Here is a 229,771-nt window from a genome sequence, read left to right on the forward strand (position 1 = left end):
CGTAAGCTACAAGGTAATGAAGCCTTTTATACATTTTTCGTGTTTCTTTAGAAATAAATAATGGACGAATGGAGTCTTTAAATGCCTCAGATGTGAAGTTATTCGCTGTCAAAGTGACGCCAAAATGAATGGGAGTCAATGGGATGCTAACAGCAGGTGGGGGTCCGCTAGCCAATGGCGGCGCCCGGGGGTACCTTCAAAATAATAGAAATCCATGCCCCCCTGATTACAATGCAGCGGGACTCGGAGATTGACGCTGAAGTTACATCAGTATAAACTGTTAATATACCGCATTTCGGACGAAGTGTTGTGCGTGAATGCAAAAGTACGTTTGTAATCCTTGATTATACACTGGATGAGTACTGCATTCGCTCTTGGAAACAAGTTATTGTGCCCGAGATGTAACGTTATATCATAGATGTGTGTGTGTGTTCCCCCTCGTGTATTCATGCCATTCTAGCTCGTATGTTTGTATACATAACTTTATTATTATCCGGACTAGAGTTATACTTCTTTTATTATTACATGTTATGTTATTGTTTGAAGCAGAGTTTGCTGTATATTTTCTATACTTAATGGGAGAACTGTTGTGGAAAATTCGCTACGCGCATGCGCACTAATAATCCAGTCAGAGCAGCGCTATACCATCTTCACAGCATAACAAGGTGTCAGATTACATCTGTGTTGAATATAATATAGGAGTTACAGCCTATCTTACATTTGCTTTCAGTTTGTTTTTATAATAATGTGCATGTTTAATTATTGATGTTAAAATATCATACAACATTATTGCTCATGTTTAATTGTTGTAATTTATCATTGTTATTATTATGTATATTCATGTTTATTTTACTGTTTATTTTATAGAAAACCACACAAACACAACCATACAACCCAGTCTGTTGAGTGGTGACAATAAATGGGTTATTCCCAGAAAAGTGCATCTTCGTTTGGTCTCTAATCGGACAGTCTTTGGTGGGTCAGCACCCTGAGCTGTCAACTTGTCGTATAAGTGCTACCAATCAGAAGCATTTTTTCACTAACTGTATTTTTCAATGTACATTTCTGAAATGCACTTTCTGTAAAGCTGCTTTGAGACAATATGTATTGTGAAAAGCGCTATACAAATAAATTTGAATTGAATTGAATTGAATTTTTCATCTGAATCATCATTATGGTTGATATTGAAATTTCAATGCAAAATAAATGTTGAATCACCATTACCATATCAATGAAAACCTGATGTTATTAAAATACAGGGTGCATAAGTCTGGACACCCTTATGTTAAATTCCCATAGAGGCAGGTAGATTTTTATTTTTAAAGGCCAGTTACATCCTGATAAAGTTCCCTTGGCCTTTGGAATTAAAATAGCCCCACATCATCACATAGTCTTCACCATACCTAGAGATTGGCATGGAGTACTTTCCATAAGATCATCTCTCAATGCAAATCAAACTAGCTATTAGGCTAACTGAAATAAAACCATGCCAATCTCTAGGTATGGTGAAGGCTATGTGATGATGTGGGGCTATTTTAATTCCAAAGGCCAAGGGAACTTTAGGGTGCTTTCACACCTGCCTCATTTAGTTCGGTTGAATCGCACTAGAGTTCGTTTTCCCCGTTGGTGCGGTTCGTTTGGGCAGGTGTGAATGCGGCAATCGCACTCGGGTGCGCACCAAAAGCGGACCAAACAAGCGTACCGAGACCTCCTGGAAGGATACAATCAACACCACGCAGTTGTCTCTCCATAGTAAACAGCGGCGTGTAGTCCGCCGGATTTTCTGTTTACTTACGGGAGTTCTGTTGGAATTTTCCCGCACGTTAATTCTGACCAAACGAAGTGCAGTTATGGAAATGCGTTCCGAGTGATGTGGATGTTGTCACGTGACTGCATTTTGGTTCGTTTTATCAACTCATAAACTGATTCGGATCAGTGTGGTGTGAAAAGGAACCAAAACTCCTTAAAAATGCTACAAAGTATCATTTGTCGCCCTTGGTCCAGACCAAATGAACCGAACTACAGATGTGAAAGCACCCTCATTCACCTGCCTTGTTTGGTTCGATTGAATCGAACTCAAGTTCGTTTCCCCCCTTGGTGCGGATCTTTTGGGAAGGTGTGAATACAGCAATCACACTCGGGTGCGGACCAAACAACCGAACTGAGACCCAGCTGAAGAGGTGGTCTCGGTACGGTTCCAAACGAACTCTGGTACGGTTCGTTTATGGTGTGAACATGAACCGACCCAACTGCAGAAAACTGCGTCTTTTTATTTGACTGCTCTTATGAGGATACTTAACAAAACGGACATTTTGGCATAATGGCGTGTGTTATTGTTCGTTCAAGCGCTAAAGAGAATTCGATTCCGGCGAGAGGTCTGTGCACGCGATACTGTTGCGCGTCTTTCTGCGCGTCGTGTGTGCATCAGGACATTAACAGACAGAGCGTTCTCTTTTGTCTTACCGCGCTTAAATGGTTTAAAAGCATGTTCTCTCCGCCGGAACTGTCTTGCAGCACATCGTCGTCTTCTCAAAATCCTAATTACAACATCGTATAGATGACATTGTGTCATATGATGCTCATTAGTTTCTTCATATTGCGTTTGTAGAGAATAACACCAAATCAGTAAAAGAACAAATATTGCATTACGAAATATCTTCATGTTGAGCCTGTTTTTGCACTTCCTGCTTTTCCCTACTTGAGAATTCCTGTCCAATGAATGGATGACCTTAGCACACGTGTGGTTTTGTTTACAAATTTTGGTTCACTTGCAAAAAGAGCAGTGTGAAAGCGAACCGTACCAAACAAAAAAATCAACATTGTATTTGGTCCGGACCAAAGCAAGTGAACCATCGACTTTCCTGGTGTGAATACACCCTTAGTTTGGTGACAGAGCTCCCGGTTTGTCATGTTCTTGTGTTCTAGTCCTGTTTGTTGTGAGCACATGGCTTGTCATGTGTTTCCTTGTACCATGTGCTCTCCTGTCTATTGTCTAGCTCCTCCCATCTTGTTATCTGATTATTGATTTATTTGTCCCACCTGCCTTCGGCCTACTCGTTAACCTCCTTTGTTTGCTCCCCTATTTAGTCTCCCTGTGTTTGTAGTCCAGTGCTGGTCAGCCAAGTCTGTGTTAGCAGACTTGGATGTTATACAAGCCCGGGCCTTAAGAGTGTGTATAGGAGCGGTTAAAACCTCCCCAGTATGTGCTCTTCAAGTTGAAGCAGGTGAAATGCCATTGTGGTTGAGGAGGAAGCAGCTGGGAGCTAATTATTGGATCAATTTAAGAGGACATGGAGATAACCATCCGACAAAAAGGGTGCTTCAGACATGCTGGGAGAAGGAGACATCACAAAAAACAGGTTTTGGGTGGACAGGGGACCAAATGGCAAAAGATACAGGAGTATATGAAAAAGAGTTTGGCATAAATGTGGTGTGGCCTATTAGACCTGTCTGGGAATTAGAAATACCATGTGTAGATTTGGAAATACTTGAGATTAAACGTAATAATAAGAATGCTGATTTAAATAGTGTATATTATAGTTATGGAGAATGTAAGTATAAGGAAGGTATTCAGATTTTCACAGATGGGTCAAAGGACATGCAAACAGAGGCAACAGGATCTGCAGTTGTTGTTCCTAGGTATCAGGTGGAAATTAGTAAAAGAACATCTGATTGTCTGAGTGTGTTTGCAGTTGAACTGTTTGCCATATTGATGGCTTTGGAATGGACAGAACATATTAATGAGAAGGAGATATTAATATGTAGTGACTCTGTAGCAGCTCTTATAAGTATAAAGACGGGAACAACTAGAAGTCATCAAGATCTACTGTATGAAGTGTTATTTGCAAACTCAAGAATGGTTAGGCAGGGGAAAAATGTAGTATATCTGTGGGTACCTGCACATATGGGAATTCAGGGAAATGAGAAGGCGGATAAGGTGGCAAAAGAAGCAGTTAAAAAAGGAGATGTTGAAGTCAACATTAAATTATCAAAATCAGAGGGGAAAGGCATAGTGTGGAGAAGTATAAATCAACAATGGCAACAGAGCTGGGATAATGAAACAAAAGGGAGACATTTACACGAAATTCAAAGCAAAGTAGGTATATCAAGAAGTAGGGGAACAAAGAGGAAAGAGCAGGTGATAATGAGCAGGCTGAGAATTGGGCATAGTAATCTTAATGGTACACTTTTTATTACAGGAAATCATCCCACAGGAATGTGTGAACAATGTCAGGAGGCTGAGACAGTAAAACATATTCTTATAACATGCAGGAAATTTAATCAGGAAAGACAAGAAATGGTAACGCAACTAAAAAAAATAAGAAGGGTAGATAATACAGTAAAAAGTTTATTGGAGTATGGAGAGAGTGTGGAGGGTAGGAAAGTGATATTTGGTTTTCTGAGGATAACTGGATTAGATAGGAGGATTTAGTATGAATGAGAACAAAGGGTAATTAAAACCGAAAGGTGGCAGTAATGCAACTCAAAGGATGCCAGCTGCCTTAAAAACCCAAAAAGAAGAAGAAGAAGAAGTCCAGTGCTGGTTTGTTATATCTATGTTTCCTCGTGTTCCTGCTAAAGACCTGTTTATCTTGTTTGCCTGCTTTGTTTTCATTTGTACCTGGATTTATGGTGCGTTCAAGTCCTCCTGGGAAGTTCGTACGTACGAGGTGGGAAGTCGTGCTTATAACGGCATGTGCGTTCAAGTCACTTTCGTCGGAGCAAAATGGAGTACTTTCTCTTAATTAATTACACAAAAATACAGTAAGGTTCTTAAACTCTTGTTCTAGAAAATGAAGAACAAAGAAATGTGCATCAGGTGTGCTTTGTATTTTTATGTTTTTAATTAATTTATGAAGCCACTGCCAACACATCGTTACATGTTGCATAAATATTATAATACTATCATATTCTGTGTTGGCGATTAGCTAACTGAGCTGTTAATAGAAAAGCCTGACAATATCACAGCTAAATACCTTTACGTATTGTGTATTCCGCCATGTTAATCACTGGCACGCCCCCAACTCGTAAAGATCGGAGCTTAGAGAAAATCCCGAGCTCCCCACTGGTATTTACGACATTGTGGTGGCGTTCAACTCGTAAATACGATCTATACGAGATGACTTGAACGCACCATTATTTTCTATCTTTATTAAACATTCAACCTCTGCAATTGAGTCCTCGCTCTCCTTTTCCACAACCATATTGTCACACTCTGGCATGTATATATTCCTTCTAAAATGTTTTTTTTTTTTTTAATCAAGCTCGTATATTATGTTCAGTAATTTCACTTTAATGACAATTAATAGGTAATTTGCATTGCCATTAAAGTGAAATAACTGAACAAACATACAAGCTTGATAAAAATGGTCATTCTAGAATTTCAGATGGCACTTAGAGGCTTTTGCATCTTAAGTCATATATATATATATATATATATATATATATATATATATATATATATATATATATATAATAAATGTCTACATGAAGCAACAACAATTATTCTATCAAACTGTTAAACCCCACTCACTGCCATTCTTTTTCTGAGGTTAAAAAAATGCAGAGATGTCTAAAGCAAATGTGAACTCTGCTCAAGAGTAAACCACCTGTCAAGAACAACATGACACCATATGAGTCATTTACTGTCAAGTGACCAACTCAGAGGAACTGATGGTTTAAGTACTGAGCTTAGCTTTACACTTTATTTGAGCTAAACCACACTGCTTACACTTCTGCTAAGAAGAGCAAAAGATTTAATGCACAGATTTAATGTCTATTATCTTTTAGGAGATGCAATAAACTTCAACTTGAACAACTATACTTCAGCTACAAGCAAAACAACTCTGAAATGCCCAGTTATGCACAACATACACTGTGAATATATAAAAAAATTACAAAAATTGTAAAATGCTTGGTGACAAAAAAAAAAAAAAACACCCAAAGAAAAGAAGCTTCAAAACCCTCCTGTTGCTGTCCTTCACACAACAAACCCACACTACTTACAGGAAGTCAGACTGAACTCTGACTTTGAACTGAATTTTGGCCATTTTGAATGATAAGACTCAAGTAAAAAATGCTACCACCGTATATATTTCATATAACATATATTTCAAAGTTTAAAGGGTTAGTTCACCCAAAATACAAATTCTATCATCATTTACTCACACTAATGGTTATTCCAAACCAGTAAGACTTTTGTTCATCTTCAAAACCAAAATGGAGATCAGGACCAGCCGACAGCTGTGAGTGTGTGTTATTATTCAGGAATGGTGAGAGAATATTGGGTTTGGTACGTTTTTCATCTTCAAATGAAACTTGAGTCTCCAGCCGACAAAGTTTAAATCCGGTCTGGCTAGAGAGCTTCCCATAATGTTTACACTTTAGGTCAGTATGCGGACAGTAGACGGTCTTTTGTGTCTGTTCGAACGCATTCGACCACATGAGTGTTTACACTATGAAAGCAATCCGCTTGGATGTGTTTTCGACTACCTCTGGAAGTGGTTGAAAGTGGACAAGCTCAAAACGTTTTAGACCCTGTTTACACCTGTATTCAGTGTCGTCCACTTAAGATCTGATCAACTAAAACGCATCTTAATACCAGGTGTAAACAGGGCCTAAAAACATTCACAGAAATGCCATTCTTGATCCTTTAATTGTTTTTTTCTAATTTATTAACTAATTCATCCTCATCCTCACAGAGTCAATAAAATCTGGACATCTTTCCGGGTCTTCGCCTCCACTTTCACCTTCATCAGTAGCTTACATTTACATTTACATTAGCTCTATAAATCCTGTACTTTACACTTTTGCTGGAAAGTCCTACATTAAACGTGAGGACCTGGCTTTCATGGCACGGCTGTTTGAGAGCTCAGGGATCGAGTCCACACGAAAGATCCGGCAGAGTCAGAGCAATCGAGAACGAGAGAAGAAAGAAGAGGTCGACTATCCCAACAATAAAATCTGATTCCACCACTAGCACTAATGCTAGCTTGTACATTAAAGTAGAGAAATGGAAAGTGACCACAACATAAACTTAGCAGGAAAGTTCTGTCTAATTTGGGCTGTTTTTGAATCTTTGTATTTGCAGTGTGCTTTATGCATTTGTATAAGTTAGACTGAATGATGCACTTGACAAGTGAACTTAAGTAAATCTACAGTAATACAGTGTACTTGTGCTATATGTTGTTAAAATAAATGTCATCTGGTTTCATATTTTGTTGTATAATGACATTTTAAAGTGTGGATTAAGTCTCCAAATACAGCATCACTGTATACAGTATTTCAAAGATTTAGTTCAGGTGTTTGTCCAGTAGAGGGCGCCACACAACAGTGAGAAAAACACTAAACAACTCCTTCCTCTTCACTGTATTTCTATATTATTTTCTAGTTCTGAGCATAACCTGCACTGTGTTCTGTTATATGTATGCTTAAAACAAAGAAGAATGACTTCATTAAAGTAGTATATTCTCAGAAAAGTCATAACAGCTTAAACAGTTTGGATTTTTAGTTGAAGTCACCTTGAATCTCCTTGAAAACATGACAAAATACGGTATGTTTGATATTGAAGGTGTCTAGGAGCACATTTGCATCTTTCTCAGAAGAATATGTACATAGAGGTGAACGTGATTTCAACAAGGAGGAAGTTTCCTGAATCAACATCCTTGTTGGTCCTTATCAACCAATCACATTTTAGGGTTAGGTTTAGGGCTACTGTTAGTTTAGGCTTGGGTTAATGTTAGGGGCTTGAACAACATCTTTATCAACCAATAATTGTCCACTGATTTGAGGGCTAGTTTATGGTTTGTGTGAGGTGTGGGGTTCTGGTTTGACTGGAATGTTGTTTCAGGACCAACAAAGATCTGAGCCGTGTGGAATCCACGTGTACCAGATGTGGGCCGGATCTGGGCCGACACTGTGTTGCTGTCGGGGAGGAACTAAACAAACAAAAAATAAAACAATGTACAGGCATTCCAGATGGGGCGGAACACATCGTACATTTGTTCCTACTGGAACTTCCTGTGGGATTTAAAAAAAAAAGTTCTGACCATTGTGCAGTTGAAGACACCATTTACTCATTTTGTGGAGTGTGTATCAACTTGTATAGCAGATCTCAACTTTGAGCACCATGATTCATCTCTATATACAGAGTAAAAAAAAATGACTGATGTGTAATGAGTCAGACTTGGTAAATGAAATGCAGTTCTAATTTGAACATAATTATGAAATAACATAAATAAAGCAAAATAAATGTAATACTAGTAAACACAACATGAGGAAAGAACACTTGTGGTACAGAATTGTCAAAACAGCAACATACTCATTAGCAAACCTTTAGCAAACAATGTTCCTTTTTTAGTGTCTCATTCTGTTATACATTTGAAAAGCGTGTTCTGTTTTATTATCATGGTGTTTTGGTTTCCTTGTTTGCCTGACTGTGTTCCCTAGTTAGTTTCCCTGGTTATTAAGTAGTTCCAACACTTGTTCCGATTGACTTTGATTACGCTCCTCATGTATTTAAGGCCTGTGTTTCTCTAGTTCTTTGGTCTGGTATCGTCAGTGTTAAACGTGGTTGTGTTTATGGTTTCTTCCTGCGATCTCATGAGTTTTCTGTGTGGATTTAATAAAGGCTGTTTTTGTTCTCTACCCCTTTCACTGTGCGCTTAATGCAACAACAAACCATGACAATAATAAAATGCAGTTCAAATAGCAAGAATATAACAGAACTGAATCAGATGTTTGATGCATGTTTACTAGATTATCAGATTATCTCAAGGATAAACGATATCAAGAGCATTCTAGATCTCCACCGCTGCCCTATATAAGGAGAGAGGAGTATTACAGTCAGAGATACCTTATGGAGGCAGAGGAGAGGTTATATCTGAGATCTAAACAGCAAGAATTCAGTTATGGCGAAAGTTGCTTTCACACCAATTGAGACAGAAAAATGAAACTAGTTATAAAGAAGAAATGTAGACGTAACATGGAATAACCACAGACCAGTTAAGCATTAACAAACAGTTTAGTTTTTGTTTTATGAGGAGCTATACACAAATCCGGCGAAACACGGAAGTAAAGGAATGGTCCCGTAGGCGGCTGTAGCAGATGTAGCTGTACGAAATGTTATTTTTATCTATTCATATTTAATTTTGTACAGTAGCCATGCTGTATGGCTACAACACTTCCCTCGGCCGGCCATGCAGTCACACACTACTTCGAGAACTTTGCAGTTTTCTCTCTGTATTGTTACTGACACATTATGGTACGAGTTCACTGCCTGTGAAAACCTCACGACACCTTTTAATGTGATGAGCTCATCTGCGAAGGTATCTGGCCAATCCATCCGGAGCTCATGTAATTCTGACCTTCAATCAATGCCCTGTAGTTTAGGTTCTGAAGCTCGCATGCCAGATGATTAATAAAATAACATTTACCTCAGGAAAGCCATTTAATGACCATAATATAGGCTATAGCACATTAGTTGGCTAGAAAAAAAGAACTATAGAGAGTATTTTGCTAAATATGTGTAGCCTACTATATTACATATTTATTATATTTTTACTCATATCATTAAAAAGTTGTTATTATAATAAAATAAAAAAACACATTAATTTGAGTTATTTTTAACCTTAAATATTACTGATCAGGCTCTCTGTATGTTTACAGCATTAGGTGAGGTTTTTTTTTTGTTGAGAAAAATTAACGTCTATCTTGTGTACCTAATATTTATCCAAATGAGTCAATATTAAATCAAATCACAAGAATTGAACTGAAATGAAATTCTGAAATTTGTTTCAAGCAATAATAAAAAATCGTAGCTTACCAGAAATTGTACCATATAATATAAACATTGCAACATGTTGTCACTAAACCTAATAAAATTCAGTTTAGTTACTAAAATGTTTTGACAATCATATATTTAAGCCCCAGGATCCGCTTTCATTGAAATGTCATTAGAGGGCACTGGCAAGTGTCACACCGCCGTCACTTCGCAGGCACAGTAATGGCGGCAGGCAAGATGGCGGCGCCCATAGAGATCGCGGCGGATTTGTGTATACACACCAGAGTCATGTGACAGTGAGAACACAGCACACTTTTTTTGCCACTTTATCAGTGAACAGGATAAAGTCAGTCTTCAACAATCCATATCAACAGTGGAGATCGAACAAGCTGTTTGTTACATATTCCCTGTGTGTGTTCCTGGACTTTTATATTGAAGTGTATTCTCAGAGTCGGTCTGGAAGTCAGTAATTAGGAAAATTCATTCAACATCTGTTTGTGTCAGGCATGGATTAGGCTACTGCAATTTAAGATAATCCATACACTTTTAGCAGTAAAATGGCAAGAATATTTCCAGAAATATGACATGTCACAGAGAAGAGGCCACTTTGGGTCATATTCTGGACATGTCCACAGCCGGCGATGATGGAGGGAGGAACCATGGAGGAATGGAGGAATGGTGAAGAGGGCCGCCATGGGGATGACAGGATCAGCCTTGTTTATAGTCATATAATGCATATTTTTAATGCATTGTTATAACATTAATATTTCTCCTGATTTTGACATACTGTACATTCTTTTGTACTGTATAATTGCATTTTGTATTGTGTTACTATATTATGGACAAAATGCTTTTGATTCCTATTGTCATCATACTGTTTCTGGTTTGACCTGATGCCATTATTTGATGTGTTTCATTGACTAGTAAGGAGTGGTGTTGATGTGGAAACTCTCAGCACAATGTTTGTCATATAGGCCTACACACAAAGAGATCCATGTGTTTATGATGTTCTGATGCTGAGATCCGGCTCGGGCTCTTAGAGGCCATTAAAGCCTCATGGACCCTCAAAGAGCCCCAGTGCACTGCCTCAAAACACAACTCCAGGTTTGGCTTTAATGTCTTTACAAAGTTTTACTGACATTTTTAATTCTTGCATGCTTGGTTTGTCTTGCGCATTAAAACTTGTTAAATTTCCATATATAATAAAGAAATACTACAAAATAAAGGTTAAGGTCGATGTCTTCATGGCCAAACCAAAGCAAGACATCATATTCTGTAGAGAATACACTGCAGTTTCCTCTTCTGCCTCCAGTAGGCTGATAGTGATAGTTCTCCGCCAACTAAACCAGGTGAACAACTTCATAATAAACCTTTAAATATACTGTATATTCAGTGTCTACAAAGTGTAGGTTGGTTATGACGAGAAGACATTTATTTGGAATTCAAACATTATTTTCAGAGAATCCTTGTGGTGTGTGTTTTTCTTTCTTTTTTCTTCTTCTCTTTTTCAAGTAGAAACAATGTAAGGGAAGTGTATACCTAATGGGCTTTTTTTATTATTATTTTGGTTATGAGAAAACATTTAGTTGTATTAAAATATCCAATATAAACACCCAAATAAATATCCAAAAACTTTAACAGATGAAAAAGAGATTGTCTGCGTACAACGAGACACAAAGCTCTGAATATAACTGAGAATATTGAAGATTTAAACAATGTCTGTAACTACAACACAACTTTTTTTGGATATAAAACTTAATACACAAATTACCCAATTTCACACATCATTGATGATCAGCTGTACAGTCTGAAGTTCAGATGAGTTTGTGTGTATTTTCCTACATCAGCGTATTGAAGATTGCTGAGTTTGATGAAGTTTCCACTCAGAAAATCACCAGGGAAAGTTTCAGTTCTGTTCTCATAGTCTGAATCCTCTTTCTGACTTTCTGCTGGGAATTATATCACACACAATATTCACTGACTCTGTGTCTCCAGCTCACATCAATGTCTAGTTAAAATCTCCTCATGAAGTAATCTGAATTTGTGTATTTTTTGTAATTACTGAAAAAGCCTTGCTATAAAAGCTTTTTATTTAAAAGAGTAAACACACAGATGTGATAATAAAACATGCTCTTAAATGGATGTCTTACAGTAAACAAATAGAAACATTTTTACTTTACACTTTATCCAGACATTTCAAATGTCCCACATTTAAGATATTATTCAAAATTTTAATAATTTAATCTAAATAAATCTATCTTGCTTCCGTCATGCTCACTTCATGTAAATATACAGTACTGTGAAAAAGTTTTAGGCATGTTAGTACCAAATAATATAGTTTTAAGACAGTTGTTTATATATTTTACTTCAGTTCGCCACAGAAGGAAATATAGTTTAGATTTCCAAACATTAATTTTGACATTGATTGTAATAATCTAGTAACATGCTGGTAACGTTTGTCTTTTTGTGTGTGTGTGTGTGTGTGTGTGTGTGTGTGTGTGTGTGTGTGTGTGTGTGTGTGTGTGTGTGTGTGTGTGTGTGTGCGTTTGCGTGTGTGCAAAAGCAGAGTATTTGTATGTATTACCGCATTGTTGTATTGTGTTTTTGTGTTATATGAACACAATGCTAACTGAAGCCTGTTCTGGTCAGTCTGGTTCTTTCATAGATATGCTCAGTTTGTCTTTGTCTCTTTTAGTTTGCAGAAGCGCATCACCTGATGCCATTGTTTGATGATTTATCAGAATAGTGTTGCTGTGGCTCCAGGATACTGTAGTTATAAACATCGCCACAAGTAAGAAGAGTCCAGTCCTATTTCTCCACAGATTTCTATACTGAAATACATCAAGAGTCTCATTGGGCCCTCAAAGAGCCCCAGTTACTGTAAAGAGCCCAACACCATGTCTCTGGACATTATGATCATTTGCTCGGTTCACTCTGTTCCTCTTCTGATTAAGCAGTTATCATTGTGCATGAAAAGTTACGTGTCAAAAGTTTGCAATATTCAGCACACAAGAAGGAAGTAGCCTGGAGTGAGTGACGTACAGTAAGACATGAACAAAGTTATAATGGGATTTGGAACAAAAATTTTTTTTTAATTTGATGTGCTGTCAGGAATCAATCATTTTTTGTCTAAACGATGTGCAGTTTTAATCTTAAGAAATATAAAATGATAAATAAAATGATCTTCCAGTATTAGTGTTAGAGCTGTGTATCAGTTTTTATCTGTTTTATCTTTTGCACACTGTCATACAAATACATTGCTTTAATTGACATAATATCAGGAATTAACGAACATGTTTGGTAAATGATGTGCAGTACTAACATGAAATTATACAAAATACATTTAATACTTTCAAACGCAGCGTGACAAAGAACATTGTGGTAAAGATGGAAACTCATTTCCTTCAGATACAGCAAAACGTACTCGGTTACCTAACGTAACCTCGGTTCTCTCTAGAAGAGGTTCTCTCGTATTGCGTATTGACTTTCATCTGTGTGTTTGCAGTGCTGATAAACAAAGGTGAACATCGTTATAACTCATTTAATAGTCAAATTCAGGCCACATGAAGTAATGTCAGTCTTGTGTTTGGACAGTTTGTGTTGTTTCAGTGTCTCTGCAGGAAACAGTAGAGGCTGTTATTGGTGGTTCTGTTCTCCTGCCGTGTTCTTCCACTGAACATGATCATAAACTTCAAGACACTGATATACACTGGAGAGACAATAATGACCAAACTGTGTATAGTATAACTGAGGATAAATATTCAGTGTCTGAACCCGGAGTACGAGAACAGAGCTGTAACTTTCCCTGATGAGTTTCTGAAAGAAATATCTTCTCACACACCCTCAACAACCTGATGCAGGAAAATACACTTGTTTCATCACAAACCCTTATTCTGAACAGGAGACTTTAAGTTGATCAATAGTGTGCAAAACTGGTTGATTAATATATGATTTTAATTTTAAAAAGTTTTATTAAATCTAAAAACAATAAGTGTTCGCTGGATCTTTGAGAGAAGCCGCCGCCGCCGTCGAAGCAAGCGACTAGCAAGCAGAGGACAGCGTCTGAGGAAGCCGGTCGTTTTTCGCCGCCTTCAGCCATCCGTGCCTGCTGCGCTATCCGGCGACAGTATCCTTTTGCTTCTGCTGTGCATGCTCGCCACTGCGACACACACCTTCTGTCTAAAAGAGCGCGAGGCGTTTGTTTCAAAATGCCTCGCAACTCCTGTGGCTCTTGCAGAGCCCCGCTCAGCGACGGAGACCGCCATGTGATCTGCGCTCTCTGCCTGGGTCGAGAACACGCAGCCCTCGCTCTGTCTTCGGGAGGCTGCGTCCATTGCAAAAAACGGACAATGTCGACCCTGCGGGCTCGACTTGACTTGTTCGACGGCGAAGCTGTTACTCCGCCTGTCTCTGCTTCTTCAAGAAGAAGTGCCACTCCCAGAGGCCATCGGAGCCCGATGTGGCCTTCAAGTGCTCGCCGGAACCTTCCCCTCGAGCCTTGTTATCTCCTTCTCAGCTCTCCCTCCCAGACGCGCAGTTGCCGGCCGCCGCCCTCACTGCCGCCGCCTCAGGGGATGAAGCGGACGGAGACGCCATCGGTGACAGCTGTTCCCTCTTGGCTTCGGATAGTGAAGAGTGGTCTGGATCTAACCGTTCAGGCCCCGCCTCTTCGCTCCAGGAGTCTGGCCGGACTCGGCCAGCGTGGACGCGGAACTTCTTCGCCTCCTCACTAAGGCCGCCGCCCAACTCGCCATCGAGTGGTCACCGCCTAAGGAGCCCGCGCCCAACAGGCTCGCCCGGGTGTTTTCTGCCTAGCCGCCGCCAAGCGCCCGCCTCTAGGTCAGCACCCTTCCTGCCAGAGCTCCACGATGAGCTCTCTAAATCGTGGAACGCTCCATTCTCCGCGAGACTTCACTCCTCTGTCTCATCGACGCTCTCCCAAGTGGACGGCGCCGCCGAAAGAGGATACAATTCTATCCCCCCAGTGGAAGAGGCGGTAGCAGCGCACCTTTGTCCGCCCTCTGTGGGATGGCGTTCAAAGGCTGCCCTCCCTTCTAAAGCCTGCCGGGCCACATCAGCTCTCGTCGGCCGCGCTTTCGCCGCCGCTGGACAGGCTGCTTCCGCCCTTTTCTGCCACTCGGTGCTCCTCATAGCCCCGCGATGGGAGAACCAAGTTTGGTTCCGAGAGCTGATGCGGCTGTCAGACTTAGCCCCATGGCCGATTCCAGTGAGAAGGGATCTCCTCTCTCAAGCCGGAGGCTTGATTTGGCATCCTCATCCAGAGCGCTGGTCTCTGCATGTATGGATAATCAACGGATACCCGTTGTCTTGCTAGAAGGGGTTGTGAACACGATCACGCAGTCTAGAGCTCCATCTACGAGAAGGCTCTACGCGTCTAAATGGTCTGTGTTTACTAAATGGTGCGCAGACAAAAATCTAGACCCACAAATTTGTGGGGTCTCGTGGGTGCTTTGCTTCCTTCAAGAGCTGCTGGATATGGGCAGGTCCCCCTCCACGCTCAAAGTGTATGTTGCGGCTATTGCAGCGTTCGCAGAGTCGACGCGCGGCCAGTCAATAGGAAGGAACGAGCTCATCATCCGCTTCTTTAGAAGAGCTCGGAGGATGAATCCCCCGCTGCCCCCGTCGGTTCCTATTTGGGATCTTTCTTTGGTCCTGGAGGCCCTGAAAGTGCATCCCTTTGAACCCTTACAGACCGTGGATCTGAAATACCTTTCGCTCAAAGCCGTTTTTCTGATAGCCCAGCCATCAGTCAAACGCGTGGGTGACTTACACGCGTTATCTGTTAACGCCACGTGTCTCGAGTTCGGACCTAATGACTCTAAGGTCATTCTCAAACCGAGACATGGTTATGTCCCCAAGGTGATTGGCACTCCCTTCAGAGCGCAGGTCATTTCTTTATCGGCTTTACCGGCATCCGGCAGCGAGGTCGATGGTAACCTCCTCTGCCCTGTCAGGGCGTTGAGGGTTTACGTCACGCGCTCCACCGCCTTCAGGCGCTCGGAGCAGCTCTTTGTTTCGTTTGGTGGGCGCACCAAGGGTCTCGCCGCCTCGAAACTCAGTCTGTCCAGATGGATAGTGGACGCTATCGCGGCAGCTTATGCGTCTAAAGACCTGCAGTGCCCTCTGGGCGTCAGGGCTCATTCCACCAGAGGCATGGCCTCATCGTGGGCTTGGTCCAGCGGGATTTCTATTCATGACATTTGTATGGCGGCAGGCTGGGCCTCCCCCTCTACATTTGTTAGGTTTTTTGTAACCTGGAAGTTCCCGCCTTGGGCTCAGTGGTAGGCAGGGCAGCCAATGAGCGCGCTAGATAGCTCACTCTAGGTCTGCTAGCTGCTGCAACGCGTTGACAATAAATACAAAATTAAGGATAATTTTTTGGCTTCATATCTCGAGAAAAGATGACTTTACCCGTAGTGTAAGCAACTTATGCAATATGAGAGAACCTTTTGTAAGAGAACCATGTTCCTTATTCGGTGTTTGAAGATCTTATTGTGTTAGGCTACTCAATAAAAACAATGCGATGCATTTGGCAAGAATATAATGGAACATAACAATGTATTTTGCACCAGAGAAGAACCAATGAAAGATCAATCACTGAAGATAAAATCAAAAAATAATCAGAAAAAGCTTATAGCTGTTTGTCATTTATGGCACTGAGACAGAACAGAATGAGTCAGCTTGAGTTATTTTATTATTCAAGAGAAATATTATGAAACAAACCATAAGCACTGCGGATAATACAGCCGATGCAACACAAATATTAAAGGTCATTATATTTACACTGTCTGCTTCTCCTGTATCTTCTGCTTAGTTTTTAGTGGATTTGTTTCCTGTTTCCTATCATTTTCCTATCATTTACATACAGCAACATTCAGGCTGGAGGATCACTAGTTTGTCAAACACTTATTGTTTTTAGATTTAATAAAACTTTTTAAAATTAAAATCATATATTAATCAACCAGTTTTGCACACTATTGATCAACTTAAAGTCTCCTGTTCAGAATAAGGGTTTGTGATGAAACAAGTGTATTTTCCTGCATCAGGTTGTTGAGGGTGTGTGAGAAGATATTTCATCAGAGAAAGTTTCAGTTCTGTTCTTGTACTCCGGGTCCAGACTCTAAATAATTATACTATACACAATCATGTCATTATTGTGTCTCCAATGTACATAATATAATATAATATAATATAATATAATATAATATAATATAATATAATATAATATAATATAATGTCTTGAAGTTTCAGATCATGTTCAGTGGAAGAACACGGCAGGAGAACAGAACCACCAATAACAGCCTCTACTGTTTCCTGCAGAGACACTGAAACAACACAAACTGTCCAAACACAAGACTGACATTACTTCATGTGGCCTGAATTTGACTATTAAATGAGTGATAAAGATGTTCACCTTTGTTTTTATCAGCACTGCAAACACACAGATGAAAGTCAAAGTTTGATTCCCACACAGACGGGATAAGATGTCCTTTAGGTTAAATGATCTCATGTTTTGTAAATGATAATAGTGATCATTAGATTTAAATAGAAACATGACCTGTCCTGTTTATAAGCTATTTTAACTAAAGTGAGATCTGGAGCACTAGCTGGTGTTTAACAGGTTTTACTAGTGAGGACATTTTTTGAATAGTGAAGGATATTCTGGACGTCATAAACAGTAGCAGTCTTTACTTCACCAGTTTCACTTCAACATTTCTCTGAGTGATGTCTTATATTCCTGCTGCCATTGAGTCTTAATAAAGAACAGCGCTGCTGGATCCTGATGAGAGTGCGCAAATACGACCATATCACCCTCATCCTCAAATCACTGCACTGGCTCCCTGTCTCACTCACACACAGTGTCTTTATGGTAAGGCCGTATGGGAGATTGGGCTTTCTGTTCTCCCAGACTGTGGAATGCTCTCCTGACCATCTCTGAGGACTGTGGATGCTTTTAAATGCGGTCTAAATGCCAGTGACATCCTATTATTATTATTAATACATTATTATGTCTTGACTTTAGTTTATCATCACTGTAACAGCAGGACAAGATTGCAGAACTTCCAGTGACATCCTGATCGTAACCCACAGAGAACGATAAACAAGAGAGAATTGAAAAGAACAGGGACCTGGAAAAGCCTGACCTTTTCATGAATTTGCCTTTCAAATGAGCTCAAAAGTAAGACTGTACAATAAGAGAATGTATTCTCTGATGGGAGGAGAGATTCAGAGATTCAGAGATTCAGGATTGTTGTCAGACTAGATGTGTGAGTGAGTGCGCAGGTACAGTGTGTCCCATATACACCATAATCCCATACAAAAATGTAATATATGGCCATATATGTACTTATATTTTAAATAGCATGACATATATCTATACATATATTTGACTTATATGAGAACACAATATATGACTGCAACATATATCTATACATATATTTGACTTATCTGAGAACACAATATATGCCTGCAACATATATCTATACATATAGCCTATTCGACTTATCTGAGAACACAATATATGCCTGCAACATATATCTATACATATATTCGACTTATCTGAGAACACAATATATGCCTGCAACATATATCTATACATATATTCGACTTATCTGAGAACACAATATATGCCTGCAACATATATCTATACATATATTCGACTTATCTGAGAACACAATATATGCCTGCAACATATATCTATACATATATTCGACTTATCTGAGAACACAATATATGCCTGCAACATATATCTATACATATATTCGACTTATCTGAGAACACAATATATGACTGCAACATATATCTATACATATATTCGACTTATCTGAGAACACAATATATGCCTGCAACATATATCTATACATATATTCGACTTATCTGAGAACACAATATATGACTGCAACATATATCTATACATATATTCGACTTATCTGAGAACACAATATATGACTGCAACATATATCTATACATATATTCGACTTATCTGAGAACACAATATATGACTGCAACATATATCTATACATATATTCGACTTATCTGAGAACACAATATATGACTGCAACATATATCTATACATATATTTGACTTATCTGAGAACACAATATATGACTGCAACATATATCTATACATATATTCGACTTATCTGAGAACACAATATATGACTGCAACATATATCTATACATATATTCGACTTATCTGAGAACACAATATATGACTGCAACATATATCTATACATATATTCGACTTATCTGAGAACACAATATATGACTGCAACATATATCTATACATATATTTGACTTATCTGAGAACACAATGCCTGCAACATATATGAACATTTATGTGTCCAAACATGTGAAGAAAATATTTGAGTTCATCCATATATGATACCATATCTGCATATATTACAGTATAGTATTGGTTTCTCGCATATATGGACAACATTAATTATAAATATGTGACATAGCCTACATATTTGTTTTCAACATATTTAATAAATGTATGTAAACATACACTGTAACCCTTTACTGTAAATTTACAACGAATTTCTTACAGAATTGTACTGTATTTCCATAATACAGTATTAAGCTGTATCTTTTACAGAACAGCTGTAAATATACAGCACATTTCTGTTTTCGTCCTGATAAATTCGTTACCATCATACTGACTGAAAAGGCATTGCATTGTGGGATTGATTTCTTTCGCGCTCAATTCAGTTCAAATGTGACGCGTCATGCGAGCAGACAGTAACGTTAGGCAGCTACAACAGGCAAACTCGTTTTGTTAGCGGGATTCAACTGAACAAATAATCATTCCTGTTATCAAGATAAACAATGTCTGCGAATCTGTGAGCAATTTTAAAGCTTTTTTGAGGTTCGGTTCGGTTCGTGTTTCAAACATTAGTTGCCTGTGACGCAGCAGAAAATGGACGACGTTAACGGTAGCAGCTACCTGAAGACGGATGGAAGAATTTGTCATTGAATAATCTAACCTGCGCGTGACGATAAGTGGGATTTAGAGTTTGAGAAGATGGAGAATTGTTCAACTGAGTGATACGGTAAGCCAATATATAAGTTTTGTGTGTGTGTGTGTTCGCATTTCTACATTGTTTTCACGTATTTGGTTTGATTTTGCGAACGCGGTTTAGCTGCTACTACCGTGGCCGCGCAAGCAATTCACTGACTCTGTTCCACCTGTTTACCAAGTAACGTTAACTTCGACATTTCATATAATAGGCAACCTTTACCATGCTATTTGCATGACGTGCATTTGATATATATTTTTTTCGTTTTAGGCTTTGTAATCTGATGGCCATTGTTAATGTAAGTGCTTTTAAGTAGTGTTACAGTTATAGTCTATGTGGTAAAAAAAAAAATGCTGTCAAATTCTGTCAGTTCTGTGATCGTGCTTTTGAATCGTTGTCAGAATTTTGCTAGCACATGAAAATCCATGTTCCTAATGCTGTTTTCAAATGTAGTAGGCCTATTCCTGATTGCCATCCCATGGTCCTACAACTACTCCCTAATTCAAAGAAGTTAGACGGTGTTATCCTTCAAGCAGATAAGTAGAGATTATTCAGCAAATCTCATTAATTTGTAATATGTTTTATGTTTTGGTTCTGTTGATCAAGGTTGTGCTGTCCTTTTTAAAAATTGTTTCAGGAATTTGCATCGCTGATGTCCAGCAATCTACATTTGCCAGAAAGTCCACGACTTTTTTCCTGGTATGTAAACATTAAAGGGGTAGATGAAACCTAAAATGAAAAGCCATCATTTACTCACCCCACTGCAAAATATGTTTTTCTTAATTAGTGTTTTTATTTTGTTTCCAGTCCAGATATCTACAATTCTTACATGAAGAAGCATTTAATAGACACGTAAAAATTGTCTTGTTTTCTGAAAGAATAAGTCAAAATTAAGTGAGTTTATGCTTAAAGATGAACTGAACTGGAATTTTGAGTAAAGGTGATATAAAAGATGCATTTTATTTATTCTCATTGGTACAATTTTTAAAGTGGCAGAATTTGTTAAAAGGGATAAAATGGTATGTTGAAAATGTTGTTGTTGTTACACGGGCGCCGCCATCTTGGATTTCAACATTCGGCAACGTCACTGGAATGGTAAGCTACTCCGTTGCTAACCAACACTAGCAGAGCAGCCATTGCATGCAGCCCCTGGATTTCGAGTCCATAGTGAGCATTTTTTAGCGACAGTCTATTTAGAGATTTGTACTTATACAACTGGTTCACTGGTGAGGGTTAGGCTAAACCTGAGGCTATTCCGTCAATGTTAAACTTTTCAGGCTGTAGTACAGGGCAGACCGATAGACCAATGGCAAGTACTAACACCACCGATGCTATCTATGTAACCGCAGAGACAGGGCGCTGAAACGCTCACGTCAAGGCAGAGGACAGAGAAGTATGTTAACTGTTATCATGATAGCAAGCTAAGCAAAGGGCTGGATGTAACGTTGTCACATACACAAACCATATTGTGTTCAATATAGCTTTATAGCGTTCAACAAAACTGAGACACTCATTCATTGAAATTGAGTAACAAAATCAAGCTATATACCAAACGATCCAACCTAGGGAAAGAGCTAGCAGCTAACGTAAACACGTTGGAAGTAGGGATGGGACGAAATATCGTTTGACGAAATATCGCGATACAAAACGTGACGAAACGCATCGAGGTCGAAAAAAATGGATCGCGAAATAAAGATAGATGGCACTGCTGCATGATTTGCGTAGTATATGTAATAAAATATGTATATTTTATTGACACTGGAACAGTATGCATTCAAAAAGAATGCTTATTTAATTCAATAATAAATATTACAAAAAGTTGGCTTTAGCTGGATTCGAACCCAAGTCTCGGTGAGCACCTGCAATAGAAAACAGTGTAATATAAATGCGTGATTTTCCCACACGAAGAAACCGGAAATTGTATCATAAGACCTATGCTGAGGAAGACATATCTCTGAACGTCACATTTCACCTTTTCTTTTCGATTTTCTGCGTTTTTCGCATCCACAGCCACAGCCTGTATTTTGAATGGTGTTTGACAATTCAGAGCCACAGTGCAAGCGAACGACAAAATCCAGCTGTTCGGTTCTGTCTGCCCAGCGCTTCCGCCGGCCGTGTGTGTGTGTGTGTGTGTGTGTGTGTCCATACCTTAGACATACTGCCAGTCTCTGTTCAGGATCGATTGGTTCACGGAAATTGGTCGTCTTCTTTTTAATATGTGGCTTCAGTATCGCTAGCAAAGCATCAAACTATTCCACTGACATTCTGAGGTAAATTTTTAATTGCTCGGGCCTCGGGATAATTTCGCAACTCCTTGATAAGGAGGTGAAACTCTCCTTCTTCTCGGCGCAATCTCAGGATTGGATGGTCCCAATATTTTCCTCTTTCTTTTTCTCTTTTTAAGAAGAAAGAGGGCAACGAAATCATCCTCACTGCTCGACGAATCCATTTAGTATTTTTTGCGGTTTTTTTTTTTTGCGCAAAGGTTTAATAAATACGCATCGGACTCAGTGTGCAAGGTTTCTGTGCGTGACGAATTTTAAGGCTGACGAACACGAAAAAACGCATACGAAAATTTCGGACTCAGTGTGCAATGGCCTTAAGACTGTCTGTAAGCTATGCCATGCTGTCATTCCGTACACCACATCCAACACATCAAACATGAACCACCACCTTCAACGTCACCATAATAAAGTTGTTGTTAAACAGTAATATTTTTTTTCTTTTTTGATATCGTATCGTGACGTATCGTATCGTGACCCTGGCATATCGAGGTGCATCGTATCGTGAATTTAAGTGTATCGTCCCATCCCTAGTTGGAAGCACTTTTGTCAAACTCCACAAGCTAGCCACCACTCCGACCATATAAACCGTATAAATCATGACTCGTCTCGATAATAATGCGTTTACTAGCTGCTAATAAAACCACAGCAGGTCTGTCTGTAAACAGATTCCAATGTCCTACCCACCCTGAAGCTAGCTGATGTCCATCGTCTCAGGGCACATTGTTGATACAGAGGGAGTTCAGGTTTTTTTTTATTGTTTTTTATTGTTTTTTTTTTTTACGTTTCTTCATTCGGATCCATTTGCGATCCATTTCATTCTGAATAAACAAACAACGCAGTTTACATGCTTCATCCTTGTTGCATTATTCACTAAGATAATAATTAATAAATGCACGCACAATTATCCGTTAACTTGATAAATGTTGCAGTCAGATATGTTTTATGCACAAACAAATGCCTTTCAACGTACACAATTCAGAAGTAAATGAATATGCAGCAATTTGTACAAATAGAGAGTCTGTAAGCCTACTATACGTGTTGTAGCCATTAAATAAGCTCATTTAGTTTCATTAAAATATTATTTATTTTTTTATTATTATAATTTTTTTCATCTATGTTGAATATAAAAAAGTTAACAGCATGAGTAAGATAGGATATGCGCAATATATCGAGAGATATGGAGCGGGTCAGACATGATTTTGACCACTTAATTAAGATTTGCATTGTAGAAAGCCTTTCTTTAAAGTGAATTTCGTTTTGTATAAATTGTATCTTAATTTTAATATTTTTTTCATCAACCTGTATTTAATAAGCAAATATAGCAGACATTATAATCATGGAGGCGTCCGCGCGTCCACTTGCATTGCACGTGAACTGGAGCGCATCTCATCCTAACTTAACCGAAACTCAGTGTATGCCTTACACACATGAGAAATATAGAAAGCTTGAAATGTCTTTAAACGAAACAATTCAAAACGAAAATAAATAGGCTAGCCTACTCTCTGATTATGTAATGATGTGCATTTCTCTCTATAGGCGCGTTCACTACGGAGATGGCGATCGTCAGCTTAATCTTTGCAGCCGACACTGTTTATTAATATAAATAAATGCATGTGCGTCACCGGATTTACAAATGCACATCTTGCTTGTTGCACGCACACATATTATGTAGGCTACATATTACGAAATAACGAGATATTATGTTGAAATAATTAGGCTAATTATTAATTATCATTATTAATAATAAATCTATAAGAATATTTGATTGAATGCTGAATGTTGCTTGTTCAATTGAATACAATTAATACTTTAATTGTGATAATTAAAATAATTGATTATTAAATATTAAGTGGCCTATGTTTGCTCATTTATTAATACTATTTGTATATATCTAGCACCCCCTCAGCACCTGCGTTAAAAAATTCTCTGGCGCCGCCCCTGGTTATAACGGCCCACGTATTAAAAAAATGGTAGGTTTAAATCGGGCTTGGGTTCATAATTACAGTTAATGTGTCAGGCCGGGCGTGTGGTGGTAGTCAGATGCCAGACCCATGCCATTAAAATCACTAATTTTCGTCTGTGTATAGGACCTGCAGCTGCAGCTGCCTATATACCTTCGCAGGTTCTACCATGCCGGTGACGTCATCGGAATTGCCAGCGTTCTTATACTAACAAACGCAATTTTTGTGTTGCTTAAAAAAAGAGCTATATTGATATTTTTAATTCAAATTTTTTGTGTAATTTACTTTTAATTGTCATAAACAACACATTATCAACTTTGATTATTTCAGTTCAGTTCATCTTTAAAACAAACAAAATTATATGCCAGTGCATTTTAGCATTCTAACCAATTTTAATTTTTAGTTGAAAAATTTAATTCATAGAACTATGAATAGACAACTACATCGAACCACAGTGGAACCCACAGTAGTTAATTTTAATTATTAATATTATTTATTTATTTATTCTTATTATTTTTTTTTTTATTCCATTACAGGTCATCTCTAAGCAACCAGTGCTGGATATTAAGTTTGGAAGGTCAAGGTGTGTGTGAAGGATCACAGCCTCTTGAAGACATCACTGGCCTGGCAGCGCTGTTTGCCTCCTCCTATAACTTCAGCTTGCAGTACCAGGAAGAGGCAGCACCTTGAGTTTGTTCAGAGGTTAGTCATTGGCATATTTGCCATTCATATATATATATATATATATATATATATGTGTATATATGTATGTATGTATATATATATTAGACTGAATTGTGTCACTAACCTTGACTTGACAGTGTTTATTATGTTGACTACTGGTATGAACAATATGGCCCTGGTTTCCATACGGGGCTTAGCTTAAGCCAGGTCTAGGCCTTAATAAAATTAGGGTATTTAAGCAGCTTTTATAATAATGTATCATTAAAAAAAAAAAACATTACTGGTGTGCATCTTGAGATAAAACAGTGGCAGTCATATATTTTAAGATATGTCAGTGCAAGTTGTTTTCAGTTGAAGGATTAGTGAAAATTCTGTCATTAATTACTCACCCTCATGTCGTTCCAAACCTGGAAGACCTTCGTTCATCTTCAGAACACAAATTAAGATATTTTTGATGAAATCTGAGAGGTTTCTGAACCACCCATAGACAGCAACGTCTTTGCAACTTTTAAGGCCCAGAAAGCTAGTAAAAACATTGTTTAAATAATCCATGTAACTAGTGCAACCTTAAAGGAGAACTCCGGTCAATTTTAACATTGAGCTAATTTTTTTGTAAATTTGGAGTGCTGTCAATACAGAACAACGACAAAAATCGGTGTTGCCTACACCGTGTTATCCTCTTTTTAAAATTTGCACCCTGTTGACTTCAAGTTTTAAACCTGCTTTTAGCCTCTTAACATCCTTTATGTGTCATACAAGTGCACAGCCAATGTGAGTGATTCCTTCAGAGTGAACACGGGTGAATCTGACTGCAGTAGATGTGAAAGATATCTTGTTGAAACATCTACAAATGTCCATATATAGGTGAAAATGCCCCTTGAAATCAATTTAAGGTGGCAAATATTACCCCTTAATAAAAAATGTTAATTTATGTCACTGCTGTAAACTGACCACTGCATAGAATATGAAAAATATGAATATCTTTGTCAGTCAGCTGTCAACAGGCCTAAACAAGCCATGGCACCAAGCACAGAAACACAATCAGTAAAATGTTATCTAATTATTATCAAGAAAACTTTGAAAATATCGATCGAGACATATTTTGTCAATATTGCACACCCCTAATGCATGGTATTAATTTTGATTTCTTCGGGTCTTAAAAAGGTCTTAAAAAGCCTTAAATTTGACTTTAAAAAATGTGCAGAAACCCTGCTTCATAATATTTAGGTTGAACCACTGTAGCTATATATTTACCAATGTTTTTACCACTTTTCTGGGCTTTGACAGTTGCAATGATATTGATATCAATGGAAGGACAAAACTATCAGATTTCATCAAAAATATCTTCATTTGTGTCCCGAAGATGAACAAAAGTCTTGAGGGTGAGTAATAATGACAGAATTTAAATTTTTGGGTGCAAACATGCATTTTAGTCTGGTAAATCATGTTGTCATATATGCAATAAACATTGCAAGGCTTGCAATTAAGTTAAATTATTTCTGTCACAAAGGTTTGGGCTGGATTCTGGCAGTGTGTGCTCTATATAAACGGAGAGTCTAAAGACTGCCTTTCCACTGATACTCTGATGGACCTGATGAGGGGATGATATTGTTAATGAGCTGGGTGATGAGTAGACAAAAGTTGTAGAATAAAACTTTAAATCTGGCAACCCCACTTCCAAAAATTTAGTTAGTTGACAGTGTGCATGTAAACAGACACATTGAGTTGATGTATTTTACCAGGGCAGAAAAAATATCAGTTATTGATCACAACATCCAACATTGCTTTTTTTTTTTTTTTTTTTTTTTTTTTTTCATGTTGTTCAGTTTTAGACAGCTTTTGTGCTGTCTCTCTTTGTCAAAATATATACACTCAGTTAATAATATTTAATTGTTGTTTTTTTCTGCCTTTTAGACACTTTCTTGACATCAATCCTGAATGTGGATCAAAAACAAAGAAAGGACAAGTAACTTCAAAGAAAACTGGCCAAGTTGTGCAAAACAAGAACACCACTGTAAGCCTACAGGTGTCCTCACTTCTGCGAAACCTTGCAGACTTTGAATGGGATTTCGTTTGCACTTTTATGGACTTCAAAAAAGAAACAGCATTTCACTGTCGTTATAAAGCTTGGAAGAGCCAGGACATTTTTTAATAGAACTCTGATTGTATTCGTCTGAAAGAATAATGTCATATACACCTAGGATGACTTGAGGGTGAGTAAATCATGAGCTAATTTAAAATTTTGGGTGAACTATTCCTTTAATTAAGTGCTAACTGTTACCTGTTTGTTGTTAAGTGTTAAAATTGCATTTTATGTTTAAAAAGTAATTCAGCCAACATGTTCACAGATGGCATTTTAACTAAATAAATGTTTTAAAACCCAGAAAATGTTTTTCTTTTTCCTAGTGTGACTACTCTTATGAAACCTTAAAGTATAATATTTTAATTATGTAATAATAAAAGCAGTATTCCCTGTAAAAATACAATTTATTGCTGTCGACAAGTTTAATAATGTAAAATGTGGTATATACTGTATTTGGTAATTACAGTGTAGTACTGTAAATGCTGTTTACTGTAGTAGTGTTGTAAAAATACAGTATGTGGATGGCAACCCAGCTGCCAGTATTTAACTAAATTTACAGTGAAAAGTTTTACAGTGTACATGCATGTGATACTGATGCATTTTTAAAGCTGTGGCATATGGTTATGGTACTTTGTGGATGTATTTGTCAAAAATGACAAAGAAAACACTGCATTATTGTATTAAAATACTATATTTGGAATTCACACAATAGACAAAATCTCCAACTATAGGCATTTAATTTCAAGGCATTCAGATATAAGATTTGTATCCCTAATATATGTGAAAGTATGTACTTTAGAAATAAGTACATATATGCATGTATACATATATGCGACATATATGCATGTATACATATATGCGTCATATATGCATGTATACATATATGCGTCATATATGCATGTATACATATATGCGTCATATATGCATGTATACATATATGCGTCTTACATATATTTCACATTTATGTGCATATACGGGAAAATATATGGCACTTACATGAAAACGGCCATTTTTGATATATTTTGAAATATATGTTTCATATATGTATATGTGTTTTACATATATGAATTTTGCATATATTCTCATATATGCAGCAGACATACATGGGCACTAACATTATATATGTAATTTACATATATTGACATATATTACATTTCTGTATGGGATGTCTTGGTTTTGTTTATTATTACCAGTTACATCCTCATTCTGATCTACAGAGAAACTGACAGAGACATATTTATGCAAATATAAACAAAATAAAAAAGTTTGATATAATATTGAGACATAACAGGCAAAAAAGATGCACAATGATTTGCTTTATTGTATAAATGTTATTCAGGGTTGATATTATTGTCATATTTCACTGGTTACTTTTATCATGACAGGAACTCACAAACCTGACAGACAGGTTTGTATTTCTCTTCTTTTTAACTTTTGTATTGTATGTATTATTGCATTTTGCGGTGTGTTTTGCAGTATATTAAAATACTTTGATGCCTAATCTTCATACTGTTTCTGAATCACACAGAGGCATTCAGTTTGATTGTTCATCAATAGTTTGCAGAGGTTTGACCTGATGCCAGTATCAGATGCGTTACATTTACTCATAAGGAGAGTGTTGATGTGGAAACTCTGAGCATCAGGATGTTTGTCATACACACACATGAGAAAAGCCCAATCCCATGTGTTTATTGTGATGTTCTGGTGCTGAGATACAGCTGGGCCCTTAGAGAACATTCACAGGTCCCTCAAAGAGTCCCAGTGAACTGCCCAAAACACACCAAGCGTCAGGTGACGTAGTTGTAATGAGGAGACACTGGCGTTCAGATACTGTGGGTGCTTCTCATTTCTTATTCATGAACCCTCGCATGAATACCTGTGTATCCTCACTGAAGCTTCCTTGCTCCTCATCCCTCGCGGTGCAATAAGAGAACGGTGATTTCCTTCAAGTTGGCCGAGTACGATCGGTTTTGGTTCGTAGGTTGGAGGACGTAGGAACGAGGAAACATCACTTTGAGGATTGAGAAGCACCCTGAATTGATTCTAAATTAAACTCAAATCACTGATGTGCCGTTTTGTTGTTGTTTTTTGAACCAGAAACCACATTTAAATAATAAATAATTAATACCACATTAGCCAAATAATTGCATGTAAATGCAAAACATTAGGTTTTAGTAAAAAGTATAAGATCATAAATATCCAAACAATTCTGACAGATTCATTATTTCATCAAAACAATTTATTGGGTCTTGATCATCATGAGATCATGCAAATACAATGAATCTATGCTCCTTGTTTCCTCTGTTTATACATGAGAATATGTTAAACACTTCACAGTTCCTGCAAATAAAGCAATATTTGCAAGATGAAAGTTTACATAATTGTTAAGGCAGCAACATATTGACACTCACTTGTCTTTTAACCAAAAATGTACTTTTTCAAGATCTCATTCTGTTAATAAGAATGCAATAATAAGGCAAGAATATAACAGTAGAAAACAGTCTTTTACATCAGAAACTGTAAAAACTAATATAACTTACAAAGTGAAAATACAAGGCAAAGTTATTTATAGCACACTTTATACACTAATAAAAGCACTTTACTTAAAACTGATAATCATAAAGGGTACAAAATATAAATATAGTAATTTAGGCAAGAATACGTAACTTTTGGTCCTTTAGCAGTTGAAGAATAAAATACTTGTGGAGGAACATTAAGTTCTGGTGAATACAAGAGTTGTGAGTCGCTTCGCTTTTCTGCACAGATTAATCTGATGGTTTGAGGTGCAGCACTTTTGACTTCTTTATCATGATTAGGATTTTGTCCATTTAGATTTTTTTTTTAAGTCATAATTTCAACTTTCTTCTCATAATTCTGATTTATTGCATAATAGACATTTTATGTCATAAATTCAACTTTTTAATCTCATATTTATGATCTACCAAAACATGATAGTTTTTTCTACATGCAGGAAATGTTCCTACATACTGATCCCATACTTACAGGTGATCGTCTTTAACTCAACAACATTAACAACATTAAACTCTCTCACTCCTAACAAATGAATTAATAAATAATGAAAGACAGATATTTAAGGAAATATGTCTTATGATCAGGACAGTAACTTATATTCTGCTGTTGTTTTGACTGGGCAGTGTTACCAACATAAACACTGTTCTGTGAATCTTGTCTGCGTTTCCCCAAAACATCTTAAGCTTAAGCAGATCGTAGAGCCTTTGCCACCATTGGTCTCGATGATAAACAACTTCCACTGTAGTGCTAGCCTGACCATCTGTCCTATATTTACAGGTATGACACAAACGCGCACGGATGAATGAAAGGAAGAATGCTGTTTCCCAAAATACATCCTAATATCTGTACAATAAAACTGTTATAGGCTTAATGTGATCAGCAGGAAATACAGCAACACACACTCACTCAATCTACATGATTATATTCCGCTCTCTGTTATTAAAGCAAATCCTTTATACACTTTTATGATTATTTCATACTTTTCTATCTTAAGTTGTGGCAGGAAGACTGAAAGCACCACCTCCTCCACTGACTCTGTGTTTAGCGCTGAAGCTCATGCAGTTTCTGCTGTTACAGTTATACAGCTGTGTCATGTACCAAATGCTTTATCATTATTATCAGTTATTACTGATTAATGTGTTCAACCTCCTCATGAATGTCTGAACTCATGTCGTGTCTGTCTGCCCTACGACAGCTTGAGTTCTTTCTTTTCCACCAAGCTACAATGACTATAACTATAACTATAACTGTAACTATAATTCCAGGTACAATGCCAACCCATGGCCAAGGCGACGATGTTTCCACACTGCCTGGTTCTGTTTCTCCTTGGTTTTCTTGTTCAGTCGATATGGTTACTTTTTCTGCTGTTGATTCTGCAACAAAAAATTATAATGGGAAACTTTACATCACTGTGATAAAGATAACAGATCCAACTATAATTTATATACAACAGCATTCAGACTGAAACATCACTAATGAACATCAAAAAAGGGATCAACTTCTTGCAGTATTTAGACAAACAACTTTAATTAAATTAAAAACTTCATGCCCTAATCTACTGGTTTCACACACCCATAATGATCAGCTGTACAGTAGGTTGTTCAGATGAGTGTGTGATGTAGCAGATGTATTTTCCTCCATCAGCATAAGTAAGATTGTGGAGTTTGATGGAGAAGTTTCCTCTCTTGTACTCCTCTGGAAAAGTTTCAGTTCTGTTTTTATACTTTGGATCCTGTTTCTCTAGTGAATTACTGCTGGGAATTATATCACACACAATCTTGCCATTGTGTCTCCAAAACACATTAATTTTTTCAAGTTTAAGATCATGTTTAGTGGAAGAACACGGCAGGAGAACAGAACCACCAATAACAGCCTCTACTGTTTCCTGCAGAGACACTGAAACAACACAAACTTTATTTGTAAATGTACTTTAACAGTCAGTAGCATTCATTTAACTTCCAACTATAGTTTGTTCAGGTGCTCACCTTTGTTTATCAGCACCGCAAACACACAGATGAAGCCACAACTGCAGAAACAGAAAAACACATTTATTTAACTTCCTTTGGTTCAACTTAGTACAAACACTAAAGTCATGAGTTTGATTCCCACATAACACACATAATAAAGGTAAGATGGTAAGATAGGATAGGGTGTCCCTCCCATACTGAGTTTTATTACTGATCACTGATGTCACTAAATTCATCTCTAAATATGTTACAAACTGGCAGTAAATGTTCTTTACCCACTTTATCCTATTGGTAAAACCTTGAATTCACTACAAATCAAACTACTATCAAATACAACTCCCAGCATATGTACCAAAAAAAAAAAAAAAAAAAAAAAGAGCTAATGCTAACTTATTTTAATCAAAATAATAGTTACAGCAGATAAACAATGCATATAAACTTTATAATCATTACTTAACCAATTCATGTTTAATATTTTAACAACACTAAAAATTCCCTTTTAATTTGAGTTTAAATAAAGCATTTGACAACCAAAACACAGCAGGCCGAACACGAACACGAGCAACAAGCTAATGTTACATCAGGCCTTCACTGCTGAGAAGTACGTGTGTGTGCAAATAGCGTTTCATTCTGCATTCAGCAAACATACCTGATCACCATGGTGGACCAATATTATCTATATATTTTATTTGACTATATTGCATAAAATGTTTTTTTTTTAAATTAGGGTGAAATACTATTTTTTGAACAAAATGTAGGCTATTATAGCTCGTCAGCTTCCGTGTTCAAAGCATACATATGATGACATCAGACGTAAGTGACGTCAACAGAAATCACGTGAATGACATGCGCAGATATTCTTTTATCTTAAATACACTTCGGCAGGCTATAATCAAGACTTATTATCATTTTTCACCATTATCATAATATTTCTGATCTTAGTAATTGAATCTCTAATCATCTGTCTGTCATATACACTTTAAATCATCAATAAAACAATGACAAAAGCTTTTATATTTTATCTTTATTGTTTATTATATTTAAGCATTTAAAAGCATTTAATTCATAATTTTCATTGGTTAGATTAGACTGTAAAAAATATCTTCCAGTTTAGTTCCAGTTTAACAGTATGCCAACTTTATATTTCATTAAGTGATATAATGTTAATATAGGCCTACCTCCTTTAACTTTCAAAATGTGCCTTTACTTTAAAATGTACCAATAACCACCATAATAATACAGGAGGCACAATAGAAATGGCCTATTAATAAAACATGATTAATACTCATAAGAATTATTTATAAAAAAATGTAATCATATTATAGGCCTATGTGTAACGACTTGAATGTCCTTTTACTGTTTGTACTGCCTAAAGGCGGGCATACACTGTGCGTTTTTAGAAAGGTAGCCTACCTACTCACACTGAACGACTGTCTGCGATGTAAAGCCAAAGCTCAGATTTATGTGCTCACATACGGTCCGAACGTCGAGCTGCGACTTCACGGCTCACACTATGTGTGAAATATGCGCAAATCAGCGTGATAAACCCTCGTGCCGGGTTGCGCCTAGACCTTATCATGTATCCAGAGATATTGTCAAAACAAGCATCAGCAATCAATATCAAGATGATTTAGTATTTCCAATGTAGGCCTATGTATTAAATGACTAGTATTATTGCATTATTATTATTATTATTATTATTATTATTATTATTAGGGAAGGCTACTTTTATTATTAAATTGATATGCTATTATAATTAAATTGCCACGCGCAATAATTTCATAGCGCATCACTGCATAACCAACACGCTGTGATGATAATAAAATATTACATAGAAGCTTACTCCTCCTCATTGAAAATTGTCTAAAACATTTAGGTTGATTACAATGAATCATATGCATATAATTAATTATTAACTATAATTAATTGTCTATAATATGTCCGAAATCAGGCGAAAATCCCGCCTTTAATTATCTGGTAATTCATATTTTTTACTTGCCAAAACCGTACATTTATTTCACAATTAAATTACATAATAATATGATGTTTAAAAACGTAAAAAAAAAAAAAATATATATATATATATATATATATATATATATATTTACCATGTATAGTAAACCAATAACATGTTTTAACTTTATTATACCAAATATTGTGTACAAAATATTGTGCCAGTTTTACTGAAAAATAATCAAGTTTGACATATAATAATAAAAATAAGCTGTTTTTTCAGCAGGATGCTATACTCGTCCTTCTGTCTGATGTGACGTTTGATCCAGTATTAGTGAAATGAACAGCAGTAAATGAGTAAATGTTCTCAGACTTACATGAGTATCTGAGTGAAGCTTCTTTCTTAAACTCCTCTGAGAAAACACTGTGTTCTGGATCCTGATCCTCAACTGAAACATTTCTCTGAATGATGTCTCATATATTCCTGCTGTCACTGAGTCTTTAATATACTGTCATGTCTTGACTTTAACACTGTAAGAGCAGGACAAGAACGCAGAGCTTCCAGTGACATCTTCTCTGACCTACAGAGAAAAAAAAAAAGAAAGAGAGAGAATTACATTTTACAAGGAAATACAGCCTGGCTTTAAAAAATGAATTAACAAATGAATATTACCTTTTTCTTTTTCATATCTGATCTCAGTCCAGAGAGATCTTCCTCACAGTTCCTCTCTCCTGTTTTCATCCTGACAGACTGAACAATCTCTGAGAGACTGAGGCTGATATTCTCTGATGATCTGATGGGAGGAGGAAGAGACTGATGGGAGGAGGAAGAGACTAATGGGAGGAGGAAGAGACTGATGGGAGGAGAAACTAGAGTACAAGTTTTGTTTATTCATAAAGAGAGAGAAAGCAAAAGCTCGCAGTCTTTTAATGAATTTGCCTTTCAAACGTTGTTTATAAACTTACAGTATCAGCATGTAGGTTTGGTTGCGTGTTGCTTGTTTTAATTTACCTTTTTTTTAATTCATTGGCACACGTACATTACTTTAGTTTTGCTGTATACATCTATTATTTACATTAATAAAATGTTAATAGATTCAAGATTCGAGTGGATTTATTGTAATGGTAAAAAGCTTTACATTGCCAAAGCATTGCTAACATTAAATTACATATTTGCACACAATTAAAAAAAGTTTGATAAAATAATAACAATGAGACAGAAAAGGCAAAAAGTACACAGATTTGTTTTGTTATGTAAATGTTATTTAGTATTGATGTTATTGTCCTCTTTTGTCATGGCCACCAGGTTTGCATTTCTCTTCTTATGAAATATTCTTCAGTATTGTATGTATTAGCATTTTGTTTTGTTTGTATCACAGCATATTGTTTTGTATATTGTCTTAGTATGTGGACAAAATGCTTTTGATGCCTATAATCATCACACTGTTTCTGAAATACACACAGACATTCAGTTTGATTGTTCTTCAATAGTTTCCACAGGTCTAACCTGATGCCTTTATCTGATATATTTACTAGCAAGTGGTGCTTGATGTGAAACTCAAACCTAACTCAGCTCTTCACATCATGGGACGCAACACAGGACTACAGTGTGTAATATGTTTCCTCTGCTGCCCCCGAGAGGCTGCAATTGTTTTTTTTATATAAACCCAATGAATCCCTCAGATACTATTCAAAATAACCTTTTAATGTAGGCCTATTCAGCAACTATAAGGAAGGCGTTGGATATGATGATGAGATAGTGGCGTTCAGAATGTGCACACCAATTAAATGTCAGTACACGGATGTGCTGTTTATGCATGTATGGACTGTATAATGTATGTATGTGTGTATATGTTTACCAAAAACGATGTAAGAGCAGTGTTGGGGGTAACTCATTACAAGTAACTTGAGTTACGTAATCAGATTACTTTTTCAAATAAGTAACCCAAGTTACTTTGTTTCCCCATTTATTGTCTGACACTCTCCGGTCCCCATGTTGAGACAAATCCAAGTACAGAGGCGTTGTGTGTAATGTGAGCGTGCATTTACTCATCTCACATGCACACAAAAAAAGATTCAATATTCCTTAAAATTAATAAAATCAGTGAAATGCAGAATCAGAATACTATGCAAACCTCCAATAACTAAATAAGTTAAATAAAACATAATTTTTTATGCATTTAATCTCACTTTATTGACCAATGTACTTGCTTCTGAACTTCGATGATTCAGTTTATAAGATTCATAAGCAAAAAAAATTTTTTATTGGTATTAATATATAACATAGAAGAAGTGATAGAAGAAACAAAGCTTTTCGTAACTTTGAATCAATTGAACCAATTTCTTCGAAAACAAGCGCTAGAATCGCTGCAAGCTGGTGACCCCTGCTGGTCAGAACAGTGTAAATGCATCAAAAACTTCACTGTTTACAAACCAATTGAAAGTTTTATTGAAAGTGTAATCAATTAAATGCAATTAATACATCATCTAATACCATTAAATATGAAGTGCCATTATAATATGTCTCATTTGATTAAATTGCAGGGCATGTTTAGGGCAAGTTTAATGGATTTAAATTGTAGTGCATGTTTAATGGAGTGCTTGGTTAATCAACCCAATAAAAGGCTATTCAAGTCAAGTCACCTTTATTCAGTGGTGGAAAGAGTACTAAAAAAACTGTACTTAAGCAAAAGTATTGCTACTTAAGTAATAATTGACTTGAGTACAAGTAGAAGTACTGAAAAATAATATGACTCAAGTAAGAGTAAATAAGTAGTTTGCTTAAAAACTACTCAAGTAACTACGTTACAAAGTACTTTAGTTTTATTTGTCTATTTTTACCCAAAATGGGGAGATGATGGCGATATGGAGCGCTAAACATCATGTCATCTGTTTCATTCATACTGGAAGCCCAGAACATACTGATTCATACCTCGCGCAGAAAGTCCACAAGTGAAGAGATTCACTTATGACGTTTCAGGAAATGCCAATATGGATATTAACATGCAAATAGAGACATTTGACTGATGAAACATGAAGACAAACACATGATAGCGATAATATATCTGTGTTCATCAAGCTATCTCAGGTATTTTCATAAGAATGATGTATGTCTTTAAAGGGATAGTTCACCCAAAAAGAAAATTACCCCATGATTTACTCACCCTCAAGTCACCCTAGGTGTATATGACATTCTTTTTTCAGACGAATACAATCAGAGTTATATTAAAAAATGTCCTGGCTCTTCTAAGCTTTATAATGGCAGTGAATGGCTGGAGAAAATTTGAAGCCCAAAAAAGTGCATCCATCCATGATAAAAGTGCTCCACTTTCCATGGGGTTAATAAAGACCTTCTGAAGTAAAGCCATGCGTTTCTGTAAGGAAAATACCCATATTTAAAACTTTATAAACTATAATCACTAGCTCCCGCCAGACGACCACACATCGATTTATGGTGGAAGACTAATCCCTGACCCGATGCACAATGTATATATATATTATAGAAGAGGAGCTTCAGTTTGTCGCACAGCCCTATTTGTTTGAACCGTGAGAGGTGTCTAAGCTTACTCCTACAGTACATCCTACGTCATACATGTGTCACAGGTTACTCTTGTGGCACAAGTCAATTTGCGTAGTATGCGTGCGGTCGTCTGACGGAAGCTAGTTATTTTAGATTATAAAGTATAAATATGGGTATTTTTCAAAAACCCATGGCTTAGCTTCCGAAGGCCTTTATTAGCCCACGGGAGCCGTGTTGAGTATTTTTTTTTATCATGAATGGATGCAGTCTTTTGGGTTTTACATTTTTTTCCAGCCATTCACTCCCATTATAAAGCTTGGAGGAGCCAGGACATTTATATTAATTAATATAACTATTCGTCTGAAAAAAGAATGTCATATACACCTATGACTTGAGGGTGAGTAAATCATGGGCTTTTTCAAATATTTTCATTTTTGGGTGAACTAACCCATTAATGCAGTGCTAATCAACATAGCCTGTATTATAGAATTTAATAAAATAATATATTCTCACACATGAAACCACAGAAGTAATTTCAAGTAATTTTGATTTCAAAGCAAAACATGATATTAAACTCATAAATTGTAGTTTTTGACGGTATGCTAAGCAAACATACTAGCTTTCCCTGTTGTCAAGAGCAAATGTTTTATTACTAATCTTTAAAAGTTAGTCCAGGTAAGATAATTTGAATGTTTTCATTTGAATCATTTCATAACGAACTACACTTTTACATGCATCTGATTGACAGATAAATCATGCAATCTTATTTCACTGTTGTTGAGGGTTTTTCAGCTTTGTACAAAGTTTGCTTCGTACAGTTTAACTGTATTGTTAAAGAGTTTTACCTTTCAATTGAACTGTGTTAATGTTTTCAAGACACTTACATTGTTCTTGCTCCGTCCATGCAATAACGGTGTCCATGTTATGAGCCGAGTTTTTTATTTACTTCAACTGCTCAATGCTCTGGTAATATCAATGGGATGACGCATTTCATGAGCAGAGTTGCCATAATTACATTTTAAAATCAAAATATAATAATAGCTCACTTCAGGGGCGGACTGGCCATCTGTGTGATCTGGAGAATCACAGAACGGCCGGTACTCCAGGACGGACGGCGGGCCGGCCCACCACCCGCCACGCACGCAGTCATCACCTGTTTTTTTCCCCCACTAATCTGTTTCACACTCCAGTACTGTAGGTGGCAGCAATGCACCAAAAGTTGGATGCCAGCTGCACTGGCCGTGGCCGCCAAGTAAGGAAAAGCAAAGACGTTAGATAGAAGCATAGAAACAAGCAAAACAATATGCAACGCGGCCGCGGGTAAAAAACGGAAAGAAAAGGGTGTGGCTGAGAAGGCGAGAGAAAAAAAAATTGCGGAATTTAGATACTGAAGCCGCTAAATATCGCAAACTAACTGAAATATTTAGCAGCACAGCCAGCAGCAGCACCTCGCAGTTAAATATTAGCAGCAGTGAAGAAGTGAGCCAGACAGCTATGCAGCAACATGCCACCAGTGATGAGGGACAGAAAGATGAGCTGGTTCCACAGGCAGATCCAGGGCAAGTAAGTATGGAACATGAGAGGAGAAAGAGAGTTACTTGCTAGGGATGATGTTAGGAAGTGATATTCAGGTTGCTACGTTTTTAATGATTACAGTAGTTAAAACAGCTAAACTTCAACATTTTAGCTGTAAAATGCCACATGCAGTAGCTAATATTAAGAAATATGTTGTGCTTTTACTTTTAAAAATGTTGGTAACGTTACAGTTAATGCTTACAAACTTTGGTTACATTTGTAATGGTGTATTTTCATTTAGATGTGGTATTATTATTTGTGCAGTAAGATTAATTACTGCATAAATTAATTAAGATTATTAAGTAATAAATTCATTTTAAGACAGCATGGAATAGATTGTATAATATGCTGTTATAACAGCATATTATATAATCTATTCCATCCATGCTATTTTTGAATAAAACCTGTTTTTTTTTTTTAAATCCATTCGATCTGTTTATTCAGGTTGAGCTTAGACCAAGTCCATTTATATGTGAGTATTCAAGTTAATCTAGAATAATATGCTTTTAACACAACATCTAGTCAACATCAGTGCTATTGCTATAATTTGGATGGTATAGTATCATGAGCCACAATTAAAGTCTTGTGGCACTCATGCCAGGCGTTATTGTTGTTGTTGTCGAGTTTCCGCGCGCCGATTGCTTTGGGCCGGGCCTAGTCAAAGTCCAGGGCCGTTTTTTAGTCCCAGTCCGTCCCTGGCTCACTTACATTCACTAAAATATTGAAACGTTAGCGATACGGATTCTAAACACGAGCGCCAGTGATAATTGAATGTCAAAGCGCGGTTTTAACGCCCCGCCCCCCAGCTGAACTGGAAGTTTTGATTGGTTTTGCACCCGAGTCAGACCTGTCTGTTATTGGCTGAAGCGCAGGGCTGAGGGCTCAACCTCCACCGCACGCAGTTTGAAAAGTGTTTGTGAGCTCGCCCTGTCTAGTCGGCACCTTTGTCAAAGTACTCTGTACTTTCGGTGAAAAATATTTGTAGCGTAAAAGTAAAAGTACCACAATTTAATTATACTCAAGAAAGTAGAAAATAATAATATTTGCTATCAACATAATATCTGTTTTAGTATATATATATATATTTTTTTTGACTTCATATTTTGACTTTTTTTTTACTTTTCAGCACTGTAGGGTTTTTAATTCCCATTGTACGCAAAAAAAACAAAAAAACAACTAAAAAACAATGGCCAGGGCTTGTATTATTTAGCCTATTATTGTCTTATTTGCCATGCATGGTTTAAAATAAAATAAAAAACACACTTTCGGAACTGTGTCTTACTGAAATACAGCTTATCATCATTTGTGTAAAATCCAGAGTTTGTTTTTATTTACCAATCATAATGGAAAAATGAAGAAGCATAAATGAATGATGTAAAATTACGGAGCCCTACAAATAGGTCTACTATCAGCCTAGGCTATCTCTCCTTGCAATGCTAATGTAATGCAGTCATGCTCTTTGCTCACTTAAAGTGGCACTGACTTATCTGCTGGGTAAATTAATAAATATAATATAGCCAAATCTCAAACATTGTATCATTTATATCAGCAACATATTTATTTATATCTCACAGCCCTGAACTGCTCAATATTAAAGCTTATAGGCCTAGATGACTTTTTGTAAGGCTGCTTTAAAACAATGTAAATTGAGCGCTATACGAATAATTATGACTTGACTTCACTTGATATAGACCTAGGTATATATAGGCTATATAGCGTGGCCAGGAATGAAGAATTTGTTCCCCAGATTTAGCAGCATGTAGGCTATATTACACAGCGGTCTGCCTGAAGGGATTGTTTGTTGTACAGTAACTTCATCTATCTTATTAAGTCATATTAACTGTTTAACTCGTATTAAGTTAATCAAAACATTATCAAGTTGATTATTGAAATCGCCATGGTTATCACTTAATATTTCTGTAGTATGGCCAAACAGCGTAGTAGATCATTCATAAACTCGTACATAAAGGAATGCGCATGCTCATGCCTCAAGCGTCCACGCCAGTAAGATTGCTGTATAAACCAATGAAATTGGGGGTGGGTGGAGCGACACGTGTCGCCCCGCCCCAATCGTCCAGACTGCACTCTGGGGTTACTCCGTTATTACATGCGTCATCAACCTACGCCTATGTTATTGTAAGAGGTTATCGACCCCTAGCGGCGAGAAAAAAAAAAACATATTATAGCTTTAAGTATATGTCTATGTAGGGACTAATTACATGCTTATTTAGTGATATTAAAGTGTACTTTATTTGTGTTACAAGTACATTACAAATTCATTACGAGTGTCTTCGAAACATACAAGCAATATAGTAAGTGTATTTATATTTTTTTATTTAAAAACAATATATCTTTGGCATTTTATTAGGATAGGACAGTAGCTAGACAGGAAGTGAGAGAGAGAGAGAGAGAGAGAGAGAGAGAGAGAGAGAGAGAGACGCCGGGATTCGAACTCGGGTCTCCCGAAGCGCATGATGGCGCACTTGCCCTCGAGGCTGTCGTGGTGTGATACATTTGATTAATATTCCAAATACTACAAATTGTATATTTTGACTTCAATAACAAATGTACATTATTAGACAAATAAAACTATACTTTGTACAAAATACTATTATATACTATAATGTATTTTGAAAGTACACTTTCAATGCATTGTTTGGGATGGCTGACGCGAAACTGACGTTCCAAAGCTTTTCGAGATCCCGAAGCGCAGATGTTTCGAAACACTGATCCGAAGCGTGATTCAAAACACCCATGTCACGTGCTACGGCTAAATGAAGCTTCGGGTGTTTCACAAGTGTTTCGACAGGTGGCATGGTCCGCCGAATCAGCGTTTGATTGACAGGGTCGGGAACAGACCACACAATCGCACATCTGTATAAAAGTGAAGTCAACGCATCTTGACCTCGTGGGTTTTTGTGAGAGGAGTTTGATTTTGAGATAGCGGATTTTTGGTGATATAGTGACATTTATAGTGCGAATTGTTTAGTTATATTTAGGCTTACATTTAAATTTACACATTGACTGATAGGCTAGAGACAGACAGAGTACATATAGTGACACATTAATAGATGCATAGATAGATAGATGAGACAATGTGAGACATTGTGAGAAAGTGAGACATTGTGGCTTGATTTCTTTTATTAATATTCTTTTTTTCATGACCAAAATAACATTATGCACTATGAGGAGCCTACAGGTTACAAGCTTCACATATTAGAAAAATACAATAAAAACAACACATTTTTTTAATGGCTCATTGTCAAGGTTGTTTCAGATCAACACCTGCAAGTGACCACTAGGTGTCACCGTTGAGACGGGTGTCGGATTGTTTCGAAGCCTCGACACAATATGTCACATTTGCTTCAACTGTTTCATTGTTTCACGAAGCCTCGATCTGCCCACCACTATGCATTGTTACAATGATCATTCCAGCACACAGTTAAAATATATGTAACGATGAGGCAGGAACAAAGCGGAGAGAGAATCCACATGCAAGCACTACTTTAATAAAACAAACAGGTAATCTAGGGCAAACAACGGAACTCAGGACAGGAACATGGAAAAGAAACAAGGAACAGCTACAACAACCGACCAACAACAACTGAAGCACAGAGGTTTAAATACACAGGCAAACAAGCTAAACAAGATAACAAGGGGGCGGGGCTAATTAGAAACACCTGGGGAGCCTAATAAACAAGAAAAACTACAAGGGACTACAAAACATGGTACAGGACAGGAAATGACAAAAGTCCACACAGGACAAGGGGAACATAAGACAGGAATCATAAAAAAAGGAACTTATACCTAAAATATATTTTTTAATAAAGTGCAAATAACCCTTCTGAGGCCTAAAATGACAAACGGGACACCCGGTCTCACGGACTTAGCGGACACACGCATGCGGCAGCCATTGTAAGTCGATGGTGAATCGACGCTTTTAGCCAATCAGCGATCAGCAGGCAGGCGTGATAAGTTGTAGCTGTATATTCAAGTGATCACTAATGCCAAAGTTGTATCTATACAGTAAAGAGTGAGATAGTGACCAACTCTAAAAACGTACACATGTGGTGGGAGATGACTCGATGGTGAATATAACTCAGTTATGGAAAGCACAGTTGAATGACTTGAATTGAAATCGAATATGGGACGACTCCTGTCCATGGTCATGTGCACACTAGCCTAACCAGACATCTGCAACTTTTACTCCGTCCAGACTGCACATACTTGTCCCTGACAGCTGCTGAAAAGGTTTGAATCAACGATGAATCAGTTTTGACTGCTAAATTCTGCGTTATGTTCTGCAATGTGTACTTCTGAGGGTTAAAGTCATCGGTTCATTTCTTGATTGCCGTTTTGACAGTGTCCACCTGGACATTTTAGTCATATTTGCTAATTCTCCTTAATTATTGCCCTGTTTTGATCTGTTTTCCTGGAATATTGATTTATTTTTTATTTTATTTTATCATCTTAATTTTGTTTTAAGGAGATAAAAATGGTGCTTATCAACCTTGAATGACATGGTAATAAAATTATATCACATTATTTTGGCAGTACAATTTTGGGGGTTTTTTTCTTGGAGTGGGTGGGTTTTGGTGAGCTTTTGGGCTGGTAATCACCGTCCCAATCTGGCAACACTGTGCACCATTACAATACTAGTCATCATATCTTCCACTCCATGAAACACGTTAATGCTCAGTAGTACACATATATGGTTCTTTAATGTATTTGCATTGTACTAAAATGTGTTCATTTTCAATGGGCATATATGCGGCTGAAACAGAAGCCTAGTGCATCCCACATTTTTCAACATTAACATTTTAATATAACATTATAGTCATAATGGCCTTTTTTTTTGAGGAGGTGGGGTAGTGACACCTACTTTTGACACCTCTGACACTAATACTTTTGACACCTCTGTGATTCAGTAGCATTCAAATATTCATCCAGTTCCTTTTGCTTGAAGATCAGATTCATTGTGCTGGTATGGAGCCAAAGTTGACCATAGGATTTGTGTGGAGGACTTGTCTGGTTCTTGTGGTCTCTGCTAAAGATCTGTGGTGATGGCTGTCTTGTCACAAGGCCTTCACAGGGGATTGACTAGTAAACACAGTCTCTGCTAGGGTGACCATACGTCCGGATTTTGGCAAAGTGTCCTCCTTTTTGGTGTTATGGAAATGGCCACCCTCTCTGCTGACATTCAGGGCTGAGTTTTGGTCATGTCTAGGTGCAGGTCCAACATCTCATCTGGATATGGACCGGATCCGGCTGACTACGGTAACCTATGGATAAGGCTGAGACAGACAGACTAATATTAGGGCAGATACTATACCATTCTTCTTATGATGTAACAAGTACATTGGGTGTTATAGGACTATTAACTACAGCTAGTGATGTGACGTTCGGCACTGAGGCTTCAAAATCTTGTATCTTGAGGCTTGTATCAAAAAAACGAAACATCGAAAGGAGCTTGATTCATTTTGCCATAACCACGTGATCTGTGACGTCCGAAGCTTCGTTTTTGCACACAACCAAGTGACTGCTTCGTATTCTGATTCAAATAATGGGAACCCCTTCCGCAGATTTCAAGTGTCATTCGCTTCTTTGATCAAAAGAAATCATTAATATCAATAAATATTTACATGTGTAGTTTTGTGCAGGTTCAGTTTGTATTAATTCCTGGTTCATAATACTTCAACGGACCATTCTATGATAATCTTCTTTTATTTTAATCATATAAACTTTACTGTAGCTCAAACAGAGTGTTGGCACTTGCAACGCCAACGTCATGGGATCAATTCCCAGGGAAAGCAAGAACTGATAAGAATGTAAGTGTACCTTGAAATGCAATGTAAGTCGCTTTGGATAAAAGCGTCTGCCAAATGTGAATGACTACATGAGCCTTGGCTATTCATCCACATTTTCCTATTTATTCACAGACTCATGTATTCATAAATGTAAGTACAATGATACGTGGAAGACTATTATAGACGTATATTTTTTTTGGTTTTCATAGCACAAACTTATTTATTACATGAAACAGTCCAAAAATGGCTGGGTCCTCTGGGACACAAATGCAGCTTTTTCTACCTTTTGACCACAAGATGTCATTAGTGTCACTGTGTTGAGAAGCTTCAAGTAATGAACCCTTTTTCGGCACAATTTGATGAAAGCCTCAAACGCGTCAGAAAACCTTGGTTTCCCATCACTAACAACACTTTTGTTTTTTATATATATACAAATATGCCATTAATATAATTTATTTGAATGTACCATTACATTTGTCCGAGATCAGGAAAAAAACAAGTCCTCAAGACTTCATGTCTACCTGGTTGTGTGTTCTTTGCCCCTGCTAATTTGGTTTGTAAGAATTTACCAGAAATCTTTCCAATCCTCATTGAAGTTTTAGGCAGTTTTAAAAAGTTTTTCTACAGAATATAAAAGTGAAATTGAGACTGAAATTGGATGGAGACAGACTGTTTGTTCCCTTGGTGAAGTTGTGGCCTACAACAAATCACCCAAATCACACAAGATGGCTGGTCGTACGGAAAAAGAAAAGGAAAATATATCTCACATGACATGAGCAGGAGAGTGAATTGATGGTGCAACAGAAATAACTTTTTACAGTAAAACAATAAGAAAGCAATTTTATATGCACACCTTCATGGAAACAACAAACACTAGAATGGATGTCATTTTGAAAGAACTTCAGGAACGCACACCCCAAAAAAAAAAAACTTTTTTTTTTTTTTTTGAATTAGCATATGGTCAAGGATGAAATGTATTGCATTGTGTTTTGTTTGTGTGTTTTTATTGCCTCTTGTATTGATGTAAAGCACACTGGTCAACTGGTGTTGTGTTCAGTAGTGCTAGAAATAAAATTGACATTGACTATCATAAGCCATTGGCTAATAACTTATTTTACTCAGTGTGTGTTAGAGGCTAAGTATAAGTTTAGCATAGATATATTTTTCACTCACTCTACACAATGACTGAGTTTCACTCTCCGATCTGTACTATTTCAGCTCAATGGATACTCAGTGTCTGTATTTGACGTACCGTAAACTCTAGTGTGAAGGCGAGAATTATTAGGGCCCAAGCCCTGAAAGGGCGAAGGCCCTATTGTTTTCGTAAGGATTTTTTTTTTTTTTTTTTTTCATTATTTTTTTTTTTGCCTTTTTGCCACTTTTGGGGCCCTTAACATGCTCAAAAACTCTTGAAACTTTGCACACAGGTCAGAACCTGCGGCCATCAGGGCCGGACTGAAGCTGGTACCCGGGCGTGGCAGGGGGGCTCGACAGCGCCCCCTGGAATGGGGTCCGAAATCTTGGTCCATATATCAAACACGCTTACATGTAATAATATGAAACTCAGTACACATATAGATCTCATCGGACCGAACAACTTTCATGCTCTAAGTTTTACAAAAGCCCAACAGGAAGTCGTTTATTATACATTGTTTGGAAAATGCATACAATGGAATGTGAAATACTCCTCCTAGGGAATTCATCCGATCACCACCAAACTCGGTGTGAATGAAGTCAAGACATTGAGGATGAATTCTTGCGAACAGATTTTTGATATCTCGAACGGTTTGGCCGTGGCGAGGAAACGAATTTATGGCGAATAATGGGACACAGGAAGTGTGTTATAACTTCTGCATACATTATCTGATCTTGCTGAAACTTCAGCAGTGTGTTCGTTGTAAGAGGCCGATCACATGGATGTGACATTTGTGAGTCAAAGTTATAGCGCCACCAACTGGCAACAGGAAGTGTGTCACTTTCAAAATGCTTTGAAATCACTCTCTTATTTTTACCCGATTTGCTTAAAACTTTATGTGTATAATGTAGACACACGGCAGATGTAGACCTGTGAAAGGATTATTGATATCTTAGATACTGTTGCCGTGGCAACGCATCAAACTTTAATATTCTTTTCGGATGCTTTTGAGACTCTTCACATGCTTGAAAATGCATGAAACTCAACAGACACATCACATTTATTATCCAGTAGACATGTGCAAAGTTTCAGAAACGGGCGTGGTGGAATGGCTCAGTAGCGCCACCTTTAGTCAAAAATGGGGGCTTAGTTTTTCCTAGAATCACAAAACTTGGTACGTATATTGTTCTCATCAAGCCGGACAACTTTCTAATTTACAGTCATTACCTCAGACCCACAGGAAGTCAGATATTTTGGTTTGAATGTGGATTTTCTGGAGAATTTTCTCTCTCTCTCTGTGTGTCTGTGTGTGTGTGGAGGGGGGGGTTGGTCTATTCCATTTAATCTTTGTTTTTCAAGGTTTCAGGGGCTTTTGGGGCCCTTAACGTGCTCAAAAACTCTTGAAACTTTTCACACAGGTCAGAACCCACAGTCATCAGGGCCGGGCTGAAGCTGGTACCCGGGCGTGGCAGGGGGGCTCAATAGCGCCCCCTTGGACACGGCCTCAAAACTTGGTCCATATATCAAACACGCTTGCATGAATTAATATGAAACTCGGTACACATATAGATCTCATCGGGCCGAACAACTTCCGCACTCTAAGTTATTAGCTCCGCCCAACAGGAAGTCGGCTATTATGGGTTGTTTGAAAAACGCATGCTGTGGAATTTGATGTACTCATCCTAGACAATTCATCCAATCGACTCCAACCTCGGTCAGCATGAAGTCAAGACATTGAGCATGATAAATTGCGGACGGATTTTTGATATCTCGAACGGTTTGGCCGTGGCGAGGAAACAAATTTATGGCAAGAAAAGAGAAACACGAAGTAATATAACTTCTGCATACATTAACTGATCTTGATGAAACTTCAGCAGTGTGTTCGTGGTAAGAGGCCGATCAGATGGATGTAACTATTGTGAGTCAAAGTTATAGCGCCACCAACTGGCATATATATATATTATATATATATATATATATATATATATATATATATATATATATATATATATAAATAAATATAAATATAGCTGCGAGCAGCGATGGAGGGCCCAAGCCGGTGACACCGCCACCCCGGTGGCTTTAGTGTAACTAAAGGCACCAGGGTGGCGGTGCCACCAGCTTGGGCCCGCAATCGCTGCTCGCAGCTATATTTATTATTATTTTTTTTGCCTTCTTTGTTTTAGTTGGGATTGTTTAATAAACTTTGTTTGGCTGCTTCAGGATCCACCTTTTCCTCTCTTTGCCTCCTTTGCTGGACCTGATGTGGCACTTATCTTTGACTATTCAAATAATTTTATTAAACAGATGTTTTTGTAAATGTTTTTGACATTTTTGTAAATTTTTTAAACATTTAGTGAGTTTTTAATCTCTGACCTCTGACACTTGTGAAAAGTAATTTTATTATATTATAAATTTATATAGATTATAAAAGTTTTAATACAATCTTAGTTGTACTTTATAATATCATACGGTTTTGGCATCTTGTACAAATTATCATGAGTTGTCATGAGAGTGTGTTGGCTTTATGTGAGTTTGCTGATGTTATTGCAATTATCTGGCAACTTACTGTCATGTTTAACTTGATAAAGTAATGATGATGGTGAGGCGTTAGGTGTTGAAAAAAAAAAAGTGTGTACAATGTGGTCAGAGCAAACTTGACTTCCTCTGCTGTCTGGTTCAGAGCTGTAGACTTCATCATACATGTGTGGAGGGAACCAGGTTTCAAGATTCAATGGTTTTATTCAATCAGTAACATGAGGATCATTCAGCTTCAGTTCTGTGAGTTTATAACATATGAAAATAGTTACATGAGCTTAACTATAAATTGTTTCATGTTAAAGGTTCACAGTGGTTTTATGTGGCAAATTAAAAATGAATTTTAATGCATGTTTATTTATTTGTATCTTATAGATGTGTTAATCTGTTGCCGAGCTGCAGTGTCAGATCAACTCACTGATTTGGGATCAAATGTGACCATAAACTGTGATCTTGATGAAAATGAGGTTTATTGGATTTTACTGAAAACACCAGATCCTCCAACAGTGATTCTACGGTCAACCTCAAATCCAACAGCGCCTTTTTACTCAAATAAAACATTCAGAAAGAAATATTCACTGCAATTTAATCATAATCTAGTTATAAATAATGTGACCGCTGATGAATTAGGAGTTTATTACTGTATGAACACAGATGAACCTCTAAAACTCAGCAACAGCACCAGACTGCACTTCACCGGTGAGTTCATTTACTCCTCTATTGATCAAAACATATTGATGATCAGTGTGAAATTGAGTGTTGATTATTTATTACTTATTTACTACTTCAGTTTTTTTATGAAAATCATAATTATCACTCTCATTGGTTGCTGAGAGATTAATATGTTACAGATATTAAAGGTTTATAAAATTACAGTCATTGTGTTCCAGCTGGAGACTGGCATTAATAAACTCTGAACACTTTCATTACAGAATCATCTCAACTAACTGAGTGTCACAATCAGACAGCGCTGGAGTTTATTAATCAGAATCAGACACAATGGCAGATTATTATCATATCTGCTCTGATGAACGGGCTTCTGCTCATTGTGCTGATCGGTGAGATATTACGCTTATTGTTTTAAAAATGATCAAATTAAACATACAATAATATGTACTGTTTTATTATAATATATAATATTATATATTAAATATATATACACAATAGTGCAAAAAAAGCAATATAATGATGTTATTAGGCTGCTGAAGTTTTTTATTACTTTGTTTAGCCTACTTACATTAAACTATTTTTGCTTATATAGCCTATATATATATATATATATATATATATATATATATATATATATATATATTTACAATTTACGAAAAAATAATATAAGCGTTATTGTATCTGAATTTACTGTTTCATTCTTAGTTTTTGCTGCTGGAAAAACAGAAAAGTTGGACAAACACATTCACACTGATCTGCAGACACAAGTTATATATCAGCTTCAAGACCCAAACCAGCTGTAACGTAAGTTAATTAATATATATTTATTGCTAAATTTCATTACCCTAAGTTTTAACTATTGATTTTCATTTTAATTAATTAATTATAATACATTTCTACTGACCTGTTATGCCAACAAAATATTGTAGCTTTTTGTTTTTATTCGTATCAACTGCAGGTGAATGCCAAAAGCAAAGTGGAACATATTCAGCAAGCAAACAGCATCTGTCTTTGACTATATAACATGTTCTTAAAATATCATGTGCTTAATTCAAGAATATAATATTTGATGGTGTAATATATGGGCACATACTGTCTTGGCTACAAAAAAACTATTGAAAATGTAATTTGTAAACAGTCCATCTTTTATCAAGCTTCAGTTAATAAGTTTTTCAGTCAGGATTTGCACGTGTTTGTACCAATAAATTGACTAAAAACAAGTCTACTGGGGTTTTTTTTAAATGGCATGAGTCACACCTCCATTATACATATTTATATCAATATGTAGGCTATATATATATATATATATATATGTAAAATAATTTATATTCAGCACAAGTCCACCCAGTGTAACTACACAGGCTACACAGTGCGGTTAAACTCAACTGAAGTGTTAAAGCAAAACCAGAAATATGTTCCACTGGTCACTTGAAAACCAATGACAAACAGAGTCTCTCACCTTTGTCTAGAGTGGAGGTTTAACCTTAAACCGAGTGCCAGTACCTTCATACATTTATGTGTCTCAGTTCTCACAGTCGTCTTAAACTCTAATGGAAACAGCAGAATTGCAGTATCTCTGCTTTGTCTGTATATCTACAAATTTACTGACAGAGAATATTGAAACACAACGATAAGGATTTTATACGTTTTGAAGCTATTTACATAGCTGGGTATACATAACAGGGTATATTGTTGACACTTCTTCTTCATAACCTTTGTAATTCACTCTGGTATGCTGGATATCAGCTTCTGGGACAAATCCTGACTGATGAAGATCCATTCTTACCTTATTAGTGCTTGTGTTGATCATAGTCTGTGGGCTTCTGCTTGTCCACTCGCAGATTTTTACATATATATATACATAATCTACATGAAGAAACAACAACAATCATTCTATCAAACTGTTAAATCCCCACTCACTGACTGCACCATTTTTTTGTTTGAGGATAAAAAATGCAGAGATGTCTAAAGCAAATGTGAACTCTGCTCAAGGGTAAACCACCTGTCAAGAACAGCATGACACCATATGAGTCATTTACTGTCAAGTGACCAACTCAGAGGAACTGATGGTTTAAGTACTGAGCTTAGCTTTACACTTTATTTGAGCTAAACCACACTGCTCACACTTCTGCTAAGAAGAGCAAAAGATTGAATGCACAGATTTAATGTCTATTATCTTTTAGGAGATGCAATACAACTGATGCAACTGTACCAACTTCAGCTACAAGCAAAACAACTCTGAAATGTTCAACGTAATTATGCACAACATACACTGTGAATAAGTTTACAAAAAAATGTGAAATGCTTAGTGAAAAAAAAAAAAAATGGAAAAGAAGCTGCTAAACCCTCGTGTTGCTGTCCTTCACACAACAAACCCACACTACTTACAGGAAGTCAGACTGAACTCAAGTAAAAAATGCTACCACCGTACAGGTTACATATTTAAACATTATATTTCATATATAACATATATTTCAAAGTTTAAAGGGTTAGTTCACCCAAAATACAAATTCTATCATCATTTACTCACACTAATGGTTATTCCAAAACAGTAAGTTCATCTTCGAAACAAAAATAAAGATCAAGACCAGCCGACAGCTGTGAGTGTGTGTTATAAATGAGTGTTTACACTATGAAAGTAATCCGGTTGGATGTGGTTTCGACTACCTCTGGAAGTGGTTGAAAGTGGACAAGCTCAAAACTTTTTAGACCCTGTTTACACCTGTATTTAGCGTCGTCCATTTGTGATCCGATCGACCAAAACACATCTTAATACCAGGTGTAAACAGGGCCTAAAAACATTCACAGAAATGCCATTGTGTGTTTTTCTAATTTAATAACTAATTAATCCTCACAGAGTCAATCAAACCTGGACATCTTTCCGGGGCTTCGCCTCCACTTTCACCTTCATCAGTATCTATAAATCCTGTACTTTACACTTTTGCTGGAAAGTCCTACATTAAACGTGAGGGCCTGGCCTTCATGGCACGGCTGTTTGAGAGCTCAGGGATCGAGTCCACACGAAAGATCCGGCAGAGTCAGAGCAATCGAGAACGAGAGAAGAAAGAAGAGGTCGACTATCCCAACAATAAAATCTGATTCCACCACTAGCACTAATGCTAGCTTGTACATTAAAGTAGAGAAATGGAAAGTGACCACAGCATAAACTTAGCAGGAAAGTTCTGTCTTGTTTGGGTTATTTTTGAATCTTTGTATTTGCTGTGCTTTATGCATTTGTATAAGTTAGACTGAATGATGCACTTGACAAGTGAACTTAAGTAAATCTACAGTAACACAGTGTACTTGTGCTATATGTTGTTAAATTAAATGTAATCTGGTTTAATACTTTGTTATATGATGACATTTTAAAGTGTGGATTAAGTATCCAAATACAGCATCACTGTATACAGTATTTCAAAGATTTAGTTCAGGTGTTTATCCAGTAGAGGGCGCCACACAACAGTGAGAAAAACACTAAACAACTCCTTCCTCTTCACTGTATTTCTATATTATTTTCTAGTTCTGAGCATAACCTTCATTGTATTCTGTTATATTTATGCTTAAAACAAAGAAGAATGACTTCATTGAAGTAATGTATTCTCAGAAAAGTCATAACAGCTTAAACAGTTTGTATTCTTTGAAGTCACCATGAATTTATCTTTATCTTTTATCTTCTTGAAAACATGACTAAAATATGGTATGTTTGATATTCAAGGTGGCAAGGAGCACATTTGCATCTTTCTCAGAAGAATATGTACATAGAGGTGAACGTGATTTCAACAAGGAGGAAGTTTTCTGAATCAACATCCTTGTTGGTCCTGGAAAAACATCCTTATTATCAACCAATCACATTTTAGGGTTAGGTTTAGGGCTACTGTTAGGTTTAGGCTTGAGTTAACGTTAGGGGCTTGAACACCATCTTTATCAACCAATAATTGTCCACTGATTTGAGGGCTAGTTTATGGTTTGTGTGAGGTGTGGGCTTCTGGTTTGACTGGAATGTTGTTTCAGGACCAACAAAGATCTAATGCAACAACAAACCATGACAATAATAAAATGCAGTGCAAATGGCAAGAATATAACAGAACTGAATCAGATCGATATTTCAATGAGCTTCTGCAAACTTGCGGTATGTTTGATGCATGGAAATATATGAAACCAAACTTCAAGGCATTTTTCTGCAGCTCATCAGATCTATTCAAGGATTGACTTCATCTTTACAGACAAGAGAATGTTACCATTACTCAGATTATGTGAATACACAGGTATAGTCATTTCTGACCATGTAGTGATCACTCTCTGCTTTCAAAACAACATACCATCACGGTGTGTGTGGAGATTCAACTCTAGATTACTGGCAAAATAGAAGTTTGTTGAATTCTATATAATCAGATATATTACTTTCTTGTAACAAACCACACCGGTATGACTGACTGTAACTTCTGGGAGACGTTGAAGGCAAAATCATTTCATACAGTGCGGGCATGACGCAAAAAGGAATTGAGTGAAGAATGAAGGAAAATCAGATTATCTCAAGGATAAACGATATAGATCAAGAGCATTCTAGATCTCCACCGCTGCCCTATATAAGGAGAGAGGATTACAGTCAGAGATACCTTAATCATGGAGGCAGAGGAGAGGTTATATCTGAGATCTAAACAGCAAGAATGCAAGTATGGCGAAAAAGGCTAGCAAGCTGCTTTCACACCAACTGAGACAGAAAAATTAATCTAGTTATATAACAGAAATGTAGACGTCACATGGAATAACCACAGACCAGTTAAGCATTAAAAAGCAGTTTAGTTTTTGTTTCATGAGGAGCTGTACACACCAGAGTCATGTGACAGTGAGAACACAGCACACTGTTTTGTCACTTTATCAGTGAACAGGATAAAGTCAGTCTTAAACAATCCATATCAACAGTGGAGATCGAACAAGCTGTTTGTTACATATTCCCTGTGTGTGTTCCTGGACTTTTATATTGAAGTGTATTCTCAGAGTCAGCATTTAGGCAAATTCATTCAACATCTGTTTGTGTCAGGCATGGATTACTGCAATTTAAGATAATCCATAGGCTACACTTTTCTAGGAGTAAACTGGCAAGAATATTTCCAGAAATATGACATGTTCTAGATGTATAGAAGAGGCCACCGTGGGTCATATGTTCTGGACACGTCATCATGCGATGATGGAGGGAGGAGCCATGGAGGAATGGAGGAATGGTGAAGAGGGCCGCCATGAGGATGACAGGAGCCCACCACAGTCCTGTTTATAGTCATATAAGCATGTAGGTTTGGTTGTGTGTGTGTGTGTGTGTGTGTGTGTGTGTGTGTGTGTGTGTGTGTGTGTGTTTGTGTGTGTGTATGTACTTGTACAACTATCTATGTGAGGACCAGTTTGAGTTTTGGACCATTGGAGTGAGGACAAAGAGAGTAAAGTGAGGACATTTTGGCCTCTGGACTTTCTGAGAGCCTTTAAAGGCCTGTTTGAGGGTCAAGACTTGGTTTTAGGGATAAGGTTATAATTAGGTTAAGGGTAGGTTTAGGGTAAGGGTTCAGGTTAGGCACTTAGTTGTGATGGGTAAGGTTAGGGTAAGCGGCTAGAGATTGCATTGTGTCAATGATCGTCCTCATAAAGATAGATGTACAAGAATGTGTGTGTGTGTGTGTTTGCTTGTTTTACTTCAGTTGAACTTTTTGAATTAATTGATATTTGTTTGGCTTATACATCTTTATATATTTTAATGTATTGTTATAACATGAATATTTCTCCTGATTTTGAGTTATATTCTTTTGTATTGCATGATTGTATTGTGTTACTATATGAACAAAATGCTTTTGATTCCTATTGTCATCATACTGTTTCTGGTTTGGCCTGATGCCATCTGATGTGTTTCATTGACTAGTAAGGAGTGGTGTTTATGTAGAAAATCTGAGCACCATGTTGTCATGATTCTGCCATGTAGTCCTTGTCGTTCTTTAATTCTTGAGGCAGGATCATGACAGACCCATGTTTTGTGTGCAAGCACATGGCCTTTTGTTTGGGCCATGTGCTTGTGTTGTCTTGTTACTTTACCCCGCCCCCTTATCCTGGTTTTGTCATTGATTTACCCTTGTCACCTGTTATGTTATTAGTCTCCCTATTTAATTGGGAATTAATTTAAATCCCTTGTTTGCTGTCCTGTACCGGTTCATTATCATACTTTGTGAAACCTTGTGAGTATCCTGTCAAGAGTATTATCTAGAAGTTTCTGATTCTGTATTTGCTGTTGGTTTATTGTCTAGTTATCTGTCAAGTCTTAGTCTAGTTTAGTCACTCCTTGTCCTGTCCATGTTTTGCCCCCTTGTGGGTTTTGTTTTCCCTGTTTTTTGTCCATAAATAAACTGTGTCAAGCATCCTGTCTGCGCTTGGGTTCATCCTCAAATTCATGACACATGTTTGTCATACACACATGAAAAGTTCAATGTGTTTATGATGTTCTGATGCTGAGATCCGGCTCGGGCTCTTAGAGGCCATTAAAGCCTCATGGACCCTCAAAGAGCCCCAGTGCACTGCCTCAAAACACACCATCAGTTAATGTCTTTACAAAGTTTTACAGACATTTTTAATTCTTGCATGCTTGGTTTGTCTTGACCATTGAAACTTTTCCATATATAATTAAACAAATACTACAAGGTTAAGGTTGATGTCTTCATGGCCAAAGCAAGACATCATATTCTGTAGAGAATACACTGCAGTTTCCTCTTCTGCCTCCAATAGGCTGATAGTGATAGTTCTCCACAACTAAACCAGTTGAACAACTCTGATACTTTTCATAGTAAACCTTTAAATAGACTGTATATTCAGTGTCTACAAAGTGTAGGTTGGTTATGAGGAAACATTTATTTGGAATTCTACATTTAATAGAGAATCCTTGTTTTTCCTAGTAGAAACCATGTAAAGGAAGTGTATACCTATTTTTTTCTTTCTTTTTGGTTGAGAAAATGTTTAGTTTGATTAAAATATCCAATATAAACAACCAAATAAATATCCAAAAACTTCAACAGATGAAAAAGAGCCTCTTCTAAATATACCCTGAAGATTTAGACATAATCTCTGTAACTTTACAACACAACTTCTTCTTTTTTTTTATTAAAAACTTGTGTATTTTCCTACATCAGCGTATTGAAGATTGGTGAGTTTGATGGAGTTTCCACTCAGAAAATCACCAGGGAAAGTTTCAGTTCTGTTCTCATAGTCTGAATCCTGTTTCTGACTTTCTGCTGGGAATTATATCATACACAATATTTGCTGACTCTGTGTCTCCAGGTCACATCAATGTCTAGTTAAAATCCCCTTATAAAGTCATTTGAATTTGTGTTTGCAAATGTGTGTGTGTGTGTGTACGGAGCCCCCAAAGGGAAAAAAATTTAGGTTGGGAGAATTTAAAAAAAATATATATTTTGCGTTCCCTCGCAAAGATATTTGCGTTCCCACGCAAAACCTGTTTTGAGCTCGGACATACACGAACTTCCCTATTCTTGAGCTAAACGTTGTTAAAACACAAACGACAAGTATTTACAATCACAGTAACCTAGACAATGAGCTACAACCCAATTCTCATCAAGACAAGCTTTATAATATTAATTTGTCTCTAACCAGACGAATGAGAGACAAGTCCAAATAAGGGGCCGTTTGTAAAGTGCAAATCCCAAAACCCTTCTGCACATTTTATATTATTAAACATATTCAATAGCTTCACTGTGACACACTGTACTGTCAGTACAGTGTGTCACAGTGAAGCTATTGAATATGTTTAATAATATAAAATGTGCAGAATTGTCACCAAATTCAGTTCACACATCACTGCTCTCCTGCTGGTTATACTACATTACTTAGTTTGATAAAAAATGCATAATTTTTATGATTATTTATTATGAAATAAAAGCAATAACTTCACCCTTTTTAGAAAAAAATATTAAATAACTTCACACTGTGTGTGAAGTGTAGGCTACATAGAGTGTACAGTGTAATGCCATCAAATTCAGTAAGCAAATATAATGCAAAATCTGCGTAGCCTACAGTACCAATATAATTTGTGTTAAGAATAGGCCTACTTATTTTTTATGTGCAATTACTTCCCAAACTAATTGTTGTAGGCCTATAACCAACATTAGAGCAGTGATGTGTCATGTGTGAACCAAATTTGGTGTGTTACAGTGAAGTTATTGAATATTTTTCATAATTTAAAATGTGCAAAAGCAGTGTAGTATGACCAGTGGGTCACCATTGATGTGTAAACTGAATTGGGTGGCACTACAGTTTGTAACATTGAAGTTAATGACTATTTTTGTATTTTTGACTATGAGTTGATGCTGTAGTCGTTTTTTGGGTTATATTGCACTTTGCAGACGGTCCCTTTGAACTAGTCTCTCAGCCGCCTGCTCATAGAGAAAGCACTGACCGCATTTCTTTATATTTGAGTCCAAGTTCAAACACTATGAAATGCTCCATTAACGTACAGAGCTCTGAAACACTGCCAGCGGGACATTAAACAGGAAGTGTCTGTCCGAGCTCAAAACAGGTTTTGCGTGGGAACGCAAATATCTTTGCGTGGGAACGCAACAGTTTTGCGTGGGAACGCAAATAACTTTGCGAGGGAACGCAAAAGCTTTGCGTGGGAACGCAAAGTTTCTCGGGGGAACGCAAAAGATTTGCGAGGGAACGCAAAAGATTTGGAAAAAAAAATCTCCCGTCCTAAAAAAAATTTCCACCACCACGTCCCTTTAGGGGCTCCGTATGTGTGTGTGTGTGTGTGTGTGCAAAAGCAGAGTATTTGTATTACAGCATTGTTGTATTGTGTTTTTGTGTTATATGAACACAATGCTAACTGAAGCCTGTTCTGATCAGTCTGGTTCTTACATAGATACGTTCAGTTTGTCTTTGTCTCTTTTAGTTTGCAGAAGCGCATCACCTGATGCCATTGTTTGATGATTTATCAGAATAGTGTTGCTGTGGCTCCAGGATTCTGGAGTTATAAACATCGCCACAAGTAAGAAGAGTCCAGTCCTATTTCTCCACAGATTTCTACTGAAATACATCAAGAGCCTCATTGGGCCTCAAATAGGACCTTAGACAAACCCTTCTGTTGCTAGGTAATGATTCCTTCATAATCACATGGTTTCAAACCTAGTCATATAGTTTAATTTCCCCATTTGTTATTATACACACACACTCAAAAGTCATGAGTTTTCCTGTGGTTTCGAACAGTACATTTTGTTCAAATGTTTGAATGTTAGATGTTAGAGTTACAAAAACTTTGATATACAGTTTACTATTTTATTGATAAAAAAATCCATCACAACTGGCAAACGCAGCGTGACAAAGAACACCTAATTGTCTTTAGATACAGCAAAATCATGTTCCTTATTCAGTGTTTGAAGATCTTATTGTGTTACACAATAAAAACAATGCGAAGCATTTGGCAAGAATATAATAGAACATAACAATGTCTTTTGCACCAGAGAAGAACCAATGAAAGATCAAAATAAAGATAAAATCAAAAAATAATCAGAAAAAGCTTATACATGTTTGTCATTTGAGAGAGGCTGAACAGAACGAGTCAGCTTGAGCTGTTCTGTTTTTCAATAGAAATATGATGAAACAAACTGCAGATAATACAGCCGATGCAACACAAATATTAAAGGTCATTATATTTACACTCTCTGCTTCTCCCGTATCTTCTGCTTAGTTTTTAGTGGATTTGTTTCCTGTTTCCTATAATGTTCCTATCATTTACATACAGCAACATTCAGGCTGGAGCAGCACTAGTTGGTCAAACACTTATTGTATTTAGATTTGATAAAACTTTTTAAAAATAAAATCATTAAAAACATCATCAACCTGTTTTACACACTATTGATCAGCTTAAAGTCTCCTGTTCAGAATAAGGGTCTGTGAGGAAGCAAGTGTGTTTTCCTGCATCAGTTTGTGGAAGATATTTCTCTCAGAAACTCATCAGGGAAAGTTTCAGTTCTGTTCTTGTACTCCGGGTCCAGACACTAAATAATTAGCCTTAATTATACTATACACAATCATGTCATTATTGTCTCTCCAGTGTACATCAGTGTCTTGAAGTTTCAGATCATGTTCAGTGGAAGAACACGGCAGGAGAACAGAACCACCAATAACAGCCTCTACTGTTTCCTGCAGAGACACTGAAACAACAGAAACTGTCCAAACACAAGACTGACATTACTTCATGTGGCCTGAATTTGACTATTAAATGAGTTATAAAGATGTTCACCTTTGTTTATCAGCACTGCAAACACACAGATGAAAGTCAAAGTTTGATTCCCACACAGACGGGATAAGATGTCCTTTAGGTTAAATGATCTCATGTTTTGTAAGTGATAATAGTGATCATTAGATTTAAATAGAAACATGATCTGTCCTGTTTATAAGCTATTTTAACTATAGTGAGATCTGGAGCACTAGCTGGTGTTTAACAGCTTTTACTAGTGAGGACATTTTTTGAATAGTGAAGGACATTCTGGACGTCATAAACAGTAGCAGTCTTTACTTCACAATGTTTGGATGATTTTTTATTTTGGTTGTTTCTAAATTTGGCACTTTGGGTTTTTGCTTAAATATAAAGTGAGTTACAAATAAAATGTATTATTATTATTATTATTATTAATACATTATTATGTCTTGACTTTAGTTTATCATCACTGTAACAGCAGGACAAGATTGCAGAACTTCCAGTGACATCCTGATCGTAACCCACAGAGAACTGAAGGATTCAAATTTAAGAATCTATTTCAAATATGCTTCCTTACATAACATCACGGTAAAGAATATTGTATTTAGTGTTTAAGGGTAAGATAATGATTCTGCTCAGCAAAGTTGCCTTTCCTGTTTTCTCCTCATTGTCTTTAATGGCTCTTTGAGTCCCAGTATCACTCAGAACTGATGGGATTAGCACACGAATGATTCACTGAGAATCTCACCTTTTGTTCTGCAAATGGCTTTCGGACCCAAATGGCCCTTGGAGCCTTATGCTGATTGAATTAGGATTGGCTAGACCCTCAGTCTAGAGTGTTACCTTAACCTGTATACTCATTTACATGCTTTGTTTGAATTTGTCTCCACCCCCAAAAGTCCCTCCTCCTAAAATGCCTATAAAATACCATGTAAAGTTATGTTAGATTAGATTATGTTGGACGAATCCGCAGCCGCGCTCAATAAAGAATACTTCTGTTTGAACGTGATCCCAACGTCTCCTGGTCTCTGCTTTGAAGAAAGAAAAACTTTACAACAGATGGTGCCTTGTGACCCGGATGGAGAAGAAGGAAACTCAAAGAACTGAATCTTAAAACTTCAAGCTTCCTCCAGATTGAAAACTTCAAGCTCAAAGATCTCAACAAAGCTGACTGAGTTCCAGACGAATGTTTTCTGTACAACCAAAGACTCGGTGAGTTTCACTCCATTTAAAGAACCAATGCAGACCAGTACAAATGTTTTCCTCTGCGCCGTTCAGAGAAGTAGTTAACAAACAGCTGTAGAGTTTGGTTAACTAAAGATAAGCCTCTAAAAAGTTTTCTTTTAGAGATGAAATTTATCCTCTGTTGATGGCAGGGAAGATTAACAGTTACATGTTAATATTGTGTGTATGCTCTTGCTAGAGAATTAGCTTTAGAATTAGATTTAGCCTCATGTGCTAATAAGATTGTACCCTCTGTTTGCAAGACAGTAGAGAGAAGTTTTTTTTAGTGTTTGTTTGTGGTAACAGAAATTCACAAAATGTTTAGGAAAAGTACTAGACAGATTACACCTTTTTGGACAGATAGTGAATTCAAGTCTTTGTTATCAGAGTACATGGACTCAATCGTGACTGAGGAAGTCAGATTGAATTTAACAAAGAAATTTGGCATTGATCCAGGCAAAGTTTGGTCAATTGAAGATTGTAAGAAGGTACTAGGAGAAAGTATTCGCAAGAACAGTGTGAAAAGTTTTATCTGTTGTCACAGAGAATTTGGTTTAACCCTAGCTACAGAACAGTATAAGCGCAACTCCGAGCTAGAGAAACAGATCAAAGAGCTCCGTGCTAGAATATCTTCGTTGACTAAGAAAGTTAACCGCAACAAAGATGCAGAAAAAACTGATGTGGAAGAAGTTAGTCAGCCTGATAACAATTATCCTGACTTAAAAGCTTTCTTTGAAACAAATGTAGCCATCCAATCAGTAACTGATCAGCCTGTAGATTCAGTGCAGGTTTGTGGGGCTAGGAGAAGATCTCAGGGAACTAAAAGTGTTACTCCGAACTCTTCTGTTGTCCAAATACAAACGGTTGCCAAAACATCTTAAGGTCCTAAGGATATAGATAGACTCTCCCAGAGTTAACCCTCAGCACGCACAAATTTTTCTGAATTTAGAAGAGCATTGTTCAGTAAAATGCATCTTTACGACATGTCGTTGCCGGAAGTCACACAGCTGATGTCACAAATTCTAACTGAATCTGAATTCAACAATTTTGAGTCTGCTGTTACTTCCGAACTGCAACATGTCAGTAAAGGCGATTTGAGAGAAGGTGTTTTGAAAATCCTAAAGAATATCTTAGGACCCAAAATCGATTGGTCGAAAATTACCAATTGTGTACAGAAGAAGGGGGAAACTGTTTGTGAGTACACAGAAAGATTTTGCCAGACCGCTGCCGCTTACAGCGGAATCGCTGACACTTCAGAGCAGGTGCTAGGTGATAATGGTCCCCTAGTTCGCGCATGGTTTCAGGGTCTTCTGTCAGAACATAAAAAGGCGTTGCCTTACTTAGAACTAACATGGTCCAGTAGAACCCTGCAAAGCAACTTGGACAAGTTAGCTACTTGGGAAAGAGACTCTGATGTAAAGGCAAGAGTAAAAATTGCAGCAGCTTCTTTTAAGGTCAATTCAGAGAAACAGAAACGCAAAAGTCCTAGAGAAGCCAGTTGTTCTTACTGTGGCAAGCACGGACATTTTGGAAAAGAATGTAGAAAAAACAAAAATAACTTAAGACAAGTTAACAACGTTATGCAGATTGTACTACATTTGTTTGCTACTTTGAAGCAACCCCTCTCCTCGTCATTGGACTCGTGGGTAAGCTTTTTGAGGTGTTAACCATTTGGGCTGTGATTGCTTAATCTCCCCAGTAACTCACAACAAAGATGAAAGACTTATTGACTGTCACAGCCTTTGTTTGGGGGACATTCAGTATACTCACGGCCTTAAAATGTTATACTGCAGAACATTACAATCAGACACCATCCTCTGTTAATGATGTTTATTAGGACTGATGTTTCACTGGAGAATGGAAATGTGCCAATTTTCTCACACACTGTACAGTGTGTACACAACACAGGGACAGAATAGGACACGGACAGTGAGGAGCCCAGGAAGAACTGGAAGCAACAGGCTTTCGGGGGCCAACCCTGTGGTGAAGATTCCCTTATAGGCCCTTCCCAACCATAGTCCATCCTCACCTCACTGGTCCATAGGTTTCAAATAAATTAAGAAATAGGGAAAGAATGAAACGACAACAGTAGACTCTGAAAACGATAGAACCATAGTGTTTAAACTGCTACAACCGTAGTGTTTTGAAGAAATACTGCTCTCTGTTTTTCTGTTTTCTGTCTTACAGTGTGCAGATAAAACTTGATGGCTTTTTCGAGATCCATATGCAACGACCGTCTCATCTGCGTATGAAGCCCCAACCTTAAGAAGACAACCAGACCCACTGCTGAACGAACTATCACAAGAGAAAATGAAAAATACACAACGCAGAGAAATTCACGGACCCTAAATTGCATGTTTGTTTCTGTGTCAGCATGCAATTACAGATGAACAACACAGAGCAAGTTATATGTGCCTGTAACTTACACCAGTTACAAGAATTAACTTTATGTGTCTAAATTTGTATTTTTGTGAGAGTTTTTAAGAACTCTCAAAGAGGGGACTGAAGGATTCAAATTTAAGAATCTATTTCAAATATGCTTCCTTACATAACATCACGGTAAAGAATATTGTATTTAGTGTTTAAGGGTAAGATAATGATTCTGCTCAGCAAAGTTGCCTTTCCTGTTTTCTCCTCATTGTCTTTAATGGCTCTTTGAGTCCCAGTATCACTCAGAACTGATGGGATTAGCACACGAATGATTCACTGAGAATTAGGGTTGGGAACCGAGAACCGGTTCTTATCCAGAACCGGTAGTGTTTTTGAAAAAATACCGGAACCGTGCGAAATTCCTAAGTTTCGGTTCCAAAAACGGTTCTGGTGGGCGAAGTGCTGGAAGCTTATCCTTTAATAGCGACGTCTCACCTCATATTAAAATAGTAATGAATGCACTGAAAAGCCCTCGCGCTACTCAAATACGTTTTGCGTCAGATATCAACGCAGAGAGAGAGAGAGAAAGAAAGAGAGAGAGAGAGAGAGAGAGAGAGAGAGAGAGAGAGAGAGAGAATTAAAAACAGTAGAGCTGCACGATTAATCTTTAAAAGATCTCGATTCAAACACCCACGCGATCTTATTCCTAAATTACAAAAATCTCACCCCTGAACATTCAAATCTGTTTGCGCTGTTGTTGACCCAGAGAGAGCAGTTGTCAATATGAAACAGCTTTGCAATCACACAGTATCGATATTTCTGTTACAAATATTCAAATGATCACAGAAGTACTGAGATAAAAGTTTATAATTCGAGTATAAACACTGATGTCTACGGTAGCAACCAAAATATTGTAAATCACCTTTTGAAAGTCGCTGCCTTCAGTTAAGTGTATCGATTACATCTGATGCTTCAAAACATTCATAAAGACGCAGTCCGTAACTTCTTTGTGTTCAGAATTTATAAAATGTATACAATGAGCGAGTGCATCATGAATGCCTTTTTTTCAAACCGTGTTTTTGTCTTATCCTGAATTACTACGTTAAGCCTGCAATAAGCGTTTATACTCGAACTATACTTTAGACTGGCGGATCGCAGCCGCTGCGGGGTAGCCTAGTACCTGCGTGACTCGTCATAGACATAAATAGAGAGAAGTAGCTCCGGCTACAATGTTCTTCCGCAAGACGCATGCCGCTCTGTTTATTAACTGCTAGAGCGCTGATTTATCCGGTAATGAAACAAGTAAAGTCTTTATGAATTTATCATTCAAAACGATTTTAAAAATAATCTGTTCTACACACATCTTACATGGGTGTTCAAGCATATTCTACCCTTCTGAGAGGGTATTCTCCACTGCTGGAGATACAATAAGCTAAGAGAGGTCCCAAATTATTCTAGAGAATGCAGACATTTTTATTTTCCTTCAGAAAAAATAATATTTTTTTGCAAAAATTGCCTAATAATATGTTGAATTTGTTGACATTACCAGTCTGTTAAACTCATTTGACAAGTATAAGAAATAAACACAAAAAGGATTGTGGATTTTTCCCTTACTACTATTTTTTATTAGTTGTTTTAATATTTTTTATTGAATGGGAACCGGAACCGGAACCGGAATCGTTTGGTGGAACCGGAATCGGAACCGGAACCGGAAAATTTCTTATGATTCCCAACCCTACTGAGAATCTCACCTTTTGTTCTGCAAATGGCTTTCGGACCCAAATGGCCCTTGGAGCCTTATGCTGATTGAATTAGGATTGGCTAGACCCTCAGTCTAGAGTGTTACCTTAACCTGTATACTCATTTACATGCTTTGTTTGAATTTGTCTCCACCCCCAAAAGTCCCTCCTCCTAAAATGCCTATAAGATACCATGTAAAGTTATGTTAGATTAGATTATGTTGGACGAATCCGCAGCCGCGCTCAATAAAGAATACTTCTGTTTGAACGTGATCCCAACGTCTCCTGGTCTCTGCTTTGAAGAAAGAAAAACTTTACAACAGAACGATAAACAAGAGAGAATTGAAAAGAACAGGGAAATACAGCCTGACCTTTACATGAATTTGCCTTTCAAAAGAGCTCAAAAGTAAGACTGTACAATAAGAGACTGTACAAATACTCAATACTCTCTATTATTAGTATTGAGAATTTGAGTATTGAGAAGCACCCTGAATTTTATTTAAATTAAACTCAAATCACTGATGTGCTGTTTTTGTTGTTGTTGTTTTAACCAGAAACCACATTTCTGCTTTTACACTTAGCATAAAAAAAAATGATTACATGTAAATGAAACACATTTGTTTTTTCGTAAAAAGTATAAGATTAGAAATATCCAAACAACTGACAGATGCATTATTTCATCAAAACAATTTATTGGGTCTTGAACATAATAAGATCATGCAAACACAATGAATCTATGCTCCATGTTTCCTCTGTTTATACCTGATAATATGTTAAACACTTCACAGTTGCTGCAAATAAAGCAATGTTTTCAAGATTAATGTTTACATAATTGTTAAGACAGCAACATATTGACAGACTCACTTGTCTTAACTTCAGCCAAAAATGTACATTTTTAAGATCTCATTCTGTTATACAGTAAGAATGCAGTGCATAAGGCAGGAATATAACAGTACAAAACAGTCTTTTACATCAGAAAACTGTAAAAACTAAATGTAACTTACAAAGTAGAAAGATAAGGCAAAGTTAATTATAGCACACTTTATACAATGGCAAGTAAAAGCACTTTATTTAAAACTGATAATCATAAAGGGTACAAAATATAAATATAGTCATTAAGGCGAGAATATGTAACGTTTGGTCCTTTAGCAGTTGCAGAATAAAATACTTGTGGAGGAACATTAAGTTCTGGTGAATACTAGAGTTGTGAGTCGCTTCACTTTTCTGCACAGATTAATCTGATGGTTTGAGGTGCAGCACTTTATCAAATGTGTAAATTTTTACTTTTAATACATGTGATCATCTAAATTTTTAAAGTCATAATTTCATAGTCATAATTAACATTTTATGTCAGAATTTCAACTTTTTTATCTTATATTTATGATCTACCAAAACATGATTGTTTTTTTCTTATGAGCAGGAAATGTTCCTATATTCTGATCCCACACTGTAAAAACTAAAGGAGCCTCAAATATCCTGTTGGATACTCAAGGAACTTCAAAATGTAATTTAAGTGCCTCAAAGCTCTTTCTCCTAGGGTTACTGGAGGAGCATTGACAATCTTTGAGGTTCTTGCTGGAACTTATGGGATCCTTTAAGCACTTTAGTTCAGAGGTTCTGGAGTCACCTTTTCATTACCATGAGACCTCGAAGTGCTTTGGGGGAAAATAGAGGAACCTGAATGCAATAAAAGGGTTATTGGAAGATCTTTTAACATTTAAGTGGTTCCTGGAAGATCTCTTATGTTAAAGCCAGCATCTGGAGGAACCCAATGGTTCAGTGAGGCCAGAATAAGATTATTATTATCCTATTATTATTATTATTATTATTATTCTTATAGGGTACTTAAGTTTGATTCAGTATACATACCCAGGTGAAAATGACGTACTATTAAATGTATTAAAAATGTACTTGAGTGTGTTTTTAGTAGACCTACTACAATACAAATATACTTTAATGCATTTTAATACATTTAACAGTAGCCTACGTCTTTTTCACTTGGGTTACATATATTTAGTATAGGCCTATGCTATTTTATTAAGTAATTTAAACCTTAAAAAACAACACTAAATAATAATAATATTATGAAGAAGAAGAACCAGGAGGAGAAAAGTTGTATTCTGTCACGAAACTGCTGCTATTCCTCTGCTGTCGTCACTTCAGTGATGCTCGCGCAGTCTATGTGCTCGCGCTGCTCGCGCGCAACAACAATAGTATCCACTGACGTCATCGGGTTTGAAAGTAACGGCTCCTCTCATCAAAGCTTCCGCCGTTTGTTCGGCTCTCCGTTACAAGCTGGCGCGGATTAATGCACAGGCTTGCCTAGGCTGCAGCCTAGGGGCCCCACGTGTGCAGGGGCCTCGGATTGGCCAGACAATTTTTTTTTTTTTTTTTTTTTTATTTACTTAAGCGCAAAGGCACGGCGCCAGGATTCCAGTTTTGGATGGGCCAGACCAATTGTGGGTGGGCCTTAAATTAAAAACCTTATCGAATCACTGTTTAACCTAATAAAAATTACTGACTAATAGGCCTATACTGTTATATTATATGTGCGTATAGATAATATAGATTTTAATAGCTTGATGCTCTTTAAATATTTTGTTGCATTGTAAAAAGTTTCGGTGCATAGGACGGACCTATCCGCGATCGCTCTCCATGGTTCTGACCAAAGAAGAGCGCTTTGGAATCTCCATTACGCATCATACGCATCATACCTGGGCTGCGTTTCCCGATAACGCTGTCTCTTAGCGCGCTACGAAGACTCATAGGTATAACTTAACTAAAGGTATACTGCCACTAAAGGTATACCATTGCTAGGCGTCTTCAGAGCTATCATCCACTCGCGAGGCAGAGACGCTGAGAGGCAGAGGCGCTGGCGCCCTCCTAGCAACGGTGCTGGTCACGCTAGCTGCGCTAGCCGCGCTAGTATCCTGGGGTGGCAGAGACGAAGATGTGCTAGGTGATGTGGATCTCAGCTCTCTTCATCTCCTGGTTGCAGCGATGACTCCGAGACTGTACGTGCGCGTTTAAGGTAGCCTACCTAAACAACGACTGTTGCAACAGGGCCGAGGGCTGGTTAGAACATATTTGACGTCATTATGTTTTTTAATTTAATCAATGTTGATTATGAAAGTGAGCATGCAGCATGAGAAAGATATTATACATCATGAGATGCGCAATGTCTGGAGACATGGAGTGGGTAAGACATGATTTTGACCACTTCATTGAGTCTTGTTTTGTAGAAAGTCTCTTTTTAAAAGATTTTCGTTTTGTATAAATTGTATCTTAATTTTGATCAATGTTTTATCAACCAATTGCCTGTATTTACTAAATAAGAAGAAAATATATAGCAGACAATGTAATAAGGCGCCAACACGATCACTTGCATTGCACGTGAACTGGAGGGCGCCGAAACTCAGCTTGTGCCTCACAGATTTGAGAAATATAGGCTATCTATTATAGAAAGCTTGAAATGTCTACTTGCAAACGAAAATATTCAAAACCAAAAGAAATAGGCTACTCTCTGAATATGTCATCTGAAATGTGCATTTCTCTCTGGCGTTCATGGCGAGTCAGCATCGTCATCTTTGCAGCGACACAGAAATCACCAGTATATCAATAAATAATTAAATGTCTCCTTGCTTTTTAGACACATTCATAATCATTACTTTTACCGGTTCTTTGTGGCAAGCTTTATGCGTGCGTGCGTTCGTGCGCTTGAATGCGGCTATATGTAAACGCTCTTAGGGTATCATACCGTATAGCCTAAGTAATTAAATTAATATAAAGGGGCGATTTGTCCACGAATGGCTTAAATGAACAACTACTAGTCGACTAGAAAAAAATTTAGTCGGAAGCAGCCCTTATTCCACATATTTTCGAGCCAGGCTGCAGGACATTCTTCTGTGTTGAGCGTGTGACCCTGCGGAATGAACGAACGGAGCGGAATATTGAGAAATGCGCTCTCCGCTCACGAGCTCTGATCGGAACAAACCCGAACCTCACTGTCTGCTGAACTTGCACAGAAACATCAAAATGGACATAACCAGCTTTTTAAAATTGTTCTTAAAACTAAACATTTAGACTATTTTAGCACAAATTATGAGCTTATTGACGATTTTTTACAATTCTTGACAAATTAAAATATATTAAAAGTTTTTTTTTTTTTTTGAAGAAAAACAAATCCATAACCGCGCCGCGAACAAAAAAAGACCCTAATTGGCCCATAAGAAAAGAAAAAAAAAAGAAAGGAAAAAAAAAACAAGTAGGTGATTGGGTAGATGTGAATTGGCCACCACTTGAAGGAATGTAAAGGAAACATTGTAGTGTAGGGGGGGCCTCACACAAAGAGCAGCCTAGGGGCCCCTGACCACCTTAATCCGCCCCTGGTTACAAGGTTTGTAAACTCGCAAATAAATATAAATACAGAGTCTACTCACTATTAGTGTTGCACGGTGTATCGATACTTCAAAAGTATCGCGATACTCGGAAATGAAAAACGTCACGATACCTAAATTTATCAGTATCGATACTTAAAAAAAAAAAAAAAACGCCTCCCTATGGACGTCTGTGTTTTTTTCCTGACGCACGCAGCAAAGAACCTGCCGCTGTCAGTGTCATGTGACAAAACACTACAGCGAGATGGCTGCATGTGCGAGCACAAGTGGTCCACGACTCGTAGAAAAAGATGACGCGAGGAGTGACATATGGAAGTACGTTGCCTACCTTGCTCTGTTGCACGGTGCACTGATACTTCAAAAGTAAATCGGAAATTAAAAACGTCACGATTCCTTAATTTATTAGTATCGATACTTCTAAGAATGACCGCGTTCAAGATTTGTAAGGCCGGTGACACACTGGCTGCGTGTCGTGTCCGTTTTTATTTCGGCTCCCATGTTAACTGCCTGCGTGACACACGCGTCTGGGCGCAGCTCGAGACGCGCGGAAAACGTGTGCATGCTAGAAATAGAACCGACGCCTATTTTTCACGCGACACGCAAGCGTGTTGGAAGCGTTTCTAGGCAAAATATGTAATTTGTCATGTCATGTAATTTTGACACGAATACATATTAATAAATGACATTTTGATGTTTGAAAGTTTTGACATAAATATAAATGTAATTTAAAAAAAATATGATCGATTTTCAAATATTGCACCTCTCAATACAGAACGAATTATTCTGTAGCCTATTTTGCCGTCAACACTGCCGACTAGGGTTGCACGATATTGGGAAAAAATGACATTGCGATATTTTATTTTTCTGCGATATATATTGCGATATGAAATGAAATCTAATCTAATTTTTTCTTACAAACAAATATGGGGTAAGCACACTTACATTCTCATTTTAAATTATTTAAACATCAGAGTATTATTTAAATTAGAGTAAATTATTTGTTTGTAACTTTAGGATATGGTTTGAATTGTTAACATTAGTTAATGAATCTAGTAACTAACATGAACTTACCATGAGCAATACTTCTGTATTTATTAATCTTTGTTTATCTTAGTTTATAAAAATACAGCTGTTCATTGTTTGGTAATGTTACTTCACAGTGCATTAACTATGTTAACACATACTGCACAACTTTTGATTTCAATAAGGCTATAGCCTAAATGTTGAAATTAACAATGTTGTAGAAGTGCAGTTTACTAATATTAAATGTTAACTAATGTAGTTAAATAGTTTAATAAATAGAACATTATTGTAAAGTGTTACAGGTTTTGTATACACCAATTCAGACGTCTCGTGAGTTCAGTGTTGGACAGGTCAGTTGTTTAAACCATAGGTTTAAACCATTCATTAAATTGAATCGGTTCAAATGAATCATTAGTTCGCGAATCGGACATGTAGTCTACGGCACGCGTTGTATAATTATCTCAGCAGTTTAGGACATCGCACAAGATTAGTCAACACAGAAAACATTTCATCACTGGATAGTTTTTTTTTTTTCGACACCATCGTGTCAATTGATTTTGATTAATATGCGCGAGGGAGAGAGAGAGAGCAAGACAGCGCTCGTGTTGTTTGAAGACGGTGAAGGTGAGCGCGCGCACGCGGCCGGGGCTCTCTCGCTCTCGCTCTGCTCGTTCTTATATGCGCCCTGTTAAACTGACAGGACTTAAAAACACATGCAAATGATAAACTTTCACTCTATGATGGTTAAGATGTGCAATTAATCCGCGAATCACATGCGTCAAGGGCCGGGGAGCAGCTGGCCCGTACAGTTAATGAATAACGGATCAGCCTACATCGCACATCCTGCGATGTGACTATCGTGGATTCGCACATCGCGATATCGATGCTTAAACGACACATCGTGCAGCCCTACTGCCGACGTTGTCTTTGCTGCTATTTATGTTTAACATGAAGTATAGGCCTTCCACAACTCTCTCTCCCACGTCAAATATATCACCAATGAGGCTTATCATATGTTACCAATATTAAACATTGTTTAATATAATCGCTGTTCATATTTTTATTCAAAGTTCAGAATCAAGATAAAGCTCTTATGTTTCTTATGATAAATGAGATAATGCTGCTAAATTTATCATTTTTTTACCTTGAATGTCATTGCTCTAATGTATTTTTTATATTTTGATATTTCATATTTTGGTCAAATGTTTAATATATCTGCTGTTCATATGTTCATTTATTAGTGTGTTATATGATTAGAATGTTGTCCCGGTTTTAAAATAAAGCACAGCAATGATATTTGAGAGTGTTTCTCCCTTTTCAGGAAAAGTATCGAAAAAGTATCGAAATCGCAATACTTGACTTGGTATCGGTATCGAAACAATAATTTTGGTATCGTGACAACACTACTCACTATATATTCAAACACACATATATATAAATTAAATTTATTATACATTACTACGTTTTTACAGTGTTTACCACTCGTTTATTGCACAGTATCTGGTATGAAGGTTTTAGCCGCGATGCTAACTAACGTTACGTTGATCTAATGTAATGAACAAATGGAAATTATTGACTTATTGTCTTAGATTGATTTAGTCATTCAATTCAACATATTCTGTACAACTGTGTCGTCAAATTGCTGATATAGCCTAACTAATTTAGCAGATTCCTGCTGTTGTCATTGGCGTTTGTTATGAATAACAAAAGCAGGTTAATATAAGTTAGTTTGGTCTGTTTTTGTTTAGCCTAACTTTACTTACTACATGTGCCCTCATTGGCTCATTCTCTCAAATACGTTACAATTTTAAAGCCATTTACTGGTCAATAAATATTATGTTGTGAATAATCAGCTTTTTTTCTTTTGTATCCCCAGAACAACCATTACATTTCTAAAATAATCTGAACATTTCAGTGGCAACATTGAATTACAGTAAGTTAACTTACCTGCACCACATGCAAGTACTTTATTACTATGAACTTTCTCTATGGGAAATTGTATTGTTTGACTGTGTACTAGTGTTTTTTAAATCAGTTATTCTCTGAAAATCCTCATGCTCTCAAATCTCATTCATGTTACTCAGAAAAATAATATTAGGTTTGGTTCACAAATAATGCTATGCATTTTTTTCTTATATCTTTATCATTTGCATTTGAATATAAGACATTTTAATTCTGAATTATAACTTCAAGTTTAGTCTTTTTCGATAAAAAAAAGGAAAAAGCTATTACAGTATATGGCTTCAGAAGACTTACAACACAACTGATAACACATGAGTTGTGAACTCATTGATTATTTTTAGGATCTTTTCTGGGACATTTTTGGAGCTTAACCATTTTTTACATAAATTGTTGCATTGAATTGAACTAGACAAGTGTACATAAGAATGGTTTCATGAATGATTTACACTTTTTTTTTCTGCTTGTGTTTCATGCAGTGAAATTGAATGGTGACTGGGGTTGCATTATGCCTGAGATCTGCTTTTGGGTTCCACAGACAGAAAGTCAAACAGGTTTGGAACGTCACAAGGCTGAGGAAATTATTTAAATTTCACAACTATCACTTTAATAACATTACTAACAGTAAATTTTGTACTTTGCAGGGACCTTGGTAAGCTGAAATACAAGTTTGAACAAGAATAAAAATCCTCCTGTAGACCTGAAAATCACTGAAGTGCCTGGACCATCCACCAGAAAAGAGGAGAAACAAACGGAAAACGAATCTGCTGTACCTTTTCACTTTTCTAACTCTTTAAGTACCTCACACCAACTTGGTCCCATAGTGACATTTTTGACCACAAACGAAATTGCTGACCATGTAAATTCTTATTGAAATGACTGGAATTCACCAGTGAACATTCACAGAACAACAGATAATTTTACTGCACCTTAATACTGTTTCCGGGTCGAAGCCTCTACTTCTACTTCCTCTATCTTGTTTCATGAGAATACTCAACAACCATTTATGAACACTGTTGATTCAAGTCACACATTTAAGCTTTTCAAAAGCCATAGTGTACATTACAGTCTCCAGTCTAACGGCATCCCAGACTTGAACATTATATGATTCAAAATAGCTGAATAACTAACCATCTAAGATTTCGGTATAGAGATAAAGGTTAGGATCATAATTTTCAGGAATATTACAGCACAATGAGTGTATATTAGCACTGTTTGTTTGTTTTTGGCATCTGATAGAGCTTTTGGACTTGGAAACAGTGATGTCAGACTTACCATCGGACTGAAACACAAATGTTTTAAAGTTAAGATGGACATTTTTAATTAATCAAAATGTAATTTTTTTACATTGATTTATTTCGTGGAACATATGCGTTTCCATGCATTTTGTTGAGATGTCTTTTCTTGTATAGCCTATTGTATATACATGGTTGATTATTCATGTTGCTTATGTATTATACTATTTTTTTTGTGTATTCATTGATATTAATCTATAGTTAGCTTTTTTTCCCATGTGCATAGAAGTGTATGTATAAAAATTAATATCAAATATGTAATAATTCTTATTTTGTATTTGGTCCAATTTGTTTATTATAATAGAAGTCAAAGGTAACCATAGTAACAACATGAAATTAAATATTTAAAAAAATGAAATTTGGTTCCTGGAGGCACCCAAAGTGGTTCCACACAGTGCCTATAAGAGTTCCTCAGGAAACTTGTGTGGCTCCTCAGAGAACCACCCCTTTTCAAAGGGTGCCTAAAGGATCTACAGACGGTTCCGCCGGTGTGGCAAAGTGAAGAACCCCAAAAGGTTCCTCCAGGCACCTTTTATTTTTACAGTGCATGGTTACAGGCGACATTAAACTCTCACACTCCTAAAAATAAATTAATAAGTAAATAATGAAAGACAGATATTTAAGAAAATATGTCTAATGAGCTTATATTCTGCTGTTGTTTTGACTTGTCATGTACCAAATGCTTTATCGTTATTATCAGCTATTACTGATTCATGTGTTAAACCTCATGAGTGCCTGATCTCATGTCGTGTCTGTCTGCCCTACGACTGCTTGAGTTCTTTCTTTTCCACCAAGCTACAATAACTATAACTATAACTGTAACTATAATTCCAGATGCAATGCCAACCCCGAGCGAAAGCGATGATGTTTCCACACTGTCTGGTTCTGTTTCTCCTTGGTTTTCTTGTTCAGTCGATATGGATACTTTTTCTGCTGTTGATTCTGCAACAAAACAAAGTATAACAGGAAACTTTACCTCACAGTGATAAAGATAATAGACCTGTCTATAATTTATATACAGAAACATTCAGACTGAAACATCACTAGTGAACATCAAATAAGGGATCAACTTCTTGCAGTATTTAGATTTTAAAGCAAACAACTTTTATTATATTAAAAATGTTATGCACAATTCCACTAGTTTCACACACCGTTGATGATCAGCTGTACAGTATGATGTTCATTTGAGGGTGTGATGAAGCAGGTGTATTTTCCAGCATCAGTGTGAGTGACATCTGTGAGTTTGATGGAGAAGTTTCCTCTCTCATACTCCTCTGGAAAAGTTTCAACTCTAGTCTTGTACCGATGGTCCTGTTCTGCCACAGAATCTTCACCGTTGACTATATCACACACAATCTTGCCATTGTGTCTCCAGTGTACATTAATGTCTTGAAGTTTCAGATCATGTTCAGTGGAAGAACACGGCAGGAGAACAGAACCACCAATAACAGCCTCTACTGTTTCCTGCAGAGACACTGAAACAACACAAACTGTTATTGACCATATTCACAGTTATTTCCTGGTTTTCAATAAGCCAGCTTTGGTATTTCCAGTGAACTGTTAGTTATCATTCTGTTCTTCAACACAAAACCATCAAATGGTTGACACTTTAATGTTGTATTTCTATTTTTAATGCAGGTGTCACACGTTTGCAAACACAAGTTTTGTTGATTGCAATAAAGACTTGAATCTAATGGGAACGTTGGAATAAGAAACACAGTGTGTGTAATTGGACACACACACACGCAACATTTTTCCAGTACTTCAGATGTTATTTTCAATGTGATAACCAAAAACATTATTTGTTCATCCTTCTGAGATTGTCCACATTTGTAAAACCGAATGTTTCAAGATGTAGGAAATCCAACATTTGATAGAAAACACTTTCATTTAATAATAAAAAGACATTAATAACCACTTTAACAGGAGATGGGGGAGAGGAGTGTTTATTGGGTCATATTAACCATTTCCTGTAATATTTTTTTTAATTAATATTAAACATGATAAAAATCACTAGGTTTAAAAATAAACTGGTGAATTATGACGTACTCACAAAGTCTCATAAAAACAAAAAGTTTTCTTGCGAATAAATGACACAGAGTGAGCACTGCGCTCTCCCTTTATAACAGAAGCTGTCAGTCAGTTTAACGCAAGCTCAATGATTTCAGTGCACTTGTGAAAACTCCCATTGTATTCAATGAATCTAAATAAAGTGCACAATAAATATGTGTGTGTTACAGTGTTACAATAAATCTGTTACAGTGTGTAGATGTTTATTTTCACATCAAAGTGTGAAAACTGATGGTTGAATTGAATTCTGCTGAGGAGGAACATGTCTTTTTATGTTGTCTTGCGTTTGAATAACTAAATTAATGCTAGGCCTGACTAATTAAGTGACTATAATCTGATTATGAACTAAGTATTACACTACTGATGTTGTTAAAGCTACATCAGGACATTGAAGATACCGACACACCAGCAAAAGACATTTCACAGGAAGTTTTCCAGCTGGATTATAATATTGCAGAAGTTCTTATAACATTCTGTGCAGATGGTCAATTTTAACTGTAACTTTAACAGTCAGTGGCAGTGATTCATCTTTCAAAAGTAGTTTAAGTGCTTACCTTTGTTTATCAGCACCGCAAACACACAGATGAAGCCACAACTGCAGAAACAGAAAACACAAGTTTATTTAACTTCCTTTGGTTCAACTTGAATAGTACGGTACAAACACTAAAGTCATGAGTTTGATTCCCACATAACACACATAATAAAGGTAAAATGGTAAGATAGGATAGGGTGTCCCTCCCATACTTAGTTATGATCACTGATGTCACTAAATTCATCTCTAAATATGTTACAAACTGGCAGTAAATGTTCTTAAATTGACAACTTTACTATTCTGACCCTATTGGTAAACCCTTGAATTTACTACAAATCAAACTACTATCAACTAAAACTCCCTGCACACCAGTTCAAACAGCTAATGCTAACTGCTAACCACTGTGGTAGATTTTTCTCTATTTCTCACAAGCATTTCTCAGAGAATCTCTCCCAAGAAGAAGCAAGGCCGAGGATCTCAGACAAATTCCATTGAGAATCCCACCCACATAGAATAATACATCAGGTTTTATAGGATAGGAGAATGGGCGAAAATGACATGAAACATAATTTGATTGGTTCTTCATAGACAAACCCTTCTGTACTAGGTAAAAGCAAATTCTATTGTTTCAAACTCATCTGTAAAGTTTCATTTTCCCTATTTGTTATTTATACACACACACACTCAAAGTGAACCAAGAGATTGGTTTGAGTACATTTTGTTCAAATGTTAGATGTTAGAGTTATGATTAGTTTGATATACAGTTTATTATTTTATTAATAAAAAAAATCCATCACACCACTTAATGCACACCATGCATATAATCTTTATATTCATTAATTAACCAATTCAATGTTTTAACAACACTTAAACGATTTCCTTTTTAATTTGAGTTCAAATAAAGCATTTGACAACCAAAACACAGCAGGATCAACAAGCTAACGTTACATCAGGCCTCACTGCTGAGAAGTACATGTGTGTGCAAATATCGTTTCATTCTGCATTCAGCAAACATACCTGATCATGGTGGACCAATATTATCAATATGTATTTAATTTGAGTAAAATGCATGAAAATACTATTGAAATTAGGGTGAAATACTACTGTTTACAACAGAAAGTATCGTAGGTCTTCAGCTTCCGTATACTCCATGCGTTCTACGTCATGACATCAGACGTAAGTGACGTCAACAGAAATCACGTGAACTGATCAGACACACGCAGATATTTGTTGAGTTTGAGTTTCATAAAAGTAGCAATACAACATTATTACAACTTGTTTGTCAAGGATAACACAATAAAGTTGCATTAACTTATTTCCATTGTGGTCCTTGATTTTTTATTATTATTTATTTATTTATTTTTTACGAGACATTTTCATGACAAAACTTGCACACACAAAAATAACTATCACAAAAAACAAAAACACAAAATACACATATATCCAAATCTATAAAGCCATCCAATCTAAAAACAATCTCTTTACTCTTATACTAAAACCAACATTATCCATTAAAACCTTAATGTCCACTTATTCCACTCCTGCGCACCTGTGTATTCAAACGTCCTATTACCATACAAAGTCTTACACTTACATAGATTCAGATCCATTATACTTTGTCTAGTATAGTGTCCATGTCTTACATTAACCCGAGAGAAATAGAAGTTAAAAATACACTGGGGCCCAATTATTAATAATTTATACCATTTGTAGTTTCAGGAATGCTAACCGTCTTTCAATGGGTAACCATCCAAACTGCTGAAAGTGTCCCAATATCCACATGAGTAAAATAATGATTTCCTAAAACTACTTTTGGGTACTTTAGACCCAATGTCATGATTCCTGTCTTGTGTTCACCCTTGTCTTGTGTGGACTTTTGTTATTTCCTGTCCTGTACCATGTTTTGTAGTCCCTTGTAGTTTTTCTTGTTTATTAGTCTCCCCAGGTTTTTCTGATTAACCACACCCCCTTGTTATCTTGTTTAGCTTGTTTGCCTGTGTATATAAACCTCTGTGCTTCAGTTGTTGTTTGTCGGTTGGTGTAGCTGTTTCCATGTTCCTGTCCTAAATTCTGTGTTCTGTTGTCTGCCTGGATTACCTGGATTACCTGGATTACCTGGATTACCTGGATTACCTGGATTACCTGGATTACCTGGATTACCTGGATTACCTGGAGGTTTTATTAAAAGTAATGCTTGCACATGGATTCTCTCTCCGCTTCATTCCTGCCTCATCGTAACACCCAAAGAGAATAGATTATGTTTTACCCAGATGTAATAAAAGCTTATTTTCAGACAGCCTTCATCTTAACAAGCTCTTCATCTATAAATTTTCATGTATTCTATTTGTCTCCTTATCTGCAACTAAAGCATCATCATCTGGGTATAAAGACATATTACACTCACACACCTCTTGGATAGGCTATCATTTACATAGCCTATAACAAAAATAAAAGAGGGCCAAGTACATCTCTAATCATCTGTCTCTGCACTTTAATTCATCAATAAATAACATGAAAAAAAGCTAGACAAAAGTTAGACACAATATTGTGCTAGTTTCAACTGAAAAATAATCAAGTTTGAGTATAATAATAAAAATAAGCTGGTCTTTTCAGCAGGATGCTCGTCCTTCTGTCTGATGTGACGTTTGATCCAGTATTAGTGAAATGAACAGCAGTAAATGAGTAAATGTTCTCAGACTTACATGAGTATCTGAGTGAAGCTTCTTTCTTAAACTCCTCTGAGAAAACACTGTGTTCTGGATCCTGATCCTCAACTGAAACATTTCTCTGAATGATGTCTCATATATTCCTGCTGTCACTGAGTCTTTAATATACTGTCATGTCTTGACTCTATCACTGTAAGAGCAGGACAAGAATGCAGAGCTTCCAGTGACATCCTCATTCTGACCTACAGAAGAAAAATTAAAGAGAGATAATTGAAAACAACAGTGCTAAATTTAGTGATACAATTATTAAAAAACAAAAATGAATCTTCTACAACAATAAATTACCTGTTTTCTTTTTCATATCTGGGCTAAATCCAGAAAGATCTTCTTCACAGTTCCTCTCTCCTGTTTTCATCCTGACAAACTGAACAATCTCTGAGAGACTGAGGCTGATATCCTCTGATGATCTGATGTTTATTGTACATCCTCATTCTAGAGAGAGAGAGAGAGAGAGAGAGAGAGAGAGAGAGAGAGAGAGAGAGAGAGAGAGAGAGAGAGAGAGATAGTGAAACTTCACAGTCTAATGAATTTGCTTTTCAAACCTTGTGTATTAACATACAGTATTTGCATGTAGGTTTGGATGTGTTGCTTGTTTAAATTCAGTTGAACTTTGTGAATTCATTGCTACACGTACATTTGTTTTACTGTAGGCCCTATACGTATTACGTATATTCTTTTACATTATTATAATGTTAATAGATTCAAGATTCAAGTGGCTTTATTTGCCTGGTAAAAAGATTTACATTGCCAAAGCATTGCAATACTAAGCAATACTAAGACTTACATATTCACACACACACACACACACACACACACAAAAAAAAAAAAAAAAAAATTGTGTGTTTTTTTACTTAAAGGGGCTATATGCAACTTTTTCCCCAAAATAAACGTAACAATAGCCTTTTTATTTTACCATTTATGACTCAAACATCTCCTGATTAGCATACTGACACCTTGTCCGCTCACAGTGGGTGCACCTATAAGCCTGTATCCTATTTTTCCTATTTTCTGTCGGGTCGGATTTTTCCCGCGCTGTCTGCGGATGTGACGTCAAGCGCGTTCATGTTAAACGTTTCAGATCACTCTGCCACCACCGCTAGTCAGCAAGTAGCCTACACTCGCAAGCAGTGCAATGGAGAAACTTACTCTTATCAGTGTAAGAGAACACTTATCTCAAACAATATATGTATACTGTTCTTACCTCTGTAAACATAATGTTGACCTCCTTGCAGCAGATGACTTGTGAAGTGTGCACGTACGAGAGCGAGCAGAAATGAAGAGCAGTTCTGTTTTTTGGCCACAGGTGTCAGTCGCGAGTTTAAATTTCAGAAAAACGCATATAGCCCCTTTAAGTGAGCATGGTGCTCACTTGCCAATGTGTTATGTGCCATGCCAAAATGTTTATCGTTTATTTTTTTTTATCTGCATGTATGTTGATTTTGAGCATTTGCCTGTGCTTTTTTTGTTGGGCTCTAAGGACTCTTGTTAGGATGAGCCGAGGGATAAAGGAAAAGGGGGGTGGCCATGTTTTTTTGGTTTTTTTTTTTTTTTGGCTTACATTTGTCGCTAATCTGATTTCAGATTCATTCTTTCCCTTTTGAACAACCCATTTTCAAGATTTGATCCAATCCGATAACCAAAATCCGATCAGCTTACCTTTAAACAACTGGCCTGAAAACTGTGTATCTGGATCAGGGTGATCCAGTCCAATGTTGCTTTGAAAAACCGGCATAAAAGTAAGATGGATTACCTGATCCTGAACAAGAAAAAATGGGATTTCCAAATCCGGATAATTTTGATCCAGATTAAATGTTTTGAACATCTGGCCCATAAAGCTGGTTTTGATGAGAATTGGGTTGTAGCTCGTTGTCTAGGTTACTGTGATTGTAAATAGGTGTCTGTGTTTTAACAACGTTTAGCTCAAGAATAGGGAAGTTCGAACAGCCTATGTGAATATTGCCAGCTTCACTGAACTCCTTGAGTTAAGCACTGACCGCATTTCTTTATATTTGAGTCCAAGTTCAAACACTATGAAACGCTCCATTAACGTACGGAGCTCTGAAACACTGCCAGCGGGACATTAAACAGGAAGTGTCTGTCCGAGCTCAAAACAGGTTTTGCGTGGGAATGCAAATATCTTTGCGAGGGAACGCAAAAGTTTTGCGAGGGAATGCAAAGTTTCTCGGGGGAACGCAAAAGATTTGGAAAAAAAAATTCTCCCAACCTAAAATTTTTTCCACCACCACGTCCCTTAGGGGCTCCGTATGAACCAGTGGATTTATACGTTTTGCTCTTTTGGGGAACATTGTTTTTTCATCAGGACTTGAATTGCCTACATACCTCAAAGCAGAAAAGGACAGAGACAAGACTGTTGAGTATTATCTTTGTTATTTATATTTTGCTTGCATGGACTCTTGAACTTTCTCTATATAGACTATTTTGTTTGAGTGTTATACAAAGAGTCAACAGATTTATGTTATGTTTGCATGTGCTTTACAATTGTCTAAGTTGCCTTTTTATTTTCAATACAATGTTGTTTGTGGTCTTTGATGTCTTTGCAATCATGCTGTTTTTGTGTAGAACGTTTGACAAAGAGTAAAAGGGAACAATAGGCAACTCCCCTTGTGATAATGATTCAACCTTTTATGAAGAGTTGAAGTTGTTATAATGTTCCAGGTAAGAGGTTGCAAACCGAACTTGGACCAATCAGCTGTGAGCAAAGTGACACGTGTCTGATGCGAAAAAGTCACTCCACCTGTTTCTACTCCAAATTAAAGGTCACTACATAGCAAATGATTTTTAAAGACAAAATCGTCTGGCTTTTAGTAATGCTTATTTAGAATAATACATTTGTATGATTTAGATATTATTTATGTAATTATTATACCCTTAATCGATCACACATGTACAATTTTAGTTCATCAATTATTATTACGCAGTTTAAATGAATAAATATATAAAGGTAATACAAATATGCAGTATGTAATATGTTTCCTCTGCTGCCCTCAAGAGGCTGCAATTGTTATTTTCCCACCATATAAACCCAGGGGGCCAATGTTTCGGAAAACATTGAAGCTTCCCCGTGCACTGCCATTGATTAGCAGACCATCACCTGCTGTTAGCATTCCATTGACTCCCATTCATTTTGGCGTCACTTTGACAGCGGATAACTTTACATCTGAGGCGTTTAAAGACTCCATTTGTCCATTATTTATTTCTAAAGAAACACGTAAATGTATAAAAGGCTCCATTACCTTATATCTTACGTTATGGCCCCGTAGATGCAGTTTTTGTAAAAATAGGCTAACGATTGCATTAGACGTGCCGGTATTCGGTAATGCGATAAATCCTCTAATCTCTAATCCTCACACGAAGAAGAAGCATGGTGGAAGGAGGAACGCTGCCGACAATTTAATGCAGAGGGATTGCTGATCGAAGACGGTTTCCCTTTGTGTCAGACATGTGGACGGAAAGTGGCTGCGAAACACGGGAACACGTCTAACATGTTCGCTCATATTCGCGACAACCATCCACTGCAATAGGGCTTGGGCGTCGTGACGTCATACTTGGCGTGGCGGCCATGTTGATGGCCTCGCGAATGTAAACAGCAAGTCGAACGAGGAGAAGAGTTGGGAGAAAAAAAAAGAAAAAAAAGATGTTAAAATCCCGAAAAGGATGTGGAATTTACCGGGATACGTTAAATAGGGAAGCCAGGGACCAGTATGTGGACAAATTTTCCTGTAAAATATCCCGTATTTTAATAACTTACTCTCATAACATTAATGTTAGCCCTTCCATCGGACCTGTCAGTCTCTGTACTGTTGTCCTGTTGCTACCCCCTTGCCCTTCCAGCGAAACAGATGTTTTCAAAGCATCGTTTTGCTTACTTGAAGGCAACCTTAGCGTGATATTGGCCTTTTTAAGATAACAGCGTGGTTGTTGTGAAAGGCAAGCACGCGCAACGCGCCTACATTTGAAATAACGAAATTTTGGTTGGCAGGAAAAATGGTCCAACGAACCGTTCGGTTTGAAAATGCGTACCGAACACCGAACCGAAAGCCTCGTACCGAACGGTTCAATAGTCTACGAATACGCGTATTACACCTCTAAGTAATATTTTTATTTTATTTACAAATATCAACATTGTTATTATCAACATGATTAATTCATATGAATACAGATTATTTATAATTATTTAAGCTGTAGCTCAAACAGTAGAGCGTTGACGCTTGTAACAATAAGATCACGAGTTCGATTCCCAGGGAGAACAAGAAGTGGTGTGTGTGTGTGTGTGTGTGTGTGTGTGTGTGTGTGTGTGTGTGTGTGTGTCCTCTCATGAGGAGAAGCCTAAAGAAGCCACTGTTTTGTTTGAGCGCAAATATTGTTTGGAAAAGACTTATCTAATAATACACACGATCCACAGCAAGCCGACCCCGTCTCCTTCAGGCCCGGTTCTACGGGGGTGCTTGAGGGTGCTAAGCAGCCTCAAATAAAAGTGAAAGCACCCTCAGATGAAAAATTATTAATAGCACACATAAACGAGATTTTGCCGAAAATAAAACACAGACGGATTTCACACTCTTGCCTATAATAGGATAGCCTACACAAAATAAATAAATTAATAAAATTAAACAAATATATATATATATATTAAATAAATTATTTCGTTATGCTTTCATGTTTAATGCATTGTAGTTGTCCTTTCGTGATCGCGATACGCAAAAGGTGAAGCTGTCTCTTTAATTGCCCACTTTGCTTGCGTGCGTGCTTCCCGCTCAGAAATTTTGTTAGCTGACTTTCTGAGACGGGGCTTTAGGTAACGTTATGTGTGTTGTGTAACGTTAAGCTAGCGCAGCTTCTTGGTCTTTTGCTGTCAATTGTTTTGAACTGCTTGTCGTTGTTATTGGAGTTGTCATAAAGAATATAGCAGCAATACCTTGGTGTAATAACGTTACTGCAGCAGTGCTTTATCAATATGTTTATGCATAACGCTAACAATGAATGACTGATTGGGTGTTGATGTGTTGTCATGGTTGTCATATTGTACAGACCCGGCATTCAGCGCTAGTGCATTATGGGTAATTGTTTGTTGGGAGTTGATTTATGCGTTATTACAGCAATATGGTTGGGGTTTGTGTTAGTAAAGTTACGTGTGTTTATGTTCAAGTTAGGCTGGATGTTCTTGGTACATTTTCTGCCTTGTTATGTAAAAATGTGTCTCTCACCGTCATGGAGAGAGACGTGTGTAAGGCAGTGACTTTTGGCCATTCTAGGAATGTTTAATTGAAGTTGAAGCCGGTAACAACAAGGGTATCACCACAGTGTAAGTAGGCTATGTGTGGCATGTTTTAATGTTTTGCAAAGTGAAGATTGCTGCTTGTTTACATGCTATTCTATAATTTACTGCCAGATCGTATATTGTTTAACATAACAGCAATTACAGTAGTATTGTTGTATACAACATCCCCAATTTTGAGATACTATGTTTCAGACTGATGACTGAGCTATTTCCTACGAATATGTAAGCAGCACCCTCACTATATTCAGAAGCACCCTCAGTGATTTGGTTCTAGAACCGGGCCTGCTTCCTTCTTCCCACAAAATAACTTTTGTGGACGGACGTCAACATTAGAGACGTGCGGAAGACGTCGGAAAAAAGACGTCATCTGGCGTCACAGTCTGCACCTTCAGGGGAGCAAAATGGGACGTGCAAAAACGACGTAGAAAAGACGTCGTTTCGATGTGTCTATGCGCAGTGTGTGTGTTAACTCCCTCAAATGCCGAGTTCATAATGTGGTGAATTCCCGCTCCCATTTACTTCATATAACCTAGAGAGACGCGCGTCGCGATCTGTGCACTGCCGCGTCTCGCGCTCGTCATGCAGTCAGATTCAGTATGCAGTGCACCTTATGAACCATGGCGTTAACTTGAACTGCATCTCTGTCAGTGCGTGACTACAGCTCGTTAATAAACAACGTTTTTTTTTATTTTATTTTTTATTGATCCATTTCATATAATCCGTCTTCATTTGGCAAGTGTGCTTGCGCAAAAACATTTTTCATGTTCAACTTTTGTTTTTGTGTGTGTGTGTGGATGCTGCTGATAAAACAGCTTCGCCGAGACTACAGAGACATGCATTTGTTTGTGTGTGTGTGTTTGTTTCTTTTGTAAAAGTTTCCCGGATATAACTTCCCTTTTTAATGCACAATTTTCCTTACAAATTATATTATCAGCATTACAATGTGAGTAAATGAGCCGTGTAAAATGTAAGGAATGATACCCCCCTTCTAGAACAATGTGCATTTACATTTAAATTGTACATATTTAAAGGCATGGAATTGCAGTGTAATAGTGTTAGCTCACTATTTTAGCTTTTTTCAGTACATTAGGTGAGGTAATCTGATAATATTAGGGATTCTCCCCAGCGAGCAAAAAGTCGTCTAGAAGACGTCTAAAAGACGTCATTCTTAGACATCCAGAAGACGTCCTCACAGGAGCCAGAATGAAAGTTTTTTTGACGTCTTTTCTGGACATTGTATAGACGTAAATTAAAGACGTGCTAAAGACGTCATTCTTAGACATCCAGAAGACGTCCTCACAGGAGCCAGAATGAAAGTTTTTTTTACGTCTTTTCTGGACATTGTATAGACGTAAATTAAAGACGTGCTAAAGACGTCATTCTTAGACATCCAGAAGACGTCCTCACAGGAGCCAGAATGAAAGTTTTTTTTACGTCTTTTCTGGACATTGTATAGACGTAAATTAAAGACGTGCTACAGACGTCATTCTTAGACATCCAGAAGACGTCCTCACAGGAGCCAGAATGAAAGTTTTTTTTACGTCTTTTCTGGACATTGTATAGACGTAAATTAAAGACGTGCTACAGACGTCATTCTTAGACATCCAGAAGACGTCCTCACAGGAGCCAGAATGAAAGTTTTTTTTACGTCTTTTCTGGACATTGTATAGACGTAAATTAAAGACATGCTAAAGACGTCATTCTTAGACATCCAGAAGACGTCCTAACAGGAGCCAGAATGAAAGTTTTTTTTACGTCTTTTCTGGACATTGTATAGACGTAAATTAAAGACGTGCTACAGACGTCATTCTTAGACATCCAGAAGACGTCCTCACAGGAGCCAGAATGAAAGTTTTTTTTACGTCTTTTCTGGACATTGTATAGATGTAAATTAAAGACGTGCTACAGACGTAATTGTTAGACATCTAAAGGCAGCCAGAATAAAAGTTGTATTAGACGTGTTTTCTGTAGTAGAAATGTCAAAGACTGTTAAAGACCCATACTGACATGGAAATCCCGTATGTGCATTTTGCAAGGATCCAACTTTAAAAAATATTTACTTACAAATATTTACAAAACAGTGGCAGTGAGTGAGCTAGTTCTCACTGAGAAAAACCCAGTTACTCATTGTTAATGGTTGTCGTGTCATGAAACTGCAGACACACAGACCATAGACCTAAATAAGATTTTAAAGAATATTGATAATATTGAATATTCAATTGAATAACTGTGTAGTGTATATACTTGCATTTGTATATCTTAACAATATAACTGTAATAAACTGCTTACCATTTTCCTGTAAACCAAACTAATCACTCCAAGAAATCAACTGCTTACCATTTTCCTGTAAACCAAACTAATCACTCCAAGAAATCAACTATTTAAATCTCAAAATATATTTTTATTACCATTTTTTTCTGCTGGACCAATACTTAACAGCCGGAAGAGTAAAGTATAAATTAACACAATAAAACTTAAAAGCCAGAACAGTAAAGTTGTAAATGAACACAATTTCCCTTTAAATAATCTATAAAATGTTGTTAAAACAATATAACATAACAATTAACAAAATATGGCTGCTATAAGGTTCACAAGCTTCATTTATAGCAGCAAGCAGTTTCAGATGATCGGCTACAGACTTTATTTGGGCCTCTGTTGCAGCTGGGTCCCATTTCATGACAGCAGCTAAAATCAAAGCAAAAAAATCCACATGTAAAATAAATAAATACAAATGCCACTGTTGTGGTTTAGCTTATAGCAGAGATACATAGTTGAAAATTTGAGTACTCGAATCAATTAAATGAAATAAATCACAAATCAAGTAAAATTACATCAAGCCTGATATAAGGCATTCCACACACACACACACACACACACACACACACACACACACACAGGGGCCATTTACAACTTCATGCGATTTTAGTGATCGGATAGCTATATGATCTTGAAAAGACCAGGTGTAAATGCCCTCCGAAACGCATTCGTGACGTATTTGAATCTGATTGCTCAAACCACTTCAGGAGGTGGTCTGGGTCGCATTCCAGAAGAAACTGGACAAGTGTAAATGCATCTGGTTGTTGAAACCACATATGTAAATTTTACTCCTCCCAAAAACGCTCTAAAATAAAGGTGTGAGAGCGTGTTATAGGCTATATGTCATGTTATAGCTAGTTATGACGACGCTACTGCCACATCGCCGCTGACCATCTAACGTTATTCATCAAGCCAATGTGCAAACTATCGCAAATCAAAGTGAAAGTAAGTCCCCGATGCTTAACACACAGTTATCATCATTAAAAGTAATGAAACGAAATGATCTTACCAGGGCTGTTGCGCTCTCTCCTATTGCGGTCTTTGATTTAGAAATTTTAACGGATGATCAATAAAATGCAGCTCATATCTGTTGCTTTCGGTGACGTGAACGCCATTAAATTTGCATAGCAAGGGAATCGAAGATCGGATTTATATCCGGTTTGCAAAAACATATTTATGTGACCAGGTGTAAATGGAAATGTTGTGATAAAACAGATAGCTATCCGATCTGAGAAAACGCATCAAGTGGCCAGGTTTAAACAGCCCCATATACACACACACACACACACACACATATTAGGGGTGTAAGTTAACGGTTCACAAAATTCATGGTTCGGTTCAATACGATACACTTGTGTCACGGTTCGGTTTCAAAAAATGAAATGTAATATTGTAGTTATAAACAAAGGTTTATTTTAGTTCAGATTAACATTTGAGGGCAGTAATTTTATTCATGTCAAAATAAAACCAACGTAATGTAACTTGAAAGCATTATAGCCTACTATTCCTGCCAAACTTCCATGGTTACAGTTAGTGTTACTACAGTAAATCCATGGTGAATGTTGCTGATCTGTGGACACTGGATTGTTCATTCATGGCACAATGTTTCCACGTCAGCGCTGTTTGATCCGTTATTAACAGAGAAATATGAATGCTTCTCAGATCTCGCAGCGATGTTATTACTTCAGTGGGGATCTCTTAGAGCCGTGTACTGATAAACTGATAAACGGCCCGTGAAGCACATAATAACAGGACCTGCTTTCTGGTCAGTTAGCCTACAGTACCTGCTTTTTTTGTGGAAACCAAATCTTTTGATTGTGAGAGAGCCATGTGTTAAAAGTCAGATGGCACTTAAGCTACTTTATGATTTGCCCTATGTCTGAACAAAAGAAATAAAAGTTAACTATCTATACCATATTGAATTGCATAGTATCATATTTTTGCAATGCGTTGAATCGAAATCGAATCGCACCGGATCGTAATAATAGTGAATCGTATTGCATTGCATTGGTAGCTGCCAGCTGGCAGCTGCTTATATGTATCATTAATGTATTGTATCGTTGGCTATGCATCGAGATGCATATCGTATCGGCCTCAGTTATGGAGATGCACATCCCTAATACCTACATAGGAAAAGTAACTACATTTACATACTGTGAATCGTTTTTTTTTATTTATCGAGAATCGTTTTTGCATCGAAAAATCGCAATTGTATCGAATTATGACATTTTCTTAATCTTACACCCCTAATATAAACACATACATATAGTACTTTGGAGACCAATTGTGTTTAAATAACATTGAGACAAAGGAGGTAGAGGACGAATACTCACTTCTCTTGGTAGCTGTTCTGATGAATGACGGATCCTGGCCACAGAAAGATAAAAGAGAGAGGTAAAAGGGGGGAATTAATTAGCATGGGTCACATTTCATTCGTTTTGTCTGGTATCTAAAACTTATGTCTGATAGAAAAATGTGCATCACCAAAAGAAGGAACATGTAGATTAACACAGTGGATCTGTCCAAACGGTAATCGTTTTAACAACGTTGTCATCTGTACAAAGAAAAAACTCTTCCGTTTTTAGTACATTGTTGATGTGTAAAAGTTCCTTAAGTTTGTGTGTTCTTGACGTCTTTTCTTTTAACCCTGCAGGTAGGGTTAACGCATCTATTAATAAAAGTTTTACCTATGGAACTTTGATATGATGAAAATGTGTGTAATAAAGCAAACCCAAACAAACAACTCAATTATTCTATGTTAAATGGAACTCTTCCACCATATCTAGTTTTAAAATGAATCACAGGAACTTGCCATCCTAGGTCACATTACCATAAATATAATATAAAATTACTATAAGATAAAATTACTTCAGTTAATTTACCATCGCATGCATGTCCCCCTTTGCTAACCCTTTTGTGGAAGGGCTCTTTGTGAAGGGATTTAGATGTTTGCTTGGAACACCCCTTTAATTGTACATTTATTAAATCACATGTAAGGTTTATAAATAATACTAGGTAAAGGAGAGCAAACTGATTCCCCCTTCATTTTATCTACCTTATGCCGACCGAAAGGTATATGATTTTCTTTCTTCGGATGAAAACACATAGGCTATTTTAGAAAAAATAAACTAGACTTTTAGAAATATTATCCATCTCTTGTGTTTGTGTGTCAAATAATGCAAGTGAATAGACACCAAAATGCTGAAGGTCGAAAAAGTCCAAGAGCATTGTAAAGCTCACATGATAAGTGCAGAAAACATCTTGTGTGAACAACACAGCAAGCTGTGAGTAGGCTGTATGAAGTTTCTGGCGTATGCACTTGCATTATATTGGCTTACAATAATGGATAATTTTTCAAAAAATCTTTGTGGAAAGGGAGTCAGATATACATCTGGATTGGCACGAGAGAAGAAAAAAAGAGATCATTTTTTAATTTCGGAGTGCATTGTGCCTTTAAAATTGACTGTGGATTTAGATACTGGGTAACACTTTATTTCGATAGTCCACTTTAGACATTCTACTAACTATAAGTAACTTTGCAACTACATGTCAACTATCTGTCATTAGAGTATTAGTAGACTGTCTGCTTAATATTTGCTAACACTCTGTTTTGTTGGTCCCCCAACAGACATTCTACTCACTATAAGTTACTTGGCAACTACAAGTCAACTTATTCTCCTAACCCGAATCCTAACATCTAAACTTAACCTACCAGTCTATTGACTGTCTACTACAGCCTACTAATACTCTAATGAGAGTTAGTTGACATGTTAGTGAAAGTGGACTATCGAAATAAAGTGTAACCAGATACTGCAGTGGATACTTACTAGTGATGGACTTGTTTCTCTGTTGGTGCCTATTCTGCTCCGTAAGTCCAATGCTTGATCTAATTTTTTTTTTTTTTTTAAAGTGTGTTAATAGGATTATTGACCGGGTAACATAGGACCATTTTTTAATGTTCTATAAGTATTATATAAATCTGGAGAACCCTTACTAAAAATTAACAATGTTTTGCGACACTAACCAAATGGTAATAAATTATTGTAATACGTAAAATAGGAAAGAGGCCCCACTATGCATAAACTTTTATTTGCAAAAACACGTTTCGGCGCGTGCCTTCATCAGTTTGCACGCGCCGAAACGCATTTTTGCAAATAAAAGTTTATGCATAGTGCGGCCTCTTTCCTATTTTACGTATTACAATTATCCAGGCCAGCACTCTAAAAGTTTATTAATATATGCAGTGAAGCCTGCTCCTATACTCACTTAATAAATTATTGTAATCAATCCACCATAAAAACATGGTTTCTACACTATAATAAAAAACATGGTTAATTTAGCAAATGTCCTTAAAGGATTAGTTCACCTCAAATTGTGTCATCATTTACTCACCCTCAAGTTGTTTTAAACCTGTATGAATTTCTTTCTTCTGCTGAACACAAAGAAATTTATTTTGAAGAATGTCGGTAAACAGACAGACTTGGGTCCCATTGACTTCCGTAGTAGGAAAAAAAAATACTATGGAAGTCAATGGGACCCAAGTTACAGACATTCTTCAAAATATCTTTCTTTGTGTTCAGCAGAAGAAAGAAATTCATACAGGTTTGAAACAACTTGAGGGTGAGTAAATGATGACACAATTTTCAACTTTGAGGTGAACTAATAGAACAGCTCATCCAAAAAATAAAATAAAAATAGTTATCTCATTATGTAGCTTACTCACCCATATGTTGAAATTGTATGAGTTTCTTATGTAGAACCATAATTAAGATATCTTGAAAAATGCCTTTTATTTTTGTCATACAATGAATACAGTTGTTTTATTCCCAAAATTCTTGTGTTTCACAAAAGTAAGTTATACAGGTTTGAAAATACTTTCATTTTGAAAGACATTTATTTTTGGGTCAGCTAGGCCTGTAAACTCAAGAAGATAAAGCTTGTGTGTTCAGTGCATTTGAGCAGATTTACATGTTCTGCCTCTATTTCACGTGTATTTTATGACAATACTCACCGCATCTGAACATCGTGTGGCTGGATAATATTTATTCCCAAAATGCCTGGATCATGAAGGAAACACACACATACACATCAATATTAGTTATTGGTTTTACTTACTAACGGAGACATTTGCAAAAGCTTGCAAAATTGACTCACCAGCTCCAAAACATATTATTAAGACTCGTTAATTTAACTGATCGGTTAGCCATCCCGCGATCAACGATTCAGCCTAGTTTGCAGATTCTGTGACAGTTCCTTTCTGTCTAAAGATAAGTTACAATATTCTCAGTTCACTCGTTGTAAAGCTCCCATGCTGAGTTTTATTTTTTATCATAAACTAATAAGTATAAGTTAGACAAGTTACACATGCTATCATCACATAACATAAATACCGTATGCACTAATAATATTGCGCTAATCGCGTTTAGATTCTCAATTTAATACACTATATCTTGATGTAGCAGAATTTGTATAAAATAAAGTTTTACCTTCCGTAGATTGCAATATGTCCGTTGTTAAAATTCTTTGTCCATATCCCTTGTTTGTTCTTCATTTACATCCAGCAACACCCAGCAACTCGCTCAAAATAAACATTTAGCAGTCCGATGTAAAATAATCCATGTTTTAAACGACGTAAAACCATAGACCCACAGAATAGGCTAATATTGAAGATCCCGCGCAGCAGCAAAGCAAACACCGACTCACTCAACTGACGTTTATTCAAACTTGACTCGTAAAGGCGCGCATAGTTGTCATTGGCTAGATTCCTGGATGACAGTCAGAATAAACAGAGAATAACCAATCATGCTCGAAACAGCTAGGAGAGACAGCCAATAGTGTGGCAACATTGCAATTACAGGAAAATATGAACATATATATATATATAAAATATATAATGTGCTATTTATTTGGTTGTATTTGTAGACTGGCTGTTATATTTAATCAATTGGTTAAATTGTTTTTTCATTGCAGTGCATGATTAAAAATTAAACATTAAATAAAAGATTAAAAATACTGTAAGAACTTACAGTAACTGACCATATATAATATTTATTTACCACTGTTCTGATAAAGCGCAATTTAATAGAGCAAACAGTATATTAAACAGAGCAAACACTGCATATATTCATATACAATTCTGTATGTAGATCTATATGAAAATCTAATGAATTGGTATCATGGTGGTGACAGTTACATTCATGTGACCCATAATGACCCTTTTACACTTTCACAAATTCTTGACCTTTCCTTTAGAAACACTCTTATGCCTAATAATGTCAACATCCTTTTTCACCCTGTGTGGCACTGGTACACAACCTGTTGGTTTAGGGTTAATCCTCTGTCCAACGCAACACTTTGGTAACATTGGCATAATTGTATACAAGTTACAACATAATACCCTGGGTTTCACACTTCACAGGCAAGACTTAAGCCTGTAGTCCCAGACTAAAATGCATGTTTGAGCTGTATTACCTGAAAGCAACTTGTACTGACATATCTTATGGCAGTGCCATTGTTTGGTCTCAAGATGCACGCCAGTAATGTTTTTTTTTTTCTAAGGCACATTTTTAAAAGCTATAATGAAATACCCAAATTGAACTAAGGACAAATCCTGGCTTTATCTAAACCCTGTCTGTGAAACCGGGTCTGGGTTAGAAATTAAGGGTTAAGGTTAACCCTAACCCTAACCTTAAGACTTGTCTACAGACGTTTATTTAACAGCATGGTATTAACTGCAGTGGTTAGGCCTTTAGCATTGATAAAGGACAAAAATCTTCTCACTGTGACAGTCTGTTTAGTAAAGATTGTTTGTATGGATTGTCCCTAAACTAGAGCTATTGATGCATTCAAGACATACCTGTATCATAAAGATCGTATTTACAAATTGAACACACATGAACGCCGCCACAATGATGAAAATATGAGTAGGAAGCTTGGGATTTTCTTTAAGCCCGATCTTGAAGAGTTATGAGTGTGTCAGTGAGAAACATGTAATACCACAATACTTTGGTATTTAGCAGTTACATTGTGAGGCTTTAGATTATGGCCAGATTTGACATCTTTATTCGCATCATTTATGGACTATTTCTGGATGTCAACGGACGTCCGGATTATAGTCAGTATGAACGTCTTTTCTGAACTAGTTCTGGCTGTCAGTGGACGTTTAGATTATGGCCAGATTTGACATCTTTATTCGCGTCATTTATGGACTATTTCTGGATGTCAACGGACGTCCAGATTATAGTCAGTATGAACGTCTTTTCTGAACTAGTTCTGGCTGTCAGTGGACGTTTAGATTATGGCCAGATTTGACATCTTTATTCGCGTCATTTATGGACTATTTCTGGATGTCAACGGACGTCCAGATTATAGTCAGTATGAACGTCTTTTCTGAACTAGTTCTGGCTGTCAGTGGACGTTTAGATTATGGCCAGATTTGACATCTTTATTCGCGTCATTTATGGACTGTTTCTGGATGTCAACGGACGTCCAGATTATAGTCAGTATGAACGTCTTTTCTGAACTAGTTCTGGCTGTCAGTGGACGTTTAGATTATGGCCAGATTTGACATCTTTATTCGCGTCATTTATGGACTATTTCTGGATGTCAACGGACGTCCAGATTATAGTCAGTATGAACGTCTTTTCTGAACTAGTTCTGGCTGTCAGTGGACGTTTAGATTATGGCCAGATTTGACATCTTTATTCGCGTCATTTATGGACTGTTTCTGGATGTCAACGGACGTCCAGATTATAGTCAGTATGAACGTCTTTTCTGAACTAGTTCTGGCTGTCAGTGGACGTTTAGATTATGGCCAGATTTGACATCTTTATTCGCGTCATTTATGGACTATTTCTGGATGTCAACGGACGTCCAGATTATAGTCAGTATGAACGTCTTTTCTGAACTAGTTCTGGCTGTCAGTGGACGTTTAGATTATGGCCAGATTTGACATCTTTATTCGCGTCATTTATGGACTATTTCTGGATGTCAACGGACGTCCAGATTATAGTCAGTATGAACGTCTTTTCTGAACTAGTTCTGGCTGTCAGTGGACATTTAGATTATGGCCAGATTTGACATGTTTATTCACGTCATTTATGGACTGTTTCTGGATGTCAACGGACGTCCAGATTATAGTCAGTATGAACGTCTTTTCTGAACTAGTTCTGGCTGTCAGTGGACGTTTAGATTATGGCCAGATTTGACATCTTTATTCGCGTCATTTATGGACTATTTCTGGATGTCAACGGACGTCCAGATTATAGTCAGTATGAACGTCTTTTCTGAACTAGTTCTGGCTGTCAGTGGACGTTTAGATTATGGCCAGATTTGACATCTTTATTCGCGTCATTTATGGACTATTTCTGGATGTCAACGGACGTCCAGATTATAGTCAGTATGAACGTCTTTTCTGAACTAGTTCTGGCTGTCAGTGGACGTTTAGATTATGGCCAGATTTGACATCTTTATTCGCGTCATTTATGGACTATTTCTGGATGTCAACGGACGTCCAGATTATAGTCAGTATGAACGTCTTTTCTGAACTAGTTCTGGCTGTCAGTGGACGTTTAGATTATGACCGGATTGGACATCTTTATTCACGTCATTTATGGACTGTTTCTGGATGTCAACGGACGTCCAGATTATAGCCAGTATGAACGTCTTTTCTGAACTAGTTCTGGCTGTCAGTGGACGTTTAGATTATGACCGGATTGGACATCTTTATTCACGTCATTTATGGACTGTTTCTGGATGTCAACGGACGTCCAGATTATAGCCAGTATGAACGTCTTTTCTGAACTAGTTCTGGCTGTCAGTAGACGTTTAGATTATGGCCAGATTGAACATAATTTCTCAGTGTCATTAATCGACTAATTCTGGCTGTCAATGGACGTTCAGATCATGGCCTGGACGGACGGACTTGATATCAACCTGTTTTGTACGTCCACAGACGTCCCTTGCTCAGTGGGTCATTTCTTTATCAAAACAGAAAAACTGGTAGGCCTACCGTTTTGTAAAGAAATTGGGTATTTTTTAATCTCTCTATTTAACTCATCTCATGGTGTGTGATGCTGATCTATCATATGAGTTTCTAAAGGGTTTTTTGAATTATTTGCACAGTTATGAACATTTATATTTTATGTGCAACAATAGCATGCTCAGGCAGGCTCAGTGGCCTTACGCCTTATTTTAAATGTTTTTTGTTTGTTTCAAACAATATGATTTAAATGGTGATGAGTGTACTGTTTTGATGCAGTTTAAAAAGATGGATGATATTATTCAATCTTTCTGACAAAGAACAAAATATAATGTGTATTACAGTCAGAGCCGGATTAGTACCCCCAGGGTCCCCCCTCCCCTACCCCCCCCTCCCCTCCCCTCCCCTACCCCCCCCTCCCCCCCCCTCCCCTCCCCTCCCCTACCCTCCCCTACCCTCCCCTACCCTCCCCTCCCCTACCCTACCCTACCCTCCCCTACCCTACCCTACCCTACCCTACCCTACCTGACAACCACACACACACACACACACAAACACAAACAATACTAAGGCCCAACAGGGGCTCGTTCGTACGTTGCTTATTACATCCGAGATCAAATGACACATCCAAGATGACATCATCGTGCTAATCATGATCCAGCTAATTGGGTTCTTCGAACACACCTGTTGTTTATGATTAGTATCGCTGGATTGAGTTATCTGAGATAATTGCGCGTTCATGCGCTGGTTTAAAAGGGGATATGTATCGATAGTAGAAACATTGATCAGCAACGCTGCTATTGGCTGCTCAGCGTGGCCAAAGAGCGCGCTCAGTTTTTCTCCGCAGTAGAGCAAGAACTAATATAGTCGAAGTTTATTCGGAATTTTAATGTTTAATCAAAACGCCAGGGAACACCTCAAAGTCTGCAAAAGCCAGGAGAGAGGGTTGGCAAAAAGTAGCAGACAATTTAAATCCGTTAGAAGTGGCCATGTTAGATGTTTTTATCACTTATTAGCCTATATTTTTGTATTTTAATAATTGCATAATTACTTTGTTCATTGTAATGTCAGAGTCACCACACGAGAACATGGGAACAAGTGAAGTACAAAAATATTCTACATAATGGTAATTTTTAGTTGTATTATAGTCTCTTTTATAAAAGGCACTGTTAAATAAATGGTGTTCTAAAAGCAACCAAGAAAAAGGCTGAAAAAAAAGAAAAGATCTTAGTAGCCTACACTGTAAAATAAATTTTTGCTGCATTAAATTAAGGCCGTATAGTCATTTCAACTGTTAAATCTTGAGTAATGATGAATTGCTTTGACTTGTGAAAGTGAAAACTGATAAACTTATGTTAATATAAAAATATTTTGCCATGAGTTATTGATCACATTTTTTCCGAGTGTAGTTCATTGTAATGACATTGTGTTTTCCTCTTTTGTGCACTTTTACATAATACACCAACACTTGTATCTGTTCCCAAGAAAGTGGTGGCTGAAATATGTGCAGTAAGTGGACTTTTTCTAACTTTCCAAAGGAAAGAAAGTATAAGACTTTGTAATGTCCATTTGTTTCCATTGCACTGGACAGTGAATAAACCCTCTCAGATAACTGTCATATGGAGGAACTAGCCAGGGCCGTGCACAGGGGGGTGGCCCGGTGGCTAGAGCCACTGCCCCTCTGCCCTCATCGACTGAGGTGCCCCTCTTCCCAGGGCCGTGCACAGACATTTTAAGGGGCAGTGGCCTAAACCAAAAAAGGGGCACTATTTTGTTTTTTTGGGGGGGTTGGCACACTACAAAGTGTGCCAACAACAGAAAATTTAGTTATTTGTATTAGATCTGATCAAGAGTACAATAATTTGATTAGACAAGCAGCTAATTCTAAGAACGTGGATATGTTGTACACAGGGCTGGACTGGGAAAAAAAAAAAATCTGCCCTGGCATTTTGGCCCAGACTGGCCCACTATATGATCATAAACACCACCCATCTTTGCACACCCTTAAATATATGCATACCAACTCCAATTCCTTAAAACCACTAATGCCATGTAATGAGTGAGCATATGAACGAGTGAGAGTTAACAGATGAAATAAGTAAAAATTTGACATTTATTAATACAGTGATGAAGCCTAAAACAAGCTATAATCGGTAACACTTTACGGTAAGGGTACATGAATTATCATGAGTTCATGTATAAATTCATGAATGAATTATGCATTCATTCATGCATTAATATCTCATGAATCATCAGGAACTAACACGAGTTCAATGTTTTTCATTCATGACTTCATGGATGAACAAAACCTAAATTAAAATATGAACTAAGAGGAGTACATCATCATGAATTATGATTTATTACGCATGATCATGATGTTTTCTTTGTTCACAGTTATGCCACCATTAATATCACATTGTTCATCAGTGTTTCAAAGGACCTAGTCAACACTTTAGTTGAGGGGCCACACACTGTGAATCACCGGACACTATTATCAAAATTATCTTTTTTTAATTTCTCAGATGAGGCCATGAAATGGATGGAGTCATATTTAACTAACAGGAAACAGAGCGTACATATTGGTAATTCTTATTCTTCATACCTCGACTGTAATATTGTTGTACCCCAGGGGACAGTATTGGGCCCTATCTTGTTTAGCCTGTAATGACTTGCCTTCAGTCTGTCAATCTGTTAATGTACATATGTATGCAGATGATACAGTTCTTTATTTCTAAGTGGGAGAACTTGCAAAATAGCAGGGTGTTCAAAATACTTATTTTCCTCACTGTATATATATATATATATATATATAATTTTTTTTTTTTTTTTTACTGATGTGTAATAAGTCAGACTTGGTAAATGAAACACAGTTCTAATTTGAACATAATTATGAAATAACACATAAAGAAAAGAAAATAGATTTAATACTAGTAAACACAACATGAAGAAAGAACACTTGTGGCACAGATTTGTCAAGACAGCAACACACTGACCGACTCATCTGTCCTTTAGCAAACAATGTTCCTTTTTTAGTGTCTCATTCTGTTATACATTTTGTGGTTGTGTTTATGGTTTCCTCCTGCGATCTCATGAGTTTTCTGTGTGGATTTAATAAAGGCTGTTTTTGTTCTCTACCCCTTTCACTGTGCGCGTAATGCAACAACAAACCATGACAATAATAAAATGCAGTTCAAATGGCAAGAATATAACAGCACTAAATCAGATCGATATTTCAATGAGCTTCTGCAAACTTGCGGTATGTTTGATGCATGGAAATATATGAAACCAAACTTCAAGGCATTTTTCTGCAACTCATCAGATCTATTCAAGGATTGACTTCATCTTTACAGACAAGAGAATGTTACCATTACTCAGATTATGTGAATACACAGGTATAGTCATTTCTGACCATGTAGTGATCACTCTCTGCTTTCAAAACAACATACCATCACGGTGTGTGTGGAGATTCAACTCTAGATTACTGGCAAATTAGAAGTTTGTTGAATTCTATATAATCAGATATATTACTTTCTTATAACAAACCGCACCGGTATGACTGACTGTAACTTCTGGGAGACGTTGAAGGCAAAATCATTTCATACAGTGCGGGCATGACGGAAAAAGGAATTGAGTGAAGAATGAAGGAAAATCAGATTATCTCAAGGATAAACGATATAGATCAAGAGCATTCTAGATCTCCACCGCTGCCCTATATAAGGATAGAGGATTACAGTCAGAGATACCTTAACCATGGAGGCAGAGGAGAGGTTATATCTGAGATCTAAACAGCAAGAATGCAAGTATGGCGAAAAAGGCTAGCAAGCTGCTTTCACACCAACTGAGACAGAAAAATGAAACTAGTTATAAAGAAGAAATCTAGAAGTCACATGGAATAACCACAGACCAGTTAAGCATTAACAAGCAGTTTAGTTTTTGTTTCATGAGGAGCTGTACACACCAGAGTCATGAGACAGTGAGAACACAGCACACTGTTTTGTCACTTTATCAGTGAACAGGATAAAGTCAGTCTTCAACAATCCATATCAACAGTGGAGATCGAACAAGCTGTTTGTTACATATTCCCTGTGTGTGTTCCTGGACTTTTATATTGAAGTGTATTCTCAGAGTCAGCATTTAGGCAAATTCACTCAACATCTGTTTGTGTCAGGCATGGATTACTGCACTTTAAGATAATCCATAGGCTACACTTTTCTAGGAGTAAACTGGCAAGAATATTTCCAGAAATATGACATGTTAGAAGAGGCCACTTTGGGTCATATGTTCTGGACACGTCATCATGCGATGATGGAGGGAGGAGCCATGGAGGAATGGAGAAGAGGGCCGCCATGAGGATGACAGGAGCCCACCACAGTCTTGTTTATAGTCATATAAGCGTGTGTGTGTGTGTGTGTGTGTGTGTGTGTGTGTGTGTGTGTGTGCGAAAGCAGAGTATTTGTATGTATTACAGCATTGTTGTATTGTGTTTTTGTGTTATATGAACAACTGAAGCCTGTTCTGGTCAGTCTGGTTCATAGATACGTTCAGTTTGTCTTTGTCTCTTTTAGTTTGCAGAAGTGGATATAAACATTGCCACAAGTAAGAAGAGTCCAGTCCTATTTCTCCACAGATTTCTACTGAAATACACCAAGAGCCTCATTGGGCCCTCAAAGAGGACCTTAGACAAACCCTTCTGTTGCTAGGTAATGATTTATTCATAATCACATGGTTTCAAACCTAGTCATATACTTTCATTTCCCCTTTTGTTATTTATACACACACACTCAAAGTCATGAGTTTTCCCTTGGTTTTGAACACTACATTTTGTTCAAATGTTTGAATGTTAGATGTTAGAGTTACAAAAACGTTGATATACAGTTTACTATTTTATTGATAAAAAAATCCATCACAACTGGCAAACGCAGCGTGACAAAGAACACCTAATTTTCTTTAGATACAGCAAAATCATGTTCCTTATTCAGTGTTTGAAGATCTTATTGTGTTACACAATAAAAACAATGCGAAGCATTTGGCAAGAATATAATGGAACATAACAATGTCTTTTGCACCAGAGAAGAACCAATGAAAGATCAAAATAAAGATAAAATCAAAAAATAATCAGAAAAAGCTTAAACATGTTTGTCATTTGAGAGAGGCTGAACAGAACGAGTGAACTTGAGCTGCTCTGTTTTTCAATAGAAATATGATGAAACAAACTGCAGATAATACAGCCGATGCAACACAAATATTAAAGGTCATTATATTTACACTCTCTGCTTCTCCTGTATCTTCTGCTTAGTTTTTAGTGGATTTGTTTCCTGTTTCCTATAATGTTCCTATCATTTACATACAGCAACATTCAGGCTGGAGCAGCACTAGTTGGTCAAACACTTATTGTATTTAGATTTGATAAAACTTTTTAAAAATAAAATCATTAAAAACATCATCAACCTGTTTTGCACACTATTGATCAGCTTAAAGTCTCCTGTTCAGAATAAGGGTCTGTGAGGAAGCAAGTGTGTTTTCCTGCATCAGTTTGTGGAAGATATTTCTCTCAGAAACTCATCAGGGAAAGTTTCAGTTCTGTTCTCGTACTCCGGGTCCAGACACTAAATAATTAGCCTTAATATACACAATCATGTCATTATTGTCTCTCCAGTGTACATCAGTGTCTTGAAGTTTCAGATCATGTTCAGTGGAAGAACACGGCAGGAGAACAGAACCACCAATAACAGCCTCTACTGTTTCCTGCAGAGACACTGAAACAACACAAACTGTCCAAACACAAGACTGACATTACTTCATGTGGCCTGAATTTGACTATTAAATGAGTTATAAAGATGTTCACCTTTGTTTATCAGCACTGCAAACACACAGATGAAAGTCAAAGTTTGATTCCCACACAGACGGGATAAGATGACCTTTAGGTTAAATGATCTCATGTTTTGTAAGTGATAATAGTGATCATTAGATTTAAATAGAAACATGATCTGTCCTGTTTATAAGCTATTTTAACTATAGTGAGATCTGGAGCACTAGCTGGTGTTTAACAGGTTTTACTAGTGAGGACATTTTTTTAATAGTGAAGGACATTCTGGACGTCATAAACAGTAGCAGTCTTTACTTCACTTTACTTCACAGTGTTTGGATGATTTTTTATTTTGGTTGTTTCTAAATTTGGCACTTTGGGTTTTTGCTTAAATATAAAGTGAGTTACAAATAAAATGTATTATTATTATTATTATTAATACATTATTATGTCTTGACTTTAGTTTATCATCACTGTAACAGCAGGACAAGATTGCAGAACTTCCAGTGACATCCTGATCGTAACCCACAGAGAACGATAAACGAGAGTGAATTGAAAAGAACAGGGAAATACAGCCTGACCTTTACATGAATTTGCCTTTCAAATGAGCTCAAAAGTAAGACTGTACAATAAGAGACAAGAATTCAGGATTGTTGTCAGACTAGATGTGTGTGTGAGTGCGCAGGTACAGTGTGTCTCATATACACGTCATGTCTTGGTTTTGTTTATTATTACCAGTTTCCTCATTCTGACAGAGAAACTGACAGAGACATATTTATGCAAATATAAGAAAAAAGTTTGATAAAATATTGAGACAGAACTGACAAAAAAGGTGCACAATGATTTGCTTTATTGTATAAATGTTATTCAGAGTTGATATTACTGTCATATTTCACTGTTTACTTTTATCATGACAGGAACCTGACAGACAGGTTTGTATTTCTCTTCTTTTTAACTTTTGTATTGTATGTATTATTGCATTTTGTATTGTGTTTTGCAGTATATGGTCAAAATACTTTGATGCCTAATCTTCATACTGTTTCTGAAACACATAGGCATTCAGTTTGATTGTTCATCAATAGTTTGCAGAGGTTTGACCTGCTGCCAGTATATGATGCGTTACATTAAGTAAGGAGTGATGTTGATGTGGAAACTCTGAGCATCGGCATGTTTGTCATACACACACATGAGAAAAGCCCAATCTCATGTGTGTATTGTGATGTTCTGGTGCTGAGATATAGCTGGGCCCTTAGAGAACATTCAGACCCTCACAGGTCCGTCAAAGAGCCCCAGTGCACTGCCCAAAACACACCAAGCGTCAGGAAGGGGTTAGTGTTGATGAGGAGACACTGGTGTTCAGATACTGAGTTTTATCCAAATGTGTGAACCAAACTAAACTAATATACCACTGATGTGCTGTTTGTTTTTTTGTTTTAAACAGAAACCACATTTCTGCTTTCACACTTTAGATAAAAGCGTCAGCCAAATTAATAAATGTAAATGCAAAACATTTGGTGTTAGTAGAAAGTATAAGATTATAAATTTCCAAATGATTCTGACAGATGCATTATTTCATCAATACAGTTTATTGGGTCTTGATCATAATAAGATCATGCAAACACAATGAATCTATGCTCATTGTTTCCTCTGTTTATACATGAGAATATGTTAAACACTTCACAGTTCCTGCAAATAAAGCAATATTTTCAATATGAATGTTTACATAATTTAAGGCAGCAACATATTGACAGACTCACTTGTCTTTTAACCAAAAATTCATTCTGTTATACAGTAAGAATGCAGTGCATAAGGCAATAATAAAACAGTACAAAACAGTGTCTTTTGCATCAGAAAACTGTAAAAACTAAATATAACTTACAAAGTGGAAAGATAAGGCAAAGTTAATTATAGCACACTTTATACAATGGCAAGTAAAAGCACTTTACTTAAAAGTGATAATCATAAAGCGTACAAAATATAAATATAGTCATTAAGGCGAGAATACGTAACTTTTGGTCCTTTAGCAGTTGCAGAATAAAATACTTGTGGAGGAACATTAAGTTCTGGTAAATATAAGAGTTGCGAGTCGCTCCACTTTACTTTTCTGCACAGATTAATCTGATGGTTTGAGGTGCAGCACTTTCAACCTCTTTATCATAATTAGGACTTTGTCCATTTTAATTTTTTTTATGTGATTATTTAAACATTTTGTCATCTACTTTCTTCTCATAATTCTGAATTATCGCATAATTGACATTTTATGTCAATTTCAACTTTTTAATCTCATATCTATGATCGACCAGATTTATGATCTACCAAAACATGCTTGATTTTTCTTACATGCAGGAAATGTTCCTACATTGTGATCCCAAAGTTACAGGTGATAATCTTTAACTCAACAACATTAACAACATTAAACTCTTTCACTCCTAACAAATAAATTAATAAATAATGAAAGACATATTTAAGAAAACATGTGTTATGATCAGGACAGTAACTTATATTCTGCTGTTGTTTTGACTGGGCAGTGTTACCAACATAAACACTGTTCTGTGAATCTTGTCTGCGTTTCCCAAAAGCATTGTAAGCTTAAGTAGATCGTAGAGGCTTTGCCACCATTTGTGGCTTTAAACAACTTCCACTGTATATAGTGTTAGCCTGACCTTCTGTCCTATATTTACAGATACGAGACAAACGCGCAATTTAGATTTTTTTATGTGTTTATTTCAACTTTTAGCATATTAGCATATTTTTAGCTCAGTGCCAGATACGAGACAAACGCGCACGGATGAATGAAAGGAAGAATGCTGTTTCCCACAAAATCCATCCTAACAGCTGTACAATAAAACTGTTATAGGCTTAATGTGATCAGCAGAAAATACAGCAACACACACTCACTCAATCTACATGATTATATTCTGTTCTCTGTTATTCAACAAAATCCTTTATACACTTTTATGATTATTTCATACTTTTTCTATCTAAAAGTTGTGGCAGCAAAAATGAAAGCACAACCTCCTCCACTGACTCTGTGTTTAGCGCTAAAGCTCATGCAGTTGCTGCTGTTACAGTTATACAGTTGTGTCATACAGTACCAAATGCTTTATCATTATTATCAGCTATTACTGATTAATGTGTTCAACCTCCTGAGTGTCTGAACTCATGTCGTGTCTGTCTGCCCTACGACAGCTTGAGTTCTTTCTTTTCCACCAAGCTACAATGACTATAACTATAACTATAACTGTAACTATAACTAACACAATGCCAACCCAGAGCCAAGGCGATGATGTTTCCACACTGTCTGGTTCTGTTCCTCCTTGGTTTTCTTCTTCAGTCGATATGGTTTCTTTTCCTGCTGTTGATTCTGCAACAAAAAAGTATAACAGGAAACTTTACCTCACAGTGATAAAGATAACAGATCTGTCTATAATTTATATACAACAGCATTCAGACTGAAACATCACTAATGGACATCAAATAAGGGATCAACTTCTTGCAGTATTTAGATTTTAAAGCAAACAACTTTAATTCAGTTAAAAACGTCATGCCCTAATCTACCATTTCTACACACCGTTGATGATCAGCTGTACAGTGTGATGTTCAGATGAGTGTGAGATGAGGCAAGTGTATTCTCCAGCATCAGCATAAGTAAGATTGTGGAGTTTGATGGAGAAGTTTCCTCTCTCATACTCCTCTGGAAAAGTTTCAGTTCTGTTCTTATACTCCGGATCCTGTTTCTCCTGTGAACGACTGCTGGGAATTATATCACACACAATCTCATGGCCATTGTGTCTCCAAAACACATGAATATCTTGAAGTTTCTGTTCATGTTCAGTGGAAGAACACAGCAGGAGAACAGAACCACCAATAACAGCCTCTACTGTTTCCTGCAGAGACACTGAAACAACACAAACTGTTATTGACCATATTCACGATTACTTCCTGGTTTTCAATAAGCCAGCTTGGGTATTATAGTTAAGTTGTTATCATTCTGTTCTTCAACACAAAACCATCAATGGTTGATTTTTTAATGTTGAATTTATATTTTTAATGCAGTTATCACACTTTTGCCAACACCAGTTTTGTTGGTTGCAATTAGGACTTGAAGCTAATGGGAACGTTGGAATAAGAAACACAGTGTGTGTAATTGGACACACACACACGCAATATTTTTCCAGTACTTCAAATGTTATTTTCAATGTGATAACCAAAAACATTATTTGTTCATCCTTCTGAGAATGTCTCCATTTGTAAAACCAAATGTTGTAAGATGTAGGAAATCCAAAATTTGATAGAAAACACTTTAATAATAATAATAATAATAAAAAAAACATTAATTACCATTATAACAGGAGATGAAGGTAGAGGAGCGTTTATTGGGTCAAATTAACTATTTCCTGTAACACTCCAATATTTTTTCAAGTTTCACTTTTGAATTAATATTAAACATGATAAAATCACTAGGTTTAATAATAAACTGTAATGGTGAAGTATGACGTACTCACAAAGTCTCATAAAAACAATACGTTTTCTTGTGAATAAATGACACAGAGTGAGCACTGCGCTCTCCCTTTATAACAGAAGCTGTCAGTCAGTTTAACGCAAGCTCAATGATTTCAGTGCACTTGTGAAAACTCCCATTTTGTTCAATGAATCTAACTAAAGTTCACAATAAATATTTAATTTACAGTGTGTAGATGATTATTTTCACATGAAAGTGTGAAAACTGATGGTCGAATTGAATTCTGCCGAAGAGGAATACTGATCGACACACCTTTTCTTTTTTACGTTGTCTTGCATTTGCATTTGAACTAAATTAATGCTAGGCCCGACTAATTAACCCTCTGAGGTCTGAGGTGTTTTCTGGGTTCTGGAGGTGTTCTGACATGCTATGACATTTGTGCTTATAGGCCTTTATCTCATTTCCTGGTTTCAGAACGTTCGAAATCGCCAAGCAGTGTATTCACACTTCCGGTGGTTACTTAGTTACCTTTAGATGAAAAGTAGGTCAGTAAACTTAAATAAAATCGCGATATAGACCAGTGTCTGTCAATATTAAACCGCATAAAGACTATTTAAATAGGAATCATGCATGTGTGTCTCTGTGAATGAATGGCACAGGCGCGCTGTTTCATTTAAAACACACACACACACACTGAGGCAGGCATACGCTCGCAATGTTTTCAGCCTAAATGAGGACATTAATGCACTTCATCAACACAGCCGCTCAGAGTCACTTCAGCAAGCTTCATTTGAGAAAAACTATCGTCATATCATAAAACAGAGAGACTCAAAGGTCTACACAGCAACCCGTCAAAATAAAAGTTTGGTTTAACCTTTGAAGAAAGTTTTGCTTAAATCATTACATTTTAAATAATTGGTTATAACAATTTAATTAAAGCATTAAAATGGAATCAAGAAAACTAAAAAAAAATAAACTTTTGGGAGATGCGAGAGCGAAGTAGCCCAGTGATAATTAACAGGCAGCCATGGTGAATGCAATAACCGGACGACGCAGTACACTAGTTCAGCAATTTTTCACGGCTACTTCCAGCATTCTATTTTGATGCGATTAAGGCCTATTTCTGTTACTTGAACAGAACAAAGTACTTACATTGTTATTCTGTGACATTTTCATGGCACACACTCTGCTACAATAATATGTCAGCAGCATGTATGTAAAAGTTTGTAGTTTTGAGATAATGACGCTTATGCGTGGTTTGTGAAAAAAACAAAGGTCATGAAATCCATACTGATTATGTCTTCACAAGACTTTGTGACATAAACGCGCACATCAACCCGATCACTTGTTTAGCGTTCATGTAAACACTACATTCAGATTCATCAATCAAAATTAATTCAGGGTGTCATCAACACTCAAAATGTCCCTCAGCAACATGTGTTTTTGTTTTGTTTTCTACAGCAACTCTTTCATATTCTTTATCCTGGCTGAAGCACTTTTTTAAATCTATGAGAATAATATAATCAGCCTATGTTAGCCTATAGATTAAAGTTAAAGATATTAATATTAATAAGTTGAGAGTCTTATGTTTATTTGATGGTGATTTCACATTTCTTGTTTGTATGAAGGCTAAATACAAATAAAATATTAACAATAATTTATTTGTACCATTTTTATTTCTAAAATATGATATAGTTTTATAGGAGGAGGTTTCAGAGACTTGGCAAATTAATTTTTCAGAAGTTTGTAGGTACAGACATTCATTGTGGGCGTTCTTGGCAGTTTTTTACTGAGGCTTTTATATTGTTCATATTGATATCGGAATTATATCGTATCGGCCGAAATTAAGAAATATATAATGATATAAATTTTGGCCATGTCGTCCAGCCCTAAGTTAGCAACTCTGTTTGTCCGAGATAGCAACAGTAACTAATGGGGGCGGGGCTTACCGATCAATTGTAACTGTAACTTTAAAGGTGATGATACACAGGGCAACTTTTTGAGCAATGTTGCTGGACATTGTTGCCATCAACGGGCAACCAGATGAGACACAGGGCCCACGACCGATCTAAATAATCCAGATAGAAATTTATTGCCCATTTTCAATGGGAAAGTGCCCAAGAAACAATCACTCGGCAAGATTGCCCTGTGTATCATCACCTTAACAGTCAGTGGCATTAATTTATATTTCAAATATAGATTGATCAGATATAGATTGATCACCTCTGTATATCAGCACTGCAAACACACAGATGAAGCCACAACTGCAGAAAAAGAAGAAAAAAAAAAACAAGTTTATTTAACTTCCTTTGGTTCAACTTGAATAGCACGGTACAAACACTAAAGTTATGAGTTTGATTCTCACATAATAAAAGGTAAGATAGGATAGGGTTCCCCTACCATACTTAGTTTTATTACTGATCACAGATGCCACTAAATTCATCTCTAAATATGTTACAAACTGGCAGTAAATGTTATTAAGGGGGTAACTTTACCCTTCTGACCCTATTGGTAAAACTTTGAATTTACTTCAAAACAAACTACTATCAACTAAAACTCCCTGCACACCAGTTCAAACAGCTACTGCTAACTGCTAACCACTTAATCAAGATAATAGTTACAGCAGATAAACCATGCATATAAGCTTTATATTCATTAATTAACCAATTCAATGTTTTAACAACACTTAAACGATTTCCTTTTTAATTTTAGTTTAAATAAAGCATTTGACAACCAAAACACAGCAGGCCAAACACGAACACGAGCAACAAGCTAAACCAGGCCTTCATTGCTGAGAAGACGCGTGTCCAAATATCGTTTCATTCTGCATTCAGCAAACATACCTGATTATCATGGTGGACCAATATTATCAATATATATTTTATTTGACTATATTGCTTAAAAATACTTTTGAAATTAGGGTGAAATACTACTTTTTCGCCATAAAGTATCGTAGCTCTTCAGCTTCCGCACTCCATACGTTCTACGTCATCATGATATCAGACGTAAGTGACGTCAACAGAAGTAAGTTTACAGTTTGCGATGGCCACAGGCCTATCCACTTAATAATGTATCAAGTTTCAGGATATTTTAGCTGATTATCAAATAATTCACTCCATCAATTCTAAATTTATGCAAATACTGCGTGACTTCTACGTGTTTTAATGGGCGCGCGCGCTGAACATTCAAGCCGCATTTGAACTGGAGCGGAGGGCGCATAGATATCATATATAAACGCTAGATGTCTTATGGCGCAGTCACTTCCGGCATCACCGTTCGGCCATCTTATGTCAGTGCTCTGTGCATTAAGGTGAGTGATCAGCATGCACACAAATCCTCATATCTCGCTGAAATATTGACGGATTTACAAACGGTTTGGTTTCTTACAAACGTTATTAACGTGGCTATAATTCCGAATGCTTGAACATGTATGTTATAATTTTTCATATGTATGCAGTGTATGTATGTAGTGTCATAACTACATCTCTGACGTTTATAACAAACCAAACCGTTTGAAAATCGGTAGAAAATTGGGCAAGTTATGGTTATTTAAAAGTATTTGCACCATTAAACGAGTGAGCGAGCGCACTGCCGCAAGATGGCCGCCACGTGCGGACGTCGACCTCCATTGGCCAGCAGCGCGCACGAGACATCTAGCCTTTATATATGATATCTATGGGAGGGCGTTACCATGGAAACGAGGCAGCAGCTCAACTGACAACCAGAGAAACTCCGTCTCTCACTGTTGTTTTAACTACTTTAAGGTAAGTTTAGTCCATAAAATTACACAAATAGTACATACAAATGTTTCTGAGACTTTCTTTCATGTAAATTACTCGCTTCCGTTGAATATTTACTTTATAGAAATGGTTTAGTGTCTTCGCAAAAGTCCGTTAGCCTCTCAACTGTTAGGCTATCTTAGCTGCTAACGTTAACTAAAGGTAACGTTCATTTAGGTCAATTATAGACTTGAGCTGTAATTTTGGGCTTTTAATCACATCTTATGTGTAGATGAGAGATTTTGTAGTTTTGTAAAGGTTTTGCTGACAATTGCTCAATGGATGAATGGAAATAAGCAAATTTATTTAACCTAAAAGTATGCACTGTATGGTTAATTCATAGTTATCACGTGACGTCACACCATTACGCCCACCTGGAGGGCAAAATAAGGCTTTCCTCCATCGCCCAGTCATTTTTATCAGGTTTGTAGTTAGTATTAATGTAGTAAAACAGTGTTATTAAAATATCAAATTCAATATATACCGCTTATTCATGATGCATACTTTGACAGGTAAGCAGATGAACACAGAACAAATTATTTATAACATAATAATATTGTTTGTCTTCTCCCCTTTACATTATTGTTTGCCATCTAGTCCTGATCACAGAGTTTAGCTCCAAACCCAATTAAGCAGACCTGAGCAGCTGATCCAGGATCACCAGAAACTCTGCAGGACTTTGGTCTGGACACCAGTGATGTAAGTTCAGAACATATTGCAGGAGATCTCAACATTGTCTGTCAAGGTCCACTTACATGCAGAGGTTTACTCCAACCTAGTCCAGCACACCTGAACAAGCTAATCAAGGTGCTAAACTCTGGGTGCATATCACTCAGGTCTCTAGCTCAGTAGTCAGTGGTTAAGGGCTGTCTTTATCACAAAATCCTTACAGTGCACTGAAACATTCACTCCCTAAAAACTCACTATGTTATCTGAAGTTCTGAAGCACAAAACTTTAATCATACGAGACAGTTCGCTACAAAATGACGTGATAGCTGATTTTAAAACACAAACCAATATTATATTTCAGCATAAACATACGTCGCTAGACAGGTAATGTCTAATGAAGTAAACATTTACAATTTATCTATGACTAAAATCTTGCACAAATATGTAGAGGGAAAACTCGTGTATACTTCACATTTTGGACAACCATTGTTTTTTTACATTTACATTTTGGTTATTGTTTTCTTTCTCACTTTAGATGCTGGAGAAAAAACCGCCAGGCTAAAGCATTCAAAGTGGAAACTTCTGTCGTGGCTCAATAATCTGGGATTGGGACAGTGGAAGGAGCAGAAGATCAGAGATAGGAAGAGATCTACTGGTGCCCCTGAGGAACTGATTTTACCTAATGCGTCAAACATTACCAAACATTTTCATCACTCACCTTAATGTTGTTGCAAACCTGTAAGACTTTCATTCATCTTTGAAACACAAATGTAGATATTTTTAATGAAATCTGAGAGCTTTCTGTCCCTCCATTTCACAGTTTATGCAACTACAACTTTCAAGGTAGTAAAGACATTATAACAATAATCAATATGACTCCAGTGGTTTAACCTCAACTTTATGAAGCGAAGTGAATGCTTTGTGTGTGCAAAAAAACCCCATTGCATCTTTATTCACAAAATATACATCTCTGACACGTGTTCACGGAGCACCAAGATTCATCAGGGTTGTGTTGGCGAGAGAGCCGGCCATCTCATGGCGCAACATGCGTCGGAGATACATCATTTGTGAATAAAGACGTAATTGTTTGCGCACACAAGGCAGCTGTTAAAAATATCTTCATTTGTGTTCTCCACAAAAGTCTTACGGGTTTGGAGCGACATGAGGGTAAGTAATTAATGACAGAATTTACAGTTTTGTGTGAACTATCCCTTTACTGTTTTCTAATGTGGTTATAATTGGTCATTGTTCTGTTTTATAAACATTTTCAATATTTTTAAGATTTATTGTTTTGAAAAAATGTTTATACAGAAAAGAAAAATTTGATAAGTCACAGTAAAACTTTAAAATTGTTTAAAAAAAATTGTTTCAAATAAATGCTGCTCTTTTGAAAGTTCTATTCAAAGAATACTGAAAACTGTATCGTAGTTTCCACAAAAATATGAAGCCGTACAACTGATAATAATAAAAAAAATTGAGAATCAAATCATATTATAATGATTTCTGAAGGATCATGTGACACTGAAGACTGAAGTAATGATGCTGAAAATTCAGCTTTGCATCACAGGAATAAATTACACTATATATTTACATGTATATTTATGAAAAGTTATTTTTATTGTAGTAATATTTCACAATATAACTGTTTTAGGGTATGCTTGATCAAATGCAGGCTTAAGATGTGATCAGGAAAGTGTTTTTTTATGTGAAAGATGTATCTGATGTGTCAATAAATGGTCTGCAAATCTTTTATGAATTGTTTTATTATGAATATTAAATATAATCATGAATTCACGGTTGAAATTAGGCCTGAAAAAGACGTATTTTCAACTTACTTTACAACCTAATTTAGATTTATAATTTATGTTATACTTATATTATAAATTATAATATAGAAATTATATAAATATTAAAGATTTTTAATTTATTTTTAATAACATTCCGAGAACCTTTCGGCAACGTTCCGGGAACCTTCCCCCTAACCTATAGGGAACGTTCTATTAACGTAAAGAAAACTTTCCTAGCTAACCAACAGGGAACATGTTTGTTCTGGGAACTGAAAATAACGTTCTGGGAACCAAAAATTGTTAACTGGGGATGTACTCCCAGTTACGAGTTGGAAAAACACGGGTTACAGGTTGCCTGGAACGCGGCATATACGCAGATATTCGTTGATTTTGAGTTTCAATGTACAATAACATTACGATGTCCAGCAATCGATTTAAATAGTAGGCTACATGGGGTTTAATTTGTCGTTTAATGAGATGTAGCCTAATATATGTTGTCAATGCCGAGAATTTTCGTGTGATTAAATACATAGATTCGCCTATTTGAACAACGTGTACCTTAACGCCGCCTTCACACTGGCATAAATAAACGCTAGATGTCTTATGGCGCAGTCACTTCCGGCATCACCGTTCGGCTATCTTACCGCAGTGAAGCTGTGCGAGTGATCAGCATGCACACAAATCCTCTTATCTCGCTGAAATATTGACGGATTTACAAACGGTTTGGTTTCTTACAAACGTTATTAACGTGGCTATAATTCCGAATGCTTGAACATATATGTTATAATTATTCATATGTATGCAGTGTATGTACGTAGTGTCACAACTACATCTCTGACGTTTATAACAAACCAAACCGTTTGAAAATCGGTAGAAAATTGAGCAAGTTATGGTTATTTAAAAGTATATGCACCATTAAACGAGTGAGCGAGCACACTGTGGCAAGATGGCCGCCACGTGCGGACGTCGACCTCCATTGGCCAGCAGCGCGCACGAGACATCTAGCCTTTATCAGGCATGTGATTGGCTAAGGACAAAAAAGCAGGAAAATATACTGAGACCCCCAACACCCCCCCCCCCCCCCCCCGCCCTGCCCTGCCCTGCCCTGCCCTGCCCCGCCGATCAAACCGATAAAAACATCCAACTTTTTATGACACATGACAACAACTTATTTGAATTTAAAAAATAAAATATATATTTTTACATTTTTTTACACCAAACTTAAACTGCTTAATGTGCAATATCCAACTTATGTCATGAGTATGACACATAACAACATAACAAAAAAAATGCAATATTGTGATATATTATTACAATTTAAAATAATTGGTTTTCCATTTATTAGCCTATACTTTAAATTATCATTTATTTCTGTGATGCAAAGCTGAATTTTCAGGATCATTACTGCAGTCCTTTAGAAATCATTCTAATATGATGATTCATTATCAAAGTTGGAAACAGTTCTGCTGCTTAATATTTTTTAATAACCTGTGATACTTTTAGGTTACTTTGATGAATAAAAAGTAATAAAATTAAAATTAAAATAAAAAAGAAGAATTAAAAAAAAAAAATAGAAATATTTTGTAACAATATACACTACTGGTCAGTAATTTGGGTTCAGTAATTTTTTTCTTTCTTTTTTTGAAATAAATCAATACTTTTATTCAGCAAGGATGTGTTAAATTGATAAAAAGTGATAGTAAAGAAGATTTATATTATTAGAAAATATTTTTTTTATTTTGAATAAATGCAGTTCTTTTTAACCTTTTATTCATCAAATATTTTAGGCAGCAGAACTGTTTCCAACACTCATAATAAATCAGAATATTAGAATGATTTCTAAAGGATCATGTGATAGACCGGATGTCACATGCTGAAGACTGGAGTAATGATCCTGAAAATTCAGCTTTGCTTCACAGAAATAAATTATAATTTAAAGTATAATAAATTGAAAACCAATTATTTTAAATTGTAATAATATATCACAATATAAAAAAAAAAAAAATCAGTATATCAAATGCATTTATTTTTTGATCAAATAAATGCAGGCTTGATGAGCAGAAGAAACTTCTTTCAAAAACATTAAAAATAGTAATGTTTCCAAACTTTTGGCCTGTACTGTATTCCCCCTAAAACTGCACAACTGTAGGGTAAAACATTAATAAAAAAGTGATAATAAAAAATGCGTCTTAAAACTGACATGATTGTAACAAAATCACACAGTCTGGAGAACTCAGAACAACTGCTAACATTAAGTTTAAGGTAAAAATAACTGCCATGAAATTATAGTATCTTACTCCTATGCAATTAGATAAACTGTTCATTCACTACATCACTTTACCTCTGTCTTTATCCCCTTTTATCCTCTTCTCTTCTTTTTGGCACTGTATCTATCGCAGACTATAATGCTCATTTATAATGTGTCATGTAAATTCGGCCATCCGTCACAATCAGGAAACTTTCACCGCGTCTAGAACTGGCGCGAGCTGCCAGGCCCGTTTACGAGCCTGTGTGTTAAGCGCCCTCAAAAAAAAGCAATGCTGTCTACATTGGATGCGGCGTCGCGCACGCTACACAACAAATTACCAACAACTGATCGCGCGCGCGCTCTGTTTCTGACGCACTTCAAGCACTCGCTGGGCGGGGAAAGATTGCATCTACCTGCCATCTGTAACCATGTTGACGTGCCGCCCGGTGTGGCCGCGATTCGCGGCGATTGTAGTTCAGTCCCGGGTTACCATGGTGACGGCTGTGAGATTACCCCCCCCTCTCATTTTTTTTTTTTTTTTACAGATCTGCATGATTCACGTAGGTCACATTTTCAGGTCGGAAAATCCGGAATTCCGGATTAATCCGGAAAAATCACATCCCTGCTTTATATATGATATCTATGGTTGAAATCAGCTCCGATACGGCTTCGAAACGACCGGAAGTCATTTATTTCCTATGGAGATTCGCAGACCGCATGCGAATGGGTCCGAACCATCTATGGTCTGAACGAGTGCGGTGCGAAAAAAAAATCGTGTCAGTTGGTCATCCGGATGCGTTAAAAAAAAAACTCTTGCGAAAGGCTACGGATGGTTCCTATCCGACAATTCCAGCGGAAGTTAGCGTTGCTATGGTAGGCTACTGATAAACAAACCTCAATACTCAACTTTTAATAAAATAAAATAATGATTTTATAACGATAAGTTGTCATGTCATTTTTTTTTTTTTTCATGATTTTATAACGTTATTAGGGCAGTTAATACAATTAAAATGTATAATTAAATATTGTGGCCCCCGCTCATTCACATACAGCCAGAAAATTCCATGATGGCAAATCGTCGGCTAGTCAATGAAATAATGTCTCTATAGCCCTCATCAGAAAGATCATACAAAATTGTACATTCTGACACTGACAAAATCAACCGTTCTAATCTCTCCGCCATTTTTGTTCTACTCGCTTCCGAAGCTTCCGATGCTTTTCAACGATGTAGTACGACGTCCGCTGGGGGCGTATTACGGAGCTGATTTCAACTGTTAGTGTGAAGGTGGCATAATGGTCCAGAGGTAGAACTTTCGCCAACCGTGTCAGAGGTTCTGGGTTCTAAACTGCACTCGTATAGTTTATTTTTTTTCTCGTATAGTTTTTTTTTCTCATCAAAACCGATTATGTTCATCAGTGGTTGTATATCAAGCAGGGACACGTTTGTGTGCATTATGTTTTGTGATTTCACCGGAACGAATGGAGAGTATCCGCAACGGATTGAAGCGCGCCAACGGCCACTTTGATCACTTGATTTAAAAAACACATTTCAGTGCTAGATCGTCTCTTATTTAAAAAACGAACGAAATGAATGCTCTGCCAGTTAACTGGAGATGTTTTATTTATTTGTAGATTTGGTACATTCGTGCCGCGTGATGTTTTAAAAAGTGGTGGGGACAATATCGACCCTGGCAAAAAGTGGTGGGGACATGTCCCACCCGCAAATTACGCTTATGTACACGCCTGATAAATATGTCAACTATAGCAGATCGGTACTTCGGTAGTGAATTTAAATAGGCTTATGCCTTGTACTCATGTCAGTCAGCCCTCCCAGCTGCTTTAAACCTGAAGGTCATCTGTCTGTCACGCGACTCACATGTAGACTATCACCAGAGCCCGTCTACGGAGAGCCTGGCCACTCCCTATTAAGTCTTATTGTACCAAATTTTGGTTGTAGTTCCACCAGAGTTCCACTGGGGGCGATCGCCCATGAGTGCAAAATGAATGGGAGTCTATGGGGCTAGACGGCTAAATTTGTCTCTTTCACCCGATTGCCGTTGAGAAATCTCAGATTTGATTGTAGGTTTTGCAAGTTCAACATGGGTTATAGGTCAAAAGTTGAATGAACGAGTACTTATGTCCTTTCGATTTCTTACAGGTTGAGTTGTTGTTGCCCATAACACGCTAGCATTCTGCTAATGAACGCTGATTGGTCAGTGAAGGACTGATTACGACCAGAGATACCACTTGATGGCATCGTGGCATCCGTAGCGGGACCAGAAACAAACAAAACAAAAACTCTTCTAGCACGTGTGTTTACCTGTGTCAGCTGTGCTGTTGATGCCTCGAGAGAAAAGAAAGTGCAGAGCGCGAAAGCACCAAAGTGACTGAAGGATTGCCGTAACGCAGTATCTCTGGTCGTACGATGTGTATGACGTCATTGACATTTTAAAAGACTTTTTAAAGCAAATAAGTGACTCTAAAAAATCTAACACCCAGCAATGTGTAATTTCTTTGCATCTCCTTTCGAATACAACATTCAAATTACTAGACAAAAAATTATATCCTGAGAAAAGTGGATTTTGAGAGGTATAGCGCCATAGACCTCCATTCATTCTGCACTCGTCCTGTGAGCGCCCTCATATGGAACCAGAGTGGAACTGAAACCAGTTCAGAAGCCGGAAGTGTACTGAGAGTGAAACTTCTCCCCTTATTAGACATTCTCTGCTATCACAACGTTAAGTCAGTGCGCGCACGGAAAGCGGTGTTGCGTGGTAGCATCACTGGACTGACACGTGATATGCCGACATAATATTTTTCTTTTGTAGCTATTTTTCATAGCTACTGTACATAAATGACCTCACGAAACTATTAAAATTAAATTATTTATTAATTCATTATTATTATTATTATTAAAAATTCAAAAATGTAATTGTTTTTATTAATCTGATTGGGTGGGCCACCGGTCAATCAGGCCCACCCATAAATCCGCGCCTTTGTGGTTTCCATTGTGGTCCTTGATTTTTTTTTTTTTTTTTTTTTTGTACGAGACATTTTCATGGCAAAAAAACGTGATAAAAAACTATCACAAAAAAACAAAAACACAAAATACACATATATCCAAATCTATAAAGCCATCCAGTCTAAAAACAATTTCTTCACTCTTATACTAAAACCAACATTATCTGTTAAAACCTTAACGTCCAATGTCCACTTATTCCACTCCTGCGCACCTGTGTATTCAAACGTCCTATTACCATACAAAGTCTTACACTTACATAGATTCAGATCCATTATATTTTGTCTAGTATAGTGTCCATATCTTACATTAACCCGAGAGAAATAGGAGTTAAAATACACTGGGGCCCAATTATTAATAATTTTGTTGTATAATTTTTAGTTTCAGGAATGCTAACCGTCTTTCAGGTCACCATCTAATCTGCTGAAAGTGTCCATTATCCACATGAGTAAAAGAATGATTTCCTAAAACTATTCTCAATAATTTATTTTGTGACTTTGTAACTTTGTCATCCACATACTGGATAAATCAGTCATTCATGAACAACACGCATACTCAAGCTGACTTTGTACTAGACCTGTAGCAAGAACCTTTAAACTTTATTTATTTAAAAAAAAAAAACTAGCATATCTATACATTTAATTCGAGCATTAACTTTTCCTAAAACTTTCCAGGCCATACTTACACCACTTAAATTATTATCCAGAACACAACCAAGATAATTGACCGATGTTCTGTTTACAAGTACACAACCATCAACTTTAATTACTAAATCATCTGCCTTCCTTAACTTATATTTAGACCCAAAGAGAATAGATTCTGTTTTACCCAGATGTAATAAAGCTTATTTTCAGACAGCCTTCATCTTAACAAGCTCCTCATCTAACTTCTGTATTCTATTTGTTTCCTTATCTGCAACTACTAAAGCATCATCATCTGCGTATAAAAACATATTACACTCACACATCTCTTGGATATCATTTACATATACCAAAAATAAAAGAGGGCCAAGTACATCTCTAATCATCTGTCTGTCTGCACTTTAATTCATCAATAAATAACATGACAAAACGTTAGACACAATATTGTGCTAGTTTCACTGAAAAATCATCAAGTTTGACGTATAATAATAAAAATAAGCTGGTCTTTCCATCTGATGTGACGTCTGATCCAGTATTAGTGAAATGAACAGCAGTAAATGAGTAAATGTTCTCAGACTTACATGAGTATCTGAGTGAAGCTTCTTTCTTAAACTCCTCTGAGAAAACACTGTGTTCTGGATCCTGATCCTCAACTGAAACATTTCTCTGAATGATGTCTCATATATTCCTGCTGTCACTGAGTCTTTAATACACACTCATGTCTTGACTTTAGTGTATCTCTGTAAGAGCAGGACAAGAACGCAGAATTTCCAGCAACATCCTCATTCTGACCTACAGAGAAAAATGAAAGAGAGAATTGAAAACAACAGAGTTAAATTTAGTGATACATTTTTTTTTTTTAATGAATTAACAAATGAATCTTTTACAACAATAAATTACATGTTTTCTTTTTCATATCTGGGCTAAATCCATAAAGATCTTCCTCACAGTTCCTCTCTCTTGTTTTCATCCTGACAGACTGAACAATCTCTGAGAGACTCAAGACTGATATTATCTGATGATCAGATGGGAGGAGAAACTAGTTGTCAGACTAGATAAGCATGTGATAGGACAAGTACAGTGTGTTTGTGGTTTTGTTTATTGTACATCCTCATTCTGGAGAGAGAGCAAAAAGAGAGAGAAAGCAAAACTTAACAGTCTAGTAATGAATTTGCCTTTCAAACTCTGTGTATTAACATACAGTATTTGCATGCAGGTTTGGTTGTGTTGCTTGTTTTAATTCAGTTGAACTTTGTGAATTCATTGCTACACGTACATTTGTTTTGCTGTACACGTCTATTCTTTTACATTATTATAATGTTAATAGATTCAAGATTCAGTGGCTTTATTGGCCTGGTAAAAAGCTTTACATTGCCAAAGCATTGCTAACATTAAATTACAGACAGACATACATATTTACACACTAATAATAAATAAATTATAAATAACAATGAGATAGGAAAGGCAAAAAAGTACATAAAGATTTCTGTTGTTATTCAGTGTTGATGTTATTGTCCTCTTTTATCATGGTCGCCAGGTTTGCATTTTTCTTCTTATTGAAATATTATTCTGTATTGTACAAATTAGCATTTTGTTTTGTGTGTCTCAAAGCATATTGTTTTGTATATTGTTTTAGTATGTGGACAAAATGCTTTTGATGCCTATTATCATCACACTGTAACATTCATAACTATTTGTTATCTTTTATGCAAAGATGTTCTGTTGTTGATGTGTGGCAAGAAACTCATCCCTTGCAAAAAGTATTCACATGGAACAATAACTCGCTTTCTAGTCACTCTCGACTTGACTTTTGGTTGTCTTCAGCAGAATGATCAAATATAAAGACTGACATACTTTCCTCACCGTTTTCTGATCATAAGGCCATTTTTATCTGTATTCCATTTATAGCCTCTGTCTCATTGAGTAAAAGATTCTCATATTGGAAACGTAACACCTCAATTCTTCAACACAACGAGGTTCTCACTGAAATTGATAACTTAATTTCCTTCTTTTGTGCTAAATTTTATAATGATTTATATTCTTCTAAATTCTGCCAGCAATCCACCACAGATTTTTTTGATTCCTTATCTCACATAAAACAAATGAATAAAGAAGATAGTAGCCTATGCGATGCACCGATGCACCTATTAGTCTTTTAGAAATTGTTGAATCAATAAATAATCTAAAAAATAACAAAGCCCCAGGTACTGATGGGCTATCTGCAGAGCTTTATAAAGCATTTAATCAAAGATTGGCACCTTTTTTACATAAAATGTTTTTTAGAGACTATTCCTCCCTCTTTATGTCAGGGGCTAATAACATTCATTCCCAAGCCCAATAAAGATCCCCTTTTAATAAAAAACTGGCGTCCAATTTCCTTATTGAATAGGAACCAGTCACATGGGTCCGTTTTTTTAAATTGAGATGTATACATCACCTGAAAGCTGAATACATAAGCTTTCCATTAATTTATGGTTTGTTAGGATAAGACAATATTTGGTCAAGATACGACTATTTGAAAATCTGGAATCTGAGGATGCAAAAAAATCTAATCATTGAGAAAATCACATTTAAAGTTGTCCATTTATGTTCGCGATTGTGCTGCATTCACTCACAAAAATAAATAGTTTTATTCAAAAAAGTTTTTACGCTCACATGGTCACTTGCATTGCACGTGAACAGGAGGGCATCTCATCATAAATTAACCGAAACTCAGACATGAGAAATATAGCCTATCTAAAGAAAGCTTTTTAAATGTCTTAAAACGAAACAATTCAAAATGAAAAGAAATAGGCTACTCCAGGGGCGTTGCTTGGCATAAAGCTCTACTGGGGCACAGGTCCCCCATTGTTTGTCTGAGATAGCAACAGTAACTAAGGAGGCTGTGGCTTACCGATAGCAATTAAATATAAATTTCATATCCGAAAGAATGATTCATTGTTATCACAAACAATCAAAGACAGTAGTAAAGAACACAACAATGTTTATTTTCTGTGCTATACAGTGCTGCAGGCAGGGGCGTTTGTTTCAAAAACACCAGACTGGGTAGTTGGGTAACTTAGGCGGGTTCGGGGGAGAAAATTTGAAGGCCAACAAATTGGATAACAATAGCTTTAAAAGCATGTTAGTGGGCAGCAGTAGCATAAATGATTTGTCAAGCAGATAACAGATTCTTAAACATGAGAATGAGGAGAAATGTTGCAATGAATGATCCACACTACAAAATGTTATGTGTATTGTCAACATTCAAAACTATTTTAACTCTTCCAAAAAATTTGTTTTTGCGTTGTAACTCTACACACAAACATAAAATGATTAGCCCACATACACACCAAACTACACACAGATATGAATTATGTAAATCTATCTTGTGTCTTTTGCTTGTTCAGTGTGCAGTGGAGTGTATAGGAGTTTGTCACACGTACATGTATGTGCACAATTACACTGTATATATTATACAGTATGTTTGATGAATGTTACAGTTATTGAACTGAACTGAATCAACACTGTGACTATTAACTGAATATTGACACTATTTGCTTGTTGGCCAAGCTGCTTCTCAGGCGATTTTTTTCATTTGTAAAGCTGCTGTGAAACAATATATTGTAGCTCATATATACATATATATATATATATATATATATATATATATATTCGGATTTACACAGACACACACACTGAATATGCAAAAATGCCAAGTCAGAAACTCAACTCTATTTCTAAAGCACTGCATGTATGTGTAGTATGTATATAGTATATGTATTTATATATATATATATATATATATATACAGATCTACACACACACACACACACACACTGAATTTGCACTATAAACAGAAATTCAAGGGGGTAAAAATAATTTCTTTCTTTCTCAAAACTGAGTTTTGATTTCTATGTGATCAATTTATGTATAAGTGTTTTAATAGTTTCCAAGGCCATCTCTTTGGAAATGTGTACGCTTTTCAGAAACAATAATAGTGGCTCAATGATTTCTGTTTGTCCCCTAGCCCAGAATCCACTGTGATTGGTTCTATTTGTTTCTATGTACAGTACAAAAGTCCAATTACAAAATCAGGTCTTTATTTTTGAACCTTGTTACCAGAGTGGGGAACACATAGAGGGGCGCTACAAAGTTTATATAGCAATGATAAGATCTGTGCTAGATTATGGATGTATAGCATATGGGATGGCTGCAAAATCTCATTTAGAGAAATTGGACAGAATTCAAGTGCAAGCATTGAGAATTTCCTGTGGGGCATATCCAACAACACCTATTGCAGCAATGCATGTAGTGCTAAATTAAATGCCGCTTGATATTAGAAGGCAACAGTTAATAGCAGTATATTGGAAAAATATTAAGAGTCAGGATTAAGTACATCCAACAAAGAATATACTAGGAATATGTTGGGAACAAGGAATGAATAAACAAAAGAGTTTTGGATGGGTTGTTGAAGGAGATATTAAGGAGATGGGGATAAGCAAATATAGATGTGTACCAAGAGTGATGTACCCACATTACCCTTTATGGTTTTTCCTCAGCCAATAATAGATTTAACTTTACTGAAGATAAGACAAAAATAAGGAAGTAGTGCGATGGAAGTAATGAGAACAAAGGAATATTTAGGGCTTAAAGGGGTGGTTGATTATGAATTCACTTTTCTAACCTTTGTTAGTGTGTAATGTTGCTGTTTGAGCATAAACAACATCTGCAAAGTTACAACGCTCAAAGTTCAAAGCAAAGGAAGATATTTACTTTTGCAGAAATTGCTTTTTTAAGGACTGGTAGGGGCTACACGACATTCCTCCTGGGTTAATGACATCACTAAACCAATAATTTACATAAACCCCGCCCCCGGGAACATGATTTATAGATTATCATGACAGAATATGCTAATCAATGACTAGGAGATAACTACACATAAGCTACATAAATTCATCAAGTAACCATTCAGAAATGTCCTTATGTTGCATTCTACATGTTGTCACTTCTTCTTGAGTCTCTCCATCATTGTCTGAATCCGTACAAAATGCGCTCATATATTCAGATTCGTATTCATCAATAGTCAGTATTGATAACCAAAAGTCAGAATCAAGGCCAGACTTAGTAATGGAAATCCTTCAAAATCTCTTTGAGTTAAAACAAGGTAGAATAGAAGTACAGTTTATGTGGGTTCCAGCCCATGTGGGAATTAAAGGGGATGAAGAAGCAGCTAAATTAGCTAAGCAAGCAGATGACGAAATGGTAGAAATTGAGCTACCACATAGTATAAGAGAAATAAAATCAGTAATAAAAGAGAAAGTGATTAAAAAGTGGCAACAGTATTGGGATAATGAGACTAAAGGGAGACATTTATATGCAATGAAAAAGAAAGTGGGAAAAGGTGGAAAGAGTGGGAGAAATAAGAGAGAGGAACATATAATTACAAGATTAAGGATGGGACATATAGGTTTGAATAAAACATTACATCTAATATCTAAACATCCAACGGGATTGTGTGAGAAATGTGGACATGGTGAAACATGTGATTATAAATTGTAAGGATTATGATGGATAAAGAGAAGTGCTAAGATAAGAAGTATGGAAGAATGAAGGAAAGGAGTTAACATTAAAGACTAAATTAGACTCAGATATAGGAAATAGTACGGTAAAGGTGTTGTTTCAGTTTCTGAATAACACAGGATTAATTAAGATAATGTAGGAGAAGTGTATATAAGAGATGTAGAGGGTGCGGGTAAGATGCTGATATAGTGTGGGTAAAGGAAAGAATATCTGAAGATAAATAAGGATATAGTTAGTGAGTTATTGGGAGTTAAAGGGAATCGGGGTGGAAACTGGAGCTGAACATGCTGTGTGTGTTAGTTGCGCGTATATGTGTCTGTGTGAGATTATGTGCGGTATAGGTCACTTCTTCACATAATGCAATAAACATTAACTAAATTACATCAAAAATATTATAGTTTCACTGAAAAATAATTGTTTGATATATATAATCATAATAGCTGGTCTTTTCAGCAGGATGCTATACTTGTCTTTCCATCTGATGTGACGTTTGATCCAGTATTAGTGAAATGAACAGCAGTAAATGAGTAAATGTTCTCAGACTTACATGAGTATCTGAGTGACTCTTCTTTCTTAAACTCCTCTGAGAAAACACTGTGTTCTGGATCCTGATCCTCAACTGAAACATTTCTCTGAATGATGTCTCATATATTCCTGCTGTCACTGAGTCTTTAATATACTGTCATGTCTTGACAGGTTTATCGTCGCTGAAAGAGCAGGACAAGAACACAGAGCTTTCAGCAACATCCTCATTCTGACCTACAGAGAAAAATGAAAAAGAGAATTGAAAACAACAGTGTTAAATTTAGTGATAAAAATATATGTTTAAACAAATTAACAAATGAATCTTCTTCAACAACAAATTACCTGTTTTCTTTTTCATATTTGAGCTCAATCCAGAAAGATCTTCCTCACAGTTCTTCTCTCTTGTTTTCATCCTGACAGACTGAACAATCTCTGAGAGACTGAGGCTGATATTCTCTGATGTCTGATGGGAGGAGGAAGAGACTGATGGGAGGAGGAAGAGACTGATGGGAGGAGGGAGAGACTGATGGGAGGAGAAACTCAGGATTGCTGTCAGACTAGATGAGCGGGTGATTGGACAAATACAGTGTGTTTTGTAGTTTTGTTTATTGTACATCCTCATTCTGGAGAGAGAGAAAGCAAAAAGAGAGAGAGAGAACGCAAAAGCTCAGTCTAGTAATGAATTTGCCTGTCAAACTTTGTTTATAAACATACAGTATTAGTTTGGTTGTGTGTTAATTAAGTTGAACTTTGTGAATTCATTGGCACACATACATTTGTTTTGCTGTATACGTCTATTCTTCTTTTACATTATTAGAATGTTAATAGATTCAAGATTCAGTGGCTTTATTGGCCTGGTAAAAAGCTTTACATTGCCAAAGCATTGCTAACATTAAATTACAGACATACATATTCACACACAATAATATTAAAAATATGTTAAAATTATAAGACATAAAAGGTTTGTTTTGTTTTGTAAATGTTATTTGGTGTTGATGGTATTGTCCTCTTTTGTCATGGTCACCTGGCGTATACCATGTAGCCGGTTTAGGTGGCTAGCCAGCTATGTTTCAGATTAGCTTGCGCCAACCCTGGGTTTTAGGCACCATGAAAGTGGTTTGGCTTTTAGCAGTGTTCATCGCCATAGTAACTATGGCTATGGCTATCGCCATGGCTAACTTGTTCCGGGGCAGGTTATGTTGTTACACTGCCACAGTAAAGCCCTGCACAATGCTGAAGTAAAACCAAACATATTGTATACTATATATATATATATATATATATATATATATATATATATATATATATATATATATATATATATATGTGCCACGCCAAAATGTTTATCGTTTATTTTTTTATCTGCATGTATGTTGATTTTGAGCATATGCTTTTTGTTTGAGGGGGAATTAGGGGGACTTTTGTTGGGCTCTAAGGACTCTTCTTATGAGCCGAGGGATAAAGGAAAAGGGGGGCAGCCATTTTGAAAGGTGTGTGTTTGGTGAGGTGGCATTTTTTTTGGCAAACCTAGCTCAGAGTAAATTGCCCAAAATGGGAAGACAGACATTGTGTATTAGACATTGGAGCCATTTCATATGTGCACGCTCTGGTCTGGGATATACGTGGTGGATTATACTCTGGGGACTTTTTCCCAGCTGGAGGATAACCTGTGTTTTGTGGGGCCTTGAACCAGTGGATTTATACTTTTTTCTCTTTTTGGGGAAATTGTTTTTTCATCAGGACTTGCCTACTTACCTCAAAGCAGAAAAGGACTGAGACAGGACTGTTCAGTATTATCTTTGTTATTTACATTTTGCTTGCATGGACTTTCTACTCTTGAACTTTCTATATGGACTATTTTGTCCAAAGAGTTTTGTATAAAGAGTCAACAGATTTATGTTATGTTTGCATGTGTTTTACAATTGTCTAAGTTGCCTTTTTATTTTCAATACAATGTTGTTTGGGGTCTTTGATGTCTTTGCAATCATGCTGTTTTTGTGTAGTACGTTTGACAAAGAGTAAAAGGGAACAATAGGCAACTCCCCTTGTGATAATGATTCAACCTTTTATGAAGAGTTGAAGTTGTTATAATGTTCCAGGTAAGAGGTTGCAAACCGAACTTGGACCAATCAGCTGTGAGCAAAGTGACACGTGTCTGATGCGAAAAAGTCACTTCACCTGTTTCTACTCCAAATTAATGGTCACTACATAGCAAATGATTTTTAAAGACAAAATCGTCTGGCTTTTAGTAATGCTTATTTACAATAATAAATTTGTATGATTTAGATATTATGTAATTATTATACTTAATCGATCACACATGTACAATTTTAGTTCATCAATTATTATTACGCAGAGTTTAAATGAATAAATATATAAAGGTAATATAAATACACTTTAGAATCAATAGATGAAGCTATAAAATGACTACATGTGAGCTTAAATCTTCAATTCTCTCTATACCTTTATCAACTGTTAAACTAACTTCACAACTTACTTGCACTGATATACAGTAGCGAGACTTTTTCTTTTAGTTGTCCTCTTTCATAGACAGCTATTTTCTTCTTGCTGTGTAAATTTGTTTAAAATCTTAATATTTTAATACTTTTATTTAATAATACAATTGCACTGCTTTCTCTCTGTTTCACTCTTTCTCAGCATGTGACTGGCTGTTCGCTACTGATGTCACACCTAAACTTCTAAACTTTGACAGGATCAAAGCCTGAGCTGACAGAGAAAGTTGATGATCAGCATCATAGTACCAACAAAGCCTGGTTGGATTGGTTTTGTGAACTCGAAACTAATACTGCAACCCTGAGTTTGTTCAACTACCATCATGGTACAGGCCCCAGGTTTGCATTTCTCTTCTTTTTGTATTTTTTGACACATTTTTCTGTATTGCATGTAATATAATTTTGTATTGTTTGTATTATAGAGTTTTGTTTGTTTTCAGTATGGACAAAATGCTTTTTATGCCTATATAGGCCGCTGTACGTGAGCTGTATCGTTCAGTTTCGTTCCGACAAACGGGGCACTAATTTTTCTTTTGCTCAATATGTTCAACGTTAATAAAAGGTATCCAAGCAAAAAGTTCTCCACGCATTATCCTGCAGTTAATGAGAAAAGTGTATTTATTGGCGCACTATATTGACTGCGTATTGAGACATATAAAACTGTTGAGCTAGATTTTCAACCAATCAGCATCGAAAATGTAAGTAGGTCACAGCCGAAATCAAGCCAATATCACTACGCACATGTAAACATGGAGGAGGACGTTAGCAGCGCATCTTCATCTGATAGCGGCGATCAAGCTCGATTAACACCCGTAAAGTGTATTCTTCATGTCGGAAAAGATGGTGGGAAAGGTCCGCAGCCCTTTACTGAAGTCCGATGGGAAAAAATCAAGCAATGTGCGTAGGAATGGCTCAAAACGTCGGACACTACGGAGCTAACGTTAGCTATTGCTAATAAACATGTTGCCCTCCTGGACAAACCGGTCTCTGATGTCCCAACAACTACGGGTTTCACCCGGCCTGCTATCGGCGTTTTATAGACAAAAAACGCTTGACTTGTGTGTATGTGTGTGATGGGTAGATTTAGGGGTCGGGTTAGTGTGTGTGTGTGTGTGTGTGTGTGTGAGAGTGAGAGAGAGAGAGAGAGAGAGAGAGAGACCGCTGTCGGTAGCCTAAAAGAGCCTAGAAATAGGGTTTCGTTCCACCAAATGGGGCACTACCTACTTTTTCAACATCAGAAATATATAGAGATTCCTTAGGAAAAAGTTCTCCACACACAACCTTGCAGTTTTTGAGAATAATGATGCTAAAGGTGCCCATTTTGAAAAAAAGGGTAAACATAGGGAATTTTGCACTTTCAAACCTGTTTATCATATAAACCCAAAAATGACGAATTACCACTTGAAGTACAAAATAAACCAGTTTGAAATGTGTGATATACCTGAAGTTGCTATTTAGGGACAGTAAACATGATAAGATTATCAAGAAAACTTCTACTGTAGCATTAACATCCCAATTACTTCTCAATATGTTGTTCCAATTCAAAAGTAATATTTGAGGTAAAATCTGAATAACAAATAGAATTAAGCCAAAATATAATAACAGAGCTGCCAACTCTCACGGCGCTGATCCACTTGTCCGTGCGACACTTCTGTCGCGCCGCGCTCCACTATATTCCTATGGGTGACGTCAAGCGACTTTGTCGCACCCGCAAAGCATTCCGGGAAGGCGGCGCTTCATTTGAAAAAATGCTGCGCGTCAAAAAGCTGGCCGATGCCCATCTTTATGCAAATGAAGTCCGTTAAACGCGACGCGTCTATCCAATAGAAGTAGAGCATATGGAGACGGAGGGAAGTCTCTCGCAGGTCCTCTGTTCTAATACGCTACATTTCCCGCTCGGTCAAAACCACGCCCATAGCGGTTAACGCCCATCAACGTACCAATGTGGGGAGGCGTCGCGACACCACGCGACAGTCGTGTCGGACAAGTGGATCAGCGCCGTCACGCATTCACCGTGAGACTCACGCAATTGACACTTTTCACACGAAGCAAAGAGGACATGGAGACCAACAGACTAGACAGAGCAGGTTGGTTATGATATGAAAAAAAATCTCAGGTCTCAGATTCTGTCAATTTTATTACGAAATTCAAACAATAAATACCGTTTTGGCGTTTGTAATTGTGACGCGACAGATCCCTAGCAGCACGTGACCCGATCATCTCTACTAGCTAATAGTAAATAAACACGAATGAACAATGTTGAAAGAAACAGTACAGCTTACCGAAATGTATATTCTTCATACATAATAACGATCAAAAAAAGGGGTCAATAAAACAGCTGGAGAACAATTATGTCACATAACATTTACCTCAGGAAAGCCATTTAATGACCATAATACAGGCACGTTAGTTGGCTAGAAAAAGAGCTATAGAGAGTATTTTGCTAAATATGTGCACTATATTACATATTTATTATATTTGTACTTATATCATTAAATAAAGTTGTTATTATAATAAAAAACGCATTATATTTAATTTGAGTTATTTTTTAAAAAAATTCTTAAATAATACTACCAGCTGATAGGGCTGTCTGTCTGTATGTAGCCTATGTATTTTTTTTTTCTTGAGAAAAATTAACGCCTATCTTGTGTACCTAATATTTATTCAAATGAGTCAATATTAAATCAAATTAAATCCCCCTTAGTTTAAGTTTAATCACTTTATGTGTAAACTCAAACTTAACACAGCTCTTCACATCATGCAGACGCAAGTCAAGCGACAAAGTGTAATATGTTTCCTCTGCTGCCCTCAAGAGGCTGCAATTGTTATTTTTCCACCATATAAATCCAATGAATCCCTCATACTATTCAAAATAACCTTTTAATGGCCTACATTCAGCAACTAAAGGGGTTGGATATGATGATGAGGAGACAAATGCGTTCAGAAACTGATTTTTATCCAAATGTGCACAATTAAAACTCATATGATGTGCTGTTTCTTTGCTTGTTTATGTAATTATTTTCATTTACCAAAAAATATGTAATAGACATATAAGAAGGATTTGTTTGGGTCGCGATATTTCTGAGAAAAGTTGCTTTAATAAAAGTATCTGTTAAATGAATAAATGAACATGTAAAACATTTGGTTTTAGTAAAAAGTAAAAGATTAGAAATATCCAAACAACTACAATTTATTGGGTCTTGAACATCATGAGATCATGCAAATATAATGCAACTATGCTCCTTGTTTCCTCTGTCTATACCTGAAAATATTGAAGTACATTTCAAAAACTTCACAGTTCCTGCAAATAAAACATTATTATCAATATGAATGTTTACTAGTACACATTTTTTTAAGGCAGCAACATATGACTTACTTGTCTTTTAGCTTTAGTCAAAAATCTGTTTCAGTGTTTCGAGATCTCATTCTGTTATACAATAAGAATTCAGTTCTGCCAAGTTCTGCCAACCCTCCCTAGACTACTGGACCCTTTGTTATCTGATAGCGCCACCATAAGTGTTCAGGAGAGAGAGAAAAGAAGTGCAGGCATAAGATATTTCAACAAACGTCATCAAGTGCATGACTTGAACAAGCTCTCATCTGGCGATCAGGTATGGGTCACGGAAAGGTGTCAGGAACTGTGGTGGAGGAACATCCAACGCCACGTTCTTACCAGGTGGATGTGCCTCATGGAACTGTTCGTAGGAACCGCAATTTCCTCATTCCTATGGATGTAAAGGAGAGTGGTTGTGACACCCAGGCTGGTTCCTAATCTGAGAACATTACAGAAACACAAAATACACTGGCATCTCAAACTGGCACCTTTGGACTGATACATATTCTGTCAGTCCAAAAGGAGCAGTAACTAGAACCAGATCTGGAAGGCCAGTTGTGAAACCTAAAAGACTGGATTTATAGTCACTCTACTGTAACCTTAGAGGACACTTTTCACAGTAGTCAGGCAGTTTACCCCTGGTAAAGAAAAAAAAAGGTAAATGTTGCTGTGATGTTGAAGAAAAAAAAAAAGTTAGTAATTGGTAACTTTTGATAATGTGTTTTTCAGAACTTTTTATAATCTGAACAGTTTCCAGGTAATGTTCTATACAAAATATATTGTTTATTGCTTGAGTTGTGTTCTAAGCGATTGTCTCCTAAGAATAAGATGTCAACTCAAAGCTATGTTTTTCATTGTTTTCTCTTTGTTAAAAGGGGAGATGTGGGATTATATATAGTGAAACTACATAACAATGATTTACATGGGTTGAACCCTGAATACTGTTTCTGCCCATAAGGGGGTGTTGTTGGGGTGTGGAATAAATGCAATGTTAGATTAAGAGTCCACAGGTCCACATTTACTCATGCAATCAACTACAGAATATGACAGAATCCATCTTCCAAAACATGTTTTTGTCTTATCATCAATCAATAGACCATGACTATAATAAAGGGAGTTAACTAGTTAACTGATGGTCCGGGAGCTGGGCCACGCCTCAACCAATGACGTGATTTCTCAAAACCTTCATATATCGGGCCGCCCCTTACAGTACTGTTTGTCTCCTTCTTTCTAAGTTCACTCAACATGGATTCAGAGATAATAGCCGCTTTCCGACCGGAGGAACCTTTTCACAGTTCCTAGAACTATTGGCTAAAGTACCCGGATGTCGGCGTGTTCGCACCGCAGGAACTAGGAACGATTTTAGTTCTAGGAACTCCATTTGTAGGAACTAATTTAGGTCCTACTTCAGAGTAGGGTCTAAACCAGCACTATAGGAACTATCCGTGACGTTAGTGTACGCTGATTGACCGAACGCACACGGAACACCAGCACCCGCCATTTTTAAAACAGCTAGAATGTAAACACACAGATTATAGCCTATATATTTACTCCATAAACTAACTATAAAACATGGAAAACAGTGATAGATGGGTCTCTAAACCTTTATGCTGAAGAGAAAATCCAACGCAACTTTGAGGGGACCAAGTCAAACATGATTATGTTTATCTGCCCAGCTAGCAACACTGGACATCAACCACACGGCATAGGCTAATAACCTTTTTTCATATACTGTCTACTTTCTATAACAGTTCTATCTAATAACATGTTAAACAGTACTGTTAGACAGATCGCTAACTAATAAACACAGAGAATGCGAGCATTATTTGCTCTGGCGTTCTCAGCGCCGCCAAAATAAAGGTCCGTCGCGCCGTCAAAATAAAAGTCACCGTGCTTGCGTCACTCCCTTACCCCTCCTACCAGTTCCTATGGCCACTTGGCCAGTGCGAACGCAAACAGCAAAACCGAGTTTGGGGGAGAGTAGTTCTTAGAACTGTTTAGAAGTGGACAGTTCCTAGAACTAAGTTCCTGTAACTACTTGGTCGGAAAGCGGCTATAGATTAAAGCACCCGATTCAGATGATGGTCTGTTCAATTTAAATTTCACCCCATCGATGGTCATCTCTCATCATGCCGATCACAAATATTGATTTCTGTTGTGCACATTCCTCAGCCCCTCGAGCATTCTTGTCCAAACCCATCTCAAGAAAACTCTATGGGCCCTATTTAAATGATCTAATGGCGCTTTTCCACTGCATGGTACGGTTCGACTCGGCGCGGAACGGTTCGGCTCGCTTCGCTTTTCCACTGCGTGGTACAACTCGACTCGGTACGGTTCGGTTCGCTTTAGCTCGGTTGCTTTTCCACTGCAGTTAGTACCGCTTCAAAGTGGGTGGGACTGATCGTTATAGTTGCCGTCTCTACTGCCATGATATCATCATATTAAATGCGAATTTTTCATCCGTGTTTCCCCATCCACTCCTCGGCAACCAACGAGAGGAACGTCTGCACCTCGTCCACTGACCACGATTCAGCCATTTCTTTTTTTGAAGTTTATACTCTTTTTTTTTTTTTTTTTTTTTTTTTTTAAGCAAATACTTTTAAAACAGGCGCTACAGCGCTGGCTGTTGTCTACTGGCTATTTAAATCTAGCGGGTTTAGTGTCTCGTGTCGTAAATACAATGACGCTGGTAGTGATGATTCTGTCTGACCAATCAGTGATCTGCAGTGTTTTCACGTCACATTTTAGTATCGGTACGGTACGCTTGGAACCTCAACAGAGGTGGTACCATTTAAAGCGAGCCGAAGCGAGCCGTACCGTACCGTACCGTACCATGCAGTGGAAATGCGCCAAAAGTGAGCCGTACCGAACCGAGCCGTACCGTACCATGCAGTGGAAAAGCGCCAAAGCGTGCCGTACCGAACCGAGCCGTACCGTACCATGCAGTGGAAAAGCGGCATAAGCGCATGGTCTATAGCGCAGGGCGCAAGTTCACTTAGGGCGTGTCCGAATCCGCTTTTGCTAGTTTAACGATGGGAAAAATGGTCGCCGAGCCCGGCGCATGATCTAAAAGGGTTGTCCCTATTCTCATAATGAGTAATGGGTGTGTTTTGGGACTTGCGTGCGTTAAAACAATCAGAGTCTCATCTCCCATTCCCTTTAAAGGCCAGTTGCGCTCACGCCATGGCAGATTCGCTATTTACATGACAGAATTTGATAGTGGAAAGACCGAAGCCACCTCCAGAACGCAAACAGAACTGCTCGTGCGTGGGGTTAAAGTGCGCAAGCAGACCATCTACGGGACAAGCCGGATTCCACCATATCTTTATGTACACAATAATAATCTTTTACACTGTAATTCTTTTATTTTAAATATTTGCCATGTTTGTGTGCTGCTGTGCGTCCCTGTGTGTTTAATAAGCAGAGTGTATGCGCATTGTGGACCCGCCACATAAAAAAACAAATATTGTGCCATTGACTTTAGACCAGGTTTCAGTTGGTCAATGGCGCAGTCTATTTCTGTTGCCTCAAAATAGCAACGCGCAAACAATGCGCCTGAACACACCTCGTTTTCAGTCCAGCACGCCCATGGGCACACAAATGGGCGCAAATGCATTTGCAATTTAAACAACGTAGCGCAGGAAGTGAAAATGATAGCTGCGTCGGACTGAAACTAGCAAAAAACACTTGTGTCGTTCTTGGCGCTGCATTGCGCCGAGTGTAAGATAGGGCCCTATAACTTGTTTCCAGGCTCCCTCTTCTCCACCCTCAAGAGCAATGCTAGGTACACACCAAAAGATTTTTTACATCTTATAAGATTTTCAAAATGTGATAGATCACAAACGAGGACAAAAAATCCTAGATTTAAGCGTTTTGCTCCTATAGTGTGTGGTGTGCCATGATGTGACAAAGACAGCACACCACACACGAACAGATTTTCAGTCTCGACTGTGAACACAGGAAATCTCCAAAATCTCGCAAGACCTCAGAATAAGCATGCCGGACGATATGCAGGAAGAAATTGCGATGATAGTGTTTGGAATGATTTTCACAGAAAATTCACGTGAAAAAAAAAACATTGTACCCACCATTATATATAACCTTTTATACAGAAATATATTCATTCTTTATTGTCTTTATTTATTCTTTATTGGATTTATTGTCTCTTTAGAAAAAGTGATTTAATCCCTCTATAGAACCTCACTGAACCCTTAACACTCAGCTTCCTGCAAGTGTGTGTGTGTGTGTGTGTGAGAATGACCGTGTCTTCCATCATCTCGCTTTCTGATTGGATATTTTTTTGTTTCACGTGATAATCTCCAGAGCTTGCGCGCATTTGTCCTCGGGGTTCCCCCCACACATCAGGATTTCTGGATTAAACATGTTGAATATTTACGATTCGCGATCGGGCCGGCTCCGACGTTCTTCCGAGCAAGTTCGGACACTCTTAACACACCTCACACCAAGGGAAAATCTGATAAGATAATCTGTTGAACCATCAAGATAATCGAGACATAGGATTGTCGGAAGGGGGGAAATCAGCCCGATTATCTGTTGGTGTGTACCTAGCATAAGTATGAACCAAGATCGCCATACTCATAGTAGATACGGAAACCTGCTTCCTCGTTCTCTTTGCCATTCGCCTCCCCAGCACTCAAGTCCCAATGGCACTCCTCGGCACTTCCACGGCCGCCACATGTATCCCAAATCCGAGGAACATCAGGAACAGGACTGTGGCTCACCTTCAACGCACTCTTAAAAGCAAAGGCATCCACTTCAATCATTCAGATAACAAAGCAAGATTATTCCAACTGTATGCAGCATCCACAAAAACTTCTGTCTTAAACTCTGAGTCTTGAGCGCTTCCAGCAACTGCAAGCATGCCACTCTCCATCACCTGTGAAGTCACAAGGCATTCCTCCTCCACAATAGCCTAAGACTGCAGCAACTTCTACCAGCACTCGCTCCATCCGATCTTTCTCAAATTATTTCAGATAATCTTTAGCTACAGCTGCGCCACCTACTAGGCCAGCTTCTGCAGTCTCCTGTCTCAGCAGTTCTACGCTCGCAAATTTTAGCCGGTAATTATATAGATCTAGCCCAGCTCATCCAGCCATCTGATCTTTCTCAAATAATATCATCATTCTGTAACCAGAGGAAAAATTGGGTAATATAATAAATCAGACCTGAGTCAGTGGGTTGTTAAATTCATTTATTTTTTTCCAGTTCTGTAAAAATAAGTGCACATTGTTATTATTACTTGACCTTGACCTGTTTATTTTATAAAGTGGAAATTACGTAGGCTCACTAGTTGTGTTGTGCAATGTACAGAGCGTACAAGGAATTGAGACTGATATGTGAATAACATATTTATCGGGTAACATCTTGTAGATTAGGGTAACCAGTCCTAACATCCTATCAGATAATATCTCAACGTTGAATTGTGCTTTGACGAAAAGCTCAATTCAGTCTGTTTACGGACAGTTTGGAAAAGCTCAATTCAGTCTGTTTACGGACAGTTTGGAGTTTGACACTAGCCGTTAACTGCTAGTGCATGCACAACACGGGATGAGGGACTGCCTGTTTGTCTGGGACATTCATCTGCATCAAGAGAGCAGCATCGGGACTGAGACAGCAGGCGCGATTGGTGGGGACGGTGCTGTTGCGTAACACACGTGTGTTGAACTCATTCATTTTTTTTTTTTTTGCTCCATGGAGTAAAGTAGCCACAAGCTTTACAACGAACCTGAGCGTTGATCCAGGCCTGCAACGAGGACTGTGGTATTTTTAGTATTTGATTAATTGATTTCTGTCGGCTATTAGTTTAATTAGGAATTACACTGTCAATCATTTTTTAATTGTTTGCCAATTCATATTCTTGTGTTATTATTTTATTTTATATTCAGTAAAAGGATTGGCCATTTGTTTAAATTGTTGTTGCTATTGTTATTTCATTCCCATTTACTGTGGGTTTATTTGAGAACACCAGCAACCTGATTAGTCTCTTGCCCTTAATAAAATAATAGACATTTGATTGAATATTAGAACTTAAAAGAACTCAGGTCAGCCTTCCCCCAAACGTGTACTACTGGGGGTGCTACAATTCTTTTCTTTTCTGTGTTCTTTTCACACTGGTCATCCCAGTTCCAGACTACTCCATGCAATATGCTACCATCAACCATGCCATCAAACTCATTCGCCTTCCAGGCCACAGAGCTTGGCTCGCCAAAGCAGAAACCAGCACCGTCATGTCTATCCACCCAGAATATCTGGCACTTCTTTGGAGTCCTCTAGAAAGGTGGCTACTACTTTGCCATACGTCTCACCTTCGGTTGCAGAAGCAGCCCTAAGATCTTCAACTCCCTTTTAGAAGCACTATGCTAGATTTTCATCAACAATCAGAGACTCTCTTATGCCCTCCACCTTCTCGACAACTTTCTAATTGTCACACCTCCATCTGCACCACCATGGTCAGGGCTTTCCACTCTCATTAATGTTTTCACTGAACTTGGCGTGCTGCTATCAGAGGATAAATCATCTGTGCCCTGCACCTCCATTGAGTTTTTTAGGCATCACCCTTGACTCAAAAACTCAATGCGCTTCACCCAGGTGACTAGCCTCCCCCTCAGCCACCCCAGATTACTCAACGGGAGTGACTGTTATGGCGCTTTTCCACTGCATGGTACGGTACGGCTCGGTTCGGTACGGCACGCTTTGGCGCTTTTCCACTGCATGGTACGGTACGGCTCGGTTCGGTACGGCTCACTTATGGCGCATTTCCACTGCATGGTACGGTACGGTACGGCTCGCTTCGGCTCGCTTTAAATGGTACCACCTCTGTTGAGGTTCCAAGCGTACCGTACCGATACTAAAATGTGACGTGAAAACACTGAAGATCACTGATTGGTCAGACAGAATCGTCACTACCAGTGTCATTGTATTTGCGACACGAGACCATGCACGAGACAAACCCGCTAGATTTAAATAGCCAGTAGACAACAGCCAACGCTGTAGTTTCTTGCAGTTAAAAAGTTTCTTGCAAACTGTTTCTTGCAGTCAGGGGCGGCGCCGGATAATTTTTAACGCATGTGCTGAGGGCACACACACACATATGTGTGTGTGTGTGTATATATATATATATATATATATATATATATATATATATATATATATATATATATATATATATATATATATATTATTAATAAATGAGCAAAACTTGGCCACAAAATATTTAATATTCAATTATTTTAATGATCACAATTAAAGTTTTAATTTTATTAAATTGAACAAGCGCAAAATTCAGCAATCAAATATTCAAAAAGACTTAATAATAATGTTATTTCTCTCTATAGGCGCGTTTACTACGAATATGGCGATCGTCAACTTCATCTTTGCCAGACACTGACAGAAAACACTATTTTATAAATAAAAATCAATGCACGCATCCCCGGATTTACAAATGCACATCTTGCTTGTTGCACGCACATTATGTCGAAATAACAAGATATTATGTTGAAATAACATTATTATTAAGTCTTTTTGAATATTTGATTGAATGCTGAATTTTGCGCTTGTTCAATTTAATAAAATTACGCCTATATATAGCCTATATATATACTATTAATAAATGAGCAAAACTTGGCCACAAAATATTTAATATTCAATTATTTTAATGATCACAATTAAAGTTTTAATTTTATTAAAACGCGTGCACTGATTTTTATTTATAAAATAGTGTTTTCTGTCAGTGTCTGTGCATGGCAAAGATGAAGTTGACGATCGCCATATTCGTAGTAAACGCGCCTATAGAGAGAAATGCACATAATGGATTACATAAGAGAGTAGCCTATTTCTTTTTGTTTTGAATTATTTCGTTTAAAGACATTTCAAGCTTTGTGTATTTGAGGATGAGATGCGCTCCAGTTAACGTACAATGCAAGTGACCGCTCGGGCGCCTCAATGATTAAATTGTCTATTTTGCTCTTATTTATTCAATCCAGGTAATTGTTTGATGAAAAAAATATTAAAATTAAGATACAATTTATACAAAACGAAATTCACTTTAAAGAAAGGCTTTCTACAAAACAAAACTTAATGAAGTGGTCAAAATTATGTCCGACTCGCTCCATGTCTCTACTCGTGCTGTTCACTTTTCATCAACATAGGCAGATGGAAAAAAATAACATAACATTAACTAAATGCGCTTTTTTAATGGCAGTAGGCTAGTTTAAAACAGTACATTAGGCCTAGACTCTCTATTTGTAAAGATTGCTGCACATTCATTTAATTCTGCATTTTGCACACACAAGTTGAAAGGCATTTGTTCAAATCAAGTTCACGGATAATTGTGCGTGCATTTATTAATCATTATGATACTAAAATCATAACAAAGTAGGCTATGCTATGTACAAAAAATCAGATGAGCCCAGAATATGAACGCAACGTTTAATTACACGTTAAGAATTTTCCTTCCATATAGTAAACCATTATAAGAACGTTTAATTTAATTTAAAAACATCCACATGCCGAGAATCAAGTGCACCATCCCCTGTGTTGTGCGTTTGAAATGTGGCGCGTTTACGATGATGTCATGGCAGTAGAGGCGGCAACTATAACGATCAGTCCCACCCAGTTTGAAGCGGTACTAACTGCAATGGAAAAGCAACCGAGCTAAAGCGAACCGAACCGTGCCGTACCGAGTCGAGTCGTACCACGCAGTGGAAAAGCGAAGCGAGCCGAACCGTTCCGCGCCGAGTCGAACCGTACCGAGCCGAACCGTGCCGTACCATGCAGTGGAAAAGCGCCATTAGATGGACGCACTACAAACTGGTAGATGGACGCACCACTCGGCCCTTACGGCCCAAGTTACACTGATCAAACCAAAACTTCAATACAGAAATAACCAAATGAAAACAATCATATTATAATTTCAAAACAAGAAATTAACCCAAGTTAAGAAAAACAGCAGCGCGACCTACAGTTAACCACCACGTGATACACGGGAGACTGCAAAACAAAACATAATGATCAAAAAAATGCTCCAATCAAGGGATATAAAGCAATCACTAACTCATACATACCCTACGAAAATCACGCATATCAGGGTGGTAGAATGCAATCACGAATGTTCCGCTAAAAGCTTTAAGTGAGCGCTCGACGCAACTCCCAGGATACGTCACCTGAATGGCTACAGCAACCACTTCAAAATAGAAAGAACACACGTCCTATAAACACTTTAAAACACACGAAACCGCGCATAACCTACCTCAACCATAGTGACACTGGAGACCGGAAGAGGGGCGGGCATGACAAAGCCTACGTTCTAGTGCCTCCTGTCTACGCATTTAAATACACAGGCCCTAATTATACCATCTACACATTCCCATATAAGGGTAACCAACACGAAGGGAAAGAAATCCCATACTTCTACAGACAGTTACTAGCACTTCTAGGCCACATCAGTTACGACAACCAGATAATGCCTCAAGAGAAATCCTTCTTGTCCAACCTTCTGTCGAAAAACAGCAGCCTCCCCCTCTCTCCACAACAGAGTCACTTTGACTAGATGACGCATGCAAAATGGAAATGAGCCTCTGGCAACAATATCTCTCATCCTGGAGTGGCATTTCATTATTCTACAATGACTCATCCTGATGACATTATATTATACACCAATGCAGCACCCTCCAGAGGAGGGTCTGAATGGTCTAGGACAGTGGTTCCCAAACCTGTCCTGGAGTACCCCCAACACTGCACGTTTTCTTTGTCTCCCTAATCAAACACACCTGATTCAACTCATCAGCTCATTATCACATGGGTTAATGAGCTGTAGGCCAACAGTTAACTGTGATGATGCCACGAGTCTCCGGGCCACTAAACACCCAGATCAACCTGACTACAATCCCTTTCCCCCTTCCCCTTCATCTTTACCCAATTTTTCCCTAACTTTCTTCAACAAATAATTCTCCAGCATTCATGGTTGTGGAGCGGTCCTTGCTCGTAAAAGGGAGTTAACTAGTTAACTGAGGTTCGGGAGAGGGGCCACGGCTCAACCAACCATCTGACTTCTCAAAACCTTCTTATATCGGTCCCTTAGAGTACTGTTTGTCTCATTTTCTCGAACCCTCCCTCCCCCTCCCTCCCTTTCTCATCCATTCAACCATCCTCACCACCCCCTCTTCTCATGCTATTCAGGTTGTATCTAGGGGCCCTAATCACTTGGCCTACATTTAACTGAGATGATACCCACACTCTCCGGGCCACCAACACCAAAAGCCCAGATAAACCTGACAACCATCCCTTTCCCCCTTCATCCTTTCCCTATTCATCCCAAACTTTCTTTAATAAATAATTCTCCAACATTCATGGTTGTGGCATGATCCTTGCTCGTGAAGTGTTTATATTCTGACTATTTTAGACAGAGCGGGACGCCAACCGCTGCAGAGTACCTGCATGACTCGTCATAGACATAAACAGAGAGAACTAGCTCTGTGCATACAGTTTTGTTTATTAACTACTAGAGCGGCAAAAATTACATAGTGTATCTTTAATTTAGTTCCAAATATATCTCATGGGATAATTGAAAGTATTTTAATTTATAAATATAAAGAAACATAAATAATATAAACATTAAAAACATATACTTATTTGAAATATTTCAACTTATCAAATATTTATTATAAGATTATTATGTATTATAAGATTTTGTAAAAGCTTGTAAAAACTGGGCATTCAGTAGTTTGGTGCAGGTATGATGTCAGAACCCAGAAGATCCGCTGGTTCCTTCTAGATTTTCCTATGGGGTTTTATATTATATTTATATTTATATATAATTCAATTTATGAGTAAAATAAGATCTTTGGTAAACATAACTTGACGATACTTTGACTTTTGGTTCTACAAAGTAAATTACACACACCTATACAGAAAACGCAAATTTTGAAGCACTTTATTTTTGAAAACGTATGTTTCTAATAAGTAACTAGGTAAGAACATTTGGGGAGTGAGTGTGTGCAGTTTACGTTGTAGAACAAAACGTCAAAGTATTGTCAAGTTATGTTTACCACAGACCTTCTTTTACTCATATTTTAAAAACCCCATTCATAAACCTCATAGGAAAATCTTGAAGGAACCAGTGGCGAATTAGTTTTCGAGGTTCTGATGCCCTAACTGCCATATTTAATTTTATGCAGATAAAAACAAGGCTGTGAGGGATAAATTTACAGTCTTTACAATGGCATGCATGGTTCAAAATTCCCAAATAACGTAATTTCTCACAACTCACAACTTTCAAAACTGCTTTTTGGAGTTTTTGTCTAATGAAAATTTTGATAACACTTTATAATAAATGCATGTTATGAATCATTCATGAAGCATTAGTAAATAGTTACTGTAATTCATAATTTATAAAGCATTAATAGACATTAATAAGAAGTTTATAAATACAGCTATAAATTCTTTATTCTTGATTAATAAGCATATCTATATTGTATTTAATAATTGTATTTTCATACTTTATTAATGATCAATTTATAATTTCTAAATTATGTATTACATTATTTACAAATCAGTTATTTAGGAGTTGTCAGTGGTTCATAAGATCATTTAGAACGTGTAAGTATATGATTAATAATACAGACCCGCAGCCTTAAGAGCACACACCACACATGCACGGTTTTCCAGATCATTAACCAACCACTTCTAAAGAAAAGTGTAGTGAATAATACAAATCACTCTACACTCCCAATTCTACGGTGACCGGGAGGGGACATGTTCGGTTCACTTATTTTTGTCGTGGCCACAACATATAAACTCGTGGGAACGTGATATTAAGTCATGGGAACGTCATAATATCTCGTGGGAACGTCATATTAAGTCGTGGCCACGAGATCATTTTGTTGAGGTAACGACATCATTATGTCGTGGCCACGCGATGCAAAGTCGTAGCCTCGAGATCATATGTTGAGGGAACGATATATTTTCTCGTGGCCACGACTTCATATTTTGAGAGAACGACATCTATTTGTCGTGGCCACGAGTTATGTTGAGGGAGCCACAGCGGCCAATACTGTAACGAAATAGCATTGACTGGGCTACAGCAGAGATGGATGGTACGGTGACCGGGAGGGGACATGTTCGGTTCACTTATTTTTGTCGTGGCCACAACATATAAACTCGTGGGAACGTGATATTAAGTCGTGGGAACGTCATAATATCTCGTGGGAACGTCATATTAAGTCGTGGCCACGAGATCATTTTGTTAAGGTAACGACATCATGTCGTGGCCACGCGATGCAAAGTCGTAGCCTCGAGATCATATGTTGAGGGAACGATATATTTTTCTCGTGGCCACGACATCATATTTTGAGAGAACGACATCTATTTGTCGTGGCCACGAGTTGAGGGAGCCACAGCGGCCAATACTGTAACCGTACCATAGCATAGACTGGGCTACAGCAGAGATGGAGATGACAGAAGAAATAACATTTTACTTTAAATTAGGAATGTCATATAAAGATATAGTGCTGTCTTTGGCATTAAGACATGGGTACGTTATAAGTGAAAGACACTGAAGCGCATTCTTAGACTTTTTTGTCGCACACATATTTAGGGACCGTCTCAAAATTACATGCGACATTGGCATAAACGTTTCTAACTTCAATAGCATTTGAAGACAATGACTTACAGTCATAAAACCAACTGTACATTGTTCACCCAGGTCTCAAGTATGATGCACACCTTTTAGATTTTTTATATTTATGACAGTAAACTGCTAAATAATATGCAAATATTGCTATGTAGGCCTATTTCACTACTGTATGGGATCATACACAAAATATGACAATATTTAAAGCTCAATATCATTTGAAGACAATGACTTACAGTCATAAAACCAACTGTATATTGTTCATATAGGTCTCATGTATGATGCACACCTTTAATATTTTTGATATTTATGACAGTAAACTGCTAAATCATATGCAAATAATGCTATGTATTTCACTACTGTGTGGGATCATATACAAAATATGACAATATTTAAAGCTCAATAGCATTTGAAGACAGTGACTTACAGTCATAAAACCAACTGTACATTGTTCATCTAGGTGTCAGGTATGATGCACACCTTTTAGATTTTTGATATTTATGACAATAAACTGTTAAATCATATGCAAATATTGCTATGTATTTCACTACTGTGTGGGATCATATACAAAATATGACAATATTTAAAGCTCAATAGCATTTGAAGACAATGACTTACAGTCATAAAACCAACTGTACATTGTTCATCTCCACACACACACACACACGCACACACTCACACACACACACACACACATACCTCTGCCGTAATCCAAGAGTGGAATAGGGACGTCCCGCGTGACGTCACGCCATTTGGAGCAGCCATCTTGACGGAATAGAAAATGCTAAACCGCTGGTGATAATACAGCTCGTCGCGAAATATTCATCTCTATCATGCCCGAGCGATGCTGTGATACCGATAGCCTGCTAAGCTTTTGTATGCTTTTAATGAAGCTCCGGTGTAACGTGATGAGAAGTGAATAAGGTAGCTGTAAATGTCACCGAACTCAGTGTCAGGAGTCCCGCGAGTAATCTAGAGCGAGTAACGCGATGCGAATATACACTTCGCGTTTGGTGTGAACACACCATCACACCTCGCTATGGCGCTTTGGGGTCACAACACTGGAAGGAGACGGGAAAAGTCAAAACGTCAGGAAGTTATGCCGTCTACTAACCTTTGAGATATTTATAGAGCAAAATAAATACATGCCCCACCCCATATACAATCCTTATTCACTCAGTCACATTAAGGCTCAATCCCAATTCACCCCTTGGCCCTACCCCTCCGTTTTGCGCGTTCCGTGAAGGGGTAGGGTTGTCTCGATTCTCTTTTGGTTAAAGGGGTAGGGGGAAGGGGAAGGGCCAGATAGCCCTTGAAACGAAGATTTTTCGGGACCACACTTCAAACGAAGGGGTATGAGAAATGTACCTGCATATACCGGCTACAGAGGCAACACTGCCAATAATCATTTTCTTTGTCACATTCAATCTTGTGTTCATATTTACAATCATGTTCTTCAAAGAAACGGTTGCAAAAAAACCGCTAAAGTTCGTTAACAATATGACGCGTGTGAAAAGCAAAAGTTTGAAGCGAAGTGGACGCGCGAATGAGGCGAATTCGCGTCCACCGAGCCGCGCTAAACGCCTCATTCGCGCCGCAAGTCCTCCAGACGCGCGTAAACGCGTCTTAACATTGAAATCACTCGCGCCAGACGCTCTATTCGCGTCTATTAGTGGTGTCCCATTTCTTAGGGGAATATTTTCACCCCTACGCCTTGAAACTCTGGCCCTGTCCCAAATGGCACACTCCGGACTTGTGGACTTCCTCAGAGTCCACACTTTGGTGACGTCATATAGTGCAGACCTATAGGGCCCTTGGCGCGAGTCCACGAGGGCGCATTGAAAGGTATTTTTGGGACAGACTCGATCGGCACGCCGGAAATAACGGCCTGGTTGTTGTTGGACAGGAGAAATCACATTTTTGCGCTCCGACGTCTTATCTGCATGTCAACTACACATCCTAATTTTACAGTTCTATATTTTGATATTGTGCATATCACCTGGGCATTAAACAATAGATATATCATGCTTATTTAAATGATGTATACAGTTGTACATAATAATAGGCTACATAATGTTCCATTTGAACTAAGATTACAATTTTAAAACATAATTTAAACATAATTTTTTCAATTTACAGGTTTCAATATTCATACTATGTTTACATATGACTCAGTAAAGCCCTGACATTCGGTTCTATTTATTTAATGAATCATAATGTGATCGTATTATTAAACGCGCTATTATTATGTTTGAGACATCAACCACTGGTCGATGACCATAATTTTTGTATAAACTGTAGGTAACAACTGGTAAAATGTACATTTAGGTCATAAAAACTGTAATATTTTCTTCTCAGCCATGTCAACAATTATCTGTGAGTGAAATCTCCTCCCATCTGTTGTCTGATTGGCCTTTCGCAAGGATTCCTGGGTAGTTAAAGTGCGTGGAGCCTGCTTCTATGCGGGCTTCGCGGAAGACCGCTTCAAGGGTACAAAGGGGGCGCTGCTGAGCACACTTCAGAGCGGTAAAATGCTAAATGGGACGGCCTACGGACTCGTAGACTCAGCGAGCACGCGCAATTCAAGTCCACGAGACCGAAAGTCCGCATGAAGTGCGCCATTTGGGACAGGGCCACAGTTTCAAGGGGCAAGGGTAAGGGGTAGGCGAAGGGTTAGGGGTAGGCGAAGGGGTATAAAATAGAATTGGGATTGGGCCTTAGTTCACTTTCTTTCTTTTAGTTTGGATTGTTTAATAAACTACGCTTGGCTGTTTCAAGATGCATCTCTCCTCTCCTTGTCTCCTTTGCTGGAACTGACTTAACAATACAGGACCAAGAAAAGTTTATGAATCTAGCTACATTTATCATATTTCTTTATGGAATTATACTGTTACACATGTGTATGTTTGCTAATCTACCTAATTTGGATCATGCCAGTCTTAAGTTGATTTACTGGATGTGTTTAAATCTTGATTGTTTAGTGGAGTTACAAGCGCTGGGGGAGCTGTTTAGTATTTGCCCCAGCAGTGGTAATCTTCGAGTCTGCGCCAGTCACAAAAATAGTCCATTCCACCACTGACCTAGTTACCACTGATCCCAGTTAATATTTTGGGCTTGCTGGTCCCCTCCAGTACCCAAGCCCTTCCTCATCCATTGGTTCGATTCAAACTCCTGGCTCCTTCATCTCCGCTGGTCCAACCTATTCCCTGCCTCTTTTGTCTCTGCAGGCACCACCCCCTCCTCTGGCTCCACCTGGCTTATTTTCCCCGCCCCCTCCACTTACTCAATCTGGTTCTCTGACTCTGCCCCCTCTTCCCTGACTCTGCCTCCTCTGTTGGCTCCACCCATTTTAGTCACTGGCTCTCCTCGGCCCTCCGGCTCCAATGGTCCACGGTCGTTAGGCCATGTCATCCACCCATAGTCAAGGGACTTAGGGCCTCATAACCATCTGGATCTTTAAGCCTCCAGCGTTGTCAAGAGAGGGGGATTCAGCCAGTTTCGCCGTTGCCTCCTTTGCCAGTCCCTCAATGGTTCCTTCCTTCATTGGCTCCTCCTTGGTTTCTCCCTTCACCATTTCCTCCTTATGAATAGTAATTTGACCAATCTCTAGGACCAACTCTATAGCACCACCACCAGTTAAAAAAATGGACTTTTCAAATGGTTGTAACTTTTAAACCATTTGATCTAGAAAAATGAAACTTATTACACCTGATTCCTTTTCATGCTGATCACATTCAACATCTTACATTAAGACTCCGCCGATTACAGTAGTGGCCATTTTGAAAAGTTCAGTATCCAGTGGTTTTTCTACTTCTCCTTCAAATTTTGCCAAATTCTTACGAAAATTGGCTTAGGTGATCTTTGGACCGAGTCCCACAAAGACGACTTTATTTTTATTCATCTTTGTTAAAAAAAATTATGATGTCGCAAACTTAGCAATGGCGACCTGAAATCGGTTCCGAGGCTGTGTCTCAGCTACACTTGGATCATTCTTAAATTATCTAGTTTGGGAGTGGGAGGTGGGTGGGTCGTCCAATCGGGATTTCACCTAGGGTGCCAAGCAAATTGAAAAAAACTGAAGCAAATGAAAAGGTTTTTCGCTATTCCTCATAAAAATTTTGTCCAATTTTGTCCAAAATCTGTTCAGATGATCTTTGTACCAAGCCGCACAAAAATGACTGAACAGTTTGTCCATTGAAATTTTGTCCATTCTTTCTAATCTGGCCATAAGCTAGGTTACTGGCTAAGTTAGCTTAGCATGCTAACCAGTTAACATGCTAACTGATGTATGTGTATGCTCATTCTTCGCTTGAAATCTCTATGGTAACGTGTCAATTGTGTGTCTGTGGCGCCAGTATAAGTATAAAGCAACCAGTATAAAACTGTTGAGTTTGAGGGCTCGAGTCCCATGTGGACCATACCCAGACCGCAAGAGGTACTGTGGCAAAAAAATGATGCAGGAGTTGCTTCTGTTCCAGGCATTGTGTCTTTCTAAGAATGTTCTCATCTGAAACTTTTAAATACGACACGCTGTGCATTTATGTACAAATTAATTATTTTGAGTTGATTCTCAGTTGAACTACTAAACTTCGGCATCTGTGTGAACACCTGTCTTCTCAGTGGCGTAACGAGATGAGCGACAAATACTTGACTTGGAGATTGTGTTTTCGATTCCCGTGTGGTGCAACTTTATACAATTAAATGTAATGTTGTATAATTGGATTCCTTAATTATCCTGGTAAGTGTTGAACTAATCTTTCTTCCCTTTAGATTAGAAACAAGTGTGTTTCTATACATTGACTATAGAATGAACTCAAAAGTGTTAAAAGTGTTTTGGCAAGTGTTAAACCAAAATTATATATATATATATATATATATATATATATATACAGACCCTTTCCAAAAAATTAGAATATCATGGAAAAGTTTATTTCCATAATTCCATTCAAAACGTTAAACTTCCATAGATTATAGATTCAGGGCCCACAACTTAAACGACTTCAAGTATTTAGTTGTTTATTTGTACATAATTTGGGCTTCCAGCTCATAAAACCCACGAAAACAGGATTTCAAAAAATTAGAATATTACATGAAATCACACAGTAATTACACAGTGATACCATGGTCATTGAACCAGGTTTTGGTTCTTTTGGCAGTGTGGGCAGGTGCAAATCCTGCTGGAAAATGAAGTCAGCATCTTCATAAAGCTTGTCTGCTGAAGGAAGCATGAAGTGCTCTGAAAATGTCCTGGTAGACGGCTGCGTTGAGTGGACAGCACAGTGGACCAACACCAGCCGATGACATGGCTCCCCAAACCAACACAGACTGTGGAAACTTCACACTGGACTTCAAGCATCTTGGATTGTGTGCCTCTCCATTCTTCCTCCAGACTCTGGGACCTTGGTTTCCAAATGAAATGCAAAATTTGCTCTCATCAGAAAAGAGGACTTTGGTCCACTGTGCTTTATTAAATCCAGAGTCAACGCAGCCGTCTACCAGGACATTTTCAGAGCACTTCATGCTGACTTCATTTTCCAGCAGGATTTGCACCTGCCCACACTGCCAAAAGAACCAAAACCTGGTTCAATGACCATGGTATCACTGTGTAATTACTGTGTGATTTCATGTAATATTCTAATTTTTTTAAATCCTGTTTTCGTGGGTTTTATGAGCTGGAAGCCCAAATTATGTACAAATAAACAACTAAATACTTGAAGTCGTTTAAGTTGTGGGCCCTGAATCTATAATCTATGGAAGTTTAACAGTTTGAATGGAATTATGGAAATAAACTTTTCCATGATATTCTAATTTTTTGGAAAGGGTCTGTATATATATATATATATATATATATATACAATCTTAAATTATCTTGTTTGAGTGTGGGGGGTGGTTGGGTCATCTAATACTTAGGGTTTCACCTAGAAACGACCCTGTTGTGTGTAATGTTGTCATTTAGTCTGCAGTCCTGCCTTCAACAACTCAAGTCTCTGTGAAATAAAAGTGTTTGAGTGTATGACTGTCAAGCAAAAGACTATAACTTTGAAGAATTTGTAATCAAATCCAATATGTAGCAAGTGTTAAACCATGTGAGTTATGCAATGTTCAAAAGGTTCCTAATAAAAAAATTATATTTCCAGACAAGCCAAAAACAGCCATAAGGGCTTGGCCCTGAATTGCTGCTTGCAGCTATATTTCTAGTTTGTTTCTATGGTTGCTCATTGATCATGTTCACCTGTGTCTTTTTTAGTCCCTTGTTTTCTTGTATATTTAAGCCTTCAGTTGGATTCTGTTCTTTGTTTTAGTTTGGATTGTTTAATAAACCACGTTGCGCTGCTTCTAGATTCACCTCTCCTCTCTTTGCCTTCTTCGCCGGAGCCGACGTGACACTAATCTTTGACTATTGTAAGAACATTGTTAAACACATGACATTATTTTTTATTTTTTTTCATTTTGTAAATATTTATGTTAGTCTTTTTCACAAAATACTGAATGACCTGAATGATGCATCAACCATTAAATTAAACCCTTTAAGTCTTCAGTTTATTATGAAAATTTTCATTCATCTGTTGCAATGTTTTAGTTCCAATTACTAATGTACTGTCATAAAAATGCTTTATTGGTGTTTCAGTTGTTATTCTTTCAAATAATGATAATCATTTAGACTATCGTTAAATCTCATATTCTTAATTTTTTTTAAGAGATGTATTGTGCTTGTTTATATTCATAATCATTGTGTTCCTTGTTCATTAGGTTATGTTTGTGAGTTTCACCTCTCCTCTTGCAGTTGCAAAATGGTGGCTCTACTGTGTCTACCAACAGAGTGAACCATGCTTAAACCACCAAACCTTTGTCACTTGGCAGAAATTATTAACTCTTTTCTTGTTTCACTGTGTTACTAGACACAGCAACCCAGTGTCATGAGAATTTGTAATAATTTGTACACAATCATGAGATCATACAAATTCAAACCTAAACAACCTGACCATGGTTGTAATGGGGGAAAAAAAACATAGAAGTTTTAGTACTATCTTAGTCATACCGTTTTATAATCTTGTACAAATTATTATAAGTTGTTAGAGTGTGTTGGCTTTATGTGAGTTTGCTGATGTTACTGCAATTATCTGGCAATTTACTGTCATGTTTAACTTGGTTAATAAAGTAATGATGATGGTGAGGTGTTAAGTGTTGAAAAAAAGTGTGTACAATGTGGTCAGAGCAAACTTGACTTCCTCTACTGTCTGGTTCAGAGCTGCAGTAGACTTCATCATACATGTGTGGAGGGAACCAGGTTTCATTAGATTCAATGGTTTTATTCAACCAGTAACATGAGGATCATTCAGCTTCAGCTCTGTGAGTTTATAACATGATATAAATATATGTTCATGCGCTTTACCATAAATTGTTTCTTGTTAAAGGTTCACAGTGGTTTTAAGCAGCTAATTAAAAATGAATTGTGATGCATGTTTATTTATTTTATCTTATAGATGTTTTAATCTGTTGTCGAGCTGCAGTGTCAGATCAGCTCACTGATTTGGGATCAAATGTGACCATAAACTGTGATCTTGATGAAAATGAGGTTTATTGGATTTTACTGAAAACACCAGATCCTCCAACAGTGATTCTACGATCAACCTCAACTCCAACAGCGCCTTTTTACTCAAATAAAACATTCAGAAAGAAATATTCTCTGCAATTTAATCATAATCTAGTTATAAATAATGTGACTGCTGATGAATTAGGAGTTTATTACTGTATGAACACACGCACACCTCCAAAACTCAGCAACAGCACCAGACTGCACTTCACCGGTGAGTTCATTTACTATTCCATATTGATAAACACTATGAATATTTTCTCTTACTTATTTATACATTTGTAATTCACTACTTCAGTTTTTGGAACACCTATATAAACGTAAGCAGTTAATGCTAACTCCACAAAAAGTTGAATATGTTATATATTTACCTACAGTACAAAATTTCAGTCATTGTGCTTCAGACAGTTGTTACTTTAACAGATTATGAACACTTTCATTACAGAATCAACTCAACTAACTGAGTGTCACAATCATACAGTGGTGAATAATACTGATCAGAATCAGACACAATGTCAGATTATTATCATCATATCTGCTCTGATGAACGGGCTTCTGGTCATTGTGGTGATCGGTGAGATATTAATGCTCTTCTCCATAGACAGTTAAAGTTAATAGTGTAAATTGTTTATTTAGGCATTTGACTTATTTTGGCATTTTAGTTGACTACAGTTGAATACAGATGAATTTAGTTGAATACAACCTTTAGTTAATATTGAATTCATTGTTCTGTTTAGGACTGGTAAAGGTTTTTATTGTTGGAAACAGAAGGCCAGCAGAAGAATCACAACTCAACACTGATCTACAGCAGACGCGAGTTGTAGAGGAGCATCAGGACCAGTTACAGGTAAGAATTCATTAATGAAGACCTTGATATTAATGTAGGATTCCTGCTGACCTTTTACTCCAACAGCATGCTATCATTTTTTTGATGAAACGATAACTTTGATCCATGGACAGCTATAGTTTATATTGTTTTCTTCATTGCTCTTTCAGTATGCGGAGGTGGATTTTTCCAAGCTGCGTAGAAACTTTCGGTCCAGTCAAGTCAACAGCACCTATGCTGCATTAAAGCCGGCGAAATCATGAACGTATGAGTATGATGAACTTCTTATTTTGTTCACTGTTTCTTGAACCTCTAACCACAAACTGTTTGGCAGATCTCATTATAGATATCACCCACATTTACCACCATAACATTGTTTAGATCAGGGGTTTTAAAATGCAAAGCCTGCCGAGGATCCACTGGAAATTTTAGAGAGGAAAATGTCAAAAGAAAATAAGTTAAAATTGACCAAATGTTATGTGCTATGATTTTTCACTGAATCATTTATTTTAAAAAAAATTAACAGGATCATTTAAATGTCCAAAGGTTTCACTCCTGGGGTTTATCAAAAAATGTGCTTGCAAATGAATAGTATAAATATTTTCTGTATGGAAAAGCATTGTCCTTGTATTTTAAATGTACTCCATTATTTTAAACTGATACTCCAAAAAGTATAAATAAAATAAAATGATAGCACATTAATAGTATAAAATGACAATATCTTAAATGTGAAAATTTGCCCAGACTTTTATGAAAACATCCTTATGCTGACAACACAATTCAGTTATAAACGGTCTTCTTATAAAGTTGTTGCTTTATATTAAATAAATACATTTTATGTATAAGCTTTTGTGCATTTTTTATGTCAGATATATGAATAATAAATAGCCTGAAAAATCTGCAATACTGAAAGCTGTTTAGCCCGGTCTCTCTGGTAATGATATAATCTGGTATAATTGCTCATGAAAACAGCATTTTATTCAATAATAAATCAATCAAATTTCAACATGACTTTAAATAATGTCACTATTGATAAATTAGGACGTTATGATCGTATGAACACAGACACACTTAAAACATAATTGTCAGATTCATAAGTAAAATTAATAATAAATAAAGTATTAAAAACAAAAAACAAAAAGTCGAAAGTTCTTCGGAAATGTCACACCTCAAATTTGGATCACATCTGTTGTAATGTTATTGATGTCATATTTGTATATTGGATATGTTTATTCTATGTATATACACACGGACAATGCGATTTGTTGATTTGCTAAACAACTGACTTGTTGATTTTCAACTGAACTCAATTGAAGTGCTAAACCAAAACCAGAAGTCTGTTCCACTGGTTTGGTCACCAGACAACCAATGACAAACAGGGCCTCTTACCTTTGTCTAGAGTGGGGTTTAACCTTAAACCCAGTGCAGTGTTTTTTCCAGTACCATTAATGTATCTCAGTTCTCACAGTTGTCTAAACCTCAAATGGAAAATAAACACCATTATGTGAGATTATATTTGTTTACACAGTGAACATTTAGTGCTTGTCAAGTGCATGTAAAGCACCTTCATGCCTAATACTGAAGTTTATATTGCTATGAACATCCAAAATTAATACTGCATCTGTGAAAGCAGCTTCACGTTAATCTACGGTCATTCTCAGAGTTTTCAACCAATGAAAAAAATAAACTTTTTTAACTTTAATTACGATACCCGAGTTCCCGAGTTGGGCGTGCAATAAACTTTAAACATGGCGGAAGGGAGAACGATTGTACAGAGAACTATAGTCCTGAAATTGGAAATATTACATTAACCTGTCTTAATGTTTACTTAAAATATCTTTAGAGAGAAGTATTTTTTTTTCTAGTTTTATCCCCAAATAGGTCAATGTTGCCATTATGGAACGGTAAACTCTCTCAAAAGAAGAAAGAAGTTTCATGCAGAAAGTTTACAATGAGAATCGTAGGAGTAATAAAACTCATGACATATGAGCAAAGACATCCAGCTCCCACTGTAGCTGAGTAATATGCAGATGGAGACATTTTGACTGATTAAACCTGAAGAAAATGAACACACTATTGCAACAGTGTATGGTTTATCTGTGATCTTCAAGCCATCTTGGGTATTTTCATAAGGATAAATTATGTTTTATCAACAAAGTTCGGGAGGAGAACGTTCAAATGATCTACCCAATCAGCACGAGGCCTATAAATACGTAGCCGACTGGTTGCCATTAAGAGTAGTTTTGTCTTTTGTATGAAATGGTGTAATTCTTCAAAATAAATAAATAAATAAATCAAGTTAAGATGAATTTGACTGATTGCATTTTTTTTTTCCCAACATTTCTATAGATATTGCGATATATCATTATCGTGAATTCTTTTGTCCATGATAATCATAATCTTGTCTTAGGTAGGGTTGGCAAGTTTTTTCATAAACACACATCTCCACATCCTGATAGCAATCAATAATAGAAGTGGTCTAAATATTAAAATATACGTACATGCAAGTAAAAACTAATTTTCATGTATAAATTGCACGATACATACAATGCGTGCTATAGAGACGCATTCGGGTTGTACAGACACACGCCATCAGTGCACTCTTTAAGGCTGCAGAGTTGGAGACAAACAGTCACCAAGTGCTGCAAACAAACAGCAGCCTCCTTTTACAGTTCCTCCTGAGCCAAAACAACCAGCTTATGCTGTGTTCAGGCCATGTCGTAACCATGATGTAGAGACGGCAACCCTTGACTTTCTGCTCAAAGTGGTTCACGTCCTCAGACTTGAATTAATGCATTTCTATGTCAAAACCATCAATGCTGAAATGAATCTCCAGCAGTCAGGTGGTACAAATAAGAGCTCTGTAAGTTGTTTATGTTCCTTATTATTGTAATGTTATGTGCTTTGACACATGAAGTATTTTTACGGTGTCTCTCGTGCTGCTTTGCTGAACCTGCTCTGTCTGTGTGCGTTCATGTGTTTTGGAGGAGTCGTGGCTTTAGAGACGCTCTGAAGGGGGATCTCATGCTTTCAAAGCTAGCTCGCTATTGCTGGTTCACTTTACAATGTCAGTTTATTAACTGTATCAAGTACAAATCAAATGACATTTAGAAACATACATACATAATGTCATATATATTCTGAAGTGTTTCTCTGAAGATTATCTTACTGTTCTTTGACCTCATCATGTTATTGGCTGTAGAAGAGAGAAACTGCACAGCCTGACAAGACCTTCTTCCATTAAGGCTATGAACAAATCAAAAGAGCATTGATGAGACAGGCATTAGTCAAATTAAATTATATGACTCACATTGAAGTGATTATTGTTTGAAGTTGCTGTTTTCATATTGAGCTCCTTTGTGTGCTGCTGTAAAAGATTTTAGTTTGTGTAGGCCTACCAGTCAATCTTCTTAATCTTCTAGCTTTACAGGTAGCTTCATCTTCTTAGCTTCTAGCTCTAACTTAGTTAAGAGTATGTTTGTTAGACTCTCAGTGGCTTAATATCACATGAAAAGTTAAATAAAAAAATATATGTATTAAGACATAGCCTATAATCAAAGAAACCAATCAAATATTTTCAAATATGTTGTGAGAGACTCACAGATCTGAGGCTGTAAGATTATTCTGTAACCCAGATTTATTTCCTCTATGCAGTTGCCCAGCAAACATCTCTTTCTGACTGGAAACAGCACAGAGCTGTGAACGACACCTTAACCACACAGAGAACAAGCTCAACTCACACTCACAGCAGTTTGATTCATTCATTCTTTTATAAGATTAGATGAACATTGTAGATGTTGATATAAAAGTAGAAGTAGAAGTAGAACAACTTCTAGAAGTAGAAGAATAACTAAGCTGCTCCTTTTCATTACACAGATCGTATGGCTTCTGTTTTGACAGTTAACGTTATATTTTGGACATTTAGTCCAGTCATTTTATGAAAAAAGGTTGAACAAATTGCAACAGAAACAAACTCAACTGATTTTGTATCCTCAATATGTCCTGAGTAAGGAAAAAAAGTCCCGAAAAATCCCATTAGGGGAAAGTTTAGAAAAAGACCCAAATATAGCCTAATCATACGCCTATTCATTCTTTTTCTCACGTGAATAGGGTACAATTTTAAACCTTTAGATATCACCATGAAAATTACTGAGTTGATTACTTACATCAAGACAAACAAAAAATGTATTACAAGTTTTTTTAAATTGTTTGTTAACATGGACAAATGGTGCATAATCTAATTATGTATGTGCTAATTTGCATAAATACCACAACAGATCTAAACATTGGGTCTAGCCAGGTGAAAATGTCTTGTTGAATCTTGTTGACACATAACAGTAAAATACTTAATGTTAAGGTCTGAATGGAACCCATTTAGGCTACCCATGAGCATTAATACATAGAGGCAGGAAGAAGTACTTTAGAAACCAGCCTTTATTAAAGGGGGGGGTGAAATGCTATTTCATGCATACTGAGTTTTTTACACTGTTAAAGAGTTGGATTCCCATGCTAAACATGGACAAAGTTTCAAAAATTAAATTGTACGTTTGAAGGAGTATTTCTGTGCCAAAAATGCTCCTTCCGGTTTGTCACAAGTTTCGGAAAGTTTTTTTCGAGTATGGGCCTGAGCTGGGGCGTCATTTCCTTATATGGGTCCTAAGGCCACTTCTCCCGGAAGGGCGCGGGCGCGCGCGCAACCGTAGACCAGAGCAAGAGAGCGAAAGCAGTTCGCCCATCTAAGCGCTGTGCTCGGCTTTAGGGAAGTCAATGTCACCAAAGAAGTGGGTTTTTGGTTGCCAGGGCAAGACAACCCTGCACAGATTCCCAAAGAACCCAGCGTTAAGGGACCAGTGGATGGAGTTTGTTTTTCCAGAGCATCAATGGAGTTGTGCAAGATTGTTTGTTCCCTGCATTTCGACGATGATTGTTTTATAAACAAAGCCCATTTCGACGCCGGATTTGCAGATCGTCTATGCTTAAGGATCAAGCAGTCGCAACGATAAAGGTTCACGGTCGGTCGTGCGTTGGAACCGCAGGCGGTGAGTAAAACTGCTTGTCTGCTTCAAATGTCTGTGTGTTGTTAGCTCGGCGCATAAGCACAGCTTTAGCTCCGCCCACACGGCACGCCTCCAGCCGCTCGTTTTTTTCCGGAAAGACTTGGTACAGCCTATCTTTCTTTTATAAATATAATAAAACTAAAGACTTTTTGGAGATTTGAAGGATGCAATACTACTCTATAGGTACTCAAGATTAACATGAGATTGACTGAAAATGAGTGTTTCACCCCCCCTTTAATTATTATTGCAGAGATGGGGTTTGGGTTTGGGTTTGGGTTTGGGTCTGGGTCCGTGGGACTGTTTCTGGGGATTCACTTTTTATTTTGCCTACCTTTTGTCTTCTGCATTCTCCTTACCATTGTCTCCTGTTCTTCCCTCAGACTCGTCCCCCAGAAACAGTCCCACCAAACCCAATCTCTTAAAAATGAATGAAGGCTGGTTTCTAAAGTACTTCTTCCTGCCTCTGTGTATTAATGCTCATGGGTAGCCTAAATGGGTTCCATTCAGACCTTAACATTAAGTATTTTACTGTTATTTGTCAACAAGATTCAACAAGACATTTTCACCTGGCTAGACCCAATTAGATCTGTTGTGGTATTTATGCAAATTAGCACATACATAATTAAATTATGCACCGTTTGTCCATGTTAACAAACTATTTCAGAAATCTTGTAATACATTTTTTGTTTGTCTTGATATAAGTAATCAACTCAGTAAATTTCATGGTGATATCTAAAGGTTAAAAATGTTACCCTATTCACATGAATAAAAAAATGCATAGGTGTATGAATAGGCTATATTTGGGTCTTTTTCTAAACTTTCCCCTAATGGGATTCTTCTGGACTTTTTTTTTTTCCTTACTCAGGACATATTGAGGATACAAAATCAGTTGAGTTTGCTTCTGTTGCAATTTGTTCAAGGTTGACCCCCATTTTGGCTTAAAATGACTGGACTAATTGTCTGGTAGTCTTGTCTATGTGTTTCAGAGCTCCTCTGCTGCCCTCTGCAGGTCAGTCATAATAGATCCAAGTATGTCATACAGGTGAGGATTGAAGTGAATGTTTGTGGATTTTTATTTTTATTTTTTTAAGGATTTGATGATTTTGGTAAACGTTTTCTCAAAAGGCATAAAAGAGAGACCAAATAAAGAGATTTTTTACAGGTATGATTTATCATATAGATCTATTAATATGGATTGTCTAGGGCAGTGGTTTTCAAACTGTGGGTCGCGACCCACTTGTGGGTCACACTGTGAGAAATGGTGGGTCGCACAAAGGCACTTAGCTGCAGCTAAATTTACGTTACGATGAGTGAAACAAAACCAGTCCGATTAATGACCAAACGACTCTTAAGTGAGTTTTAGCGCCCGCCAAAGTGAATTTTTGTCCTGCCAAAGTCTTATTTGATCGGTGAGTAATGTAGATGAACTGCTGCGCTTGTGACAGAGTCACAGTGCTTGTTTAACTGAAAGAACGAGCAAAGAGAGAGACTTGGTCGCGCGCGCACTCTCGGAGCCAGGCGAAAGTGTAAACAAGACATCACCGTCTCCAAACTAAGCGCTGTCTTGCTCTCTCTCTCCCTTGCACATATTAATCAAAATAAATCGACACGGTGGTAAAAGGTCGGAAGACCAATGTTTCATGTGGAGCATTCGGAGATTTTTTTTTTTTCCTTAATTACCGCTAGGTGTGAATTGTGCTAAATAAGTTGTTGCCTTATCTTCTCTAAAAAGCGTCCCAGACATTCAGCTGACATAAAACAACACTTTAATTAAACGAAAAAATGTTGAAATGTTGGTCAAATGTTGATGAAATGTTTTCTGTGTTGACACAAATCTTGGATGTCCATGTCCTAAATGCTGGGATAATCACACAACGCGCACACGTCCAATTCGCGAACAAATGACTCCTTTGAACGATTCATTTTAATGAACAACTGATCTTTCCAGCAGTGAACTCAGGATACGTCTGAATCAGTAACACTTTACAATAAGGTTCTATTTATTACATAAATTACATAAAAAGTACAGTTTGCTTACTCAAGCTTAAGCTTTAAAATAAATAAAACCCCTTGTTTTTTTTGAAAAGCATATGACTACATTTTTCCACACAGTGCTATCAAGAATCGATAAGAGAATCGTTAAAGAATCGGATCGATAATCAGAATCGTCAGTGGCATTATTATTATTGATAAAATCGTATAATTTCCCATCCCTATGTGAAGAAGGTAAAATTATAATCAAAAACATTAAAGAACATACATGTTTTTTTTTAAAAATTTTAAGAGTTAAAAGTTTAAAATATTTTGCTAACATGAGGTCTTGTCACTGTCAGCCTTTTTACATCAGTGCAAAACTAGGGTATGCAGATTAAGACCATCTGCATGCATTGATTAATCCCATGGCATGTATCAAAAAAATAAAAAATAAATGTGCGACCAAATCATGCTGGTGCGACCAACTGAGAAATTTGGTAGCACCAGTGCAAGTGGGTCTTGAGATTGATTATACTTGTCTAGGTGGGTCCTAGAATGAAAAAGTTTGGGAACCCCTGGTCTAGGGTTTCTTACAATTATTAAAAGTGATTAACAAGTAAATTATAGAGGATAGGGGGTCCAGTCAGTGGACTACCCCATTCCCTTTATCTTATTCCCTGTAACCAGTCCGTGTCGGTCAGCCGGTAAATCGATGGCCCATGTAGGAAAAAACTCAATAGTGCGAGTGTTAGTTAACATCCCTCATTCAATAATATTAACAAAACTAAGAAATCATCCTTATGTGGCAATAAAACATGTCTTCTCATGCACTCATATAAATGGATGCAAAATCAGAACATTGTATTGTCTATTACAGCATTGTTGTATTGTTTATTATATAATGGACACGCTACTGAAGCCTGTTCTCATTGTGGTCAGTCCGGTTCTTAAATACATAGATATCTTTAGTTTGTGTTTTGTCTCATTTAGTTTGCTGAGACTTGTCAAATGATGCCATTGTTCAGTGGGCTATTTTATATTTACTTCTCACATCCTCCACCAATTCTAGCACCGGCACTCCTCTCTCACAAGGTCTTCCTCCTTGAATGATTGACTCACACTGGACAACAATTCCCAGAATCCTTTGCTTCCCACCATCTTCTCCCACGCATGTTCCCATTTCACCTCATTATTATCACATTAGTGTACTTATACTGTATTCAGGCCTCATCTACATTAATTTGGAAACATTTAAAATGGTGTTTTTATTTCAAAATGTTCTCTGTCCACACTAGCATTTTCAAGGGTTTTCAAGTTATTCGTCCACACTAATATATTGGAAAATGCCACAATCATTTTACTGTGCAAGCATAAAATGCAATAAAAGCTCACTGAGATGGTGATGAGATAAGACCACAAATACTCAGTTTCTCACTGTATTTTTCCGGCACGATCATTTTATCAGCAAAATATTTCACCAATTCAGTCCCAACTTAAATGCTATTTTATGGTCTAAAACACAATTGCCCTCGTTTTGACGTAGGACGGAAAGAGCTCCCTCCTTCATGGAACGGGGGTTACAATAGTAATCGATATCTATCAGAACAATATGCATCACATGACTAAACATACATCATTGTTTTCAAATAGGCCTACCTCTGTTTTCACAGTCCACAAAGAGAATTTTTCCGCAAGTCAAAAACGCCATCTGAAAATGTGGACGAAAGTCCAAAATATAGAGAAATTAAAGATGCATTTTCAAATGCATATGGATTCATGTTGGCATATTCTCAGTCTCAATTTTCTTTCCAATTCACCTTGCACCTTGTTGTTTTTCTATTCTGGCCCTGTCCCAAATGGCACACTTCATACACACTTTCGTGCATTAGAGACCGTAGGGTGTCCCATTTGACATTTTGGGCCCTATCAGTTGGCGCAATGCAGCACCAGGCACGACACAAGGTTTTTTTGCTAGTTTCAGCCTGACGCAGTTATCTTTTTCATATCCTGCACAACGTTGTTTAAATTTGCGCCCATGGGCATGCTGGTCTGAAAACGAGGTGTGTTCAGACGCATTGTTGGCTAGTTGCTAGAGACGTTCAGTCTTTCCGTTTGCAAATTCCGTCATGTAAATAGCGAATCCGCCATGGTGCAAGCGCAACGGGCTTTTAAAGGGAATGGGATATGAGACCCTGATTGTTTTATTACATGTTACGTCCAAAACACACCCATTACTCATTACTCAGAATAGGGACAACCCTTTTAGACCATGTGCTGGGCGCGCCGACCATTTTTCCCGTCGTTAAACTAGCAAAAGTGGATTCAGACTCTGGAGGTAAACTCAGATAAACGCCCTAAGTGCACTTGCGCCTTGCCCTTTAGACCATGCGCTTAGATCGTTAAAATAGGGCCCTTTAGGTTTCAGAATGGTGCGCACAAGCGCCCCCTTTGTGGTCGATATGTGAATGTAACTCTCTTGCCACATTTAGTATACACAGATCCATGAATATGCTGATTAGCCCCGCCTCCACTCACTCACACCAGCTCACAAATTCACTCGACCAACTTACTGAGGTAAACTCTGCACAAAAGCATCGCTCTTTACAACGTCGGACACATAACGGTAATTTAATATGATTAGGCTTTTGCTTGACTATGTTACCAAACAGCTAATAATGTGTTGCTAATGTTACAGAAACTATGTTCCCATTCACCATCTCAGTCTGCCTTCTAACAATCATCAGAAACACTTTAAACAACTCAGAATGTCAGTGGAGAAAGGCATATAGTTCATCATAACATTGTAATATATACATCATGCACCCGCTATATTGCTAAATCTACCCGATTTTTCATATCAACAAAAAATTATAGCAGGATAACATGGCTTCTCTCGCAACTCTCCTGATTCACAGCAGTTAATGATATGCTAAACCCGCTGGTACATTGACGTGATTGGTCGTTTGTGACGTCAGAAACACCAGCGATTTCAAACCGTGTTTTTGAGACTGTCTTTGGTTCACTGCAGTTTTAAGGAGAAAATACCCAGCAATGGTGTTGGCTTATGCATATGCACGTTTTGTCTTAAAGCATATTAAAAACACCATAGACATATAAACAACATTAAAAACTTGATTTTCACCACAGGGGGACTTTAACAGAAACCATGCAAGAGTCATATTGAAAAGGAAATGTACCTAAAGGGATTTGTTTGACTGAGTCATTTATGAGAAAACATTTACTTTTAGTGAAAATCATACTACTTGTAACATGCAAATGATCCAAACGCTGTTTCATCCACACAGTTTATTGGGTCTTGAACATAAAGATCATCTACATACAATGAGACACAAGGTTCTTTGCTCCTCTGAATATCTGAGAATACTGAAGGCTCTAGGCAGCAACATTTTACATTCTCATGAAGCTCTAACATCCATTTTCAAGGACAGGCATATACTGTATTATAACTTGTAGATCCCAAGCTATCAGACTGGAGTAGAGCAGACAAAATAAGATTTAGTGATGAATCTTGTTGTGCTCTTCTGACATCAGTCTGCAGATCTGCACAGCGGATCTAGGCTATGTTCTATATAGGTAAACATCTACACAATTTCTGTCTCTGTTCTTTGTTCTTCCAGGCAGATAAAATTATGTTTCTTAAGAAAAATATGATAAAACAGGCTATAAGCAATATTAATACTACAGATAATACAATGGTAACCCGGAGCAATGTCACTCTTTGGTTTCCTTGATCAATTGATTTGTTTCCTTTTTCTGCTGTTGATTCTGCAACAAAAAAAGTGAAGAAAAACAACATTACTGAACTGTGTTAAAGACAACAGATCCGTCTATAATTCTTATTCAAACATTACTAGTGAATGACAAATTTTGAATAATATTTTTAACAACGTTTCACACACCGTTGATGATCAGCTGTACAGTAGGATGTTCAGATGTGTGTGTGATGTAGCAGGTGTATTTTCCTGCATCAGTGTAAGTGAGATTGATGAGTTTGATGGAGAAGTTTCCTCTCTCATACTCTAATGTGAAAGTTTCGGCTCTGTTCTTGTACTGATGTTCTTGTTCTGATACTGAATCTTCACCCTTGACTATATCACACACAATCTTGCTGCCGTTGTGTCTCCAGTGTACATTAATGTCTTGAAGTTTCAGATCATGTTCAGTGGAAGAACACGGCAGGAGAACAGAACCACCAATAACAGCCTCTACTGTTTCCTGCAGAGACACTGAAACAACACAAACTGTAAACACAATTTATTCATTTATACATGTGGCATGTTTAGCACTTTTTTGTTTTGTGCTCACCTTCACGTATCAGCACTGAAAATACACAGATGAAGCAGCATCTGCAAACAGAAATAGAGGTAGAGCAGCTTTTTAAACAATTGTACAAAGCTTGCATACACAAACAATAATAAAAATCATAAAAAAAATCTCAATCATCAGCCAAAAGTCTTATGAAGAGCATGTAGCTCAAAATGTCATCTGTTTAGTGAGCTCATTAAATGTTCTTGGCAGCAGCAATGTGCTGACATTCTTGCATTTTTTTTTTTTTTTTTTTTTAGCAATACAAAAGATGCTTATTAATCTAAACATTTGATTAGAACATCAGTATTTATCAGGTTATCCATTTGAACAGTTTTGAGGTTAAGTAATTATTTTTTGTTTGTATTTTAAATTAGATTTGGTTTTCTCCGAGCCAGAGTTTAGTGGAGCATGTGTCAGTGAGAAAACATAGCGCTACGCATGCAGTGAATGAAGAATCTGTAGTTGACCGTAACCCTTCTGCTAAAACATTGAATTCACTGTAAACACAATTTACCACTATTAACTAAAACTACTAAGAAGTCAATGCTAACATGCTAAAATGCTAACAACTAAATAAAATGAATAGTTACAGCAGATAAACCATGCAGAAAACCTTATAATAATAAATGAACCAATTCATGTTTAATGTATTAACAACACTTAAAAGATTTCCCTTTTAATTACATTTTATATAAAGCATCTGACAACCAAAACACTGCAGGCCAAACACGAACACGAGCAACAAGCTAAACCATCCGTTCATTGTTGAGAAGTACCACTTCGTGCAAACAGCATTTTATTCATAATTCACATACCTGTTCATCATGGTGGCCTAATATTATCACTATATGTTTTATTTGACTATACTGAATTGAAATATTTCTCAAATTTAAGTGAAAAGCTGCTTTTTGAACAGAATGAATTGTAGCTCGTCAGCTTCCGTAGGCCATGCGTTCTACATATGACATCAGACGTAAGTGACGTCAATCAGACATGCGCAGATATTCGTTAATCTTTCTCAAAATTTGAGAATCAATACCTCCCAAATTTTGTAATCATTTACTTACCCTCAAGTTGTTCTAAACCTGTCTCAGTTTCTTTCTTCTGTTGAACTCAAATTAAGATATGTTGAAGAATGTTGGTAATCAGACAGTTGATGGTAGCCATTGACTTCCTTTGTATTTTGTTCCGAGTATGGAAGTCAATGGCTACCGTCAACTGTCTGATTAACAACATTCTTCAACATATCTTCATTTGTGTTCAACAAAAGAAAGAAACTCATACAGGTTTAGAACAACTTGAGGGTAAGTGATGACAACATTTTCATTTCTGGGTCTACTATCCCTTTAATTTCATCAATAAAAGACATGACAAAAGCTAGACAGAGTACTGGACTAGTTTCACTGAAAAATAATCAAGTTATATACATAATAATAAAAATAAGCTGAGCTGGTCTTTTCAGTAGACTGCTATTGTCGTCCTTCCGTCTAATGTGACGTTAGATCATATTAGTGAAATGAACAGCAGTGAATGAGTAAATGTCCTCAGACTTACATGAGAATGAGATTGAAGCTTCTTTCTTAAACTCCTCTGAGAAAATGATGTTTTCTGGATCCTGATCCTTAAGTGAAACATTTATCCGACTGATGTCTCATATATTCCTGCCATTGTGTCTTTAAAACATTTTAGACTTAAGGTTTGTTTGTTTTTCACTGAAAAAAATAAAATAAAATTGCTTTTTTAAGCTTCCAATAACATCCTCATTCTGACCTACAGGGAAAAAAGAAAGAGAGGGAATTGAAAACAGCAGGGAAATACAGCCTGTATTTTTAAAATGGGTTTCAAAAATTAATAAACAAACAGTTTATTTACAACAATAAATTACCTGTTTTCTTTTTCATATCTGGTCTCAATCCAGAAAGATTTTCCTCACAGTTCCTCTCTCTTGTTTTGAGAGAGGAACTGTCTTTAAGTGCTGAGAGACTCTAGGCTGATATTGCCTGACGTCTGGGAGGAGAAAGTTGTCAGACTAGATGAGCTGGTGATCGGAACAAGTACAGTGTGGTTTGTGTTTTTTTTTTTCTTTCTTTTTTCTTGTTGTTGTTTTTACACTAATAACGTATTTATTTTGACCAACAGAGAAACTAAAAGAGAGAGAAAGCAGAAGTCCCAAACTCACAGCCTTATTCGATCTTTACTTAATCAGCATGTAGGTTTGGATGTGTGTTGCTTGTTTCAATTCAGTTGAACTTTTTTAATTCATTGGCACACCTACATCTACACCTACACTTACACACACAAACACACCTGTTATAGATTCAAGATTCTTTATTAGCCTGGTAAAAAGCTTTACATCGCCAAAGCATTGCTAACATTAAATTACAGGCATACATGTTTACACACAATTTAAAAGCAAAAAAGATTGATAAAGTAATATTCCAACCAGAGGTGTAAAGTCCAGGTTCAGAAAGTAAAATTCCTCCCAGTATTTTGTTCCAATCACCTGGATTTGCTAATTAGCACAGTTTTTCAGCCAGGAGATTGAACTAATGAGTGAAATCAGCTGGCCGAGTTCATGGGTGGAATAAACATATGGCAGGACTTTTACTTTTTGACCCCTGGACCCCTACACCTGTGATTCCAACCAGAAGAAGGAAAAAGGGGGAAAAGTACACAATGATTTGTCTTATTTAAATGTGACTCGGTGTTGATGTACCTGTTGATTGTGCAGTTTGTGGTCCCGTTGAACTGGTTAAACTCTTGTCATGACAGGACGTCACAAACCTGAATGTCAGGTTTGCATTTCTCTTCTTTTTAACTTATTCTTTTGCATTATATTACAGAATTTTGTATTTTGTTTTTATAGTATATGGGGAAAAAATGCTTTTGATGCCTATTGTCATCATACAGTTTCTGAAACACACAGAGGCATTCAGTTTAATTTTTATCGGTAGTTTGCAGAGAGTTGACAAGATGCCAGTATGACATGTTACATTGACTAAGGAGTGTTGTTTATGTGGAAACTCTGAGGACCAGGATGTTTGTCATACACACACAAGTGAGAAGAGTGTTTATGATATCCTGGTGTATCAACAGTCCGAACAGCAAGGAGTTGTCACATTTAGAACATGTCAATACTCATATTGGATTTTTGCAGCAGACCCACTTAAAAAACTCAGATCAAGTCAGAATTCGCAAGAAATGGATCAGACAAGTATTTCATTCAAATATTTTGAGCAAATCTAGAGGTGTGGAAATCATAATCAACTGGTGCGTTCAGTTTTCTCCTTCACAAACTTTAGCTGACTCTGGCCGTAGATTGTTTCTGGTCTACTATAGGGTCTTGGGCGGACGGATGAACGGTTACCTAGATTTTGTTTCCAATTTTCATACTTAAATAGCCTGGAAATCCAGACCTAAATCTGAAAGATTAAATTAAAGTCTGGCATCGACTAATGAAAATCGGCCAGCTCGAGGGGCGGCACCAAGCATGCATTTGAAAATCTCACTGCACGCAATTGGATAACACTACGACCAATCACAACACTAAAACCCCATACGCTTAGCTACCAGCGGAGCTAACTGGTAGATTAGACTCTTACCATATCCGGTCAGCAAAACAGCAAAAACATCCTTCTTGCAAAGGAACGATTTGAGTGGCGATTTGAGTCCATAGCCATCTTGCAATGTTTACTAATGACTTTGACGTCATATATCAGAACCCGATGTGATTGAGAGAGGGGCATATTTAATGAGCATCATTACTCGACACCAGAGTAACTCGCTGAGCAAATTCAAGTTGTGCTCTCGCGAGAACTCTGGATTACCAGGGTAATACTTAAATCCTTTTTAAGACTCTAAATCAACACATCTTTTATTTGGAACAAAGGGCCTATCAGAATTCACAGGGAAATCTTTCAGAAACCAAATCTTTTGGGTGGGCTTGCCCTTCCTAATTTTTTATTTTACTTCTGGGCAGCAAATATACACACTACATTATTCTGGTTTCAGAGTAATTTTGGACTGGGTATTGACTGGCTCTGCGATTGGGTACCGGCTTGGGTTAGTGTTGAAGAGGGTTCCTGTTCCCCAGTGGTAATCTCATCGTCTGGCAATCATTACGAATCTGGTCCCAATTTCGAACCCATTTCGGCCTTCAGCATTTGCCGGTGGTTTCACCAATTAATTGTAAGCCTCTATTTCCCCCTTCACCTGATGACAAAGCATTTAATACATGGCAGAGAGCAGGGATTTTGGTTTTCAATGATATCTGTATTGATCTCTTTTTTTCCCAGTTTCATACAGCTGATGCAAAAATTCTCCATTTCTAATGTACTTTTTTATATAGATATTTGCAACTCCAAAACTTTGTTAAAAAGTCATTCCCTGACCTTTCCGAATCATATTCTTGAAGTAGCCCTAGACAAAAGGGGTGCATCCCTACATCTTCTATCTGTGCACGACACAGCCTCATTCAATTAAAATGTATTCACTGTGTTTTCTTTCTTTGTTTTCTTGTACATGTATCATGTTGTAAAAGTTTCAGAAACAGATTAAGCAAAAAAAAAAAAAATAGCCACATCTGAAAGAGCTTGATTTATAATAGTGTCCTCACATTTTAGGGTGATCACATCCTGATCAAAGCAGATGTGGGACACTGAGAACATCTCAGATAATGGGCTGAAACAAACTACACAAAATGTTTGAGTTAAGAATGGTTTGGTTTCAGTTCAACATTGCGGCAGTGTCGGCAGGTTCAGTTGTGGCAAATGTGTTGTTTCTGTAACTGAAACAAAGTGCTTAAGTTGTAAGTTTATAACGTAACTGAAACTGGCTGTGGAGTTGTAAAAATTCTGTAAAGATTCTTAAGTAACCAAATTAACTTAAAGCAGTTTGGTGAGAATTCTATTGATTAAAGCAGTCTATCGATCCAGACTATCAATCGGCAGTCGATAAAAGCATTGCAAGGGAAGGAGAACTGGCATCTGTGAGTCACTCTTTTCTCCATTTTTTTTTTTTTTTTTTTGGAAGACCTACAGTCATAAGTCATACAAATATAAAACAAAACATTTCTGTTGTTTGGAAAATGTAGGACTTAAAATGTAAAGAAATGGAAATTGAGAGGAAGGTTTAAGCTGTATAGTGAGAAATTGAAATGACAAGACCAGGGCTGAGTTTCCCGATAACGATGTATCTTAGCTCTTAAGAGCGCTCTCTACGTGCAAGGTTATGAACGCTCGCCGCAATTCCACGCACGTTTCCCAAAAATGCACTTAACATGAACACGCGAGAACTCGTTCTATGTGCTACTTGAGAGTTGCTGTCCATTTGCGAAGTGCTTAAATATAACCTTATATGGAATCGTATTCTGAACGTTTTCTGAAGAAAAAGCCTTGTCAATACTTGGCACAAGAGCTTCAGATGGCATTAGTGGTGGTATTGACATCCATGGAGGAGTAGGGATAACTCAACCTGAGCCTGAGCCTGAGTCAGGTCCTTCATGCTCAGAGGAACCATCAGTTTCATCTGCCATCTCCCAGCACCTACCATCTCCTAGTCCTCCTAACAACCCTCCCAGGCCTCAGCCTCCATCTTCAGTGGTCCAGACTGCAGCTACAACACCTCAGCCTTTTGAGAATATCTGTAGCTGTAGTCAGGACCTAGTGCAGCTGGAGAGGGAGAAGCTAGATGTCTTGAAAGACATTAGGCAATGCCTTCAAGAAGCCAATGAGAGAGACAGCAACTTTCAACAGCAGCTCATTGAGCTCAAGAAGGCCAAGCTGGCCTTGCACTAGAGGAGATGAGTTTTGCAAGGCCCTCAATTTCTGTGCCAATTATCTTGCCAGAAGACACAGGTAATGTGATTTATTGTTCAATGAGGATTTATGAAGTTTCAGTCATTTCTTGTGCAATGTGAAATGTTTGTAGTTATGACTCAATCCACTGTACAATGTCTTTTGCAGGTCGTGGGGAACTGAATAACCCAAATTAATAAAACTATGCAATGTTTTTTATTAATAAAGCTAGATGCAATATTTTTGATGTCCATGTGTTTGTTGAACCATGCACACAAGGCCTAAGGCCATATGAAATACTATAATAATTGTTATGAGTTCTTCCAAGTGTTTCTGAAGTAAATGGCTAATGGTTGATGATTATTTTCAGACATAAGCATTTAAGTTTCAATATTATTAATATATAAAGTCTATATATTTAGCGTGACAGATAGCACAAATATACGTACAGTATGTACTTCATCTAGCCAATACATTTCTACAGGTATAGACAAAAAAGACATGTTTTACCAGTACTGTTCTATGTATACATATTTATAAGAAGCAAAACTTTTCATCATTATGAACAGAGGATAGATTAAAGGAAGATGTAATATATACAATTTCTAAGCATGCCACACCTTCACTTTCTTCAAGGTAGGGCCTAATGTCATTACTGAAACTAACCTTCACATGGTTCCTTCAATTAAGCTAGGATTAGTATAGAGTTTACACCTCACTAGACTTGCAGAGGAAATCATGGCTGCACTACAGCGTGTTCTTCAATTGAGGGTCAGAGAAAGACAAAGACAGAGACGACCATGAAGTAGATTGGTGACTTTAAATGCCTTCATCAGACAGCATCAAAACCCCTTGGATATCCTTGATGACATGGCTATAATTAGGCGATACCGTCTGCCAAGAGGACAAATAGCCCAACTGCTAAATAGCATTGGACCTCAGCTGATGCGTGCCACCAGGAGAAATTTTGCTTTGTCCCCTGAAGTCCAACTCCTATCAGCCTTGAGATTTTATGCAACAGGCAGTTTTCTCCAGGTACTTGGTGATGGGCTTGGACTAAGTAAGGCATCAGTTTCAAGAGCTGTTCAAGCGGTCACCAATGCATTACTTCCACTTGCTGCGCAACACATTAAATTTCCAGCATCAAGACAGGACCTCACAGAAATACAACAGTATTTTTAACACATCATCACATCCCACAGGTCATTGGAGTGATCGATGGTACATTGATCCCGATCCTTACACCATCTGTGGATGGCCATGTATATATATGCCGCAAAGGCTATGCAGCTATCAACTGTCAGGTGATCTGTGACCATAAGGGTTTGATCACAGACATTGTGGCAAGGTGGCCCGGAAGCAGACACGACTCCTTCATGTTCACCAATTCATCTGTGGGTCAAGAGGCACAAAACTCACAGTGGAGGCTGCTTGGGGACAGTGGTTACCCACTGAGGCTTCACCTTGGTCAGCCGTCACCCTGCCTGCACTGCGAACTTACAAGCCATCCACTGCGCTCAGTTTCTCCACCCTTTCTACTCCAACGGCTCCACCTTGGTCCTCGGTCGGTACATGTTCAGTCCGATGGGCACAGCGAACACCATAGGAACTAAGGAACCATCGATACATAATTTTACAGGAAGTAGAGAGGGAAATGTACCCAGCTGTCAGTGAGCATTGCCCTTCTGCACAGGACTGCAAGGGGATTGACTAAATGAAATGCTGTAAAAAGTTGAGGCCCCAGCATTATTATTGAGTTTAATTAGTCTCATGTGTGGTTTACGTGCGGAAGACGCAGCAGCTACATTGCGAATTATCATGATTATGGTTAAATAAGATAAAATACACATATAATATAACCTAATTACATTTATTTTCATATTAAACATTTATCACTCTGTTCAGCACTTTCAAACATGGAGTCGTATTCATTATATTAATAATACATTTATATATAAATACACATGGATGTACTTACACATGTATATTAAATGAAAATATGGTAAATTGTATTTATTTACAGAAGCTTTTATTATGTCATCATATCTACTATATGCATATCTGCATATAAGCCTATTCTACATTTTTAACAGGTTAAAAATGACGAGGTGCAAAATGTCAAATGTCAAAAAATAAAACACATGGATGAAAGAATTCTTTATAATAAGATGCATTTTTAAAACAGTTGAATTTCTAATGAATGCCAACTGTAAAGTAGACATTTCAGTTCTCTACTGCCCTCTAGAGGCTGAAAACTGAAACTCTTCATTCGATCCACACACTGGAGATCTCTGCTCTCACCACTGGATGGCAGCTGTTACTGACTGACTCTCTCTCTTGGTTTCATGTGTTTGGTTGTTCGCTGTAAACGTCACAATCTCCTGAGTTCATTACTCAAAACAAACCAGAGTTGACAGAGAACATTTATAGTTAGTGAGCATTATGAGACTGAAACTGGTCTAAGACATGTTTATAGCTTAACTTTAGCTATTTATTATTCACTTCTGGTGATTTTATTTACCAAGGTTTCAAAATTCATGAAAGGTGTGTTCATTTCTGAAGATTATCATGATAAACATAAACTTTAATTGGTCACAGAGCTTATTTTTCTGCAATAAGACAATGGGAAAATCATATTGGCTTTTTGTCGTGGGAACCAGTGTGATGTGAACTTCTGGGTTGACCTACAAAAATATGTCATCAATTCAGCACTTTATGAGCGTGAGGATCTCTCCGATGAATAATAAAACACAGCGGTTCACATCATTTCAACACACTTTTTTTTTTATAGAAAACTGTTTACAGTCTTCATCTTATGTCAGATGACTCTTCACAATTTATTTTGATTTAAATTAGATTCAAACTGAATTCACCTTTAAAGTCATTTTTCTCAGTTTCACACTCTAGCGAGTTAAGGTCTTTTGCCTTTGCAGGGCAGTATAGATCCCACCCTATTCGCTTTATTGGAGATATGATGTCTTGAAACAAAAGATTCAAAAGAATGAAACAAAAGATTCATTTGACTGTGTAATTTGGAATGAATAAATCAGTTTTTTGTAAATGATATTGTCATGAAACACCTGGGGAACTAATCAACATGAAGAACTACAAAGCAAAACACATGACAGGAAATAACATAAAAGTCCACAAACAGGGAATATATGACAGAAGTGCAGTTTTAATCTGTTAAATAAAAATAAAAAATTCAATTCAATTTAAGAAAACAACAACATTGCACTGTGACAAAGGCATCAGATCCATACAGCTGCATTCAGACTGAGACATTACTTGTGAACTTCAACTATCTGATCATTCACTTATTAATCACTTATTTTATCTTCAATAAAGTTGTTACAATCTTGATTTGCAGTCTGTTGATTTCATTCATATCACAATAGAGTTGAACAGATGAACTTTGTTTGCAGTTAGATTAGTCTTGAAACAATCATTCCTTTTGTAGAAAAGCTCAATTGACTGCAAACAAAGTTCATCTGTTCAACTCTATTGTGATATGAATGAAATCAACAGACTGCAAATCAAGATTGTAACAACTTTATTGAAGAGAAAGTAAAAGAGAAAGCCATTTTTTGAGATGATTCCTGTGTCCGTGGTTGACTAAGTCCTTTTTCAAGTTAGAGGCAGAACTGATGTGTGAAATCCAAAGAATAACTTGACAGTTGATAACCACAGCTTACAGCCACAGCTTGTAAACACAGTTTGACGATCAGCATAACAACAGTGCACTTCACATTTGGGGCAGTGCAGAACGGCCAAGCTCAGACGGTGCGTCATTGGAGCAAGAAGGTGAAAGACAGGAAGTGTTGTTGCTGTCGGAGTGTAAGTGGATAAGTTGAAAATGGCTGAAGAAGCAGTGGGGAAACCAATTGAGCAGCTTAAAAAAGAAAGGACTGCTGCAAAAATAAGTTTCACGAGACAAGTCAACTTCCTTAGCAGAGAAGCTCACAGGCTAATGGAAGAGGAGCTCAAGGAAGAGTTCAAGAAGCTCTCACTCGTCACACCGAGGGTTTTCGAGACGAACGATGATTACAGATCTGGACTTCTCGCTGATATGGAGGCTGATGAGAGCAAAGATGAAGAGCCAGTGCAGGAAGCTGATAGAAGACTGCAAGTGAGTGCGATTTGAAGTTTAATGAAGTTGAAAGAATTGTTCGAAATAATCTCTAGTCAAGATATGGACTGCACGAAGTGACTGGTGCAATATCTGCAGCGGAGAAAACCTGTGATCGAGAAGCAAGCATGGCTATTGACAGCAGTGAGTATGAAAACTATGAAGTGCAACTTGACTTTCTTGCAAAACTTGTTAAAGAGGCACTAAGAGCTTTGTCAAGCTGGGAGAAATGGACCCCTGATGACGAAAGGAAAGTATTGGAGGGACATGTGAGAAGGCTAAAGGAAGACAGCAATGACCTCGAAGCACGGAAGGGTTTGTTTGCCAGAGCGCGGAGGGTCGCTGAAGACGCATTAGTCACAAACCCCAGTAGAATAACTATGCCAAACGCAACGCCATTTATAGGTCAAGCCACACCAATTGTGAGATTCAGACCAGCAAGTTTGCCTGTGTTCGATGGAAACAAGAGAAACTTCTATCGTTGGAGGAAGGACTGGGAAAAACTTCAACAACAGGGAGAACCTTCTGGATCTGTGGAAGTCAAGAAAATTCAATTATTAGACAGCATAGATGTCAGGATTGTGAAAGATCTCCGTCTGTCCTCTTACAACACTGCTGTAGATATTTTCAGAGTGCTTAAAAATCGATATGGGAACAATTATGTGATTACAATGGAAATTGTGGAGCTTGTCCAAACAGTGGAAAAGGCTTTAGTGGATCTTACTGACCTTGGAGACACGGGGGTCATAAAAAACCCTCTTGTAGTCAAATCCATAGAAAGTAAAATTCCTGAATTCATGAAAAGGGACTGGCTTGCTTTGGTGACGGCTCCTGAAAGTGAGGTCACATCAGAAAACCACTTTGACAAGCTTCTCGAGTTCTTGAAGAAAGAGGAAGGAATCTTTGAGAGACTTGAGCAACTAAGAGTAACAGAAAAAGTGGAAAGGCAAGAAAGAAAGCCAGAAAGAAGTCATGCATTCACTAAATCAACAAAGACAGCCCCGTCTGAAAGTGTGTGTGGATGTGTGTGAAAGTGTGTGGATCGGAGAAGCACAAAGGTAAAATCTTCTTTTGCAATAAGTTTAAGGAACTGCAGTTCGCAGAAAAGAAGATAATCCTGAGAAAACTCGGATTGTGTAGGAGGTGCTTGGGGTATCATGAAGATGACAGCAAGTGTAGAGATGTATTTCTGTGCAGGAGAAAAGAATGCAAAGGAGGATCCTCTGCAGATCATCATTATCTTTTCTGTCCCAAAGAGGAGACCAGATCTGAGCATGAAGGCAGAATCACCACCAGAGAAGGGAAAAAGGGAAGCAGATTAACTGTGGAACAAGAAAAATTCCTCTCTGAACTTTCTCCTGAAATGGTGGAAAAGTGTATGAAAGCGTTTACCAACAGAGCTATGAGGGAAAGATCCAAAGAAGGAAAACTAGGACTGTTGGAGGAAAATGGACTTCAGGAACTTCCAGTCATTATGATGCTTAAAGAGGTGACGACCAATGCAGGACAAACAATTGGAACTCTAATTGACTTGGCATATGATACAAATTACATAACCCATAAAGCTGCCGACACACTGAGAAAAACAATAAGTAGAATTTACTCAATTTTTATTTGGCAAGATTTTGCACGAATATTTTTCAAGTAAATTTCACATTTATGGAAATTAAGTAAATCTACTTACCTAAGCCGAGTAAAATTCACAAAGTGAATGAGTGCATATAACTTGGCCTGTTAAATTATATTGAGTAATTTTTACTTACAAATCTGATATAAATAATATAATTAAGTAAAACCACTTGATATTTTAAATACATTTTACTTGTTTTATGCAGTGCTGGTAATTATTTTAAATTAAATTAAATGTTACTCTTATAATGTGACAAAATAATGTGCAGTTAAGAGTAATTTATTAAGAAATAAGCATCTACAGAAACCTATAATGACAATAATAACAATTCGGATGTGTTCGGTCTCTCTCTTTGTCCCTCTCAACCGGTTTACAGCAACGGAGGCACAAAGGACTGAATGCATTTGAGAAATATCCTGAAATTAAGAAAAGAGAGAGAAAAAAAACAATAATCAGTAAACAGCAAATACTTCTAAATTAAAAGTTAATTAATTTGCATTCACATTATTCATTTAATTTATACCAAATCATTAAAAACATTAAAAACATCCTGCATGACCTTACTCTCATAGTAATTTCCTCACATTAATGCTAACATGTGACAGCATGCAGATATCACGAATTAGGAATTTGGGAGTACAAATTTTTCATTCGTTTTGATTTAAGCAAGGCAACGAATTATTGTCATTTACAACGTGGTCACGATTTAGTAAAAGCAGGGACCATTTAATAGATAGTATGCACGATTTAGCAAATGAATGAGGGAATTAATTATATTGTGCCCGATGAGGGAACGAGAACCTTCTCACTTAGGCCTATTGTTCATTTGTGGCCAATATTTGTCATCTATAAAGAAAACTGCACACAAAATAACAAATATTAAACAAAAAGATCATGATTTAACCCTTTCATGCATGAATTATGATATCCTCAGTCAGGATTTTTTTCATATGTGTTTTTATTGCTCTTAGGGCATGAAAAACAAGAATTGATTTTTATTTTATTTTTTTACAAATTTTTTTGAAAAAACTTGAGTGGACAGCATGCGTTTATGGTTTAAACTGAAGATATACTGTATTAAATAAGACAATAATCAAACAGATAAAGTATGTGAATTTAACGAACTAATCAATACAATTATATCAAATCATGTGAAAACTATAAAATATATACAAAAAATATAAATGCAAAATATTGCAAAGGCTTCATACAACTTCATACAAGTTGCACTTCGCGTATATGATTTCAGAACATGAGGACGTGATTCCATCAGAATTTTCAACAGTCTGTCAAGGTACAACTGTGGAAACCACTCAGATGCTCCCTCCAGTGTACCAGAGTATGGAGATTTACCATTATTAGCTGATAATTATAGCCCTCCTCTGAGAAAACCTAGCGATACGTTTTTTTCAATCTCATCTGAAATGATCAGTGTTTGGGGTAATGCATTACAAGTAACATGCATAACGCATTCAGATTACTTTTTTTATGTTACAAGTAAAGTAATGTGTTACAAGTAACATGCATTACCTAATCAGATTACTTTTTGATCTAACAAGTAATTAACTACAAGTAATGTGCATTACCTAATCAGATTACTTTTTGATGTAACGAGTAAAGAAACGCATTACAAGTAACATGCATTACATAATCAGATTACTTTTTGATGTTATGAGTAAGGAAACGCATTACAAGTAACATGCATTATGTAATCAGATTACTTTTTGATGTTATGAGTAAAGAAACGCATTACAAGTAACATGCATTACGTAATCAGATTACTTTTTGATGTTATGAGTAAAAAAAACGCATTACAATAACGTGCATTACGAAATCAGATTACCTTTTGATCTAACAAATAAAGTAATGCATTACAAGTGTCATACATATGTAATCACATGACTTTTTTCGATGTCAATGAAAATTACTTTCTAATAATACAAATACATTTATTTACAGTAAAAAAAATCACTGCAGATTAAGTTTTTAAGTTTTAAATTTCAAAAACAATATTCACATTATAATTATGAATTGTAGCTGAAATATAGCAGTTGATGCATGACGTCCACTACAGTGGACATGTGATTAATCAGAGTTTTCTCTCAATCTAAAATCAAAACTTGGAAAATTTTACTGTGATATGACTCATTAGATATTGCTTGATGCTGCAATATTTTTTTTACCTACAAGAGTCTCCTAGGATAGAAGGAATGGGTGGATATTCCGGAGCAACTTGGCATGTCTGACTGACCCTTGGCCATCTTGGTTTGGAGGGGGAAAAAATCGAAATACAAAGGCTTGCCACTTGGTTGCAATTTATAGGATGATGCACAAGGGTCCAATGAAGAGGCTGATGTGCAACTTTGCCACAAAAACCCGTGCAAATTCAAGAAAATGCATTTTTAATAGCTGTCCACTGTAGTGACCACTATGCGTGAAAGGGTTAATGCCTCGACAGCGGAGCATTTTGTGGACCACAAAACTCACGAAAACAGCTCCGGTAGAAGACTGGTTGGATCTAATGGCGCTTTTCCACTACACAGTACCAGCTCGCCTCGGCTCTGTTTGGTTTTCCACTGTGTAAAAGTTGTACCTGTACCTGCTTCCAGGTACTTTTTTTCGTACCACCTCCGGCGAGGTTCTAAGCGGGCTGAGGCGATACTAAAATGTGACGTGAAAACACGACAGATTGCTGATTGGTCAGAGAGAATCGTCACTATTCACTGCGTCATCATTGCACGCGCCAGACGGAGTATCCTGAATAAAAAAACAGCAAAAACAAAAGCAAAAACATCCAAAAACAGCATACACTCGATTTCCTCCATTGTCCTGTGTGTGTGGGTAGCGGGTGTGTCTCGCGCGTCTCGCGTAGAAGATTAAGTCACGGCAGTTTCCTGCGGCGTCGCTATGACGACCAGGTACTATTGTGGAGGTACTATCTGCAATGGAAAACGGAGCGAAAAACGAGCCGAGCCGAGTCGAGTTGAGCTGGTGCTGGTAATGGAAAAGCGCCAAAAGTTACCGAACCGAAGAGTGGTTCATATGACGTTACAGTCTGGTTGTCCAGTCCGGTTCCAGCAGGGCTTTGTCGATTTTATGTTTTATTATTGTGCAGCTTTAGCCCATAGAAAGCCGTGCATCCGTCCCTTGACATAATGGTCTTGTCCGCATTAACAGAGGATGAGACAAAAAGCCCACTAACTAGGTTGTGCTTGGTGATTAGAGGCTCAGCTAGCATTTTTGACAGTCTCCTCCTTTTTCTGGAATTTAAATCAAACGCCCATTCACAAACATACCGCAACGCAACGGCTTTTTTTATTTATTGAGCAACGGGGATAATTAACTGGTAACTATGCCCTCACTAACAACAACGTTAAATGATTAACTTCAAGACTTACAGTGATACAAATTTTATAAGCTTACCGATCTCTTTTTATCCACTTGGACATTGATGTCCTCATTTTAAGGCATTGTTTTTCATGTTGTTTTTTACGTTTTCTGTTCTGCGCCCCAGAACGCTCCCCTCCTCTGTCCATTTTTGACATGTGACTGTCTGTCACAGAGCAACGGAGGATAGTCAGTTGATATCACTTTATATAATAAAATAAAATAAAAATTACTCATTACTAATTACTAATGCTAAACAAACATTATTTTAACAAACATTATTTTAAAATTATTTTAAACATTTTATTAAATATTTTCAAATAAATGTTTTGGCACAATGGCGCCCCCCTCCCGTCTGGCGCCCCTATGCGCTGCATACCCCATTTTTGCGCCACTGCTCACTAGGCATACTAGAAACTTTCAAACGTGTGTTGGAGCTAAACTCTGCAGGACAGCAGAAAACCATACATTATTACAAGGAAAAATATTAACACACGAGGGAAATCATTGTTGTGTCCATGAAGATGTGAAAAAATAGGCATAAATCTAGCTTACACGTTTACCCACATTTTTATACGCCTGTTTAACCAAAGCTAATTTGGGTGGGTTTCTCCCATCCCCAATGTCACTTCTCTGTGTTTTATGGCTCTGACGAGAACGTGTGAACCGCTCCTGGCGTGCGCCTGGCAAATCCGCCGTTATAATAGCAATCCGCCATGGAACAAGCTCGCCTGCTCTTAAAGGGAATGTGAGATGACACTCTGATTTATTTCACGTTACGCCCAAACCACACCTAAATAATGAAGCTACTTCAGACCAACCCATTTTAGATTTGCATCGGGCGCAAGAGTAATTGATTTATCCCGCCGGTATAATAGCAACAGCGCTCAAGACCTGCCCACAAAGTTACTTGCGTTTCGCGCTTGATACTTGCGTTTCAGATCGTTAAAATAGGGCCCCTGGTGTTCGGGGTCAATACAACCCCACACTGAAAATGAATGGGAAAAGCATGGGCAGTCTTTAAATCTCCCTTTTAAAAGCTTTACGAAATAGTTCTCACTTTAGATGAGCTCGCAAAAATAGTTAACTGACAACTATAATGTTTTATAACTACCTGAATTACAATAGGAATACATGTTAATAAAGCATTTACACACTGAGTAACTATTAATATATGTCTAAATAATAAGATGTATAAATGTACATTTAAATAGTTTATTAATCATTTACTTGGGCTTTCTAAATGATCTTATGAACCACTGACAACTAAATAACTGGTTTGTAAATAATGTAATACTTAATTTAGAAATGATAAATTAATCATTAATAAAGTATGAAAATACAATTATTAAACACATTATAGATATGCTTATAAAGAAAGAATAAAACATGTGTATATGTATTTATAAACTGCTTATTAATGTTTATTATAAACAGGTGTTTGTTATTGCTGTTTTTTAAAATTGGTTTAATTTACTTTTAAAATTGTATTTCTTATTCTAAAGTTAACTCTTTTTATTCACTTGGATTATTGAAATAAATAATATGTGATTACAATCAAGTCTTGTCTTTTACTGGCAACTTTTGTAGCATTATTGCAAATTTATGTGGCATTATTGCAATAACAAGACACTTCAAAAGAACAACAACAACAAAATTCTAAACTTATACAGATTTAATGTATTTTATAATGTTTAAATATAGCCCATATATTCACTAAATATTAATCACAAAAGCTGTTATAAGAGCATTTAGCCACATCCAGAAAAATGAATTGATGTCTATGGGGCCTCTGCTGGACAGATATGGTAGTTATCCCTATTTGAGTTTCTTTAAGTATCAGATTTGACACCTAGATCAATATCCAGAAACAATTCATATTTAATTTTGATTAAAGTGAGGGATTAAAGATTTTGATTAAAGTGAGGGATTAAAGATTTTGATTAAAGTGAGGGATTAAAGATTTTGATTAAAGTGATTATTTTTTTCATTAAAGTGTTTTTTTTTTCTTCCATAAAAATGTAATATTTCATATGCATGCTAATAGTGTTGAGGAATTTTGCAGTAAATAGGTAAAACATTTAGTGAGGTTTTTAATCCTGGCCTTTTCATTGTTAGTCTTTTTCACAAACCACTGAATGATCTGAATAAAGTCTCAACCATTAAATTATAGTCTATAAGTCTTTTTGTTTATATTTATATCCATTATGATTCATTTGTATATCATTGTTTGATGTACTAGGTTATTATGTTTGTGAGTTTCCCTTCGCCTCTTGCTGTTGCAAAATGGTATTGCTACGTCATCTACAGCAGAGGCCAAGAGAACCGTTTACACTCCAAACCTTTGTCACTTGGCAGAAATGTAACTTTTCTCTGTTCCACAGTGTGACTAGACAGTCTCATGAGAATTCATAATTATTTGCATGGGATCACAAGATGAAATCATAATTCAAACCTAAACCTGCATGGATGTAAACGGAAGAAAAAAAAAAACTATAAAAGTTTTATTACAATCTAAGTTGGACTGTATATGATTTTAGCATCTTATACAAATTATCATGAGTTGTCATGAGAGCGTGTTGGCTTTATGTGACAAAATAGCAATTTACTGCCATGTATAACTTCATAAAGTAATGATGATTGTGAGACGTTATTGAAAAAAAAAAAGTGTGTACAATGTGGTCAGAGCAAACTTGACTTCCTCTGTTGTCTGGTTCAGAGCTGCAGTAGAACTAACTTCATCAACCAGGTTTCATTAGATTCAACAGTTTCAACCAGTAACATGAAGATCCTTCAGCTTCAGCTCTGTGAGTTTATAACATATGAAAATATTTACATGAGCTTAACTATAAATTGTTTCATGTTAAAGGTTCACAGTGGTTTTATGTGGCTAATTAAAAATGAATTTTAATGCATGTTTATCTATTTCTATCTTATAGATGTGTTAATCTGTTGTCGAGCTGCAGACTCAGATCAACTCACTGATTTGGGATCAAATGTGACCATAAACTGTGATCTTGATGAAAATGAGGTTTATTGGATTTTACTGAAAACACCAGATCCTCCAACAGTGATTCTACGGTCAACCTCAAATCCAACAGCGCCTTTTTACTCAAATGAAACATTCAGAAAGAAATATTCACTGCAATTTAATCATAATCTAGTTATAAATAATGTGACCGCTGATGAATTAGGAGTTTATTACTGTATGAACACACGCACACCTCTAAAACTCAGCAACAGCACCAGACTGCACTTCACCAGTGAGTTTATTTACTCCTCTATTGATCAAAACAGTGTGAAATTAAATGTTTATTATTTATTACTTGTTATTTACTACTTTATTACAGTTTTTTTATGAAAATCATAATCATCACTATCATTGGTTGCTCTACACAGAGATTAATATCTTACAGATATTAAAGGTTTATAAAATTACAGTCACTGTGCTCCAGCTGGAGACTGACATTAACAAACTCTGAACACTTCCATTACAGAATCAACTCAACTAACTGAGTGTCACAATCATACAGTGGTGGAGTTTATTGATCAGAATCAGACACAATGGCAGATTATTATCATCATATCTGGACTGATGAACGGGCTTCTGCTCATTGTGCTGATCGGTGAGATATTACACTTATTGTTTTAAAAATGATCAAATTAAATACACAATAGTGCAAAAAAAAAAAGCAATATAATGATGTTATTAGGCAGCGGAAGTTTTTTATACTTTGTTTAGCCTACTTACTTACATTTAACTATTTTGGCTTTTTCTATTTATATTTTTACAATTTAAGAAAAAAAAAATATAAGACTTATTGAATCTGAATTTATTGTTTCATTCTTAGTTTTTGCTGCTGGAAAAACAGAAAAGTTGGACAAACACATTCACACTGATCTGCAGACTCAGGTTATATATCAGCTTCAAGACCCAAACCAGCTGTAATGTAAGTTCATTCATATATATTTATTGCTAAATGTCTTTACTCTAAGCTTTAACTATTGATTTTAATTAATTATAATACATTTCTACTGAACTGTTATGCCAAAAAAATATTGTTCCTCTTTGTTTTTATTCATCTATACTTATACAACTGCAACTGAATGCTATAATTGTTTCCCTTGTTGCTCTTCCAGTTCACCGAAGTGGAAAATATTCAGCAAGCAAACAGCATCTGTCTTATATAACATGTTCTTAAAATATCATGTGCTTAAGTCAATAATATAATATTTGATGGTGTAATATATGGGCACATACTGTAAGTCTTGGCTACAAAAAAAAAAAAACGATTGAAAATGTAATTCGTAAACTGTGCATCTGTTATCAAGCTTCAGTTAATATATTCATATCGATGTGTAATTCTTTGATTATCTTTTTCAGTCAGAATTTGCATGTTTGCGCACCTACCAATAAATTAACTAAAAGTATATATATTTTTTTTAAATGGCCTGGCATGAGTCATGAGACTGACTCTGTGTGTGTGTGTGTGTGTGTGTGTGTGTGTGTGTGTGTGTGTGTGTGTGTAAAATAATTTATATTCAGCACAAGTCCACACAGTGTAACTACACAGGCTACACAGTGCGGTTAAACTCAACTGAAGTGTTAAAGCAAAACCAGAAATATGTTCCACTGGTCACTTGAAAACCAATGACAAACAGAGTCTCTCACCTTTGTCTAGAGTGGAGGTTTAACCTTAAACCGAGTGCCAGTACCTTCATACATTTATGTGTCTCAGTTCTCACAGTCGTCTTTAAACTCTAATGGAAACTGTTATGGTGATGCAGAGGAGATGAACCCAAATGCAGACAGTATGCAATATACACGGTTTATTGATACAACTAAACAGAATAAACAGGAAAACAAAACCCACGAGGGGGCAAAACAAGACAGGATAGACTAATTTGGACTGACAAGACTAGACTAAGACTCAGACAAAAAACTAACAGCTAAGACAGGATCAAACTCTTCTTTCTAGACTTTCAACAGGTTACTCACGGATTGTTTCACACAATGAATGACAATGAACCGGCACAGGACAGCAAACACAAGGGGATTAAATAGGGAGAAACTAATGAGGGAAACAGGTGACAAGGGTAAAGCAATGATGACTAAACGAGGATAACAAGGGGGCGGGGCGAGGAACGAGACAACACAAGCACATGGCCCAGCAAAAGGCCATGTGTGTGAACATAAAACATGGGTCTGTCATGATCCTGCCTCAAGACCAGGGAAATCAAAGACTAGAAGGCAGAATCATGACAGAACCCCTCCCTTAAGGAGCGGCTTCCAGATGACTGACTGAGACAAGGACACAAACCAGCAAAACATAACAAATAACAATAAAGGCAGACAAGAAAAGACAATAACTGGGTTAGGGTGAAACATCAAAAACAATAAACAAGGCAGGGGAGGTGGAGGAAACACAAAGTTCTTAGGGGGCAGTCCAGGGTGAATGGGTGGACTAGGGGTCTTGGGTTGACGGGACGATGGCTGATGGCGAGGGGTCCGGGCAGACTTGGATGGGGACACATGAGGAAAAGTCTTGGGGGAAACAGTCCGGGGTTTAGTGGAGACAGGGGTGACCGGGGAAACCCACGGCGGCTTGACAGGGGTGGAAACCGCAACAGGAACAGAAACAGCGGGTGACAGGACAGGAATCATGACAGGGGGTTCAGCAGGCAGCTGTGGAGCGGGAACAGGAATTGGGCTCTCAGAAGCGACTTCAGAACCAGTACTGCCCGAAGCAGACTCAGAATCTACGCCCCTCATCTCCGATTCGGTAACAGCCTCTGATTCTGGGACAGAGCTCTCTGCAGCGGGCTTGGGATCAGCGCTCTCTGCAGCTGGCTTGGGATCAGCGCTCTCTGCAGCTGGCTTGGGATCAGCGCTCTCTGCAGCTGGCTTGGGATCAGCGCTCTCTGCAGCTGGCTTGGGCACAGGGTCTGGGGACAAGACAGGACTGACAGGGACTTCTAGAATCTTAAGACATGACAAATAATCAGATAGGGTCTTAGCCGCAATGATGACCGGCATCTCCTGACGAGCAGAAACAGACCGCACCACTGCTTCCGCGGCTGAATCAGCCACGGCCTTCTCTGCAGCGCTCACGACTGCAGGCTCGGGAACAGCCTCCACTGCTGCAGGTTCTGGGGCAGTGCTTTCAGTAGCGGGCTCTGGAACAGCGCTTTCAGTAGCGGGCTCTGGAACAGCGCTTTCAGTAGGAGCAGAGGGGTCTGGGACAGCGCTCTCTGCAGCAGCAGGATCAGGACCAAGCAGAAACGAAGGACGGGAGGCTCCCTTCCTCCTCTTCTTCCTCCTAGGTCGCAGTGCAGATGCCGTTGGCGGACTGGTGAGTGGTTGGGGAACCATGGCGGGATCTGTGTCTGGGGTTGGAAGATCCGTCTCTAGGAGGGCTGATTCCGTCGCGGAGGACTCTGATGCCGATTCCCAAGAGGTCCGTCTCCCTCGCTTGCCGAGTATAAAGATCAGATTTAAGTCTGAGGTCTACAACCAGATAAAGAGTATTCAGTGACATACATTTTGTGTTTTGCAAAGTTTGCTGCTTCAGTATTTGTAGATTATCTTTTCATGTTTCGATGGTATATTAAAACACAACGATAAGGATTCCATAAGTTTTAAAAGCTACAGTGTTGACCCTTCTTCTTCATAACCTTTGTAATTCACTCTGGCTTGAATATATTTCTTCTAAAATGAGTATTTTTATCAAGCTCGTATATTTATGTTCAGTAATTTCACTTTAATGACAATTAATAGGTAATTTTCATTGCCATTAAAGTGAAATAACTGAACATAAACATACAAGCTTGATAAAAATGATCATTCTAGAAGAAAATTTCAGATGACACTTAGAGGCTTTTGCATCTGAACTCTTCATATATATAGTCTACATGAAGAAGCAACAACAATTATTCTATCAAACTGTTAAACCCCACTCACTGACTGCACTGCCATTCTTTTTCTGTTTGAGGTTAAAAAATGCCGATATGTCTAAAGCAAATGTGAACTCTGCTCAAGGGTAAACCACCTGTCAAGAACAACATGACACTATGAGTCATTTACTGTCAAGTGACCAACTCAGAGGAACTGATGATAAGATTAACACTTTATTTGAGCTTAACCACACTGCTTACACTTCTGCTTAGGAGAGCAAAAGATTTGCATGCACAGATTTAATGTCTATTATCTTTTAGGAGATGCAATAAACTTCAACTTGAACAACTGTACTTCAGCTACAAGCAAAACAACACTGAAATGCCCAGTTATGCACAACATACACTGTGAATATATAAAAAAATTACAAAAAATGTGAAATGCATAGTGACAAAAAAAAAAAAAAAAAAAAAACGAAAAGAAAAGAAGCTTCAAAACCCTCGTGTTGCTGTCCTTCACACAACAAACCCACACTACTTACAGGAAGTCAGACAGAACTCTGACTTTGAACTGAATTTTGGCCATTTTGAATGATAAGACTCAAGTAAAAAAATGCTACCACCGTATATATTTAAACATTATATTTCATATATAACATATATTTCAAAGTTTAAAGGGTTAGTTCACTCAAAATACAAATTCTATCATAATTTACTCACACTAATGGTTATTCCAAACCAGTAAGTTAATCTTCGAAACAAAAATGGAGATCAAGACCAGCCGACAGCTGTGAGTGTGTGTTATTATTCAGGAATGGTGAGAGAATATTGGGGTTGGTACGTTTTTCGTCTTCAAATGAAACTTGAGTCTCCAGCCGACAAAGTTTAAATCCGGTCTGGCTAGAGAGCTTCCCATAATGTTTACACTTTAGGTCAGTATGCGGAGAGTACTGGAAGTACTCTCCGCATACCTCTTTGACTACCTCTGGAAGTGGTTGAAAGTGGACAAGCTCAAAACGTTTTAGACCCTGTTTACGCCTATATTTAGCGTCATCCACTTAAGATCTGATCAACCAAAACACATCTTAATACCAGGTGTAAACAGGGCCTAAAAACATTCACAGAAGGAAATGCCATTCTGGATCCTTTAATTGTGTTTTTCTAATTTATTAACTAATTCATCCTCATCCTCACAGAGTCAATCAAACCTGGACATCTTTCCGGGGCTTCGCCTCCACTTTCACCTTCATCAGTATCTATAAATCCTGTACTTTACACTTTTGCTGGAAAGTCCTACATTAAACGTGAGGGCCTGGCCTTCATGGCACGGCTGTTTGAGAGCTCAGGGATCGAGTCCACACGAAAGATACGGCAGAGTCAGAGCAATCGAGAACGAGAGAAGAAAGAAGAGGTCAACTATGAAATCTGATTCCACCACTAGCACTAATGCTAGCTTGTACATTAAAGTAGAGAAATGGAAAGTGACCACAGCATAAAGTTCTGTCTTGTTTGGGCTGTTTTTGAATCTTTGTATTTGCAGTGCTTTATGCATTTGTATAAGTTAGACTGAATGATGCACTTGACAAGTGAACTTAAGTAAATCTACAGTAACACAGTGTACTTGTGCTATATGTTGTTAAAATAAATGTCATCTGGTTTAATATTTTGTTATATAATGACAAATTAAAGTGTGGCTTAAGTATCCAAATACAGCATTACAGTATACAGTATTTCAAAGATTTAGTTCAGGTGTTTATCCAGTAGAGGGCGCCACACAACAGTGAGAAAAACACTAAACTACTCCTTCCTCTTCACTGTATTTCTATATTATTTTCTAGTTCTGAGCATAACATGCACTGTATTCTGTTATATGTATGCTTAAAACAAAGAAGAATGACTTCATCGAAGTAGTAAATTCTCAGAAAAGTCATAACAGCTTAAACAGTTTGGATTCTTAGTTGAAGTCACCTTGAATCTCCTTGAAAACATGACAAAATACGGTATGTTTGATATTCAAGGTGTCTAGGAGCACATTTGCATCTTTCCCAGAAGAATATGTACATAGAGGTGAACGTGATTTCTCCGAGGAGGAAGTTTCCTGAATCAACATCCTTGTTGGTCCTTATCAACCAATCACATTTTAGGGTTAGGTTTAGGGCTACTGTTAGGTTTAGGCTTGGGTTAATGTTAGGGGCTTGAACACCATCTTTATCAACCAATAATTGTCCACTGATTTGAGGGCTAGTTTATGGTTTGTGTACGGTGTGGGGTTCTGGTTTGACTGGAATGTTGTTTCAGGACCAACAAAGATCTGAGCCGTGTGGAATCGTGTACCAGATGTGGGCCGGATCTGGGCCGACATTATGTTGCTGTCGGGGAGGAACTAAACAAACAAAAAATAAAACAATGTACAGGCCAGGTGTGCAGAATGCATTGTACATTTGTTCCTACTGGAACTTTCTGTGGGATTTTACAAAAAAAGTTCTGACCATTGTGCAGATGAAGACACCATATACTCATTTTGTGGAGTGTGTATCTATAACAACTTGTATAGCAGATCTCAACTTTGAGCACCATGATTCATCTCTATATACAGAGTAAAAAAAATGACTGATGTGTCAGTCAGACTTGGTAAATGAAATGCAGTTCTAATTTGAACATAATTATGAAATAACATAAATAAAGCAAAATAGATTTAACACTAGTAAACACATCATGAAGAAAAAACACTTGTGGTACAGATTTGTCAAGACAGCAACACACTGACCGACTCATTTGTCCTTTAGCAAACAATGTTCCTTTTGCTAGCCGAAAAAGGCTAGCAAGTTGCTTTCACACCAATTGAGACAGAAAAATGAAACTAGTTATAAAGAAGAAATCTAGATGTCACATGGAATAACCACAGACCAGTTAAGCATTAAAAAGCAGTTTAGTTTTTGTTTCATGAGGAGCTGTACACACCAGAGTCATGTGACAGTGAGAACACAACACACTTTTTTTGTCACTTTATCAGTGAACAGGATAAAGTCAGTCTTCAACAATCCATATCAACAGTGGAGATCGAACAAGCTGTTTGTTACATATTCCCTGTGTGTGTTCCTGGACTTTTATATTGAAGTGTATTCTCAGAGTCGGTCTGGAAGTCAGTAATTAGGAAAATTCATTCAACATCTGTTTGTGTCAGGCATGGATTACTGCACTTTAAGACTAGTAAGGAGTAGTGTTTATGTGGAAAATCTGAGCACCATGTTTGTCATACACACATGAAAAGTTCAATGTGTTTATGATGCTCTGGTGCTGGGATCCGGCTCGGGCTCTTAGAGGCCATTAAAGCCTCATGGACCCTCAAAGAGCCCCAGTGCACTGCCTCAAAACACAACTCCAGGCTTTAATGTCTTTACAAAGTTTTATTGACATTTTTAATTCTTGCATGCTTGGTTTGTCTTGACCATTGAAACTTTTCCATATATAATTAAACAAATACTACAAAATAAAGGTTAAGGTCGATGTCTTCATGGCCAAACTAAAGCAAGACATCATATTCTGAAGAGAATACACTGCAGTTTCCTCTTCTGCCTCCAATAGGCTGATAGTGATAGTTCTCCACAATCTAAACCAGTTTAACAACTTCATAATAAACCTTTAAATAGACTGTATATTCAGTGTCTACAAAGTGTAGGTTGGTTATGATGAGGAAACATTTATTTGGAATTCTACATCTAATAGAGAATCCTTGTTTTTCCTAGTAGAAACCATGTAAGGAAAGTGTATAGGCTACCTATTTTTTTTTATTTATTATTTTTGGTTATGAGAAAACGTTTAGTTTTATTAAAATGTCCAATATAAACAACCAAATAAATATCCAAAAACTTCAATAGATGAAAAAGAGATTGTCTGCATACAGTCTCTGAGAGACTGAGGCTGATATTCTCTGATGAACTGATGGGAGGAGGAACAGACTGATGGGAGGAGGAAGAGACTGATGGGAGGAGGAACAGACTGATGGGAGGAGGAACAGACTGATGGGAGGAGGAAGAGACTGATGGGAGGAGGAAGAGACTGATGGGAGGAGAAACTAGAGTACAGTTTTGTTTATTCATCTAAAGAGAGAGAAAGCAAAAGCTCGCAGTCTTGCAACGAATTCGCCTTTCAAACTTTGTTTATAAACTTACAGTATCACCATGTAGGTTCAGTTACATGTTGCTTTTTTTAATTTAACTTTTTTTAATTCATTGGCACACGTACATTAGTTTTGTTTTGCTGATTACATCTATTCTTTACATTATTAAAAGATTCAAAATTTAAGTGGCTTTATTGTAATGGTAAAAAGTTTTACATAGCCAAAGCATTGCTAACATTAAATGACATATTTACACACAATTAAAAAAAAAGGTTGTTAATAATAAGACCGAAAAGGCAAAAAGTACACAAAGATTTCTATTGTTATTTAAATGTTTGCATTTCTCTTCTTTTGAAATATATTGTATTGTGTGTATTAGCATTTTGTTTGGTTTGTCTCAAAGCATATTGTTTTTAATATTGTTTTAGTATGAGGACAAAATGCTTTTAATGCCTATAATCATCATGCTGTTTCTGAAATACACACAGGCATTCAGTTTGATTGTTCTTCAATAGTTTGCAGAGGTTTGTCCTGATGCCAGTATCTGATGCGTTTCATTCAGTTCTGCTTGATGTGGAAAACGATACTTGGTTACTGACGTAACCTCGGTTCTCTCTAGAGAGGTTCTCTCGTATTGCGTAAGCTTGCTTACGCTGCGGGAAAAGTCTTCTTTTCTCGAGATACTGAAGCCAAAAATTATCCTTAATTTCATATTTTGTCAACGCAGTGCAGCTGCGGCAGCTGAGCTAGAGCGGCATACTGCACGCTCATTGGCTGCCGCGCGGCAACTGCTTAAGCCTACCAGTGAGCCTGGCGTGACGTCACGCCCAATGAGGGCGCGCGCGCCCTCGCGCGTCACAGCCCGCCAGAATGGGCGGCGTCAGAGCGTATATAAGGAAGGCTCGTAGGCTATATTCTCTGTTTTCTGTCGAATGAAGCGACACGAGCTATAGGCTTTAAGCACGGCAGGGAACGCAATACTCGTTCCCTCTCTAGAGAGAACCGAGGTTACGTGAGTAACCAAGTATCGTTCTCTTACGAGAGGTTCTCTCGTATTGCGTAAGCTTGCTTACGCTGCGGGAACCCCTTGTCCACGCCGTGCGCGCCTAACGATCACATATGACTCTTTATGAAAAGCATAGAGGTGAAATGACAGGTGGCCAGCGGTGCGGGCCAACACATGTTCATAAGCACACCTAGGGAACACAAGAACGGCACGGCCGGTCTATGCATACTGATACCCTGAGCGTGCAGCTCAACAGACAAGCTAATCGATAATACAGCCTGCGCACATGAGCAGGACATGAACACGACTAGACTGACAGAAGTTTAGCCTGCAGGGCGGGAACTTCCAGGTTATAAAACCTAACAAATGTAGAGGGGGACGCCCAGCCGCCGCCATACAAATGTCATGAATGGAAATCCCGCTGGACCATGCCCACGATGAGGCCATGCCTCTGGTGGAATGAGCCCGTATGCCCAACGGACATTGCAGGTCTTTTGACGCATATGCTGCTGCAATAGCATCCACTATCCATCTGGATAGCGTCTGTTTCGAGGCGGCGCGACCCTTAGCGCGCCCTCCAAACGAGACGAAAACCTGCTCTGAGAGCCTGAAGGCTGCAGAGCGCATGACATAACACCTTAACGCCCTGACCGGGCAAAGGCGGTTAACACCCTCCTCACTGCCGGATGACGGCAGGGCCGATAGGGTAATGACTTGAGCCCTAAAGGGAGTACCTAACACTTTGGGGACATAACCGTGCTTCGGTTTGAGAATAGCTAACGAGTCGTTAGGTCCAAACTCGAGGCACGACGCGCTGACGGACAGCGCATGCAAATCACCCACTCGTTTGACTGAAGCCAGAGCTAGCAGAAAAACGTTTTTAAGCGTCAAGTATTTCAACTCCACAGAGTCCAAAGGCTCGAAGGGATGCACTTTTAGGGACTCTAGGACCAGAGACAGGTCCCAAATAGGGACTGACGGGGGCCGAGGAGGGTTCATCCTCCTGGCCCCGCGCAGAAAGCGGGTAATGAGTTCGTTCCTGCCCAGCGAGCGGCCGCGCGCCGAATCGGCGAACGCTGCTATGGCCGCGACGTAAACCTTGAGCGTGGAGGGGGACCTGCCCGCGTCCAACATCTCTTGGAGAAAGTTTAATACCTGTGGGACTCCACAGGACTGAGCATTAGAACCCTTTTCCACACACCATTTGCTAAACACCGACCATTTAGACGCATAGAGCCGCCTCGTCGAGGGGGCTCTGGACTGCGTGATTGTGTTAATTACCCCTTCTGGCAGATCAACGAATATCTGTTGATTTCCCACGCATGCAGAGACCAGCGCTCTGGATGGGGATGCAGAATCGATCCTCGGGCTTGAGAGAGAAGATCTCTCCTCACCGGAATCGGCCATGGGGCTGTGTCCGCCAGTCTCATTAGCTCGGGGAACCACGGTTGGTTTTCCCAGCGCGGAGCTATGAGGAGCACTGCGCAGTCCGCCTCACTGATCCTCGCTAGCACTTGAGGCAGCATCGAGATCGGGGGGAACGCATACAGCGGAACGCTGGGCCAGGTCTGGGCCAGCGCGTCCTCGTGTTTTGAGAAAAACCTCTGGCACTGAGCGTTCTCGCTCGCGGCGAAGAGGTCGATCTCCGCTTCGCCGAAACGACGCCAAAGCGTTTGGACCGTCTGGCGGTGTAGAGACCATTCCCCTGGGGGAACGTTGTCCCTGGACAGTCTGTCCGGGCCGTCGTTCAGACGACCGGGTACATGAGCTGCCCTTAGGGAGCGCAGCGGGCCCTGAGCCCAGGATAGGAGGCGCTCTGTGAGAGCGCGCAGGGTTCTGGATCTGATTCCGCCCTGGCGGTTCACGTAAGACACCACTGACATGTTGTCCGAGCGAACTAGCACATGGTGTCCCCGCAGAAGCGGTAGAAAGTGCTTCAGCGCTTTCTCGACCGCCAGCATCTCTAGACAGTTTATGTGAAGGCTTTTCTCCGTATTCGACCATGGGCCGCAAATCGGACTGCCCTCGTGAGTCGCTCCCCAACCCATGTTGGACGCGTCTGTCGAGACCACTTTGCGGTGTGCGATGACCCCCATCGTCACTCCCCGCTGATACCATTCGGCCGCCAGCCAGGGCTGCAGGGCTGAGACACAGCGCTGAGTCACTCTGACTGGTGCACGGCCCGAAATCCATGCTTTGCGGGGCACTTCCGACTTCAGCCAGCATTGAAGCGGGCGCATTCGAAGTAAACCCAGCTGCAGGACCGCTGCGGCTGACGCCATATGGCCCAAAAGCCTCTGAAATGTTTTCAGGGGAAAAACTTTTCCCACTTGAATGGAAACGGCGAGGTGTCGAACACAGCGTGCGCGCTGTGTTGACAATCTGGCCGTCATCGCCGCCGAATCCAGATCTATACCCAGAAAAGTGATAGACTGGCTGGGGGTTAGAGAGCTCTTGTCCCAGTTCACGGAAAGACCCAGGCTTTCCAAATGACCGAGAAGCGAATAGCCCTTTATCACTGTGTTTAGTACCCACTTCGACACTCCCGGAATAGCTTTCCATGCATTCGCACTCATAGCTAGGGGTCGAATCGCCTCCGGGCACCCCCCGCCGCACAGCGCGGGACAGGGAGCCTGTGGCGGTATGTGCGCTAGTCGCGCAGTGGCAGTGAGGGGAGACGGGGGCTCGCTGATAGCGGCAGCCGGCTGAGTGACGCTGTGAGAGAGCGTTGTGTGTGACAGCTCGCGGCGCGGAAGCGGGGCGGGCTCGTGAGTGTTTACATGAGAGTGTGCGTGCTGTGTAGCGGGCACAGGGCTCTTTATTAACACACAGCCGGTGGCGGATTGCTCTGGACCCCGAATGTGTGAGACAGAGCGAGCACTGTGTAGGTGTGAGCACTGGGGCGTGGGCACGTGACCTACAACTAACACTCGAGCGGCCGTAGCGCGCTTTATGTGAGTGCACTCTGTGGGGTACACAGGGGAGATTGTGCTTGTGTGTAGCAATGAACACTGGGACGTGGGCATGTTTACTACACTCATAACACTGACGGCGTGAGCCGAATGACCAGATTTTACACTCTTTATTTGATTTATCTGGGTCGCCGTAAAAACGGCGTTTGTGTGCAGGCGAGAGAGTTGAGAAACTGGCTCGTTGGCTGCGGTGGACACTACTGCAGTAGCCTTTATCAAGGGGACTGGCAGAGGGATACAAGTTAGCTTTGACGGCGGTCCGGCCGTGGCGGGACTCAACCGTCTTTTCCTCTCGACGAGTGCTAGGAGGACTTCGCAGGCTCGGGTTTCAGCGAAACTCTAGGCCGGGGACCCCGCGGGGGTAGCGGCCTGTGCTGGCTGGTGGAGCGGGACCTGGGTCGGCCGCGCTGGCGCTGCTGCGAAGCTGGAGGTCGAGACGGGCGCTGCGTGGAGCGTTAGAGCGGCCTGCAGCGGAGCTCGAGCGGCGGGGAAGAAAGAGGTTCATGGCCTGTGACGCCTTCTGTACTTCAGAGAAGCGGTCCACGAGGCCACTCACCGCAGGGCCGAAGAGACCGGTGGGTGAGAGCGGGGCGTTGAGAAACACGGACCGCTCTTGTTCCCCCATGTCGGCTAGCGTTAGCCAGAGGTGGCGCTCTATGACGGTCAGCGAAGCCATGGAACGTCCGATAGCTTGGGCCGCTGTCTTCGTCGTGCGAAGAGAGAGGTCCGTCGCACTGCGCAGGTCGGTCAAGGCAGACTTATCCAGTTCTCCCTCGTCGAGCTGGCGGAGGAGGTCGGCTTGGAGAACTTGAAGGACCGCCATTGTGTGCAGGGCTGAGGCGGCTTGCCCAGCGGCGGAGAAAGCGCGGCTGACAAACGCCGAAGTAGTCCTGCAGGCCTTAGACGGGAGGGCAGTCTTTGAGCGCCATCTCGCGGATGGAGGGCAAAGATGCGCTGCAACCGCCTGTTCGACCGGTGGGATCCGGTCATACCCTTTCTCCGTGGCTCCGTCCACGCGGGAGAGAGCTGATGAGGCCGGAGAGCGGAGTCTGGCCGAAACTGGAGCATTCCACGATTTAGCAAGCTCCTCGTGAAGCTCCGGTAGAAAAGGCGCTGGTCTGGACGCTGGAGCTTGTCGACTGGCGGGCAGGAAGCATCCGTCGAGCCTGTTGGGCGGGGGCACCGCTGGCGGAGACCATTCGAGGCCCAGGTGCTCGACTGCCAAAGTGAGGAGGCGGAGAAGCTCGGCGTCCACACTGGCGTGAGTCCTGCTGGACGCTCTGGTGGAGGAGGCGGAGCGGACAGAACCGGACCATCCCTCGCTGTCCGACGCCATTAACGAGCACGTGTCCAGTAGCGCGTTGTCATCCGCTTCATCCCCTGAGGCGACGGCATCGAGGGCGAGAGCCGTCGGCTGCGCGTCGGGAAGCGGGGGCGGAGAAGGAGAGAGCGAGGCTCGCGGGAGAGGCTCCGGCGAGGCCCTGGCTCGAGTCTCGGGCTCCGGTGGTCGTTGAGAGCGGCGTTTCTTCTTTCGCGGCCCAACGACGGTTGGAGCAGGCTCTGTGAAAAGGGCGAGTCGAGCCCGCAGGGTCGACATCGGCAGCTCTTCACAGAAGGCGCAGCCGCCCGTGGAAAGCGCGACGGCTGCGTGGTCCCGGCCCAGGCAGAGAGCGCAGATAAGATGGCGGTCTCTGTCGCTGAGCGTAGAGCGGCATGAGCCGCACGTGGTGCGAGGCATTTGCAACAACGCCTCTGCTCTTTTAGATAGTGCTGCGGAAGCAAAACACACAGAAAAAGAGCTTTTGCAATGAAGGATATCGCCGGATAGCTGAGCTGGCACGGCAGGCTGAAGGCGGCGAAGATTCGTCCGGCTTCCTCAGGCTGTCCTAAGCTGGCTCGTTAGCTGTTCCTTGCAGGACAACGGCGACGGCTTCCTCTCAGAGTTCAGCGATGCGAGTGCTTCGCTGAAAAGACAGAAATCAGAGAATATAGCCTACGAGCCTTCCTTATATACGCTCTGACGCCGCCCATTCTGGCGGGCTGTGACGCGCAAGGGCGCGCGCGCCCTCATTGGGCGTGACGTCACGCCAGGCTCACTGGTAGGCTTAAGCAGTTGCCGCGCGGCAGCCAATGAGCGTGCAGTATGCCGCTCTAGCTCAGCTGCCGCAGCTGCACTGCGTTGACAAAATATGAAATTAAGGATAATTTTTGGCTTCAGTATCTCGAGAAAAGAAGACTTTTCCCGCAGCGTAAGCAAGCTTACGCAATACGAGAGAACCTCTCGTAAGAGAACTCAAATTCAACACAGTGTCATATGTTTCCTCTGCTGCCCTCAAGAGGCTGCCATTGTTATTTTTCCACCATATAAACCCAATGGATCCCTCAGATACTATTCAAAATAACCTTTTAAACTGTAGGCATACATGTTTTTAAAAAACACCTTTTACAAACCATTTGCAAGTTTTATTGAAAGTGCAATCTATTAAATGTAATTGATAAATCATCTAATACCATTAAATATGAAGTGTCATTATAAAATGTCTCTTATTAAATTGTAGGGCATGTTTAGTTTGTTTAATATAGTGCTTGTTTAATCAACTCAATAAGAGGCTATTAACGTCAGGTCATCTTTATTTATATAGCGCTTTATACAATACAGATGTTTTCACACAGCTGTACAGTGATAACAAGAAAGATTATGCATTTCGGCTGTTGTTCAGCTGAAGTCAGTTCAGCGTTACTTCAGTTCCATTGTAAAGATAATCAATTATTAAATTAGTTAATATCATCTATAAAGCAGTTCTGCAAAAAAAAAGTCATCATCCAGTGCTCAGTTCAGTTCTCAAAACAACAGCGCCATTTCAGTCAGATCAATAATACTATTGAATATTAATATTTAGTGTCCCCAACTAAGCAAGCCAGAGTTGAAAAAACCTTGGGAGAAACCAGGTTTAGTCGGAGGGCCAGTTCTCCTCTGGTCATCTATATTTTATCTGACTATATTGCATAAGAAAATACTTTTGAAATGAGGGTGAAATAGTACTTTTTCACCAGAAAGTATCGTAGCTCTTCAGCTTCCGCACTCCATGCGTTCTATGTATGACATGAGACGTAAGTGACGTCAACAGAATTCACGTGAACTGATCAGACATACGCAGATATTCGTTGAGTTTGAGTTTCATAAAAGTAGCAATACAACATTATTACAACTTCTTTGTCAAGGATAACACAATAAAGTTGCATTAACTTATTTGCATTGTGGTCATTTATTTATTTTTTATTTTTTTTACGAGACATCACGACAAACCATGCACACACAAAAAAATAACTATCACAAAAAACACACAAATATATATCCATATTAAGCCATCCTATCTAAAAACAATCTCTTCACTCTTATACTAAAACCAACATTATCCATTAAAACCTTAATGTCCAATGGCAAATTATTCCACTCCTGCGCACCTGTGTATTCAAACGTCCGTACAAAGTCTTACTTTTTGTACCATTTGTAGTTTCAGAAATGCTAACCGTCTTTCAATAGGTCACCATCCAATCTGCTGAAAGTGTCCATTATCCACATGAGTAAAATAATAATTTCCTAAAACTATTCTCAATAATTTATTTTGTCACCTTTGTAACTTTGTCATCCACATACTGGATAAATCAGCATATTCAAGTTGACTTTGCCTGAAGCAAGAACCTTTAAACTTTCTTTATTTAAAAAACTAGCATATCTAGCTATACATTTAATTCGAGCATTAACTTTTCCTAAAACTTTCCAGGCCATACTTACCACTTAAATTATTATCCAGAACACAACCAAAGAGACATCACAGCTTTGGCAGTGGATAAACTTACCTGGAGAAACTGAGCTCCTGTGGTGTGGAAGTTCATTTAGTGAAGTTCAAAAGAGACGGCTTATGGTAAAAGACAAAGCTTTGCATAAATTTGGGCACCTTGTATTTATTTAATTGTGTTTCACTTAAGGATTACTAAACTCTTGGCGTGAAACACACTGCTTGTATCAATATCAAAGTATATATATATATATATATATATATATATATATATATATATATATATATATATATATATATATATATATATTTATTTATTTATTTATTTTTTTATTTATTTTTTATTTATTTTTTAATACATTTATGCTAAATTTTTAAGATTCTAAGATTCTATTTTAATTTTTAAAATAGCAGGACAGTGTTAGCGGTAGGTTCTTAATGATTCTGTGTGCAATCTGCACGTAATGTGCGACCTACTGTTTACATGTGACGGCAAATCACTTGTACAGAAACGATTTAAAACGTGCATTCCCCCAATCAAAAAAAATTGTATCCAGATGGCATAACTGGCTCGTGACTCAACAACTGAAGCGATGCGAAGTTCAACCAGGGACAGAAACGAGAAGGGTGGTGATCCCGTTTGTTAAGCCTGACACCCACGAGATAACATCAGAGGATTGCGGCAAAGGTTCCTCAAAGACGAAAGATTATTCATCGGACGGGAATTGCTCGATTCTGACATGTTAGGACGGTACTGCTGGGCTAAATGCTGCAAAACTGTCAATGGATTGAGGTGAGACTGCTGGGTGTATATATACCTCTTACCATTGACTGCTGAGTGCTCTCCACTTGTGTTAATAGGGCTTGGGCACCGCGTTGCATTCTGGGACGTGGCGGCCATGTTGATGGCCTCGTGAATGTAAACATACAGCAAGTCGAACGAGGAGAAGCAGAGTTGGGAGAAAGAAAAGAAAGAAAAAAATATGTTAAAATCCCGAAAAGGATGTGGAACCCGGAAAAAACGGGAGGGTTGACAGTTACTAACTACACTTTTTTTTTGTTAATTTTTTTGTTTTTTTTTGTTTTTTTCTTCCATAGTTAACGTATCCCGGTAAATTCCACATCTTTTTTTCGGGATTTTAACATCTTTTTTTCTTTCTCCCAACTCTGCTTCTCCTCATTCGACTTGCTGTATGTTTACATTCGCGAGGCCATCAACATGGCGGCCACACCAAGTAATGACGTCACGACACCCAAGCCCTATTATCTGACGTGCTCCTCCCGAAATTTGTTAATAAAACCTCATTAAATGAGAAAATGTTCTCAGACTTACATGAGTATCTGAGTGAAGCTTCTTTCTTAAACTTCTCTGAGAAAACACTGTGTTCTGGATCCTGATCCTCAAGTGAATTATTTATCTGAATGATGTCTCATATATTCCTGCTGTCACTGAGTCTTTAATACACACTCGTGCCTTGACTTTAGTTTATCTCTGTAAGAGCAGGTCAAGAACACAGAGTTTTCAGCAACATCCTCATTCTGACCTACAGAGAAAAATGAAAGTAATTTTATGATAAAACAAATTAACAAATTAATCTTCTACAACAATAAATTTCCTGTTTTCTTTTTCATATCTGGTCTCAATCCAGAAAGATCTTCCTCACAGTTCCTCTCTCTTGTTTTCATCCTGACAGACTGAACAAGCTCTGAGAGACTCAAGACTGATATGCTCTGATGTCTGATGGGAGGAGAAACTCAGGATTGTCGTCAGACTAGATGAGCATGTGATTGGGCAAGTATGTTTTGTGGTTTTGTTTATTGTACATCCTCATTCTGGAGAGAGAGAGAGAGAGAGAGAGAGAGAGAGAGAGAGAGAGAGAGAGAGAGAGAAACTGCACAGTCTAATTAATTTGCCTTTCACACTTTTATTACAGTATCAGCATGTAGGTTTGGTTGCGTGTTGCTTGTTTTAATTCAGTTGAACTTAGTTTGTGAATTCATTGCAACACGTACATTTGCCCATTTCCAATCTGCCATTTCTTTCTAAAATTCTTGAAAAAGTTGTTCAACTCCAATTACACTCTCTTCTGCTTCAAAATTCTATCTATGAAACATTTCAGTCAGGTTTTAGAACATTTCACAGTACTGAGTCGGCTTTGAAGGTTTTAAACAATATCTATATGGTAACTGACCAGGGTGATAGTGTAATATTGGTGACGTTAGATCTTACTGCTGCATTTGACATGATCGGTCATGAGATTCTCATTGGCCGTCTCGAGACCTATGTGGGCATGACGGGAACCGTTTTAAGCTGGTTCAGTTCCTATTTAAAGGACAGGCAATTCTCTGTTCGACTTGGCACTCTCATATCATCAGCTGCCGATCTCCCATGGGGGGGTCCCGCTGGGATCTATACTGGGTCCTACCCTTTTTTCTCTTTGCTCCCTCTGTTTTTCCATAAGCATGGTGCCTTTTCATTGCTATGCTGATGACACCCAGATTTATTTTCCCCTTAAACGCTCAGGCAACATCATCCTGGGCCCGGAGAGTTTGGAGGATGTAAAAATATGGATGTCATCAATTTTTCTCAATCTAAACGAAAAGAAAACAGAAATTATATTCTCTGGTCCCCCTAGTGACATTCCCACAAACTTGGTTAATGATCATCATGCCTCATCTCAAGCATCTCAAGCCAAAACTCTTGTTAAAGGAACACTCCACCGTTTTTTGAAATAGGGCTTATTCACCTTCTTTCCTACATTTAAATAGGTGGGCAAATGCATTTTTGTCTCAGTGCATGCATTGTTTTAGTTTGACAGGGTCGGCGCTAGCTTAGCTTAGCATAATGAATGGAATCCTTTGTTGCCAGCTAGCATGTCCTGAGTAAAAGTGATATAAAATAAAAATAAAAACCCCACCTAATTACTTCTTGTGGCCTGCGTATTCACAACGAGTACAAATAGCGATGCAGATTAACACTAGGCAATTTCCTAGGCAAATATTGACTTATATATTAAGGACTATATTAGGGGGAAGCACAGGCGAAGCACTGCTACCTGGGCGTGATATATCTGCCTGTGCTTCCCCCTAATATAGTCCCAAGTCAATATCTGCATAGGAAATCTCCTAGTGTTAATCTGCATCGCTATTTGTACTCGTTGTGAATACGCAGGCCACAAGAAGTAATTAGGTGGGTTTTTTTATTTTTTGATCACTTTTCCTCAGGACATGCTAGCTGGCAACAAAGGATTCCATTCATTACGCTAAGCTAAGCTAGCGCCGACCCTGTCAAACTAAAACAATGCATGCACTAAGACAAAAATGCATTTGCCCACCTATCTAAATGTAGGAAAGAAGGTGAATAAGCCCTATTTCAAAAAACGTGCATGCACGTTTTCTTAATATGATAATTAAAAACCAACAGGCTGATGAAAATGCGGGACATTTTCTCAATATGCGACGGGCGGGACAAGGGGTGAAAATGCTGTGCGGAACAACGCAAAGCGGGACGGGTGGTCACCCTAACTGCGTTATGACTATGTGCAGGTAAGCTATAGTATCATATAGTATCATTGGTACTGAATCTGGAAGTGCATACTGTAGTGCTGTGCATGGGCCTGCTGTGCTGCATTTGTTTTGTCTTGTCCAGAGAGTGATGGAGCTAGAGGCAGATGCCATGGGTCATGAGCTGCTTTTTGTGGATGAGGCAGGTTTTAACCTCACTAAAACAAGGAGACGTGGCAGGAACATTATTGGACACCGTGCCATAATCAATGTCCCAGGACAACGCGGTGGTAACATAACTATGTGTGCAGCTAGGCCCATATAACACTGCACAGTGCACACATTATTACATTCCTGGACACCTTACATGACTTGCTCACTAATGTTCAGAGACCAGAGCAGACCAGATACGTCATCATATGGGACAATGTTAGTTTAGTTAACAGCCTCTGGTGCTGGTGGAAGTTTTGACAGGACAGGAGCCCATTGCCCATCATCAATTTGCCTCCATCCCAGTGATAGTGCGTCAAGAATCTTTGGAGCAGGCACTGTATCTTGTGCCCAAACATGCGCTTGCCAGTGTGCTCTCTGAATGGGCTCTGTAACTGCTCCTGAAGTGGGACATAGTTTTTCCACTCCCTGGTTGGGTTTTAGAGTTTTAAACGTTCCACCGAAGGGCTTTAGCTGTTTCATAACCAGGTTTGAAGAGCTGACACATGAATTTCTCACATCCAGCTAACACGTCTGGAGATGGATGAGGACCTACACACCAAGCCTACAAAGTGCATTAATGACATCATCATCTGTCTCCATGAATGACTTGAAACAAGAAACCTTTCCTTTCCCACGGATATGGCCTGTGGTATCGCAACCTGTGAGTGCATGGAACCCTGGTAATGCTGCTGCATGCTCTGGGCCAAGAGCCACGTAAATAGGTTGGAGTTGTATCTTTCGTCGACGATCTCCAGTGCCCATGATAATGAGACTGTCTTTGTTGAGGTCTGGTACCCTTCATAGGGCAAGCACCAAGACATCTGTGTCACATGTGTAGATATGTGGGGTTTTGCCAAAATGACTTATTGCTACTGCGTACATGATCAGTAGAGTGTCCGCCTCTTCTTGTGAGCTCCTCATGCTCACCATGTTAACTTTTGAGGCCATAACACCTTTGTGTGTGTGAACTGTGATTGTCAGTTTACATAGTTCAACAGCTTTATGAGCAAGGTAGAGAACGAGGTTGGCTTTGGTTGGCTTTTTTCTGCATTAGGAATACATTCATCAAAAAGTTTACCATTTTAAAGCCTTTATAGAAGTGAAAAGATTATACATTTTATTTTCTGTGATTTTTCTGCATACAGTATATTGTCTGCCATCTTGAATTTTGGCACTAAAAATGAAGAAAAAAATTGGAAACAGGTTGTTTTGTATTCAGTGGGGTCCTAGCAAGTAAAAAAAAAACTCCAGTTGCCCAGGCTGGAAAAATAATTTCCCTCTTCCTGCAAAAGCTCAAAAGTTTCATTTTGTTTATCGTTTCCTAGTAACAAGGGCTGGCTATCTTTCCCATCTTTCCCATTGGCTTCACGTAATCCATTCTCCCCAATAATTTTCCATGTCATCTGATTGTTAACAGAATTATCGTGGTGAGCGCAGAACATTATTTTAATTAAAATGATTATTAGCTTATATGAAGGAAACTTTTAATCAGTCAATGTGTTTTTCCGGGTATGCCAATAAATAGCATAATGGTGGTTACACCCATCATTGGTTGATAATCATGATAATTCATGTTACCCATGGTCATATTTATTACCCAAGTCATTCAATTAATTATAAAATGTATGTATATAATGATATACATAACATATATCCATTTGAAATGTTTAAAAAGGCGAATATTTGCAATTTTTGGTGATATATCCGCCATCTTGGATTTTGGGCCTGTGCAGCCCGGGAAAAAATCGGAAACAGGTAGTTTTGCAAACTATAGGGTCTTTAGAAGTCAAAAAACATAATTTGCAAAAATCTCTATGAAATGTTCCAAACACTTTATTTTGCTACATATGGCCCTGCATTATTGAGTATAGTAGACGAAACGGGTTACGGCGCATCTTATTCGCACATATTATAGGCTACATTTATATAGCAGGCTTTTGCGCTTTAATATTCAATATTTGATTTATTATACAGCTTTACTTTAGTGTGTTTTACGTGACATCTACGTTAGGCCTAGTAACGTTACTGTAAATTCCATTTTCATGACTGGATTCCCGGATTTCCTCTGCATCACAGAAATGATTGGCGTCATAAACATAAATCATAAACGGACATACCTTTATCTGCATGGAGGGTTGGTGTTCCCGAACATGTTTTATGTGTTTCCTCCTTTGCAGCCAAATTTGCGTCCACAATTTTTGCAAAGTGGATAGGCCTATATGCTCGATTCGAGGACAACCACGCGTTTGTTTTTCTAAATCCAAGTATTCCCATACTGGCCAGGGGTTCGCTTCACGTGTGTGTGTGTGTGTGTGTGTGTGTGTGAAGAATCTGTCTTGTCCGTCTCCATATTTGTGTGTGTGTGTGTGTGTGTGTGTGTGTGTGTGTGTGTGTGTGTGTGTGTGTGTGTGAAGAATCGTACTTCTCCGTCTCCATATTTTTTTGTGATTTTAGCGCCTCTGTTCTCCCGCCCTTCAATCAATCAATGCTGCAGTTTCCGGAGCGCGGTCTTCTACCCACTAGTATTTTTTTTTAATTTGTTTAATTAGTATTATTATTATTATTTTACTCAGTAACGGATATGATTTAAAATGTAGCGTAGTGTAGTAATACTTCAAACAAAAAAATACTTAAGTAAAATAAAAAAAATATCAATTACAGTAATGTGAGTGTGTAATTCGTTACTTTCCACCTCTGGTATTTTGTATAATTAGACTGAATGATGCTGTGCACTTGAGAAGTGCACTTAAGTAAATTTACAGTAACACAGTGCACTATGTCGTTAAAATAAATGTCATCTGGTTTAATATATGTTGTTATAAAATTACATTTTAAAGTGTGGCTTAAGCATCAAAATACAGCATCACTGTATTACAGCATTTCAAAGATTTGGTTCAGGTGTTTATCCAGTAGAGGGCGCCGCACAACAGTGAGAAAAACACTAAACAACTCCTTCTTCTTCACTGTATTTCTATATCTTTAGTTCTGATCATAACCTGCACTGTATTCTGTTATATTTATGCTTAAAACAAAGAATAATGACTTTATTGAAGTGGTATATTCTCAGAAAAGTCATAACAGCTTAAACAGTTTGGATTCTTGAAGTCACCTTGAATTTATCTTTATCTTTTATTTTCTTGGAAATATGACTAAAATATGGTTTGTTTGATATTCAAGGTGACAAGGAGCACATTTGCATCTTTCCCAGAAGAATATGTACATAGAGGTGAACGTGATTTCACCAAGGAGGAAGTTTCCTGAATCAACATCCTTGTTGGTCCTAGAACATCCTTATCAACCAATCACATTTTAGGGTTAGGTTTAGGGCTACTGTTAGGTTTAGGCTTGGCTTGGGTAAGGCAGAAATATGACATGTTCTAGATGTCCCAGAGAAGAGGCCACTTTGGGTCATATGTTCTGGACATGTCCACAGCCGGCGATGATGGAGGGAGGAGCCATGGAGGAATGGAGGAATGGTGAAGAGGGCAGCCATGAGGATGACAGGATCAGTCTTGTTTATAGTCATATAATGCATATTTTAATGTATTGTTATAACATAAATATTTCTCCTGATTTTGACATACTGTATATTCTTTTGTACTGTATAATTGCATTTTGTATTGTGTTACTATATTATGGACAAAATGCTTTTGATTCCTATTGTCATCATACTGTTTCTGGCTTGACCTGATGCCATTATTTGATGCGTTTCATTGACTAGTGTGGAAACTCTCAGCACAATCTTTGTCATATACACACACAAAGCCCCAGTGCACTGCCTCAAAACACAACTCCAGGTTTGGCTTTAATGTCTTTACAAAGTTTTACTGACATTTTTAATTCTTGCATGTTTGGTTTGTCTTGCGCATTAAAACTTGTTAATTTTCCATATATAATAAAGAAATACTACAAAATAAAGGTTAAGGTCGATGTCTTCATGGCCAAACCAAAGCAAGACATCATATTCTGAAGAGAATACACTGCAGTTTCCTCTTCTGCCTCCAGTAGGCTGATAGTGATAGTTCTCCACCAACTAAACCAGTTGAACAACTCTGATACTTTTCATAGTAAACCTTTAAATAGACTGTATATTCAGTGTCTACAAAGTGTAGGTTATGATGAGGAAACATTTATTTGGAATTCAAACATTATTTTCAGAGAATCCTTGTGGTGTTTTTTTTTGTTTTTTTTTTCAAGTAGAAACAATGTAAGGGAAGTGTATACCTAATGGGCTTTTTTATTATCATTTTGGTTATGAGAAAACATTTAGTTTTATTAAAATATCCAATATAAACACCCAAATAAATATCCAAAAACTTCAACAGATGAAAAAGAGATTGTCTGCACACAATGAAACACAAAGCTCTGAATATAACTGAGAATATTGAAGATTTAAACAATGTCTGTAACTTTACAACAACTTTTTTTGGATGAAAAACTTAATACACAAATTACCCAATTTCACACATCATTAATGATCAGCTGTACAGTCTGAAGTTCAGATGAGTTTGTGATTTTAGGTGTATTTTCCAACATCAGCGTATTGAAGATTGCTGAGTTTGATGATCAAAAATCACCAGAGAAAGTTTCAGTTCTGTTCTCATAGTCTGAATCCTGTTTCTGACTTTCTGATGGGAAGTTCAAATGTCTAGTTAAAATCTCCTTATAAAGTAATCTGAATTTGTGTATTTTTTGTAATTACTAAAAAAGCCTTGCTATAAAAGCTTTTTATTTAAGAGTAAACACACAGATGTGATAATAAAACATAATCATAAATGGATGTCTTACAGTAAACAAATAGAAACATTTTTAAGATACACTTAAATAAACATAAATCTATCTTGCTTCTGTCATGCTCACTTCATGTAAATATACAGTACTGTGAAAAAGTTTTAGGCATGTTAGTACCAAATAATATAGTTTTAAGACAGTTGTTTATATATTTTACTTCAGTTCGCCACAGAAGGAAATATAGTTTAGATTTCCAAACATTAATTTTGACATTGATTGTAATAATCCAGTAACATGCTGGTAGTAACGTTTGTCTTTTTGTGTGTGTGCGTGTGTGTGTGTGTGTGTGTGTGTGCGTGCAAAAGCAGAGTATTTGTATGTATTATGTTTTTGTGTTATATGAACACAATGCTAACTGAAGCCTGTTCTGATCAGTCTGGTTCTACATAGATACGTTCAGTTTGTCTTTGTCTCTTTTAGTTTGCAGAAGAGCATCACCTGATGCCATTGTTTGATGATTTATCAGAATAGTGTTGCTGTGGCTACAGGATACACAGATTTCTATACTGAAATACATCAAGAGTCTCATTGGGCCCTCAAAGAGCCCCAGTTACTGTAAAGAGCCCAACACCATGTCTCTGGACATTATGATCATTTGCTCGGTTCACTCTGTTCCTCTTCTGATTAAGCAGTTTTCATTGTGCATGAAAAGTTACGTGTCAAAAGTTTGCAATATTCAGCACACAAGAAGGAAGTAGGAGTGAGTGATGTAGTAAGACAGTAAGACATGAACAAAGTTATAATGGGATTTGGGGAAAAAAAATATTAATTTGATGTGCTGTCAGGAATTAATCATTTTTTGTCTAAACGATGTGCAGTTTTAATCTTAAGAAATATAAAATGAAAAATAAAATGATCTTCCAGTATTAGTGTTAGAGCTGTGTATCAGTTTTTATCTGTTTTATCTTTTGCACACTGTCATACGAATACATTGCTTTAATTGACGTGATATCAGGAATTAACGAACATGTTTGGTAAATAATGTGCAGTACTAACATGAAATTATACAAAATACATTTAATACTTTCAAACGCAGCGACAAAGAACACTTGTGGTAAAGATGGAAACTCATTTCCTTCAGATACAGCAAAACGTACTCGGTTACCTAACGTAACCTCGGTTCTCTCTAGAAGAGGTTCTCTCGTATTGCGTATTGACTTTCATCTGTGTGTTTGCAGTGCTGATAAACAAAGGTGAACATCTTTATAACTCATTTAATAGTCAAATTCAGGCCACATGAAGTAATGTCAGTCTTGTGTTTGGACAGTTTCTGTTGTTTCAGTGTCTCTGCAGGAAACAGTAGAGGCTGTTATTGGTGGTTCTGTTCTCCTGCCGTGTTCTTCCACTGAACATGATCTGAAACTTCAAGACACTGATGTACACTGGAGACACAATAATGACATGATTGTGTATAGTATACTTGAGGATAAATATTCAGTGTCTGGACCCGGAGAACAAGAACAGAACTGAAACTTTCCCTGATGAGTCTCTCTGAGAAATACACACACTCAACAACCTGATGCAGGAAAATACACTTGCTTCATTACAGACCCTTATTCTGAACAGGAGACTTTAAGCCAAGGGCGTAGATTTGGTTTGAACATTGGGGGGGTTGAAGTTTGGGTATGCCTCCTGATATTGTGATCATGGTATAAATATTGGGGGGGGGTTGTAATGCATAGATTTAAATATTGGGGGGGTTATCTCCCCCCCCCATCCCCCCCACAAACTTTTCATCGACTGAAGCGAGATCAGCTCGTGGCGCGAGCACGGCAGGTTACGCAATACTCATTCCCTCTTCTAGAGAGAACCGAGTACGTTCTCTTACGAGAGGTACTCTCGTATTGCGTAAGTTGCTTACGCTACGGGAACCCCTTGTCAACGCCTTGCACGCCAAGCATCCACCACATAAGTCCCAGGGGAACGCCCGGGGGACACAGATAAGTACATATGTACATAAGCACACAATAGGGGACACAGAGCAGCGCAGCCGGTCCATACTGAAAGAATATCAACCCTTACAGTGCAGCTCAACCAGGAGAGCTAAAATCAAGTGAGAGTAGCCTGCGCACGAACATTCTGGGCAGAACATACACACGACTTAGACTGACAAAAGTCTAGCCTGCAAGGCGGGAACTTCCAGGTTATAAAACCTAACAAATGTAGAGGGGGAGGCCCAGCCTGCCGCCATACAAATGTCATGAATAGAAATCCCGCTGGACCAAGCCCACGATGAGGCCATGCCTATGGTGGAATGAGCCCTGACGCCCAGAGGGCACTGCAGGTCTTTAGACGCATAAGCTGCCGCGATAGCGTCCACTATCCATCTGGACAGACTGAGTTTCGAGGCGGCGAGACCCTTGGTGTGCCCACCAAACGAAACAAAGAGCTGCTCCGAGCGCCTGAAGGCATCACATCACATCACTAGTGAATATTATGAAACAAACCATAAGCACTGTGGAAAATACAGCTGATGCAACACAAATATTAAAGGTCATTATATTTACACTCTCTGCTTCTCCTGTATCTTCTGCTTAGTTTTTAGTGGATTTGTTTCCTGTTTCCTATCATTTTCCTATCATTTACATACAGCAACATTCAGACTGGAGGATCACTAGTTGGTCAAACACTTATTGTTTTTAGATTTAATAAAACTTTTTAAAATTAAAATCATATATTAATCAACCAGTTTTGCACACTATTGATCAACTTAAAGTCTCCTGTTCAGAATAATGGTTTGTGATGAAACAAGTGTATTCTCCTGCATCAGGTTGTTGAGTGTGTGTATTTCTCTCAGAAACTCATCAGGGAAAGTTACAGCTCTGTTCTTGTACTCCGGGTCCAGACACTGAATATTTATCCTCAATTATACTATACACAATTTGGTCATTATTGTGTCTCCAGTGTACATCAGTGTCTTGAAGTTTCAGATCATGTTCAGTGGAAGAACACGGCAGGAGAACAGAACCACCAATAACAGCCTCTACTGTTTCCTGCAGAGACACTGAAACAACACAAACTGTCCAAACACAAGACTGACATTACTTCATGTGGCCTGAATTTGACTATTAAATAAGTTATAAAGATGTTCACCTTTGTTTATCAGCACTGCAAACACACAGATGAAAGTCAAAGTTTGATTCCCACACAGACGGGTTAAGATGTCCTTTAGGTTAAATGATCTCATGTTTTGTAAGTGATAATAGTGATCATTAGATTTAAATAGAAACTTGATCTGTCCTGTTTATAAGCTATTTTAACTATAGTGAGATCTGGAGCACTAGCTGGTGTTTAACAGGTTTTACTAGTGAGGACATTTTTTGAATAGTGAAGGACATTCTGGACGTCATAAACAGTAGCAGTCTTTACTTCACCAGTTTCACTTCAACATTTCTCTGAATGATGTCTTATATTTCTGCTGCCATTGAGTCTTAATAAAGAACAGCGCTGCTGGATCCTGATGAGAGTGCGCAAATACGACCATATCACCCTAATCTTCAAATCACTCCACTGGCTCCCTGTCTCACTCACACACAGTGTATTTATGGTAAGGCCGTATGGGAGATTGGGCTTTCTGTTCTCCCAGACTGTGGACGCTCTCCTGACCATCTCTGAGGACTGTGGATGCTTTTAAATGCAGTCTAAATGCCAGTGACATCCTATTATTAATATTAATACATTATTATGTCTTGACTTTAGTTTATCATCACTGTAACAGCAGGACAAGATTGCAGAACTTCCAGTGACATCCTGATCGTAACCCACAGAGAACGATAAACAAGAGAGAATTGAAAAGAACGGAAATACAGCCTGACCTTTACATGAATTTGCCTTTCAAATGAGCTCAGAAGTAAGACTGTACAATAAGAGACTGTGTTCTCTGATGGGAGATTCAGGATTGTTGTCAGACTAGATGTGTGTGTGAGTGCGCAGGTACAGTGTGTCCCATATACACGTCATGTCTTGGTTTTGTTTATTATTATCGGTTTTCTCATTCTTACAGAGAAACTGACAGAGACATATTTATGCAAATATAAGAAAAAATAAAAAAGTTTGATAAAATATTGAGACAGAACAGGCAAAAAAGTGCACAATGATTTGCTTTATTGTATAAATGTTATTCAGGGTTGATATTACTGTCATATTTCACTGGTTACTTTTATCATGACAGGAACCTGACAGACAGGTTTGTATTTCTCTTCTTTTTGACTTTTGTATTGTATGTATTATTGCGTAATGCGGTGTGTTTTGCAGTCTATTAAAATACTTTGATGCCTAATCTTCATACTGTTTCTGAATAGGCATTCAGTTTGATTGTTCATCAATAGTTTGCAGAGGTTTGACCTGATGCCAGTATCAGATGTGTTACATCAGTAAGGAGAGTGTTGATGTGGAAACTCTGAGCATCAGGATGTTTGTCTTACACACACATGAGAAAAGCCCAATCTCATGTGTGTATTGTGATGTTCTGGTGCCGAGATACAGCTGGGCCCTTAGAGAACATTCAAACCCTCACAGGTCCCTCACAGAGCCCCAGTGCACTGCCCAAAACACACCAAGCATCAGGAAGGGGTTAGTGTTGATGAGGAGACACTGGCGTTCAGACACTGAGTTTTATCTAAATGTGTGAACCAAACTAAACTAATATACCACTGATGTGCTGTTTGTTTTTTTGTTTTAAACATAAACCACATTTCTGCTTTCACACTTTAGATAAAAGCGTCAGCCAAATGAATAAATGTAAATGCAAAACATTTGGTGTTAGTAGAAAATATAAGATTGTAAATATCCAAACAATTCTGACAGATGCATTATTTCATCAAACAGTTTATTGGGTCTTGATCATCATGAGATCATGCAAATACAATGAATCTATGCTCCTTGTTTCCTCTGTTTATACATGAGAATATGTTAAACACTTCACAGTTCCTGCAAATAAAGCAATATTTTCAAGATGTATGTTTACATAATTTAAGGCCACAACATATTGACAGACAGACCTTTTCATGATCTCATTCTGTTATACAGTAAGAATGCAGTGCATAAGGCAGGAATATAACAGTACAAAATAGTCTTTTGCATCAGAAAACTGTAAAAACTAAATATAACTTACAAAGTGGAAAGATAAGGCAAAGTTATTTATAGCACACTTTATACAATGGCAAGTAAAAGCACTTCACTTTAAAGTGATAATCATAAATGGTACAAAATATCGAAATAAATATTAAAGCTAGAATATGTAATGTTTGGCCCTTTAGCAGTTGCAGAATAAAATACTTGTGGAGGAAAATTAAGTTCTGGTGAATACAAGAGTTGTGAGTCGCTTCGCTTTTCTACACAGATTAATCTGATGGTTTGAGGTCCAGCACTTTTGACTTCATCATCATAATTAGGACTTAGTCAATTTAGATTTTTTAAATATGATTTCAATTTTTTAAGTCATAATTTCAACTTTCTTCTCATAATTCTGACTTATTGCATAATTGACATTTTATGTCAATTTCAACTTTTTAATCTCATATTTATTATCTACCAGATAGTTTTTTTCTTACGTGCAGGAAATGTTTCTACATTGTGATCCCATGGTTACAGGCGATCGTCTTTAACTCAACATTAACAACATTAAACTCTTTCACTCCTAACAAATAAAATAATAAATAACGAAAGACATTTAAGAAAATATGTCTTATGATCAGGTCAGTAACTTATATTCTGCTGTTGTTTAGACTGGGCAGTGTTACCAACATAAACACTGTTCTGTGAATCTTGTCTGTGTTTCCCAAAAGCATTGTAAGCTTAAGTAGATCGTGGAGCCTTTGCCACCATTTGTGGCTTTAAACAACTTCCAACGCGCACGGATGAATGAAAGGAAGAATGCTGTTTCCCAAAATCCATCCTAACAGCTGTAAAATAAAACTGTTATAGGCTTAATGTGATCAGCAGGAAATACAGTAACACACACTCACTCAATCTACATGATTATATTCTGTTCTCTGTTATTCAACAAAATCCTTTACAGACTTGTATAATTATTTCTTACTTTTTCAAACTAAACATTGTGGCAGCAAGACTGAAAGCACAACCTCCTCCACTGACTCTGTGTTTAGCGCTAAAGCTCAAGCAGTCACTGCTGTTACAGTTATACAGTTGTGTCACATACCAAATGCTTTATCATTATTATCAGCTATAACTGATTCATGTGTGCAGCCTCATGAGGGTCTGAACCCTTGTCGTGTCTGTCTGCCCTACGACAGATTGAGGATTTTTTTCTCAAGTAAACAATGACTATAACTATAACTATAACTATAATTACAGGTACAATGCCAACCCAGAGCCAAGGCGATGATGTTTCCACACTGTCTGGTTCTGTTCCTCCTTTGTTTTCTTGATCAGTCGATATGGTTACTTTTTCTGCTGTTGTTTCTGCAACAAAAACGTATAACAGGAAACTTTACCTCACTGTGATAAAGATAACAGATCTGTCTATAATTTATATACAGAAACATTCAGACTGAAACATCACTAATGAACATCAAATATGGGATCAACTTCTTGCAGTATTTAGATTTTAAAGCAAACAACTTTAATTCAATTAAAAACTTCATGCCCTAATCTACTATTTTCACACACCCATAATGATCAGCTGTACAGTATGATGTTCATCCAAGTGTGAGATGAGGCAAGTGTATTCTCCAGCATCAGCATAAATAAGATTGTGGAGTTTGATGGAGAAGTTTCCTCTCTCATACTCCTCTGGAAAAGTTTCAGTTCTGTTCTTATACTCCGGATCCTGTTTCTCTAGTGAACGACTGCTGGGAATTATATCACACACAATCTTGCTGCTGTTGTGTCTCCAAAACACATTAATATCTTGAAGTTTCAGATCACGTTCAGCGGAAGAACACGGCAGGAGAACAGAACCACCAATAACAGCCTCTACTGTTTCCTGCAGAGACACTGAAACAACACAAACTGTTATTGTAAATGTACTTTAACAGTCAGTAGCATTCATTTATCTTTCAAAAGTAGTTTAAGTGCTTACCTTTGTTGATCAGCACCGCAAACACACAGATGAAGCCACAACTGCAGAAACAGAAAACACAAGTTAATTTAACTTCCTTTAGTTCAACTTGAATAGTACGGTACAAACACTAAAGTCATGAGTTTGATTCCCACATAACACACATAATAAAGGTAAGATGGTAAGATAGGATAGTGTGTCCCTCCCATACTTATTTTTATTACTGATCACTGATGTCACTAAATTCATCTCTAAATATGTTACAAACTGGCAGTAAATGTTCTTAAGGGGACAGCTTTACCCTTCTGACCCTATTGGTAAACCCTTGAATTCACTACAAATAAAACTACTATCACATAACTTACCAAAAAAATTAAAAAGATGTGCTAATGCTAACTGCTCTTAATCAAAATAATAGTTACAGCAGATAAACCATGCATATAAACTTTATAATCATTACTTAACCAATTCATGTTTAATATTTTAACTACACTAAAAATTCCCTTTTAATTCTAGTTTAAATAAAGCATTTGACAACCAAAACACAGCAGGCCAAACACGAACACGAGCAACAAGCTAACGTTACATCAGGCCTTCACTGCTGAGAAGTACACGTGTGTGCAAGTAGCGTTTCATTCTGCATTCAGCAAACATACCTGATTATCATGTTGGAACAATATTATCAATATATATTTTATTTGACTATACTGCATTAAATACTTTTTTAATTAGGGTGAAATAACGTTACTACTGTTTACAAAAGAAACTGTAGTAGCTCGTCAGCTTCCGTACGCCATGCGTTCTACGTATGACATCAGACGTAAGTGACGTCAACAGAAATCACGTGAATGATCAGACATGCGCAGATATTCGTTCATCTTAAATTTACTTCGGTAGGCTATAATCAACTCATGATCTTCTGCTGAATTTTCCCCATTATCAGAATATTTCTGATCTTAGTAATTGAATGTCTAATCTGTCTGTAATATATACACTTTAATTCATCAATAAAATAAATGATAAAAGCTTTTTAACTTTATCTTTATTGTTTATTCTATTTTAAAAGCATTTTATTTATCATTTTCATTGGTTAGATTAGACTGTAAAAAAATATCTTCCAGTTTAGTTCCAGTTTAACAGTATGCCAACTTTATATTTCATTAAGTGATATATAATGTTAATATACCTACTTTAACTTTCAAAATTTGTCTTTACTTTAAAATGTAGGCTACCAATAACCACCATAATAAAACAGGTAGCACAATAGAAATGGCCTGGTAATAAAACATGATTAATACTCATATAGACGGTGCACAGGGTCAAACACAAAAACAAAACACCATCAGGGTAACACACAACACTAATGCAATAAACATTTATTAATTTACATCAAATATCACTCAAAACACACTAATGTACATTACTGATAAGAATTATTTATAAAAAAAAATGTAATCATATAGGCCTATGTGTAACGACTTGAATACACTGTGCGATTTCAGCAAGGTACCTATACTCACACTGAACGAGTAGATCGCATGCGATGTAAAGCCAAAGCTCAGATTTATGTGCTCACACTATACGGTCTGAACGTCGAGCTGCGACTTCACGGCTCACACTATAGGCTACGTGTGAAATATGCGCGAATCAGCGTGATAAACCCTCGTGCCGGGTTGCGCCTAGACGATATCATGTATCCAGAGTAGGGTGACCACCTGCTAATAAGCCCAAGGGGGGACAAGGGGTATGTTTCTGAGGGACAATGTGGGACACTGCCTGGCGCGGCGGTGCCCCCACCCCATGGGCAGACTCACTGTGGATAGTGGTTTACCCATTTCTAGCACATACCACCTTACATCATCATGGTATATTAATAATGCCCTATTCCCCTAAACATGTATAATTGCTGATGTATGCTCATGAATAGGCCAACCAATGTGTATTTTTTTCTAAATAAAGATTCATAATATTTTGAACATTCAATGAATTGACAGATGCACTTCCACTTACGATTTAGGCTACTATTTAATTTAATTTATTTTTCATTACAATTTATTCACTTTAAATAAATTATAATATAAAATTATAGGATTAACAGGAATTGTAGTTGTTCAACACCACAGGAACAGTAAAAAAAAAAAGTATTTTCAAAAAAAAAAAATACGATTGACATCGTATTCCCCTCCATGTCCGATTGAGAAGGACGTTTTGCAAAGGTCACAAAAAGCCCTCTCGGTATCCCCCTCAACACCTTTCAGCCACAAATATTCATTTTACCAGTCTTTCTTGAACCCACACCTTCTCTTTTTAATTGATGATGGCGGTGCCTCTCAGACAGTCTCTTTCTCCATTTTTCGAATTGGAAAGCGCGCATCTAAAAGTTCCTTCCCGGTGTGTCTGGTATGCGCGTGCGTGCGCTGTCATGACAACAACGAAAAAGTTGACAACAGTCAGCAGTTCAACTGAGGGGTGGGTGTGGCAACAATAGCGTGCTGAACTGTCAAGTAATGTTCGTTTGGCTGCCTGAGGCTCGAGGATAGAGAGACCAACTTTTTTTTTTGAGCAAGCATGGATTATGCGTGACACGGTCTCAATTTGCGGGACGCATGAATTGGGCTTCAAACGCTGTGCGCGCACGCGCTACGCGGGACGGGTGGTCACCCTAATCCAGAGATATTGGCAAGCATCAGCAATCAATATCAAGATGATTCTTTCCATTGCATTTCCAATTTATGTATTAAATTATTATTATTATTATTATTATTATTAGGGAAGGCCTAGGCTACTTTTATTATTAAATTGATAGGCTATTATAATTAAATTGTCACGCAATAATTTCATAGCGCATCACCGCATAACCAAGGATGTGAGGATAATAAAATATTAGAAGCTTACTCCTCCTCATTGAAAATTGTCTAAAACATTTAGGTCGATTACAATGAACTATAGGCATATCATTATTATTAACAGTCTATAATATGTCCGAACACTGCAATAATTCATCAATGAAAATTAAAAACAACTTTATTTCAAAAACATTGTTTAACATTAATTAAAGAGGCAAAAAAGTGTGGCATACATTGCAGGTGGCTTGGAAGAAGTGGGTAATAATGGTTAATCCATTTTGCAACACGAACTGGAGGTAAGCAACAGTAATTTGTAGCTAGTTTGAACTACAGAACTTAAAGGTCTCCCTCTTTTCGTTTCGCTGCAGATGAAACTTCTGTTTTCGCGCAGGCGCAGTGAGGGAAAAAACACTGAGTTTACGACAAACGACGCATGACAAATTTGAAAATCAGCTCGACCCGAAAAATACATAATTTGGCTCAAAATCGGACGAAAACCGCACAGTGTATGCCCGCCTTTAATTATCTGGTAATTCACAGTTTTTACTTGCCAAAACCATACATTTATGTCACAATTAAATTACATAGGCTATAATATGATGTTTAAAAACATTTGCAGTTTTTTTTTTTTTTTTTTACCATGTAAAAATCAATTTATTATAGGCTAGTTGTTATTATTATTATTTGTATCTATAGTAAACCAATACATTTTTATTTTATTTTTTACTTTAGTATACCAAATATTGTGTATAAAATTATATTGAAATAATCACGTTTGATGTAGGCTATAATAAAAATAAGCTGGTCTTTTCAGCAGGATGCTGTACTCGTCCTTCTGTCTGATGTGACGTTTGATCCAGTATTAGTGAAATGAACAGCAGTAAATGAGTAAATGTTCTCAGACTTACATGAGTATCTGAGTGAAGCTTCTTTCTTAAACTCCTCTGAGAAAACACTGTGTTCTGGATCCTGATCCTCAACTGAAACATTTCTCTGAATGATGTCTCATATATTCCTGCTGTCACTGAGTCTTTAATATACTGTCATGTCTTGACTCTATCACTGTAAGAGCAGGACAAGAACACAGAGCTTCCAGTGACATCCTCATTCTGACCTACAGAAGAAAAAAGAAAGAGAGAGAACTGAATTTAACAAGGAAATACAGCCTGGCTTTTAAACATGGTTTTCAAAAATGAATTAACAAATGAATCTTCTACAACAGATATTACCTTTTTCTTTTTCATATCTGATCTCAGTCCAGAAAGATCTTCCTCACAGTTCCTCTCTCTTGTTTTCATCCTGACAGACTGAACAATCTCTGAGAGACTGAGGCTGATATTCTCTGATGAACTGATGGGAGGAGGAACAGACTGATGGGAGGAGGAAGAGACTGATGGGAGGAGGAAGAGACTGATGGGAGGAGGAACAGACTGATGGGAGGAGGAACAGACTGATGGGTGGAGGAAGAGACTGATGGGAGGAGGAACAGACTGATGGGAGGAGGAACTAGGTTACAAGTATGTTTTGTTTATTCATCTAAAGAGAGAGAAAGCAAAAGCTCAGTCTTGCAATGAATTTGCCTTTCAAACTTTGTTTATAATCATACAGTATCAGCATGTAGGTTTGGTTGCGTGTTGCTTGTTTTAATAGGCCTATTTCACAAAAATGGCCGCCGAGACCGGAAGTAGGGTAAACTCTTTTCCGGTGAAAGCGCTAGCAGTAGCAGTCGGAGGACAAATGCGGAGACTAAAAGCGGCCAGTCCTGTTGCGTACCTTTTTATGTTTGCACTCATAGAAGAAACAACCGTATTTATTATTGCACAGCTTTTCTTGTGACGAAATGTTGAAAAAGCGCTGGATTTGGGCTATACCGAGAGAAGAGGGGCACTTTTTTGTGTGTTAAGCACTTCACGGAGGATGAAGTCCGTGTAACTTACGAATCTACGATCCGTCGTAGATATCTTACACCGCAGGCCGTGCTTTGCAGGTTTTCATGGAACAACTGGGGGAGAAGTTAAATCAGGCCAGACACAGACGACAAAAAGACGTGTCTGTGGTGTGAAGGAAGAAGCAGATGTTGAAAATGGAGTGTTGATGCCGGTGTTACGGATCAACTGGGGATCATGTTAACTGGGGAAACGCGCGTGCACACAGATAGTTTTACCTGGATTTCCAGCAGATGTTAGACGGCTACAGATTCGTCGCAGCCATTTTTCACGGATCCATGATTAAAAACGTATGTTTCACCAGTTGTATACACACTGGTATGCATAATAAAGCGATTTGTTTTTGAAGTGTGTATTCCTGCGTATTTGACGCAATTTCAAATAAGTTTAACATACTTAAGTGTCAAGCTCAGAAACCACGCCTATGTTAACATGGGGCATTTCGGTTTCATTGGATGAACAGACTTGTCAGTGCACTTCAGAAGACGTGTAAGAATCTTCTTCTCAACATTAGTGTATCATATTTTCTGTAGTGTGTTGTCATGAGTTCTAATCACAAATAACAACAGATGTAGATTAAATTAAAGTAGCTAGACTACCTAAAAGAAACATAAATTGCAACGTCATTTACATTTTTTTCAAGTTGCATTTATTGATCTGCATATAGCCTAATTTTATAATGGATCTATTATTTTTTATATAAAAACACTTATCAGCTTATTTTACTGATTTTTTTTTTACTTACTTTGCTGATTATATTAAGATCTCTTTTCTGTACAACCAGCTCTGACGCCTCTGTATCCTTTTCCCTGGACATAAAGCAGCTATGCTTATACACGTAGGGTCATGAAGTTAATTATCTCATGAACTTGTAACATTTTCAACAGATTTATAAAATAAAAAATAAATAAATAAAAAATAAAAACGAATTTTGACTCTTCTTCTTTCAGAACAATTCTATATAGCAAATATATAGTAATATTGAATTGTACATAGTGTCGAGCTTTCCTGTAGCTCAAACAGTAGAGTTACTTACAACACCAAGTTCATGGGTTCGATTCCCAGGGAAACTAAGACCTGATAAATGTAAATGTGTACTTTGAAACGCAATGTAAGTCGCTTTGGATAGAAGTGTCTGCCAAATGTGTAAATGTACATTATGCTCAGTAAGAGCATGAACTTGAATGTTGTGTATCTAATGTCTTGTATTGGACATGTAGAAAACACTTTGTCTTTAGTGATTAAAGTCCTGTGAAAAACACTGAAAGGCAACCACAAATTGTATTACTGAAATAAGCAAAATATATGATATAGTGATAATGAATTATTACAAATATATACTGATATTCTCTATGGCTAATATTCTCATAGGCCTACTGTCACTCATAGGCCTACTGACCTCTTAATCATTTGTCACCTCACATGCATAGCATGCCCCTCTCTAAAACAATAGGAAATGCTTTATTGTTTACTTTTTTGCTGACCTCTTTAACAAAAGAAATATGACACAATCTTTTTATGTAATATAAATTTAAATTATGCCAGTTCTCTTCATTTGACTGGTACCATGAATCTCATTAACATATTCTCTTGTTATCCATCACATTATGTGCTTTCATTATTGTTGTCTGCTAACCATTAGGAACAGATTAAAAGGTATATAAATGAAGTGTCATTGTTGTTAGGCCATATACTGCCACAGCAAATGGATGCAATTAAAGTTAGACAAATCAAAAACTTTGCAGGATAACCAATATCCCGATCGCTGCTCAAGAAAGGGGCGTGATTTATATAAAGAGGAGATGTGAAAATTTCACAATGAAGGGTGATGGTGTGTTAAATTGTTCTTGTGTCAACAAGCTTGGCCCCCCCTCTGGCCCCCCTAAATTTGGAATCGTAAAATCACACCAAACAACTGCGCATTTTATCAGTTGCGGCGCCTTCATCTATAGGCTACACTGCAGCACGACGTATATTCACATCAAATGTTAACGCAGAGGAACGGGACACTGCAGTTCACAAAAGTTCATTATTTGCATGTGCTTTAAAGCCTTGCCGGTTAAACATGTCATTCGCTGCTGATGCGCTGTTCAAACATGCGCTTTACTGAGCGCGTACACTCGACGCGCACATGCACTAAAAGCCTGTTACTGGACTAAGTTATCTTTTGAGTCTTATATTGCGCTAATACTGTCAAATACAGACAATGTTTACATAAACAAAGTTGGTTATGTCTAAAGTGAAAGCAAACAGAGAAAATTAATTAAAATCTGATTGTCATATGCGTGTATATTAGACGCGTCGCGTGCAGTTCTTAAAGAGACAGTAGCCCTAATAATAAACATGCTGCCGCTTGTCCTTAAAGAGATAGTTCACCCAAAACCAAACAGTTGCTGGTCCCCATTGACTTCCATACATAGTAGGAAAAAAAAAATACTATGGAAGTCACAGGGGTACATCAACTGTTTGGTTACTCACATTCTTTCAAATAACGTTTATTTTCAACAGAAGAAAGAAACTTATTCGGGTTTAAAACAACTTAAGAGAGTAAATTATGACTTTTTGGGGGGAGAACTATCCCTTTAATGTTAATAAAACAACAAAACACACAGAGGAAATCATTCACTGCTCTTGACTGAGAACTTTAAGTCTGTTGTGTTTTATTTTCATATTTGTTTATTTAATTACTTTCTTCAATTCTACTGTTAAATACACCTATAGCTGAAAAAATAAAGCACTGTTTATTTCATTTGTATATTAAGTTGTGTATGTGTAATATGTATCTCTGTTCATAATTTTTAATAACAAAGAAAATAATGACAAAGATTTTTTATCTTCGCCACTTTGGCCTAAATGTCTGCCATTCTTTTTTATTTTATATTTTGTTACCTATAAGGCTTTGTTTTTAAAATAGGGACATTAGTTTGGCTGTAATGCTCAGTCACATGCAAAATAGTAAAACCAACATGAAAAAATAATCGTGATAAAATCGTGATATGATATTATTGCCATATCGCCCACCCCAGGTGTAAAAAAGTGCCTAGATGTGCTTAGATGCTAAAAATGTGTTATTATTGATCATTATATCACACTACAATTAAACATAATGAAACATTAATTTGAATTGAAATTGTTTTATTAGCTTAGCTAATATAATTTATTAGCTTTTTCTAGAGATTGCAGTCATGCATGACATGGTGAAAAATGACTTGAAATAATACTGAAAATAGGTTAAGATGAATGTTAAAGGTGTGCCCCCTAAAAACACAAGTGGCCCCTGCCTGGCCCCCCCAGTTACTGTGGTCTAGAACCGCCACTGGTGATGCCCTGACAAAACATGTTTATATTGCACTTGATTGTTATCTGATTTCCACGTCATGCACTTTTATTTATTATTATTAACTGTTGGCAAATTAAAATTGTTTGTAGAAGTTGTTTTCTGTAACTTTCTTAAAAATGAGTGAACACGGAGCAGTTTTTCCGTGAGCGGGACTGGAAAACCCGGACTGGATCAGGAGCGGAGTGATAACAGAACGCTTAGAGTGGAGAGAGGAACATGCTTTTGCTCCACTCCAGGCTTTGATCACACCCCCCTAAGCAGGGTGAATCACCTCGTCTTTCCCATTCAAACTAAAATTAAGACATTTATTACACTATTTGAGAAATGTAAGCATATTTACAGCATTAAAATTATGAACAGTGAATTTCAGATATAAGGACGGGGGGAACGCTGATATTGACGGAAATCCGTCGTATACTCTCGTAGCGACTGAGAACTTTAATCCCTGTATATTATGAAGTGTATTACTGAATATAAAATTACATACATTATGATATATTAGTAAATATATGTCTCACATTTTTAAATATATGAAAATTCTTTATGTATTATTCACTATTGTAATATTAACACAATATATTATTCTGTATATTTTCAAATATACTGTTAAACCATTCAATATATTGATCATTCATATATAGGGAAATATATTTTCTTTTCATAAGGGGACCCGACAGTAAAATGTGATTTTGTGACATCATGATTTTTTAAAACATGTAATATCACTCACTTCATTCATGTTTTTAGTCTAACCATTTTTTTAATTATTTGCCTTAATTTCATTATTAGACCCACTAGCAACGTTAGGTCAAATTCACTGTAAAGATGTACAATTCTTAGTTTCATTCATGGTGGTAACATGAAAAATGAGCCATAATCTAGTCACTAGTGGAAGATTGCTGCAATCTCCGGGACAAACTAACACTAATAACATGAAATTTTAACAAAAGCCACTAGATTTCAAACATAGCCTACAATCAGACATCATTTCTATTTATTTATTTTGTTTAGCTATAGTAAGTGTGAGCTTAGTCATCAAGTGCCATGCCATTTAAATGAATGGAACTTTTTTTTTTATGTAAGCAAACGTCAAAAATAATTTGTAACCTTTGTCCAATTTCGATCTTGTCACAGCTCCATGAAAACTATCAACAAAACGGACAACATCTGCTATTCTTACTTTTGTCAGATATATTAATGACAGAGAAAACAAGCTGTTCACAGTCCATTTTGAGAATGAATGGCGATCGTAGCGGGCGGCGGCGCGACCGGAAGTATCGTTACCCTACTTCCGGTCTCGGTCGCCATTTTGTGAAATAGGCCTATTAAGTTGAACTTTTTTTAATTCATTGGCACACGTACATTACATTTGTTTAGCTGTATACATCTATTATTTACATTAATAAAATGTTAATAGATTCAAGATTCGAGTGGCTTTATTGTAATGGTAAAAAGCTTTACATTGCCAAAGCATTGCTAACAATAAATTACATATTTACACAGTTTGATAAAATAATAACAATGAGACAGAAAAGGCAAAAAGTACAGATTTGTTTTGTTATGTAAATGTTATTTAGTATTGATGCACTTTTTTGGGTTTTAAATTTTTATAAGGCTTGGAGGAGCCAGGACATTTATATTAATTAATATAACTATTCGTCTGAAAAAAGAATGTCATATACACCTATGACTTGAGGGTGAGTAAATCATGGGCTTTTTCAAATATTTTCATTTTTGGGTGAACTAACCCATTAATGCAATGCTAATCAACATAGCCTGTATTATAGAATTGAATAAAATAATATATTCTCACACATGAAACCACAGAAGTAATTTCAAGTAATTTTGATTTCAAAGCAAAACATGATATTAAACTCATAAATTGTAGTTTTTGACGGTATGCTAAGCAAACATACTAGCTTTCCCTGTTGTCAAGAGCAAATGTTTTATTACTAATCTTTAAAAGTTAGTCCAGGTAAGATAATTTGAATGTTTTCATTTGAATCATTTCATAACGAACTAACTTACACTTTTACATGCATCTTGACAGATAAATCATGCAATCTTATTTCACTGTTGTTGAGGGTTTTTCAGCTTTGTACAAAGTTTGCTTCGTACAGTTTAGCACAGTTTACCTGCTAACTGTATTGTTAAAGAGTTTTACCTTTCAATTGAACTGTGTTAATGTTTTCAAGACACTTACATTGTTCTTGCTCCGTCCATGCAATAACGGTGTCCATGTTATGAGCCGAGTTTTTTATTTACTTCAACTGCTCAATGCTCTGGTAATATCAATGGGATGACGCATTTCATGAGCAGAGTTGCCATAATTACATTTTAAAATCAAAATATAAGCATAGCTCACTTACATTCACTAAAATATTGAAACGTTAGCGATACGGATTCTAAACACGAGCGCCAGTGATAATTGAATGTCAAAGCGCGGTTTTAACGCCCCGCCCCCCAGCTGAACTGGAAGTTTTGATTGGTTTTGCACCCGAGTCAGACCTGTCTGTTATTGGCTGAAGCGCAGGGCTGAGGGCTCAACCTCCACCGCACGCAGTTTGAAAAGTGTTTGTGAGCTCGCCCTGTCTAGTCGGCACCTTTGTCAAAGTACTCTGTACTTTCGGTGAAAAATATTTGTAGCGTAAAAGTAAGTAAAAGTAAAAGTACCACAATTTAATTATACTCAAGAAAGTAGAAAATAATAATATTTGCTATCAACATAATAACTGTTTTAGTATATTTCTTTCTTTTTTTTATTCTTTTTTTTTTTTTTACTTTTCAGCACTGTAGGGTTTTTAATTCCCATTGTACGCAAAAAAACAACAACTAAAAAACAATGGCCAGGGCTTGTATTATTTGGTAGCCTGTTATTGTCTTATTTGCCATGCATGGTTTAAAATAAAATAAAACACACTTTCGGAACTGTGTCTTACTGAAATATAGCTTATCATCATTTGTGTAAAATCCAGAGTTTGTTTTTATTTACCGATCATAATGGAAAAATGAAGAAGCATAAATTAATGATGTAAAATTATGGAGCCCTACAAATATGGTCTACTATCAGCCTAGGCTATCTCTCCTTGCAATGCTAATTATATAATGCAGTCATGCTCTTTGCTCACTTAAAGTGTCACTGACTTATCTGCTGGGTAAATTAATACATATAATGGTGGAGGTCTGTGCGCGTTAACAGAGATGGATGCTGGCGTATGACGTATGACGTAGCGTAGGAAGCGTCGTGACGTAGAACGAACGTTGAGTTTTGTTTTGCTCTGCTCTCTGGCTCCGCTGTCACGTTCATTCTACATCACGACGCTTCCTACGCTACGTCATACGTCATACGCCAGCATCCATCTCTGTTAACGCGCACCGACCGCCACCGGAAGCCAGTTATTTTAGTTTATAAAGTTTTAAATATGTATATTTTTACGACAAAACTGCATGGATTACCCTCAGAAGGCCTTCGTTTATCCCCCTGGAGCCGGATGGATTATTTTTGAGAAGGATGCATGTACATTTTCGTTCTTGAATCAGCTGGACCCCATTGCTTCACATTATAACCACTGAAAGATCTAAGACATTTTCTAAAATAACTGAAAATGTGTTCGTCTGAAAAAAGATTGACGTATGCATCTCGAACGGCTTTAGGGTGAGTAAATCATGGCTTAAATATCATTTTTGGGCGAACTATCCCTTTAAGTATATGTCTATGTAGGGACTAATTACATGCTTATTTAGTGATATTAAAGTGTACTTTATTTGTGTTACAAGTACATTACAAATTCATTACGAGTGTCTTCGAAACATACAAGGAATATAGTAAGTGTATTTATATTTTTTTATTTAAAAACAATATATCTTTGGCATTTTATTATGATAGGACAGTAGCTAGACAGGAAGTGAGAGAGAGAGAGAGAGACGCTGGGATTCGAACTCGGGTCTTCCGAAGCGCATGATGGCGCACTTGCCCTCGAGGCTGTCGTGGTGTGATTCATTTGATTAATATTCCAAATACTACAAATTGTATATTTTGACTTCAATAACAAATGTACATTATTAGACAAATAAAACTATACTTTGTACAAAATACTATTATATACTATAATGTATTTTGAAAGTACACTTTCAATGCATTGTTTGGGATGGCTGACGCGAAACTGACGTTCCGAAGCTTTTCGAGATCCCGAAGCGCAGATGTTTCGAAACACTGATCCGAAGCGTGATTCAAAACACCCATGTCACGTGCTACGGCTAAATGAAGCTTCGGGTGTTTCACAAGTGTTTCGACAGGTGGCATGGTCCGCCGAATCAGCGTTTGATTGACAGGGTCGGGAACAGACCACACAATCGCACATCTGTATAAAAGTGAAGTCAACGCATCTTGACCTCGTGGGTTTTTGTGAGAGGAGTTTGATTTTGAGATAGCGGATTTTTGGTGATATAGTGACATTTATAGTGCGATTTGTTTAGTTATATTTAGGCTTACATTTAAATTGACACACTGACTGATAGGCTAGAGACAGACAGAGTACATATAGTGACACATTAATAGATGCATAGATAGATAGATAGATAGATAGATAGATAGATAGATAGATAGGCTTAGTCCTTCCACAGCAGAGAAATTAATATTTTTGAATAAACATCTATAAAAAAGTGAGACATTGTGGCTTGATTTCTTTTATTAATATTCTTTTTTCATGACCAAAATAACATTATGCACTATGAGGAGCCTACAGGTTACAAGCTTCACATATTAGAAAAATACAATAAAAACAACACATTTTTTTACATTGTCAAGGTTGTTTCAGATCAACACCTGCAAGTGACCACTAGGTGTCACCGTTGAGACGGGTGTCGGATTGTTTCGAAGCCTCGACACAATATGGCACATTTGCTTCAACTGTTTCATTGTTTCACGAAGCCTCGATCTGCCCACTATGCATTGTTACAATGATCATTCCAGCACACAGTTAAAATATATGTAACGATGAGGTAGGAACAAAGCGGAGAGAGAATCCACATGCAAGCACTACTTTAATAAAACAAACAGGTAATCCAGGGCAAACAACGGAACTCAGGACAGGAACATGGAAAAGAAACAAGGAACAGCTACAACAACCGACCAACAACAACTGAAGCACAGAGGTTTAAATACACAGGCAAACAAGCTAAACAAGATAACAAGGGGGCGGGGCTAATTAGAAACACCTGGGGAGACTAATAAACAAGAAAAACTACAAGGGACTACAAAACATGGTACAGGACAGGAAATGACAAAAGTCCACACAGGACAAGGGGAACATAAGACAGGAATCATAAAGAAAGGAACTTATACCTAAAATATATTTTTTAATAAAGTGCAAATAACCCTTCTGAGGCCTAAAATGACAAACGGGACACCCGGTCTCACGGACTTAGCGGACACGCGCATGCGGCAGCCATTGTAAGTCGATGGTGAATCGACGCTTTTAGCCAATCAGCGATCAGCAGGCAGGCGCGATAAGTTGTAGCTGTATATTCAAGTGATCACTAATGCCAAAGTTGTATCTATACAGTAAAGAGTGAGATAGTGACCAACTCTAAAAACGTACACATGTGGTGGGAGATGACTCGATGGTGAATATAACTCTGAGAGGAGAGCACAGTTGAATGACTTGAATTGAAATCGAATATGGGACGACTCCTGTCCATGGTCATGTGCACACTAGCCTAACCAGACATCTGCAACTTTTACTCCGTCCAGACTGCACATACTTGTCCCTGACAGCTGCTGAAAAGGTTTGAATCAACGATGAATCAGTTTTGACTGCTAAATTCTGCGTTATGTTCTGCAATGTGTACTTCTGAGGGTTAAAGTCATCGGTTCATTTCTTGATTGCCGTTTTGACAGTGTCCACCTGGACATTTTTGTCATATTTGCTAATTCTCCTTAACCCTTTCATGCATGAATTATGATATCCTCAGTCAGGATTTTTTTCCTATGTGTTTTTATTGCTCTTAGGGCATGAAAAACAAGAATTGATTTTTATTTTATTTTTTTACAAATTTTTCAAAGAGATCTTCAGATGTCCAATTGAGTGGACAGCATGCGTTTGGTTTAAACTTAAGATATACTAGATTTAATATAAGACAATAATCAAACACATAAAGTATGTGAATTTAACGAACTAATCAATACAATTATATCAAATCATGTGAAAACTATAAAATATATACAAAAAATATAAATGCAAAATATTGCAAAGGCTTCATACAGCTTCATACAAGTTGCACTTCGCGTATCTTTGATATCAGAACATGAGGACGTGATTCCATCAGATTTTTCTACAGGCTGTCAAGGTACAACTGTGGAAACCACTCAGATGCTCCCTCCAGTGCACCAGAGTATGGAGAGTTACCCTTATTAGCTGATAATTCTGATTATGTTCAAGATGGACATGCACATTTCTATCATAGCCCTCCTCTGAGAAAACCTAGCGATACGTTTTTTCAATCTCATCTGAAATGATCAGTGTTGACGGTAACGCACTACAAGTAACATGCATAACCCATTCAGATTACTTTTTTGATGTTACAAGTAAAGTAATGTGTTACAAGTAACATGCATTACCTAATCAGATTACTTTTTGATCTAACAAGTAATTAACTACAAGTAATGTGCATTACCTAATCAGATTACTTTTTTATGTAACAAGTAAAGAAACGCATTACAAGTAACATGCATTACGTAATCAGATTACTTTGTGATGTTATGAGTGAAGAAACGCATTACAATAACGCATATTACATAATCAGATTACTTTTTGATGTTATGAGTAAGGAAACGCATTACAAGTAACATGCATTATGTAATCCGATTACTTTTTGATGTTATGAGTAAAGAAACACATTACAAGTAACATGCATTACGTAATCAGATTACTTTTTGATGTTATGAGTAAAAAAACACATTACAATAACGTGCATTACGAAATCAGATTACTTTTTGATCTAACAAATAAAGTAATGCATTACAAGTGTCATACATTATGTAATCACATGACTTTTTTCAATGTCAATGAAAATTACTTTCTAATAATAGAAGTACATTTATTTACAGTAAAAAAAGTCACTGCAGATTAAGTTTTTAAGTTTTAAATTTCAAAAACAATATTCACATTATAATTATGAATTGTAGCTGAAATATAGCAGTTGATGCATGACGTCCACTACAGTGGACATGTGATTAATCAGAGTTTTCTCTCAATCTAAAATCAAAACTTGGAAAATTTTACTGTGATATGACTCATTAGATATTGCTTGATGCTGCAATATTTTTTTTACCTACAAGAGTCTCCTAGATTAGAAGGAATGGGTGGATATTCTGGAGCAACTTGGCATGTCTGACTGACCCTTGGCCATCTTGGTTTGGAGGGGGAAAAAATCGAAACACAAAGGCTTGCCACTTGATTGCAATTTATAGGATGATGCACAAGGGTCCAATGAAGAGATTGATGTGCAACTTTGCCATAAAAACCTGTGCAAATTCAAGAAAATGCATTTTTAATAGCTGTCCACTGTAGTGACCACTATGCGTGAAAGGGTTAATTATTGCCCTGTTTTGATCTGTTTTCCTGGAATATTTATTTTTTTTTATTTATTTTTTTATCATCGTAATTTTGTTTTAAGGAGATAAAAATGGTGCTTATCAACTTTGAATGACAAGGTAATAAAATTATATCACATTATTTTGGCAGTAAAATTTTGGGGGTTTTTTTCTTGGAGTGGGCGAGTTTTGGTGAGCTTCTGGGCTGGAAATCACAGTCCCAATCTGGCAACACTGTGCACCATTACAATACTAGTCATCATATCTTCCACTCCATGAAACATGTTAATGCTCAGTAGTACACATATATGGTTCTTTAATGTATTTGCATTGTACTAAAATGTGTTCATTTTGGGCATGTATGCAGCTGAAACAGAAGCCTAGTGCATCCCACATTTTTCAACATTAACATTTTAAAGGTCCCGTTCTTCGTGATCCCATGTTTCAAACTTTAGTTAGTGTGTAATGTTGCTGTTAGAGCATAAATAATATCTGTAAAATTATAAAGCTCAAAGTTCAATGCCAAGCGAGATATTTTATTTAACAGAAGTCGCCTACATCGAACGGCCCGTTTGGACTACATCCCTCTACTTCCTTCTTTAATGACGTCACTAGAACCGTTTTTTGACTAATCTCCGCCCACAGAAATGCTCCCTCAACTCTACCGAAATTCGTTTACGTACTTGCGCACTTCTTATAACTTACTGTGTTTACTCAGCTCTTACGGTGATTTTCTGAAGTAAAACTGACGCTTCATCTTTTGTGTGATGTACAATAAAAATTAAACTCATCAGTAAGTTATATGTTTGATCATCATTCAGACAGCAGACTTGTAGGCTATTAATAAATAATGGATACATACAAGCAGATGACATACGTTATAATAACCGTAATTAAACTACTAAACTATACCTGTTTCATCTCTATACAGCACTCTGACTCTGTAGGCATTATTGTACGACTCGAAATGAACAGCATTACTGAGAGTTTCTGATATTATCATCATTCCCTGAGATGAAATTGTCCTGAGAGACTGAGCGCGGGCTCGTGAAGCTCCGCCCCCTGGGTCGTCCAGCAGCAGCTTATTTGCATTTAAAGGGCACACACTAAAACAGCGCGTTTTTCTGAGCCCCAAAAAATGACAATTTAAACATGCTGTAAAAAATGATCTGTTGGGTATTTTGAGCTGAAACTTCACATACACACTCTGGGGACATCAGAGACTTATTTTACATCTTGTGAAAAGGGGCATAATACGGGACCTTTTTTTTTTTTTGAGGAGGTGGGGTAGTGACACCTACTTTTGACACCTCTGACACTAATACTTTTGACACCTCTGTGATTCAGTAACATTCAAATATTTATCCAGTTCCTTTTGCTTGAAGATCAGATTCATTGCGCTGGTATGGAGCCAAAGTTGACCATAGGATTTGTGTGGAGGACTTGTCTGGTTCTTGTGGTCTCTGCTAAAGATCTGTGCTGATGGCTGTCTTGTCACAAGGCCTTCACAGGGGATTGACTAGTAAACACAGTCTCTGCTAGGGTGACCATACGTCCGGATTTTGGCAAAGTGTCCTCCTTTTTGGTGTTATGGAAATGGCCACCCTAGTCTCTGCTGACATTCAGGGCTGAGTTTTGGTCATGTCTAGGTGCAGGTCCAACATCTCATCCGGCTCCGGCTGACTACGGTAACCTCTGGATAAGGCTGAGACAGACAGACTAATATTAGGGCAGATACTATACCATTCTTCTTATGATGTAACAAGTACATTGGGTGTTATAGGAATATTAACTACAGTGATGTGACGTTCGACACTGAGGCTTCAAAATCTTGTATCTTGTATCTTGAGGCTTGTATCAAAAAAACGAAACATCGAAAGGAGCTTGATTCATTTTGCCATAACCAGGTGATCTGTGACATCCGAAGCTTCGTTTTTGCACACAACCACGTGACTGCTTCGTATTCTGATTCAAATAATGGGAACCCCTTCAGCAGATGTCAAGTGTCATTCGCTTCTTTGATCAAAATAAATCACTAATATCAATAAATATTTACATGTGTAGTTTTGTGCAGGTTCAGTTTGTATTAATTCCTGGTTCATAATGCTTCAACGGACCATTCTATGATAATCTTCTTTTATTTTAATCATATAAACTTTACTGTAGCTCAAACAGAGTGTTGGCACTTGCAACGCCAAAGTCATGGGATCAATTCCCAGGGAAAGCAAGAACTGATAAGAATGTAAGTGTACCTTGAAATGCAATGTAAGTCGCTTTGGATAAAAGTGTCTGCCAAATGTGAATATGACTACTTGAGCCTTGGCTATTCATCCACATTTTCCTATTTATTCACAGACTCATGTATTCATAAATGTAAGTACAATGATATGTGGAAGACTAATATAGAAGTATATTTTTTTTGGTTTTCATAGCACAAACTTATTTATTACATGAATAATGGCTGGGTCCTCTGGGACACAAATGCAGCTTTTTCTACCTTTTGACCACAAGATGTCATTAGTGTCACTGTGTTGAGAAGCTTCGAGCAATGAACCCTTTTTCGGCACAATTTGATGAAAGCCTCAAACGCGTCAGAAAACCTTGGTTTCCCATCACTAACAACACTTTTGTTTTTTATATATATACAAATATGCATATATACATATATATACAAATTAATATAATTTATTTGAATGTACCATTACATTTGTCCGAGATCAGGAAAAAAACAAGTCCTCAAGACTCTTCTTTGCCCCTGCTAATTTGGTTTGTAAGAATTTACCAGAAATCTTTCCAATCCTCATTGAAGTTTTATAGGCAGTTTTAAAAAGTTTTTCTACAGAACATAAAAGTGAAATTGAGACTGAAATTGGATGGAGACAGACTGTTTGTTCCCTTGGTGAAGTTGTGGCCTACAACAAATCACCCAAATCACACAAGATGGCTGGTCGTACGGAAAAAGAAAAGGAAAATATATCTCACATGACATGAGCAGGTGAGTGAATTGATGGTGCAACAGAAATAACTTTTTACAGTAAAACAATAAGAAAGCAATTTTATATGCACACCTTCATGGAAACAACAAACACTAGAATGGATGTCATTTTGAAAGAACTTCAGGAACGCACACCCCAAAAAAAATAATTTTTTTTTTTTTTTTTGAATTAGCATATGGTCAAGGATGAAATGTATTGCATTGTGTTTTGTTTGTGTGTTTTTATTGTCTCTTGTATTGATGTAAAGCACACTGGTCAACTGGTGTTGTGTTCAGTAGTGCTAGAAATAAAATTGACATTGACTATCA

The 229,771-nt window shown here is 37.6% G+C and overlaps 4 protein-coding genes and 3 long non-coding RNA genes across 16 annotated transcripts; 2 read left to right on the top strand and 5 right to left on the bottom strand.

Moving 5' to 3' along the window:
- The first annotated feature begins 19,350 nt into the window (after window positions 1-19,350).
- On the top strand, window positions 19,351-27,141 carry LOC311085080. 2 transcript variants are annotated; one of them, XR_014606724.1, is made up of 6 exons: window positions 19,351-19,856; window positions 20,094-20,121; window positions 20,277-20,522; window positions 24,606-24,771; window positions 26,041-26,135; window positions 26,668-27,141. It is a non-coding gene; the product is annotated as an uncharacterized lncRNA (long non-coding RNA). The 2 variants fall into 2 exon arrangements; XR_014606725.1 differs by lacking the exon at window positions 26,041-26,135 and having other exon boundaries at window positions 19,355-19,856.
- A 1,914-nt stretch (window positions 27,142-29,055) lies between these two features.
- Window positions 29,056-211,627, bottom strand: LOC311084410 (T-lymphocyte activation antigen CD86-like). Of its 3 annotated transcripts, XR_014606515.1 has the most exons (5): window positions 33,962-34,042; window positions 33,666-33,869; window positions 31,354-31,394; window positions 30,941-31,264; window positions 29,056-30,741 (listed from the first exon to the last, which is right to left on the bottom strand). XR_014606515.1 is itself a non-coding variant. In XM_084116415.1 (4 exons), exons 1-4 carry the CDS (start codon window positions 211,406-211,408, stop codon window positions 30,494-30,496), a joined length of 627 nt encoding a protein of 208 aa, XP_083972541.1. In that variant the 5' UTR covers window positions 211,409-211,627; the 3' UTR covers window positions 29,062-30,493. The 3 variants fall into 3 exon arrangements, 2 of the variants coding, with proteins under 2 accessions (XP_083972541.1, XP_083972542.1); XM_084116415.1 differs by lacking the exons at window positions 30,941-31,264; window positions 31,354-31,394; window positions 33,666-33,869; window positions 33,962-34,042 and adding exons at window positions 210,351-210,677; window positions 210,763-210,803; window positions 211,398-211,627 and having other exon boundaries at window positions 29,062-30,741; XM_084116416.1 differs by lacking the exons at window positions 29,056-30,741; window positions 30,941-31,264; window positions 31,354-31,394; window positions 33,666-33,869; window positions 33,962-34,042 and adding exons at window positions 208,532-210,143; window positions 210,351-210,677; window positions 210,763-210,803; window positions 211,398-211,626.
- LOC311084417 (uncharacterized protein) lies at window positions 71,454-76,555 on the bottom strand. Its single transcript, XM_084116425.1, has 4 exons — window positions 76,402-76,555; window positions 75,407-75,447; window positions 73,934-74,257; window positions 71,454-73,724 (listed from the first exon to the last, which is right to left on the bottom strand). The coding sequence occupies exons 1-4, from the start codon at window positions 76,407-76,409 to the stop codon at window positions 73,501-73,503; spliced, it is 597 nt and encodes a 198-aa protein (XP_083972551.1). The 5' UTR covers window positions 76,410-76,555; the 3' UTR covers window positions 71,454-73,500.
- Window positions 84,893-92,929, bottom strand: LOC311085597 (uncharacterized protein). 7 transcript variants are annotated; one of them, XR_014606879.1, is made up of 6 exons: window positions 91,212-92,927; window positions 90,880-90,986; window positions 90,737-90,782; window positions 89,553-89,611; window positions 88,059-88,092; window positions 84,893-86,094 (listed from the first exon to the last, which is right to left on the bottom strand). XR_014606879.1 is itself a non-coding variant. In XM_084118127.1 (6 exons), the coding sequence occupies exons 2-6, from the start codon at window positions 90,930-90,932 to the stop codon at window positions 86,007-86,009; spliced, it is 291 nt and encodes a 96-aa protein (XP_083974253.1). In that variant the 5' UTR covers window positions 90,933-90,986; window positions 91,212-92,927; the 3' UTR covers window positions 84,893-86,006. The 7 variants fall into 7 exon arrangements, 2 of the variants coding, with proteins under 2 accessions (XP_083974253.1, XP_083974252.1); XM_084118127.1 differs by lacking the exon at window positions 89,553-89,611 and adding an exon at window positions 88,210-88,279; XR_014606878.1 differs by lacking the exon at window positions 90,880-90,986 and having other exon boundaries at window positions 91,212-92,929.
- On the bottom strand, window positions 102,085-108,176 carry LOC311084415 (ICOS ligand-like). Its single transcript, XM_084116422.1, has 4 exons — window positions 107,817-108,176; window positions 107,197-107,237; window positions 104,083-104,409; window positions 102,085-103,875 (listed from the first exon to the last, which is right to left on the bottom strand). Exons 1-4 carry the CDS (start codon window positions 107,825-107,827, stop codon window positions 103,634-103,636), a joined length of 621 nt encoding a protein of 206 aa, XP_083972548.1. The 5' UTR covers window positions 107,828-108,176; the 3' UTR covers window positions 102,085-103,633.
- Window positions 108,655-111,171, top strand: LOC311084424. The gene is made up of 4 exons (XR_014606520.1): window positions 108,655-108,737; window positions 109,096-109,175; window positions 109,350-109,451; window positions 109,957-111,171. It is a non-coding gene; the product is annotated as an uncharacterized lncRNA (long non-coding RNA).
- LOC311085825 lies at window positions 160,445-163,690 on the bottom strand. The gene is made up of 5 exons (XR_014606973.1): window positions 163,365-163,690; window positions 163,034-163,249; window positions 161,477-161,517; window positions 161,071-161,397; window positions 160,445-160,936 (listed from the first exon to the last, which is right to left on the bottom strand). It is a non-coding gene; the product is annotated as an uncharacterized lncRNA (long non-coding RNA).
- Window positions 211,628-229,771: the final 18,144 nt, after the last annotated feature.

Source organism: Abramis brama (genome assembly GCF_963993115.1).
Source record: "Abramis brama genome assembly, chromosome: 6".
NCBI classification, from domain to species: Eukaryota; Metazoa; Chordata; class Actinopteri; order Cypriniformes; family Leuciscidae; genus Abramis; species Abramis brama.

What these genes read in the sequence shown, in the direction of transcription:
- LOC311085597 (XM_084118126.1), bottom strand. Translation starts at nt 91,276, where the DNA reads ATGAAGAACAAACAAGGGATATGGACAAAGAATTTTAACAACGGACAT. An exon ending in TCTACATGTTCCTTCTTTTG is followed by an intron (nt 88,093 to 88,209) that starts GTGATGCACATT and finishes TTCTGTGGCCAG; the next exon opens with GATCCGTCATTCATCAGAAC. An exon ending in CAGAACAGCTACCAAGAGAA is followed by an intron (nt 86,095 to 88,058) that starts GTGAGTATTCGT and finishes CTTTGATTTTAG; the next exon opens with CTGCTGTCATGAAATGGGAC.
- LOC311084415 (XM_084116422.1), bottom strand. An exon ending in TGCAGTGCTGATATACAGAG is followed by an intron (nt 104,410 to 107,196) that starts GTGATCAATCTA and finishes GTGTTGTTTCAG; the next exon opens with TGTCTCTGCAGGAAACAGTA. An exon ending in TGTACAGCTGATCATCAACG is followed by an intron (nt 103,876 to 104,082) that starts GTGTGTAGAAAT and finishes TTTTTGTTGCAG; the next exon opens with AATCAACAGCAGGAAAAGAA.
- LOC311084417 (XM_084116425.1), bottom strand. An exon ending in TGCGGTGCTGATAAACAAAG is followed by an intron (nt 74,258 to 75,406) that starts GTAAGCACTTAA and finishes GTGTTGTTTCAG; the next exon opens with TGTCTCTGCAGGAAACAGTA. An exon ending in TGTACAGCTGATCATCAACG is followed by an intron (nt 73,725 to 73,933) that starts GTGTGTGAAACT and finishes GTTTTGTTGCAG; the next exon opens with AATCAACAGCAGAAAAAGTA.
- LOC311084410 (XM_084116415.1), bottom strand. An exon ending in TGCGGTGCTGATCAACAAAG is followed by an intron (nt 210,678 to 210,762) that starts GTAAGCACTTAA and finishes GTGTTGTTTCAG; the next exon opens with TGTCTCTGCAGGAAACAGTA. An exon ending in TGTACAGCTGATCATTATGG is followed by an intron (nt 30,742 to 210,350) that starts GTGTGTGAAAAT and finishes TTTTTGTTGCAG; the next exon opens with AATCAACAGCAGAAAAAGTA.